The sequence below is a fragment of the Plectrocnemia conspersa genome, unplaced genomic scaffold (assembly GCF_051122295.1).
Source record: "Plectrocnemia conspersa isolate PC_06_02 unplaced genomic scaffold, ASM5112229v1 ptg000012l, whole genome shotgun sequence".
Lineage (NCBI taxonomy): Eukaryota > Metazoa > Arthropoda > Insecta > Trichoptera > Polycentropodidae > Plectrocnemia > Plectrocnemia conspersa.
The window spans coordinates 17,871,304-18,159,661 of record NW_028277176.1 but is presented as its reverse complement, the minus strand read 5'-3'; the positions used below and the strand labels follow the sequence as shown (position 1 = coordinate 18,159,661).

The 288,358-nt window shown below is 28.4% G+C and overlaps 1 protein-coding gene across 2 annotated transcripts; it reads left to right on the top strand.

The window, feature by feature from the left end:
- The first annotated feature begins 74,260 nt into the window (after positions 1–74,260).
- LOC148228464 (acid sphingomyelinase-like phosphodiesterase 3b) lies at positions 74,261–253,009 on the top strand. 2 transcript variants are annotated; one of them, XM_088199618.1, is made up of 10 exons: positions 74,261–74,559; positions 129,334–129,627; positions 153,999–154,067; positions 158,443–158,602; positions 171,091–171,296; positions 177,216–177,394; positions 231,486–231,681; positions 239,089–239,201; positions 247,017–247,201; positions 252,370–253,009. In XM_088199618.1, exons 2-10 carry the CDS (start codon positions 129,558–129,560, stop codon positions 252,605–252,607), a joined length of 1,416 nt encoding a protein of 471 aa, XP_088055744.1. In that variant the 5' UTR covers positions 74,261–74,559; positions 129,334–129,557; the 3' UTR covers positions 252,608–253,009. The 2 variants fall into 2 exon arrangements, with proteins under 2 accessions (XP_088055744.1, XP_088055745.1); XM_088199619.1 differs by lacking the exon at positions 74,261–74,559 and adding an exon at positions 128,570–128,710.
- Positions 253,010–288,358: the final 35,349 nt, after the last annotated feature.

Genomic DNA, 288,358 nt, shown 5'->3' with positions numbered 1-288,358 from the left:
AAATCTGTTTCACCCCTCGATTTTATTGCAATAATTATCATCTAATTAATACGTAACGGCGTATACGGGTGGTATTTATAGATTTTTTCTTCTAGCCCTTTTGCGGGAAAAGTCCAATAATGGCAATAATGATGAGGCTGTTAGACCACGTTTCCAAAACTCCGCCCTTATCTTTAGACGTTCCGGCCCAAGAACCCTATACAGCCCTCCAAGGAAGGAGATAAACGACCAAATTAGCTATTATCGTAATTAATGGACAGGAATTGAACACAGATTCCAACGGCGTTCAATACACAATAAACTCGACTCTATTTAACACCATTATATAAATATAATACGTACACACATGTATGTATCTTTGTATATAAACACAATGTGTATTGTGATACTATTGAAGTAAAACGTGTATTGAGGACTATCCATTAAGTGGACTCTACGAGCTGGAAATATCCACGACGGTATTCACGGAACATGAATTTTTATGGTGAAAATATAATACGTACGAATTTACGTCGAAAATTTGCATATTTGCCAAGTCATGCATATAGATTATTATGTATACATGTATGTGTATGCATTTTTATTAATCGGTTCTTCATTTAATCACGTAAAATTTGAAAAATAAACATTCACGTTGAACGCAAAGTTCGCAACGATTGAAATTGCCCTTTTCCATTTAGTTTAATCTAAGTGTATCTGTAAACGATAAAATTCCATTAGCTGATTGGTATTGGACTGTATCGGTTTTCGAAGAATCATAGAATAATCACGGTTAATGTAATTTTCTGAACGGACTCGCTCTAACCGTGCCAAGAGAGAAATGAATATTATAAATAGTATTTCTAAAGGAATATCAGATCTCAACAGTCGTTTATGAATAAATTGTAAAAGTACTTAAATATATGTCTTGACTTGTATTTGATTTACTTAATCTTTATCTAATTATTTTAATATTTTTTTACCAATACTCAAAAATGACTTTTAGATTAATCCATTTTTATTTTTTCAGGATTAAAAATCCCAATCATTAACATAATCATAGGCGTTTATATTTTATTATATATATTGTTTAAAATTCGTTTAAGAATTAGGGCAAATATTTTTTATTAACGGCCCGATTAAATAAAATTTAAGCATATAGATATCAATTAGTCTGAAGGGAATTCCATTAAAATACGCAAGACTAATAGGTACACACTGCATGCTAAGAACACGCTAAGTAAAAAGCGCCAAAGTCCTATAGTGAAACATAGCGCCAAAAATAAAAAGATATTAATTTTTAAGGATAATTGATTACGTTCATTGAATATTTAGAATAACATAAAATTGTCAATGAATTTATTTTCATAAATCTTCCATTTTTTAGTAATGAATTATATTGAAAAGATACTAATTTATTATTATCAATTTTTAAAAATTATTTACAATGTGTTTGCTGTATACTTTTTTTTGTATCTACACCTAATTGCATTTTGTAATGCTGCAACAAGATTTTTTCTAAAATAATATTATAGATACTTACGTATATATATATAATAACAAAACATTTACCGTTAAAATAAAATTTTACATTTTAAATCACAAGTCTTGCGTATTTGAACTGTAGAGAAAATTTGGCAATATGCTAAAAAGGCTTTGTTCGAAATATGAGAAAATGATAAGATTGTAACGCGAAAAACGAATTTTTCTCGCCCTTCATATTTTGTAAATCAAAATTCAATTATTTTAAACTTTTTAACTTTACGCCGAGAAAATTTACTTGAAACTTTTTTACATTCTCTTTCTCGCTCTAGGAAAACACCAATACATTTGCATACTGTTGTAAAACGCTTAAAAAAGTAGTGTTTTACAAACTAAATTGCTATTTAAAACATGTATGGTATACAATATATACTATACCTTAACAAGATTACATTATTATTAATGCGATTAAATTTATCCGAATAGAACTTTAGCTCGTAACGATCAACCTTCATTTTTTCTTATCTATATTCCCGATTTTCCACCTGCACTTTGAAAATATCTTTCAGAAAATCCAAAGAGAGTGGCGATAATGAATTCGCTTTTACAGCGTCACCATCATCCAATGGCTATAAAAGAGACTATTGGCCATTATGTAATGATTGAGACATCATTTTATGGTGTGACTTAACCTCCCTCGTTATGGATATAATGAAATGGGACGGATGGCGGCACTGATATAAAAACAAGGGGATGAAAGCACCCCTAATAAAAAAGATAACATCGGATCCGGCGCTCATTATTATGATTGGGTCATACAAATTTTACGTTCGATGTTTTTTTAGAGCTTCGATCGAAACGCTCACAGAATCGATAATGCTCGAGGACGAAAAGGATCGGCACGTTATTACGTTTTTACATCCTTAATCGTGGTGTTTAATATATTTACATGGTGGTGAATTGCTAGCATACCAGTAACATATTGTATATAATCTGACTGTTATTTATTTAACTTGGTATATTTGGTTATGTTATAAGAATACTATTGTAGATAATGTAATATATTTTATTTATCAATTTTATTTTTAAGGGCACACATTCGTGTTTAATATTATCTGCAGTAAACACAATTATACTGAAATCTCATATAGCTTTATGTATTATATGTCAAAATTGATTAAATGCAGACATCAAGGGCCCACTTCTTATTTTCAATTACAATCTCTCAATTTTTTTTCGTTTTCTGTTTGATTTTATTTTTTATTTCACTCTTTTGACAGCTTAATGCGAGCTGCAGGCATATTAAAAATTACAATGCGTTCAAAAGTATCTTTAAAGAATAAAATTAATAAAAACAGTTTTTTAACTGAAAAAATCATCCAAATAGTTCGACGGAGCATATATGCGCTAATTTTAATATAAAAAATACTACGCAATTTTTATTATTAAATATATAAAAAGCTCTTGACACTATATGGCATAACTTTATGATTCATAAGCTATACAAATACAAAAGCTCCGAAATAAATTAAAAAGACATTTCGTTTCACTATATAATAAACATTCGATACCGCGTAGAATTTCTGCTGGATTTCTTCAGGGTAGTATTTTTCCATTATGTACCAAACAAATCCCAAATTAAAATATGGGTTAAAATATGTACGCTGAAACTACTTAAATATTTTCAAATCTTTAAAAATAAACAAGTCATGAAATTAATCAATTAGATAACACGTTGTATAAATACCGTTATTTTCATACATTACTTAACTAACATCTATTTATATTATACAGTATTTTCCAACCGTTTGGAAAACCGTTAAAATCATCCAATAAAAAACCCGATAGGATCCTGCAAATCCGATTAGCTATAGCCCCATCAGTTTAATACCGTCATTTAGTAAAAAAATTGAAAAAATAATCTTTGTGTGTTTAATAGAATCTTTGGATAATAAAATTATTAACGAACAGTTTGATTTTCGCAAAAATCACAGTAATTTAATTGTTTTACGAAGCACATATGCACTAATTTTATTATAAAAAAAGTACGGGACTTTTAATGTTAGATATAGAAAAAGCTTTCGACACAGTATGGCATGACGGTATTTTGTAGTATTTTGAGAGTTGAATAAAATCAACCGAATTAAAACAAAAGCAATTATTTTTACAAAACGTAGACAAACTTTGCTACCACCTCTTCTAAATGAAGAGTGCATTAAAGCTCTAAAGGGCTTGCTGCCATTGCGTTGACTATAAAAAATAAAATTTCAATCTATAAACAATTAATTAGGCCTATTTTAATATATTCCTGTTCGGTGTGGAATAACATTAGTAGTAATACTATTTTTTCTAAATTACAAGTTAATAAAAATGAAGCTTATAGCTTTGTTTTGATATAATGAAGAAGCTATTATTATTATTATTTTATTATTTTATTAATTTATTTAGCTTAATAGCTAATCTTTACATCTAAAAAATTTAGTAAACATATATAAAAATATATAAAAAATACATAACAGAAAGAAAAAATAAAAATATACAATAATAAAGTCTTAATATTATAATTTATTTCTATATGTACGAAGGTGTTTTTTTATTCCATTTATGAAACCCGTTATATTTTTGCTGTTTCGGATTTCTCTTAGAAGACTATTATATAAATCAAAACCTCCGTACATAATTCCCCTAGCCGTACTCGTTTTCTTATACTTAATTATCTTAAAATTTTCTCTATTTCTAGTATTATATTTATGTACATCTTTATTTCTTAGTAAATACTTATTAAAATATTTTGGTAATATATTATTTTCTAACTTATATATAAATACTAAAACATTCATACTCAATATTTCTTGAACATTCAACCATTCTAATCTATCAATCATACTTTTACAATTAGTTAATCTATTTTTATTTAAAATTACTCTCATTGCCCTATTTTGTAATTTTTGCAACATTTGTTTATCTAATTTATTTAACATATTTAATAGTGTTGCACAATAATTAAAATGGGGCAATATTATACTATTATAAATTTTTTTTTTGTATTTATACTTAATATATTTCTTAATCTAGATAATAAACCTATTTTTCTACTAATTTTTTTTAATATGTAATTACAATGTTCTTTAAAATTTAATTTTGTATCAACAATTACTCCTAAATATTTTATATTATCCACTATTTCTATACTAGAGTTATTTATTACTATTTTGCTACTATTATCTAAAACATTTTTATAATTAATAAACATACATTTAGTTTTATTCTCATTTAATTTAAGTACATTATTCTTTAACCATATTTCTAATATACTTAATTCATTATTTAAATTATTTACAATTTCTTTAATGTTATATAATAGCAAATAGATATATTTTACATTTTTCACGTTATTAACTATATCATTAATATACAAAACAAATAACAATGGTCCCAATTTAGACCCTTGTGGTACTCCATAAGACACTAATTTCTCTTCAGAATATACATTATTTATTTTAACTTTTTGTTTTCTTTTATATAAGTAATTATTAAACCATCTTAAAACTATATCACTTATACCTATACTCTCCAATAGCTATGCTAAATAATATTTTTTTTTTAAATAATATCATTCATTTAATTTTTAACAATTTTGGCAAGTGTTGTGGGTCTTTTCTTTTCAGTCGCTTCAGGTCTTTAAAAATGTAAATAGTTATAAACATTCTTAAACTTATTAATTTAAATAATTAATTTATGTATAATATTTTTTTACTTTGTTAAGGATTCTTGTACTATTTCCTTAATTATTCTTAAGTTTTTATTACTAGTAGTCATATTTTTTGTAAGGTAAAATTATTACAAACTAGCAACTTGTACTTAAATTTGAATGTACATATATATTTACCTGCATTTTTAATCTTGTGATATATTTTTATATAAAAAAACATTTGTAACTTGTTTCTGTTTTCAATATTATATGTTAACTCTAGTCTTAGACCACGTAATTATATTCATAATATTCCAATACAATGTAATAAAAACTCCATTCCCCTAGTCCCTCACTCTCCATAGCACACTCCCGAAATTCCTCAACGTTGTTTACTTCAGTAAGTAGATTACGCGATTACCATTTTTCGTGTCATTTATTATTCAGGCAAATCATCGATTCGGCGGAAGGGCGCTCCGGGTCGAACTCGGATCGTTCAGGGCCCTGCCCTGGCCCCGCTCAAATAAAAGCTCCGGTATAATTTAAGCTTATCTGCAGCGATTTTCCGGAACGTGGGAAAAGATTCGACCAGTTGAACGTGGCCCACCACACAACCATAGCGGCGGTGCTAACATTGCGAATGCCAAATCCTAATTTTGTTGTTTATTTGCGTAGCTCGCGGCCCTGAACCGCTACACCACTGCTGGAATTAACTCGGTTAGTAAATCATTTACTTGGATAAAGCACTTCCAATCTGCGATAATTGTTGTCTTAATTGTCTCAGTGTGGCTCATTGTTATGCATTTTTAATCAGTTTAGTGGATATATCAAAGTCTAGGAATATTGCTGAGCATATATTTTTATATGAATATATGATAAACTTGTTTCATGGTCGAGTGTTTACTTTATTTTTTTATATGTGGCATAAAATAGTATTAAGTATATTTCATTACTTGAACAATATTAAAATGTTACTCAAATGACTAATAAAGTTCAAATAAAAATATCTATCCAATTCTAATATGATAAAAAATCTTTATCGCATATTAAAAAAATCGATAAAAACCTAATGAGAAATAAAGCGAATTAATCGTCATAAGTGGTCGTAGGTAATGGGTAGAGGCGGAAAATTAAAAAGAAAATGAGATACTTTTTAACGACGGACGTAAAGAGCCCTTATCGGCGTTAAAATTCAATACGTCTACGTGTGACACACGCGAAGCCGCAAAATAATTACCCGGTCAAAGAACCAAATTAAAGACTATAAAAATGCTTTCACGGCCTATAAAAATGGGTTTGACGGAAAACGGGGAGGGCACGTAGGGCCTGTTAATCATAATAAACGCCGTTTAATGGCGCAAATGATTTTTAATGCCTCGTTTGTTTCGCGACCAAGGGATTCCATGAAAAAAAAGGCGTGGGTAAGAAGCTTCAATCATATTTTTTTCGGAAAATGTTTGAGAATCGATGGAATCGCCGAATTATGGCGGACGCACGCGAAAACCGCGCCGGAAAGTTTAAATTGGCAACACTCGGCGCGGTCGCGCTTTATTCGACGATCGTGACTGTGAAATTGTGTTTAATCACGTTTAAAGATTTATATTTTGTTTATGGTTCAATTTTTATTTAATGGTTTAACAAAGACATTAAGAAAACTCAGAGACTCACTAAATAATATTATTTTATTTAATTGGATTCGCATAAATGGCATCATCTCATAATAATAACGTTATATTTAATGACTTTATTATTACAAAGTAAAAGTTCTCATCTAAGTATTTTATTTGACAGATAGTTTTTTTTATTTATCTAATTTCAAGAAAATAAGATATAATTATTTCTATGAGTGATACCTGTATAAAACTTTTATTTTATTAAAATAAATAATTATATAAAAATACCATTATATATTATACATATGTTACACTAAATCGGTGAAATCGCTTATTGCGTGAAATTGGCAAAAATTTGTCTAACTCATAAAAAGTGCAAAATCGTTGCTTCATTCATAAATTAGGTAAATAATCTGTCAAATGCGTGAATTGCAAAATAATTATTTTGCTTTAGTAGAGGGTAGCGCTGTGTTTCGAAACTAGACCAAATGTCATTTCATTGTATTAAAATAAATCGATTATTAAATACAGTAATGTTCAGCGTTATTTAGAATGCCAAAATAGTCTGAAACTATAAATATGACGACGTATATTTATCAGAAAGTATCTTGGTAAGTTAGGCAAGTGCCTTACCTATCCAACACTCGTCAAAATACAAAATATGTTCTGACAAACACTGGTGAGAACCTGTTTTTTATAGTAGCGCATTTTTTATAAACAAAAATTCGAGTGCCGCTGCCGGGGCTGGAACCCATAACCTCAGAGTTACTAGTCTGAACCGTTACGGACTACGCTATTTCGTCATTGATATATGTTTTTTAGCTTTTAAAGCAATATGTGTTTTAGAATTTTATGCCTTTATTTCAATTTAAGGTTGTTTCATGTTTTCCCCGATAAATATAATTCGTAGGTTGGTGTGGTTACGCGAAATATTATTATATTATTTTATGGTATGAAAATGTTTCTTAATAGTTTCTTAATAGTTTCTTAATAAAGTTTTTTAAGATAAGTGTGAAAATATGTATTTTATATTATTTTTGAAGCAAACACATTTTAAAATGGTTCTGATTAATTGTTCGTATATTTCATTGCTTTTTGTTTATAAAAGATTTAAGCTTGGAGTCCAGGTGTAAGCTCTGATATTTAACACTAGATTTCAATTCTATAGAACTGTATTTTGCACTTTGAAGGGGCGTTGGTAAAGTTTGTCTTCGTTTCGTAAACATAATTGACTGGTTTATTCTAGTATTTTAATTTTCCACCTCTTTTTCACGTCCCTTTGTCTTCAAAACTCGAATGATATTTTATTAAGTGACAGTAATAAACTGAATTGTGAGATCTTTATCGGCCTGCTTATTGAATATATTTTAGCAGTTCACAAATAGTTGGGAAATACCTAAAAAATAGTTAAAAAAATAGCTAATTTGGTATCTAATTTTTCAATTCTAAGACATTTTTATTTTTTAATGTTTTTAATGACACTTTAAATTTGCAAATTTAAGCGTTAAAATTTTGTACAATATTTTATAATTTATTTTAATTAATTATCGTGATCTAATGCGGCACAATGGTTAATAAACATTACACATTTTGATACTATTACAATACAAAAAAAAACTTATACAAATTAAATGATAAGAACCGGTCCAGCTCCTTATAGCTTAAAGTTATAAATGTGAAACCAAAACTGGAATTTCACAAGAATAATTATTGTCAAAAAAAAACCCTTAATTATTTTAAATAAGTGCTTAGCGATATACAGCTTAATACAACAAGTTAGCGTATCGTATCCCAAAGTTCATAAAAGAAAGGCGCTTGTATACAAGAACGGATAATAACTAAATATCTTTTTATAAATGTATCTCAAGAACTTTTTCTAATTTTTTTCGATAAAAAAAGATAATTTTGTTATTAGGGAATTCAAAACTATAGATCCCGATTTATAGAAAAATCGTTAGTTTAGTCATTTTACTTATATGTACTATCTGATGATTTTAAAACAGGTCCTTAATTTTTAAATTTATTTTAATATTGCATATAATATTATGCATTTCATATGGAGTAATTATAATATGTAAATTTGCTAAGGATGTTGTATTTAAAAGTCAATCTTTTCATAGTAGTAGTCGGAAAGCAGATTTCAGTAAAGTCTGAACAAATTCACGGTTCGTTAAAATTAAATAAGTTAAGGAAAGCCGCGAGCCAAAAAGCAGATGGTTCGCGAGACATAACATAATCAAACTTTTTGATATAAAAAATATTTATAACTTAATAAACTTTGTGAAAATTATATGAAAAGAAAAACATAAGAAACGTCAATGATCTGAAATGTCGAATAGCAAGTGAAATGATAAAACTCTATTTTAAAAAATTTCGATTCACAAGCTTTAACAATTCTGGTTGACATTATTTACGTGTCTAATTCGTCATAGTTTAAATAGATACAAATTTATTTATTATGGCAGTAGTATTAATAGTGATTTTAGTAGTGTTGTATGATAAGTGTACATAAATTCAAGTTAAACGCATACAAAAGTTATGTCTAATAGCAATTAGTGTATAATATAAATAACAATAACACATAAAATTTTATATAAAATAAATATTTTCACAATTGATGTTTTTTGGATATCGGGATTTTTGTGACAAAATATCGCGATATATGCAAACAAATAGAGCTAACAGTTATCTATGTTAATTTAAAAAAGCTTTTAATAATATTTGTCATACCTTAATTAAAAAAAAAAGGATATGTTAGAGCCTTTATAAAAAATCTATAAAATTGCCCTGATATCATAGAAAACCAAAAGATATAGAATACTTATGTATGGCAAATATTACAATAATTCATGCTTATATTTTTTTACACCTCGTTTATTAAATATATATATATATATATACAAATTAAATCTTAGGGTCATTTTGCTGCAAGCTATATTTTATATGAAATTACCTTTTAACTGTAACTGTAAAATAAATAAATAATAATACATTTTTCGCCACTGTATAATATATTATCTTATGTAGAGCGCATATGGAAAAGTAAAATGTAGAAAAGATTTGAAAAGAAGATTACAAGTTCAGGGACAGGAAAGTTTACCGGTCTCCAGGTGCTGTTAATCCCGTTTAACGGCAAGTGATAATACCGAATAGAACGGAATAGAAACGTAAAGTTTTAATAAGTTCTTGCGTTTGCGAACGTTTTTACGCGCGTTAACTTTTTTCCGTATACAAATATATTTTTGAATGGAACAACAACAAAAAGAAAACGGAGCGAACGTTATCGCTTGAATAATTTATACGGGAAAGCGCATTCTTTCGCAAAAATTCATTTCGTCGAAAATCCAGAAACTGCATTTAAGGGGTTGTAACGCGCAAAGTTTTTCCTCCCCTACATTATTTTCATACGTCCCTCGCGCAATTAAAAAAAGTCGTAAATTCATTTTTTTCAAGGCTTACTGGGTTTATGAGGATTTATATCGAAAAACTTAGTTCGTGAGTATTTTTATATTATGCTTTTAACAGGCGGGATTCCGACACTTATTTGCTTTACAGTACATTTCGTAAAATTTATACTATTTTGTGTATACTTTTTCATCACTTTCACACAATTACTTTTTTCAATAGAAGACGTTCGGACACATTTTATATATCTTTCATTCAGAGCTTAAAAAATGGTACTGCTGGAATATAAAGTCCACTAGCACAGAAGCCTATTGTTATCAAGGCTTTGTTAGCTGTGTATAAGCAATAACGCTTAATTGGATTTTGCAAATAAATTTAGAAAGCAAAATGTGGCAAGAATTACATTGTTTTGTGTATTAATAAAAAATATTATGAATATCAGCGTTAACCCAATGAGTTAATTGTAGACATTTGTTATTCTTTATTACTTTTTAAATCGCTTTTATCAAAATATGATTACAAAATATGGTATTTTTACTAATTGAATTAAAATCTGCTGTAAATATTTGAGTAAAATATCATTTTACGCAACTGTTTATTTATTTATAAATAAGTGTTTAATTGCGGACTAGCGTTTATTTATTCCGGCAAAACGTTAAATTTTTTCTCAAAATATCTGTGTAAGCTATAAAAGCAATCTTACATATATTGTTATACGATATAATTTAAATATAAAATCGTCTGTTAAGCAATACGTCAAATATAAATATTTATTCTGTGTTTGTGTTTTTCGGTTACGCTAGTGAAACAATAATGGCGTTTGTTAAACGCATGAATGGATTGCACCTCTACGATTTATTTTTATATTCTGCCTGTTATTTTGTTTACAGCAAAAGGCACATTTTTACATGTAACACGCATGTTTATCCTTATTCCGCTTAGCAGGTTTTATCACCAAATCGGCGTGACACACATATATAAAGTAATGATTAAATTACCCCCCTTCATTCCCCTATCTCATGAAATCCATATTTTTATTATCGTAAACCTATTCCAAAACACCAATTTTCACAAACCCGACTATTGTTTTGGTCGGTTTAATAAAATAAAACAATAATTGCGTCCATTGAACGCATGAACGAATTGGACGTCCGAGGGCCGTAAGGCCGCCCCGAATCTGGACCCCGCTGGAGGCTGACTTTAATTGGCACTTAGCCGAGATTAAGTCGTTTTGCCACCCGCGGGGCATCTTTGGGCCTACACGCCATTCAACCTTAGATCTTAAAGTGGGTCTTCCTTTGTGTGCGGCGTGGTCACGTTATCCCTTTGCCGACAGAAGCGTAGACTACCACTACTCCTTTCGTAATTTTGTATTTCTATAATGGTCTTCCGATATATGGTTACATTTGCATGTATATAAATGTGTTAGCTGTATAGTTATATAGTTGGGTAGCACGTGTCTGGATAAAAGCCAGACAAGTACCTATAGATGAAAATTCAAATTTAGCGAAAACAATAAAGGACGATTCATTTTCCGTGTAATAAATGTGACCCACACTTAAATATATGCTATATTGATTAAAATAAACGCAATATAAATAATTAATATTACTTAATTAAGGCTGAACTAGTAATTATTAAAGATTTTAACATCTACAAATATTTACCTTTAAGATTTGATATTATTAAAAAAATAAATGGCATATAAATTCACTCTAAATCAATCATGAAACAATAATATGCAAAAAATTTCACGTAAATAATATAACTATATGTGTCGCAATATACTCCGAAGAGAAAGCAATTACTCACGAAGTTGAACCAAAAATGTTTTAAATATTGGCTCATAAAATGCTCCACTTAGTAATTACGCAATACACATTTTTTATGAGATCTGCATTATTATCTCAGGATGAAATCAGAAATCGAAAAACGGTTCATCACAAATATTGCCATTCATTGTCTTGATCTCCGTATCTTAATCTGATTGGCGTTACTTTTTGAAAAGTAAAAACTTTTCACTGAATTTTTGTTTTGTATTTTTTATATTATATATTATTAAATATAATTTATTTTTTATTTTAAGTGTAAAAATTAAAAGTATTTAATACGCTTATGGTTTCTTAATTTGTTTAAAGATAAAAATACTTATAAGATTTGTTGCCAAGTGGTGTATAAATTTCTTCAGGATCATTATATAAATAAATAGTCAAATGTAAATCGGATGTCAGTATCGTAAAATAGTATCAAATGGTCCTTTAAGTCCTTGCAGTGTTGATGTTGGCCCCTCTCTAAGTGAGTAAGTGTCAACCCTTTTCTACGTTCTCTCACAGCAACTTAAATTAAATTATGGACAAATAAGCCAGAGGTCGCGAGTTCAAGCCCCGCAGTAGACTTAAAATAGTATTTTTTTAAATGCGCTAATAAGCTCTAAAGTGACATAATATATTATAAGTTTATAATAAATGATATACATGTCATGAATTATTAGACTTTTAGTATGATATTTTTATACTTTTTTGTGTAATAATTAATTTACTTCGTTGTAACGCATTGGGCTTACAGCCGTCATGTTACAATGGAAGTTAAAACACGTGTAAAACAAACATAAACTAAACTTCGTTTCTCTATAAAACATAATGATTACTACTACTGGATGATCCATTCTAGAATATTCTACATACTTCTCTATTATAAGCTTTATTTAAAAAGGAGGTTAAAAATTATCATATTAGAACACGTATAAGCTTTTTTTAAGTCTTAAATGAAGCTTTCTTATGTGCAATCTAAACATGTAGAATCTTCTACAATATATTAAATAATCCCATGAACCTTTTTTTTTAATTAAGATAAATATTTATTTTTATTTCAGTATCTTTTATGTACTTGTAATATTTTTGTATGTTTTCTGCGGTTCATATTTTAATAGTTTTAATTTTTAGCAAAAAAACTTGCTTCCAGTTATCCACGTGTAAATAATATAAGCGAGCAAATTCTAAGCTTCACTGTATACTGTAACTAATGCATGTTTGCATACAAATTTTCAACTTTCATATTCACATTAAGTTGAAAGTTACAACGGGAAATTTTATCGTCATTCATAAGTTTAAATCTATGCACGAGATACAATATACGTACATACAAATTTGAAAGTGAACTTTACAAACATAATTTACCTTATTAATAATAAAAATAATTAAACTAATATACAAATGTAGAAAACATATAATATACATTAATGTATTATACCTGAATCAGGATTTTTTCTTGTTATTTATATTGTTTGTAAACCAAATACATACAAAAAATGTTGACTTTCGACCAATAGGAGAGCACAAAAAACAATTATCCCTGAAGTCAAAAATCCACGTCAAAAGCAACAAATAGTACAGTTGCCTTCGCAGTGGGAACGCTTGTTACTGAGCGCTCCCACTGTGACGGAAACTGTACTATTTATTGCTTTTGACGTGAATTTTTGCTTTCTGAGAAGTGATAATTTATTTAGCGCTCTCCTTTTTTTAGTTTAAATATACTTTGATCAGCCCTCTTTTATTATAAGTCTATAGTAATATCGATAAGGGTAGCTATCATATTTTTAAAACATAGTGTAATATAGAAATGCAGACAAACTATGGAGCATAATGTGAGATACGATGTCTGTATGTACTTCTTTTTTCGCTTATTTTCCTTTGAGAGATGAGTTGCTTAGTTTGTATTTTGGACTTGACCTAATGAAAATTCTAAATCTATAATTAGTTATAAACTTTCATTAGGTTAGTTTGGGTTTGAACAGCAAATTGACGTTTCGCAACTGATAAATTGAGCTTCATAGACATTTAAGAGCAGCATATTAGCGCCTGTTACTTAAATTATATTCTTGCTAGTAGAAATATATATCTACCGCTGAAAATGTATTTGGACTTTACTAGTAAAAATCTAATTTAACTGAAAGTACACATTCACTGTAACAATATACATCGGATGTAAATAAATAATGATAAGAATGTGAATATATAGAAAATTTGAAATCATATTATTTTATTAACACCTGCCAGATAATTTTTTTTTACTAGTAAAAATATATATCTACCGGTGAAAATGTATTCCGATATGATTTTACTGAAATTACATATTTTAAAAATTATTTTCGAGGTAGATTCGAGACTGTTTTTTGTAGTTTTTTTTTTAGGAATAACCACATGAAACTAAGTGTATTTTTTTTTTGCTGCAATAAGTTTTGTTGTTAATTTACTGATTTCACAATCTATAAAAACAATAAATTTAAATAATTCAGCTGGTGCTGTTGTTGATTTTTCATTATTTCTTTGATTCTTCCTTAGGTATTCAATCTGAATTTGTTGATCGAATACCAAAATTTATTGCTACTAATTTACATTTGATGAATATATCCTCTCATGCCTAATATTTTTTTTACGTTTAAAAAGCAATGAAGTCAACAATAACTTGCAAACAAATTTGAACACAAACAGAGACGCGTCAAAAATTGTAACGAATAATAATGTTTATTGTGAAAGTACTACCTAAAAAGTGGGTGCATGTGAAGGCAATGTTCCGCTCTTTTTATTTCTTGTATACTATGTATTAAAAGTGCTAAGGGAACTTATACCTAAAATACATCAGTATATAAGTACATCTGAAATAAATCTAGTTGAGTTGAGATTTATTATTATATTTGAAGTCGGTTTTTATTTTTTTTGTAAATGTATTCTTACTATGATTTTTCCCAGAGACGGGGCCCGGGAATTCGCCCCTTTCCTGGTTGATATGCATATATTTATTTATTTTATTTATTTTATTAATTTATTTAGCTTAATAGCTAATCTTTACATCTAACAAATTTAGTAAACATATATAAAAATATATAAAAAATACATAACAGAAAGAAAAAATATACAATAATAAAGACTTAATATTATAATATTTTATTTCTATATGTACGAAGGTGTTTTTTTATTCCATTTATAAAACCCGTTATATTTTTGCTGTTTCGGATTTCTCTTGGAAGACTATTATATAAATTAAAACCTCCGTACATAATTCCCCTAGCCGTACTCGTTTTCTTATACTTAATTATTTTTAAATTTTCTTTATTTCTAGTATTATATTTATGTACATCTTTATTTCTTATTAAATACTTATTAAAATAGTGTGGTAACATATTATTTTCTAACTTATATATAAATACTAATACATTCATACTCAATATTTCTTGAACATTCAACCATTCTAATCTATCAATCATACTTTTACAATTAGTTAATCTATTTTTATTTAAGATTACTCTCATTGCCCTATTTTGTAATTTTTGCAACATTTGTTTATCTAATTTATTCAACATATTTAAAAGTGTTGCACAATAATTAAAATGGGGCAATATTATACTATTGTAAATTAATTTTTTTGTATTTATACTTAATATATTTCTTAATCTAGATAATAAACCTATTTTTCTACTAATTTTTTTTAATATGTAATTACAATGTTCTTTAAAGTTTAATTTTGTATCAACAATATATGAGTCTTTTTATTGTGTTAAAATTTATTTGAGCTTAATTAACTAGTCACTGACACTGCATTTTTAAATAGCACACTACACATATCAACAAAACAATTAAGGTAATCGTCTCCGGGTCTCATTGATTACCTTAAAGTGGAGTAGTGTTCCAGTATTTTTTTTGCCCACTGACGACTATGTATAATCTCAACTATTCGAAATTACCCAGTAAAAATAAACTCATATCAGTCTGTATCTGATTATTAGTAATTTATGCTTGAACTTTTCATAACAATTATCTTATATTTGTAAGAAAAGTGATGACACTGTGACAGCGTAAAAATTTGTTTACGTTTATTAAGATTATATTTTAGACTCACTTTTATTTATATAGTATAGAGTAATCAGTATGTGCGGTTATATTTTTCATGATATATGTATAAGGTTAACTATACATCCTATGGTTTAAGACTCTATTCTAAATCTGGTCTAATCCAATTAATTCATCCATAACGCTTCTCCAGCTCGCTTGCGAATGAAGACACCGATCAATTATTAACGCTTTCATATTGTTAGCACGAGTTTTAAGATGCCATCATCGCACGTGTGACCCGTCGCCGTTGGGTTGTCGCATGAAAATGAGGGTGATGGGCAAAACGAAATGAAGGCGAGGGACAAAATTGGATTTATACACATTGAGGAGATCGTGTACACACCGGGGACCCATTTCCACGGGTACAAAATGTCGCCTTCGCCTTTTGTAATCCACGGACCATAATTCTCGCTTATCATAATAAATATAAAACTAAACGGCCCATGTGAATGTTTAATTTGTGGTTATGGCCGTAATCTTTAAAACGATTATAACGTCGTAACGAATATTGGTTTTTAAATTCGCAATTAATAGTGGGCGGCCGTTAAACCCCCCACCCCTAACGGCCTTTATCTTAAAAGCGATGTCGTTGCAAAACTTGTATCATCGTGTATAATAATACAATACATATGTGGCGTTGAAAGCTTCCAACTTTTTTAATAAAAACGTATTTTAATAAAAATTATATAGAACGAGCTGCTTTTTTTAAGTCGAGTAACTCGAAAATTCATTTTAAAAGTATATATATACATATTTGACTTCGAAAATAAATATCTGTAATATCGATTTTTATTTTTTATAAGTTTATTTGATATACCTATATGTAGAAATAAATATCAAGTAAATGTATATCCACGCAAATCGTATGTTTCAAATAGGTAAATCTTACATTAGTTTCTTCAAAAATATATTTAGCTTCAAATGCAGAGGTGTTATGTGAATGAAAATGTATTTTCAACACATAAATAAAAGTAATTAGTTTTGGTTTTTGTTACGTGATTCGGTTTATATTGGTTTAGTTAACTTGTTTGCATTACAAGATTGCTGGTTAAATTGATTGATTTTTCTTTTAATAAAAATAAATATATAAAAAAAATTTGTTCCATAGCATCTAAAAGCTTCTGCTTCTTCGAGCTGGTTTCCAAGAAGAGCACTTAATCATAGAGCAAGCTCATTGCATTACAAGTTTTATCGTTAAAAATATGAACTGCAATATTTCCGATAATGTTACTACTGTATACACGAGATAATCCGCATTATGATTGTACTATGATAGCTACTTTAAAAGTAATACATGTATCCTATCATCCGGAAAACGATAGAGGAATCTATTAATAAACTGAAATACGCTTTATTAATTTATATTTCCAGTTATAACAAAATGTAATGAAAATACTTACTAAATCTAGCAAAAAATAGCTGTAACTTTAATTTTTACATTTAGATATAAATATTGAGTTGACAGTGGTGTGACAAATAAGACTAAATATTTTTATAGATTTTTTACCTTAACAGCATAACGACCGAGGACTCACCCACGAGTCCTGAGAGTACCTTCTGTAGCGGCCGAGGACTCGCCAATGCGTCCTGCGTTATGTGTCTTCTTTTATTAAAAATACACTATGATACAATACAGTTTACCCCTATATTATAATGCGTATATGGTAGTATACTATTTATACTAAGAACTTAAATACATTTTTTACACTTCAAATTAACTAACCATCCAATTTCTTAGTACAGTGAAACCTTGCTTTACATGCATAATTTTTTCTGTAAACGTGCTTAAAAATTAAAGCACACGTACATATATCACAGCAAAATTATCCAAAAGAAATAATGGAAATATTAGTTGATTTGCTCCAAAATCCATTTTTCATTATTATTTTAATTAAGTAATAAATAATTGAGTTAATTTAGTATGTAAATTAGAATCACCACATCATTAAAAAAAATCACTGATAGCTCAGTGATTTTTTTTTCGTAGAACTTAAACTAGGAAACTATTTATTGACACTCGGTTTTGTGTATTTAGCGAAAATGTGACATTGCATTGTTATTTAATAGATTTATGGCTCGTTTTGATACAGCCTTATTCGTGCTTTTCCATAAAATTTACATTGTTCTAACACTTTACACCTTTATCTAATTAAAAGTAATTTTTAAAAAGGTTTTTAACCTTCTTCTCTTCCTCCTAAGACGAGATCTTCTTTGTAGCTACATGCTGTTGCTTGCAAAACAAATCTTTAATTTCTTAAGTGGTCAGCTTCTGACCATGTTAATACACCAACTCTTGAATATCGTCCTGATTTACTACCAGTCACGTGTTCTTCGTAATGTTTTTTAAATTTTTTATCGTCCAACTTCCAACGATTTTTATTTTCAGGAAAGTGTCATAAGTTTATTCCGAATTTTGAATTTTTCACGCTATCGTCTCCCTTGTAAGGTGTAATATTTTACATCTCATATTTTATTACGATGTAATCTGACGTATTGATACATTTGTGTGAGATGGTTGGTTTGAGACTAGTTTATTTAATAAAATTCAGGAAGACGTTAACTCTTTATTGCACTGTTACTGCGAGCTTTCTTATTTCTTAGATGCTCTTGATTGTAGATTCACACGTAGGCGAAGGATAGGTTAGATATATGAGAGAATGTCTTATCTATTCGTTGCAAGAATATTATATTTGTGATGTTTTGAAAAAGTGGTTGCTAACTGTCAGTCCCCACATTTACTTTCACACATTTTTTTTAAGGAGTGAGAATTTTTTCTTTCATTATTTTTTTTACATATTTATTTGAGTATTACTAATTTTGAAAGCGAGATTCATAAAAGCTCAGGCATTAATGACTTTAAATTACAATAAAGAAGTATTTTTCTTTGTTTGGAAGTTTACCTATATTTGACTTTATATCTCATATAAATTATTTCGATCAACATTTGACTGTGTAATTATAAATATCAGATTTACCGCACTTTTAAGAATATTTCTAAGCATGTTACCTTATTTTTATCGCGTTGTTGTATTTTTAGCATAATTTTTTAATGCAAAATTTCACATCGATTTGCCAAAATAACAATCATCGGCACGAACTGTTTTTTTTTAATGAAAAACAACGATTAAAATTTACACGGGATTTGCGTACACACAAACTACAATGCCATACTTGAAGGATTAGTGTTTTTTCCCTTCTAACATGTTAAATATTCGCCATGTTAAATATTCACCCCGTAGTTTCTCGTTCACGTGTGGGATTGATGTGAGATCGATTTCTTTCAGCCGACACGTAATGGTCGGTTGGCTTGCACGCGACATTTGTTGGCGACTAACAAGCGACCTTTATCGAAATATCAACTGCAATTTGCATAAATAATAGGCTGTGTGTGTACTGAGAGCTAGTTCATGACTGCGCTACACTGTCGAGCTTAGTTCTTGAACTTACACTGGTCGTTGGTGGAACTATTAACATGTCCACCGGTGAGTTGATTATGGAGAAAGCGCATGAACTTTTAAAAATGAGGATAAAAATATTAATATGAGAAAATGCCAACCATTTAACTTGTTACTTCTTTGGTAATTATTTAAATTGTATATATTATTTTTACGTTCACGTGATGTGTTTACTTTAACAACGGAAAACATATCGGGTTGTATAATTACAAGAGGGTTTTAAGTTACAGTAATTTTTTTTAATATCTGAAAAAATCATATTTTGGAAATATGCGCGTTTCAATATTATTTATCAAATATAAAATCAGGGTTTTTAAAATAAACCCTTTTAATTATTTAGGTTTTGAAGTACTTAATTTTAATACTTTACTTTTCACTAACTTAATATTTTATATTTAATTATTATTAAAAAATATGAAATACTATAAAGAATATACATATATTATATATTATGCATAAAATCATAATAATATAGTAATATAAGTATGAATTAGTGTTAGAAGGAAAATAAGTAGCACTAGACCAATAGAAAAGTCAATGACTAATACTGAAATGACTTGGGTTCAAATTTCTTTAATACCCTAGTGTTTTTTAACTTTTATCTTGTCTGTGTTATCATAGTTATTAATTATTATTGTATATAACAAATTTTTCGATATAGGCCTGGCATAGTATATAAATTAATTGTTTGCTGTAATAATAAATACTTTCTGATTAATTAAATTAATTTCACTGATTTACAGACTATAATTTCAGTCTAATTAATCACTTCTTATTTAGTAGTTTTGATTGTGCTTAACCCATTGTAATGCACTGTAAAAAAACAATAAAAAATAATTGATAAATAGAAATCAATTATTTACTTCTACTCAATATTTTTTATTGCACGCAAAGCGTTGCTAAGAATAACATGTTAATATTAGGCGAAGACAGTATTAAATAATCTGGAATTTCCCATACTCATTTTCAGCTATTATAATAATATCCCATATTGATTGCCTACCATACTTAGAATAAGAGGCTTAAAAACGCTGAATTAATATTATATTACATACAAAATTATTAATTAGTTTTACTATGTTGGGTCACCTGTATGTATACACATTCACATATTTAGGAAAATTTTAAGTATATACATATGTATATAGATATACATTTATGTGTTTGTTTCAAACTCGTATTTCGTAGCAAATCGAATCACTAGAACTAATTACAAAACTTTCCAAATCAGACAATCCGATTTAAGGAATATATTTTAATAATATATTGATTACGTAAATAGAACCCTTTTAGTATTATAAATACTCTTATTGCTTTTTATTTCTTGAGCTATGTGTAATTTATTTCAATATACTTATCAGTTGGGTTTATTTTCGCATTTGTTTATTCATTCTTAACATATAATGTATAACACATGATTAATGTAAAAAATATATTGTATTATGCTTAATATATATTAATCCTTAGTACATGCTTAATAAAAAATATAACATATCGAATCATTAACTACGATTGATTTTTAATTTTAATGTCATAATTTGCTTATAATATTTTTTTTATTTATGATTAACCTTATGGAAATGTATTAATAATGGCAAAGATAATATTTTAAATTATCAAGACTGAGCAGAAATTTTAAAATCAGGATTTCGAGATTGCAATTTGACGAATTGTATTATCATATGACTAAATTAATATATGCACATTAGAATATATTATTATAATAAATAACATATAACGATGTAACTGTTGTTTTTGTTCAACTGACAACTGACAAGAATTTCTAAGCTCTAGATGAGTAACCAATATATGGCGTTTCGAGTAGTTCTAAGATTAAAACGTATTTTTTCACTTTCTTTTGCCTTTCTTTTTATATTTTTAGAATCGTTTTTGTAAGGGATCTTAAAAATGCAAGTATTTTGCGTGAAAAGTTTTTGAACGCGTTCAATGACGTTTACTCCGTCTGTTACAATGCAAAATAAATAATTAATTAATGCGATACAGTGATGTTTCAGACGTTTTTTTAGTATTTTTTGGACATTTTAAATTAATAATTTAAATATATTAGAAATGATTTAAAAATTAAGACTTTTGAAACAAAATAAGTGTTTATCTCCTATAATGAATTAAGTGATTAAAGAAAATAACACTTTGGCTGTAAAAAACACAAGAGAGATTTGCTATACGACAAAAGGGTTCGCGTTTGAAATTAATATAGAAATCGTGTAGGACACCAATATTACACAATAGCCACAAACTTTCAAATGCTATTGTTTGTAACCACAGCATTAACTTATTCGAATTTTAGAGACAATTCGTCATATAAGTCATCTGAAGTTCACTTTTTTTTAGATGGATGTCAACATTTTAGGGGTGTATTTCCAGAATTACCGTGATTTGTTTTTAAATATCCACGTCTAGGATTCATTAGAGCTTGTTAAAACAATATACATATAATATGTGACAATTAGTTCTCATCACCATAAGAAACTAATCACAAAGACAACTCACTAAGCAAATCACGGAAGATCAGATGACTGAGGGTCTTTTTAAGAAAATATACTGTTACTAGTTTTTTTCGGCGGCAAATGGTTCCAAAGTCACTACATTCAGCACTCAAATCCGAAACAAAATTTATATAGAGATAAAATCGATTGTTTTTGCCAAAAATAAATTCTAAAATTTTCGGGTTATGCTTATTAACACCGGTCGTTCTTATTTCAAATGATATCCATAGATATTTTCATCCAGGTTTGCTCTTTTATATTGTATATTATATTAAATAAAAACTCATCCTTAATTTCCTAACGGGTGTAATGCTAGTATTTAATAATTTTCCTTAAATTTCGCTTTTCACCCCCGGGAAACTATCTCACACTCACATGTTTGACAAAATTTGCACATTAAATATTAAGTTATTAAATTTGAGCAGTATTATAATCCGGCATTGATTAAAACGAATATTTCCACGAACGCTGGCCAGTATCATAACGGTGCGATAAGGGACGAAAAGGGTCGGATAGCCGAAAACACGTTACAGACAGAGGTCCAAATTTCGGGGTTGTTCTCTCGGGGCTCATCGTCGGGGACAATACAGGGTTAAGAGTGAACACGTTTGTTGTACTGGCCGTAGATTATAAGGGGGTGGGTTTGTGACGAGACCTACCCAAAAGCATATTCTTAAAATGTATGTTTTGGAAATGATTTATACCTTCTCGATTACAGCTTTTTGGGATTATGAATAATTTTATGGGGTCACTCTGGAAATTACCCTCGGATTGTGTGCCCTAATCCTTTTGTTTATCGCATTAAATTAATTACGAGCTCCCGATGGCTTACTGGACGGGAATATAGAACCAAAAAAGGATATTTGCGTGAGATTAATGCCGTATTAATTACGCATTGTTAAATATTATACAATTGTGTATTTATTCTATGGCATATAAACGTATTTTTCATATTGCCGCATTTCATTCGATTCATATGAAACACAACTCAATGACACCCTAGCTTTTAAATATTATAAGAAAAAATGATTATCTAAACATGTTTTTCAAACACTTCATTTAAATAGTCACCTGTATAACTTATAAGACAATTTAAGACTTTTTATGAAGGCGTGATAAACTAAGTAATTACCATGTTCTTGTCATAGACGAATGTATATAATATTTTTTTTCGATCATCCATCCCACCGTATTATTTTAATTTACAATTGAAAAATCTGAGTAAAAAGGGAAATATATACTTGACATATCTTGAACGAGTTCTATATTCTAGTTTTGGGGATCTTCTTGAGTTCTAAGTGCGATTATCGTTCATGTATCAATCTAATAAATACTAAAATTAGATTAGACTAATAACAGTCTTAATTATATTAAGGATATAGCTATATTAGTATTTATTAATTATTTTCAGTCATAACTGTCATTTTTTATTTTTGTGTAAGAGTTTTCCAAAAATATTCAAAATTTATATTTGTATAAATCTTTCTGCATAACAAAATAAAGCCACTGTAAGGAGTTATTCATAAATATGATTTTAATTTATTTTGAATTTTATGGGAAATGTAATTTTTTTTAATAAACTAATTAAAATAATTAAAAATATGAATATGAGCACAAATAAAGCAATTAATATTAGTTCTGATGTGATTTATATTTTAAGTGGTAAAATAGGATTTATTTTATTTTATGGTTATAAATCTTGCAATGTATGAAAGGCGTTAATATTTGGTTGCTGGTAAAATTAATGCAGTTGATGACATTAAATTAAAATATTTTTAAAAATTAATTATTTACTTTATTGAACGAAATAATCAGTCTATTTCTTCAGGTTATAAGCAAATTTATAGTTCTGGAATTGATAAAACCTCAAATTGCATTCCCGGCGGCAAATTTGTTATTTAAGACTTCTCTGTTAGAAGTATGATATATTTATTTATGTTTTGGTGGGTAAATCGTATATGAATCGTGTTTGAACCTTTTCGGTTGAACCGTGCGAGGTGGGGTCTAGATTTCGTAGATCTTAGTGAATTTTATCAATTTTTTATGGTATATATATTACTTTCAGCTATATTTGCTAAGCAAACTCCTAGTAACTATTATTTTTTTGAAGAAATTTAAATTTTGCGAAAGGTTTTGAGGCTTAATATTTGCCTAATAGTTTGTAATTTCATGCATTAAACCTGCAAGAAATTTTTTCGTACTCAGCTGACCTCTTGGATGTAACCACACACGTATATAATTGTGTGGATATACCTCGTTTCTAATGAACCCACTTGCATATAGCTATTGTCAACTAGGGTTCCGGGAAAAAAAATGGTTTCTTCATTATGCCGTTCTCGATGCATACTGTAAACAATGGGATCGAGTGTGTACCGAGCCTGGTCCCCGCGTTCCCAATTATGACTCGCTATTCTTCGAACTAGATTGAAATTCATTGTTACGAAATGTTGAAGTGAACAACTTTTGACCCATAAAACCGCATTTGATCCTATTGTTCCCGCTGAAGAACTCTTTATAGGGATGTTTTCAAAAGGACGTTACTGTGCGCGCGCCACTCTGGGCGAACGATTCCAATCAAAGCAATTAAAACATTCTCAAGGACTAAACAATATAAAAAGTGTTTGTTTCAAAAACATACACGACTAATAATTAATCTTAGGCATGTTCGCTATTAATGTGACATTAATAATTTATTTATTAATAGCTTTTATACATTGTGACTTATTTTTACAATACGAATACTCATCATCTATAATATTTTTATAGTCTGTCGCTTAAGATCATTACGTAAATCGTGCGTTTCAATACACAATTTTATTGAATTCAAATATCTTAGTAGTTATCAATATTAAGGGTTAGGTTAGGTAAGTAAAAGTGAAAAATGTCTGATTTAAAAAAAATTATTCAATATTCGTATATTAGTACCTTTGTTTCCAAATATTCTTTGAAAAGTCGTAGGAGAGTATGTCTTATCAAATATTTTTATAAATTAAAATCTAGTTTAATTTTAATTTAGCCAAATAAAAAACAACTTTACTTGTTGTAGGAGTAGACAATACATGTACTTACTTATTGCGGAAATAGATGGCATGTTAATGTTTACCTGTAAATTCGTTTCATATATTTTTTAAACTTTAAATATTATTGTTAAGAAGCGATTTAATAAATAAATTAACAGTATAACTTACGTCTAGTAAAATGTTACATGTTACATAAATCAACTATTTAGAGTGTTTCTATTTTTTTGTACAGCTCTACACATAACTTGGCAACATAATACAGCTCGACGTTACCTATGAATACAAATGGTACTGTGGCTAAATCTGCCCGTCTCTTTTAACGAAAGGAATTCCATTTGTTTCGAACGTTCGCGAGGAAGATCTCCTCAAAAGATGTACGTGAGTCAATTTATGGAATTGGATGATATTAATTTGATATGTATCCGTGTGCGAGGGGAAGATTTTCAATTATATCGCGCGCACGTGACGTATATATATTATTACATACGTACAAGTATAGACTATAGATTTTGCTTACAGCTCACCGAATGGTTCTTTCAATAATTCAAATTGCCCCGAACGGCGTGTTAATAATGTACGTGGACAAAATATTTTTCGTTTTTTTTAACCTTTATGACTAAAAAATGTGTAACGTTGAAATTCGGACGATAAAAGTAATGTGATCGCAATACAGATTTTACATCAAAGCTCTATGTAATCATTATGGGTAATAATTTACAGTATACATAAAAGTATCGGGTTGATTATAAGTTGTTAATATTAGTTAATTTACTTTGTAAGAAGTAAAGCATTGTTAAATTACAAGTAAGCCTTTTTCACTGCCTATATTTATTTTTATTAGCAGTATTTTAATGAATATTATAAATTTATTTTTAGTAATATTTTACTTGTTATAAATAGCATAATGAAATAAAAACGTATGATTTTTAAATATAAATAATCAACTCGAATAGGCATATGTCTATTAAAAATATTTGTTAATAAAGGGATATACATTTTTTCTCTAAATATCACTTGATATGATTCAACAAGCTTTCATATAAATTTTATGTAATTCAAAGCTTATTTTAAAATATACTGAATATGTATTAAAAGCTAAAATGAGCTTTAGTATATAGATCGGGGGTCGACAAACTACGGCTCGCGGGCCAAATCCGGCTCACTGCCTATTTTAATTGGGCCAGTGAGCTAAAAATATATTTAAAATTTTAAACTATGCTCTGTAATGGATTGAAGAGTTGCAAGATATGATCTATGTGGTGGAACTATTGATATGCATTCCGTTGTGACGCGTAGTGTAATGAAGTTATAATTTGACTGCGTTTTCAGTGCTCATTTTACGATATTTTGTTTTAATTTTATTATACGTAAATATTCGTCTTGTCATTTTCAAAGTCTGAAAAGAAAAGACTGGAGGATTTTCAATATAAATGATTGGATAAAAAAGCATTAGGTATATTGTGAATTGAAATTTTGCCTGTAGAATACAACATATATCGTCATTATCAGACTATGCACCCGACACGATATTCACAAGAATGAGAAAAATTTAAGGGTTTCAAACGATTTTTTTTCGCGAAAATAAAAACTAAAGTCAGTTCACGAATAGTAGTATTCATATTACGCCATTTACCGACGGTGAATTAATAAAATTATGTATGATTGTTACAGTCTTATTTCAATCTATCAGGCATTCAGTGAGAAGTTGAGCACATTGTGTGTAACATCAATAGCCAATTTAATAGCACATTATTTAAAAGCATTTTTTTGGCTTCGACATAAAAATATCACTTTAAATGTGTGAAACATAAAGCTAATCTAGAAATGGCGGCAATTTCCTCGAATATACCGACATTTTTTAAAGGAGCCGATACAAGTGACGTATTGATTTTCATTATTTAAACTTTAAGTTTGCCGATTGTTCATATAAATTAATACCAAAGATTTTTGAAGCAAAGTTTAGACTAGCCAGAACAAAATGTACAGCTGTTATTGTCAATGTGATTAAGTTACTGTTGTTTCAACAATTTTGTGAAGATTTAAACAAAATAAATTTTGAGACGATATCAATTAAAACTTTCATCAAGAGAAAATAAATCTTTATTATGTGTTATGAGATATTTAGCACCAGACTCTTAATTACTATTATCAAATACTGAATGGTTTAAGACATTAGCATTTGCTACAAATATGAGTTTTTTAAAAAATAAACTTAAATATATGTTGAAAAACAGTGCTCATATATTTAACTTATTCAGTCCCCATATGGCAAAATTGTCTTTCGATATAATCAAGGAATTTGCTAGAAAGTTTTATCTCATCAGCCTTTTCTCTAGACCTTGCTTTTTTTGACTACCATTTATTTTGATCAATGCAACATCTAAATGATGATAAATCAAAATGCAGATGATGAGAAAAGGTAGCTATCGCATTATTTGCAACTATATTAATGGAATTAAAAAAATAATATTAGTGGAGGGAAAATTATATATTTAAAAATAAATTATATTATGAAAAAATTAACATTTGAAATTGATTTTTTAGTTATATTATTAAAACGACATTTATTTCGGTATTTTTTTATTTGGTATAAGAAAATCCTTTTATTTTATTCAGCATAAGAAAATTTGCTAAAACATCGAAATAGCGGTTTCTGGTAATTTGACATTAAAAGATTTATTTACATCTTAAAACAATTTTTTATGAATTCAGAAGCCAAAATAGTAGTAATATATTAGCCCTCCAAGTCATAATTTGTATTCTTATCCGCGATAACACACAAAAAATCTTCTTAATGGACGTATGATAAATGCCCAGGCAATGCGTGAATTATACGCATATTTACGGCTGCGCTCTGTCTGAGAGCTTTCCCGAGCTTTTAAAAGTTTCCGCGGTTCAACACTCATTGAATCATCTGAAAGTTTCATCACCTAGCACGCGTGCACATACACACACATAAATATAAATATATATATATACAGCGCCATAATCGCGTAAGTTAACAACCGCCCCGGTATTAAAAGTTTCCCCGGGGAGCATCCCGGCGTCTTCGCGAAGTTTGAACCCTCGCGTCATCAAAATTAATATCAAACACACCCCGGCGTGACGTGTATTACTTAGAACATTGTAGCAGTGATAGATGACGATCATCTAGTTTCGCACCGGGGGGGTGTATTTTTAACTTTTTTCACCACCTCTCACCGAAAAAAATGTATATTATGTAATAATTTAACGTTTTCGGAGGTACTGCGAAACGTATCCAATTAAACACTCGGCCCTGTCATCGTTAAATGGATGACGAATTTTAACGCGATGTTTAATTAAGTAAGAAATTTGCTCTTTTGTCGTTCGTTCTCTTCGCAAAGGGAAAATGAGAGAATTTTGCAAGCCCTTCATTATATTATATTTTCCCGTAACGACTCTTTTCTGCTAATAAAAAACGTATTTCTTTTAATGACGATTGATTAATTAATTAGCATGCTTTTATTGTATCATTAAAATATGTAAATATAGACCTTTTATGAATACGAATCGATAAGAGAAGCGAAGCTTTTGATTAATACTAAAAACACGAAGAATATGTTTACTGAATGCGCTAGGTGTAGCGCATTCAGTAAAAATATTATATAAAAAACTCTTAATTGAAAATAATTCGAGTTTATGTATAGAAAAATAAATTAATATTATATATATTTATAATAATGATCTTAGACATTTATTTAAACCATTAATTTATTTTAGTAAATATAGTAAATTTATTATGTTTTTTTTATAATATTTATTGCAACGCATTAGACTTACAGGCGTAAGCCCAATGCGTTGCAACGGGGTAAATATGTACCAACTGAGTAAGTCAATCATATTTAATGCATACCTACAAGTATCAACCATCAGACTGAAAGGATAGAAATCGGTGACATCTATTTTTATAGTTATAAATTATTTTGTGTAATATAATTTATAACCAATAAATGTCACTGCAGCCAGGGATGTTTTTTTTATTAATAGCGGATTTTTTATAAATACTAATTAAAGTACCGCTGCTGGGGCTTAAAATTGATATTAATCTCTAAGCAAAACATATTTTACAGTTTAACTTTAATTTTGATAAGATTTTATGAAAATAGCAGAACCTGAGGAAAATATAATAATTTTATCCATATATAAATTTATATCAGAGGGTATGTCAAATCTAATCCGAACATATTTATACCAAAATATAAACTTATTTAAAAAAATATAGTAACATATAATTTTGTCCTACCTTATAACAATCTGAAATATAGTCTATATACTTCTAATATTCATTTGAGACGAAATAAGTATATATGTACATGTAAGTTAATAGGATAAAATAAATTATTTATTTATTACAGAATACGATAAGCCATTATCCACCATAAATTCATATATGAAGTGTGTTTGATATCGTTAGAATGAGCACATAATGCCTAATTAAGTCTAAGTAGAGATAAATTATGTAATTTGGCTTTGAAACGATAATCCATTACTAAGGTCAACGACATACCCGTTTACAAAGTCTAATAAAGGATTACTGGTATGTGTATAATACCAGGTAACATGAGAATATTGAGGAGAGCCTATCAACTATGTACATACATCAGCTAAGTAATGATTGTATAAGATAGAAATTATCTTATAAAAACAATATAACAGTAATACATAAGTAAAGCAAATCTGACGGTTGTATGTATATATCTTAGTAAGAAACGCTCGGATCTTTCCGGTACATCTAATCCATTTTTATGTGTGTTCCGATTCCAGTACACACATACATCGATAGCAGTAGTATTAAACTGGAAAGACAAATGTTACCCATGCGGTAGTTCGTTGTTGAACACATGTTAAATGTTAAACTTCAAAGTCTCAACGTTGACTAATGAGGGCACGATTTTAGATAGGAGAAAACCTTTCCTACTGCGAAACGACTTCGCATAAGTAATCATTCTACACATCAAGATATAGGTGACAGACAATAGAAATGTTACTTATATATGTATATGTACCTGTTGGGTTTACTTTGCTCAAGGATAGTTTGCTTTTATTCGGTTTCTGTTCAAATGGAACTATTTGAGTTGCCGTAAAGCCCTTTGTTATATGTATTCAAATTAAAATTTCTGCGCGCATTTTAAAGTGTTTCATTAAATGGATTTCATTCAGAGCACGATTTGTTTGTTTAAGTTTAAGCGAACTAATAACAAGTTTTTTGCGCCGCACAAATGCGGTAAAGTTTATTGAAATATTTTATTCTCAGTTTAATGCGCTTATTCAGTGCGTGTTCGACGAGGGGATTTTGAGCTTAATCATTCAAATACAAATATTATTATTTACATTTAAAATGTGGATGAAAATTTAACTACGAGAAAGCTTTATAATGCTATTTATATAAATTGTTATTAAACACTACATATTTAACTACTAAGTAGTTAAAAATATTAAAATGTTTATTTTATAAAATAAATACTAAGAATTTATTTCGTAGCAGTGAAAAATAAGTAATAATTTTATTTTGCTTCATAATACTAAGCTTTAATGAAATTCGCTAAAAATTGAGAACAATATAGTCTACAGCGTATAAGCCAATACAAAATTAGTTACATAAAAAACCCACAACGATTGAGAAAACCCGATATCAATCTAGTTTTAAATACAATCATAGGAGTAAAATTATTAACTAAGAGTTTGGCTTGTTTGGCTCGCTACCCAAATAATTGGTCATCTCAATGAAAAAAGGCGAACTAAAAATTCTACAATTGAATCACTCACTCTTAGACAAATCGTCGGACTTCTCTTCCTACAGTTCATCTAAAGATTTCCATTCAGACACTGTCTAAGATTTTTTGGATGTCTTAAACTCCAAAATTCAAGAGCCGCAATCAAGAGGAGACTGACTAGCAAAGATCACAGAAACAACCGCTTCTCTCTTCATATCCACTATCAAAATAAGTCAGCCATCATTATCAAATTATGTTAAAAAAAAATCACTTTCTGAAATTGTTGCCTGTTTGAAAATGTTTTTTTTGTCAAATCTATTATAAATAGTGATTTTATTCGTGAATCCATCAAATATAATGGTTATACACTGCTGATGCATTAATCGGATACCATGAAATTAAATTAAGGATGATGTGACTTTTGCCTAAATCATGCAATTCATCTAGTTGTCATACCGGAAAGAGGATGAATGGCAAACACATGAAGATTCTAATGAAGAGGACAACGACGATGAACAATATATTTAGGAAAGTGACTTTGAAAATAATGAGAGTATAGAAATTCAAAATAAAAACTATATTTGAAACCAAGCTCTAGATGAGACTCTAAAAATAATCAAATTATTTAGAAAAAGTTCAACGAAAAGTACAATTTTACAAAAATATGTAAAGAGCGACTTTGATGTCGAGCTTAATTTATTCCTAGACATGAAAACAAGGGGGAATTCCTTAATTCCCATGATACATCCAGAATCTCCAGTGAAGATGGAGACTATGGGTGTAAGGCTTTGGAGAAAAAAGGCACAGTACAGGCTGGAGTAGAATAAGAAGCAAAAAAGCGTTTAAAAATAGTAATACCTTGATTTTCACTGAAAATAACAATATTTAAAAACCAATAATAAATTGATTTGCGGAACTATTAGAAATTAATATAATTGTAAAAGAGCAGAAGATATAAAATATACAAATCCAAAAAAAAAAAATTGTTATTTTATTTTAATGAATTATATTTAAACATCAAAGGGTTTTCTAAGACACATCATATAGATAATTAGTACTTTACAATAAAATATTTATATTTAAGTTTCGCTTAGCGTTCAATGATTTTTTTTAACATCCAATGTTTTTAAAAGGTTAATATTGTAGCTTTCGCGTTCATGAACGGGTAAAGCTGATTGTTCACACAGATTACATAAATTATTCGCAAAACAGTTTCATACACATAAAGATTTTAATATATATTTATTTATATCAAAAAAACGTTAAAAATGCGTACATTACACAAACCGGGATCACTTGGAAAAAAGAATATGAAATTGGTGGTTACTTTTCTTATTTTATGCTTATTCGGTGCTCGCGGCATTACTATGGTTGGGCGTTTTATCATAATTTGGCAAAAGTTCACGGGGCACAGGAAAAGGAGAATTGCGTTTCTTGGGAAAGCGAAACGTTGTTTCGTATACAAAAATTGCTGGCAAAGGTGTACGCGCGTAAAAATACAAAAATATAGGATTTGTTTAATACACATTCAAAGAAATAGACCGTAACACGATTTTTTTTCTTAGACGTTCGTACGATACAATGAATTTTTGGACGAACAAATAAGAAGAGGAGAGATGAATAAAAAATGGAAAAGAAAAATTCGTGCGAAAAATACAATAGAGCAGCGAATTGATAAAATTGATCAAGTTGTTTCTTTAGTAAGGAAATAAGTAAAACTTATCTCGATGTACACATAATATATATTTGTATTGTCACTATATTTATCATTTCTGTGTTATGGACTTTTTAAATATAAATAGATGAGAAATTTCTTAGTAGTTGGGGCTATTTGTGAACATTACAAAAATATTTTTTGTATGTTTTTTGCTCAAAATAAGCCTTTTATTAATAACAAAATATACTTGCTAAATATAATTATTGCTTTAATTTTTTAATTAGTACCCAAATTATAATTAGTAAAAGTTATGTGCGATGTAACGTAACAGTTACAGTAAACTAATATTAAAAGAAAAAGTATGCCTTGATAATATTCAGTGTTAATTAAACTTATTGTATCTCAGGTACACTGAACGAGCTTTGACATGCGAATAGATTTACGTAAACGACACGTCGACATGTGTCGCTCAAAAATACTACATATAAAAAAGTACATAAAAAAACTTCAAACATGTCAGATAAAAAAAACCTTAATTATCGCCGATGTTCGAATGATCGCGCAATAAATCAGCCAAAATAGATTTGTCTTGAAACGATATAGTGCTTATATTTTACTTTGTAAGCTCCCCAACGCCGATTGATCGAGCGATTATTTATCGAAATACGACGTGACTAATGGCTAGTAGATCTGGAGGGATCTATTGACCCTATTTTATTACTAAATGGAGTAAAAACATGAATGTGATTATTTTTCCAAGAATACCGTATTTAAGCAAAACATTGTTCTGAAAATTATTTAATAAATTTTTAATTAGGGTCAGCAGCGAAATGTAATGTCGGTTACAATAGAGCTAATAATAGTGAAATTTAAAAAAACGGTTTTTTACATACATTTATATAAAATATTTTAAGCAAGTTTAAATGTGCTTGATTTAAAAACCACTTACTAAAAAAAACGAGTATTATTTAACACGCTTTAAGTACTTACATTTCATAATAAATGTAGAGCGAATAAAACGAATTTTTATTTATGAAAAAGTAGATTTTAATTTAGTATAAATATTAAAATAGTGATTAAATTAAATTAAAATCATCGTGACTTAACAGGTTACACCAATGCGTCACGATGGTCAAAAAAATAAAATAATATTTTTTTGTTAGTTATTCCGATATTATAAATTATCGATTCTAATTTTAGAATGCTGCCTACTAAAGTGTGATTGGAGACACGAATAACTGACGGATCGGCAAAATAAATGCGTTCCTCATAAAACCGAGCATCTTTAGAAATTTATCGCAGACGTCATTTACGTGTAAAAAGAAACTCCACTTGCTCTCAAAAGTGATTTTAAGATCTGTACTATTTATCAGGCCAAAATATTCCCACAAAGATCGTAACAATATTTTGATGCTGAATGGGATCGATAAAATGACACAGTATGGCATTTTTCGACACTAAAGGGCAGATGGTATCGAAAGTCTATCTTCATAGAGAATTTAAATCATTATGTTCGTAGAGAAACATATCAAATGTAAATAGATAAAAATAATAGTTTTAAGTCATACAAAAGAAAACCTGAATTTGTATCTGCCTTATTTATGTCATTAATAAATATCGCGAAGTGTAAAAGGCCCACGTTGGAGCCTTGAGGAACTCCCGAGGGAGCTAAATATTTTATTAAATATTTTTCCAGTTAAATCATCCAAGCAACTGAAGTCTGACATTTTTGTTAATAGTAACGCATGAAAAACCTTGTCGAAGGCCTTTTAAAAAATCTGTATATACAACGTCTACTTGAATTCTTACATCAGGAGATTTTGTCACTGTTTTGGTAGAAGACAAAAGGTTAAAACCAGTGGAACGGGCGGGACGAAACCCTTGCTGTTGGTCTAACAAAACTTGCCGAAAGTGATTAAAGACATATTTATAGATAATTATTTCTAACAATTCAGCAGATGACAACACTGTGACTGTCAATATTTATTTATGCATAATTTGTGATATTTTTAATAAATATAGTTGACGTTTGTGCCATTCGTTTTGAGATTCTGATCAAAAAAATATTTTGATTGAGTGGCAATACTGACTTCAAAATAATATCAGGAACCAAATCAGGCTTAGAAGAATTTCAACTTTTTAGAGCTGTATTTATCTGACTGCTAAGTTTTCTTGATAGTCTTTTCTTGATAGAGCTGAGTGTCGAATTCTTGATTACAAGAGCAACATCGTATGGCGTATTCTTACTAAACGGCAATGTAGATAAAATTGAATTTTCGGCAAAATGGTATTAAAAAATTAGAACAATATTGCAGAGAAAACATTGAAGTCATCCAAAAGCGCGCTTCATTGAGACGGCAGCTTTCTGTGTTGTATACACAGAGTGAGGCTCTATTCGAGGGCCAGCTAGAAGTCTGTGCCACCTCGTCTCCTAAGGACGATGACAACAGAACAAAGTCCATCGATAAAAGCTCTTATATGGCGCGTCACCGAGAGTCTGCGCTCATAAATAATGTGTTCCAAAACTATATCTTTAATGGCGTGTTTTATTAGTGTTACATATATTAGTGTATTGTAGAACAATTTATAGTACAAGTAGAGCTATCTTATTATTAATCTTAGCCGTTAATATATTATTCATTCTATGTAAATTTTATTTAAAACCCTTTGTTTGATAGTTCATTGAAAAATATAATATATTAATGTATAAGTGGATTGCCATTTATTTATTATATAAAAGCCGTTCTCAAAATAAATAATTAATATTAAAAACACTTTTCAAGTCAGTAAAAAAATTAAACACTTATTTAATATAATTATCTCCGGTTAATTAATACTACTTACTTTGGTTAATTAATAATAATTATTATTAATATGTTAATTATTAATGTATTGATATAACATTTTTTCTCTAAAAATAATCCTTGTTTTCTTTTTTATGCGAAATTATTTATGTAATTATTATATTATTATCTTACATTCTCTTTGAAATAATATTTTTTGCCTCCATCACGATATTGGTACACGCTAATAAATAAATAAACAACTATCGATTGGAATAATGCGATACGAATTGGCACCGGGCAATTAGGGAGAGTGTCTTTCAGTTTTTGTCCCATACTCCATACTATTATATGTACACACACCACACAGACGCGTTGCATAACTGGAGAGGTCAAAGTTACGATCCATTAGGGGTCCGCGGCGACCCCTCGGCCCATGAATATTATTTTACATAATCGCTTACATAACTCGGACCCGGGAATAAAGAAGATACGGACGGCGGGGTCAGTCGGCCGTGTGGCGAGAATTAAATTTTCCGGAAAATAATTCTTATTTAAGCGTGGCCCGATGCCAGCCGGCGGGTGCAATCTACAATATGACCGACTTATGCTAAAATCGGTAGGTATTCATCCAAAGTTCAATTACTTTTAATAGATGCGATTTGTCTATGGGGTGTGTGATTCGCCAAATTTCATTAGAGCGATGACGCGCGAGGGCTTTCAAATTTGCGCCGAGCTTTTAAAATAAGGCGTCATATTTTACATGCTCTCTTGTTACCCGGAAATAAATATAGAACCTAGTGCTCTTCTTTATTGTGCTTTTGTAATGTGGATTCCAGCATCGCAGATACGCGTCGTTAAACTTAACGCGTGCGGTGTTTTTAAAATATAGCGTGTTTAAAAACGTGATGAGGTGATTTAGAAGAACGTCAAATGGTTTAATTTGAGTGCTGAGAGTTTTCTAGTGTGATAAAACACAAAGTTTTAAAAGGCTCTTAGGTATATGTATACAAGTTGAGCTCTACGATTAACCATGGCCATTTAAAAATGTAAATAGCTTAGATTAGGAGTATTACGTTTTTTTAAGCAATATTAGGCCGCAGAAAAATCAAAAAATTACAAATAAATAAAACTATTAATTCCATTAACAAATTATAATAATTGTCGAAGTTTTGTTGTTTGAATGATTTAACTTGATAATTCTTAATTTATTTGAGTAATCGTAGATAGTTTGGAACCTATGGAAAAATAATATTTCACTCTATCGGGAGTTCTTCAGGGATCCGACATGGGCCCTCCGCTTTTTACGTTATTTAATAATGAAAACAATACGGCAGTTACAAATTCAAGTATTCTTCTGTATGCAAAGAATAAAAATTGTAAGAAAATGTATTACTATTATTACTCAACACCGGATAGGCTTTGTTAAAATAGTTCTAATTAATTGTTATTAGATTAAAATTTTATTTTTTATTTCAAGTTTTAAAATATATTCATTAAATAAAAGCTTGGAGTCCAGGTGTAAGCCTAAGTATTGCGGTTATCATTTAGAAGAGGTGGTAGCAAAGTTTGTCTATGTTTTGTGAAAATATTTGCTTCTCTATCAATTCAGTTGATTTTAATTTTTCACCTCTCAAAATATTTAGTTACATATTTTATATATATATACCAGATTCTTAGTTAGATATTGAAAAATAGAACACTCATATTAATCATATTGTATTTTTATAAAAGTTAAATTTATACATTTTTACATTAGAACTTCGAATACGATTTTCTAAGTAAAATATATATATATGTATATATTTATATTTGGTTATCAAATTGCTGCCCTAAGGCATTTCCTAACTTACCTATACCCACGAGATGTCCCTAAATAAATACAAAATAAAAATATGCATGTAGTATAAAAAATATTATATTCAGTACGAATATTATATTATATTATATTAAAATAGTTATTAAATAATACTATTTACATATATGTGTGTAATGAAAAAATACAATTAATGCAGATAATAAATGTTATCTTTATATTATTTTATAGAGAAGCAGTCAACAAAAAAACATATTTATTTGTCTACTTTTAATTACATTTATTACGTAATAAAGTGATTAAAGGTTTTGATATTAAAACATAACATCATTGTTATGTATTGAAACGAAAACAAAAACAATAACATTAAACTTTTCAAAGTTGAAGTGTTGTGAATAACGTTTGGAGTGAGAATATTTTTTTTAAAAGGCAAGCAATTTAAAAGCACTCAGCAAACGTGAAAAGAAAAGCGATGAAACAAGGTGCAGGCAAAACCTTAGATATTTTGACCATGTAAAAATAATAAAATATGAGAGTTTATAAAGAAAGTTTATTCTGATGAAATTAATGGCCGACCTACGCTAAGTCAAAAATAAAACAGAAAAAGCGATTTTTAAAAGAATTTGCAATGCAGTGTAGTAGTGATAAGAAGAACATAAATTTGTGTTGGTGTAAATATTTTATTATTTTTTTTAATATCGGTATACGTTGACAGTATAAATAAAATATTATCTTAATTTTATTATTAAAAACAGGATGTTATAGTACAACGGTTTATTAATTTAAATATGTGTCAAAAAAGACCGTTAAAATTTTACATAGTACCTTTGCGTAGACACAATTAATTTTTTCTTGTTAGTCTATCGTTGTAATACGACAGGCATCAGTCAAATCGTCGCAACAAAGTTGTTTTAATATTTTTTCTCAAATTATATTTTATTTGCTTTTATACTTTTTGTAATTTATGTTTATTATTGCCATTATAAAGTTATACAGCTCCAGAGAGTTTATACACAGGAAATGTGTAAGGATAAAATAGGAACTATCCCAACTGAAAAACTAAAGATATCAGATAGATGGGTTAAAAACTTAATGACTTATTAAACAATAGAAGAGGGAACTCAGATCAAGAACAATATTACTTTGAAGAAATAAAACAAATATAGTGATGATGAATTCTTAATGAAGGTAATATATAAAGCTTTAATGTGTTTAAAAAATAAGAACTCACCAGGTACACACAACATCAAAACATGCACTTTTGAGTCATCTGGCAATAAAAGGCAAAGACCCATTTTAGGTTATCGGGTCAATAATGATGGTAATGATGATTTATATTTTTAATCTAAACATATCTATTAACTGAAAACTTGTTTTAAATTTTAGATTTAAAGCAGAATATATGTTTTTAAAAGCAGTAAAATAACTCGTACTCTGGCGTTATGAAATTCGCACAACTTATTATGACTGGAATTTTTATTTGAACACAACTATTTTAAACTCACAATAGTATTAATATGATATAAAATATATATTCTAGTAGAAAATTCAAGATGCCATATTGCATAACATTAAAAGTAAAAATATCTAATTATATATAAATATTATGTGAAGCCGAGATAAATTACTACAAAAATGATTTCTTTTGAACTAATAATAATAAAACTAAGCATTTTTTATATTATATACTAATTAAATGCATTAATAACTGCCTTCTACACGAACATATTAAATAAAATATGATGTTATGCAAATGTTTTTAAGAGACACATTTTAATATATAAATACGAAGATATACTTCCATGCATAAACACAAATATTTGAGATAAATTTACTAAAAATACTGCGAAAAAAATAATATTAACCACTAGGTGTTTCGTAGTCCTCTATTAAAATATCATGGTCTGGCAGTGTGGTGTTTTGGTCTGTGAATATATTCCGCTGAACCTGACTAATAGCGGGTATTAAAAATGTTATTAAAGTTTATGCGAGCTGTGTGCATAAAAGGGAACTGGATCTGCAGTAGTTCTTTTATATCAGTACGCTTTTTTTTCAGCACAGATTTTTCATATCCGATGAAAAAGAGCGAAAAGAATACATATGAAAAAGATGAAAAAAATGCATATACGCGGCAAATAAATTTTGGTTAGTTTAAAACAATGTTGATATCTGCGAATTTATCTATTGTCTTGATCAAAATAATGTCTTGCATTGTAATACAAATTTATATTTTATTAATTCATGAAAAAAAAAATAGTTTAGTAAATATGATATAACATAAGTCGTAATAATAAATAGTTTTTTAACGCAACATTAAAAAAAAAGATTGCATAATAAATTTTATCAGAAAATCGGTGATTAATCTAATTATGTAAAGATCTAAGTTAAAATTTGTTATTGGCTCTAATGATTTTTTCAGAGATCTAAAACAAATATTTATTATTTAATAACAATTTTGGTTAATTATTAGAGGTTAGTTTTTTTCATTTCGTGATTATTAATTAAACATTTAAATCGAGCTAGGTTGTGCATAGTAATACAGGGGTTTTAACCACCTGCACAATTTAGTGGTCATTCTTACAACTGTTTCGAGCAAACGAATGAGAGATCAAAAGTTTTCAAAGTTAGGACACACACAGTATTTTTACAACAAACAATTAATTATAAATATTTAACGGACCACCTAATAACACATCTGTCTCGAAGCGGCAATCGCAAAAAAAAAAGTACACTACTCTTTGTTTGGAAAGGATGCGGGCTAGTGTATCTATCTTGCGCTTAATTTGGTTACCGATGTTTCATCGTTCTTCTATTCTTTGGTTTCCAGGCAGATCGTTCATATTTTAATGTGTAAACACATTAAAATATTAACTTTTATATATAAGTAAAATATATAAAAGTTAAAAAAATTTATTATATTTAAAAATATTGAAAAATTGAACTGTTAAAATATTTATGATATGTGAATTAGAATTAAAATAAACTTAATATATATGTCATTTAAAATAAAATTAAAAGAATACTTTTTATTGTGTAATACCATCATAATTTTAGAGCTACCTGTAGTGTGCAGACAAATAACACAAGTTTCTTATCTATTACCCGGATTACTCGGATTAAACATATGTATATTTTGACCTAACGTTTGTGTTTGGCTATAGCTGAAAACTATTAGAACTTCAAGTGCTATGCTGAGTTTCTCATGTGCTTCGAAACCGATGCGACTCTCAATAAAGGACAGCATATCGTTTTGATACAAAACATTTTTTTCCCCAATGTACTCAAAAAATTTTTAAAAACGTAGCGTTCTGCCTAGATATACACGTAAATTCAATCGTTCATTCAATCCATTAGGTTTAATTTGGAACAATCGGTATTCTACGAATTCGAAATAATTAACTCTAAGATTAACTTCCAATACATGTAGGGTTGCTTTGTATATTAAGATGTTTCATGGTATACCGTTTCAGCATTGATCTCGTTGTCGATGAATGGTCTACGTGTTTTGTCACATGTTGCTTTTGGTCTCAGAATGTTTGCATTTAATCGCGCACAATAGTATTAGTTCTAACCATGAATTTAGTTAATGGATTCTCGTGGTTTGCATAAAATAAATCTAGAATTGTGCGACAGATGAATTTAATGAACTCATTTGTGTTAAAATTGATGGAAGTTATAATTTAAAATTACGTGGAATATTGTTTCGAAAACACACGTGTAAATTAATAAATATAAACACAGGATGATGAGACAAAGTGTTTACGTTGAACATCAATCAAATAAAATTTGAATATATATTGAGTCAGAATTATAATCAACATACACATTGGTTTATTATTGACACAAGACTTACTGCTTAAATATTTGTTTGGTGATGTTTAAAATGTAACTCTGTATAACTTGTTTTGAACGCTGAAAGGTAACCGTTACAAACGAGCGTATAAACATATTTCGTGCTGGCATATCACAGCCTTCACGCCACCGAATGACTTTTGACAAGTTGATTACTCGAACGTACGACGTCTGGGATATCGTAAACTGCACCCTAAGATCTAGCCTTATATTCCCATAAAAATAAGTTAAAGCTCCCGAATAAAAGTAGTTGACCGTATCCGAAAACGATTCCAACTTCAACATTTGTCCATGAAATGTTTATTGGCCAAGCATCGGCGGCTATAATACTGTAATATCACCTTCAAACAACCTTTTTTGTCATTTGAAATATTTCGTATTTTTGCAAAGTACATAAGTGACAAGTTGCTCTTAACCGTTCTAAAAAATAACTCGCAAGGGACGAGAATTAAACTCTTGTTTAAAAGTCACAAAAAATATACGATAAAAGAAGAATTCGATGTTTTTATTATTGTCTACGTTTACAGTAATGCTTCAAGAGTACCAGTGCGGGTGTTGAATAAATTAGTTGAGAAAAATGTATGTAATCTGAAATAAGATGAGTAGAGAATTAAAATATTTATCATTCAAACCTGGTGTTTCAAATAAAGGAAAGCCATTTGTGTATTTGTAATATAATATTTAATATAAATATTTACATTTATTTTAGGGTAAGGTAGTAAGATGTTTGGAAAATGCTGTGGATATACTTTTTAAGGATCCTTAAGTGTAACAGAACTAAATTTAGAATCGATAACTTTTATATCTTGATATATTGTAGGACAGACAACATAAAACATTGATTCGATTTAGGGTAATTGTTTAGAGAATAAGTTATATGTTACACTTTAAATACAAACACACACACACACGGTTTGAATTCAATAAATTATCGACTTTATAAATTTAGTACTTGAATTGAATTTTCTATTCCTCCCAAAGTTGAAAAAAAGATTCTTGCCATTCTTTAAGTCTAGAACAAACATATTAATTTGTACGAAATATATGTTATTTTCGTACGATTAAGCTGTCCGAGCTGGAAGAGAGCGACGACGTCTGGGGAAGCAGTTGATTAATGAAGGATTTTTGCACGAAGGTGAGAGAACAAAAGAGTGGATTAAGGGCTTAAGAAGAAGGGAAAATGACCCGACGAATAATGACCTGTATAATTACCCAGGGCCCTTGTATAATCCGACGCTTGTTTTTCTCTCATCATCCTTGGACCTTGGATAATAACTACAGGTTGTACCGTTAAATATGCATATACTTAAAACATTGAAAAAATGCTTCATATTTTTTATAAATAGACCCAAGGGAACTACTGCAATAATTGTCGTCAAATTAAAAGTTTTTTTATTGTAATATTTACTCTTTAAATAACATAAAATTGAAAGAAATATAAATATACAATATAGTAAAAATATAGTGAAAAATATATTTTTCACTATCACTTAATTAGTATGTTTATGTATACCGGTAATAAAAATCCCGTAATCTTATGTAACACTTATTCCAAAAATTTATGTTTAGATATTAAAACTTTATACGTAATCATAGACATACTCTCTTAATACTAAATTTACTAGCAATAAAATAAACAATTCTTTTAGTTACTGTATTACATTTCTAATATTAAATATGTTTATTTGGCAATAATAAAATCAACCTATTTTTTTAATGATTATGCTATTTAATACTCTAATGCTAAATAAGTAGTCTATATTATCTGAAAGTGTTTTATATTTAATGATTTATTATATTTAGGAATGCTATCTTAAGAACTATTTATAACGTTTTTCTTAAGCATTTCAAACTGGTCTTCGAGGAAAAAAAATAAAAATATATTAAAATCTTTAGTGCTATGGTTCTAGGAAAAAATATTATTCGTCAGTTTATGACTTTTATCGGCTGCAAGCGTTTTATGACCAATTTTTGGCGGCGTAAAATATATTAAAATTCGTTTTAGGTGAGCTGGACATTAACTTCATAGCGACGACTTAAAACCTGCAATGTGGCTAACTTTTAAGAAACCTTAAAGCAGCTTAAGTAAACCAATATTGTTTTGCTTAAAGGTACAAATTAATTACCGAACACTTAATCAACAAAGCGTAGTCAACTAACTTTGAGTAGTAGCACAGAACAAAATAAGGTCAAGGACAATCTTTGATTAATCCAAAGCTTAGACTGCGTTTTCGTTTCATTTATTTATTTGTAGTGATAAATAAATATATTTGTTTTGGAATAAAATATACGTAGATCACATCAAACAACAGAAAAATTTAAATAAATTAAATCAATAATAAAAACGTAATTAGGTATATAATTAATTCTTAGCTTAGCAAATAACACAAAAAATATTAACATTACTGTATTCCTCATGTGATTAGAGTCATAACTATTTGGGTCAACTAACTGTAAACTGGAATCTGCTGTATCAATCTATTACTTAATTACTTATTATCAATTTTTAAATAAAGATGTCACATTCCAAAATCAATATCACAGACGGAAATTTATTTTCGCACCCCTACACATATTAAAAATATATAATTTTTGGTTGATGTTTGTAGTTATTATTTTTAAAGGTTTTATTTAGATGAGTTTTGATACCTTCAGTATGTTAATTTTAAATTCATACTAAACTATGTATTGTTTTAATTATTTTATTTTATTTTTTAAATTTAGACGTTTCTTTAGGGACTAAGGTCTGCAAGGCGATGATATTCAATTTGGAACCCAGAATGGCGAAAAACGCGAGTCGACCGCGTGCCTAGCATAATTTATTCAGTCGTTCTGCTTCAGTGTAATGAAGATATGCCCTCATCTTTGTACCATTCGAATTAAACGCATCGACCCCCAATTTTATGTTGTTTAGCATAATTTTGCCCTTCTGGGTGAAATTAAATAAGTAAATACAAAGAAAAAATACGCGTGACTATGAATAACAAACAGACAAGTGCGTGGCATCTGAATTGAAAAATTAAAATAATGCGCGATGTGTATCTACATTTTGATACATATTTTGCTATATTAGCAGAGTTGCCAATGACTTCATGTTTCGCCTTAATTCTCGGTTTAATAAACGCTGAGTCCTCTTCTCGGGCTCTTTATGACATCTTAACGTAACGAGGGTGCAAAGGGCGATCAACACTTTTCTCAAGCTTATAATATAATAAGTGCATAATATACAACTATATTTATGTATTTTACCAAAATAAATTTATAGAAAATAAAATGAATAAAAAAAGGTTCCAACCGATTCCATTTTAAAGGTCTGCCGATTAAGGCACTTAGTCTGGGTCGTTTTCTAATTAGATTCAAATGTAATGTCACAGTTCATCGCAATAATATACATAGTACACACTTATGCAATAAAATAATTGCTATTCGAAGCTCTAGATTATGTAGTGTTAAAATAATTATTACTTTTTTGTGTTATTAGTTTATATTACCTTAGATTTATTAGTACTTAAATTTTTGCTATTATAATAGTTTATTATAAATATATAAGTTATGTATACAAAAGGATTATTACTTTAGAAAGAGCATTTTATCATTAAACTAATGCAAGCAAATAGTTTCAAGATAGTTATGTAAGAAAAGCTGTGACTTTAAATATAGGTTAGATGTTTTTGTCTTATTATAAAAAGAGCCAGAACAGTATTTTATTTTATTGTGGCTTTAACTTGCACCTGCATTTTTTTTGTAAATACCCATTGTAAAATTCTATTGTTAAAGTTAACAACATTTCTGTAATTTTATTAGCTGTATCTGTGAACATATCGGTCTCACACATTTAGTACATTATTAGTGTCTCAGTACTTTAGCTGAATTTATTTTATTTTTTCAATAATATTTGGGCATATTCGAAATATAATTTCTTCTGAGATAGATTGATTATATTCGCTACACTATAATGCGAATGTAAACCGTGTGATACTTTTGTACGATTTATTTATTGTAATTATAGCAAATCAATATAGTCTAAGAAAGGTTTATTGTTTTTAGCAATATAATATGCAGTTCTAAATATTTTATTATTTGATGCGATTTTCGCATCAATCAAAGTATTTCTTATTTTTTCAATGGGTTGTTGTTTAAGTGTTTTTAAATATTTTTTTGTACTCTAATATGCATTTGATTTCATATGATCGATAATTTTGATTGCGAAGCCCTGGTTCGAAAATAGTTATCAGGGCCACACCACTGAGTATATCTAATTGAACAAAAATATTTTTATGTATATTGTCTTCTGTGTTTATTATTTTATTATTATTTTTTCTAAACATATATTACTTTGAATAACTATGTAATATACATGTTATTAAGTAGCGGTTTTTATAACCAGCCTGTATAAGTATATCGTAAATAATAAGGCGCACTTCTTGCAAAAAACGTATTATTCGTGAATAATAGCCATGGTAAGTGGTTGCGGAAAAGTAATGAAAAGAACATCGCCGTCAAAATGTAATTTTCACCCCGCCATGGGAAACATCTTTTCCATCTCGGTGGCCAATCCTCCCACGGCTTCTCCCCGGGGCAATTAACAATATTGAAATTATACTTCCATCATTGCCAAGGGTCTTGGCCGTCCCCTGCTTACTTCCCTCGTTTTTCCTATTGTGCAACAAAGTTTGGTCCGATACTCAACGACCATTTATAATACATTATTATCCGAGTTATATATATATTTTTGCTCGTTAATTTTATTAATAGCTCCCAGTCCGTAGTGACAATCAGATATAGAAGAGACTTGTACAGTCACGACGTAGCAATTTAATGTGATTAATTTCATTCATAGTAAATACAGTCTTGCTAAATTAAGCCTCAAGAGTCATAATACAAGTAGTTTTTAATGTATTAATCGTTTTTCATTTAATTTTTTTTAACAATTTTATTTATTGTTTGTATTCTTTTGTGGTCGGATTTGTATGCAACGTAGTGCATTTAAGTGTAAGGGGAATTATTATACCTTTGTGGGTACGAGTAAGTCTTTGTATGTGAATAGAATCCTGGTTGTGGCTTTATATCGAAGTTAAAGATAGTAGACTTTATGCTCTCTATATACGTGAGATCAACGTCTTTTCATGTCATTTTTGTAATCATTTTGACGCTATTTTTGTCTGCTTGTAACACTTGTGATCTTACAAAAGTGCATGTTATATTTTTATTTTACGCTGGTAATAAAAAACGTGTTTTATTAGGATGCAGAGATGTTTTATACATGCCTTAATAAAAATGTATATATTGTTATATATGTACGTGCAATATAAAAAAATAATTGGCTTTATAAACATTTACATGTTGGAATAAGAGTTATTGTTTTGTAAATTACTGATTTATATTTAATACACCTGCCTAGTATTATTTTATTTAATTTAAATATATTGGAGAGTTTAGTTAGTTTTTTTAATATGATGTATTAATTTAAATATATTATTAATTATAATTATTATGTTTAATATAATTTATAACCAATACATGTCACTGCAGCTATGGCTGTTTTTTTATATTAGCGCATTTTTATAAATAAAAACTCGAGTGCCGCTGCTGGGGCTCGAACCCGCAACCTCAGAGATATTATTCTGAGACTTTGCGCTATTTCGTCCATAAATAAATATTTTGTTTTCATAAGTTATTTTAGAATGTAACCTATTATTCAATAAATTTGTTAAGCTTAAGAGACTAAAATGTGACACCATATACACTTATATTATAAATCAAAACCAAAAAATTAATTAAAGCTAGAAATTTTGGCGTATGAAATAATAAATGTAATATACAGCATGTATTTACATTATATAATATATTTGTACACAAAAAATATGTTAACGCTCTTATATAAAGCAATTTGAGTCAGTATGTAATTTATATAAAAATAAGTAACATAAATATTATCAAAAGCCAAAAATAGTGAAACATCTGTATGTTTTATTAATTAAATACTTTTTGCTAAAAATTTTACTCGTATTTTGAAAAAAAATTACATCTTATTGTACAATTTATATTAAAGACCTATTATTATTATTATTATTATTAACTTTATATACGTATCCTTTTTATATATTTGTTTACCAGCATATGTATGTTCAAAGGAAGACAAGGAAGGAAGGCACATTAGGTCAGTCAGACAGCGGTTGTAAACCATTTAAAAATATATGTAGGAATTTAATTTAAAAATATTATTAGATTCATATTTATAACCGGGGAAGATATTAGTAGTTTACGAAGATAAAAAAGGATATTTTGAACAGAACGTTGAAGAGTAAATACATATGTAAATTGTATTTAAATCAATAAAAGAGTTTAGCGCTATGTAAAGTGGGAACATATACACAATATAATATGTATAGTAAATGTATACTAAAGATACTGTGCATTAAACAGCAGTGCTATATATGCAATGTTGAATTATATTTTATTTTTAATATTTTTATAATGATATATTAATAGACATGCTGTATAAAGGTTTGTGTAATTTATAAGCAGCAAGCCCAACTTTTAAAGGTGATTAATACAAATTCCCGGTATAATTGCGTATGGCACAAAACCGGCCATCCGGTCATATTTATCACGCAGAAGGGTTGATTCAGCCTCCAGGGGAGGTAGATTTAAAATATTTCAGGGCACAACAGTGACATAGCAGGGTTGGGAGACAGCGCCAGTAAGTTTTAACTATTCACACGGATCCGGAATTAATGCCGGGTCGGCGTCATTTGTCAGGAGGAAAGCTCTCGCGCCAACGGTTGTCGTCCGCCTATTAAGATGCTATGAATTATGCTGCTAATCTTTCCCTTGTCTCAAGGAGGAGAAAACGCCTTCTTGTTTGTCTATTTGCATGCCTCTGTCAATCTGTCAACACTTGCCACCATCCGCAGTGTCTTGACATTCCACACTAAGAATTTACGGTCCATGCTCGTTTTGCGGCCAACGCACACACCAGATTCTCGATGGGACTTAATTAAGTATGACGATGCACGGGGGATAGTCAAGGGAATGTATGTAAATCGGTACTTTATACCGCGTTAGTATTGTATGATGGTAATCGGATTGTACTGGTTGATATAAATGCTTTTTGTTAGCTATATACGATGTTTCTAAATTAGTATGGAGTAGAAAATATATTTTTACCAATTTTGGTTAAAAGACTTACTCTATGTAAGTATGTGTAAAAACATTACCAATATCTTAAAAGCAAATATTTGTTAAAAAAATTAAATACGAAAAAGTAAAGTTTATGACCGTTTTATTATTTTTAATTTAATTATTGTATTAGGTACATTGCCTGCTAAAAAACATGTGATAAAAAAAGTATAGCTTAAGAAATTTTAAAAGTATAAAATAAAAAACTAAGAATATCATATATATAAATTTAAACTAAGAATTATACTATGGCATTTATCAGAGAAAAGCCATTTTTATTTAGCTTTAATTTCTTGTATCAAACTGACATTTGGAAGTTAAATGTTAAGTCGGATTAGATCCAGTTGTGTGCTTTTGATTTAACAGTAGTTAAATCTAAGACGTATATCAGAATGTTGGTTTCTTTACTCCTTCTACCAAGATTGGTAAAGTGTGAGGTATATTGTTCTACGGAGTTGTGAAGTGCTAGTGTTGGATGTAATGAGATGCACGTTTGGACGTCTAGCATATAGTTTAAGTTGTACACATTGTTTTAATATATGTTAAGAAATTAAATATTTGTGAATATATAATAATAAATATTTTAACGAAACAATTTGTTTTGTAGAGTCGTCCTTTTCTTTCCCTGTTTCAAGTGGTGCAGTATCTGTAGCCATGTTCAATCTCTGGTAGCGCAGTATCTTGTTGCCGCTAGGTGTCCAGTGGATGTAGGTTCCGATGCTCTCATCTTTAGGTGTGCCAGACCCAATCAAGGAATAAAACCTTTAACTAATCTAGCCTACTGCCTTCTTAGATGCATTTAACAAGTATTTTTTCATACAAGAGAAGAAATATCTCTTATTTTTACGTTTTTTATACAAATATAAATTGACGAGGCATAAATAAAATTGTGTACAATATTCCATTTATAAAAACTGGTATACATGTGTTAATGGAGTTCATAAATATATTGATGCGGTTTTATTGCTGCTAGCTTATAAAGGGACAATAGCTTTAGAATATTTTTGAAAAGTTGGTGAAAAGTCCTTTGTAAGGTTTTTAATGCTGCAGCTGTGCTTCGGAGTTCATTACGAAGAGATTTAAGTCGAGCGACGAAAAACTATTTATTATTTTTAGTACGATTATTGATCTTTATACTCACCAATGCCTATAGAAATATACACGTAGTTTAAAAATCAACGAAATCTGAAGCATGCATTATAGGGATCTAGTTTTTTAATAAAAAAACTAAAATTTTGCTTCTATCTTTAATGCAATCAATTAATGTCTCATAACATAAATTAAATAGAAAGGCCACTGCACTTTATCATTATATAGTTAAAACGGCTCCACCACCGACACAGGTAATTAAGTTGAAGTAAAGCCACAGTATTAAAAGGATAATTTAATTTGACCGGAACCCTCCAGGCTACAGCGCGCGTCGCGGTGGTTACTTACTTGTTTTGTATCTCATTATTATGAGCCTGGGCGTCTGTCAGAGGGGCACAGACCCCAAAACGGAGACATGCCGGCAGACTGCGTGATCCGCTTGCAAATTCAGACTTCGAGCAGCTGCAGGGTGCGGGTTCCGACGCGGGTAGGGGCCCGCCAATATCTATTTGCGTGAATGGAAATCCTCGGCGGCAAATTGAAAAGTTGTTTACATTTGCCGCGGTCTGCCGCGCGACACAATATTTCGCACCTATGGCACGTAGGGTGGAAGGTGGTTCAAAATGGTAGTGGTGGCACTGTAGGGGTGGTAAAAATGAAAAGAGAAAAGAAATTGCGCCCTGACCTGAATACTCAAGTCGCGTCGTGAATGAAAATCGTGGCCCGAGTCCCAGAGGTCTCGGAGGGAAAACGACAGCATTGACTCTTCTTCTTCTGCGCCGGGATCAGACCCTCAACCGTTGCTCGATCACTGATCGTAAATATAAGGTCTTTATTTTCATCGTGCTCTATTTGCAGTGCAATTGTCGGCGGCAAAAGGTTGGAAATGCCTTCCTTATGGGAGACGAGCAAAAAAAATAGAATTAAATTAGTAGTACTAGCACTTTTTATATACAAAATATCTGTAATAGCTCCTAAAATATTATTAAATTACTATGTTTGATGATGTATTATTATTGTTATTGTTATAAAAAAATTAAGCAATAAATGTAATATTCACAAAATAGGATTATAAATTTAAAAAAATCATAATCATTTCTGCACACTGTTCAAAATAAATATTTATGCATTTTATTTTTATTTCTTTTTCTCTCTTAAATATAATGCATTAACCATGCGATCAACTCACAATCCACAACATAAATTAACAAATCCAAAACAATGCAATTCTAAAATCTTGCAATGAAATTGACGCACTGAGCATGAGAAATAAAACCTTACATATGAAGTCTTAAAATTTATTTGTCAGCTGCATGACTACCGGCAACTTGGAGTGCTTGCTATAAATTTCGAAATATTAGGCCGATTGATAGACCCTTTTTTATGCCACTCGGTGCAGACCATGCGTAACAATAGACAGATAAATACCTAAATATTTCAAATTGGCAAACGCTGTTTTGCCCGTTACAGCAAAATGTGTGCTATTACAAAAACTACCCAGATTGGTCGTGTGTATAAAATCATATATACAAGACGTAAATGATCACTATTGATGTTAAGAACCAGACCAATAGTATAATCAAAATCTTTAACCAAAGCTTAATAGAAAAAAAAGGCTCGTATAAAATCCAAGCCTAGCGAAGACCCCGATCAACAACAGATGAAAAAGATCTAAGAAACAGCTGATTCTCTCTTCACGCCAACCCTGTTCTAGCTCAACGTCCGGAATCCAGAGAAAAGACCGCTTAGGAAACGACTGGATTCCTCGGACGCATACACACACACAGCCACATTTGTTCCAATAAATCAGGACCGTAAATTATTTTAAAGAAATTCAATGAAATCGCTGATAATTCAAGATTCTTTAACACAAAGGCTTAGTCGTTTTTATAAAAGCACAGTAATAAGTTTATATAAAAAGTACGTTAAAATTTATCCAATATTAAGGTTTTACTTACTGTTTTGTTTGATTATAACAGTATAGTCCACTATAAAATGTTAATTAATGAGTATTAGATTGTTTGCGTGACTCAAATAAAAGAAAACGATCAAAATTGTAGGCACTTTGATTATATTAGTGTCGTTTTACCCAAAAATAACACCTCTGTGATGTCACAGCCTCCGTTTTACTAGATACGCCCCCCTGCGTCTTTCTCTTGTTCCCGCAGATTGAGAAGACATTGGAATGACAACGTATCAGATAAAAGATAAAAGGAAAATTGCCGAGTGAGCTGTAAACTATACCAAATATTGCATTCCACAAATGTTTTGCAATTGAAAGAAACGCTGACTGAGGGACTACTTTAACAATATCAATATTGCAAAATAAAATTGATAGTATTGAAAGTTGTTATTATTTTTTATCACATCTAGCCTAGCAAAATACGATTAAGGAATATGGACTTTTGTGTTTATTAAAGATATTTAACTGATTTAAAAAATATAAATTTAAAATTCAAGAAAGATATTTTTTGTATTTTTGTCTTATTAAACAATAGGAAAATGATAAATTTTAGTGATAAACACAATATAATTATTAATTTTATTATCAACCACCAATACAAGTATTGAATTTGTTCATTATCAATAATATAAGAACTAATTTTCGTTTTATTTACCGATATAATTTGTACAGGTAAGGCAACCTATAGTGGGCATATTGGTCTAATACCACTTGGTTTTAATTATTTCATATGACTACATAGAATTATTGAATATATGTTTGTTGATTGTTAAATGGTTAGTAATACAACTCTCTTTTATGGTATATAAATTCTTAGAATATGACCCATTACTATTTTTGCTAGTTATGTTGGAATACGAGTTCTTTGAGTAGCGTCAAAGAGTATACATGGAAAAGTATATTTCAAATCTGATTATAGTGATTTTACATAACAAAAATATTTAATAATAAGTAAGGAAGTATTCGATAACTATAAGACAAGCTTAGCTCTGATTTTTCAATAAAATATCATTCAAGCTAAAACTGCGTAGTTCTTCTTTTTTTTTTGCTATATTTACTATACCTGATTTAATATAATAATTATTTCTGTATCTTATAAATAATATCAATATTTTAATAATTATCCTTACATATTTTTTTTATTTTAAACCAAGTAGCAAAATATTCAACGTGAATTGGGTTTAGAATATTTATAGAATTCGATAATGTAATTGAATTTACATACGGACGTGCGTGATACACCGTAACGGTTAAATGTTACGGCTGTTATCAGTTAACCACTTAGGGTGTTGGATTATAATTGAATTATCTTTTTAGACCATGTAGTGGTGCTCATAGTTAATTGACTAAAAAACGTTGTATAATATTAAAAGAACATATATATAAAAGACACTCGGAAAGTAAAGACACCAAAACAAAGAAATTATTTTGCTTTCTATTGTGATATTGATTTAGAACTATATATTTATTTTAACATAGATATTATTTTTAAGTTTATTTTGAATTTGATTTTTTCTCAATCTCAACCTAAAGCGCGCAGAACTTCATGATTTGACATACTTTTACTGAAATGTATTGCAGTAGTGGCTTATAAACACTAATGAATCACTGAAAAAATCTCGCCCTCTTCATTTAAATGAATTTAAAAGATACACTGAAGCATAGTAAACTTATCCATCTCACGCGGATCCTAGCATAAGCGGCATCACAGCCAACTAAAAAATTCGCTTTCATTTTTATTAGTCTTGTGTCTTTACTTTTAGAATATACCTCATATATGTATTCACTATATGCAGCAACATGATATTTGTCTTGTATAGTATAGATGTTCTTACACCAGATGGAATAATATTTGAACGATCAGGTATCACTCGACACCCACCTTTTATTTTTTTGTATTTTTACCCCGCTTCTATTGTTTTCACGTGTACGTTATGTAAGCGTTACACAAAAATACACACACGTACAAGCTTTCGCGTTTACAAGTTCTTTTTGCGCACATGCGGAAGTGTGCTATAAAAGAATCATACAATATTAAAGCTATGACTTTCACAATCTATGGCACAATTCGCAATATTACATAGTAGTACGTTGGAATATTTTCTCATAGTTCATGCCTATTTTCAACGGTGCGTCACGTCCGACGAAGACGCATCATCTTTCAATCATTCGAGAATATAATTTCCGTTACACGACATAAGGAACGAATTGTTTTCGTGGAGAAATTCGAGTTTCGGGTTGATGTTGAAAAATGATCCCAAAAGGTACTAGAAATGCCTATTTATGTGTACGTGAGAGTTTCGTAAATTATTTTAAGTAAATGAATGCGTTTTATTTAAAAAGTAGTATGAATAATATATTTAGATATGGCTATTTAATACGATAGAAAATATGAATAATTCATAAAATATTATAAGTTAAATTTAATCGTACCAAAATGTATAATTAAATTACCTAATAATGAAATAACAAAATTATATAAAGTATAAAACTTATCTTTAGGGAAAGTGTAAAAGTAATATTAGGTTTTTCAAATACATATAATTATCATTATTTATATACAATACTATACTGCAGTATCTAATATTTACGACCTATACTAGCCATGTATAGTAAATCGGATACATAGCGCCATCAAAAACTTTTAGTTGAGCCTATCAATTTGAACACACGAGAGCTCGTACGAACTCAAACCAAAAGATGGCGCTGATCGTCAACAGTCAAGGTTGAGAAAGCAGCCGATTCCCTCTTTACGTCAACTTTGATACAGCCCGACGTCCAAAATCTAGAGTTCAAACTGATTCTTATTATAGGATAACTTTATACACAACTTTTCGTAAACGTGAATTTTTTTATCAGACAAATGGCAATTATAAACAAAAGTATTTATTGTATTACAATAAAACACAATTCCAATATATATTAAAATTGTTGCACAATTATCATTTTCAAATAAAAATAACACCATTGTCCCTATATAATATTCCTAAGGTTTGTATGCATTTTTCATAATGAATAAATCTGTAATTATTTATTTTTATTTTTATATTATAATAAGGTCAATATATTATTAAATATATATCAAATTTATTAAATAGGTTGGAGTTCAAAAACAAGTGCCATTCCATATTAAAAATTTTACTTGTATAAAAAAATCATGGTAGTGGTCTGCGGGATACAAAATTCTGAGCATAGTGGTCCGTGAGGTCTGGAAGGTTGGCGATCGCTGTTCTAGCGCTCCATATATAAAGATATCGCAAGAGAATTTCTTAAAACTTTTTTTAAGTTATTTGTTAATGTGTTAGAATATTTGTTAATTTGTTGCAATTAAGTGCCTACATTATTTTTACTAATAACCCATGACAAATTTTGTCAAAGGCTTTTTCAAAATTGGTATATACTATATTTACTTAAGTTCATGCAGCCACTGTTTTAATAAAAGAAGGAAGATTAAAGACAGTGAAAGTTGGTCCTACAAAACTTTGTCAAATGTGATTAAAGATGTCTCAATGTTTTTATTTTTATTTTGAATAACTTAGCAAAAGCTGAATTAATGATAAATATTACGATCAAAAAAAAATATTCGAAATAAAATATTTAGCATCATATGGTAAGGATATAAAACGATTTATTAGCATTTATTGCCGCTTCCAAATGTCATTTTTATCTGTTTTTAATAATAAATTTATAGATTAATACTTTACAAGAGCGCTGGTAGCAGCAACATCCGCAATAAATTATTCGCTGTAAATCGCCACATTTTAATAACATACGAAAGTATAACGGCAATTAATTGAATTTATTACGCGTCGTTTAAGTCGTTGCAACGGCGTTATTTATCGCCAAACGGGGACATAGCAAGTTCCATTTATCATAGGAGCAAAGACAAAGACTGTATAGCATTTAACAGGTCGCCAGGATTACAACGAAGGTTGTACCAAATTTATCTTGGTGTGATGATAAACACGACCGGCCGTAAAGGGGCCGCGTCTTATTACAAAAAGACTCGGGTCTTCATTATGCCCTCTCGCTTTAAAATGTAAATTAAAAAATAAAAAGAGAAAAAGTGGAGAACAAGAGGATGAGGGAGAAAGAGAAAAAATGTAGAGCCCTACGCGACTTTATCATATTCGCGGCGGCGACGTCGCTACTAACGACGCTAAATATTTTACGCCCTAGGTTTAACGGTGGGTGTAAGTGTCTGGGAAATTAAGTTGTTTTCCTCGGTTATACAAATTTTTCCACGGCTTTACAACGATTAAATTGCTGTGGTTTCGCGATGCGAAGACAATATCGTGCAGACAGTGCGGTAGGTATAGCGTGAGTTGAAAAGGTAGAGAATGTGCAGAGGTAAAAAAGTATAATGACGAGTTTTATAAGCATAAACGTACACAGAATAAATTATGGTTATTAAAAGTTTTTATATTAAACAAAATTTGTCTTAATCTTTCAATAAAAATGTCAAGGTATAAATGAGCAAAGAGTGAAATTAACATCACTAGTAGGAGTGGAGTGGAAGAAAGAGTGATAGTGGGTATACAATATCTTAATCGATAAATTTCAAGGTGACCCTGAGTTATATGTATTTCTTTATATACATTTTGCTTATTTAAACATCGAAAAAATATTAAAAAACGCAAAATAATTTGAATTTTAATATAAAGTCATTTTTAAGAATTTAAGTTATTCTATTTTATAAATTAATATAATTTTTACTAATTTAAAATTAGTTTTCTATATAGATTTTTCGATGTTTAGTGTTAAGTTTAATCATATTCTTTAAAAATAGACGATAAGAAATTTTTATTTTTATCTCTGGTACATATAGATATTTTAGATAATTCGCTTGTGACATTGCTATTTTTATTTATGAGAGAAACCTTATTTTTTTAAGTCGAATTCTGTCACATTCAGCGATTACTATTGCGACTTATCTATTGTTATGGCAAAGGTGAGCTGAATTGATAATGTAAATTTCTTGAAGCGTAAAAGCAAATCTCTAGGAATCAATGGAATCCTGAATACAAACGTGCCAGTCAAAATGTGCCAGTCTAAATCATTGCTTCAATTATATAATTATTTGCTCAATACCTTCACAATCAACCGCGTTCCATTGCTCTATTTTAGTAAATCAAAATTCCTCAACAGAGTATTAGATCTATCAACCTTGACAGTCGATAGTTTCTAATCCGTTTATAATTATATCAATTATATAAAATTACCTTTCAACGCAATAATTTTAATATCATTTAAATTTATATATACTATATTGTAGTAATTTCAATAATAATCTATATAATATATTATTAGAGAGTTTATAGGTAAACTAAATTAATATAGTATTAAAATTGTACTACAAACATATGACATTGGTTACTTGAATATTTTTTTATATTATAGCATAAATATCTAACTATGCCTTTAAAAAATCATTTAATTAATTCTAGATAGTAGGATGTTTTTTTTACGTTTCTTGGGCCTAGTTAAACTTTAGCAACGCTTAAGTATAATAAAAAATGTAAGTGGAAGTGTTTGCGGTTCAAAAAGCAGTTTCGAAGCCGAGGCCCGTGTGTCTGTTTGTGTATTATGTACCGGTTTGATTAATTGGAAAAGTTTTTTAGGGCAAAAAATAAGTGTACACGCTCATCCAAATGTGATATATTCGTAAATATTAGTTTTGGTAAAGATACATCACTATATCATTTATGAAAATAAACATATAAACTTTTACTTAAATATTGTTCAATGTGTATTTCGTTAATACTTGTTATTTTTTAATGCAATCAATAAATTTGTAAAATAACTAAATTCTTGAAAGTCGCTACTATTGCTTATATTTATGATCAGCGAAATTAAAATACTTTAGTTTTAATTTTCACCATCTTTGGTTTGGTTGTTTTGATTATCTCTGCGAATTTATTTACATAAAAGCACAGTTACACTTTACAAACAAAATAAATTAAGAGATATTAACTAAAACTAATAATAATAAGGCCGGTTCAACTAGTGATTTGGCGTTTTAACAGTGAAAGAAAAAATGAGTGCTTTTGATTCAGAAAAGATAAGTGATAAACAGTACCAATTATAATTAATTATTATTATTTTTACTGGCGTCTATTTGGCTGCAAAATCACACCCTTTTGGTCTCAAAACTCGAAAGTTATGAACTTTAATTACAGTTTACAATCAATGGTTCTCACTATGCACGACCTAGATTTAAAAACACAATTTACACTATATTTATTTATTAGATAAGAAAAATATAGAAACATCTAGTCTCTATTTATCAATCATAAGTGAATCCAGGAAATTTATTTATTATTCGTTGTCTTATACCACTGATCCATGGTGTTGGAAAAAAAAAGCTTTTTTGTAGGTTAAATTTAATACAATTAGTACAAATATTAGTCGACAGTAAAAATTAGGTATACATTATACAATTTATAACGCTAAATGCTTTACTACGAAGATGTTAGCTTTGGCGTACCTAGTGATGCTGTTTTACTTTTATGCATTTCAGTGGGTCGTAGGAGTTTTAGTCGATCTTCTTTGTCCACCTTCTAGTTAAATGCTCATTTTATTTTATTTTAGATTAAATTAAGACCATCGTGGCCTAACAGGTTACCCCAATGCGCCACGATGGTCGAATATACATTATCTGAACTTTAATGAATGTGCTGAGTTATGGTGTACCTTTTATATAGAAATACTAGGAAGTAGCTATTAAATGCTAAAACAATTGTGTTTTGTTTGCACTTACAGCTGATAAGATATTAAGCAAAGCTTGCTTTTACTTATAATAGTTTTCCTATTTATAACAATTTTATTTATAAGAGGCGATTATTATTTTTTTGTGTGATAATACCTATTCCTTTTGATGTCAACGCCCTATCGCGACTTTGTTATTGCTTTCTCTTCCGAGTATAAGATATTTTGAGTTGTTTACAAATCTTTACTTAAATTGGTCGTTCTTCAAAGGTAATTACGTCATTGGTAAAGCTTTTCGCCCAATTGCTTGTTTTTCCGAGTATAAAACAACAACACATATTCAATACAATATGCAATTAGGTGTAATCTTATTTACATAAAACTTTTTAAAAGATGTTTATTTACGAATTAAAAGTTATGCAAATATTTAATTTTAAAAATCAATTTTTAAAATTACAAACAAAATTTTAAATAAAGTAATTCTATTGCTTCTAATAAATGCCACATAAAATAGAACGTTTGACTCGTATAGTTGCATAGTTATATTATAGTTTTTTAACTAAATTTCCTGACATATAAATTATTATATTTAAGTGTATATATAAATACTTCAAAAGTAAATTAAAAATATTATTTTTAAAATGTTTATGTCGCAAATTGTTAAAATATAATTTTTTTAAATAATTTTAGTGTTCAATCATAACCAATTTAATGTCCTAATTATTTAAGTCTCTAATATAATTAGTTTTAATGTCGACGTATGTAAGTATTGATAAGCATAAGTTTAGTCACACCTTAACAATTTAGACCTGATATGACACTACAATGAAAATTCTAATCGACATTGGGTGAAACGTAACTTTATCGCAATAATTACACACAACTCGAAACGGCACAGTGCCATTTTAGGGAAACGAGAGCCGAGAGAAAGTTTAAACGTATCCTCGTTATTTCGACAATGGTCCCCGGTCGGTGCCGACCGTGTCGAAAGCAGGTGACATCTATCGGCGTACTCGCGAAACTTGTGTGATTTCCTTGTGCCTGGGAAAGTTTCGCTCGATCGGCTCTGATATGGCACCCTTTTGTGTTGTTAAATGAATAACTTTCTTTTGATATTAAAATTAAGCACCTGCCTTTGGGCGAGGCGCGAGAAAACTCTCTGGCTCTCCGTCTAACGCTCCTCTCGTTCGCTTAACAAATAGCCCGAAAGGGTTAACTTCTTGCGATACGGAAAGAATACATGAAGAATACGAAATTTTCCGATAGATTACGCGCGGATTGCTTCTTGCGAACTTCTAAATCTTTTTCACGAAGTAGTGCGCGTTTTCATACAATAACGTAAATAATCTACACCAGCGTTAGATAACGCTTGAAAAATATGTAAGTAAGACGTTGATTAATTTTTAGACTCAATAAGTACTTGTTATGTATGTAGTATTGTACAAATTGTCTAATAGAGCAAAATCAGTATTAAAGACTAAACTATCAGTATACAGAAAAGCATATAAAATAGTCACTGACCAATTGCCACACTTACATAAACAAATTAACACGACGACACAAATGACGCGTCCCCGGCAAATGGACAATTAATTATTACCATTAATACTACCTCACCAGAAAAACGTGTATATATGACAAGGTCAAGGAGCAGAGCGGTAGTTACAGAAAATTTGTGACCATGGCTGGAGCATCACGCTCGAAATATAAGTGTAAATCGCGATGAATCCCGAGATTCCAATAATAATAATACGCAGGAACAATAAGGAACCGCATATATACATTAAAAGTCTAAATACAAACGGGCTTATATTAAATTTTTTTTTTTTTAAGTATGTTAAGAAAATAATATTTTATGTAAATAGTAACTCATTAATAAAATCTCAACATTTACCGTCGAATACGCACTTAATCTAATAAGACAATATAAAGCACGAATTTGTCATGTTCGTGCCACTACATGATGTCATTATGTTGAACATAAAACATCGCGTGTGCGTTACGATAAACGAATTTAACTATGATAAAACACAAAGTCGATGTATAAATTTTATTATATTAAAATTGCACGTAATCTTATAATGTGGATTTTATATTGTTTGCGTATGAAAGCAATTATTTTTTTTTCTCATCACTTTTACGTGTGTTATTTAAATGCTATGTTGTATATATTCAACATTATAAATATTTAGATACGGCTTATAAAGCATACCAAAAGGAAGTAACGAATTTCGAAATACTGTTTATGTAAGAAATAAAAATGCGTAATGTTTTGAGTTATTAAAAAAACGAATAAAAATAACTGGGTATGTAAATATTTTAATTATAATCCTGTATTATTAAAATAGTATTTATTTTAATAAAATATAAAATTATTTATTAGTTTAATATAGAAATAAAGCTCTTAAATTTATTAATGGTGAGAAAATAGCCAAATACTATCTTTATTTTGGCCTCTTTAGATTTAATAACACTATAATTTTTTCGAAAATATTTTAAAAACAAAGTTTATTAAAAAAAGTTTTGAAACTGGGAAAAATTTTTGTAATATGTGTCAACTCGCGTGTAAAAGTTCAGATATCCGGATAAAAAAGAACCAGCGTTGAAATGGTTCATGTTTTCACCTCATAATTTTATAATTTTTTTTATATAATTTTATAAATATTTGTTAATAAAAAAAATCTGGTTATAATAAATCTATTTTATTCTACAGTTCTAAGTATATTACTTGTTATTTTTAAAATTAAAATTGTCGATATTTTAGCGAGAAAAAGGTCACACATGCTTCATCCAAAGGGTGGTTCGGAGCAGGCAATCGAGCGATTTATCTCCCGTAAAATCTACAGCCGGGGTTTTTTTACTTTATTGCTAACATTTTCATAGATTGATAGCTCGGTGAAAGCGATGCGATCTTCAATCAAGTCTAAATCGGATTAACCCTCCCGAGTCGACTGTACTTCAAAGATTTTCGCAACAGGCTTGGTATCATTTTACGTGCTTACGCGTTTTTCAATAATAATATATTTAGCACAATAGAACCACAATATGTGAGAATAAGCCGCGTAATAATACTTGAGTGTTTGGATTCAATGAATATATAAGCCTTCTTTGTAACTTGATGGTTCAATCTTAACCAGTTTATAAAAAAGTAAATTTATAATTTTATTTCTAATACCAGACTATACTTTTAACTTTTTGTGTCAATCGCTCATGATCGTGACTTTGCTTTAACTGTCAAGTAAAATACCATCGCGCAAACGAATGCATATATACAATGATTTTCATTCAATGAATTAATTATATTACTTCGATCCTTTGACATAATTTTATTTTTAGTAATTGCATAATTTTTGAGAATTCTGGTAACCATTCTTAAGCGCTCTATTGACACTGTCATATTTATTTTTGTTGTTAATATCTCCTTTACAATCTATACACGTATATTTTCAGTTATATACTTTATTTTGGTTTTCAGTATATAAAATTAAATATATGTATATAATACAGTGGAAACTCCACTGTAGTTCCACTTTACATAAAAATTAAGAGTGTTGTAAGCAAAAAATGTATATTAGAGCAGCATGTTATATATTCATTTATGTAATATTATAGAAATAAATGTGTTTTATTGATATTTTGAAAATAGCAAAATGGATTAATTTGTAATGATTGTTTAGGACAATTTTAATAAAGTTACACTAACAGATCTATATTTAATTGATTTGTTATTACAATATTTATTCAATAATAATATGTGGCTGTAATTTTTTTATATAAATCATTGCTTATTGAGAAATATTTGATATATTCGTTAATTACAAAGATAAATTGTAGCTTTTTTTAAGCTTAGTAATTGTCTAAATTAAAAGTATTTTACCGGCATCATGTATTTATTTTTATTTTTTGCTGCTGTAAACATAAATAAATATATGTGTAAACCGGATGTATATAGGGTAGTAGGTCGCATTGGAACAACCTGTCAAATAAAAATGCTTAAATGTCGAATAAATAAATAAATATGAAAACATATGTATTGGCTTGCCTTTTTTTCAGGTGGAATTAAGAAATTCTCAAAGATTGTTGAAACATATTTGTATAAGAGTTGTTTGATGGCCTGAAAATTCGAATTTCTGTTCTTGGAATATTATAATAAATATTATTATACTGTCTCAAGTCTCAAGTTTTGGGAAAAATGTAAAGGTTATATATGATATTTTGAAATAGTTATTCAATCAGCGTAGTGTGCTTTTCGCTCGAATTTCTCAGATTTCTGAATTAAATATAACAAACGTGAATTTTTACGTGAACTTTTTTTCTTCACGGTACAGAAAATAGCGTCGTTTTCGCACATGAAGGGTTTAAATTTTCACCTCGCGTTATCGCGTCGCACGAAAGAGTACGTATGCACGTTCCACTTGGCAAAAAATCACGAATACACCCCTCTAATAATAAGTGAGGATTTTCAAAGACCTTTTAAATTTTAAAATTGATATTCGCCCACGTCTCTACACGCGTAAGCAACTCGTTGAATATTAAACGGATACTGGGGAAACTTCTATTAAATTATACATTTTTCGCAGGCTCCTTTTATTTTTAATGCGGTGATTAGGGCATATTAAAAAGTTCAATTTGTTCACGAAGTCAAGGTGATCTATTTAATAAAAGTGTCATAAAGACAAAGAACTAAAAATATTTCTATACTAAGGTGTAACTCTACACAGATTGGTAGACGATGTTATTTATGAGCTAGTTTAATTTAATTATACGTATACAATATTAATTTATTAACCAATATCGTAACCGTTAACAAAATATTTTATAATAAATTAATATTCAAATAACTATCCCTGTTTATTATTACAATCTTGAAGGTTTACGCACATAATTTAAAATCATATACAATTCAGGAAAAAATAACTAGGCCAATCGGATATGATTTAAAGTTTGAAAGTGGGATTTATAAAAAGTAATATAATATGTGGTATGTAAAATACATATATCGTATAAATATTCTCTACTTTAATATATCATTACAAAAATAAATAAGAATAATTTTAAAACAATAAATTAATAATAAACTTAATAATAAACCACTTTTATACCTAAATGTTACTATTTACTTTTTCGAAAAAAAGTCACAGAATGTTTGGATGGGAATTTTTACTAGTTCGTCTACCGCTTCCAAAATAATTGCTTTAAGCGTTGGGCCATGGTCGTGATTCTATTACTATTTTTTCCCTCTTCTATGTGTAAAACTTTTTACCTAGTCGAGCGATTGTTCCAAATTCGAAAAATCCGGACTCGAACCCTACACCTTTTGTTGAGTCGTTAGCGTGTTGACTTTTGCTCGGCGATATCGCACGCCTCGATCATTTTGCTTTCTCGCTTACACACGGCACACACATTAATTACAACTAAGTCATGCTAGCTTTTTAAAAATTTAATGCCACTTTGGGTGTATATGTATTAAAATTGTATATGTTACTTTTGAGTATATGACGACAGAAAATCGATAAGTTCACAGTGACTAATCATAATATACAATTAAATAATCATGCGGATATTATTAGTAGATATGATACCAATATATATTTTGCAATACTAACTGATTGCACTAGGTATTCATAAATATTGATTTTATAAACTAAATATGTTTAATTCGACAAAAAACATTTGCAGTCGAATTTCATAGTTTATTATTAAGAGTTTAAATTTTTAATCCCTAAGAAATATTATATAATTCACGGTTGGTATTTTATTGTGTATCAAAAAACATATATTTATTGTGATAAAAATCAACAAACTTATTCTTAAATAACTGTTATTGAATTTATATACCGTTAATGAATATTTATATGATAAATAAAAATAATTAAATTATTAGGTTTAATATTTTAGAGGAATTTAATTTTTTTAGTATTTAGATGTTGCTAACAAATTATATTTTGTGTAATCATTATTTTTTATAGGTAATAAATATAGAAAACTTTTAGTTTATCTAAGCTAATTTGATGTATGAATAATATTTTACTCCGATTAGCTATACGTTTTAGCCTATTTAGCCTATTGATAAAAGCATAAACTACTATATATTTTTTATAAATAATAAAATTAATTCTAAACGATTAAAAATCTTATTACAGTAATCACGTGACAAGTTTTCTAGAATTTCTAAAAAAATGCATAGTGACAATTTATTAATTCTAGAGAAATTAAAAGGTTTCTCTTTAATTATTAGAAAATTAAAGTTATACGAATATTTTAAATGAGCTGCAACCACTGCAATTTTTAAAACAATTAGTGGTTTTAATCACATAAATTCGTAGATTCGTTTATAGCAGGTAGTCCGAAAAGGAACGAGGATGTTTTCGTCAGTATGTGAGATATAGCTTTCGGTAAAACTAGTCATGATGGACAGATTTTTAATAAAAATATATAAAAAAATAACATTCATAAAAACATCGTTTGTCAATATAAGGTTTATGACCGAATCAAGGAATTACGATAGACAAAAAAATCCTGGTGACTTTTTTTCTTGTCAAAGGGACTTTGACTGATATATTTATTGATGATGAGTAAATTTCCAAGTCTTAAGTTTTGATTATTCGGGATTTAAATAAACAAAAAGTTATTGTTTTTATAATACTAAATATTTTGTTGTAATTAGACAGGCGTAAGCCAAATGCGCTACAACAGACTAATTTGTACTAACTAAGTAAGTCAATCAGACATAATGGATACCTACAAAGTAAGTATTAACAACCAGACTGAAAGTCTGGGAATTGGTGACATCTATATTATTAATTACATGTCACTGAAGCTGGGGCCAGTTTTTTTTAAATAATAGCGTAATTTAATAAGTAAAAATTTAAGTGCCGCTGCCGGGGCTCGAACTCGTAACCTCATAGTTACTAATCTGAGACGTTACGGACTACGCTATTTCGTCGTTTTATTCGTATTAATGCTATATATAATAAATCATACAATAATACGAATATGTTTTCATTTTTCGCAAAACACAAGGAAAAATAACATTTGATAAAAAATGACCGATAATAAGACATGCTTTTAATATTTTAGTAATAATTATAATTGTATTTCATATTTTAAATAAATTAATACACATTAATAACGTAACCATGTAAATAGCAAACTTCACTATTGTGTAAAAATAAGCAAAAATTTATCAATAAATTATTGTCACTAAAAAAATATTTACAAAAAAACTAATTAATATTAAAAGAAACATTAAAAAATACGTTTAAAATTTTTTTATAAACAGGTATTATCTTCTAAAATCAATATTAGGAATTAGATAAATTAAAAAAATTCGGACCTAATAAATATAACCTAACAGTGGATTCTCCTATTTGAAAAGGGAACAATAATAGAGTAAGATAAATAGCACTTTAGGCCATTGTTATATATAATAAATACTTAAATAGCAAGTATAACATCAGTTCATAGTGGATGCCTATAAAAAAATCATTGATGACTACGAAAATCATTTAAATACACAGTTTATTTTTGAGAAATAAATTTTGCTCTATAGTGATGATGGCAAAATGTTCGAAAAAGCTCGTGCAAGCCGCAAAAGCTATCACGCTTTAGTCTTCCACCGGCCGTAATCCGCTCAAAGGGCGGAAGCTGCGGCCCTGTATTTCGAGTTCCAATTACTAAAACGGCATAGTAGCCATTTGCACTGCATTTAGAGGACGTTAATTTCCAATCTGTCAGGGTGAAAAGTCATTAATTCAACAATTAAAATAATCCCCTTTCCCTTTATTCAAAGCTATGTTTATGAGTTGATTACACACGTGAACGGTATGGGGCATTGAGGATATAATGAAGTAATAACATTCTGCAAACATTGCAGAGTAATATAGTGAATATTTAATTTAATTATATATATATATATATATATATATATATATATATATATATATATATATATATATATATATATATATATATATATATATATATATATATATATATATATATATATATATATATATATATATATATATATATATATATATATATATATATATATATATATATATAAATTTAAACAGTGATGATGACAATGGGCATTTCAATGTGCTTGGTAGGTTATGATTTGAAAATAAACTCAAGTTGAATTGCAACTTTGAGATGCTTCAGAAGATTTGATTTTTCTTAAAAAGCTCATAAATTATTCAATAGATTAAAATATATAAAAAATATTTTTTACGAGTGATTACTATTTATTCCCCATCGTACACATCTCAACAATTCTACTTCGATCGAACTCATCAGTCAGAAAATACCGCTGCGGAAAAACGCTCCGCGATTATTTTGCAATATTTTCATCTTTTATTCATGACCAGTCCGCGTCGGCATCACCCGTAAATTGTAAACGTACAATATTTTCAGAAATTTTATTCACACTATACATCGGTATAAGGACGCGTGCATTCTGTGTGGGAAAGTATGCACACCGCACATAATTTAGCCGTAATGCATGCATACGCGAAATATAATCATTAAATAAAACGGTTCGTGTCTCCGACGAATAAGGCGCTAATGGATATTGCATTTTTACAATTACCAGCATGTGCGCTGATATTAACACCAAGCTGTGCGCAGTGTAGGTGAATTCAATTTCAATTGAAAATAAATCTGTGGCTCTATACAGGAACAACCTATGTCAAAAACATCACTTGTCGGTTATGGTATAAATTTTTATTGACATTGATTATTTAAACAATGATATATTTATTTTTAAGCTAATAGATGCATTACATTTTTATCTATGATCGTTCAATAGTTCAAAACACTGCAGTGGCAGTGTTTTTGATGAAACTATGAAAATAAATCTGAAACTAAATGTTATGAATTAAATTCATAAACACACTTAACAAGTCTATATAACATATTGAGTTATACTTGCTATTTGGATCTTTAAGTAAAAACGTATGAGTTATACAATTGTAGAATTTAAAAATCTCGCCATTCTTACAATTGAACCAGGTCGTCTTATGTAACAATTCTAAATGTCGATGCCTCAGCTTTTCGATGCTAAAGTAGATGCAGTTTTGGCACGTGTTTTAATTTTGAAGTTTATATAAAGTATATTTTATAGTATTATTGCGGTTTAATTTTAACACAATATGTATTTTGGATTTTTGAGAGGTTCTATATATGATAAGGTTGATTTTATTATTAATTTGGCTTTATAACAAAATTTGTTATAAAGCATCTCCTTGTCGCATTCCTCGCTACATTTTAGAAGTGTTAGAACATAAGTCTTTGTGGCGACCACACATATAGGCACATTTAAAAAGGCGATTGTCTCATTGTTAATGACCGTGACCATAAACGTTCATTCATTAACAATGAGACAAACATCATTTATTTTGACCACACACAACACGGGTCGTTAAGAGAATCCCTTTTATGACAAAACGGTACGGACGCAATCAATCACCACAATGCAAACCCTTTCCAAAGAATTCGAAAGTCTGGAGCCAAGCAAAAAACTGGCTTTCGAAATACACATCAGATTCCTCGAATTCTAAGAAATCACTGCAGCGATTGGCTAGGAGATCGATGCACAATCGTGATTGGCCAGCTAGCGTGTATCCCCCTAAAGGATATAAGCCCGGACTCCGACGAGGAGAGGGCAGACGGTCCACAGCACCACAAGAGACGGATGCACAGAGGCAGCAGAGTCAGCGACACAGATGACCAGAAAGCCAAGATCTATCAGAACCAGCTACGCGCCCTCACCAACAGATTTGAATATCACACCTGACACTCGCCGCACGCAGCTACAAGAGCTCAGAGCATCATCTACGGCCACCTTCACCTTCATCGTGAGAAACGTCACGCCATAAGTAATTTATTATCTGTGAAATTAGAGACTTTCACTAAAACTCATCACCAAATTGATGTAATGTACTTAAGATACTTCACAATAAAAAGTGACATTTATAATAAAAGGTCATCTTATTGTCACTGATCAACTTATTCGAAAATCAGATACTTAGCATACGATGGAAATGAGTTATTTTCTATACTTATTTTTACTTTATAAATATCCTTCGTGTATATAAGTAATAAATAAATGAAATCCCTGTCATTTTATTTACTACCTGATTTGAATAAAGCTGTGTATTTAGATAAAAAACACTAATTTAATTTTTTACTTTTTTTTTCTTAACCACAAAACTTGTTAATCATATATTTAAATAATCGTATAAAATACATGAAATGATAAAAATATTAGGTCCAAAAATAATAAAGTTAATTATTACATTAAATTAATACTAGCAATCATAAATTTAGAATATACATACGTTTTACGATTTATTAATAAAAACTGAACTGAAGTAGTTTAATTATGATTTAGCATTAATTTATTTTTACGAGTCTCTTTGAGTATAGGCTACTAACTTGTATAATGTATTTATCAATAAATAATAACGTATTTACAATAGAACCCATGATAAATATTCATATTATATTACGTGATACATAATTTGCGTGTTAATTTATCATATTTTACTCTTCAATTGATTGCGTTTAGATATAGTATTTTTCTAATTATTGCACGTAATCATACATAACCCATTTTTTTATCTAAGTATCATTGAGTGCTTCACGTTTACTATGTGTATAATTTATGACCGTAATTAGTTAAAACTGCCATAGCGTGATCGCTAAACAGTTAAAAATGTGCAATGTAAATGCGTGCATCGTCCGCATTCAAAGCTTTCTAATTACTAATTGCATTTTGAAATGGGTTTAAAAGAATCGAAAGAAACATTTTAATTGTTATCGTACGAAGCAATGTGGCCAAAAGCCACAATAAGCATTTTTCGTTTTTTATTTGATTTTAATAACTATTTAGATAAATTGGACAATGAAATTCTAAATCGGTTGAAAAATGTTTAGCAAGCGGCGCAAAGAATGCTATAGTTTCCGTGTGCAGTAATGTTAGTGCTACAAACTTGCCATGATTTAACCGGTAATGTTGGCAAGTTATATTATATTTGTGGTTGGCATGCTCGCTGCGTTTATTTACCTACTGTATGTTTATAATGTCGTTACAAAGAAGGCGTATGAAAGTTGTATCTTTACGACCGAATGAAAGAGCGATTTTAAACTAATATAGTCCTTAAAGCAATAAGCTTTTTAATGTTTGTAATAATAGACAATTCATTTCTAATGAGTTTTTATTTTATTTATACATCATTGATTTTATAAAGCAGTATGTAACATTATATATATTTTTTATTCAATTATGAGTTTATATTATTATAAATTGTCCTCTTTGACAGCTAATAAATTGCACAACTGTGTCTGTTCGATACAACTTTGTTTGTGCTAAATATATTAACGTGAAAATATTTTCGTATCCATCCATAATTAATTACGGATGTCCAAACCGCTAACTTTTCAAATGAATAAACGTCTTAAGAGCAAAATAAAATATTGACACGTCTCGCTCGCTTCCTAGGAATTATTGAGCACATTCGGCCGCTAATACATCTTTCGCAAAAAGTTTGATTTTAATTAAATAAAATTTTGAAATTTTTCAATTAAAGCAATTGAATTTGTTGGAGAAAGTTGAGCCATCCACGGGGAAATTTTGATCGGAAAACTTTTTGGATCCTATTACTGAACTCTTTAGGATTGACTCCAGATAAATGCTGTGTTTTGATTATCAAAAACACGCTTAATTTCGCGCAAGCCAGAATGTTTACGCCGAAGCGTTTTAAAGGGCAAGAAAATATTAAAATCATACCCCACGGTTATTTGCGCTTTTCAGACGCGAAAGATAACTTTTAAACCAGCTTTCGAATTTTTTGCGTCATGATACTCTAAAAAGAGTTTTGGTGCTCTAAGTCAAATGAGGCCAGATAATAATATCAAAATGAGGCATTCATTTACCATCTTTTTACAAGGATTTGACAGTTCTATAATATTAGATCAGAGGATATTAATATGTGGGTTACGCCTTTCTTTGTAAAATATGAACAAATTTTAAGAAAGGCTTGAGTTTTATTTGTATAAATCGTAATAGGATAAGAAAATGTCAATATAGGAAAAAAATACCGTATTAATTTGTCATTAAGGCTAACGCTTTTAAAAGGCTAATATTATTATTATTATTAACGTGTTTCTCATTTCTAACGTATGGCCTTCCTTTCACTTAGTTAATAATGAACGTAAATTTTTCCTCATTCACAATTACCGTAAACATAAGTTGGAAATGCAATTTAGTAGCAGTTTTTTATTTCGCCTAATACAAACGAATTAGGCGAATTTCGCCTAACACGGACGAACCTCGCACTTAGCTTGGTTGGGAAATAATAATAATATTTCAAACACACGGTAAATTTAACATTGTTATAACTACAGTAAAGTAATACTTTAGCGGAAACGACAGGGTTGGAAGTCAAGTAAATAATCACTTTCCATAGCACCACTATCCATTATTTAGTGTAAATATGTGTATAATTGATAAGTTTCTGTGTAGCTACGTTTTTTAAATATTTTTTTAACGCAAACACACAGGTACACAACCGTGATTGATATAAAAGGAGAGAAAGGGAGAAACGTTTTAAAGGCTGGCCATCGGATTTTTTCGGGATAATCCTACGCAGGGCTAGCGGGTCGGGTTCAAGTTCCAGGGCCGGATTTATTCCACCTTATTGACGGGTCGATCGGTGTTCGGTTCGTACAGTGTTGTTCGCTAAACTTAATCCAGTTTGACTGGAGCTGGTTCTACTCTACTTTAGCCGAAACTAGTATATAACCCAGATTATGATTGTGCTTTGCTCAATGTGGAAGATAAGCCACCGCTTGCTGCGAGCTGAATAGTTTTGTGACAGGCGAAAAACATCAATAAAAAACCATTAATGCGCATATAAATAAACGGTTGCTTATTTTTATGTTACTTTCAAACGCGGAATGGATTGTGGAATTTTAATTTCAGATTTTGTGAATAAATTGAAATCTCCCTCGCAGTGTCATTGTTAAGCGGACAATGTTATTTTGAGCATAAAATAAACATAAGGAATATAAATGTCCATGTATATACTGTTGAAGTGCATACTAATATATAGGTTATTCACATATCAAACTATTTTAAATAAATAATAAAAAAAATATTTTAATAATTTGATCATTATTGATTTATTTAAATAAAAGCTATTTAGTTATAAATGATTATTATTGTGCAACAAGTATATATTTATTGTATGAATACGTAAAGCTCTCGTAGTTTTGTCTGTGTCTGAAGTTTCGAAAGATCATGTTTTCGAAAGATCACTTCAAAGGTTCAAATCCATCTAACTATCTGGGGTACCTCGAAACAGTGAATGATTGAAAACCATATATATACGGCGATATTCCTCAAAGAGTTAAAATAAATAAAGACATAATACCTAAGTGTATTTTACACGAAATAATATATACATATATGTACTTTGCACATTTCTACAAAACATTTATAATTTTCAAAAGGTTTTAGAAATATAACATTGAACAGTTACATGCTCACACAAAAATAAATAAAAATATTATCATACAAATGACACGCAATCGAATATTTGGAAATTTGATCTAATTTTGTTGTGTGAAAAAAATATCTAGGAATTTTATTTGATACGTGTTCTCCGTAGTTCTAGTATTATACTTTTTCATACGACAACGACGTTTCGATCGATTCGAAACGACTTTTCGAAAATTACCATTTGCGGTAGATTCGTTCTGTTTATCCCATACCGAGACAATGTAAGAAAACAAGACGACACATGTTTATTTGCAGGTCGGGTGGAATACGCGACCAAAGTTTATTCGGCGAAAAATAAAAATGTTTACTACCACAAATAGGGCAATCTATTATATATGTAAAATTAGAAACAAAGACGACCAATTGTGTCTTTTCATCGATCGATTCTACCGACGAATAACGTAGAGTCCGATAACCCTTGAAAGTTCTAGTGATTTGCAAACAAATAATGAACTAACAACCGCAAAAGTCCACCACGGAACGTAAAGTGGAAAGTGTTCAACAATTTCAATAGTAACGTTGGTTGGTCTCCTACTCAGTATGTGAGCGAAAGCGAATTCGAATTAGTTATACCTATGGGTTATTGATTAGTCAATAAGTGACCAGTTTTAATTTAAAAAATACATAATCAGTGTAAAATTTTAAAAAATGGAGTTTTCATATTTAAAAATAGTAATTTATTATATTTTATTTTAATTTTGTTCATATTATATCTTGATTGTATTCTAAGATAATAATTAATTGAGCTAATTTAATATTTAGCACACTAACTACTTTGGTTTTATTTTAATTATTCAGCACAATAGTAATCAATGAGATTAGAAAAATCTAAGAAAAATCTAATATGTGTTCAATCAAAATTAAAATAACATAATATTCAAATCTCTTAGCCACGATATACATTTGAAAACACTATGGTTCATATGATATTTAAATTCAGGTCATGCAGGTATTAGAAAAGCACTTAAATACTAGTAGAGAATATACACATTCTGGATATTCTAAGAAAACTATGTTCTTGTGCGCCACTTAAATATTAGCGCTTGAGTTCCTAAGTTTTGTTTGAAGTACTGACTTTTTAATTATCTGTCGAATTGTATTGATTTTTTCATTCAGGTACTCGCAGTTGGTCTATCTTTACCTAGTAACCCTCTGCTAGTACCGTAATAGCATTGTAATTATTATAAATATTTAAATATTTTTTACATATAAATGCGTAAATCTATGTCAACACTTCTATGTACATGAAAAAAAAATCAGTGGTGCCCAATAGCTTCTCAGAATAACACACGTGTCACTATTAGACATTCTGAACCATACAAAATCTCTACATATTAGAAAATTTAATAAAATCAAAACCTATTTCCTTTATATAGGACGAAAGTCTAAGTAAAGACAACTGAATTTTACAAAGGAGTCTAAGTTGCTTATCGTTTATATTAATAGGTGGAAAACACTTGCTTTTATTGCCTCTTACAACGCTTACATAATATCTTACAAAATTAGTAATAGTCTAGCTAGCTTAGTATAAAAAAATAAAGATTTTATTGAGAATTATTTTTCGTATATTTCTCGACAAAAATGTCAAATCAGGAACTTTTCTGATTTCGTGCGATTTTTTTGGTAAAACTAAATTTTGGTACGATTATTGTAAAATGTTTTACAACCGCTGTATAAAAAAAGGTGTTTTTGTGCCAGATGTTTTAATATATGCATGCTTTATTGTAAGCTTTTAATAAAAGTCAGATGTATTTAATTAGCAAAAAATTGTTTACGTTTTTTACGACTATTCTAATTGGCTTTATATTTGATTTGGTAATCTGAAAAGAATATATTTAATAGATAAAAAGAAACAGCTTTGCATGAAAATTGCGAAAATGTTTTCCACAAAGTTTTTTTTATACAGAAAATATCTTAACAAAAAACATGTATAGTCGATTTTACGTAATATGATATGTGATTTTTAAAAGTAAATTTATGAAAATGTAATATCTTTTGGGTTTTATTTATAAATAAATGTTTCACTATTATTTGAGTTATTTTATATATTACTTGCTACAAATAATTTAAATATCATGTTTAAAGCGAAAAATATTGCAAAAAAAAACAGTTAAGCTCTAATACATATTATAGAGAAATCGAGAATTGAAAATAAGATTTATTTATTTTGGTAAAATAAAAAACATTGCACTGATTCTATTTGTATGACTTATTTCTTAACAATACTTGTGGTTATTTCCTTAATGATTATGGTGAAAATCAAAACTGGGTTGTGGCAAAAAAGCAACAGTTTCATATGTGAGGAATCGAAAAACAAGCGTAATGCTAGCAGAAATGCATAAAAATTAAGTAAATAAATAATATTTGCTTATATGTTAAATTTAAAGTATACTATAACAATTTTAATATCAATATTCAAAAAAATAATTATGCTTGCTAGGTGTAGGGTAACACTAGTAAAAATATTTTTTGATATTTCAATTAAACAAAAAACAGTTTTTAATCTATAGTTTTGCGTAGTTGTTTAAATATACTTTTTTTTACTTTCTTATAATTAAGAAGGTATTTGGAAATTAAGTTTTAAAAGTCGTAGTTAGGTAACTTTTGACCGATTATACTTTTGAATTTTTTTCTACGTAACTAAAACTTTAATAAAATACAGATTAAGGTACTCTAAAGCTTTCTCGTCACTCTTACACCAACGCGCTCGCAAACGTTATAACGCAATACCACGTATCGAGAGACACAATTTCTACAAGCATAGAGAGAGTCGGCGCAAAGGCCCTCCGCGACTGTACAGGGCTGACAGAATTGCTCCCGTAGCGTGACAGTATCGCGGCACTCCGATCCCTTGTATCGTGGAGTCTCAGTACCGCCTGGGTGTTCGTAGCGCGCGCGCGTCTACGACTCGCTACGCCGTAGCTCTGCCGCGCTCGGAGCTTTTTACCGCGAAACACCACCCCATGGTTTATCGTTGTGTCGAACAAGACCGTTCTGTGTTTAAAATCGTTTTTATGCTGTCTCAATAAGAGGCTAAGCCGACGCAGTGTAGTCGTTTCGTGAGAAATTGCGTTACAACCCGAAGCGATTATTGTTAGTGTTTCTTCACTTGTCTTTTTGTGTCGAGATGATGACCTACCGAAGAGTGTGACTTGCATTTTAATTAGGTAAATATAATCCACGATTATGATCAATGGTGTCGTTGTCATTGCTTTGGTGCGGTATTAATTTGCTACATTGTGAGTTGAGCAGTAATCAATTATCTAAGCAGTCCAATCAACTGGATGACTTATGTGATGGTCTAATGCATTAATGATGCGGAATTAGATTACATGTACAATTTATACACCTAATAAACATAATGCAATACATCTATAGTTTTAAAGCTATGCTAGTTAACGTCATAATTTACAAGATTAAAGAGAGTAAAAAAAAATGGTTATTTTATACTCCTTTATATCTTTTGACTTTTTTACAAGCAAAACTTAATCGATTGAATATTGCATATTTTCTTATTTTATTAGGATATTTTAAAATTATGTTTTTAGTAAGAATAAACCATTAAATTTTAATAAGTTGCAATTTCTTTAAGTAATTATTCGATACTTCTATGTGTCATAATTGTGAGACCAAAGTAAGATTAAGTCATTTTAACTTTAAAGTAAAGCTAGTCATTATTTATTTGTGACAATTAAAATAAATTTATAAAACGCATAAAAAGAATTCTAATAGATAGTTTTAAAAAATAGTAGTAGTTCTTTATTGTTATTAAAACAACAGAAATAAATTACAAAAAGAGATTAATAAAGAAAATATGAATTTTATTGAAAAATATTTTTTTAATTTTTCAGACATGTTAGAAAATTATGAATTCAGTATATTAAATAGCAATATTTTGTTCATAATACATGCTATGGGTGAAAATATATTTATGTACTTCTTTGATATAAGAATAAAATAATTTTATTTATACATTTACTTTTGTGCTTTACATTTTTTTTTGTTGATATTATCGATTTAATTTTTGTATTCAATATATTTTTTAAAGAATAAGTTTCAAGCTTATTGTACTGTGACTGTTTTATGCCTTAATGAACATATACTTTCAGTAGAGTGAAAGCGATGTGGCTAAAAATAGATTTGAATGCTGTGGTATGAGACGGTGCATTATTAATTATGAAGCGATTAATTAATTATAAATATATATATATATATATATATATACATATATATATATATATATATATATATATATATATATATATATATATATATATATATATATATATATATATATATATATATATATATATATATATATATATATATATATATATATATATATATATATATATATATATATATATACGATGATTTTTTAATAATGACATGTTTGATCGATTTATTTATATCTACCTAATCTTACGGATAAATAAAAAATTATCTGTAATTAATTTTTTTATTTAACCCTAATACTGATGTCTAAATCGAATATAAATCATTAGTAATTAATTTGCTATCCTTAATATTTAAAATTTAATTTGATTAGAATGACTTTTGAGATGGCATATTAAATTTATTATGCGTGGGTATAATTGGATAAATAACCTGAGTTTAACTCAATTTTAATTGTAGGACTAAAGACATAATATATTTTGTCTCGTTCTACTTGTTCGTTTTCCGATATTTCTTACTACATATACTTACATAACTACTAATTATATGTTTGATGTAATTCTCTCTCTCTATATATATATATATATATATATATATATATATATATACATATATATATGTACATGTAAATGTATATGTCATAATCGATAACGTGAACATTCAACTCATATTTTAATCAACACACTCATGAAATTATATATCGTAAATAAAATATTTTTCGAGTCTTTAGAAGCACTTTGGAATATTGAAAAATAAAAACAAGGTGCTTATAAAAAAATCTATAACGCTGCAATAACTTTTAAATTACAAATATCTAATTATATTTTTAGTGTTAGTTGTATAATATTCTGTGTATTTATATATGTTATCAAATATAGAGCGATTCACAAAATTACGATTCTAAACACACACTGTAAACTTTAACTGCAGTTTGTAACCGTGCATAGTAAATGCACCGTCGAATGATTGATTAGCTTTTTTCCGAACGTTTTAGGCCAACTACAGTTCAGAGCCGTTTTTGTTCGACGTTTAATGAACACGTCAATCGAACCATTTACTGTAAGCAATTTGTCGGTTAAAATGGCTTTAGCTTTGCTCTGTGCAATTACAGACTACAATACACATACATAAATATAAATATTCAGAATTAAAATTTATTCGAATACACTATTAAATATTTATGTATACATTATATTATACATATATATATTATTTATATGTATAATATAATGTATACATAAATAAAAAATAAAAATATTTTTGTATGATTAGACTGTGTATGTACATACATACACACATTAAAGTAAAAGTTTTAGATTGGAAAAGTTATTTTCTATAAAAAATATTGTAAAAGAAAATGTCACGGTGCTAGGAATGTAAGATGAGAATGCATACTTGACTAAGAATTCGTTACAAGGTTACATTATACAGGATGTTTCTTTATGCTTTTATCTCGCATATTACTACTAAGCGTCTAAAAATAAACTAAAATTGAGATGAACGTACTGAGAACATCCACATATTTTGTATAGTATGTATATATTTTATCTTAATCATAAATTTAAGTCATTATTAAAAAGATTTTATTTTATTCATGTATAATATTTAAAAAATCGTTACTGTATTAAATGTTATAGGTATATATACGTATAATAAAAAAATATTGTATACCTATAAAATATATATATATTTCATTTAGGGGTATTTTATTTTAAGTGATGACTTTTTTAATTATTCACTTTGTGCTTTGCCTTCTATCATCGAAGGAACGAAGAATTAAAATCAATTATTCAAATTTCACCAAGACACTTACATCCCTTTCTTTTGTATAAATAATTTATTTCAAGGAATGTAGCCTTTTTTCACGAAGAGCGACAGTAAGTTTATTGCGAAACGACATTATAGATATACGCGTGTATTGAATAAAATAAATCGAGTTCCACCCTTGATTTATATATACGTTTATTTATTTATTACCGTATATAGGTACGTGCTATTATAATACCCGGTACAATGTTTGATTTTAGATCCAATATAATTTTATATGTATAATATATAAAGCGAAGGTGGCTGGTGCTATGGGACGGTTTACTTTTCTAACTAAACAATGAAGGTTGCAGACAATATTTAACTAAGCCAAACTAACAAACTTTCCGCCCTACAATAATGGTACCATACGCGGTTTCGTGACTTGCGAATAAAGTTGTTTCCAGAATGGTTCAAATTTGACTAAAATTTATCGAGGCAATATGGCAAATGTATTCGACGTACCTATCAAGATGTGAGAAATCACCCGAAAGCATTATTCGCGGTTCGTACATACTGCATTAATTATTCAGGAAAATTGCGGTAGGCGAACGTTGAATACAAATATTGAAATTATAAGTTAAAATAAATGTAGCAGCAGAGAAACACTGTAATGAATATATAAATCTGAGTATATATTCATTTTTGTTATAATAATAGACATCATTGTCATACTACGCAACCAGTGTCACCGTTTTCATCATTGCTATTTTATTTTTAGGGCCCTAAACTTTCTTTCAGAAAAAATAAAAATTTTATTTTTATTGAACTTCTTGGATTTTATTTTACGAATATTTTTTCTAAACTATTTATGGATTAGATATGTACTTAAAATTTTCAAATACTTAAAACCATAAAAGCCATTGGAAATTTTAGCAAAGCTGTCATTATAAATTAAGATATTTACTGTTGATTTTTGTAATTCAGTTACGTTCATTGATTATAATATTTAATATGAAAAAAAAGTTCCTGTTTGCTTATGGCAAAAATATTGGAAATAATAATTTTGAACTTTTATTCGGGTAAAATCTATATCTATTACTTAAGTTAATAGGACACTATCAAGATATGTTATTCGTCCATAAATTAATTTTGTCGCATGGTCTATAGCAGTGTATTTCAGCTGTTTCTATTTCTGCAGCAAGGACATAATCGTTTATCTTTGCTGATATATCACATCCAATACTATACTTGATATCGTAATTTTTTAAAGTCACATGTAATTTTGTATCAAGTTGAAGTCTATAAGTACATCAGCATAGGTATAATAAAAAAAACATAATTAGGTATTAAGGGCCAACATTTTTTTGAAAAATTTAAATTAAAAAAAAGCGAAATTTATTTCCGGATTACCTTATTTATTAAATATACAATTAAAAGTCAACAAGTAGCAATGATTAATAAAATTCTGTGTGTTTTTATATTAACGTATTAACTTGTAATGATCAGAGTTGGGTTTAACTGCCTGGGATTTTATTGAAATAAACTATTTTTATCTTATCTTGTAAAAGAATTGTTTTATTTGCATTTTTCCATTTTCGACTACAATTTTCTCCTTTCCTTGTGTACAAAACCATATGCTTTAACAGTACAGATAATGCAATTTCCATTACGAAGAAAATGGTAATTGAAAAAAAATATCGTGTTTCGCCTTTTGATGTGAATAAAAGTAAATTGAAAAACATAAAATTTCATATCACACACAATGGTTTTTGTATTATGCATTATGCATCTAATTATTAAATTAGGCCATAATCTATTACTTTTTTTTTCATATAAGAAATTATTATTTTATTATTATTGTGGTATTTCATTTTCAAAAACTATACTGGCCGTTGCAATTGCTTTTTGCATAATTTATTAGAATTTCTGCATGGCGCTATTTCCCATGGAATTTTATAAAAGACATGTGATTTATATTCTAAAGATAATATTAAAAATGCTAAAGAAGTAGCAAGAGTTAATAATTGTATCATTTTTCTGCAACTCATAATTCAATCAATTAAAATTGCGTACTAGTTTTTTTACAGATTTTTTTATTTTAGTTTTTTGCTGAGATTTCCAAAATATAATATGTGAAAATATTTATTACTGAACAATGAACTGTATTTTATTTATTTGTTTCAAAATTTCTTACGCAGAAATTCACAAATATATTTATATTATAACAGTCAATTAAAATATCCATCCCTCATATTGAACACAATATTTTACACTTTTCGTAATTCATTATTGCCGAGATAAAAAGGTAAAATAATCCCTTGTTGGTCCTGATGCGGAATTAGCCGTGACCCCTTGTATTTTATTAACTCTTGAGGAAAAATTAATAGGGCCATCGTGCAACGGGTTTTGTATTTAAATTTGCATACTACGCGGCACAATGGTGTCCGGTAAGTGTGTGTGTATGAAGTTTTTGATTAAATTTAAATTTTAAAAGTTGGCACTGATTAGTTTCTGGGAAGTTATAAATTTATGGCGCATTCGCATTACCATACTTCAGCCATGTAAATCACAATGGAGGCTTTGAAAGCCGCAAGATTATCTCCTATCGTCGGACTCGAAATAAGCCGAATTTGGTTTTACGAGTCCCGTTTGATCCGAAAACTTTGTCGTACACAATAAATATGTATAATAATACGCTGGGAATTTTACTGTGAAATTCGTTTAAGCGATTCGATAATTTTTTATTCAATATTTTAACTGGAACAGCTTTGGATTTAATATATACTGTTTAAGCAGGTTCTAATTTAAATCTGGACAACTATATGTTATCTCTTTGTTTATTATAGAATCGTAAATTTTATGTCAATGTTCAAATCTTAAATTCATAATTGACTTAAATACAGTAATAATTTTATTGCTGCATCTAAGTCAATAAAAAATTACTTCCATTAATATATTGCTCTAAGCCAGTGGTTCTTAACCGGTGCACCACGAGCTTTTTGCAAGTGCACCGCGAGAAAATTGGTAAAAACAAAAATTCCGCAAAATAGTAAAATCTTAATGTTTCAATCAATTTATATTTTAAAATAGTCGTGATACATCACAATAGATAAATTTATTACCAAACGAAATTGTGAATCAGACCAAAATATTATTGACACTAAGAGTAAAAGTGAAAGAAGTAGTGAATATGTTACTAGACATCATACGTCTCATACAAAAGAAAATATATTTAGTAAAATCAAAAAAAATAATGGACACTATTCTGAAGAATATTTACGTTTCAGTTTTACTAGCATCAATGAGGAAGGATATCACATTCCACTATGTGTTGTATGTGGAGAAAAACTGTCCAATAGCGCGATGTATACTGACAAGTTAAATCACCATTTCACTACGAAGCACGCCGATTTTGCATCAAAAAGTAAAGATTACTTCAAAAGATTGTAAGATATGCATAATAAACAAGCGAAATATTTTGAAAAAACTGTTAAAACTTCCGATAAGGCACAACTGGCGTCATACAAGATTGCTGAATTGATTGCTGTACAATTAAAACCATATACTATAGCAGTCTCTAATTTTACCTGCATATTGTGAAATAGGAAAAATTATGTTTGGTGATGAAGCAAAAAGAAAATTATGAAAATTTCTCTTTCAAACGATACAATAAAAAAATAATTAAATATGTCGGATGATACTGAGAAAACAGTTAACGATAAACTTTCCAAGCGATATTTTGTTTTACAAGTCGACGAATTTACTGACATTAGCGGTAAGGCACAAATACTAGGATTCGTTCGTTTCATAAATGAAAACAAAATAGTGAATCAATATCTATGCTGCAAAGAACTTACTGAGCATACAACAGGACAAGATGTTTTTGATCTTATTTATTCATATTTAGAACAATTTAAAATATCATGGGAGTTATGTGTAGGAATTTGAATGGATGGTGCTCCTTCAATGGTAGACTCATTTAAAGGATTTGTAACCCTTGCAAAGACAAGAAAACCTAATATTATATCTATGCACTGTTTTTTACATAGAGAATCTTTAGTTTCGAAAATATTACCAGCAACACTAAAACCTGTACTAAATCAAGTTGTAAATATATAGTGAATTTTATAAAATCAAGACCTTTAAAAACACGCATGTTTAAAAAACTTTGCATTTCTATGGAAGCTATGTACGAGTGTTTGCTTTTTCACACTGAAGTCAGGTGGTTATCTAAGGGTTAAGTTTTATGCCGATTCATAGAACTTAAGAATGAATTGTTAATCTTTTTTCGAAATTAAGGTATATGGATGATTTTGTAAAATGTCTTCAGAATAATGATTGGTATGCTAAAGTGGCATATTTAGCAGATATTTTAATTACTTAAATAACGTTAACACAAGCATTCAAGGAAAAAACGAAAAATTCATGACATCCATTGACAAATTGACAGGATTTCGGAAAAAAATAACTCTTTCGAAATATCGAATAATAGAAAAAAAAGTAGATATGTTTCCTTCACTTAACGAAAACATTCCCAAGAATGTTATTTCCGCAATAATAGAACATTTAACTTTATTGGTTAAAAAAATTGCACTTTATTTTCCATTCTTAAATATAGAAAATTATGACCGGATACGAAATCATCAAATTAGTCTCATTGTCGACTGATCGTACTCTAAAAATTAAATTTTCCGAAATAACTATGAAGAATTTTTGGATTACTGTCCAAGAGGAATATTCACTTCTTTACATGAAGGCACTGAAAATTTTGTCACAGTTTTCAACATCATATTTGTGAGAGTTTGGTTTCTCAACAACAACTAATATGAAAACTAAAAAACGAGAAAGACAGAAAAAAATTTAAACGAAGAATTCAGGGTAACTACATAAAATATTCGACGTATTATTTCTGATATCTGTAAAAGCCAACAAGCTCAGGTATCACATTAATTATTTTTTTATTAATCATATAAATTTCATTATGTTAAGCAAGAACGTCATTTTGGGTAAGCAAAGGGGGGGAAATGCACCTCTTAGATTTGCCACCCAAAGAGCACTTTTAAATATTAATACAAATATTTTTAATAAAACACGTAATTAAAAATTGGTTCTAGGGAAAAATTAACCACCAAAATTTATTTTCAATACTAAACTTTTTTATATAATTTAATTTAAAAAAAGATGTCAAAAATTTGTATGTAATTTTGTATGTAACCATTATTTTTTTTAAATATGTAATAAAAATTATGTCCACATATTTTTTCGACCTCTTAATTCTGGTGCACCGCCACTTTTTCCCATGATCAAAAGTGCACCGTGACTTTGAAAAGGTTAATAACCACTGCTCTAAGCTATGTCCATATATTCAACTTTTTTATTAAATTAAACGTGCTCGGCAAAAATTCTATTAATGCTATTTTCTAATAATATTATTTTATTCATATATAAAATTTATTAAAAATATCAATTTAATTTTATATAAGATTTAATTTATGCTGTAGTTTAGTTGTAGGCAATTAAAAAAATATTCATACCTTACTCCTAATTTTTCATATATATTATGAGTAAAGTATATATTGTGTTGCTTGTAACATATTGTAGGGATTTCAATCACTTGAATAGTTTGTTATATATTTTGAGTACACTCTTACGACTATGCGATCAAACAAAAAGGAATATTAAACCGTCCCTAAAGTGAAGCCATGCACTATATATTCATAAAATGGAAAAAAGATCTCGTGACCAAATACATGTTAGCACATTCGTTTTGAGACGTTAATCACCCATAAGTAATTATGGGTTGTTCATGTCTAGCGTAATGTGCATATTACTATTATTCTTCAACTCTTTGGTTACCGATCGTCGAAGTGGCTAACTGAGGCGTTTATATTGAAGTATGAAGTATGCTAAATAAGCAATGCAATGGCTCGCAAACATCCTTATCTGCAATTTATTAGAACTTTCTTGAATCAGAATTATAAAATATGTGACATTTGATCACAGATAAGATTGCACCACGAAATCACAGCAGCAGAGGCGATCCAAGAGATTGCATCATAAAATCGTATAAAAGGCATCGTGAGAACACATCACGACAATTACAGCTGCTATATCAAAATCACAGCCGACAATAATACAACTCGATAATCTCTGACTTCCAGAACTCCATCGCCTGATTTACATTTCTCTATATATGTGATCATTTTTAAATGTTTCGAAAATAAACTGTTATCCAACTTTTCCGGCGTCTATTTGGTTGCAAGGTCACACCCCTTTGGCATCAAAACCCTAAAATCTAATAGTCAAAGTTAAAAGTGTCGATGTTACTTATCTGACACATTATGTAAATTAATTAAATTAAGTGATGTTTGAATATTTAATTATAAAAAGATAAACAAGCTTTATTATCTATATATTTGTATTGATACAATATTAGTTACTAGGAAGGGATATATTTTAAGCTCGGTATAAATAAAGTTCAACCAGATAATCTTTACATTCGTAAGCCTGAATTTCGTTGAAATGGACATATGTGTCGTATAGATTTACTTGTTTCTAGTTAAAGCTGCATAAGTTGCACGACAATATGCGACACATTCGTCGGGATTATAATCACTTAATTGAATCTATGGTAGTAATACATACGAATAATAAACATATGCATACCTATTAGACATAAGATGTACTAAACTAATTTCGAGCATAATAATTATTATTGGCTTACAAGCCATGCACTCAGTGTGTGTAGCGTGTGGAATATCGCTTTCTGTGCTTTGAACATTCCAAGCGTAGGCACGTAGCATAAATATGGTTACAAGTTGATCGCGGGTGTTTATGTAAACATATTCCGAAACGCTGGGCCTTGTTTCGGGTCGCGACCTGCTCCTAAATGCACACTCGGAATAAATTTTCATATTTTCCGAAAGCCACAAATGGAAAATTCAACAATTCCACGGAACAACTATGAATTGTTTGCAGCTGGCTTTAATGGCGAGACAAGCTCACGTGCCACGTGGAAAGCTCTTCCCAACCCCCTATGAAAACGCATACGTTCGATTTCCACCCAACATTCTCGAAGCCGCCAAAGAGTCAAATAAAGGAGAGTAATAAACGAACGTATGTATGGTGGTGCTATGCACGATCTTGGGCGATCACTATCGAATTGCTGTTATGTGTGTATTGTATGTAACATAACAACACGTCAGTGCGATAACGATATAATAATACATAAACGTCTAATATCGTATTACTTTAAGCGCATGTTGAATTTATTGAATGATCCAGCTTGATATAACATTAATGTTTATCAAGCTGAATCAAATAATCAACTCATTTTTATTTTTATATAAGTCAAAGCTTTTGTATTATATAGTAATACAAATGTTAATCGCATGTAGTTTGTGTAATTACTTGTAGATTTGTAAGTAAAGCGCTCGCAGACCTTTCTGCAAATCATAGGGTTCAGTTGTCTCCAAAGATTGGGTTGAACTCTTGTATATCCTGAGTTAAGAGTATCTGGTAAAGTAATTGATGAAAGTTCCTAACTCAAGAGTATTCAAAATAAAAATAAATGATGTGCCATTTGTTTGGTCAAGATAGAGGAGGTTCCATTATTATGTCTCCTCTTAAAGCATGCACCAATTGCGATGATTTAGAGGCGAACTTACATTTGTTTATTTATTTTGTTCTTATTATAAAAATCGTTGCATGACCGTTGTGATTTTAACAGGTGAAACTTTGACAATAGTGATCCACATTGAATATGCTGCACTTGTCAATAAAATTCAAGCACCGAACGCTCGTTGTTGATGTATTTGGTGATGCTAATCATCCGGAATTTCTGATTGTCACTTAAAAATGAATTTGTCAGCGAGTCGTTGATACTTAATAATTTTATAAAATAGGTGGCGTAATGGATCATATAGCTTGTCATAGGTTAGTAGTTATATCACTGGATTGTTTGTGTCGTAGTTTTGCATTTAAGAGTCGCTGTTCTAAACTAAGCCCCTTCTTGGATGACTGAATATGAAGATCTTGTCTAATACTAACGTACATGCAATATCGTTGCCGTAAAGAGAAGGAGAAATATCAAATTGAAATTTCCAGAGGCGTTATTGAAATTTTGTAAAATATATTCGTTTAATAAAAACGTGATTACGTGCGTATAATGGATTCCGTTAAATCTAATAAATATACATGACTCTGGGATTTGTGGTATGTGATGAATGGAAATTTAACTGCTATGAACTTGCCCCACTTTTTGTAACAATTAAGGTTTTTTCCGTCTTTTCCATTGTAGATGTATTTATTTAAAATTGTATTACGTTGGGCGACGGTATGTCTTCAATTAGTAGTGGTATCAAATATTAGATATGCGACATGAGCAACATATAAAATTTAACATGTTTAATTTCTAAGTATGTTTATTGATTTTTAACAAATTTTCAAGTGCATTATTAATCGATGTTTTCAGATCACAAACACTTATAAATTTAATTTTCTAAGCAGCACTTTTTTATAAATAATTTTATAAAATGGCAAAAAAATATTGGTTATCTGCTCAACAGTAGCTACTGCTACTACCTAAAATCAACTTAATATTTAGAAATTAGGTTATTTTTTAGCAGTAATAGTTAAGTCTACTTAAAAATATTTAAAAAAAAAAATAAAAATTTATGTATATGTCTATATATTGTATATTATGTAATTGTTTATAGCGTTTATTAAATTTATTCATTTTAACTTATTTAATATAAAGCTTTATAATAAAAAATATTTTAATATTGAATATAATAATAAAAACCTCTATATTGTATTAAATTTATATACAATACAAAAATGTGTTCTTCTCAGTATATAATTAGTGCTATTATTAAAAGTTAAAATAGGAAACAAATATTAAATAAAATATATGTACTCAAATTACTTTATTGCACTAGTTTTACGGTATAGTTTTTAACTACATAAAATAGCAACCTAATATCATATCACAAATTTCATTACAATTTACCACGTGTTTGCAAACATAAGCAATTTACGCAGTTGAAACAACGCGAAGCACTCTTTGTATTATTACAGCATAAAATATGAACATGCACAAATAGGATGTTTCATTTTTTAATACGAAAACCCAATTTCTTCCAGTGAGATGGGGAAAATTTTTCCATGGGAGTTTCACTCGTTACACTCGTGTGCGAGCAGCCAGAGAGAAAACTTCTCGCGGCATTTATTTTCATGTAGATATTTTCTTTTACTCTATCATTCTTCCTTAGCTTTATTCTCATTTCTCCGTGTTGCGCCGGCATCATGCCGGAAGAGGTCCCATCGGAGATATTTTTTAATATTATTTATGTAGAATAAAGAAAAAGAGACTCGAGCAAGGCAGCGAGAGTGTGCAGGCGAGAAAGGGCTTTTTGTCTGCAAGGTCCAACATAGTAATTGGGTCGCTCCAAGGCACCGCGGAGTAATATATATTGTTTTTTATTTGGTGGTTTTTTTCTTAGGTCACTTTGCTTTGGCCGCACGAAAATGACAGTTATTTTTTGATTGGTCACTCCCTTGGTCGCTTTTGTGTGCCGTACTCAAGTGTAACGAGGTATGGCGTCTTAAAATCCCCAGCGTATAATATTACCGCGTATTTATATATCTGTACTGAGTAAGAAGTAAAATGTATACATTTTTTATATAGCTCATACACGCACAAAATCAGTAACAGAGAGTTATATAAAGCTCTATTTTTGTTTCATAACGTATATAACGTATATTAAAGAACACAGCAAAGAACATACTTAAAAATGCTACTTCCTGATATATAATCATTTTTTAGTTAACGAAAAGAAATTTTAGTAATTTTTTAATTAACAGTAAAAAAATTAGAAATATAATGACTTAAAAATAAATATTAAAAATCATTATTGGTAAGAAAAAATAGATTTTATTTAAATTAAGTAAATATAAAAGAAGAAAAAATAAGTATTTAACTAAAGATTTTTAATAATTTAAATGTATGCTTTTGACGTTAAAACATATGCTTACATTTAAATTTAAGGTTAATTTTATAGTATCACTAATACTATGGAATAGTGAGTTAGTATGTTTACATAAAAAAAATATAAAATATTTTATTGTAAAAGTAATATTGTATTTTAATTATTGATAGACATTATTCTTCATAAGATTATTAAAAAATGGAAATTAGTAGTATTTGACAGTTAACTCTTTATTTTTCAAACTTTTATTCTTAGAAAGTATTGTCTACAAATTGTAAATTTAATAGCTTTAATTTTGTTTTGGATAATTTTTTTTTTATAAATAAGAAAGCTCTAAAGGTCTATTGCGTTAATACTGTTAGAATTAGTAATAAATACTATTTCGTCAGCTTTTAAGTTTAATTTTGAAATAAATATTTTTTAATATAATTAATATTATTGATAGTTCTGCAAGACTCCAGTTAATTTTATTGATAGTATCAAACATCTATGGTATTAATTTATTTGTAAACACACGCATAGCTAACACAATTATTATTGACTATAAATAATATAAATTGTGTTAAGCAATAAATTATTAAGCAATGTATTATGAAACACATATTTTTATATTTATAAAATACTATACATATCTATTATTGTAGCTACATAATTCAGCAATTGGATTTCTCCTTTGTAAGGTAAATTTAAAAGTATGTTTTATTTTGCAAATATAGTTCGAAACTGCGTGAGATCTTAACGCATGCAATGGTAAATTGAATAAAAATGAACTTTGTAAGTAATTTATTCTATCCATTTTTTACAGAAGAAAACATGAAGAAAATAATATAATAGATAATTTAGTTTTGTAAATATATATTGACAAATCACATTTTAATTTGCCAAATAACAATATGTATTTTTAAATTTAAAGTGTAACCACATCGTCGAGGTTTATACAATATAATTAAAGGCTTTACAGTGAATAATTTTCAATATAATGGCATACTTTATCAAAAGCCTTATATCAAGCATCAACGCGTGTTTTTATTTTTCATATTCGAAAATATGCTTTTTGAGTTAATGAGTGGTTTTCAATTTCATGAAAAACAATTTTAGTGGTCCATGGGTGATGGATAAGCTTATAAAAATAGTTTTTATTTTTTCATTAAAATTAAAATTATATAATATATATTTTTCTATGCCATTCAAGATTTGCCATAATTTAAAATTCAACGCTGGATCCCTACGTATTATTAACTATTCGTACATGATGAAAACTGTCTAACTACTAAAAATAATTTATTCCTCTCTGAAAATACTTTTAGATTACTCTTTGCATAATGTATGCCATACACATAGATATGTAGAATTACACGCTGATTTTAAATTCAACATGGGTCGTATATTTGCTAATTAGAAAATTATATAAAATATATAAATAAGTGTGCAATATGAAACTGTAATAAATGGCAATATCAAATATAAACAAGCATAAAAAACTACAGATGCATTAAAAGAAATTATTATAATATTTTATTAAACTATAAAAACTATATTGTTTTAATATGGAGTACACAATATAACTAAACATATGTATATTGAAAAGTCCCTTTCAAATAACAAACAAGCACAAAAACTACAGATTTAAAAAAAAAATTAATAAAAATGTAAAAAACTATACATTATTATAATATAGAGCATAAAATATATATATTAAAAAATCCCTTTCATATTACATTTGAGTCTGGAACTTAAGCAAATTTTTGTTACAGAAATTAAAGTCACCATATATGTATATAAATAAATACGCATTAAATTGAAATCTTTTTCTTATATCGCTCGAAAATTGACATGGTATATTCTCTATCCTTGATTTTAAATGCTTAAACTATTAAAGAAAACAATTTTGTAACACGTTTTCTCAGGCTTAGTTACATAATATTTATGATGTGCTTATACGCACGATATGTTGAAGAAGAGCTTCGTCAAATATTAATATCAAGCTTGTGAATATAAAATCAGAGGTTAATAAGATTAAGCACGCTATTAGCTTTTATATTATAATAAAGGTGAGTCACGAAAAAAATTTGAATAAATAATTTCTCATTGCTTATTTATACAAACAATAACTTAAACGTACATTTATTCCGATTACATGAAATAGCTTTTAAATTATAAAATCAATAAAGTGGCTTTACTTAAAATACCTAATAACATAGTGATACATAGGTTTCAAAATTAAATAATCATAAGTACGAAATAACTTTCGAATATGAAATGTAATATAAAATAAAAACATTGACAGGAATTGCTTGCAACTAATTATAACACACAATGCTTCCAAAGCTAAATATTTTTTAACACTATTAAAATAAAAGCAAAGGTATACTAACAAATATATATTTTTTTAAGTTTTTCTATTATATTAAATAAATTATTTACTATTTATTAAACTGTATTATTATTATTGAGCCATTTTTTTTTATAAATTGTATCTCTTGTATAAGTACTGAATAAAATATTAGCAAAAATATGTTCAAATAATGAATATATATATATTTCAGCCCAGTTTAAAACTATGTACACGCATGTGGGTGTTTCTCATATTAATAATGTGTTAAAATATTTTATGTATATCAATTTATAAAAACATAATAAATGGTTCAATACGAAACCCGTATCGTGACTCGTGACAAACGCACTGTAATTAAACCATTAATACTGCAGCTTAATAGTTACACCAGGATAGGGTCTAAGAGCGTATACTCATGGGAGAGAAACCAGATGTTAACTTAGTTGTAAGTAGTACTGCTGGTTAAATGTACTATATTAATCACATAATTGGATAAAATAATATATATTCTTAATTTTATTCTAAAGAACTATACGTAAGCATATATGAATGTCAACTAAATACGTAAAATATTTATTTGTTGCAAACTTTTTATAAATAAGCAAGTCAGTTCTCTTTTCAATTTTGAGCAACTGTGTAAATGTACAAAATTAATATAATAATATTAAATTGAACTTTTTAGCAATTTATTATCTACTGGTACATTGGTACTAGTATTTTTCTTATATATATTGCTTGGATCGTATAAATGAAATGAAGTATTATTCATCGTGGTGGTTGTAAAGAGCAATTGTGAAGAGAGACAGGTCGTTTGTCTTAAATCTATACGAAATTTCGTGGAAATATACCCCTAAAACGCCGCAGATAATGACTTCTAAGTAAGGCAGTTTCAATGCGTTCAATCTCTCAACATCAACACGACATTCATACCAAAGAGACATTAGGCAAAATGGCAAATCAATAAGTGTGATCAGCGCGATACAACCCAAAATAGACTTAGATAAATGGGCTCTAGATAAAAATCTCGTAATCAGAGAATTAATTTCTAATTTGATTTTTAATCAGAAACGAGCAACTCGGAAATACTCATCCTAATTATGTACTTGAGAAACTTTAAGCCCATCCCGATTACTTGAGACGACGATTTTGGACCAACCAACACTACGTAATCTCCGTTATAGGAATCTCCCTGTCATATTATGCAGTTCTAAATAAGTATTGTTTTAAAATCCTATTGTTTTTTATGTTTTGAAAACTTAAATTAACTCAGGTAATGGTTTTTTTATACTACTATAAAGATATTAGGAGAAAAACCCTTAAACCATTCACGGGTGTTTCAATGTCGATTCACAAATAGTACAAACGCTTGCGTACGCTCTCTGCTTACCTTGACTCTAATTATATATTATAATTAAAGGTGTAAAGTTGAACAATAAACATGGGTTTAATTGCGAAAATCACGCGAAAGAGTGGGGGCGGTGCCATTATCACGTGGCAGGACAGAGCGCGGGCAATAAAAACAAACTCCCTCGGTTGTTATCGCGAGTATTTACAGGGTGATCAGCCGAAAAATCGCGAACGGGAAACCCGTGGTGCTTTTATATCGGGGAAATATTTGTTTTATCCCACCCTCGCTAATGGCGCGTTTATGGCCGCGCCGCCCGGCGGCATCCGAACTATTCCGACGGGGGCGGAGGCCTACGTGGTGGCGCTTATCGCGGCCGATATGACGCCGCTATCGGGCTCTGCCAATCGCTATGCCGCGACTACGCGTGCCGCTATTGTCGATCGTAGGGTTATCCAAATAGGCGTTAAGATTGCCCTGAATATTTTTAGAGTTGAGTGTGCGAATGCTTCTGCTCTAGCAAACAATTTGGTGGTGTGTTCGCACCAACGCGTTTTAGGTAGATTTCGATAACATAGTACATATTTCAGAGAAACTTCAATGCACTTTTTACGAAAATCACGTGAAAGCTATAATATCAAATTAGTTTATTTCTGAATATTAAACTTCATCAATTAAACTGAATTTACTCATTAACGCCGGGGAATGCATATATGCGTCATTCTTTATTGGGATATTAAGCTGCTTAAAAATGCGACTAATACGAATTTATAAAATATAATTATTTACATTATATTAAAATTCGTCATAATTTAATTAATTAAAATATTTATTTTTTTTAAATTTAAAAATACGTTTAACGTAAGAAAAATACTTAAATAATTCAAACTAGGTGAATGTTTAAAGAAAAAAGTTTATCGTACTGGTTTACTTATATTTTATTTTATTTTGAAAATTATTAAAAGTTATCCAAATAAAATTTGCGCATTGCCATTCTAAAAAAATGTTTTGTAATTTTTTAAAATAATGTTTGGGAAACATTGAAATTTTATTTAATTTAAATAAAGTAAATATTTACTAAGGTCCCAGCACATTTTCCTACTAGTTTGGAAGTTATAACCATAAAAAAAATATATATTATTTTTAAATACGCAAAAGATGCCTCGATGTAACAATGTTTTATTATTAAATAATTACAACTATAGTTTTAATATGAACACTAACGTCATTATTAAATTTAAGTCATATTAAAAATATTTTTAATTTATTTACTAAATGGATTACTAGACACTAACTATTTGTCTAAAATATTGTTACATACGCTGTTAATATTTTGGGTTTACCGCAAAAAAATTGCTGACCAAATGTCTGTAGTAGATTTATATATGAGAAAATACTCTTTTCTATATTATTTAAAAAGCATATGCGTTATGTTGATCGGAGAAATTAATAAATTTCATTTAGGGACGTCATTTCAGCTTTTTTCCAATGAAGGTTTAGGACTTGGGGCCCTAAGAGTGATTGACCTCATGGCCATTAAGATGTGAATCCGGTAGATGCATGTAGATGATCCTCAGGGTACTTGTGGCTGCCTGCAGCGAGTGTCAGAAGGTTGTTCTTCTTGCGGCGACGGTCGTTCGGGAGTTCCAGGTCGTCTCTTCGCGTCTGTCGGTGAGGGCGCATCTGCTGGCCTCTTCGGGTGGCTGCTGGTGACTCTGACTGGTTGACTGTCTTACTCTCTGACTGTCTACCTCTTCTCATCGAAGTCCGGGCATATATAGTTTAAGGTTATAAGGCTTGCTGGCCAATCGCATATGTGTAGCGATCTTCCAGCCAATCGCTGCAGTCGCTTCGTAGAACGGCAAAATAAGTCTATGCCTTTAGAAAACGACGTTCGCTCGTCCAAGGTCGTATTGCATTTTCGAATATGTCACGGATGTGATGATTTATGATATCGGTGACCGATTCGCTACAAAGGGATTCTCTTAACGACACAGAATATTTACTGTGAACTCGTGTTCTGTGCGGTTCCGTAAATCCTTTACGCTATTATGTTGTTTATCTTCACTGCTAATAAATTATCGTTTTTGGTCACATTCATTAACACGAGTGTAGGGTTTGAAACAATGACGCTTTCAAACGTGGTCACCTGTGTGTGTTCGCTACAAAGGCAAAAGTTGGTCAGTCAGTAGTCGTTTTTTTATTATTTTCATTTCATAGCTATTCATAGTTATTTATTAAATGATATACATTTTTCTAGCGAAATTCTGACCTTGTTTAGAATCCACGGCAAGAGCAATAAAATTGTGCCGTCACTTTACCAGTGAAAATGATCGGTAATATGTTTAAAATATTACTCTTAACTGTATAAAACTGTATTGTAATGAGCTAGATCAATCAATGTCCACAAGTCAGTATTATGACATCAGACTGAAATCAAAGTCAAATTTATAGTATACAGTATAATTTTTTTTTATGATTTGATATCACTATTATTTTATCATTGATAACGAGTTTCTAAATTCTAAAGAGAGTTCATGATATTCCCCTTAAAGTTCATCGATCGTTAAACGCGTATTAAAGCAATCTATATGTTTTTCACTATTAAGTCATTAGGTGGGATTACTAATTAACACGGCTATTTTTAACACATAATGTAACACAATATTATTAGAACATTGCTGAATAATCTAACAGCTTAGCTTTTACTATGTAGTTCCATTTTTATAATAATCTAAATTTAATTTGCGTTTAAACATGCATTAGACGTAGTCATCGTCTAAGGTTTAGTACGTTGAGATAAAACCGCAAAAAGGAGCATAAAAGTGGAGGTTGCGCACTCATGGCACTTACTTTTGTATCCGAGACGATTATATGCGTACAATGTGTACACGACCCAACCAAATTTAAGTTTAGAAAACGCATAAAAGCCTTGCGTGCGAGGAAAGCTCGTCGGCTATGGGCGATTTCATATTTTTACAACGCATCAGCGACGCTTCGCCACCCCTGCCTGGCGTAGAGCGAAACGGCACACGATATCGGATTTGGATAACGTCGAAAGAAAATTAGGGTTGCCAGCAATTTTTTTAAAAAACAGTATGATTTAACTAATATTTATGAAGCTCAGAGTCAGTTAATTTTTGTTTGAATTAATGCTTAAATACGCATAAACAAATTTAAACTGTATTTTCTATTTTTAAATCTATACTTTTATAAGTACATTGCATTAACAACATATTAGCAACATTGTCTCGGATTGCAATGAATTCAAAGTTATGAGTCAGTTAAATAAGTTTTTTTTTCAAATATGCTCGATGCTGATTTTTCTTATGACTTAAGGTCGACAATTGGTTTGTAAGGGTAACTTAATGTTAGAGAAAATCTTCCTACCTAAATGTACTTTTGTTAGCTGTAATATTTACTTTCGTACTATGTATGATAATGAAGTGTATGTGTTCAAAGCACAATGTAGTACAGGTACATTAGAGACTTAAATAAAAAAAAATGAGTTAGAGTTTACGTTTACTTAAATATTTGGCGATAATAAAAACGTGGGTAGAATCTAAGAAAACCTAAAATAAATCTTAACAGAGATATTATACTGTAACAAACAATGAATCAAATTAGCACAATATATAGAAAAATCATTACTAAGAATACGTCATTATGAGCTTCAAATTAAAGAAGTACTATAATAATACTACAAAGAATTCTTAACCATCAAGGGGACTTTGAAAAGGAGCAACATTGTTAAGTAGTCGTTAACAAAGGCACGAATTAAAATTAAATTATTAAAAAAACCGTTCTTGTATCAAACAATATATAAAGCTTACAATATAATGCATTTATAATAATTATTGAATTCTAATTAGCTGAAAAAATATTTAATAGAATTAAGGAGTTATAGTTCACTTACTGTTGGCGGTACATCAAAAAAGCTAACAGGAGCATTTGAGAAATCAAAGTTGTTTTACTTGCTTTTTTAAAGTCAGTATAGATAACATCGACCTAGATTTAGAATCAATTGATTTTGTTACTATATTCGAAAGTCACAAGAGATTTGTGACCGTGAAACGACGTAGACGAAACCCGCGTTCTTGCTCTATAAGCACTTACCGACAGTGATTGTAGATACATATGTAAAGAATTCAATTAAATAACTAAGCAACTGAAGTATTCAAAACACATTTTTGTGGATAAGGATGAATTTCGTACATCTTAAAAGGATGAATTTTTAAGTGACAAATTTAAAATCAATCGAAGAGAAGTAAGGAGATTAACCTGACAGCCTTTTAATATAAAGTCAGGAATATAGTCCGGTCCTGTGGAACTACGTGACTTAAGCTTCTCAAAACCGTACTTCATTTATATAATGTCAATTTCATTTATGGCTAAAACAAACGACCAACTTGATCGTAAGGTCAGAGTTCTAACTGTTAAACAAAGACCCATCTTATTATTTTGTTGTATTATATTTTTACTATAAACATTACAATAATGTAATGATTAACAATTTTATATTTCCACGTCACAAAAAAAAATCAGATCTATTTTTAATTATTGAAATTACGTCTCTACAGTCTATAATAATATAGAGATAACCGAGTCATAAACATATACAATAGCAATATACTATATCGAGATTTCATTAAACATACTCTGTTTTATATGTATGTAGGTATATTACTATTATAAAGAGAATGCTTTAATATAATAGTGCAATCTATTTTATTTGTGTAGCCGAGCGGAAAACGTTGTGTTTTATTTTCCAATGCAAGATTAAAAGTGTAAATTGTGAACCAGTCATAAAAGCTAAGAGATTGATAACGGGGTCAGACTTTATAAAATTCTATTGCAAATATGTATATATGTTAGTATAATTAAACTCAAATATTAAATAGCATCATAATAAATGATGAGTTCACTCCTAAAACGTACAACGGTCCACTAGGTTTTTAAGATTCCCTGCGGAGATCTCGAAAAAACGATTAAGACAAAACTTTTTCTCGGGGATAAAGTGTGATAAATGGACACGTCGAAAATAAAAAATTACTACTATTTACTATGAAAAGGCGAAAAAAAACATTGAGCCGCAGAAGAGAAAACTTGCGGGACGAATATTCTTGGGTACACATGCGGTGCGAGCATATTTGTTTTAACACATAAAAGAATATATGTTATATAAACAAGCAGAAATATAGTGTACAAAAAAAGTTAAATTGTAAGATCGAGTCGACAGATACGAGACACGAAAAGTAAATAACGGCGTCTAAACGAAATCGAGCCAAAAATGTACAACCTACATTTATATAAGTACATGTAGGCCTTATATTATATATTACATTTGTAATATAATAATATCTTTTATGTGACGTAAATTACGAGGCTTTCGAAGGCACAATTTATACATGAGACTTTATCAAATAATGGGCTTGGGGCAAGTGTATTTATACATGTATATACGAATGTACGTAAACATATTTTATTTTGAATAATCAAGAATTTCAATCACGCCATACAAATCACAAAGTTGGTGACGATTGTGCGGTTTGTCATTATGTAATTTACTAATATAATGTTACTTATTTAGGTTACAAAATATATTTTAACAGAAATACATTTCCTTAAAATATATTATATAACTAAACGCATAATCCGATTGAACAAAAAGTAGTGCCTTACCTTACTTGAATTTCAGACAATAAAGCTATATCCGAAGACGTTACAAACAAGCGTATTGTACAGAATGCGATTAGCTAATAAATTAATAAAATAATATGCGCTCCGAATATCGAAACCGAGAATCCTCAACGCCTTGGTTCAAATAGCTTAAATTTAGACAGTGGTTTATGAGATCTAAAAGATATTTAGGAGGTTTTTCTTATTTTTTCAAAATTTTTACCGCTTCTGGTATCAGAATATTTGTAAAAAGTGAAGTTACCTTAAGATTCGTTTTTCTCAATTTAATTTTTTTATTTTTATTATAGTGATGTATTTAGACAATTGTTATTTGATACTCAAGTATTTTATATGTAATAGCACAACTTAATATGACGTCATTAAAATCTGAGATCGTAGAATTAGAAGAATTTCTATTCCCTTGTACCAACACACTTCATATCTCACATAGTTAAAATTATTATTTTTACAACGTTCGATTTGTTATTGAAAGCTCTTCTTCAACGACAAGAGGTTCGTTAAACTTAGTAACGAAATCCTTACTCGAACTCACTATAAACACACGTATAGATACGTATGTGAGTACCAACACATTCGCTCTGATATAATATCTCTCTCAAAGGCGGTCGCGATAGGTCTTAATTTTCACTACGCCTTTATTAGATTTATGAGTGTTCTTTGAGCACTATTCCACGACACGTTAGGATTATTACCTGTTAGTTAATTAGGTTTATAATGGGATTCTGGGCGAGGTTTTGGTGCATTTTGCATTCGGAGGTCGAGTACCCGCAACGGTTGACCATTGGCTTAAGTAATTGTGTCCATTAATTGCGAAAAGCACGTCTCATTTGTCTACAATTAGTCTTGGTGCGGTGGTCATGGCCAGACCGCCCTATTTAGTAGCTGGGAGTTTGGTGGTCAGCCCCAAAACCTGAATCCACCCCTTTGAATTTGACTTATACGATACTTATGATGATGTATTAAAAGTGCATAATCCGCATAAGAGAATATATGTGCACATGAAAATAAATATAGGTAATCTGGACGAAGCATTGGATCAATCTTGATTGTCAATCTACTTGGTATACGTATTATTATACTAAAACTACTATTTTTTTAGAATAGTCACAATAGATCAGTATCTAGGGTTTTTAAACGTTGTAATGATAAAGATTTATGCATGCTAATATTGATTCACAATATATAATATATGTATATTATTATTCAAGTTATGTATCTTAGCAGGTAATTTATTTATTTAAAGACTTAAAATTCAGAAGAAGTTACAACTTATATTATCGCTATTCGTATATAAGTCATTAAGGTTTTAAGCAAAAGTACTTGATTAAACAAATAATTGTTAGTGATAATTATTTAATAAATAAACCTTGCAATTTAAATAAGTAAAAATAAATTAAACTTTCAATTTTTTTACACTATTTAATCCAATATATGGAATCATATAATCTTTAACAATATAGTTTTGTAGTTAGTTTTTTTTAAATCTGTGCTGAATATTTAAAAAATATTTGTGAATATTTATAAAAGATTGTATAATGTTTATGAAATGTAAAATATTATTACACGTTTAACCTTTTTAGATAAATCTACATAATTTCAAATACAAAAAAGTTTTCATTTTAACATTAGAGGTATGCAGCACGAATATATTTTTTAACATAATTGTTTTAGTATTAAAAGTTTGTTATTTACTTGTTCAATCCATATTAAAAAAAATATACATATTATATGTATATATATATTTAAAAAAGCCGTTGATTTGTTTTATTTCACTTACGAAACTATTTAAAATATTTTTGCTATATGTACTTAAGTAAGCAGATTCTTAAAAATCGCATACATGCCGCATGACATGTTTCCTACAAAGGTTTTGCAAAATCATCCCATGTTTAGATGATGTTTAGCACATCTCAAGTGTTATGTGCTTATATATACAGCAGCAATTTATTCCAATTTTATGTTTTTTTAAAATTAAATGTATTTGCGAAATTATAATCTATATTTGTGTAAATAGTAAGTTTATAATCGATGTAGTGCATACAGTATTCATCGGTGCTCATCCGCAGGCGCACTCTAGACGCCCTTACAATTTCCCCTTTAATCGAAAATTTTCGTAGAAGTTTCGCCATAATGTTATCGAAGCCAATCGATTTGTGTTTCATAAATAGAAATTATGACGCGAGAGAGCTTCGTCTCCCGAGAGATTGAGAGAGAGAGAGAGAGAGGGGGTGGAGATGGAAGCTAAACCTACGAGAGTCTGCTTCGTGTACGCTCGTCTTACAACATCCAGGCACACCGGATACTTTCAACGCAAGTTTATCAACTATTGTATATGTATACTTAATAGAAGATCGGCACTTATTTTAAGTGGGATTAAATCAAATTATATATAAACTTGCGGCAAGCTAATGTACAGACGTTGGAGTTCAGAATTCTACGGGAGTATCGGTGTGTTTATTCAATTTACTCATATCACAAGAAATATAATTTAAACTCTACAATTATTGAATGAAAACCATAATTTAGGCTTAATATCTATAATTTTAAATCCAATACTGTATAATGCTCCAAAAATAGTTTTTAAGCTTATGTGTTATATTTTCAAGTAATCAAATAAACCTTCACTGTAAACACTATCGTTTTATTTTAACTCAAAATATTTTCAACATTAAAACAGTAACATAATAAATATTCCGTCTAGTAGTTAAGCGTCAGAAAAAAACCACAAGATACTAAAACTATCAATGAAAAATAAAATGTGAAAGCAATTAAAAAAATGAATAAGCACTGATGATATTCGCAATGAATTCAAAGCATTAAAACCCAGAAAATAATTTATTATGGAAAGTAACAAAATCGCTTGAAAATAAACACAAATTTTACTGTAAGAAACTGAAAATATCATAACTAACACGGATCAGGGAAAGGTATATAAATGTTAGATGACGCTTTTTTGTATCGCACTCACTCGCTAAAAAAATTAAACACCCTGTAATGAAAAAAAAAGCATTCGCAGTAGATAAGAATTTAATTTGCCAAATCAGCTCACGAAAAATTTTAAATGTCATTTAGAAATTGATAGATTATATAACATGTTTAACACCATCCTGGAATTTTTATTCATTATTTTTCAAACATATTTAACGCCTGCTTAAAAATCTAATAAATTCATTCGATAATGATTCTATAATTTTCAGTTTACTACCGGTATTTAGTAAAATATTGCAAAAAAGGAATGGGGATGTGTTTAAAAGAATCTTTGGAAAATGAAAAAATAACGAACAGTTTTTAAGGTCGCCATTGCGAGCTTTAGACCGATATATATTGAAATGGGCGTGCAAATTATAAAACAGAATATTTAAATCTATAAATATGTTTTTAGACAAATTTCAACATATATCACTAGTCATTCAAAATAAAGATTTTAAAATAATTCTCAAAAAAATGCACAATAGCCTTCAAATACTAACAATTGGAAAACACTAGTATTTTCAAAGCAAAAAATATTTCGTGAAACTACAATTTTGGTTTATCATTGACTACGATAAAAACAATCGTAAATTTTTTTCGTATATATTTCTTTTCTCCTTAAATTGTAAAAATTATTTTAGATTTTTTTCGATAATGTAACCATTAATGTTTAATTATATATATTTTTATTATACTATAGCGCATTAGAAAATGGTATACATTAAAAAAGTATTAAACTAGTAACATAACAAACGTTTTATATAAAAATAACAACTACTTATTAATGGTGAGAAAAACTGAAATCAAAGTTTGTATATATGCTGTAGACTCCAAGAAAATGATAAATTGTGTTTCAGTTATAGAAAAGCCGAAAGTAAAAAAATTGATTACGATACATAGTATTATATTTTTACTGACTGGCTGTGCCTTATATTATCAATATTATATTTTGCTAAATATATAAGGGATGTATGTTGTTTTGTTAAACAATATAATTTAATTTTTTTTATCAATTTAAATACTAAAAGCGTTTTTTTATCGGATCTGGTATCTATGATAAAAAAAAACGTTCATGAGATATCTTAAACTCATGGAATATCTAAAATTCTATCGCGTTTTTATATCTTGTAACATGGGATTGATTTGTAAGACACAATACTACGTTATTATGCTTAAAAATATTTTTCTTGTGATATATTTTATATTTTCAGGGATATTCAACCATCTATGAAATTAATTTAGAATATTAATACAACGACCATTTTAAACATATAAAAAACAACTTGAAATAGGGCCTAACAATGAAAAATAATTTTTGGGATCAAAAATATTCGTTATTAATTAGTAATATATCACATATTTCCTGAGACTTTAAACACGATGCGCGATAGGTGCATTCTACCTTGCGCAAAAGGACTATCATGTTTCTACCTCTTCGAAAAGCCATCAGAGATGTGTCTTAAAAGCGATGCAGTTGGTCCACCAACATCTTCATCTGCGATTCGCAGTCAAAAGAGGGAAGTTATAAAGTGCTGCTCCCATAGATAAAAATATTTAGCCAGTTTCTTAGAGTCAGTAAAAGTCGAATACATTTAGTTACAGAGTTTTAGAAAGGTCAGATTTTGTATTATATAAATGTATTAGGAAGGGGGGGGGTTAAGGATCGCCACGGGCGACACAAACTCTAGCTACGCTACTGGATCACAGCCAATAATAATTCAACTATTTATAATTTATTTTATATTGTACATAGGAATTAAAATTTTAAATAATCTAAAGAACAGTAAAAATTTTGGCATTTAATGAAACATATTAGAAGGTAAATTATCGTACACTTTAATTAACTTTTTAAGAAGCACATAACATCATTAAGAAATGTTAGGTAAAAAAAAACTATTAGAGGTTCTTATACATTTTTGCATTTTGCCGATTTCTACGAAAAGAGGTTTTATCTAATATTATTTATTAATGTAGTTCTTAGATTACTAAAAAAATGTAGGCTAATTTTTTGCTATTCAAATTCTTCCGACCTCTATTCAAAACTTGCAAGAAAACATCCTACATGGTCCTACCTTTTTTCATGAAATGGTAAAAAATCAAATTTTGAAATATTCATACAAATTTATTTTTGAAGAAAAAAGGCTCTATGAAAATTCTCAAGAAGTTAGCTATGACTTATATTGATCATTCTTGCATTTCGAAGACTCTTATTTAATCTACTCTTTCTAATGAAATATAGTATTAATACTATTATTTTATTGTAATAGAAATTTAAAATATACACATTAACGGCAAGTATACACAGTTTGTTTCAAAATTATAACGGTTAATATTGCTGATAAGTATTGATTTGTTTTAGCGGATAGTAAAATAATGCAAGGAAAACAATTTTCTAACACCACCTTCACGAACAATGGAGGTCACGGTAGTGTGTTTATCTCAAATCAGATCTCTCGGCTATTTGTTATAAACACAGTTGGTAGGGTTTACACCGAGAAAACAGTTCTACCGTATTGCTGTTTGTCTTACACTCGCGGACCGGTATTATAGTCGTAGCGGGCGCTTCTGTTATACTGAAACCGTATACTGATACATTATTAAAGGGGCGCTCTTGATTTTAAATCGTCTACCAACAACGAGCGCCGTGAATGTTTGATAAACAAAAATATAAAGAGGCAAACTGGTATGTGAATAAAATAACATTTTTTTAATATTATATGCACGGATAGCAGCCAGCAGCCAGCAAAAAAATAATTTCTAGGAAGCTGCCTTATTAAATAGATAGAGCAACTCACAAATACATATGTACATGCATGGAACTTATCAAGTTGATTTATAATTCTGAATATATTTATCAGTGACAAAGCCATGGTTATGTCATTGAGATTTTCATCAAATCTTGCAATCCAGGAGTTCTTTCAAAAGTTAATAGAATGATATTTTCTATTATAAATACAGTCGTTTACGCACAAAAGCGATTTGTGGCAATAAAAAGATGTACACTCTTTCCTAATTGACTAAATCGATTGATCATAAACATTATATAATGCATTATACTGTTGTATCTATATCACCTATGAATAATCACGAAAGCTCAAGAAACAGGTCGCTCGTTAATTTTCAACGAACCGAACGTCCTCAGCGACGAGTCGAAACCACACTATTCAAGATTGATTGTAGAGTCGATTGAAATATGTATATGTCTCGACAATATAAGCAAGGAAGACCGTTTGGAATCACAATGAAACTTTTAGTATAGCTTAAATAGTTAAATTGCTTGTAATCAGGTTTTATAAAATATATATTGGTATGTTTTTGCTTGATGATATTTGATCGAAAATACACATTAATAAAATCGCAAGATGAAAAAATGTTATTTCGTTTGCGTAGCGTAAATGCAATGCGAATATGAAAGGGTTTTTCCTCGAATAAAGAAGCGTATCGCACAGAAGATATAAATTGTTCAAACAAAGACCTATAACTCATATCAGAGGTCAAATGTGCGTTGACACATGTTGGGTTTTTCTCGAAAAAAGGGATGAATAATGGTCGAAACGGGCGTAAAGAAATATGGCCTGTATCGAGATTTAAAAATAACGCCATTATTGAATCGTGGTGCATTAGCTCTTTCTTCGCTGCCACAAAGCTACTTTAGACACAGATATAATATCAAAAGTTCATAACTTTTAACTAAATATAACTTACGTATACTTTTGCTTATTGCATTGAAGTATTTGAGAGATCACATTATATAACATACGTAAGATACAATTAAACTAAATGTAATTTAAATCAATCAATATCTATAATAAAAACTAATTTTATATATTTAGAAGAAGGGTAAATTTTTATCACGTATATTTTTATTTTACATTCTTTGTAACTAATTTTTTTTATTTTTTTAAATTAAAAAAAATTGCAAAATGGAATTGTGTCCTCATTTAAAATAAGTCACATACGTTTAAGTTTATAGAAAAATTATCGGATATGCAGAAAATTGTAGAGTAAAATTAAATTAGCATATCCTAATAAATACACATTATTAAAATGATTCATTCACAACTAAAGAATTAGGGCTTTGAGGCTGAATTTGTACACAAAATATATTTTTGATTTTATTGTATATTTGGATACATAATATTTTGTGAATGTTTAAAGTTGTCTAAAATTTATGAAATTACTTTGGCAATAATTTATTTCATAATGGATAACGATATAAAACTTAAGCTATACGTATATTATGTAATAGTATAATATTATTGGAACTCTTAGGAACCGATAGAGGATTTAACGTTATCTTGCTGTCAACTTCGGTATAACCTCGGTAAATATAAAGTCCGAAAATTTTCGTCGGATAACTCCATAATCGCCCGTTTAAAATTTATTGCTCGATTCTTAAGAAAATAAAACGAGAAAAAAATAATAATATGACAAATGGAAAAAGGATCTACGAGGGTCTTTCTCGGGGGTTGCAAAGTTGGCGCCGAGGCCGAAGTTTATTTCATTTCGGGCATTCCCGGTCGGTTATTGAATTCGTAATCTTTTTACGTGGGAATTCGCGAAAGTTTTACATAATAACTCGCCGTGTTCAGCCACTTGGAGATTTATGCGGATAAGTCGAGATTGTTTCCGATAAAAATATATATGTATGTATAAAGTTTCCGGCGAGTGGATTGACGGCGCGAAACTTTGCGCGGACCCGCAGCGATGAGACAACTTTGCAAATTATCCGCGAGTTTACCCTAGTCCGACCCCAAAAAAAGTTAGCGCAGATGTCAATCTGTTTATTAGCTATAAAATTATATGAAAATTGAGTTCAAACATTATGTTTAATATATAAGCAACTTTTTGCTAAAAGCTTTAGGTCATGTTTCATGTCGAGACAAAAGAGATCTTAAATTGAAATAATTGCCATAATTTATAAATATGAGAAAAGGTAATAAAAATAATATTATCACGGGAACTCATCAAAGAGTCATATATACTAATGTTGTTTATATAAACGGTACAAAAACGATATTAGAGATCAAGGCGCTGGTATATATGTGACACCCAAAAACATTTTTTTTATAATTTACGGCTCATACAAAATTTTATTAGTCACAAATAAATTATTATTGAGATATACACGTCGATTGTTCTCTAGAGATTTATATCCTAGCATGCCTTGCAACAAATTAGTGAAAAATATGAATAAGTAATATTTATATATGGACAAGCAAATTACCTATCCATCTTATAAAACCAAATAGAATAAGGAACCCAGATTGAATCTTTAGTATAAAGATCATTCTTTGAGGAAGCGAATACCTATCTTGGGTTGTCTGGCCGATATTATAATAATGAATAATTATATTAGGTAAGAGACCTACATTGCACTTAAGGACACATATATTTTAAAAGTCGTACTGTATGCATTTCCTGTATGTGAAATGTATCATCTGAAATAAAACACTTAAATCAGATACTTTATCAGTGCGATTAACTACAATACTACCATTTTACAAGCTAAAAGAAATAATATAGATCTTGAGAATTAATTCATAATTATTATATTAATCTGACAGTTATGATTTCACAAGTTTATTCAGATCGTTATAATTGCCATTAAAAAACAGAAATTCTGCAATAAAACATTTAAAAAAAACAGATATGGTGCACACTTAAAATAGGCGAGTACCATCGCACATTAATTTTTACAGCTCCTTAGAGACATCGAAAAAACATCTTTGTGCTTAATAAGTTCGTTGAGCAGCTGAGTGGCTTGTGCAAAAGGAGCGTTCTTAAACACTGACATGCTGGCCGCAATGGGCATAAATAAGAGACGCGATCATTTTAATGCATTTTAAAACTAGCAGCAGAAATCACCATGAATTAATAGGTTGTAGACACCTTTCTTAAGCAACTTAAAAATGTGCTTCATTTAGTGAACGCTACGCCGAAAATGCAATGAATTATATCGCAAAGCTCTTTGCAAAAATGCACTAGAGTACAAATGCGAATACGACCCATACTTGTGAAGAAATCTCAGAAATTTTTGGTTTACACAGATTACAGTCAAATTCGAAATTGCTATGAACAGAATGCGAATCGCCAATAAGTAACAAGCGTTCTGCATAACAAGGATAAGCATCCTTGACGCCCTATCCTAAATTTTGTCGATGTGCATACTAAATCTCAATTTATACTCAAACGTTACTCTCAAGTCATCGACGAAAAAGTTTCTGCTTAAAAAACCTCCGCCTAAACCGTTAAAGAATTTCGCTGAGGGTAAGGTGATAAAAAAAACAAGACACTTACCAATGCTGAACAATAGTCGATTGTCGATTGAGCCCCTTCACAGCGACATCAGATATTTCTGCAAAGAAAGTATATTTGTAAAGCGCTACAAATTATTTTTCAGTTACATAAGTTATAATATAGACGTGTAATTGGTGCAATAAATGGATAGATGTATGTGTGACCTCAGAATGAGTTTTTTTATTAGGAAAATGATTGTGATTGTAATTATTTAATTCATTGTGCAATTGGGAAATGTTTCGTGAGTGCGTCCATAGTCTGCAAGCGTCTCTGAAGTGGATTTTATGAAAAGGTAGCGAGTTTTTTTTAAATAATTGTAAATCCAAAAAAGCGCATTTTTATTTCTTAAGGGGATGGATTATTAAAAATTAAAGTGCGTACTTTTTGACATGAGCTTTTAAAAGCTTTCCCGCGGTGGTGTCTCATTTTAACTGAGAAACTAATTTGTTATTAGAAAATATAAATGATGTATCCATTTTACGATTTATTATTACGGTGTAATTCTTCTAATTGTAAACAGTAGAGTTGTTTTTATTGTTGAACCTGACAGATAATATATTATAAATAAGTTCTATGTATTTAAGATTTTTAAGTCGTCTCAAAACGTAAAATGAACTATTTAACTAGACAAGATCGTTTTTTCTTTTTCTCAAGTCGTTACTCCGATCTAGCCATCTGTATCGATTCCAATAGAGTCGAGTTCGGGGTGAACTCTCGGGTATTAATAGTGAAGTAGTAGTCTAAGTGATACTTATAAGGTTCATAAGCGATCTGGAAAAAGAGGAGATCAATGACCCTATTCACTCTTTAGACTAATATGTATGATATACCATGAAACTAAAATCTCTACTTTATTATACATATCTCATTAAATTACTTTAGCTATAAAACAATTGCTTTCGTTTAGCAAAGATGGAATTGTAATTTTGCTACCTAATTGCTGTTTTTAAAAAGTTACATTTTAGCGTTAGGTGCATTAGGAATTGCTGAGGTTATTTAATTCTCTGTTTGTTTCAGGTAAGTCGCAAAAAAAAAAAGTTTCTTTGCAAATGCGAAAGACAAAAATCTATTATTTCAATAATTCATAACAGACTTCGTACAAACCATAAAATTAGTTTGAATTAAAAACAAAAAGTTTTTTTTATATTTGGTACGGAATCTTAATGAATTATCGAGTTTGGTAACACCCTATGAAATAAAAAGTTAATAGATGGTTTTTGAAATACCTTTATATTTAACTATTTGATTATTTTCTGTTCCTGTATCTCAGAGACTTTATCGTATATAACATTTTAGTTTAAATTAAATAAATAAATAAATTACTCAATTATTACTAAATATTGAATGTTTTATAGATGTTTATGTACAAAATCGTTTTAACTATTTGCTTTATGTGAAAAGATGACTTGTATGTGAGATTCATTATATGTATAATGATAATAACCTGTATACCATAAAAATAAAGCTATATAAAATCTTTTATATTGTATTTTGTAATTAGATCCTAAAAAGGCTGTAGCAGATTGGCGACAAACCCTGCGAATATGGGAAATGGGGTAACACTTTGTAACCTAATTGCAAGCCTTTGACGCTTTTGTTACGAAAATTGTGGCTGGTCTCTCTCGTGTGACAAGATTACTTATTTTATATTTACAAACAAGAATTTTAGTCACATTCATTTAAAATATTAAACTAAACTTTCTATGTCTAAAAAATACATATAATAAAAATTATCAAATTTATATTTCAAGCATTTTTATTAAATATTAATTTGGAAATTAATAAACTCACCATTTATATAACACACTTTGTTTCTCTGCTCAAACTAACGCTGTTACTCATTTAGTTAAACGAAAGGTTTGACGCAAATCCTATCGTTCGTCCATTTAACACGCTCAGTTTAAACGTGTATTAGCTAATATTTGAAGCTCATTATACATACGTGTGAATTTGCCAACAGCTCATAAATAATGCATGTGTTTGAACAGCCTTATATTAAAGGATAAACACGAAATATATATGTATATTGATTATTTTAAAACTATAATATTAGCAAACATATTCCTATTTTAATTTAGTACAAAATTTAATTAAAACGACAATAGCTTGTTAACATATGGATTTCTAACTAAATTAAAGCATAAGAAAATTACTAAATGGCATTCAAAGGTTAATTTGGATAATTTATAATAGATGCTAACCCACAATAAATTATCATGTTAAATATATAAATTAATCAATCATCTTGAGTGAGACATCTGCATCACAACTGGATGGTTTTTAGTTACGACTTTAGAGACACTCATTAATTACCGACTGAAAATTGAATGGATCGTGTTTCAAAGTGTGTTTTTTTAAAGATAAAGACCAACAATAAAGTATACTTTTTATTGATTAGTCACTGAAGTTAAAAAATCTATAGTATCTTCATTAATTTATATAGAAACATATTGAAACAGCAAGGATCAGTTAAATTAAGCAATTAAATATATAAACAAAAAAAATGCTCTAAAATTTGTTAAAAAAGGAGATGACAACGTGAATTCACATGTCGCGATAATATATAAAAATACTATCTAGAAGCCAATGTTTTGTTCTCTTTGTATTTACTTAATATCATTAATCAGAAAATCCTAAATCAAGTAAAAAAAATAATTGAAATGATAATATAATACAAGTAAAATACACAAAACAATTTATTAACATCTAACAATTCTACTTGTAGTCGTTGAAGCATTCAATTAGAAAATATTTTATTAAATACCACTTTTATAGCATAATTCTATTACGTTTATTATATATTGTTTAATCTGCTTCATTGAGCATATGAGTAATAAATATCATTATTATTTTTTTTCTATTTGATTCGACTTTATATAATATCCAGCATTATATTAAAGACATTATAGAAGACAATTTTGTTTGTTCGTTACGGATAGTTTTACGAAAGAATATTAGTTTTGTCAAAATGCTGACAACACCGTAAACGTTCAATATCAACGCCATGAAAAAACTATTTACTAACTATTTAACTCGCGTTTCATCTTTTCAAATAGCTATATGAGAACATACACACTTATGTGTATACACACGTACAAAGGGGGGATTTAGTAAATTGTTATCGTTTGCTTCTATTCCAGGATTTTTGTTCGCCGCCACTGGTCTCTTTATACGGAATTTGTTGGTCCATCGTTTTACCCATTCTTGTGTGCCCCCATTTACAAAATACTTGACATTACTGTTCGGCGTTATATTCTTATGTTTGTACGTATACATACGTTATTAATAAATTCTACAACGACTGAATTTATATTAAAATTGTTCTTTGACTTTATCGGTGATATGTGTGATGTTTTTGAAATAACCATCACGTACAAAATCTTTTAGATTAATGATTCTTTTTAATAAGTATCTATTCAATAACCATTATGTTTGTTAATTATTCTAAAAGTAACACATAAAGAATAAATACATGCTATTCAACCTCTATATTTGCTAGAAATGTATTATTCTTAGTGTTTGAGTTAAAGCTAGAGTTTGTACAATATTTTAAAAATGCATATTTTTAATGCTTGCGACTTTTTATTCATAAAAGAATATACATTATTGACATATACAGCCATACCTAAACAATATGACATTCAGATAAATGTTATTAATTATTGAAAATATAAATAAAATTACGTTATACATTTTTCATATAATTCACTTAATGTGTATGTAATATTTAAAATTAATGATTTTCTTAAATTAATTTACAACATATAGCATTTAGATATAAAAATGAATTATGCGTAAATTACGATATTAAGAATAGTCCTTGTGGAAGACCAGACAAAATAGAAGATAATATTCTGGTTGCAGAAATGAAAAAAAATCTTACTCAAACTATCAATTAGCTAATAAAGAAACTAAGCCAGTTTAATTTAACAGTGTATAGACACATTGAGAAGATAGGGTACGCTCGAAGAAAAGTTCTACACGAATTAAGCAAAGAAAACCATCTCAATAGCTTCCGTATCTATAAACTAATCGACTTTTCTCGATCGTTAGATAACCGAAGATAAAAAATAGTTTTGTTCGTCAACAATCGTCATAGAAGATAGTGGTTATTCAAAAGTCAAGTTACAAAATCTACCTCAAGTTATGTTGTGAGTATAGTAGGATTGCAAATGGACTGTATCACGAAACTTATAAACCTAGAAAAATAATAACAGCAAGTTTTTATTGTGATCAGCTGGATCTTTTGCACGAGAAAGTAAAAAAAGCCTTCACTCCAACAGAAGTCGAATAGTTCTATGCAATGATAATAGCTCGACAATGCGCATCTCAAAGTAGTGAAATTTATTCTCGATACAAATATGAACTTGGCTAAAAGGTTTTATATCATCCACTTTATTATCTAGATCTTGCTCCTTCCGAATATCATTTATTTCGATCAATGTCACACTTCTCAGACGAACACAATTCTATGTGAAAAGGGAGTTATCGGAATATTTTAAATCAAAGCCTTTAACATTTAATGCTAATGGAAATTAAAAAATATAAAGGTGAGAAAAGGTTGTATCTTTAGAAATAACATATTTTAAATCTTAAAAAAAATTAACATCTAAAAATTATTTTTTGCGTTAATAAAAAACGCCTTTATTTTCAGGATTACCTTTTATTATAAACAGCTTTTATTTATTTAAATCGCTTACTAATAATGATGTTTTTTAATATTTGCGAATATTATTAAAATATATTTGATTTTTAACTTATAATCTGTTATATTGACATTAAAAAAAATATAAGGATTAAAATCATAAAACAAGCAACTAAAAATAATTATATTTTTCATAAATCAGTAATTTTTAGCAATATGTAATCATACTATTTGATATTATAGTATATACGTAAAATAATTAGTTGGATTATTTATTTTTAAAGAATTAAGCAACATTTTTTAATGTATGTTTAATGTCCACATTTACGTGAAAATTATTAAATAACATTTTAAAAATAGCAAGTAATGGTATATAAATTTTGTCAAACCTCTAAAAATAGCGTGAGTTTTTGTGCATGAATTAATGAACATATTGTCTCTGAAGAATGAAAAACAACGAATGCAAGAATGAAGAACAATGAGAAAAATATATAGAGATATGAAATATAAATCAACTAATTCTGGAGTGCTAAAATATTTAATAACTAATAATAAATCAATATTATGCAAAATAAATAGCCTCTAATCAAAACACTCAACACGCAACTATAGTAAGATTATGATTTTATTTTATTATGTTGATAATAAAAAAAGCAGTATACTCGTTTGTATTATAGAAAAATCAGAACTTTAAAGTACTTAAGGATCTTTTTCTCTAAGAAATCATAGTTTTAAATGTGTAAACATTTTCTATATAAAGAACAAAATGTCGACATACTTATTATTTCCAAATACAATAGCTTTTGTAAGAGAAAGTATTGTGTTATTAACATTTGAAAAGCAGTAAAATATATGTATCTAAAACTATAAATTCTCTGTGATTTTTAAACACATGTTTTTAATGGTTCCTATGCAAAACGCCTTTGTTTAAATGATAATTTCTAACGCAAAACTATAGAAAGGGATGTATATTTAAATAAGACATACATTTATCATTGATTACATTAAACTGGTATATTTTTTATAGTTGTGCTTTTATGCACTATAATAATTTACATTTCAAATACGTGGAACTGTCCATGTGTACTCCAGTGTCGAACTGATAAAATCTTGTGAATATTTATGGACGCGTAGTTTAAATGACTGACCATAAATGGGCGAAATAGGGGGTAATAAAAAAACGGGGACGCCGATAGTAAAGAAAAGGATGTAAATACGCGAAAAATGTAATTATAACTCAATTAAACATGCAACGTGTGAAACGCACGCAACGGATAGTGTTTTTGGTTTATGTAAAGATATGTAAATACTGCGTGTAACTTCAATACGTGAAACGTAGAAAAATATAGTTTGAAAATGCTTATTCCGTACAAAATATTTTTATTGCAATAAGATTGCTCCATAATGGAATAATAATCACAGTAAAAACATATTTAATAAAAAATATGATATAAACAAACTATAATATATAGTACGATAGCTTTTTATTCATACAATACCGAATAAATAAATGAGAACTAATTGTTAGAACAAATATAATAAAATAACTACGTGATATACTTATTCACGTATACATTATTTATGACACGTTGTTTTTTTACGCTAATTACAGTCCACAATTATTATGTTTGCAAAACTATATACATATGTGTGTTATTAATTAACATCACGATAGAGTACAACAACATTGGTTGTTCCATGCAAGCAATCAATATGTGTATATTTTACCTTTCATCGGCTCCCAGTTAAAATTTAATATATTTGGTTGAACGAAGAATAATAATTTAGTTGTAAATCGATGGGATGGGCTTGTTATTTCCATTTTTGGGTCAATCATTATTATATGTGCTTTGTCGGCAAATGAACCTCTATTCAGATTCGCAATATTCAAATTGAGTTCCTTGAGTGAGGCTTAAGGATCGCAATCAGGAAGGAGGTATTCTGGGTTAACACACATACGCATGTACGTTTATATTATATAAGTATATAACTTATAAAAAAATATTAAAAAAATTGTAAAATAATTTTTAGTACAAGTTCAAGTTTTTGCTAAGCAAATGTGTTAAAGTCGTGGATATTTTGTTGAAAAGTTTTCAAAAGAGGCTGTTGATCTTTTCCATGGCACAATTTGAGTCCTGGTGGAATAAGAAACTTTGCCTGATAGTACGCAAGAGAGTCATCTTTTTATTTTAATGCTTTTCTTAATGCTGGCTGACAAGTGCAAATTATTTTATAAATTACGTGAATTCTAACGTCACGTTATATGTATTGTGTTTGTTATTTAACGATTTTTTTACAGAGATTTCGGAACAGTATAATTTACTTAGTCATTAAATTTTTTTTATTAAATAGGTTAATTAAAGTAAGTAATTGCTAAATTTATATAAAATATATGTATGTATTTACAATTTATATGCTTTTATTTCGGAAAACTTTCTAAAGAATGACATTAATTCTTCAAATTATTTTAACAGCTACGATTTAATATTTTAGTAAAACCCTTCAAACGTTTGTTTTCGGATAAAATAAACAACAAATCGAACATAATACAAAAACATAATTTGTAATTTTTTTTAATTTGACTGGTTTGTTTTAAGAATAAATATCGCTATCCAAATAACCATAGAGCTTATTTTGCATATAAGCTCGTTGAATTAAAGCATAAATTAGCCATGAAATAAAACGTTCACTAAAAAGTACTGCTAATATAGGTAGGTATACGCATATTTCTAATGTCATTGTTATGGGTTGTGTGACATATACGTGAGCTGTCTACGTTTAAGAAAATTGATTATATTAAAAATAAAAGAAAATATTTGTAAGTAATTTTAAACACAAAGATCAACGACTTGCGGTCTACTAAGTCATACCTTAAGGCGTTAGAATTAAAGCTTCCGACCCTTGGTAGGACCTGCACTTTTGAAAAGAACCAAATACCGTGTTATTTTGAACGTATACTCAATTATTTTAATTTCAATATAGTATTTGATATCTACATATGAAATAAATAAATAACACAATTTTCAATACAAAAAATTCGACTTCTCTGTATTTCGCAAGACCCATTTAGTGAGAATAGTGCATCGAAAAAGGACAGTAAATCTATATTTAACAGTCCGAAAGTATGTTTTTACAATGTAAGTTGTCATTACATAACATTTCGTTTTGACATTCTCAAGAATTAACAAAAAAAAATTCAAGTACACGCAAAAAATACACATGGCATACTCGGGAGACGGTCGTGCACAAGAAAACTGGCCTTGTCTATTGTTATTATTTACCGACGGTGATTTATGCCTCGCTCGCTATCTATCGGTTGATGGTTAGCACCGCTATCAAGAGATGTGAACAGTTTTTTATCAATTAACCAGAATAAATTATTTGATTAGATAATTGATATTTATTATCGATTTAGAAGTGACAAAAAATAATAATTCTTTACTTTTGCAAATATGAAAAGAAATGTACAGTTAAATAAATAAAAGATTAAAAAATTTTCATTCTAATTTTTAGAATGCTTTCAAGTTTATAAATTAGCGAAAGTTGACAATGATCGGCACTTCATAATGTTCATTAATAAATTATGACGGGTGAGCCATTTCACGGGTTTTATGATAAGCAAATTCATATAATACAATTATCCCACGTTCTGAATTTATTTTTTTGCAATTTTTTTTATCGTACTTGGGTTTCATGACAAAATTGAATCTTGTCTGTGGACTTTAAAATTTATTAGATACAACTTTATAAAAATTAGATTATCCTATTTTGCGGTGTTTATCCGTTATTCTACGAATAATTTAAAACTGAAAAATTTATAAACCATATTTGGTTTGTAACAAACAATATTTTTAGCCACCTAGTACTTATTGCAATCAAAATTTTTATTTGACGGTTAAAGTTTAAGAACCCTTCCACATCTTCTTACTAATATTTTTATTAAAACTGCTTTTTATTTAACAAATGATATTCTAAAAGTGAAATTCATTTGAATCAAGAATCAAGAAATACTTTTATATATTTATACATATTTGGATAATTATTCATATGTATTTTTACATAATATGTATAATATCAATTTTTGTTATCAACATTTAAATAAAATTATTGTGAGCAATTCCGTTTGATTTTTAATATACGTAATTTCGAAGTTTCATTTAGATAAATATACACAAATACATGTTGAATCCTTTAACTACTCTGTCTATTATTTAGAGAAAAAAATTTTAACAGGAATTAATTTAAGTCATACAATTATATTTATAAAATTTTTAGTGTCGACAGCCATTATTTAATAACATAAAATAAATATAAAAATATTATTATGTTATTGAATAAATCACATGTGTTTATACAATGTATAGATACATACATTGTTGATAATAATTATACATACATAGCTTTTTGGTTAATTATTTAATATTTATAATATATTAAATTAATACAAAATTTTACCATTACTAATAGTTTTTCGGTCTTCATTTTTATTCCAAATAATTTTTCAATACTATTTGAGCAAAATACAAAAATAAAATATTTTATTTTATAATATGCATTTATAATTAATACCTTTGTGTCAGTTTATAGTAGTAGACAAAAATTACTAGGGCCTGAACTTGGTACCCGGTTAATTTATGGGAAATGCCTGAGAAACGGGTAATGAATTTGGCCGGGTATTTAGATGCCCCAGCTAGAATATTACATATGATAATTTGAGATTACTAGTAAAATAATTTTAAAGTTAAGTGACAAAACGTTTTGCTAATAATTTAAGTTTATTTTTTAATGTGGTGTAAAATTGTAGATTTCATTAAATGCACTTTGTTTTAAGAAGCAGGAATTTTTAAAGCTTCTAACACATAAGAAGCAAGACTTTGATAAAAAAATGTCTGACAATGAAAAATTATTTATATAAATTTAAATTAGAATAACATTTGATGTGACTATTAAAGTATATTTCTATGATATTGAATTAAAAGTTCATTTTCATATAATAATGATTAAAATAGTTTTAATCTAAGTTTAAATATTCTCCATTACATATGTGTATGTAAGTACATACTTTTCTAATTTGTATGATAAAATGAAGGAAAAGCACTATAGTATATTATATAGTATTTAATCTTTAAAAACACCGCACTTTTTATTCTACACGCTGTTTTATGTTATTAAACCAGCATTATGAAACGGCGCCCGTATTATATAATCCAGCTTTCGTTTTATACCATGCTCGTATAGTATTAGCTATACGCGAACTGGTCGTATTGCGTGATAATTTACGCGTTTTATATACAACGGGAGGCATAAACAACGGGACTTGGTTACTTTTTAATGTTGAGTCCCATCGGGACACCGGACCTCGATACCAGCGAAAGAGGGACATGTTCAAAACAAACATGCGAGTTGATAAAACACAACTCGACCCTTAATGTGTTTATGTGCGTTCCGGCGTCAAATGGGTCTGGTTGTAATAAAAATATATTTTTATTCATTTTCTTCACGTGTGAAAATATTTTAATTGCTCAAAAATATAGAGGAAAAATAAAAACAAATTTTCAATAGAATTTAATTTTCAGTTAGTCTTAGCTGTCTAGCTGCAATGGTTATTGTGATACTTTAAAAGACAGTTAATTGAACGTAAGTTTTAGATGCGACGATCCATTTTGAATTAATATCATGATATCCGTTTAAAAATCGATGAGGTGTACCTTGAATGATTATACATTTTTGTATTCAATATAAAATATATAATACGTATTTAATGCCAGCAAAATAAATACAAAATATTCAGTTGTATAAAATATTTTTTTACATTTGGGTGCACATACGTCATACTAGAGAGAAGACACGCAATGCTATTTGCAGGTTGGTGTAGCTTGGTGGCAAGCAATTGCAAGTGTTTGGGGTATAAAGTAAAGAAAACGATATACTTACTATATTATCCAAAGAAAGAGTTGACCGTACTCTCAATGCAAAAAAAATTGAAAAAGATTTTCATGGTAGAATGAAAGGTTTTTTTTAGAAAACTGATGAGGAAGAAGAAAAACGCGTGTAAGAACACATTGAGAGTTTTCCCCAAACATAAAGCCATTATACAAGGTCTTACAATTCAAATAAAAAGTATTTAAACTTTAATTGGATCATAATCAAAATGTGCAATTTATTCATTAATAAAAGTAAGGAAAATTACACAAGTTATATTAAAGAGAAAATATATAGGAATATATGTAACTTAAAACGTCACGCAATATTGATGAAAAAACAAATCTGATGAAACAACAAGAACTTCATTTAAAAGATGTCGAACTAGCTAGAAAAGCCTTACAAGAAGATAAAACGCTAACCTCAAAAAACCCAGAAAAGTATTTTGCTTTTACATTTGATTTTCAAAAAGCACTACCATAACCTTAATTGATAGTTTCTGTTTTATACTATAAACGAAACATATATGTTTTAAATCAAGGTTTCCACAATTTACATGATAAAATTCATATGTATAACTGGGATGAACCAATTGCATCCAGAAGATCGCAAGAAGTAGCTTTTTCTTGTTAAAAACATCTACAAAATGTGACAACTCAAAAACATGCTATCGATTTTACCAATACGTGCATAGTCCAAAGTATAAATATGAAGTTGGCTTTAATGTGGATGAAAAATAAAAATAATTCATAAATTTATTATTGAAAATTAACGATAATTTAATTTCCTAATAAATTTTAAAATAAATATTTTGTATGTTGACAAGGCATGGGGACATATATTTTCTAATTCGCTATTATCGCGTCTAGTTGCAGCGGAGTCTCGAATATCCCATTGCGCTTCCTCATTGGACTTAACGAAGTTAATTACGAAATCAGGTTACACAACTTAAACTCAGCCCTTTTCGCTGGCGTTAGCCAGAGCCGTTAAACGGCGGGCGCTGCGCGAGAAATACGGCCGACCGATTTACATAAACATTACCCTATTTAATTAAATATAAAGTCGAACATAAAAACTCGTTATCTCCCAACGGCACCGGCATCTGACGTCTTAAGGTCGATTGCTCGCCAAATTTCCCATTATAATTAATATTATTAATATTTTTTCTTACGCTTCCACTTCTTATTTTTTAATTTTATTTATTATTCTACAGAGAGCCGCGCTAAAGACGCTTTAATTACGGCCCACGTGGCTCTAAGGAGTAAGGATTATTTATAAAATGTGATTAATTAATTAAAAGTAACTTAGATTTTCAGGTCGGTGATTAATTTCGACAGTAAAACGAGTTTCATCGAAGAAATATTGCCCGTTACAATTTAGACACGTATATAAAAAAACAATGATTGAGTTTTAAGAGTGGGTGCCTAAATTACACCTTTAAATTTGGTCAAGATACGTAAAAAATATGAGCTTGAAATTACTTTCTTTTTAAATAAAATAATATATTTATTTCATAAAATATTTTTAGTAGATTATTACGTCATAAAAAGTAAAAAGAAAAAAAATCATTATTTAAGTAAAACGCAAACCAATTTTATTGCGTAATTATTACATTATTGAAATTTATAGATTTTCATGTAAAACGAGTACTTCTTAATAAATTAATAATATAGTTCTTAGATTATCAAAGCAAAGACCCATAGTAATTAGGAAAATTTAAATTTTTGCTAATAAAATACTTTTAAGCTAGCATATTAATAACCATTTGGCATGAACCCACCATTATTTATGCAGTGGCATAACAATTTTAGCATTTGTAAAACATTTAAGAATATTTGTGTACAAATTAAATTTTTAATAAAAAAGACTTCTTTATAAATATTTTTTTTTTTTTTAGAAAATTTTTAAGAAAATACTGTTTAAGCCCAATGCGTTATAAGATATTAATATTGTATTAACAGCTTAACGCCCGTGGACTCGTGTACGAGTCTTGAAAGAACGTTGCTTAGTAGCCGTGAAACCCTGCGTCATGCGTTTTTTTTAACTAAAAAAATACTAGGATACCATCAAATTTGTCTTTATATGATAATAAAATATGTTAGCATAACATTTCTACATACTATAAAATAAGAAATAAATTATTTTTTACTTCAAATTTTTGTAAAAAGAGTTTGCTTATCCCATTGCGTCACAATGCAATAAGTCGTCGCTTTTTTATAACACGTAAATTTTTTAATGAAATGTATAAATCATAATTATTTATTTTATATAAAAATAATATTTTATGTTACACTCCTTGAATAGAAATAAATTTCAATGTTAAAACTGTTAGAACTAGGTTAACCTAAAATTAATCCAAATAAAAGAAATCTAAACATTGATAGTTTTTCAATTAACAAAATTTTCAACCATAAATTCTGTATATTATTACAAAATTTATAAGTGAAAACGTTACGGTATATGTAAATAAATTTAATAACACGGTAATTTAAGAACTTTCAAGAAATAGCATCTAATAACTTTTTTACTGGGTGTGTGTTATTTTGTTATTTCATCACCATTTGAAAATTGCAATGATTCACTGATTAAGAAACCAAAAGAAAAAGCTACAAATCGTATAAATTATCGCTGTATTAGTTTATTGCTGTCATTAGGTAAAATATTTAAGAAAAAATAATATTATCGCCTAAAAGAATCTCTGAGAAATAGAGTCGCGAACAAATAAATATGTATTTTTCATTCCTAATATCTCATGTAAATTTAAAATGATTGCAATGGTTACAAACCAGTTATTTATAATTTATTAATATGATTGTTTAAATGCTTCTATATTTTTTGTGCGAATGATTTATAAAAAAAATCGATTAACAATATAAATTTGAGCTCACCAAATTTTTCGGCGTTCATTTTCTGCATGCAACTGTCACTGACACATTTATTTTTATAACAATTACACTTATAAACTACACTATATATTCTTATTTTAATTTATTTTTATTATTATTTTTTTATTTATTGCAATATTTTTAGATACGTATAAAACAATTACACTTATAAACTTCACTATATACATATTTATATTTATTTTAATATATTGCAATATTTTTAGATACGTATAAAATAATTACACTTATAAATTTCACTATATAGATATTGATATTTATTTTTATTATCACTCTTTTATGTATTTTAATATTTTTAGATACGTATAACACAGTCGTTAATATGAAGAGGAATTTTACAAGTTCTACACATGTATGCTGTATCATTCTTAATTCCACGTGCAGAATAAACACGACATTTTCTTTTCACACATTTTTCCTAATTTTTATTTTAAGTGACTAATGATTTTTTTAGCTTATTCGGAAGCCTTTCTGGTGGATAGACAGCACAGGCACGACAAGATGCGGTAGAAACAAGTAAAATGTCTTCATAATCGATAGATTCCACTGAATTCTGCATCAATCCTTAAGCCTTACTCGAGAGAAAATCTTTGAATTTAATTTTGCTCTTAGGATTCAGATGTTAATAGACACTGAACGAATTAAACAATGCACATTGAATTAAATGAAAAAACAAATTTTTTATACATTCCTTTGTTTTTCAAATATTGGATATTATGCTAGGTATTGGTCGGCGCTATCGACACCTTTATTATATTTATAGTTCATTATACATTTAGGCTTATATATTGTATGGCCAGTCGTTCTGGTTTTTCCCCCGCATCTTTCATCTGGCTGTTATGAAAAGTAGATATCATTCTAAAATCTCTCTTCTTATTTCTTTTCCAAATTTATATGAGCGATCTAGCTTTATTTACAGTATTTTTTCATCATAGGGGGCCTTAATTTTATATTTTTGAGGGATTCTAGCAGACCCCTATTTTTTCGGTTGCTCCACAAATTCCTGTTTTCCCTAAAAAAAAACTTTTGCGAGTAAAACGCTATTATAAAAATTGTCAGCGAGATATGAGTTTAATACATTCATCACCGTGTTTACTAAAATTTTTTCACAAATATTACCATTATCCGATTTGCAAACTATTTTATTTAACATTTCATATTTATTTAAGGACTGAATATCCGAAAAATAAGTCTACCTAAACATGGAATCATTCTCATCTAGGAAAAGGTTTTGCTTTGGCTTGTAAACATTATTAAATTTGCCTAAAAATTAATTAATTGGCCCACAATAAAAAGTTTTTAATAATATTTTCTATGTATTTAATGAATAATGCAAAAAAAAGTGGTCCCAGGTGAAAATCATGTGAAAATCTAGTAAAGGCAAAAAACTTATTTTACATAAGTTATTAGTTAATAGTGATCATTTATATAACTTCTAAATGAGCAAATCAGATTGTCAGAAAATATGTATGTTTCGTTTTTCTACTTTCGCGGCTCAATCAACTATAAAATAAAATAACACACGCCAACTATAAGTAGATGAGATGAATAAAAATCTATATTAATGAATAAGCAAATCTGAAACAGACGATCTTTGATACATAAATGGCACGCGTATAACGAGAGGCCAAGGAGACAGAAGGTCTCGTCACGCGCGCGGTCACGTGACAACCAGGATGATCCTTGGGGAGGCTAGGAGGCAGCCTCCGAAATTAAGGGGAAGGTTTCACCCACATACGCTTTCCCTCGCCGCTTTATCAGATGCCGTACTACAGCGAAAGGGTTTCTCAACGCGCGGGTTGCGAACGACGCACAAAAAGTCATATTTTATACTGAGTTTTATTATACTGAAAAATATTTTATCTATGTTATAAAATAAAATATTTGAGTGGTCGTTACGTTTTTGCTGCGATAAAGTTTAGGGCGTAAATTCAAGTTTAACAAATGTGCGTTATTAGGTTATTTCAATTGAAAGCACATATAAAAAATGTTTACAACCTTTATATAAATTTATATAAACAGACTTATTGAGTGGGTGCTTGGAATTTGATAGTTAATAATATCATTTAATTACAGTTAATTAAATATTAATAATTTTATTATTTTAAATAACATATTACAATTATTTTTGATAATAATATTTTATATAATTTAAATTCATATTAGATAGAAGTGAAAAAAAACTCTCATATTACAATGATTATCCTTCTTATTATATTATTAAAAAAATGGTACAAGTAAAAGCAGCCACATTCAATACATGTATGGCTTACCCTAAATATATAAAAGATGAATGCTTGAAACAGACCCACGGGTTATCTTTGGTGTGTATCCCAACTATGCTAAAAATATATTATTTTCTAATATCTGCAAAGTATATTTTGCGCCCATTTACCGTGTGACATAAATATTTTTATTATATTACGCTAGTTTTTTAGTAAATATATACAAAGTGTAGTATTTATGACAAAAAGTAATTAATCATACCAATGATGATCTCATTAAAGAATATGCAATCCTTCGAGTACCGATATTTATTGATCAACCCGACAGTACAGATAAATATATATAATAGTCCATTCTTGTAGCATAAAAACGCAACTATTGCTTTTGACCTTGCATCGAATGTATCATAAAAAGTCATATAGAACTTGTTTTATTTCTGATGGGTGTCAACCTTAAGGTTTGTGTTTTAAAGATAATTCTATTAATTCCTAATTATTTACGTCTTCGATTTGTCAGAGCTTCCTCAAAAGATCTATATATTAGATGTCACATTGAAAGATCAGATCGTAAAATCATGAAGACAGAGACTCAACACCTAGCTCACGAAGCATCACTGGAGCCAGTCCCTGAAGATTGCTACGACCGACGCGAAGCAGATAAATACTTTAAGGACCATTTGGTTATCACTGGACGATAGATTGCAATTCGATTCACCAGAAAAGATTTTTGAACTCCACCACCTGATACTGACATCTGCATTTCTATATATATGTGGTAATTTATATGTTTTAAAACCACTATTACTAGCTTTTTCAGCGTTGATCTTGTTTCAAAATCACACGCCACTCAGCATAATACCCAAAAAAGTATAATATCTTATGTTGTGACTGTTGAACTAATTAAAAAAGGATCACATCGTTTCGATAGGCCTTAACTATGGGTAAACTTTATAAAACAATACTTAAAGTTTCCTTTAAAAAAATTATAGAAAGGACTAAAAATTACATGCGTTAGATGCTGAGAAAAAAGTAGGCTAAAGACTTTTATGGCATTGGAATTATGTTGCTCGTGTCTAGTTAACAGATAAATAAAATATGTCTTTTTAAGTAATTTAAGTAATTTACAAAATATTGTTTTCTCTTCAACTTACTTTTTAAATCCATAATAGAATTCTGGGAAATTTGATTAAATTTACGCGCTATTTTTTTTATAAGATTTTAGAAAATCAATTTGAATGGCGTAGTCATCATTTACACTATATTCTTATTATAAAAAGAGTCTTATGTTTTAATTTTTATCTTAACAATTGTAAAAATAAAATTTAAACTTCATGCAAACCCTGTGGTACAGGTATTTCGAGATCGTAGCCGAGTGAGCCGTAACGGCCCAATTAGAAATGTTTAGTTAGGACTTTAGAGCATCGACTACGCCGTAGACCTATTGTAAACTTACACGGCAACTTGAAGTCAGGGTGCTACACACACACTCTCATCAGAGTCAACTTTTCGAAGCCCCACACGCTAATTGTAGGCAAGCCAAGCCTATAGTCAACCAAGTTCGATCGTGCAACGTTGCATGCAACGTACTACGAACCAGATACAAGGAATAGAATTCACCGAGAGTTTCCAAACTACGTTAACGAACCCAAGCCTTTGCGGTGCATTCGTTATTGTTTATCTTATATTTTATTAAATTTAAATTTCAAAATATACTCTGGTTATGAGCCAGGCTGGCGAATGATTGGTGGTTCGTGTTAGAAAGGGCGTTGAAGAGAAAGTTGGAAATTAATGGCGTAAATAACCCAATTAGATTGCGCCATATTTTATGCTGTTAATGAATAACATAAAATAATAAAAGTATATATTTTCCTAAAAGGCGATAGGCTCGTTGTTGTTTCACACCTATATATATAATATAAATTGTATTTATATCTAATATATATACATATATATTAAATAAAAAGTTTCTTAACTTTCAAAATAGCACGATCGTTAGCAATATTCTTTGCAAGAAACAGGTTTATTATAAATAATAATATAATATTTTGCTGTAAGATATTATTAAATATCCTCTATTTAAAATTATAATTAAAGCAACAAATATAAGAAAGGAAAAAAATATTTTAGGACTTTTTTTAGTAAAAAATATTTTTTATAATTAAAAATAATGTATTTATAATATATACAAAAATTTAACAATATTTTTAAAAATTATATCTATGTATCTTAATGACGTTTTTGTGGTATTTTATGACTTATAAAATTTTGGGTTTATTTAGAAAGTAATTCGTATATTTTGAATATAATGAATCTTGATAGCTTTACTGCTACGAATTTAAATTAGAATAATTTTATTTTAGTGTGAGCGAAAGGACCATAAATATTTACAATTTTAAACAATAGATAAATATCATACAACTAGCTCACAATTTTAAAATAAGCACAATAGTGTATCAATACAATAAAAAAAACTGTGGAATACAAATCCATTTACTGTTTTGACTGAAATTTTATTTAAAAATATTATTTCTATATACTACAATAAAAAAAAAATCATATAATAATAGTTGCACCATTCCATTTGTGGATTAAAAATAAGTTTTCAATTGACTACATGATGCTTATAGATATGATGGCTTAGCTTTGCAGTCAAAATATTGTATGTTGTTCTCTGAAAATAAATAAAAATAAGGACCCAGAGAAAAAAATTATATTATAGCTAATTAAAATGTTAGGATATATGTACATGCTGCTATTTTTAATATATAATAGCATACTAAATAAATGGTTAATGTTACATGACACTAATACTAAAACTCATTTTATCTCTTATATTAAAATATTATAATTTTACAAAGCATTGAAACTTTTGGAATAGAATTTTAAAGACTACCCGTCCGTTAATATTCTGTGAGTGACGTATTTATTATTAATTTAAAATATTAACTTTATAAAATTCGTTGAATATTATCTACTTTATAATTAAAAATATATTTGGTTATTATTGTTGTCTAAAAAATTATTATTTTAAAGAATTATTTTGTGCTGTTGACTATAAACGATAATATCTTTAATAAGATATTTTTTATTGTAGTAAATAAATACTATTTTCAAAGAGTAGGTTATATCATTACCAAATTCAAAATAAACAGTTTCTAATGAATACAATAAAGTTTAGTCTAGAAAAGGTGCTTGTTTTTTTATTGCTCATGTAATATCCTTTGAATATAACACTTGAAAAAAATATATCCTTTTAAGAATTAGGGGATAATTATGAACTTGACTTTACTAAAAGTTCATTTTTTTTAAATTGTTTTATAGTAATATTTTGTTATTTTTTTTTTATAAAACTACTATATACAATACACATGTTTTTAAATTTTGTTTTTAGCTACAATACAATTATATTTAAAATGTAGAATAAAACGTTTGTGGTTGCAATTTAAGGTGAACAAAATAAAAAAAATGTGTAAGCTTAAGTGAAAGAAAAAAAAATGGATTATTGTTAATTTAAGTACATTTAGCTGAAGATCTAGGACCATCAAAATATTTTATTTACAATCTCAAGCATCTAAGGCATTTTGTTTTTATATTTAAATTCAAGGTGGTTTTTATTTTAGTTACAGAAATATAAGGTAATTTGGTTTGTAATATTTTTATTGTATTTTCTGGTATAAAAAGGACAATGTTATTCGACTGTTAGTATTTAAAAGCTAATATAAAGTTTTTTAAGCTTATTATGAGAAGGTGGATTTTATATTATTTTGTCAATTTTGAGTCCTTTTCTTTAAGATCATTTATTCCTTTACTTCATTCTGTAGATAAGCGTGAGTCACTTAAATGCACACTTTACATAAAGGTATATGTCATAGAATGCTAATTACGATTCACGAATTTCCACGTGTGTTTACACTTGTTAGTACACAAACGAAACCACCCTCGAATTCACTTTCTTTATTTGTTAGCGCAAGTTTTTGCGCGTTTTAATAAGCAAACACACAGCCTACGGGGCCAGTGCTAAAGGGATGGCTGGTTGTTTGGGAAACTTTGTCGAAAATAGCAGTTCACCGTGCGGGAAAATCGGATTAATTCCCACCGATGCGAGATTTTCTCTTATTGTAAACGTTGATTAAGGTGGCCCAAAAAAGTTATGAGCAAACTTTTTCTTTGTCCAATCTACTTATTAAATTATTATGATTCATAGCAAAACGCGGCTCCGTGATTGGTGGGTTGTCAAACTTTTTCCCAGATTGAAAATAATGGTTGCCGGCTTTGCGCATGCCTTCCATTCGCCAAATAATTTATCACAACTTTGCCGTGTTGCTTTTTTCGTCTGCTATTATTGTTTCACTCTCGCCTCGTTTTCTTTTGCCGAATCGTAATACTCTTCGCACTGCTCGGCTCGTAATTCACTTTTGCAGAAATTACTCTCACGTCACTGCTGCAATAATTAATGATTGAATTTAGAACATTTCAGTAAAATTTACATTTTTTCTTAAATTTATCTAAATCACTGAATTTACCCAATTTAAATAAGATTGTATTTTAATTTTGTATATATTTTAAACTTCTATTTACCAAACAATTCAGTAATGCAGATATTTATAATAATTGTGTTTTTAATCCACCACTTGAAAAGTTAGAAAGCGCCATTAGGTTTCGCACAAAAAGTTACCCTTGTTAACTCTATATAATTCCCTCTTAATTTGTAAACTGGACAACGTTTTCTACACAAGTTTAATTCTGCGCCAAAATTATGTACGTATAAATTTAGATAATATAACACGTAACATAAAGTACTCTAATTATACTTTTTACTCCTTTTAATTAATTATTATTGAGCGTAGCATAGTTCATATAACCATAAAAACCGATGAATAAAAAATGCCCTTTTTATTTTAGCTACTTTTTAAAAGGGCTTATACAAATATTTATAATATATATATATATATATATATATTTTGTTAGCCCAATTAAATGCATGATTTTTCACTTCATTTTTGTAAGACTGAAAAAACTGAATCAAGTTAAGCGGAATGCGTGCACTTGAACAATTTACTAGCGAATTGAATTTTGCTATTTTGTTGCGTCCTTGAATATGGCTCCATTGTTTAAAAATAGCGTAGTACTTAATATTGTTAAAGAGGATACCAAGAAAAAAGTTCAGATATCTCTACAAAGAGATATCTGAACTTTTTTCATTTGTATCATAGCATTTTTGACAGTGTATGTATTTAATGCAGAACTTTTTCAAGTTGTTAAAGGGTAGTGTCAATAATTCATAAATGCTCGGCGATTTTTAGTTGAAAGCTATAGAAGTCTCTAGAAAAATGGCGTAAATTTATTTGGATCATTATCCGACAAAAAATGTCAAGGTCTACATATAAAATTTAATATTTATTTTTACTACAAAATGTGTGTTTTACCTCTAGGCTTTTTAGACTACATTACGTTAAAAACAAATGTTTTCAGCTACTAATTATGATTTTAAAACTTAAGTTTTAATTTTTTATTTAAAAAATATATGTTATTTTCTGTTTAAAATTATGTAAAAAAAAAAACTAATTCATTATGTGTATATTTGCAACGCTAAAGCACGTTAGCTTGCAGTAGACGTTGGTTTAATTTGTAATAAGGATTTGTGTAATTTTTTAAAATTTACAGTATGCTGTTAGTATGTTCAAATAACTTAAAATCGTTTGTAGTTAAAATGATTCCTCGGAAAAGACTTTTACTTCTAGAACGTTATAATAATGTATATATTTATATGTTTTTCCATAATTTAGGAATAATTTTTCTTAGTTGAGGCAGCAAGGCAAAGAGTTATTACTGTCGCTTCGCTAAGGAGTTTATTGAAAAATTTTGCGCGATATATTAAATAAAAAAAGTTATATTCTTTATTTAATTTGAGAACAATTGGTAAAAAAACTAAAACCATTTACATTTTACCAACATCAATATTGATATTAAATTTTATTTTAAAGAATTATTTACAAAGTTTACAAGATAAGCTTATATATATATATATATATATATATATATATATATATATATATATATATATATATATATATATAAGTTTACAAGATAAGCTTATATATATATATATATATATATATATATATATATATATATATATATATATATATATATATATATATATATATATATATATATTTTAAACAGTTTCAAAGGCACTTGACTACTCTAAAATTATTAGTGAAATTATGTCCTTAATTAAATATAATTTAACTTATTACCTTTATTAACATTTTCGGAGAAATTTAATTGTGTTAGCCTCATACAAATACGTGTGTAACATAAATAAACAATTTTCTAAGTAAAATGTTTTTGGCTTACGACTATAATGTATATAGTATTAAATTTTAAAACTAACCATGATTTTAATATAAAATATTTTAATTTTACCTATGTACATATACAGCATAAATTTAATCCGATTATGGTATAAAAAAAATTGATTTAAATCCTGACTAATTTTCATATTATAATATAAGAAAGAAAATATATAGTGTTATGTATACATGTGGGTAGTCATATAATCACCTTTAGTGATATGTTATCATCGTGTAATCATTATTTTTCATATTGTTGTTATAATTAATAATATCATTGTGAACCTTATCATACTTTCTCTTATACATTTAAATGTGCAACGATTATTAATCATTTATTATCATATTACTATCAGTAAGTTTGCCATTGAGTTAATATGTGTAACCTTTAATAATTATGCTATTATTATAATTGTCGTTGATACCATAATATATCACATTGTTATGATTTTTTTATATGTGAACGTTTTTAATCATGGCTTTTAATTGTCGAGGTCGTCAATTTAAATACATCAATAATTTAATATGTGAGGCAGTTAACGTTTAGGTAGAGCTAGTAGCACTTGTGCAGAACAGTAGTAATATTGCGTAACAGTTGCAATTAAAAAACCGGACTCAGAACAACTGTACATACTGTAATAAAATCACTTTGTAAAACCAACTTAGTTTTTCTCGTAATTGTTGTTACCGATCACAACAATAGGTAAATATTATATATTAAAAAACTAAATTAAGAGCATTGATATAATGAAAAATAAAATAAACTACCGGAACATGGAATTCGGTGGTTATTAAAATATATAATGGTTACCTTAAGCCGCACAAAATATATATTTTAGATATGATAACAAAGAAGACGTTTGACCTAGCTGTGACCTATGACCTAGTTGTAGATATAATTACTTTAGAGACAAAACATATATTTTACTAATATAAAACGAAACCCGTTTAATAATCAATATTTAATTACTTTTTAGCGGTGGTAAAATTTTAATTTTCTGAAAATTCATTTATTAAATTAGTATGTAGAAAAAAAATTTTTTTTTTTCTCGATATAATAAAAATAAATATATTGCATTGTACGTTGAATAATACGAAAAACCCCATGCAAAAAAAGACAAGAGCCATCATTAAGGCTTCGTCATTAAGCTTCGCTCAGCAGTCGGAAAAGAAACGATTGACAAGAGAAAAAGTTACGTTCTCGTATTGTTTTTTTTCTTTCTGCATGTGCGCACTAAAACTGGCTCAAAAATCTCATTAGCGAAACCCTAGCTTAACATATACGTACATACATATATACTAATACATTTTTTTGTATTGTTTCAGGATAGGTGTAATGTGAAATTATAGAAAAAAAAAACGGATGGCTGTGCAAAAAGAGTCACATAAGAATGAAGACATCGTTCGGGTTTCGTGTAAGAATGGAGGATAATAATAGTATAATCAAAAATGTTATTGAAAATCTGCAGTAAATAATAATAATATTGTTAAAATAATAGTTTTTTAATATTATTATAAACGATTACAATTAAAGTTTCAATTGTTTTAAAATGAAGTCGGCGAGGCTGCTACTCTCACTCGCGGGGATGTTCTCCCTGCCTTTGACTGATGCCAAAATAGGTAAGATTATTTGATTAAAAAATAGCATTAAGCAATTTATATGTATTTGTCATTAAGACTACGCCCTCACTCGCATTGCAAAACATAATTAAAAATTAATTAACAACGCAATGTAAAATATATCATTTGGCTTCCATCGAATCGATATTTAAGATAAGTAAAAAATATAAGCGTTATATTTATATATTTTAAAATCGAAACATTTCTATACAATATTGGTGTATATATTTAAAATACGAGTATATGTATCAAAATTATAACATTTAAATATTTATTAAATTGTAAGTTCACTAAATTATAATTGGTAACCAGTATTAATTAGAATTGTTCTTAATAAAAACACAAAAAACTTTTAGTAAATTAATATTTTATCTATTATATTAATTAAATTAAATTGTATTTTTTAATACAATTTTTTCAATATCTTATGATTTTATAAAACAACCTTTTATATAAACTTACTGCACTATTATTATTTTATTTATTTTATTTACAAATGTAAACAAATAAAAGTTTTTCACACATGTATGTGAATCGTCGAGTAAAGTAAAATTTTGCGTATTTAATCTTCCGTAGTATTGTACCATCCGATATTCCGATCTCCTCGCGAAAGCCTTCGTATCTTATCTTCTTAGACACAAAGACATTTCCTTCTTATCGTTGACACGTTTTGTGTTCTAGATAGGCGCAATTTTACACACTTCTCCCCCAATGTATAAAGAGGGCCCGATTTTACGGGGGCAACGCGATTTTATCGGCGTATTTGATTATTATGCAGGGCCGGTGCGTTCTTTCTATTCCGTGTTTTTATATTCTTTCTTTATGAATCGCGGCGAAAATTCATAAATCTCCTCGACGATTAGCGAAAACGCCCCCGATGAATAATTTATGTATGTATACATCATCGCCATTTTGAAGAAAAATTTAAATACCTCACCCCCTTCTTGCTGTCTCTCCCTCTTTATGAATTAAAGAATTACTACAGTAAAATGGCTCTGGTGCTGCTTAGGTCACGTTGGTAGAAATGCTTGATTTTTTAGCCTCTTCTTCAAACAGACGACGCAAACACACTTTTAATATTCAACGAAATTATGGTAATCCACTGAGGTTCGTTGTATTGCCTTTGCATAATATTATATTATATCATCTTTATTATTGCCTTTGTCTTTGTTCGTTTGACGTGACTTACTTTGGAAAGGTATTGTAACATGTTGCACAACCATAGCGATAACCTTTTGCACTTAATAACAATACGAAAAACTTTATTGTTTAACTTTCAGTTTATATAAATTTGTAAATATTTTAAGAAGTATTAAGTGAAAACAACATAATAAGGTTGGACATAGATAATTTTCTTTTAAAAATATAGGAGATTTATTTATATCATATTTTTATAAAAGAATAATCAACCTTGTAAGCAATAATCCAGAACGGTCTCAAAAAAAGTATTATAAAAAATGTGAGGCTTGACGACACCAGGAGAGACATGATAAAAAACAGGATGAGAGATACATAAAGAGAAGCCCAGGAGACACAACGAGCCAGGACACTGTATGGACACAAAAAAACGTCTAGCATCATCTTGTGAAAAAATTGCGATAGATTTAAGCTGCTCTATGAAAACACAGCCGACAACAATACTACTCGACACACCAATTTAACTTTACCGCTTGAAAGTGGCATCTATATTTTAATATATATGTTTATAAAATAAACTATTGATAGCTTTTTTGTATTTATTTGTCTTCAAGTCACACACCCCTATGGCATCAAAACCCGAAATAATATTTATTTTATTTTTAATAAATAAAATATTTATTTTACTCTTGTAATATTATTTGGGCTTGTTACCGATAAAATTTATCTAACAATTTTTGATTTGTACAAATATAGATTACCTATTATTATAAATTATTTTTCACAAAAGTAGTCACAACAAGGTCAAAAAGCCGTTAGGGAATCTTTAATTTTTAGTTATATAAATTACACTATATAACCTTAAACAAAATATTTTTTTCTAAATAATTTGTACATAGTAGTTATATTTGGAAATATCCACAAAATAATTAATAATATATTTTAAAGTGCATCCAATTAAAGTTTTGAATGCCTTATTATGTTTTAGCTAATTTACTACACCCTTTAAAAATTATTTGTATATAACATATCGACCTAATTAACGATTTTAGTTAGCTAATGAGCGAAACGTGTATATCATATGTATATTTTAAAAAGTGTATAGCATCATTAATTTATTACAAAGAGATCTGGGTATTATTATTTCTGGTTATATTAGTTTACTTAATTTATATATTATGACAGATTATATATTTGTTAAGTGAATGTGTTTTACTTGTATTTTAGTGAAGTCATATTTTAACTAAATATTATTAATATAAATTTGATATCTCAGCCAGGTAAAATATACGTGTTTCAAGCCTTACAGGAAAAACTTATAAAAAAAGAATTTTAATACCTTTTAAATACGACCCAGCTCGCTCTTACTTAATCATCACAATACTTATTTGTGAGAATAATACTTATTTCCCCGACACAATGTTTATTAAGAAAAGAATACTATGGTAACCTCAATATTAAAAATCGAACGTAGAAAAAGAGTGTATGTGTAAGAGTGGATGGAACAATCACGATACGTCAGTTTATTTATATATAAAAGTGCCATCATGCATTTGGTTCTAAAAATAAATATTAACATTATATTTGCAACTTATACAATAAGATTATTTTTATTTATTTTTTATATTGATTTAAATGTCTTTTTCCTTATGCTAGCCCACTTTACACTATTGTATTTAAATGTGTAGGCACATACTTGACAGAGGGCATGTGTCCCAAATACATAAACCGCCCCAATAAAAGCTTCGAAAGCTCCGCTGAAACTCGATCCTACCCGCAGAATCCCAAACTACGGCCGAGATGTACGACCCTCACGAGTGACGTATTGATCCGCGAAATATCACATCGAAACTTTTTTTCTGAAAACAGGGTATATATTGCAACAGGGTCGCGTGGGACCCATGATGAAATACTTTACATATTTCACCCACAGTATAAAAGTGCTTCTGCGCACGCAATTTTTCCGCGAAAGCTTTCGCCGCCGGCGCGATAACGCTAAATTATTAAACTTGTCGTTTATTTTTCGGTCTCATAATTTATTTTTAATTTTTTCGTGATAAAACTCTGACGACAACCGTGTGCCCCTAGCCCGGGGTCCCCGAAGGCCGAATATTAAACCGACATCAATCGCGATTCTACCTCTTTGTGAGCCCGCACCGAAAACAACGAGCTTTCGCGAATATTGTATAAATATTTTTATTCGATCCGCGTTTGTGTTTCCTAATTTTCGCAAGAGCTACCCGAGTAATTCCCAGTCACGTTTTTGAAATCTTCAAAGTATAATTTAATCCCGCTACTGATTGAAAGCGTGTTGGACCAAAAGCCGCCTCAGGTAAAATACCTTACACAAAAACTGGAATTATATTTAGTTCGAGTAATCATAAAAAAATAAAAACAGACAGATTAAATTCAACTTTGAAATATTAAAAACGCCTACAGCTATAGATGTAATCGCTGAATATTGCATTTGAATACAAAAACAGCTACCTTCTATAAAATAAAAAACAAGAAAAATATATCTTAAGATAACAGTTTTAAATATTGTATAAAATTTTAGTTTTATTGCATTGCAATATTTTTTAATTTTTAAATGATAAATAGTCATTACACTTTTTTTATTAAACGATATTTGGTCATATAATTTGATTTTTTATTTTACTAGTTTTATTAAGATGTAATATAAAAGAAATGCTAAAAAACCAGTAAAATAATAAAATTTATTATTTATTTAATTGCGGGCCACGGGTTCGATACTAATTCGTATTTTTCCGAACATATCTACATATATAGACAAATCTGTTTTGACAAAATAATACATACTATTAAACAAAAAATTATCTAGATTTCAAAAAAAAAAAGTGCTATTTTTGGCCTTATAAAATATTCTGAATAGAATTAATTAAAGTTTTATTATTTTTTTTTTTTTATATCATCAAATTTTTCTGCCACAGCGTGTATAGTAAAATTTAAAATTGTTGAGATGTTATACGTGAAATACAAATAGACATTGTTTGAATTTGCTTTTTATATAAGTATATAATTTTATGAATGTAAAGAAGATTTGTGAAAATCAAAGGGGCGAGCCTAAATTTCATCTCAGTATTAAAAATGACTAAATTAAAGGCAAATTTGGCCTGTCGAATTGTTCGAGCATGTGTTTGAATATGATAATTAGAGTTGTACGACATTTTGCCCCTTTATTCCTTTAAAATAAGGATAAGGGCTTAAGACGAGAATCGGATAAGCCGCTTACGCTCCAGGCCATTATTTGCATTTAAATGCTCGTTTAATTGAATACGAACAGTGTTTTTTTATCATTGGAAATGCTTTATAAAATAAATCGTTTGACCAACATTTATACAAAACAATCGGCAAGAACAAAGGCGTTGAAATCTGAGAACGTTTGATCATGAAAGATTAAATGACTTATTAGCAATTATTGAACCTTTTCATATTTCTGTAAAGCAAGAATTTTATTTTTTATTTAATTTAATAATATTTTATATTTTTATTATGTTTATACAAAGAAAAACCATGCATTTTTGTAATAAGAATTTAAATTTAAATTTGTGCAACTTTAAATTAAATATAGATTGATAAACATATTTAACACAATATTATTTGGCATACAATAGTATATTTTTGTACAGTAGAGGGACTATTATAAGGTTATCAATTATTTAAATCAACATTTTGAAAATACATTTTTAAATTAGTTATATATAGTGTATACATTTATAATTTCCCCCTATAAATATTTCATAAATTTTCAATAAAATAAATTTATGCATTTATTTTTGGTTTTTAATAAAAAATCCTTATAATTGTAAAAATGTTATGTTTGAACTTAAAAGATTCCATAAAGTGCAGAAAATAAAAATATCTATTTGTTACACAGTGCTATAGAAGTTTTTGATATTTAGATACACCCAAATTGATAACATCAATAAAGCGTCACCTGCTCAGTTTCGTTTCTATCCCACTATTTTATCACGTGTGTGTGTGATTTTTTCGGTTTCGGTTCGAATAAATTTGGCACTGGGGGATACGTTTCGTTTTGAAACGCGTGGCGTAAATCTTAAGAGCCTCATAAACAAAGGAAAATCCGCATTTTCGGCAGGGGCGTCTTTTCGCGGGGACGAAACTTTCCACGCCCCGGGCATCGGCGCTTTGCAAAATCGGTCGACAAATCCAGCTCGGAATTTAATATATATTATTCATAGCCGCGGACCCCTTTGGGGTCAGAGTCGACAAGACAAAGTGAGGTTGCCGAATGGTCTCTCTCTCTCTCCCCATATCGACACCACAATCTGCTGACTCACGAGAATATATTCGAGACTGAGAACGAGCTCAAGGCGAACGAGTAGGTACGTCGTGCAAGTGTTTATTATGCGGGCTAAAAGTTATAGAATTTAATTATTCATCATGTTAATGTAAGGCGTATTAAGATCGTGCGTGAAGTTGACTTGTAAATTGACTAAGTAAAATAATAACAATAGCAACAATATTTGTGGCAACTTAAATAAAACGTGTAGACCAGAAGTTAAAGATATCATAATAAGATTCTTATATATTGACTTTTGAAAACCTGCATATTTTATTTCTACAAATAATTTTTATGTAATAATTTCAAAGCCAAGTTTTGTCAACTCTGTTGTTTTTATAAAGTGTTAAATATTTTTTGCTATTTTTCCTTTATAATTGAAAATTATTCTTTTTTATATTTTTGTGAACAAGTTTATCAGTAATATAGTAAAATATCATAGCTTTTAAAAAATATATTAAATTTTATTTAGAAAAAGTTACTTAGCTAAAGAAGTTTAAAATTCAAAATATTGTTTTTATTTATTCTAAATACGTAAATATGTAATATTATAAATTTTTTCACAATCTTAAAGATGATTAATTCTTTATATTTATATAAAATATGCAGCACAAATTATATTTAACGGTAAGTATTTATATTAAACAGTAGCATACAAACACTCTATAATTAATAAAAAATAAGCATTTGTGAAATACATTTTTTTTAATATTTAAATAACATAGTTATAACATCATAAAAAATTTTTTTTTATATAATTTAAGAACCAGATTACTATTAATAAAATAATAAAATTACTATTTCTTAAAATTTAAAAGTAACAAAAAATCAAAACAGTTTAAAACTTGCAAAAGAAAAACTGACTCGTGATTTTACCACCTCTGATGATTCGCAGAAATAAAATTAGTTGCACTTTGTTGCTGATGTCTGTACTTTTATCGATTTGCGAGGTATATTATTTTTTAGATTCATTTTTTAGTTAAAATTTAATGTTTACGCAGCTGATCTTCAATGTTATGAAACTTACGAGAAATTATGTGGGATGTTCTAAATTTGATTAATGATTTTATTACTAATTATTATGGCAATGGCGATTTTCAAACGAAATATGTTTTTTTATTCTTTGTCAACAGCTGAAAAATTGTATACCTAGCGAATTAAATTTTCTCGAGAATAAAGTTAACCTTTTTAAGCTTTTTTGATTTTTTTCAGTCTTTTTTAGGTTTAATGTTGCGAATGATTAAGTTTACTACGAAATATTGCTTAGTTTAAGAATGTAGTACAGATGACATTAAACCATATAAAAGATATTTTTTATTAATTTTTCGTTTTTTGAGGAAAACTTTTTACACCTTTTATTATCCCAGTTTTAATTAATCTAGGTTAGGGTATATTATGTCGTAGCCTAACACAGCCTAATTCAAAATTTCATACGAACCTGTTTTGTATGGTAAGCAATAAATGTACTGTAGCCTAACTCAAGTTACAAGATATAATTTAAATAAAATGGCTTTATTTAAAAATGAATAAATTTATTTTTATAAATTTACATAATTTTATAAAATTAAGTATATTATTTATGCACCTCAACTTATTTTCATTTAGCACATTTGAACATATTTATTTTATTATTGAAAAAATATTTATAAGAGCAATTGGGGTAAGACGTAAATGTGTTAGGCTACGATATAACGTACCCTAACCTAGTCTTACTAAAAATACATAATAATATTGCTTATGGCATTAAAAATTACAAATTTAGGTTTTTTTGTGAAAAAATATATAATTAAATTTACTTTTATAAAATAAAGTTTCTATAATTCTATAAAAATAAATACAAAAAATATCAACAAGACAAAATATGTTCTTATGAGTAACAAAGTTAGGCTGTGTTTTGATACGATATATAATTGCCTTACTTAACGTAACTAAAAATATTAAATATTGTTATTCTAGTATGTACAAAAAAAAAACAGATTTTATATTTTGTAATTTTTGCTGAATTTACAGTACAATCTTAAATATTCATATAAACACATTTAAAATTATATTTTTATTTAGATTGATGAAATTCGTTTGAAGTTTAATTTTTAAAAATTTAAAACAATCTTTTGTCTTTTATAGGTACAAATCCAAATTTATATATATTTAATTTTAAAAATATTTAAAGTATGGCTAAGTAAGAACATTATTTCGTAAACTATTTTATCTTGGTTCGTTTTAATATACACATTTTTTTTTTATTAATATAATTTTTTTTTTTAATAAGGTGAAAATATACTAAATTGTAAAAATTAAATAACAATGTACCTAATTTTTTATTTGGGTATAAAAGTGAATCAATCAATCAATTGGGTATAAGAAAAAAAAATCTATTTTTAAGCCTCATGACAAAATAATAAATAAAGATACATATATTTTATCGTTTACGTAGCTTTGTTTAGGCAAACTTTAAAGGTAAATTAAGTTATTGTTGTCGCAATTTTAGTATAATTTAAAATGTCGACGCTGTTTAAAACATAAAAATCATTAATTAATCTTTACTTTGTAAACACTTAATCAGGTATAAGCAAAAACATTTTTTAGAAATATTGAATTAGTCAATAGAAAACATGGCACAGCTATAAGTTTTTTCATGTATATTTTTTTGTTATTTTTAATATTTTTTTTGTATTATTGATAATGTTTATAAAATGGTCGATTTTTATAAATATTTTCTCGATATTTTTTGCATAGTCATTAACTTGTTTCTGTGGTATTTTTTTAACCATAACTGGAGCATCAGTAAAATTAGGAAAAACAGTTTTATAGTAATATTTATTTCATTGGTATTATCTCTAAAGAAGTATTTATTCTCAACATTTGTAAATTTTTGCCTACCCCTGCGTTTTTAATATTGAATAGTCCTAAAGGGACATATACAAATCTATTTGTGTATGCTATTTATATACAAAATTGCACTTATGCTTATTAATATTTACTTAGCAAATAAATCGATTCCGTATACGCGTTTTGTTTTCAAAACTGTTTTCCTTTCACACGGCAACAAAAAAAACTAAAAATAGATCAATTTCCTAATGCCCGCCCATCTGAAGGCCTTTTGTTCTCCAAATAAAACTCCTGTCACATTCTATCGCACTTTGGGCGTAAATCACTCCACCTGCTATTGCCGCTGCCAACACTTAGGCCGAAGAGCGAAAGAAAGAAAGAGAGAGAGATAAAGAGAGAGAGACCCGCCCCTGGAGATGGCATGGCCCGATACCGGCTTATCACAGACGCCGGATCGGCGTTACGGGAAAAATATGACTCGATCAAATTGTGTTTTATGCCCCAGGACCGAGCGGCGAAGCAGGGAATGAGGGTGAGTAGTGAGTTTTGAGGTCGGGGTCTGGGACCGGACCCGCGGGATCTCCGGGTTCCGCATTATTCCCAGGATGTGTGAAGGTCGTAGTCGTCGTGTCCGAAACGCATTTACATATTCAAATTCGCAAAACGGAGACGGGGATTCGAATCCTTTTCTGCATTAAATTAAATTCTGTCAAACAAATACATTAACCGGCGAATACGTTTGAGTTTAATGCGCGTTTTCTGCTGTGTCTATGCGTAAGGTTATGTGTTTAACCAGAGATTGAATAATGAAATCTTATTATGTTATGTATGTATATATGTACATATGTACGTGCTTGGTGGAATTAATGTGATTTGTATAATAAATTCCGTACGATACAAATCGTCTTCTTAGGTTGTCATCGGATGGAAGATAGCTGCTTGATTCATATTAGTAACAGCTACAAATTTAGCTAACTAGGAAATGGATTACAATTAGAAATTTAAATAAAAAATTGGTAAACTAAAAATTTCCAAATGTATTCAAATAGTTTCTGTAGTGTAAAAAAATCTTGCAAATAATTCTATGTATCTATTTACATAAGAAAGTATAAAATATTATAAACTGCACATTTAAAATACTTGATTTTCAAAATATAATATATATATTAAATGTTTTGTATTGTTATTGTTTTTATTTCTTTTGTCTTGATTGTTTTTGATGTTTAAAATATTTTTTTAGTAGCGGTTAATGTTGGCTCAACTTTTTTAAACATGTCCAATATTTCTGTTTTTTTAAAAAAATTATTTAAATAATATAACTAAATTATTTAAGAAAACGGCAAATTGCGCTTTACAAGAGATAAAGTTGGACTTTTTTTTATCAAAAGAAGTAAAAAAAATCTAGGCTTAAAAAATTTAATTTTCTTTACAATAAGTTAGGGCAAAAATTGTATTGATGGTAATTTTTTATTATATCTGATAACAAAAATGATGAATGTGTATATTTAAATAAGTTTTTAAATAAATGTTTTTTTTAAAATAAATACAGGGGACACAACCCATAGCACAGGGGCATTTCCGGGAATTTCCGGGTACACTGAATTTTTTCTACAAGGTTGATTTGGCAATTTTTAATATTTGTTACTATAAAACTCATTATTTACATAAAGTCTGATGGATTTATTTAACAAAGTATAGTTTTTATCAAAAATACAATTTTATGTATATATATGTATATGTACGCTTTGTGATAATCTTAAAATTTAATATTTTACATAATATGCTAAACTGCAACTTTATGTGCTTTATCACTAACTGTGTATTTTTTAAATTTAAATTGTAGTTGACTATTTATACAAAAAAATTAAGTGTTATAATAAGTCACGTCTTGAACCATTTTATTAAATTTTTTAAACCTAATTGAGGTTATATTTACATATGTATAAGTCAATAAACAATACGTAAGAATATTATTTTCAGTGTAAATGGTTGCATTTCTTAGTAAACTACCGAGCGTATATTTTTACGCTCGGAAATAAATCTCTCAAACAAAAGCAGCGAAGGATTTAGAAAACGTATCCGAGATGCAAGTCCAACAAACAGATTCGAGTAACATGTTTTGACTTTATCTTATCCTTCCAGGGTGTATCTTGTGTTTGTAAACTTGAGTCGTATACGTTTCTCATGCACCGTTTATAACATCATCTGGATTCATAACTTGAAAGGAAAATAAATTAAATGTGAAGTAGTCTAGAAGAAGGGTGCGTTGCGTCCCATAAACGCGTAAGGTTAGGCCGTAAAAACAAAATCTCCTTTGGATATTTTTTGACTTTATCCAACCGAATGGACACGTAGCCAGAGAACGATCTGTTCGCATTGTCAGGTTTCAGGAAAACGGCCGAGGAAACTTTGCCGAAATGGCAGGTAACATGTTCAATCCGGATAAACGATAGCTAAGAGAGTTCGGAAGGACGTTCCAATTTTTCTTCGCGTTTTTTCTTCAAAATAAAAATAAAAAAACATGCAAAATCCGGTCTTTGTTGATCATTCTCCCCTTTGAGTTTTATTGCTGAATCTTAAGATTTCGCTTCAACGACAACACTTAAGAATGGAACGAAAATAAAAAACGAAGGTGTTTTTTATTAAAGCACGATTTGGTTTCCGAAGAATGCGTTATATATTTTGTATATACAAACCAAAACGAAAAATATTTGCTTTTTATTCATTTTTGTATTGTGTCAAAATGTGTTTTCTTTTGAGATGCTTCAATACAGCCTGATTGCCATCGGGCGCATGTATAAAAAAAGTTATATACGTATACGATTTTTTAATATTTAATGCGAATCCACTCAACAATGAAACGATACAAAGAATCGCAAATGATTTGACAATTCAAATATTTAATATACATGGCAAATAATCGAAAGGAAAAAGTTTTTCATGCGGAAAGATTTTCCGTTTCGATACATTAGAAAAACGGTTTGAGAAGGTAATACAAATAAAATTTAAATGTTTGCCAATCGTTTAAGGCCTTACATACATATTTTTATATTAAGCTACTCTATTGAATTTTATTTTTTTAAATATAAAAATACACCCTGCATCCACGTCTTTAGATTATTTCTTTCTAAGACAATTTCAAAAAAATATTTATAAATAGTTTTAAATAATGTCTTAAGTATTTCATTTTAAATTTAATAATGCCTATTTAGTCCTTCTTTAAATTTTATCTAATAAATAAAATGTAACAAATATGTAATTAAATCGAAAACGATGAGTTAAAAAAATATGTATTTTAATTGAAATATTTTAAAGATAAAAAATTGATTATATTTCGTATGTTTGAATAAAAAAAGGAGCGAATATCGTGATTAAAGCAAAGATAATTACGGTATTTTAGCCTATCTGACTATTGTGAAAAAACTATCGTAAATGCAGTGATTTAAAAAACATTTAACTGAAAATATTATTTGAGCTTTAGTTTTTTAAAAAATACTGTTTAGGAGCTAATGTAAAAATTAATATCGTTAAATAATGTTTTTTTATTTTAGAATTTCAATAAGTCAATTGTGGTTCCTTATATGTAATAAATTCATGATTAAAAGTATGTGTGATACATAGTATACATACTTACTAATATAATCAATTAATAAAACAGTGCAATAACATTTTTAGTCCAATTAAGAATATTTTAAAAACATACTTTTAATATTTTTTAAAACACATATTTTATATTATAATTTTAAATTTTAGATAAAGTAAAATAATATTTCGTATAAAAACCGCTACAAAAATAAATGTTTTTAGTTAGATTGTAATATAACAATACATATATTTTTATTTAGGAATATATTAGATTTATTGCTGAAAATGTAATATAACAATAGATATATTTTTATTTAGGGATATATTAGATGTGCTTGTTTCTTAAAACAACAAAATAGACATACGCCTTTAGAAAGCGACATTTGCTTGATGGGCATTGACCAACGTTGTATAATGCAACGGGAATCTTGTGGATACAGTAATTTGTTGTTTTTGTAATCGTTTCGCAACATAGAAATATTATTTCAATGACGGAAAATATTCAATTGCGTGTTATTTATGTAAATTTTTCTGGTCGTAACGAGGGATTTTGTGTGTAATCCCATATTTTACGCTATTGTCTTGTTTCATTGTTTATGGATGATCATTTTGATTACAGTAAATTAACGTGAATATTGAGAAAAAGATCCCACATATTATATATAACAATAATTAAAAATATTGTATTTAATAAATTTATCAAAGCAAAGGTTTTGCGAGATATTAAACTTTAATTAATCAAAAATATATGAAATATAAGGTATTATATTATAAAATACACACACATTTAGAAAGCCAAATCAGTGCTATTTTATTATTGTTGAAAAGCGTAACTATGAGATGAAATAAATAGCTAGAAGTCAATGATGTGTTATAAAAATATTGTTTTTGGTTTTCTTATCAAAGCAGAAGTGATAAAAAAGAAAAAACTCTATCCACATCTAAAGTTAATAAAAGATAAGACGGTAAAAAAAAACGCACGAACTGAGAGGTAAATCAGTGCTTTTTTATTACTGTGGCAAAAAATTATATGTATTTTTAATACATAGAATAAATGTATCGGTTTTTTTCATTTACTGATCTTAAACATATTGCTTTTATAGAAAATCACAAAAAAAATCGTGACAAAAGTAATTAATTTATGGTTTGTGTTGATAACTTATGTAAAAATTTGAATATTTTACATAATTTATTACAAATGATATTAACGACGTCGGTAAAAAAAGTTGATATTAAAGTAGTTCAAACTACAAATGATGACATTAATTTATCACTCGAACGTTGCGTGACGAAGTAAAACATAAATTTTGGTAATGTTATTTGAAGAATTTGCACCAAAATACGCACGAAGAAACAAATTTCGTAAAGATGTATTAGTGTCTGCTCTGACATTGATTTATGTGAAAAAATAAAAACCCCATAGAATCACGTACATAATAAAAAAACAAGTGTGCACGACTGAGCTTAATAACAAGAATTTTAATAGTGTCAATACATTTTGCGTCGAAATAAACTTATAAAACGATAAAATCGTAATTTTAACATATTTTCTTCTGGAAAAAATATATATGACAATATAAATTTTTACGAGTTTACTTCTCGCAACGCATTTACGTGTGTAAGCATATTTATAATACGTATACGTGTATCGTGGTGTATGTGTGTAACACTGTAACGCCGTTATGTGATGGCGAACAACACGTTTTCCCTGTTATAATATTTTTTGCCGGATATATTTCCGGTTCCGCATATCGAAAAACTTTTATTTATAGTTTTATTGGCTTCTTTCGTGAAAACTTGGGCCATATTCGGAGTTTTCCATTTCCCCTTAAAACGTACCGAAATGGAAAAATGCGTCATTCCCACTTAAGCCGTTGTTCCATGGGATAGACAACAAGGGCATAAATCTGCAAAGAGATCCCGATTGAAAATGCGACTTTCAATTTGGTATAAAGGGTATCTAAGCGTTTATATATCTCACGCATTCCAAACACGAAACGCCGATATCTCATCGCTTTATTGCCATTTGAACGCTGTGAAAAAATGTACTTATCCTCGACATACAAGAAAAACTCAGCAAATCCAAATAGTTATAGAATTGCATTTTTTGCTTTATCGATTGCTAGTCAAATAATTTATTAGGTAAAAAAATAAACCATAGTAAATTAGTATAGCTAAAAAACAAAAACACTACTTAAATCACACCTCAACCAATTAAATAAATTACTCTTTAGCGTAATATATCATTTATATGTATGTATAAACATAGCTAGATATATAGACAGACATCTTTCCTTAAAACCGTTCTCTTTTCGTTGCGGATCATTATGGTGTTTGTTCCCCGAACTAATTTATCAGATGCTTTGCCGTTAAAAATGATAAAGGGATCCTTTTTGATGGGGAGCATAACGAGCAGAAACAGCGAAAATAATATTACACATATAAATATTCTGATTTTCAGCATTACAAAGGAATAATGATTGCAATTTGCAAATTTATGAACGACCTATTATGAAACATTTATTACAGTATATGTATTAAAGTAATAGCTGTAATTATTGTGCACAACAATATTTTTGTCACAAAAATATGGTAATTTGATTTTTATGTATAATTACACCATCATTTTAGATGTAACTATATTATTGTTTTTACTGCAAAGTCCATTTTTTTAATCCGCAAAATTACAGCTTTATAAATTTATTATAATTGCATATGATATTGCGTAGTACACTGTAAACTCCTATTGAGCTAAATTTTGTACTTTACAATAAATTAAGTTTTAAATCAGTATAAACTAAATTTATTACGTTGGAAGTGTCCCAGTAGAGGCTTCTTTTATAATAATTAACATAAAAGTATATTATGTGTAATTAAGTTAAATATTAGTTTTATCTCCATTTTATTGAAAAATATCTTAATATAGGTTAGTTGGTATTACTTTTGTTTGTCATGATAGTGTTAATGTTAACTAAGCTGGTTTTAAAATAGTTATAATATAATCATTTTGCTATTCAATGATAAGACTTAATTTGTTTCTTTGAGCTACTACAGCCGGCGAAGTTGAAATCCCAGATGTTTCTTTTTGTTCCAAATATAAGTTTTCCAAGTCAGTCTTCTGTCAAGATGATTTCCATGATTGTTGGAGTTCTATTGTGGTATCCATTTCTCGTTAAGGGATACATATCTTTGTTCAGGGTAAATGTAACATGGATTTATTTACTTTCTAATTTGCCATTTAGAGGGCCAAGCTTGGACTTTTGAGAGATGATCTTGCAGTATATTTTTGGGACAGTATCAGATAACATTATTGTAGTGTCGTCTGCTAATAAAACAATTATTGATCATCTGAGAAAGATCTATTGTGTATACCAAATACAGCATCGGCTCAAGAACGCTACTCTGAAGCACACATAATGATATTTGCTACAGTTGTATACTTCTCTAATATCAATTTGAAAATATCTATGTTTAAAGCAGAATTGAATTATCAAGAAGCTATTGTGATTAAGCAGTCTCTTAATTTTGTGGAGTAGTATACTTTGTCAAAAGCCTGAGTAATATTTTTATTATTTTTATAGTCTTTATTTGTATGTTTTGCTAATCTATGTACTTACTCTATTGTAGTGTATTTATTTAAATTAACAAATTGTTAATTTTGTAAGAGATTAAGCTTCTATATTACAGGTATGATTTTTTATTATACTTTTTTAAATATTTTTTACATAAGTAGTTAGATACTTTCCGGTCTGTAGAAGACAATATTGTGTGCATTTTTTCTGGTTTGAGTAAATTTATAATTTAAGTAACCATACATTGAATCGGTATATAGTTAAATCTAATTACTGAGTTAAATAGGATGGTCAATTTTATAATGACTTTTAATAGACCTTTTAAAATTACTTCCCCACTTATATAATATGATATGTCTTCTTAGAATAAATATATTTTTCTATCATTCATTTTACTTTTTTTAATATTTTTTTTAATATTTGTTTTCTCATGTAAGGAAGTGCAAAAAATCGTGAGTATCATTGTCACTATTCTGACCATTTTCACAAGTGTCTTCCTTAAAAAATGTATTAAGTAATTGATCACCGCAAGCTTGAGCTTTTTCTCTATCCTCCCTACTTATTTTTATTTATAAAGTTTGATTGTGGGATGTTTCTATTTCGTTAATAAGTTTGATTGTGAAAAATTGTTGATGATTATTTTTCACATAGAAGTAAAAATATAATTGCACTTGCATTTATGCATGTGGCTTACATTTGTAGCAATTAATAATCAGCATAGCTTAGAAAGCTGCTTACTTTAATAAATTACTATGTGAAGTTACCATTGCGGCTTAACTCTATACAACTCATATTTTTCCATTCATAAAGGCAGCAATTAGGTAAATTTTTAATTGGCGGATACGGCATTCAACGCTCACTGCATTGGAGATTTTATTATAAAATGGCGTATTTATTAACGTTTATAAAAGCTACCGTACGCATTTTTAGCTAAAATGACTGAAACTGAAATGAATAAATAATTAACAAATTTTAAATTCAGGAATATTTTTTTTTGAAAAAAAATATACCGTTGCTTATGTGTCAAAAAAATGGATTATCCGTTTTAAAATAGGGTACGTAGTATATGCAAAAAAGACATAATGCTTTAAATTTATAATTATTCAAGCTGAGATTTAGTGTAGAGTTAAAACGATGTAGACTTTGACCTAATATTATTGTGAATTTGTTATGGAATTAAAAATATAATTAAATCGGTTATTTTTTTTAATAGCTTTCTCTCTCTGAATAAATAGATAAATATGAATTTTTTGTTTCATCAATATATTGAAAATTTTATTTTGAGCTATTGAAATTTAAAAGTATATTTAATTATATTATTAATAAATCAAAAAATTAAATATACACTAAAGATAACTATTTGTTAATTTAGTTTTAGTACTAAAATAATATTGTCTTATCAAAAATTAAACCATTAACATTACATTTAGCTTTGATTTAAACTGTTAAGTTCGTTACTTATATTTAAATAAAAATAGTACGAGTTCATTATTTTTTAAGGCAATTAATATTGTCATGAGAATAAAGTGTTTTATCCATAAATTTTATATTATTTATTGACAAAATAAATATAGTATATAAAACATCATTGTTAAACAATTATTTAGATTAATTGATTATAATAAGAAATACTATTAATTAGAGTGAAATTGAATATTATTTATAAAGAATATTCATGGATTCTTTTAATTTAGTAAAAATAAAGATGTCAGGATGTAACGAGAAATATATCAAATATACAGTGGTATACTAATATAGAATATCTTATATTTATTCAACAAAAAAATATAAAACCTAATTTACCATTAGATTTAAACAAATTAAAGTAAATTGAACAGGTTTTGTTTTAACCTTAAGTTAAAGTTGATTATTATCAAATATTATTTTAATGAGTTACACTTTAAATTATAAACTTTAATAAAAGAATAACAATAGGTGTATATTATCAGTAAATGATTAGTATATAAATAGGAATATTACTTTTTATAATATTTTAAATTAAATCTAGCGCCTACATTATAGCATATAGCAAAGAATAAAAAAAAGCTGCCTCAAGGCTATAGTTTTAGCAAATTACACAGCTATTCATCAATGTATATCCTAGTTGTTATCTTTTCATTCGGAAGTAAATTTAATTAGTGTTTCTACGCTGATAACAATAATAAGGGACAGGCGAAGGCCATAAGGAACATATGTTGTGTATGTGCTCGGCTATAAAATTCTATCATTGTCACAGATCGAGAGTCAGACCTCGGACGTTGGGTGCAAAATCAATAACGGTACTAACAAAGAGCAGATGCAATCAAACCGGTCTGCAAAGGAAATAAAAGAGTCCCCGGGGCGTGGCGGGCGAGAGATAAGTTCCCGACATCAAATTAATTAAAGTTGAGCCGTGTAGAGTCCGACACACCGGGGGACCTTGATTAGGGCAAACTGCCTCCATTGAAATAGTTTTTGTCACCTTATCTAATTCTCGGCACGACCGCGGCCACCTTACGACCTCGGTGATTAGTCCGAAGGGCCAAAGGGTGGGCGACTTGCTTAATCAATCGTTTTTACGCGACCCACTTATGTGTCGACGACGTAAAAAGTTAATTGATAATTTTTGCCAACGGTGTGTGCGTGTGCATGTGCGTTGGCAGAAAAGGGAAAGTGCTTAAGTAAGGGGCGAAATTAACTTTGGAAAGTTTTTCTTTGGCTCTTCGCAGCGTACGTGAATCAATCAGAGCAAAGTTAAACAAAATTGTTTGACAATCTGAAAGAAAAAATCGTTGATTGGGAGCCGTCAAGTCAAACAAATCAAATGATTGCGAAATTATTTAAAAATATGTATTATATACAATAAAATGTATGCATAGAGCCTTTATTATATACTTTAAATCTTGCCAGGAAAACTTTTTTCATCGGCCACATTTATTTTCTTGGAAAATTATTTTTGGCATGTAAGAAAAATATTTTTTTCATCATGCTCATTGGTTTATACTCCTTGCTATCTTAGCCTTCTTCAGTAATGGTTCTCGTTCTTAGCTGTCCATTGCAATTTCACTTTGTTGAAAATTTGATATTTATTATATCAATGTAGGTCTCAGATTTTTCTCCACCCGTCGTTCTTTTCTATGAAGTTTTGTAAGCTGATTTATTGTGATGTTTTGTTTTTTATCATTTACAAATAACCGTTACTTAAATTTTTTAAATGAAAATAAATAATATTTTTGTAAAAAATAATGCAATGTTTAATCACTGCCTTCTAGACAAAAATAACAAATGTAATTTATTAAAATTAAATATATCTTCTTTAAAATTATAATTATTAAATCAATTTATTATATATTATTAATAAAATATTGCTACAAAAAGAGTTTGTTTCTTTGGTAGCAATCAGACTTTTTAATTAAGAGTGCAAAGTGTTTATTTAATTTCGCTACCGACGGAATAAAATCTAGAACCACTTTCAATAACAACGGCTTTTATTTACTGCACTATTTACTTGTTTTTGTAAAAAATACAATTTCGTATTAAAAAAGTACTAAATTAAATATAATTCTGTGTTTACGGAATAATATTACAATTATAATAAAATAAAGAATATTAATTATTTTACCTTTAATAATTTTTTTCAAAGCGTATTTTTAATACATACAACATTTTTTTGTACACAATCAACGTGAAAATGAATAATACAAATTTATAAATTCAAAAGATGATATAAGTTGTGACATGTGTTTTTTACTTAATTCATAAGATAATGCACAAATTAACTAAAAATAACTCGATTTTTCTCGAGTTATTTTAACGATCGTAGACAGTTCGTAACATATGGCGTATTATTGATATTAATACGGCAGTTACAAACTTAGGATTTCTTCTGTATGCAATACTTATTTTTTTAATACATAATAATTTCTCTTAGAAAGTTTCTCTCTTTATATAAACGGTGTCTGTGAAAAATCTTTTTATATGCTAGGCTTTATATTATAGTAAAAAAGAGAGATAAATTATAAGAAAAATTATATAAACCGGACCTGTTTTTCGTAGCTAATAATAAATAAAGCAAAGTGCAATGTCAGTGTAGTCAGGAGCCGGATGGCTACAATTGTAGGCAAGTCGGCTAGTGCGGACGTCTTGGTATTAGAAGAGGACGTGATCTTGATTCTCAAAGACGTTCCGGAACCCATAACTGGAATTCTTCAGAAATAGTAAGATTGTCGACAGCACCCTTCAGTAATTTGCAGAAATGCTTTGCGAAATACAAATTTTTGCAAGAACTCAAGGAATCCCAACGCCTAATACAAGAACAGAAAATAAGAAAATATTTTTTTATAAAGATATATCAAAAACCTTTTTTGATTTCTTTTCGAAAGAAAATAAATATAACTATTAATGGATTTCAAATTATAGATATCGATTTAAAAATGCTGCAAAATAAAGTGTCATACTGGCGGATCGTCAAAGTGAAATGCGTTAATTATTGTTTACGTATAAGAACTTCTACATGCTTTTAAAAGTGATTCCAAGATTTGTAGTGAAAGTTACTTTACTCAAAATGTTACCACCGAGATCGTAGAAATAATCTGATGCCAAACGGGACATAAACCACACATGTGTTTGTCTCTTATGTAAATTTTACAGTTATAAAGCTACTTTATGGCATCGATATATATAAAACATATTTTGTTTGTAAAATATTGTATTAAAACTGAGTTAACGTAATATAAAATTAAAAAAGTTGTATACGAATAATGTTAATCTTAATTTTAATGAAATAATTTTCAGAAAATTAGGAAATATGGCTGTTTTGACTGCGTATTTGCGGTGCCGAAAACCTCAACGCTAAAAAGTTTTAATGCTCGCAACTTGTGACAATTTGCCTCGCGAAATCATCAAAATTCCATCAGCGAGTTCGCGAGTGTTACAAGTCCCGTCATATAATTTATTAAGGAGTTTTGCGACCGCAGAAAAAATATCCCGTCGAGAGCACGCATTACCCCAACTAACTTTTATCGGCTCGCAAAACTTGGACGCGAATAAACACGCTTGGAAGTATAATTTTGCACTTGCTAACGCGCATTCGAGAGTAGATATACACTTTTAAAAATCTCCATCGATCCTGAGAAAGGCCATTAGGTTTTAATGCGGTTCGTAGCTTATGACACACGAACTTTCCTAAAGATACATAATTCATAGTAATGCCACGCCGTATAATCCCGCAAGAGACATCCAAGAGTGACGTCTAATAAAGCACTTGTATAAAGTGCTCGGTAGATAAGTGCGCAGCCCTCAGATCCTAGAACGAGTCGTGGGAGGTGCCTGACCATTATCAACTATCGTGTCAACGCCCTCATTCCACGGTTTCAATTTACAGTCTCTCTAAATATTGTATCAATTAACTCTATCGTGTATAAAAACTCTTAGTTCAAAAATAACACTATTATTTATCAGCTATGTTACTCATGTCTAATTGTAATATAGTAATTTCATATAGTGTTGTTAACTATATTTGTATTAGTTTGTGCATGGTTTTATTAAAGAGCCGCTTATTATTGTTATATATTTGGTATAAATTAATATTAACTAAAATTAAATTAAAAATATACCATAAAAAGATAAATAAACAGACGTAATAAATGAACTAAGAAAACTAGTTGGTTTATATAGTATGAAGGTATTTTTTTTTTTTATTTCTGCGAATTATACTATCATAGATATACTATTTTATAAACATACACCTTCATTCAATTACTCCTCAGCCGTACCTATATTAATATACAGCGGAACCTCAAATTATAACCAAAGCAAATTTTCCCATAAGTATTAACAAAAACTTGTTGATTCGTATAAAAACGCATCACTATTATTATAAAAATTGATAATATGAAATACATGTAATCTTTTTTTTAATAATTATATACATATATATATATATATATATATATATATATATATATATATATATATATATATATATATATATATATATATATATATATATATATATATATTATATATTATACAATATTTGAATTTATTAATTAATTATATGGAAATCACTAATACCTCAATAATGTATTATCATTGAATATATTTATGACTAGCACTGCTACAATTTTATTCTATTTGTGCTTTTTTACGAAATTTTGAACTGTTTCCCACATTTTACAGATATCCCTAATCTCATTTAAAGTAAGGAGTTTCTTATTATCTATCATCCTAATTGACCTCCAGTCTCATGTTCTTCCCCAAGGACACAATTACATTAACAATTGGCGGCTTCCGTTCACGAGAAAACCAGTCAACGTAATTAGGCCAAATTTTTCTCTTAACAGAATACAGGGTCCTCTTGATAACCCTTGAGGAATCTCATGATGTGGAAATAATTTTTCAGTAGTCTCGGGGGTAAAATTTGTTTCTTTGGTCACTTAGAAACATCAGTGAAACAGCTGATCCATAGGCTGATGTAATAAAGTGGTGATAGAAGGAAGAAAATTGATCCTAATGAGCTTAAATTAATAAACAGTAATCGTCCTCAAAATCTGGAGAATCAACATGAGCATTATCTACAACCATGAGACTTTAAGAGGCATATTATTTTATAAAAAGTATGTCTTCACTGCAAAAATAATCATTGACTGTTAGGAATACTCATCAGCTCATTTGAAAATAAAGTAACGCAATACGTACTGCTCGGATTGCAAGACATTGCTCGTTTATCAAGTCCAAATTAATTTAAAATTTTGACTTTAATTGAGAAACACTCAAACAATCAAAATCGGAGTCTTCACTGCACCTACAATATATATTCTTAATAAATCGCTATTCCTAGTATTTATAATGTTCCTAATAAATACTTTTAAAACTATTCTGACATCATTATTTTGTATTTATTTTTAATATTTTATGAACACCCAAATATTTTTTAAGTAAATAAATTATAATACTACAAAAATTTTACTTTTTTGTTGTCTTCGCAACATACTATTGTACATTATTTTCTGTAGTTACATATTTCGGTAACTATTTAACTGTTTTTTATTTATTGTAAAATCATGATGTTCTTCTTAATTAAATTATTTATTACATCAAAGTTTTTTCTAAATATTAATTAAAATAAACTACATCTTTAATTATGTTTTAATAATATTATAAAAACATATAGTTAGTTTTATTAGTATATTGTTAAATTCATTATTTAAGTGATCGACTACATATAAAGCACTATAATTAATAAAATAAATTAAACTATCGTTTGGAATCATTTTTCATGCTACATACTTTATCATTCATATTTTTTGAAATAAATAATGATCATAATTATAATAAGATATAACTTTTTCTTTTGTATGGACATACGTAATAAATTTTAAAATTTGCTTTTCTATTTCTTATAAAATTTTTCATTTTTTATTCAACATTCTATAAATCCATCTATAGTTTAAAAAGCTCTTTTAAAATCTTACAATAATGTTGCCATTTCTCTCATATAAAAACATTTTGTTATAAAAATTTATATAACAGAAAATTATCTACATTTGAGTAAAAGTTGCTTGTTTATAATTTTTTTTATATATTTAACAAAAAAAAGGAAAAGATAAAATAAGATAAATAGTAACAAAATAATTAAATGAACCGAAGACAAATTAAAGAAACTTTTACTTAGTAAAACACTGCAGCATTGATTTGGGTACATTTAAAATTGATTGGGTACATTTAAAAGCGCATAATTATTATTGCCTTTGTTTGCTTAATAGTTTTTAAATTAAATAACTATAAATGTCATCTTAATATTTAGCTACAAATTTGTGCAAAAATAAGGCTCATTTTTTAATTGTAATATATATTATTCCCATAATAAATATATGTTAATATGCGGTCCATTAAATTTACAGCTGGAAATTTATGAGGTACCTAAAGTCGTACCTTAAACCTATCCCCATGTGATGCATATGCCTCACCCTGAATTATTGATTGACTGTTATTTTCAACGTGGTCTTTAGTGTTTAAACGTGGATCAGAACCATGTACGACCTTGAATTTGTTTTTGACTGATCCTTAGTATATCAGTTTAAAAGAAATCTGCTTTAAACTGTTAGTGGTTTACAATAATCTTGCTATTGTTTTAATCAATCAAAAAAATATAAATATGTTAGTAAGCGTAGTTAAACTATGCCAAGCTTAGAGGGTGCTAAAGTTAGGTATTTTATGTGTTAACCATTTTCCGATGCTTAGCGTGATTATTAATAACTTTTAAGTGTGTGGTAATAGGAAAAGGTTAGCTTTTCACAGACTTTCAATGGAAAACTACTATGCTAGTTATTAATAGTCTCACACGTTAAGTGATATAACAAAATTAGATACTTGAAAGCTCACTTCTCAGTACTTTATGCATTCACATTGACGAGAAAATAGCTGTTATATATTTATAAGTAAACGTATGTGTGTGTCCCTAAACGCTAAATGTCTCATTGAATTCTTGTGGTCTGACTGTTTACGGCACGCGTTCCACCGGTTGTTTGGCCCTGGAAAAGCGGCTCCTAAATAATCGCTAACAATAAAGTGCATTGTGCAAGAGAGAATAGTTGCGGTGGATGCCAGAATTCCGCGGCAAGCCCTCGTACACGTTCCATATAATGAAACACTGAAAATTATTATGTAATATAATGCATAATACATACGAATTGAAGCATTAAACAATGACACATATTTGAATATAACTTCCAAGCTTTCCAAATAATATTAAATTTGAATTAGTTCAGGCTAAAAATATTTTCTTTTAATTATTTTTAAATTGTATATTTATACAAAGATATTATAATTGTATTAACTTTAAATAATATAAATATTGGTAAAGTTAATCAAAGTGTTTTATAATAATAAGTGATATTTTGTTTTTAAGTTGTAATATTAATTGTATTTTTCTTTTGTTTCAGCCTTTTTCTGGCACATAACTGACTTGCACTACGATTCGTTTTATTCATCGCTCGGTGATACCAGAAGAAGTAAGTATTAGCTATATTTAAAAAACTATACTAATAAATACCGTTTTATAATATGTCAAAGTGTTAGTGTTTAATAAGTGATCCTAAATTTATTTCTTATAGCAATTCAGTGCATATTAAGTAATATCATTAAAAAGAGTATTTGAACCAGTATGGTAAATCAGTGAATCTGGGTTTAATTTTAATGTGGATTTACACTTCATTGTGTCTAGCAAATCTAAATTATTAAAAAAAATCATTAAAATTAAAAACTAATTCAATTTTAATTATTATATAAATATAATTTCGATCGATCATTACAGATTGAGTTTTCCATGTGATACTGATCAACAGAATCTAATTTAAATTTATTAAATAGCAGTTGTTCACTGTGTTTATCCAGATGTAACACATTGGGTTGAAAAGTCATGTTGGAACAGAAACTTTAAAATAAATAAATAAAAATATATTTTTTTTAATATTGTTTACAATGATTAAAAATATATCTGTGATGAAGATTAATTTTGAGTAATTAAGCTATTGTTAAAAATGATATTTTAATCTGTAAGTTTAGGTAAATAACATTTATGATGAATTAAAGAGTAATTGTAATATTACTGACAATTTAAAAGATATTGTTATTATAAATATACAAGCAAAACAAGTAAAATCTGACCTAAAAATTAAAATATATAAAAAAATTAAAATTGTAAGTTGAATATTTATATTTAAATAAAATGATTTGTCAATTTTATTTATAATTTATTATATAATTAATTCAGTACTTAAATTGCCAATGTTTATATAAGGTTTATACATAATATGTCTTAGTTTTTTACTTCTATATAAATTAGCAAATATATTTTTTTTTATTAAAAAATCTGATTTTTTGGTTTTGATTCCACCTTATAACATTACTTATAAGAGTCCAAAATTTGAAAAACATCGATTTTATAATATTCCGATTCATACCAAATGAGACTTTTGACCTATATAACGTAAAATAAAAGCCTCGTGCATGGCATAATAAAATATAAACGCTCCGTATCGCATTCGCATGAGCAGCAAGCCGTGAACGTTGCTGGGTTGCCATGGAAGTGTAAGAGTGCGGAATTTCCCGTTGCCAAATTGAACTATGCTTAAATATTTTAAAGGGAGGGTTCACCGTTCCATGTCAAAAGGGATACGAGACAGCTTTGACTATTTGGAAGAAGCTTTATTCCGTCAAAGTAGCAAGGCATGCTGCACGTCTCACTCCATGTACGTATCTCGTATGGCGTATTTTTACGTATTTTATGTATCACGTCCGTTTGAAAGTGTCTCGTCGCAGACGAATCGAGGTTACTTTCGCCGACTCTTTTTACGAGGCGTTTGTATCATGGAATCTGTTTGACAAATCTGCTGGGACCATCCCTCAAATGAGAACACTGACCCACGGACATAAATCACCTTGAAGCGCTACCGGCAAAGAGTTGTGAAATGGCGCGCGATAACGCTACCCCCGCCATCGACCGCCACTGCAGTGCTGTACAGTTCTACAGCAACCACCACTGACTGATTCAAAATGGAAAGCTTTCTAGATGTAATCACAAGAAGACCCCCTTGCAGCTATTGCCATAAGCAAATTTCTAAAGAAGTATTCAAGTTGTTTGCTTCTTTTTGCTTATGAAAAAAATTCAAAATTTATAAACAGGTTTATTCGAGGAATATTTTCTTATGTTTCTTGAAATTCTTAGTAAATCAACGAAACAAAACAATCGTATACTTTAACAATAACAATTCCAAGTACTTTATTGTAAGAAGTATACATACAAATTATATACTTAGAGTTTAATTTCTATAGTGTTTGTTTCAGAATTTTCTGTATAATTATAAGTTATGTTGAAAATGTGATGGTACACAAATTTGTACAACAAAGTAAAATGTATACATATTTATACGTATGTATATAAAGTTGACGTTAGATAAAAGTTGTTTTTTGCAGTGATTTTTGCGATATATTTAATTTTTAAAATACGTTTATACTAAATAAATTTCACAAATATACTAATATACAAAATACACATAACTGGTTTATAACTACATTAATGTTTACAATTGTATTATTTGCATAAATAAAATCAGAAAAAAATACTAGTCTTAATTTAAGAACACAACCGAAAACAATTTATAATCTGAATGGAAACATAAATGGCAAAGAATAAACAATGGATTAGGAGATAATTAAACTGTTAAACCAGATTCGACATTAAGTATCTCAATATTTTATAATTTAAAAATATATTTTATTGCCATTTCTAAGCTTATTAATTACACAGTTCTTGTTACTGCTCATTTAACTGGTCTTATCATTGACTTCGCGTAGTCGCTACATGTATACATTGACTCATATTTTCAAAATCGTTCTATAACTCATTATTAGTCGTTAATACAATTAAATTCTTTTTTATTGTTGTTGTACTGTATATTCATATATCTTCTAAATAGTACAAAGTCAATCAATAGTTACTGAGGTACTTAGCAATTCGCAATCAAAATAATATGGAGCCTTGATACAATACGTCTCGCTTTGTGTATCAAGTATCACAAATCAAATATCGCGTTATCGCGAACGTGTTTGTAGTGATTTGACTGCATATCGATTCGATTCTCCATCATCCAACACTTAGTTCAACATTCGAAACGGCTCTGTGGTGCTCAATAATTCACAGGCGGCTGTGTCCTTAAGGGCGACATCATTATATCGGGCACGAGCCTTCCCGGTAGTAAGTACACCTGAGCACGAGCGAGAGAGCGCGCGGGGCCTTTGCCGAGGCCCCGACGAAAACATCAAACGCAAATTAGACTTTCACGACAGCTTTGAGACCTATAGGTGAATATATGAAAATTTATACCGTTTACGCGGCTACGTTTTCGTTTCGGCGTGGAAAATTAATTCTCTCGAGATTTACGACTCGACTTACGGAGACTATTTGCATATCGACGGAATTTTCACGTTGCACCGTTGATTTATACGACACTCGTTGGGAAACGTGATTTGTATAATATTAATTGAAACCTGGAAGGCTTCCTAAAGGGTCCCGGAAGGGGGAAAACAACGGACGTGATGAATTAAATTGAAATTAACCTTTGTACGCCTTCGCAAAATTTGATGTATGTAGGTAGGGTTGGTTCGAGATCTCTGGAGATGTTTTTGATTCATGTGGAATTTTGTATTAATGGTGGTTAAATCGTATCTAATTTTGCAACGTTATTATTTACATAATATAAATATTCATTATTGTACACAATCATCCATTTCAAAATTTACATTTGAAAAATCAATGACAAAAAAGTAACTTTATTATTATTTATTTATTTTTCAATTTTAGCTCAGAGCTATTTATTATATATAAAATACACACAATAAATATAAATTTATAAGCTTGAAATTATATTTTAATTTTTTGTGTATTTAGCTAAGAATTTAGATTCTACAATATATATACATATAATAATAACCGCTCTATACAGACTCGTTACATCTCTATTTCAAGTATGCTCTAAAGATCTAACTAAATAAACAATAATATCTACATCAAATTTCAAATACTATTTCACACTCATCTAAGTAAATTAAAACATCGGTCACTTTAGAATATTTATTATACTTTATAACTTCAATGTGACACTTAATTTTTAATATATGGAAACTAGAAAAATAAATAAATAAGCCATATAAATATGCTGGTTTATTATCTCTTACTTCCTAATAAATTTTTTGAACAAAATAATCATTATATTTTACAATCTAAATATATTTTTCAATATAATAATATCTACAATTTTAAAATAAATGCTACAAATCACTAAACTAATACTCATAGATCCAGTTATTATAATAAAACTTAAGTAACATTGGAATATTTGAGGCACTGATTTTTATACGAAATATCTTACATTTTTAGCTTCTACATAAAATTTATATTTTTTATTTTTTATACGAAAACTTTTATCATTCTATCATTCTATCAATCATAAAATATATTTTTAATGTTGCTAAGCAAGTTTAAAAATCTACGTATTCTGTAGAATTAACTAAAGGAAGAACGACGATATCTTAAAACTAGATCTTATACATAAAAAAATAAATACGATTATTTTCATAAATGGGGTGAAATTTGGCGTCAATATTTTGATTTTAATATTAGTTAATTTATTATACAACTTATAATCCTGTTTAATTATATATTTTATTTAAATTATAATTTCTGCAATAATAAATTATATTACATACATACGTCGGATACGAACATTAGATAATTTATACTGTATAAGAAACATGATTTACGTTGTACCCCAGTTTCTAAAGTGATACACGTGCAATTTGTAATTCATTTATGTAAATTATTTGCAGATTGCTGGCACACCGATAGTAGAGGTAGTTCCGGTTACCATAGACCGCGTGGAAGATACGGCGATTACGCTTGTGATAGTCCATGGGCTTTGATAGAGTCTGCAGGACATGCCATGAGACTACGACAAGGAGACTCGGTCGAGTTTGTCCTTTGGACTGGGTAAGTTAAAAATACTTTAATTTAATAATTTATTTACAAGTTAAACATTTTTTTTTTGGTTTTTAATATTAGGCAGGTATATTATTAAAATATATTTTTTAAACAGATAGCTATACTCAAATCAAATAGTATTATGTCAAGTGATGTTACGTCGAGTGTTTTTTATGCAACCCATCATCATCTTCAAAATATAAATAACTTCTTATGTATTTATTATATCGTAAAAAAAATTGTATTATACTTTTTAATATATTCTAGATAACTATGAGAAAAATACTAAATGTGACAATATTTTGAAATAGTTCATACATCCATAGCACTAACTTTGTTAGTGTAAAATTTATTGGGAGTAATGAAATTTAAGTAAATATTAAAAATAATTTAGTAATATTCTATGCTGCATTAAATAATAACACATATACATATGTATGAAAATAAATGTATTTTTAAGTTTACGATAGTTGGCGTCAATCAAATGGGTCAGCTTATCAAAGTTGAATTTTGTTATATGTATACATATTTTTTTTAATTAAACCAACCACTCTTATCTTAGTAATAAAAATCATAAGCTATTTTTATTGTACATAAAAATAAGAATATCAAGAAAAAATACAGAGATGTAAATCCACTCATGAAAATCTTTTTATAATCATGAGATATTACCTAAGGGTTTCGCATTTATCGCACTGGGAAGGTAATAAACACACACACACACACTCTTTCTTGTAATATAAATTAAAATTATATATATATACATTCTTATTTATACAAATATACATAAATATATGTGGCCCGTTTTATGTGTTATGCATGTACTCGCATACGCGCACATGGTGCCCTATATTTATATTGAGCACAAAAAATCCCCCGCGATTCTATTCACGATTAATTTACATATCAAACACGGGTGCGTGCTCGCAGAGCCTAAGTACAATGGCACTTTATTATTATGTAAAAGTGGAAAACGTATACTCAACAATGACCGTGATTTGCGAAAATTTTCCACAAGAATTAGGTAACTTTTCAGTTTCGAGGCCCCTTTGGTTCATTACGCCGAAAGGAACGGTGTTTTTTTTTCTTTCCCCGTTTTTACACCTTTGCTTTGAGTTAAATTATAATACAAAACCTGTAGTATGTATTTCTTAATCTATTTTTAATTATGAATGTGTTTAAGAACTTATGGTGAAAAAATTCATTACTAACTATATATAGAACTCACATATGTAGTTTGTTTTTAAAAAAAATCCAATTTCCATAAAATATATTTTTAAATTAAAACATATTATATAAAAAAGCTAATAAAATAAATATCTAATAAAAAAATTACTTCGTGTATATGTAAAAAATATTAAAAAATTATATTTAATAATGATAGTGTATAAATAAATATTAAACGTATATTTTAAATCTTGATTATTCGTTTTTATTAAACATAAATTATTTACCTCAAGGTATTCACAGGATAAATATCGTTTTATTGAAACAGAAAAATCCCGTTTAAATGTTTATTTTTATTTAATGATACAAAATATTTTTATTTTCTAACAAAATAACCATCTTTTACATCTCGGTCATTTTTTTAATTCCATTAGCATAAAATGTTGGAGGCTTTGATGGAAAATATTCCGATAGGCACTTTTTCACATTGTCTGCATTTTTAAAATGCCCTACCGTCTCAAAAGTGTTGCATCGATCAAAATAAATGGTAGACAATATAAAGTCTGAAGAATAAGGTGGATGCGACAAAACCTTTCACCCAAGTACCCTAATTTTATTGAGAGGCAATTTCGAAACATGTATACGCGCATTGTCGTGTAGTAGAACTGTTTGATTACTATTAACAAAAGCAGGTTTTTTTTTTACTTCCTTGTGCAAACTATCTGACTGATCACTATATAAGTTTGCTGTTATTGTTTAGTCAAGCTTAAACCTATTATAATGCACAATTCCTTTTCATAACCACTATACACACAATATTTTCTTATAGTGAGTCTGGGCTTCGAGGTAGGTTTTGTTACTTGAACTATGGATAACCACTGTCTTCTACGACGATTTTTTCGTATAACATCCATTTCTCATCTCCGATTATCAAATGATCGGTAAAATTGCCCAGTTTCAAGGTCTAGAAGCCCTAGAAGGATATAGGGATACACGCCAAATTCATCTACTATTTGTACGATAATTTTTTTAAATTATTTTTATATTATATATTATATATTTACGGGTATATAATAAATCTCCAATTCACAAATGTTTTTAGTAGCCGTAGTTGTTATTTTTTCAAAGAATTTTATATTACATGTTATTTTGTATTAAATGTTCACTTGGAACACAAACACAGAAATAATAAAAGCCAAAGCACGACTGACTTTTAAAACCTAAATTTTAAATATACAAGATTTATATTGAGATAGCCTTAATAATTTATAGCTTAGTATATACAACAATAATATATAATAAGAAATTTAAATGTAAACTAATTATTATTTTATAGCATTATTTTAATATTAATAAGTTTCAAGCCTAGAGTTAAGGCCTTCAAGACGATCTTTTTTATATTAAAATATTTACTTATCATATTTAGATATTTTACAATTAATTTCAAAAATATCTTTACCATATCAAAGATTGTTTACTTTCTTTTTTAATATTTATATTTAGATCAATGTACAGAGTTTTAAACTTTAATATTAATATTTCTATAAGCTCAAAGTATATTTTAAGTATCGCTATTTTTATTTAAATAATATTTTTATTATATTCGTAACAATTTATAAACTTGCTTGTAAATGAAGAATTTAACTAAGATTACATAAATATTACATTTACAATATAATTAATTGTTGATTTTGCATTAATAATTAAAATAAAACAAACCTAATAAGTTCCTTCATTTAACATATGTTTTAGTTAAACAATATATAAACTACAATAATATTTAGCAATATTATATATATTTAGTTTAGTAGTAAATACATGAATAAATATGATTTATTTTATGTAATAATTTCTACAAAATGATATTGTTTTAAAAAATATAACAATAATAAAATTATTTGATTAAAAATGTTTAAGACATTTTTATAATGAAATTTAAAGCGATTAAAATATTAAAAAACTGCTAATATAAGTAAAATTTATCTTTGAAACATATTTTATTTTTTTAATATTAAGACTCTAAATAGCTTTTAAACTACACCTGAATTAATATTATTGTATATTTGAAAAACTTTTTTTGTTGAAAGAATTTAAATAATTTGTTGAATAGAAAAAGAATCTTACATCTTCAGATCATATTTTTTTGGTAACCTATTTATAAATTATACTTATTTTTATTTATCAGTATTTTTTATAAAAAAATATGTTTTTCATGAAAAAAATTTTCTAAACTATCACAGCTAATTGTCAAAACTATTAAATAAATCTTATTTCCCCGTAAATTATAGAATCTTTCATATATAATTTTTGTCAACATGTTTCTTCTGGTAATATATATCCCAACTGTTTTTGTCTAAAAATTCAAAACAACACAAGTAACTTAGCTTAGCTTATATTTTGACTCGTCTTTGGCTATAATGTGTTTATGTATTTTTATTATGCCTAATTTAAAAGCATTACCTATGTGAGGAGTGAATTAAAATGTTGGGTTAAATCTTTTTAAAATTATAAATATAAATATGTTTTAAATAATCTTGCGGTAAATAATTTGATATTATTAAGTTTTTACCAAGCTCTACTGCATAAACATCCGATAAGTTTTAAGCTTGCTTTAAAAATGTTTGCAATTATTTAATAAGATTCTTAAAAAAAAATAATATTGAAATATACAACAATCTTCAATCTTTGTCAAAATTTTGTTTTCCGGCCTTTGCCTATTGACATATTCCTTTGTATTTTTTAGATTGTTTTCGCAAAATTCAGAAAAGTAACCTTGAACTTTTTTGCTCTTACCTTTTCAAGATGATTTTGTCATTCGTAATTCTAGATATAATATTTATATTCAACTGCCAATTTGCCGCTTCTCAGAAGTTACCGACCTTAAGCAACGCATTACTGTTTGCCCATGGGATACCCTCAGTGACACATTTCCATTGAATACTAAAGAAAAAATATTACTAATAGCTCTCTGAAATATATAACAGCGTTGTTCAAAGCTTAAACAAATGCATGTAGAATCTGATTAACATTTTATTTTGACCATTTTCACATTGGAGATTTTCTTTTGAACTAATAGTATTTTAATACACATACATAGTACACATATACTTGGGAATATATAATTACGAACGCGGTGTATCATAGCTTTTACGGGGCATGTACGTGATTACAGGAAATATAACTTCCGCGCTCCTCATTCGAAAGCACAAAAAAATATCCAATTGAAAATAAATTACGAATTCGAAAATAGACAAACGAACGGTATGAAGTCATTTTGCATTAAGGAAATGGCGCTTGAATTTATTACGGTATCCTCGTAGATACGCGCGTGTGTGTCTGTATATAAATAAATTCATACCACATATAAAAAGAAGTGTAAATACATCGTTATTTAGGTGAGCCGACCCTAATGGGCATTGCTCACGAAAAGTGGCATTAAATTTTATAAGCTAAACACAACGATTGCGGCCGACTTCCGCTAGAGCTGATATATTGAAAAGAAAGAAAAATGCGGCCGCTGGGCCATAAAAGCTAAAAAGTCAAAGAAAAAAAGCCACCGGCTGGTGCGTTGTTTAGCAAAACTGTTTACCACCAAAAGTGAAAAGTGGCCTTTGGCAACTTCGCCACACAAAAATCTATATATGAGTATAACGTATCATTAAAAAGTAAGTCTAATTCATGGAAATATACATATGCACATATTTTTAATTAAATTCACTATTGAAATAAGAATATTGTATTGTATACAAACACTATTTTACATGTGAGTAAAACAGAAAATTAAATAAAAAAATATCATTGTTTTTGCGATTTATCTATTTGTGTATTTAAGTTTTCAAATACACAAATTGATAAAGTTTATCATATCTTTTTATAATTATCAATTAAAAATATCGCGACGATATTAGCAAAAAAAACTTAAACGCACTGTTTTTTTGCTTTGTCTGAAGATCCCATATCTTAATAAGCTAATGAAAATCAGTTTTAAGGTAACCGATGATTACTTTTTGTACATTTTGTAAATTCAAAACAAAACTACCTATATTCTTTATTTAACATATTAAAATTAACAATGCAAGCAAAAATTCAATCTCCTACGATTTATTATGTGAGTTTAGATATTCATTATTTGTTAATATAAAATTTAACTTTTTTTAATGATTATACTTTCCTTAAAGTTTTAAAACAACTATTAGTAATTAGTATTTATCATTTCAAATACTTAGAAATTAGTTGATATATAATACTAACAATAATAAAATATTTACCTATTACCCTGGCAATGCTAGGGTTTTATTAATCTTAATCTTTAAATATAATCATAAAATTTTGGCTAAAATGTCACATGGACTGTCAACTATAGATTCGACATCAAATTTGATTATTTTTAACAGTTTATTTTTCTTTCCTTCTCACCCCCTATTCTGATGGTGGGCTAACTTGTACTTAAATGACTTTTGGAGTATCACTATTAATCTCAGCGACCCCGAAAACTATGGATTCGATACCAATATGGGTTTTTATATGTCATCAGCAACCCTAGGAGCCTAGGAGTTCTTAATGTCGAAACGTACATCCACACATTCATATATTTTTAAATATTTACTATGTGTATAGATGATAGATAATAATATATTGTAAATGGATGTATTAAATCTAATCTGCTTATCGCGAAACCCTACATTTACAATTTTTTTTCTATTATAAATACAATTTTTGATTAGATTTTTCTAATTTAAAAAAATATATTTAATATGCATATAAAATTCCATAGCACGATACAGCAATAATTATTATTTGGAATTTAATCAAGTGAGACAAAAATGTGTATGAAGCCTGAGAGATGTATTTTCTTCTAAACTTATATTATGAAAAACAAATATAAATTATTTGTAATAAATATTTTGCTATAATAAGCGATACAAGTAAATGTAATAAACATACCAAATTTTATTAAAAAAAAATATTTCTTGGAAATAAAAATATAACATTTTTATGTATGAGCTTTAAATTAATTAAACGTAATCAATATACAGTTAGCTTTTTGCAAAATAAAATATAAATTTTTATATCGATACTTTGTGTTTTGTTAAAAAAAATGTATAACAATCAGAAAAATATACTGTTTTACATATTCTTGGAATACCGTTTGTTATCATAAAAAAGGTCTTAAATTATAAAACTCAAGAGCTTTAAATTCCAAGAATAAGTATCTGAAACAACTGTTTTTTTTATTAAAAATTATATTATATTAAAATAAGTAAATATCTATAGAATTTATTGAAAAATTATTAATATTAAAAATCAATATTAGTACATGTATTTATATGTACACCTACGTATGTATAAATTAGTTTTCCAAATGCTAGTCTTCGAAATTAGATTGTTTATTCGGTTAGCGATTAATCACTTGATTAAGCGTATTCTATTCAATGCCAATAATACTGGCTTACGGTTCAATATAAAGCAATATTCTATAGAGATCGAGTTTCCTAGATATAGTACGTTATTTATTATGCATGATTCAATCTATGTATATACCTCTTTTACCAATTGTTTCCAAATAATGTTTAAGTACTTAATTAACACATGTTTCATATAAAAATAATATTTAATTCATATATGCATGTATAGTAACTATTAAGTCCAGTCACAGTAATTTGTTGCGGGTTGTGTTTGCGCCCGGGTCTTTGATAATAGGAAAAATATAAAAAGAAAGGGCTTATAGAAAGGCCATTAGTGAACTCTTTAGTTTTTTCATTAGAAAAGTATAGAAGGCGAAGGGGTGAAACTAACAAGAAATCCGTTTCACCCCCGATTCCTTGGCACGATCGGCAATCAAGGGGCATCGAGCGGATATACCGTCGGCGAAGGCGAGCTTTATACAAGAGATCTCTACTCCTTTTTTTCCGATTTTGTCGGATGAAAGCTCCTGCTGCCTTTGGCGAATAGAAAAATAACTAAATAAGACACCAATATACTATACACGCTAGCTAGCACTGATTAAAATAAAATAAAATACTTTTCCAATTATTTTTTAAATACTTAGAATGTTTACAAATATTTATTTCATTTTATAACTTAATTGCGATAAAAACTTAAAATGTTCAAATGGTAATTCACGTGGTTGTTAGTTAATGGTGTGTTTTGTGTGTGTGTGTGTAGTGGAAATTGTTATTGATCGCTCATAATGAGAAATTTGACCAAGATTGATGAAGAATAATACGTTTGCGGTGACGTGGCACCAAATCACGTCTAAAAATAACCTTATTGTTCAATAATAGCTACATTAAAACGGTTCACATAATACTTTAAGAGCCCTAATTGTTGTTACATTTAAAGCCATTTGATTAAATATATATTTATCAATTAATATTATTTTTTCGAATATTGCACACAATATAAATAGGTTACTTAAATCGAAAATTCTATTTTAGAATTTAATATGTTGACGTTTATAAACCTTATGCATATATTTAATATTAAACCACAAAGAAAAAAACTTCAGAATAATTTTCGTAAAGAATTATAAGCCACAATAGCTAGGTCTTAATGAAAAATAATTTGATGATTTCAGGTATTTTTTTCATAGCTTTTATATACAAAAAATATAGCATCTCAATGCATCTGAGTAACTCGATAAATTGGGTAACTCTATCATTTTTTACTACACAGATAAAATAATTTGCTTTTTTCTTTATTTATATTTTTACCTGATGACATAAATAAACATGTCATTTATAAAAGTAAATTATATATATTGTATTTCAGTTATATACTATTCCATATTTTTTTACAAAACATTTTTACAGGCATATTTGGTTTCATTTTCTGACTAAATTTCATGAATTATTTAATTTTATTTTTAATATACATATTCTGTTAAAGTCATATCTTTTATACAGTGTTATGTACATTCAGAGGTTACACGTTTTATGTCGTGTTTCAAGGTGTACTAAAGCTCAAACTAGATAAAAGCAAAAATACATCAAGTTTATTTAACGATGTCATAAAAATGCGTAGTTAGCTGTTATTTTTACAAATTTAAATCACATAATAGCTATTTAAATTTAATTTACAGTATAAAAATATCATTACTAGCAGTAATGAGCACTAGATAGTGCAACATAAATTAACATATATTTAAAAAATATATATTTAAATTATGTTACATTCCATGAACCAAGAATCTTGAGCAGGTAACTACGACAATAATTTAAATTAAAAGGACCTAATAAGAAGCCCTTTTCGAAACCTTATTTATAATTAGAAGCACTCTTTGAAACATTCTATAATTTTAACTGGAAAGTTATGAAAAGCCGACAAGAAAACTCCTTTTACGGTTTATGTTCACTAATCCATATTATTAGACATGCATAGTTGTTAAAAAATTGCGTATAAAAACTGTAGTATTAAATTATTCAAAATAATAACACATAAACTGTTTTGTTTTATAAACAAGAGCTCGTGAAATAATATTAAAATACTCGAAAAGAAATTGATGCGCTTTTATATACATATAACGAAAATAAACAAAAATTGCAGGAAATTAGATTCTATATTTCAGAAACACATTAACGAAATTATTTATTCGTTTTCATCGAGCCAATTACGAATCGTACCATATATGTATACACGAGTACAAATATATGTATGTTACATACCGACCCTAAAACCGTTATTATATGAGGTACACGAAAATTCTTTCAGCGCCGAAAGCAAGGGTACTCCTAATGGGTCGAAAAAAAATAATACGTAATACGTTTTACTATGATTGTATGAAAATGTAAATCAGCATGCGGTCCAAGGAACTAGCCAAGACACGCATTGGTCAGAAAGTGAAACTGCTGCACTGTGCGGCCGAACGTCCTTAATCGTCTCATAATTTATAATAAGTCAAATCACAAGATTATTCAGTTAAATATGGTAAGTTTGTGTGTTTATTAAAACATGCAACTATATTTATTTTTAACTATTTCTCAAAAGAAAAAAATAATAATATATATTTTTATATAAAAACATGTTCTTCGATTTATTTAACAGACTTGTGTTTTAATAATGAATTTACATAATATTCATTGAAAATATTATTAATTTTTCAGAAATTGTATTTATATTGAGTCTCTAAAACATGTTCTTATATCTGATTTTTTGTAACCAAGTATCACATCTTTTACATTGCCGGTTTAGGACAACTCTGGCAAATCGCAGACGAGGATGTTGGTGGGCTAATTGCATCGCTTCTTAGACACACTGCGAAATGAGTTTATTCCTTAAAAGTGAAACTTACAGATGGCCGCTCTGGCAATGGGTAAAAAATGGTAGAAGTACCAATAGTACTTTTGCATACCCGTACTCTTAGAGATACAATAAAAAGAATATTTGAATTCTCTTTAAAAACATAAAGTACTTTACTGCACACAGAGAATAGAGCTATATTCGAGGACGCTACAAAATGTGAATTGCCCATAAATTAAAACGTGACACGCGCTCCGTATAACGAAGCCGCGCAAAATCGTGAATTTAAGCGATGTGCATAAAAAACTTTCCTCCTAAGTCATTAATAAAAGTATATTTGCTGAAAACACTTCCACCTAGACTATAAGATCATTTATCCAGGGAAAAGGATTTTAAAAATTTGATATCGTGATACTTAACGATGATGAAAGGTAATCAAATATGGACCAATAACTTTCACAGTCTTTATGTAAAGAGCGTAAATCTGAATTTGTGCGAATACTCGAAAACACTTTTAGATCTTCAGGATAAAATAAATGATCAATTATTATTTATGGTCTCATGTATTTATTTTATGAGAAGCAAAAAGAGCAGAGCAAACAAGACCGGTAAATAAATCGAAGTCGCTAAACTTCCGAAGAAGTAGCTTGTCAGAAACTACTTTAAATGCTTTTTGAAAGTCTTTTTGCACTATTACTTTAGAGCTGATAAATAAATGCTTATAAGTTATGAAGTTTTAAATATAAATAGTATTGACAGATAGGAACAAATATATAGGGACTATGGTCAAATAAACAAAATAAAAACAAGCGGTCTATGCCTATTTATTATTTACCACTCTACCACTTTTACTCTATGTGATTGTTCAACATCCACACGTGCTATATATCATCGTCGTTGTTCGACGACGACACGCGGCACAACAATATGCCTTTTTTTCCTAATAAAGTTTTGATTTTTAAATTATGATTATAATAACACCTTCATGTAGTTAGTACATAAGAATAAAAAATATTTTTTTAATAATATTTTTTTTTGTATTTATCAACTGTATTGATAATTTGGCTCCACTGTGCATCGGTCGTAAAATATATACCGCTGTCGAAAAGGTCTCAATACATCACATGCCAGTTTGCATTATCGCCGCCGCAGATCTCCATTTATGTTGTTATCATGCAAATAAGATTTAAAAATTGTTTAGATTTTCCGTGTCGATAGTGAGCGGCGCTTTTCCGTGGCGTCACGCCACGGTCACACCCCTGCCGAGTTTTCCGTGTGCGGGGAAAACCGGTCGAACGTTTGCGAAACTAACCTGTCAACGAAGGCGTAGCGATAGAGAATAATGTAGTATCGTTCGTCTCTTACCATGTCACGCCACAAAATAATTTTAAAGGAATTGACACACCGAGGAATGCTTTGAGAGGCACGAGGCTGAAATATGAATCTTTGAGATGAATTCTAGTGTAATTTTGCCGATCGAAAACATCCAAGTACTACACTTATTTTAACAAGAAAAATACATATTTTCTTATTTATTATAGTTAGTATGATAATACAAATAGTATTTCCAATAAAAGAAAACCTTTTATACACGGAAGCTTGTATTTTTTTATGTGTCATGTAATATTGTTATTTGAAGTATACAAACCTACATGATTGGCCTATATATAATATTACGCGTAGCTTCATAAAAACATTTATTTGTTTACGTATTTCTACTAAATCCCACTCTACTTTATTTTAGTTTAGTAAAGAAAAACGTTTTTGTTCTACAAGCATTATATTCCATTACGATAATTTATCTTGAATTAATAAATGAATTTACATTTTATATAAATATATATTTGCTTGTCCACCTTTATTTTAATGATTTACATCATTATTATTAGGCAGACAACCCAAGATGGGTTTTTGCTTCCTCCAAGAATGTGCTTCACCTCCTCCTGCATTTTTTGTCACATCGTCCAACCATCAGTCATGTTATCCAACAATCGCCTCAAAAAAAAAGCAAAAACCGGTTATGTAAATTTATTACAAAAAAAATTATTTATATAAATTGTAATTAAAACATACAAATTAAATGAACTTCAAATTTAAAGATAAGCCTATGGACAAATTCATCTCGATGGCCCTAGTTTAACAAATAAGTTTTATGGTGGTATTACTAAAGACAGCACGATTAGTTTGCTACTGACCAGCAAGTGTCACTCACAGCCCACGGGAGGGCTCAGAAAATATTTAATAAGACAAAGACTTATTTTAGCTAATCGTTATTCGAGAGATAATATAGCTTTGTATCTATTTCTAACTTAATAAAAATAAATGTAAATTATGTCTAACTGTCAATTTTGAATAAATAGATATTTTGTAAAAGTATAAATCAACTAAATGAAATTTATATTCCAAAAAACTGAATTTAATAGTTATACATATTATCTTGAAATATAATAGGAATGAAAATAAAAAGTTGGCGCATGTTCTATAAATTATCTAATAATATTATAAATAAATATTGCGATATAGATAAAATAATTTAAATTAGGTTGGCTCGCAATATTGTTACCTAAAATTGTTCACAAGAAAAATTCTGTCACATAAGCAAAACATCTTAAGCTTTTACAATAAGATAAAAGTAATTTAAAAAAAAATATTGTATTTGCTCAAGTGTTAAAGAATACGATATAAATAAAAAAACGTCAGTTAAGCGAGTTATAAAATTATAGTAATATAAAAAAAAATGTAATATCTGATTCTTTTTAAATAAATATAAATTTTGTTAATCAAATATATGTATATTGTCGGTACATAAACGTCTCTATTACGTGCCATTAAGCCGAGGCCGCCCACGACTCGTTCAATTTTTAATTTGAAAACTTGGCTACATAAATTTAAGTCGTACACGTCGATTTGGGCAACGCAGGGCCAGATTTATTATACATCACAGACGATCATTTATTTTCCATTTTAGGCTCGTGCCGCGCAGACATTATTATACCAAAACCAACAAAAGGTCTTAAGGTTGACCGAGCAAAGTTATAATTTGAAACTTCAAAGGTCAATCTTTTAAATGACATATTTTTTTCTAATTTCAGGGATGCAATCTCCAAGACGGTGTGGAAGTCGGATAAGAACCTTCTCATGCCCCTGCTACGCAACTTGACCGATTTGCTCAGCAGGACTTTTAGTTCGCAATTCGTATTTCCTGTGCTAGGACACGAAGAACCGGACGCCTTTGTCAGCCTCAAAGAACTCTGGCAACACTGGCTACCCACCGAGGCCTTACAAACGTTCGAAGTCGGTAAGGACACCCAACAATTACTAATTGTGAATTGTGTGCATTGAGCGCAACTTTGTAGATGGTTTATAATTATGTCTGAATAACAATATTTAAAGCATTAGGCAAAATAATGAAACATAATAATTTATTTGTTATTAAATTATATGCGTCAAGATAGTAAAAAATAAACAATAATTTGTAATAAAAAAATACATTTAAAAAGAAAACATAAAACTAATAAAATAGTAAAAAGGGAAATAAAATATTAAAATTAAATGAAAATAACCGGACCTGCTCCTCGTAGCTGACATTAAATATATCAATGTATGATGCTAGCGCATTTAGAACTAGAAGCCGAAAGGCGACAATCATAGGCGAGTCGAGTAGTGCGTACGTTCTAACAATAAAAGTCATAGAAAGAGGACGTGATGGTGATTCTTGAAGACGTTCTGAAACCCAAAACTGGAATTTCTCGAAAACAGTTTGATTTGACAGCTCCCTTTAGTATAACATTTTTCGTAGTCCTTTGAAAAGCCCCTGAAACTTTTAGTAACGTATTCACTGAACCATTTTAACGTACTCTAAACGATTTATTTGTTAACTGATATTGCAATGATTCAGTCTTTGTAAATAATATCAAATCATATTTTCACCCTTTGACCTTATTTTATTCGCGTTCTTCGACATTTATAAAATGTATATTTATACAAAATTTTAGTAAATAAATTATACACAGTTTAAATAACAAAAAATGCAAAATTACAAAACACGCAACTTAGCATAACTTTATTTAGGCTAAACAATCTCTTTTTAATCAATCAGTAATTTAAAAAAGCTACCAATTTAGTTGTATCCTAAATATATAGTTGCATACCACTATAAGTTTATGATTTAAATATTTTGATCAGATTATGTACTCTTAAAAAAAAATTTAACATTTAAAAGAATGGTGTATTATTATGTATAATTAATATCTCGAATACTTTTACGAGAAAATTACTCGTTAATAAGTTATTTTGCTACATGTGCTATGAACTTCTAATAAATTAGTTTTATCAGTGAAAAATATTGTTTTTTCAAAGCAATATAATTTTTTTCTTTATCTACCAATAATGCAAGAAAAATGTGAGAAAAAAACATGTACATTTTTATAAGCTTAATATATTTATAAAACACTATCTATATACAAATTCAGAATATAAAATGTCAGCATTATTTTTCCATGCACATTTTATTCACAGCGGATTTTAATCTAGTCCATATATTCTTAGGACCATCCAAGTCAAAGAAAGCAACATTTAAGCATACAGCCGATAACCTTATGCAAACATTTGCATGCAAATATTTGCAATCAAAGATAGTAAGTGGAATAAGGTGTCGGAAAGCATTGTAGATTCAAAGGGGGCGTGCATCAAAGGGGCAGCTTCCTGAAAGCTGCCTTTTCAGGAAGTTGCTCTGTATGAATTGAGACAGTGTGCCGAGCTTTGAACTTTTTGAGTGTTTCATTTGCATATCACAAGGTAAATGAGAGCGCAATGGAGAAGAATGAGACACTGTCGAGAGCATTGTCAAGATTGTTCTACGGTAATGCTTTTCTTCTGGCGGTCCTAAATCATGCAACATTTTATATACACACACTCATACAGAAACTCCCTTATTCTTTATCAAAGAAATAAATAGGTATAATAATACATGAGGGAATCCATTAATAATTCATACACATCACATATCTATACACTCGGAGGGAAGATGAAAAGAATAATCTCGTGCGATTCGGATCGTTTCATATTATTTTATGCCTTATGTATTATAGTACATGCATAATAAATGGGCCGTATAACTCTGAACTAATTAATTCTAGTATTATACGCACTATTATGAAAGGTGCGAAAAGCTCAAAGCAACAGATGTTCACAGAAAAGTTTGAGTTCGGAATAGGCGTTAAGTTTTAAGGCTAGTGTCACAGTTGGCCCTTATGCAGTGTCAAGCATAGTTAGCATATTTTGTAAAAGCCCAACCGTAACTATACTATGGTGTGTATGTATAGCGACATAAGTGAATATGGTTGTAATTGTGCACAGGTCATAGCTTCTCTCCGGAAGTGTGATTTGAATACGTACACATTACTCCTATCTGCTTTTATGGAAGAGGAAAAACGACACCCGAGTGCTAATTTATTTGAACTACCTGTATATGGTTGTAAATTTGGGATATTTAATGCTTATAATATTCTGCTGTGATAATTATTAAGGGTTATATGGTATGACAGGGCAATAAAGCACTTATATAATTTTCACACTAACTTTAATTTGGTTAGGGTTTATTAGACCAATACAATTTCGACTTATTATTTAATTGTAGGGTTAATTTACCATTTCATTTTATGTTAAACTCTTGTGAAAATGCTTTACATTTATTGTTTGTTTATGCAGATATATTATTTATAAAATAAACTGAAGCTTTTGTATTATGTTTAAAAATAAAATCTAAATATATTTGTTTTCTGGTTTTAACATAATTTAAATTGGAGCTAGTTTAATAGAAATGAGATTAAAGAGTTAGAAGAAATAATATACAATATTATTTTTAGATGCACAGCTTATTATTAGAGAAATTCTAGTAAGGTAAAACAAATAAATATAAATTACGTAATCTAGTTTTTTTGGGAAGTCGTATGTACATAATAATTAAATATGCTTAATTTTAAATTTTTGTGAAATATATTATAAATATTTTTATAACCTACATTTTATGTATATTCTGCACATCTACAAAATGTTTTGTACAATATATAATAAGGTAAAAATATTTTACCTTTTTTTCATGGATAATGTATTATTATTAAAAAAATAATGATTGTAATAAACGGATAGTTCATAAAAGTAATGATAATAAAATACATTCCGTAATATTTATTATTCAATGAAAATTAATAGTAATCTAAGCCCACGTGTTAAATTTTATTAAGGGCAACCTAATTAAATATAAGGCGTTGCTTTTATCGTATATTATAAATTCAGACAGTATGTTACAATAATTTTAATTTGCCACAAATATAAGTTTGACAACAAACCGAATTAAAATCGACATGGTTTGACTGCTGTAGTAGGCAAATGACGCAGTTAAATCGATTGACTATATACCATACAATGATGTCTTGTACCCTATATAGTCAATCGAGAACACTGAAAAACTTATTGCTATTTTATAAAATATTTATTTTCACTTAAATATAGAATAACTATTTTTCTTACCCAAATTAATTTATTGATTTAATTTACATGGGGTGGTGCTAGATTCTAAAAACTTTTCTGAAAGACTTTTTAGCAATAATATACATTTTAATTATTTATATAATATAAGAGCTTTTTTCAAGCAACAAAATTTTCATTATATAAAAAAATATTTCTTAAAAATATATTTACTAAATATAATTTCAAAGTCATGCATTCTATGATTAAATTAATGTTGATCCACGCAAGATTTTTATTAATCAAGTTAAAGTACATCTCAAAAATTTAATATCCTAATAAATAAGTATGTAATTATGTCATTTTTTTTTTAATATAAAATCAGGCTGTTTTGTCTATGATACTATAGAAAGCAAGTAACGACAATGATTTGGTAAGCATTTGTACATTATGTAGCTATTTGTAACAACATTTCTTTTACATAAATATAATAAAATAGTTTTTATTAATAATAAAAAAAATTGAAATTTGTACATTTTAGGGTTGAATAAATTAAATAATTCAACGTAGATCTGCAAATATTTATAAACAATTTAAATAAAGTCCTATAATTTATATTAAAGCAATGAATTCATTCAGATAATTTAATATCCTAACATGTGATTGCAAAATTGCATATTGTAATATCTATAAAAACTTTTAAACTGTGTATTTTTTATTTAAGAATAATAATTATTGATATTAAAAATCTGCTACGAATTAAAATTTTAAGTATGGGGCGTTTTACCTGAGACATTTGGAAATCACGTAAACAATAATTTCCTTTCAAAAATGAACATTAGAAATCGATTGAACACTCAGAATAGCACTTTGGCTACTTAAACTTTTAAAAACTTTTAATAATCATCAATTACCACAGCATAAGAACCTAAGCATGTTTATTTTTCACTGTAATCATAATACGTTACAAAAAATAAATCTTTACAACCACAGAAAGTTAATAAAGCCTACAATAAGTAGATATTAAAGATATGAGCCCAGATTTGGAAATCGATGACAAATTCCATCTCCGTAGAGAATCAAAATCACTATTTAGAGAGGAGTTCGCAACAGATCGAATTAAGAACACTTTAATTTTTAACTGTCGTATTTATGCATTAAGAGCAGATTATTTATGCATTAAGTTGGACCCTTTAGAAATCCTCGAAGTGATAAAATACTTTTTGGCAATCGTCCGCCACAGGTTACAAAAGTGTCTACAATTGCTCAAAAATTCCGAGAATAACCGAGTTAAATTATCCGAGCAATAGAAATCCTTATCAAAGTCCTTCTAAAAAATTCTGTACTTATGAGATTTCCCGCATTGAGAGATTTTGTCACTGTTTTGGTAAAAGACAACAGTGGTTAAGGAACAGTGAGAATGACTTTGCATCCCTTCAAAATTAAATCGGGCTCAGAAGAATGACCCCGTCTTTTACTTCGCATAGCCGTATTTAAGATCTGAGTGCGTAGTTTCCTTGATGGTTAGTACTAGTTAAGACCATGAACAAGAAGAAGGAAGCGATAAATTATATTACTTATTACTTCAGTTATGAGATATCATTACTTTTTGAGCCATGATATAAATAATATATTATGTATTTTATTACATAATATTTATATTTTAATGCATATTTTATTATAATATAAATTTTTATATATTTATATATATATTATATATCATATATGTAAAAGGTATGATAAACCATCAACAATATACATATAATACGAGGGTCCAATGCGAACTGATCATTACGCGGCCCAATTCCCTTTACGATCGAATTTTGAAAGACCGAAACGGATATCACGTTTTGCTTTTACGATAACCCTGGTTTAAAATTTAATTAACAATAAGATAAAGGACGGCGCCGTTCGTTTGTGGGCGAGATCGATAAAATCTGACATAGAATTTAAACAAAGGGAACTTTTGCAAACCGTACGACCGAACCGGTTTGGTCGCACCAGTGCAAACTCGGGCTGGAGAGAGATATATAGACCGTTTGATTAAAGAACACATCAAACAGAAGACGAGGCTCATTTGAAGGAGAAACATTCGACGAATGGCATCCAGTTGCCAATGAACAAATTGACCCTTCCAATATTGGTCGACGCCGGCCGATTTCGATTTGAGTACGAACCACTGGTCATTGGCTCAAAGCTCATTCAAAGAGATCATCAGAGAGCTTAATTCAAATGATCAAATCCTATAGAAATAATATTAAGCTTTTATAACTTAAATATGTCAAAATGTCCTTACAGATAGTAATTAATCTCCATTAAAAAAAGGTTAAAATAAGCAACCTAAATACGTATTTAAATCGGGTTTTCATGTGCTTAGCTCTATTTATAAAAATATTAAAAAATGTTTTTAATTTACACAAAAAATATACAAGCCTTTTTACATTTATAGCTATAAATAATTCCACACATCAAATATTTAATACGTTCTTGTTCAATAGGTAATCCTTTATTAAACTAAATTGCTTTGATATTTTAAGCAGTTCGCCTTTTTTTAATATCATAGTCAATATTATGCTAAAAAAACATTATTATTTATCATACAGCATAACATTTGTTGATGACTCATGTTCATTGTAATAAATTATATTGTTAAAAATAATTTGTAGTTTACACTTATTCTAAATTTATAGTAATTTATCATAGTGTATAAATCCTAATATTATTTCATATGTTTTTTTTTGTGTCACAGGTGGATATTATACGATAGAACAGTCGCACAGTAAGCTTAGAATCGTGGCACTCAACACTAATCTGATGCTCGGTGGAAAAGAAAAACATAGAGCAGATGATAAAGAAACGATGCTGATGAACAGACAGTGGGATTGGTTGGAGAAGATATTTATCAAGTCAAAGCAAAACGGCGAAATGGTAAGTGATAAGAATAAGCTTTTTTTAATAAATGTTTAATATAATATATTGCGGAAAAAAAATACCAATAAATTATTAAAAAACTACAATCATCAATCATAAGCATTATATTTGCTTATGTTTGTATAAATTGTATATTTGTACTACTTAGTAAATGTGTATTGTCTGGAGACACTACATATATTATTCTGCTCGTATGCAATATTGTTTGTCATGGGAAACAAAGGCTTCGATGGAATAATGTGCACGTACATCCATGCAATTTACTCATATAAATTGCTCGATTAAACCGCACACAATGATGGTAAAATAAAAAATATGTAACGATTGGTTGTACTAAAAGTTTTATACTCTGATAAAAGAACAATTAATGTCATACAGCTATGCAAACAACTGATAAAAGCGTATGGTATGACGTTTATATTATTAATATGATATTGCCTAAGAGAGTCACCTGTATTGTTATAAATTATAATTTTTTAATTTTAATAATTGCCTTTACTTCTCTTAATTATTTTTTTAATTAATTATAAAACTTTTTTGCTGTTTTCAGTTAATTATTGCTTTACATATATATATAATATTATAAGGGTCTAAAAACTATCTTTGCCAACAATTATTTAACTATAATTTTAAATAAATATATTGCTATAAATATAAATTTTGAATACACAATATATAAAATTAGACATATAATATTACAACAAAGCTTATGCAAATGCATTCAAGAAATTTAAAATACATTAAAGAAATTTCGTTTTGTTGTCTTTAATAGATAAAAATACTCAGCGAATCAAAAAGTGAAAATGCTGTATTGTTGATCTCCAGAGTTAAATAAACGAAGAAAGGTATTATTTTCGTTTACATCTGAATGTATTATGTAATATATCTTTAAATAAATCTTACATGAAATGCCACTTATAAAACGCGTTTATCACAGTCGATTTAACCACACACAATTATAGTACGAGTCGCTACATAGCATTCTTTTTATATTCGCCTTTCTATATTCGAGCGCCTGTATCCGCAGGAAAACGGAAGGGCGTTAACTTGAATGGTTAAACTCGACTTTGAAATGTATTATTAACGTTTAACTTAAAACGTTTTATATAGGTGATTTTGGCCTAAAAAATGTTTAATATTTTCCAAAAAGACCATCGCTTTAATAATGTATAGCAAGACGATAATTGTTGGCAATGCGTGCGTACGTGTGTATAAATTGTTTGTTTTCGGTATAGACGATTCATAAAATAATCATAAGGATTTCCGGGAATTACGTGCGGGCTTACGGAGAAGCTTCAAGCGTTTCATACACCGGATAAAAGCTTAAGCATATATGTGTAAAATAATAAAACGTCTGGAAAGCTTCGAGTTAAGCACGCAGCTAGGATACACAGCCGCCGCCGAGCTTTTAATAAGCCTCTAAAAGATCACACTTATTCACTAGTCGGCACAATTGCTCTTTATACTTGCTAAAAGTGACGTTAATTAATAATTTCGTTCTAGACTCCTTTGTACGTACGCGTGGGTTTCTCTTCTAACTTTGTGGCTTTCCATCGCTTTTTATTGACATTCCTTCTTAGCAATATAAAAAACTGATCGTAAAGTGTTTTTATTTTTACACCACCTTTGCGTGCTGCGATAGAAAAAAAGCACGTACGCTTTTCACGTGAAAAACTTATTTAATAAATTTGCATGGAAAAGTGCGCGACGACGCGGCTAGAAAACGGCATCCTTTGCGAGTTTTCAAGAGGAAAACGTCTCGATCTTACATGTTCTCTTGAATGACTTAATCTGGTGCATAAAATGCTTTTGACGCAAACTTTTAAAATTTAAATGAAACATGAATAATGTTTCCATAATTACATCAGAAGACTTTTAATTATAAACAAAATATTTTGTCAAGATACACCATTACAACATAAGTAAAACTACTATTACAATGTCTTGATATTATCAACTCTAATTTTCAAATCAGTCTTTTATATTTCGTTTCATTAAAATAATAAATACGATATATTATGTTGATGTTGTACATTTTAGTCTATTCGTTAAAGTATGTGTATTTAACTTTCTAGTTAAATTAATTTATAAATATATTATTTAAATTTTATCGAAATAATTTTGCTATATTAATTAAAAAAATACAGTTCTTAATGAATATATATTTTTTAAGGCAATCAAACATTTAATTTTAATTTTAATGAAATTGAAAGTGTATGCCTATACTTGACTTACATTAATTACTAATACAGAATAAAAAATGTAATATAATTAATAACAAGATAGAGTGGTACAAGTCGCAAACTATTGTCTTAAAATATATTACCTTGATTTGAATCCCATATTAAATGTTTTTTTTAATTTTTATAGTGACTAAGAATACGTGTTTCAATTTTTATGTAATTATAATTTCGATCGATCATTTCAGACGTGTTTTTCTTAGATTAAATGAAGCTAGGTCGTATATATTCATTATTAAATCAGCTTCTTTAGATCATAAATAATATCTAATATGTATTTAACAAAAGCAAAAACTTATTATAGTGAATGTGTATCTGAGAACGTAAATATTTTATTAGAATTTTTTTATTGTTCACGTTTGCTCCTTAGCGACCCCCTTAATTTTAGAATTATCCCCCAGATTCCTTCAAACCCCACAAAGGGTCGTACAGTTCACCTTAGGAATCTATAATTTAAGCTGATGGAGCTTATTTTAGACCCGATTAATTCTTCCAATCCTGTAATAACTTCCGCCTGCGTCTGAAATACTCTACTTCATTTATATAGTTTGAAGTGGCAAAAGGGTAAAAATATTTTGGTTAAAGATCTGTTCAATAACGTCTATTTCGCAAACTTGACACTTTAATAAATTTAGTTCGATGATTATGATTCAAGATCAAGCATTGCCTTTTAATTTATTTGCGTTACTGACTTTTTACAATTTACGATTTATTTTCATAAATAAATATTTTTAATATGAATAATTTACTTTTTACCGTTGTATCGTAACAAAAATTGATATAAAAAGTGATATTGAAAAATAACAGAATATTAAAAATTACTACATATTAGAATACGCAAGTATACAAGTGTACAACCTATAAAATATTATTTATTTTAGCCTACTCTTTATATGATTGTATAGGAGTTTAAGGGGTCCTGCATATAATTACAAAAGTTCAACAAAACTGGTGTAATTTATCAAGGTGCTATCTCTATTTGACTCCAAAGTTTAATCCGTGTACAAACTTGTGAGTTATCGGCGTAATTAACTTCGGACCGTCAAACACTTTGACAACATGACAAACAGTATGAAAATTAAATCAGATTTTGATGGCAAAACCGAGTGGAGCTTCCAAAAATATATATATATAATTTATTAATGGACTGTGACTTTGATTGGTTACCGCATTGTGTTATAAGGGCAATGAAAAAAATCTGCCCTAAAGCAAGAGTAAAAATATACGGTCTAATACCAGGAATTTTCTTCAGGATAAGCTCTTAAACCTCAAAAGGCCCAGTCTGCCATTCTATTGTGCGCCTCAATAATAGAAACGGAATAAAATGTTAATACAGAAGCGCTTCACTGTATTGATTGCTGACAATTTTCACGCTTTTTATGAACCCGAAATGCATTTATTAAAACGTTAATGAGTATTTTATATACCAATATAATATTATATGGCTGGCAATAGCGAAGAGGATAAATGCTTTCATTATAAAAATAAGGTATTTGCTGACTCTCGTCAGTAGTGTAAATAAAATAATTCATTTGAACTGTTGGTCGCTACCAAAAAGACCATGAAATTGTTTACTATCTATAATTTTATATTAAATATTATAAAATACTGGCAATTTTTTACAACAGATCACTATATATTTAATCATTCTTTTTTTATTTTTATACAGGTATATGTTTTATACAAATAAATCTGTTTCATAAAAAAACGAATTTCTACCATTTACGTTGAAGTGAGTTCTATTAAAAATGTTTAAATAACAGTTTTTAATCTGTTATATTTAATAAACCTGTTTTTATCGAATTTTATTTTACAAGTATAATTTAAAAAGCATTCAAGATATTTTATATTTTTTCGACCCACTTTTACAAATATATGAGTATAATTTTTAAAAACTAAAATATAAATTTACTACGTTTGTATTTATCGCTTATTAATTGTTTCGTATAGCGACAATTTTTTTCTATATTTTAAAAATGTTTAATTTTAAGCAAACACGCAGCTTAAGAAATAAATCAATATAATAAATATTTAGGTATTTCTTATATTAATTATTAAAATTAACTAATTAATTTTTCGTTCTGGCTTTTCTGTCAAATTTTAAAAGCTGACGTTTTCCTTGACTTTGCAGACAAACTTAAGTTATCTTTATTTTTTATAACCACTAATTGTATTTCATGTGTAATGTAAAGTAGTTAATATGACACTTGTTCTTAGTGTTCTATATTGATAATTTTATAAGGCAGCGATCTTAATTTTTCAATTTGTCATCACATACATAAATGATTTTTTTCTGCAGTAGTTTGTTAAGAGACCGTTATGTGCCGAATTTTATTTAGCATGTGAATATCAGTGAAACCTCAGAACTTGAGAAATAATGAATGAAAGTAAGAATTAATATTTTCAGTTTATATAATTAAATATTTAAAGTATTTTCTCTGTTACTGCAAGAGAAAAATAAATTATTCGCTGACGTGTTTGCATATTTAAAACTGTATGCTAATAATTTTAATAAATATTGCGAAACATTATTAAGAAAAATCTGTATGGTTTTATTGCTTTTAAAAAAAAAAATAATGTATTAATATTTGGTATTTCATTTTTGAGTCAAGAAACAATATTTAGTACGTAAAAGCAAACTTAAAAATATATATAAATCGTCAAATGAAAATAAAATATTACATTGGGATGGAAATTTCTCTTTGCTTGCCAACTGTTATATAACTTATTAACTCCTGGAAAATTTTCATAATTAAAAGCTTTTTCAACCTCAATAAATTTGAACAGCGATATCATTGCTATTTTAGAAGTAGGTATATTGGTGAACAAGCTTTATTCATTGATAAAATCCGTTACAAGTAAAAAAATGTAACTGACTCATGGATCCATATTTTTTTAGTAAAACTTATTTATTATTTAATACAAGGATATAAACTTTGAAAACATAGCGGCTTATAAAGTAACTATTATAATTATACATATTATTTTACCATAATTTTAATTTTGGGTGGAACAATATTTTTAATAATAATATAATTATGTTACCAATTTAATTTAAAAACACAGTTTAGCCGTTATATAGCCAGCAATTTTTTATCACATTTCTATCTTAAATTCAAAATTACAGAAGTATGGATTGTAATGAAAAAAGCAAAAAAACTATCGAGGTCTTGTTCACAATTTATAGATGGTCCTGATTTATACCAAAAAGAAACTGATTATTTGCATACAAGTTGCATTTACTATTTCAAGTTTTTTTTGTGCAGTTGTATTTAGCCAGATATTTATTTAATTTAATAACTAGTATTATTTAAAATATTTTAATTATTCGCCATGCTCTGCTAATTAAACCTGAAAGATATATTATTTAGGTCAGATGACAAACTATATATAAAACTTTTTTGCGCGTCCAAATAATATATCTAGGTAACCACGAAAATAATAGTTATTAATCAATGTTTATAAATATAAAGCATAACTTTACTATTTTTAATAAGGAAAAGTTACAATAAAAATAATAAAATTTCCCTTCAAGGCAAAAATAAAATACATTGTCTAAAAACCTTCAATGTTACTGACCCCAATGTTTGAGTAGGTCGATTTTCATGAAAATTAACATGCTCAATCCGCCTGCGCTTAGATGACGTATTATTTTTAACTTTTAAAAATGGTATCAGTTAAGCTTTAGGGTCCATGTCAATGAAATATTACAACATATTAAAGTCTCACTGATACTACACTCTTTATTTGCTCGAATTTTAAATTGCATTATATTTAGGAAAGTACTTTAAATATAAATTTTAAAAGTATATTAACCCTCAGCAATGTTTTATCAAAAATATGCGGGCAAAGAAAGCTTTTGTTTGTATTACGAAACCTTCATAAAAAAAACGTTTTCGCACCCACTTTTTCCACAAAAATAACTTTCATAAAAACACACATAAAGTTATTTTATATAATAAAATATAAAAATATATAATCTCTTCATCGCGTAAAATACATACTACCCTAGCAAGTGTGTTCGTGTACTGGGTGTATATACTTATATTCTATATATTATACTATATTGACCGTTGAATAATGCAACAGGATAAATTCATTCCGGGAACCCCCGGGGGCATGTCGCGGTCGTAAATTTGGCCTCCGGTCACATTTACCCATGAAAAATCAATACATCACAATTTTATGACATCGCCACTCGAAAAGGTAGTTTCACATATGTGCTCACACCCACACACTCACTCGCATAAAGCGTTTATAGCTAGTGCATATTTGTACAGGGGTGACTTTTTTAAAGTTTCCACGGGTAAAGATAGGTGCCCCGTCGAGGATTATAAGTTTAACGTGTTAACTCGGCTGAACAAGCTTGCGACGTGAATAAATCACTTGTAAATCGTTCTCGTAAAAATTTACTACCGCCGAAGGGCGTGTCCCTTCAAAAGGCTGTGAGCGATCTAAAGCCTCTTCAATATGTGTGAGAGCTATTTTAGATTAGTAGGTTAGGTACAATAAGATTGTTTTATTGATAATAAATAATGTAGTATTTTTAATAACTGTTTTTCTATCAAGATTGCCTAATTCTCCAATTCAAGGATATGTGCGGATTACGAATTTTAAAACATTTTTTTAAGATATATTTTAATTTTGAAACAAATTCAATAAACTTTTTTTATTAATATATAAAAAATAACAATTCTAGTTTTTTAAATAAAGATTTCATATGACTTTTTTTAATAATTCTTCATGAATTATTTTCACAGATACTTATAGCAATAATACTAAAAAAAATCATTTTAAATTTAATAATTTTGATAATATAAATCTTATTTTATTTTGTAGTGCAAAAATAACACAAAACTTCTAATTTTTGGGTCAGAAGGCTGAGATTTAAGATAAAGTTTGTTGAAAATAATAAATATGTTACAGAAGATATAATATATTTTGGACTTGTGTGCATCCGTATGCTTAATGCGTTTTCAGTACGGATTAAACTCTCGTCGGACAGAACCAGTGGATGATAAGAGAGAAGCAGCGGATTCTACAATCTTTGTTGGTCTAAAATTAAGTCTTCTTTTACTTGGGCAAAACCTAACTTAAAAATCCGATGCTTTGAACTCCGAAGTTGATGTTAAAGTGTGGATTTTAATAGTGTCAGAGAAAAATGTGAAAGGAAGTGAAGAAAGAAAGTAATAATTCTTGGTTCCCCACGTTTCAGTATTTATATTAATGAGATTTTGTTGTTTACTTCTTTTTTGGTAAAACGACTAAATAAAAAGGGGTTAGAATTTTTTAACAAATTGCCGTTGGCCGCTAGAGCAAAATATAATTGGTTGCGCATGTTATCATTTCTCACGGCGACAGATATTTTTCTGATTTAGCGTTCACTTTGTGACTTGAGCTGTTACAACGCTTCTCACTGTGGTGTACCATTTTAACGAAGAAGCATACATTTTTTAAACGGTTAAAACGCTATATCACAAATAAAATAACATATTTATTATTTAACAGCATAAGATAATCCTTTCAACCGTAAATAAGACAGTAGTTCAATTCATGAAAGCAAAACTTTACTCACAAACTTCCATAATTAATATTTTAAAAAAGTATAGGGATTCCTCTATCCATATAGCAAAAAACTTCATTAAAAATGTATTATAATTGTAGTCTAGATTTTTTTTAATGAATTTGTATATTTTACAACAATATGTATTATACAACGTTGACTATTTTGTGCGCTAAAAAGAATCAACGTTGGACTAAGGCCAAAAAATACGAAAGGACTCAACACGTAGCTAATCCCCTATTAGAGTAAAAGTTGCAATACTTTTATTATGCGCTTTCACAAGCGTAAAACGGAACAAACGGACATTGGTTGGCGTCGATACGTGTCTGCAATACATTATTGTTAGGATGATAGCAGTAAAAATTCAGTGGCGTATCATAGTAATATTTAGAAATATTTTCTTAGAATAATTCGCCTATCGATAATTATTATTTGATAATGCCATCGACATTTAAACTATTTATTTAATACACAGTTTATAATCTTTTAGGTTTACGCGTAAAACAATATAATATAAGTTTTACACAATATATTAATGATTTAGTAACAAAAAAATATTAATAAAAACATATTACAACGGGTGATTTGTTTCAGTTCTTCAAAGGATTTTTTAAATATTTTAAATAAAATCTCCGTATTTATTTGGAAACCAATATATAAGGAATATTCTTTGTATCGTTGTAATAGTGAGGAATATTTCAAAACTGAACCATATTTTAATATGCTAAGCCTCAATGTGGCATAATAAATTCAAAGTAAAAACATTGATAGAGAGCCTTATATAATATTTTGCATCACACACCCTAGAATTAGTAGTGCCTCATTGAGCACGTGAGAGTTAAAATTAAAACTGTAGCAAAATTACCCTATGTAGAATTTTATTATTATAAAATATCTAGCAAATCTAACTTTATAACATTTATAAATGCTAAATTGTTAACGATTTAAAGAATGCTATCACTGCAAAAAAAGATCGAATCGTCAGTTTTATAACGCTGAATTAAATTGACCAAAAGTTTATGACTGAACTATTATTTGAAATGTAGTTATTAAAATCGTCAGAGAGTGATACAAAATTAGGATTAAGCGACTTCTAATAATAAACTAAAATATTCTCGACCCACACATATTGTGTATAAGGCTTTTATAAGATAATCCCTCGTGTCACTATGATGTTTATTACGGACATAAAATTGCAATTTTGCTACAAATATTAATATTCAAATGCAACATAGCAACCTTATATAGAATGTTTGTACATACATACATCTATCAAACTTAGTTTAACAGGTACGGTACTTACTACACTTTTACATTATAGGAATACTTAAAAAAGCATATTAGATACTGCAGCCATATAGCATTTCTGAGAAAAGCCATTCGTTTTCGTTAGATGGTTGGCTGAAGCCATTTGAAATGTATATAATAGCTACTCCGTATTTGTCACAGAGTCGGTATGAAATAAAGCCTCTGGCGCAATCCGCCGACACTGACAATGGCCGTGCTTTTTCCGCCACGCCTTTTTGCACAACCTTTTGGAAAAGTGCCACACAATTTTAATAAGCCGTCGGACAAGCGTCCACAATCAAAAGAACACAACGCTAGCCTCGTACTTTTCTGCTTTGTGCTTTATTTTTTTCAAGCTCGAAAATGACGAAAACGACAAACAGACGCTAGAATAAAAATCAACGATGGAACGTGATACGGTAGTCTTTAAATAAGCTCCGCTTAAAATGTTGCGTAACTCTTTACAAGTGCATACATATTTTCGCCATGACAAAGCAATTCTTCATGTTTATTATGATTTATATTGCCTTTATTTAATTTGTATATTTAAAATTAAAGGTTAAATGTATATTAAATATTTTTGTTTTGAGAAAACTTAGATAAAGTAAAGGTCAAAGAGCAGATATTCTTTATTAGATTTTCTAGGACTTAATGAGAATATCAGTAAAATAATCAATTATTCACGTCACGTTGACAAATGTACTGTTAAATGGCTTTATGAATATCGTAAATTCTGAAAACTTTAGGAACTTTATTTGAAAGAATACGTAAATAGTTCCATTTAAATCCAACCACAGCATAAAAAGTTGTTTTGTCTGTATTTCAATTTAATACACTAATATATTCGTGTAAGGATCGTTAAACCTTATTCTGAATATGATTTGTGCTAAAATATTCACATAGAGCTTTCATTTATTATATTTATTGTGAACGACCGCTTTAAAAAGCTTTTAATTCATATAAGATATACAAGAAACCCTTTGTTGACTCCATATATATATATATACGAATTTGAAAATAAATTATTATTTCCAACATAATACATATTAAATTGACTAAAATATATACATGCTCACTGTACAAAAGGCTAAATTCACCGACATTTAATTTATGTGCCAAACTTTATGAAGTAGTACTAAAATATATTTTATATTTTAAAGAAACGTCTTTTTGGATTCTGGATTATGTCGCACAAAACCACTAATTCATTTTTAAAGTCTTTACTTGTGAAACTCCCTCCGGAATTAACTTTCATTATAAAAGTTAGAAATTTAGAGACGTCGTTAAAGTTTAATAAATTTTATGTATAATTATTTTCACTAATAAGATTAATTTAAGTCAAAACAAATATAATACATTAAATGATATATTTATAATTGCCATTTTGTTATTGAGGTAACCATTAAAATTAATTTATTAATAATATTTTAATTGAAAGCTGTATTTTGTATAAATATCTATTGTCAGACATCATTATTATACATGTTTAAGAGCAGGTAAGTAGTTCTTAAAAGCATTCACAATTTGTATCAATTACTAGCATTGCTTAGTATGAGGTTAAAAGCATAAATATTTTTATATATGTATATTCTATAAAAGTGCAATTAAGTGAACTTATTTGGTTAGGACATTTTTTTATATTTATTATTACCTATTATATTTATTATTTATTATTATATATAAAGTATATTTGTACTTTGGAATATGTCGTGATAAATTGCCGTAAAAATGAATATACTAATATTAATTCGAAGAAAAAATCCTGGCATTTTGGTGTTATTTATTTATTATCAATATTATGTTGCAACATTACAGGGGTAAGCATAATGCATTAAAACAAAGTAAACACAATAAAAAATTACTAAGTAATAAGTAAGACACCAGACTGAAATTATTGATGTATATTTGATTAATTATATATTGATATTACAGCTTAAGTTGAGGTTAATTTTATTTTTATTTAATTAAGGATTTCTAAAAATAAATTTATGATGATCGATTGAAATAGTAAGTCTTAAAATTATTAATCCTCAATATTTCTGACACGATAGGAATTTAAAAAAATACTAACGTATTGGATTCGAATCCAGATGTTTCAGGTATTAGTCACTGACTTATACCACTGGTTTGTGTGTTTATTAAGAAATTTTATATTGTTTAAATTTCATTCAATATTATTAATTTTTAATATTTGGTACAACCCGGAATATCTTAATATGATAATTTAAATATTTTAATAATATGCTTTTTAAATATGTTTTGTGATAATCAATTAAATATGCATTTAGCTGTAGTATTGTATAAAAACAATGAATGACAGAAACAGATTTTTACAAGATAATATTTGTATTAGAATGTGTTAAATTTCACAGTTAATTTTTGCTGACTGTTAGCTACAAGATTTTAAATCCATTGTTTTTTAAATTCTTATTTACTAATATCGATCGTTACAAAACTAAAACAAAAGTAAATGACAAGGGGTATATATTATATTAATTTACATTTTTAATCTGCCAAATACTATAATAAGTGACAATAATTGCTTTAGAAGTAAATGAAATATAACTTTAAATAGATATTCTGACTATTAAAGTTCTATTTTTTTAAATATTTTTAAAAGTAATTAAAGAACATTTTTATTTATTTTTTTCTTAATCAAACAATTTTTCTTAAAAAAAAAAAATTACAATAATAAAGCCTGAACTTCTAGAAACCTTTTTTCTGGGTAGAATAATAATAATTTGTCATATTTATTTAGTCTTTATAGCAAATAATGGTCTGTTATATGACGAAGTAACATTTTTGTCAATAACTATTCCTTTTTAAGCATTTGAAAAAATCTGCTTTTTTATTTATTAATTCAATAAAAAAAATATTTACTAATTCAATAAAAATTTTTTTAACAATTCAATAAAATTTCAATAATCAGAGTGATAGTATAAAAGCATTTGCCGACTTCACAATCTCTAAGAATAAATATGTCTATAAACAAGGGATTCGTTTATTGTTTAATCGTTGGCGAAAAATAATTTCTATAAATAGAACATATTTTATTAAATGAAACTGAAGTTGAAAACCACTTAATAGAGCTCACTTATAAGGTAGCTAGTTTAAGATCTTCAATAAAAAATAAATTTTAATAAAGCTATAAAAATACGATCGACAATTCGCTAGTGCTTCTCACAAAAATCACATCAAAAAACGACAACATAAAGAGGCTTGTGGTAACCGGAAAATAAGAATAAAATTGTTTTTAATATGTTGGCTTGTCAAAAATTATAATTATTTAAAATATAATTTGCGTGGTCCAAAATTTAAGTAGATGAAAAGGTTGGCTATTTATAGTTTAGAGGTGCTTGTGCTTCAATAATTCAGTGCAACTCTCACTCACTCGAACAACGCAAAAGTTAAGTGGTTAAATTCGCAGTTCATAGTGGCGTTTAAACTCGGCTCTGCTAAAAGTCAAAATGATAAGTTAGTGGAAATACGCTTCGAATTACTCGCCGTACCCATAAATAGCAGACCTGGTTCGCCGGCGGCGGAATATTTTACTTTCTGCGGCCACATGTGAAATTCTAGTGAGGGATTTCTGTACTTTTTTTCTCCTTTAACAAAAAAACTATAGCTACTGTGATAAAAATGTAATTTATCGTTGTATAATACAGAAAAAGTATATGTTTAAAACAAAATTATACTTATTTATTATAAAAAATATATATAAAAAAGGGGTTAATTTTTGTATTAAATACTACAACATTGAAAATTCGTAAAAAAATTTTTGGCAATCTCACTGAACAGTACAAATGATAGTGTCAAGTTTGTGAAATAAATGTGTCAATTAATTAAGCCTTTTAAAGGATTATGCACAATGAAAAATTCACACAAAAAATATTATACAGTAAGAAAAAAATATATTGAAATTTAAATATACGACCAGGATCAGCTCCTCGTATTAAGGAGCCGGCTAGTGCGGGTATTCTGAAAGAAGACACGATCATGATTCTCGAAGACGTTCCGGAACACAATTCCTTGAAAATAGTTTTATTGTTGACAGCACCCTTGTTGAACTTAAATCGTATTCCAATGTATCATATAACGGATAATAACCTTCAAAAAAGGTATCTCAATAAACTTGTTTTATTAAGAGGGAGTATTTTATTATTCAGTTATTTCAAATTATTGAATACGATTTAAAAATGCTGCAAACTGAAGTATTAGCTATAAGGGACGTAAATAACTGATGGATCCTTAAAGTAAGACGCGTTTCTAATAACAAAACCAAGCATCTTGAAATATTTATCGCAAACGTTGTTTATGTGTAGAGAGAGTCTCCACTTGCTCTTAAAAGTAATTACGAGATCTTCAGTAAAAGTTTCTCTAGCCAAAACGTTCTGAGTTTGTTACCAAAACCATAGAAATAATCTGTTGTAGAACAGAATCGAGAAAATTACAGTATGGCATTTTGCGACACTAAAGAGCAAACGGTTGCCAGAAGTCTATCACCATAGAGAATCTATAGCACTTTGTAGATATAAAGTGTCATTCATACAATTTTAAATCATCTGTATACAGAGGAAAACTAGAATTTGTAACTTCCGCGTGTTTATCATTATTAAATAATATGAGAGGCAGATGGCTCAGGTTGAAACTGCGAGACACACCCGAAGAGGTGAAATACTCTCATGACAATCGGTGGCTATAGGTTAAATAAATAAAAAATAACCAAGTTAAGTCATGCGAGCAACCCAAGTCTGATTTTTTTAAATTATTACCAACGAAGACTTGTCGGGTTTTTTTATAATCCTTATATAACTCAAGTAAACCGACGTTACTTTAATTCTTGCATCGAGAGATTCTGTCACCGTTTTAGTAAAAGACAGAAGGTTAGTAATAGTGGAACTGGCGGGACAAAAACATGCAGTTAGTCCAACAAAACTGTTTGTGAGTGAAGACGAATCTATGGATAATTATTTTTGATAATTAGGCATAATCTGACAACACCGCAACTGTTCTATAGTTTTTTGCACAATTTGTCACTCTTTTATTGAAAAGGGATAATCTTTGTGTACTCCCAAAGATCAGGAAATAAAGAAATTTTAAAAATAAAGTTAAAAATATATTTTAAAAAGCAGCGAGTCTTCACAACCCTAGAACCAAATCAGACACTCCCAGTCTTCAAAATCTCAGAGCCGTATTTAAGATCTCAGCGCCCAGTTTTCTTAATGGTCACAAGTACAAAAAGAAGGAAGCGTCTGAGGAGAAAAAGAATCAGAAATATATACATGTAACCTATGCTTTTATAAATTAACTATTTTTATTTATAATAATAAATAAAAAATAGTATAAAACATTAGTCAGGCTTTTCAATTTAATTTTTATTTATTACTGTATATTGCAACCTAAACAACATTAAATGTTCCTACTTGAAAATGTTTGCTATTGTAAAATGCCACAGTTTGGTCTCTGAAATATTAATAAGAAAATCGATTTGCTATTTTATTAAGCAAGTCACATATCGGTGGTGCGTAGGCCGACGACAAAAAACTTGCAAAATATATGGCGACACCAAACACGTGGCACAAATACATGTGTATGAATGTAATATGCCAGTAAAACATTTTTAAATGTACGCGTACATGTTCTATAAATAAAAAATTGCTCATTGCAAAGGTCACAAGATTAAGGGAGATTTATGTTTTTCGAGTTCGTATTTATAAAAAATATTTTAATATTCTTACATCTTCAAATTTTGAACTAGTTGAATTTGACAGATATTAAATTTATTGTTTCTAGCTTTTTATCACGTAATTCTAACATTTTAAAATATATTTTGTATTTTTATGTAAATAAAGAAATAAATCAGTATAAGTTATTATTGTAAGATATTGATGAAAAAAAGGTAGACAGGTATTGTGAAAAGTTTTCTATATAACTTTTTTATATATATATACACTTTGTACATGTGAAAAAAATACATGTTATTCGCGACAATACGCTACAAGAATATGTTTGTCCCTAATCCATATTTTCCGCATCACCGTGCGCCGCCGGCTGTATAAAAGATTGCCGGCAAAGTTGTAAATCTGCTGGCTGGGGCCCATTTTTAGACTGTTAGCTTTATTTATATGCAAGCCACTTTATGCCGTATAAAACTTGATGCTTTATAGCGCCGAGACTCAAGGTCCTCTACATTTCTTACCTTATCGCGTGCTCGCAACCCTGCACATTCCACGAAAAGATTACATCTACACGACTACTGCTCTAGTGCCATTTATCTGAAGACATAACTTACTTCCCATATGCTCTCTGTGTGTGTCAAAACAAACATAACGAATATTTTCACCACTGCCCTCGTGAAAGCGCCTCTGGAATTATTCAAATTGAATAGACTCGGCGGTGAGTGATTCAGACCGCGTCGGGACGCGTTGAAAAAGTGATAAAAGAGAGCGACGCGTAATAATTGCGGTATGTGGCAGAACGCTCAGTTATAATGTTATTCATATGATAAAAATAATAAATATACAATAATAATTTTGCATATTTCTACAGTAAAACAAATTTGCGACCAGATATACAAAAAAAGACAGAGGACGCGCCATTCCGCTCAGAATTGCGTGACTTACTACCTGAACTATTCCGTCGACTGAAACAGTTGCTATAAACATAGATACGTATTAATAATTTATATTTGAATCTGTTTATAATATTTATGATTTTAAGAGTATCTTTTATGTAATCAATTTTATTCCTCACATTATATTTGTGAATCATATGTGATTATAAACTTTACTTAAAATAAACTATAAATAAATTAAATACATGATATTGTTATAGTGTTATATAACGCTATATTGAGTGTTTCTTTAGAATATACAAATATTATTTACACGTATAATTAAAAATTATATGGGTGGACTTAAATCCCGTCACACATGCTTTTCATATATTTTTCTATATAAATAAAATTATGCACTAATAAATTCAAATTAACAATTTTAATTCTTAACATAGTATGCCTTTAGCTTCTGCAAAAATCACTCGATACATCAAATAAATAGTTTGATGTAGTATATATGCGTTGATTTTAACTAATTGAGTTTGAGCCTTTTTTTGAAAAGCTTTCGACACGATATGGCATGACGATTTGATTCATAAACTATACAAATACAAAACCACAGACTATCTGCCACGCTCAATACTCGCATACTCAAGAAGAAAAAGTTATGTTGTTTCACTTAAGAACAGTTTATACCGCGTAAAATTACAACTTGAGTTCCACATGGTAGTTTGCTCAGGCCGTTTATTTTTATCTTGTATACAAACGATATCCTAATAATATAAAATATGCGTTTATTTTTGTATATTGACGATACAGCTATATAAATACTTATGGTCCTTAAATTTTTAAAAATCTCTTAAATTCTTAAATAAATGATTCGAAAAATGGAAAATTAAAATGACAAACAAATCCACAGAGTCTCTAAGATAAACAGGCCAATAACGTGAAAAAGAAAACAAGCGTTAAATATCTAGGCTCCAAATACCTGTACCCAAGGCTTAAATTTAATAAACATATTTTGGAACTTCGCTCTAAGGAGCTTGCCGCCATTGCCATCTTTAGACCGATATTTAATAAAAAGAACGCACTTACTACAAAAAATAGAATATTAATATATAAACAATTATTCAGACTCACATTAACATATTTCGGCTTGGTGTAAAGTAAAACCAATAATAATATTTTTTTTTAAATTGCAAGTCATCCAAAAATAAAGCATTAAAATCTTAAAAAGCTATATTTTAGTCTTTCATTACCAACAATTTAAAAAAACCTGCCATTTTTATACCAGAAAATATTATAAAAATATTTTGCGTAACCACACTAACCCTCTTGTGTATCTGTGACGACAATATGCCAAAGCACATATTAAGGGGGTTAAGACAAAAGAAAAATGGTTTTAGATCTTATTTTGAAGGTATTTAACTAAGCATTAAAAATTTTTCTCCTATAATTGTTTCACTTAAATTTTAAAAATGTTTTTAGTTATTTTTAATAAATCATAACTATCAACGTTTTATTGTCCTTTTATTTACTTTATTAAATTGTGACTAATGAAAAATTACAAACATGTAAATGGGCAGAAAATATACAGTCGAGTAAATATTTAAAGCTTTATTGCTCGTGATAAAATTATATTATGCACTGAAAATAGTTTCTTTGGACTAAAAACTCCAAATATATTATGCTAAGCAAATTACATCAAACTAGAGCTTACTGTACAAGGGTTTTTGCTGGGTAAATCGATTGTCGTATTATCTATTAAGTGAATTAAATTTTAATTCATAATTTTAGTAACAACAATTTCTTTAAACTGCTCTCAGCATAAAATTTAAAAAATATTGATATCAATAAATACAAACCATAGAAACACGCTTGGTATAATTTTATTTTGAACTTAAAATCACATAACGAAAAAGAAGATTAAAATTATTAAAAAAAAACAGATGTCAAAACATCTACAGATAGATTACAAATTACCGGAGAATTAAAAAGTTTTAGCGAGTGAAAATAAAACCGCTTGATAAATGAAATTGTTAAAAGTTTTATATTTAAATATCGCTAAAACATAATTGGAAAAATCTGCATTTGACATATATTAAATTTGCCTCTAAATCGACATTTTAAGTGTTTTCTTACTAACTGATTTATTACATCAAATGGCTAAAAATATTGACATTCTCACTGTATATTTTATTTTTTCATTTATATTCACTGTTTTTGAGATTTTATTCTGACGACAGTAGTAGCATGCTGACAGCTTATTTGTGGCGAAATAGTCACGGTATAAGATTTTAGCCCTTAAAGAGTAGCTTACATTCGATATTCTTTCTTTCCTTACATGGTTAATGTATATGCAAGAAAATATTCTATATACATAATATTCTTATTTATTATAAAGATGGATAGTGACGGGTCCTTGTATTCCTTCGTCATTGGACAAAGATCGAAGAAAAATAACTCCTACCTCTATTGCGGATTTTAAACCATATAATATAATCTTTTTTTTATAATATAATAACCGTATAATATATTACCTTCTTAAAAATTAAAATTAGTTGTATATAATGTTATCAAGATATTTCACATTTTATTCTATTCTAAAGTTAGATTAGTCGGATCAAATGTTTAAATGCATTTCTTTCTTAAATTTGTTTATTTTTCAAGTTTCAGTACTATTAAAAAACTTTACAACCTCTAAATATCAAGTAAAGAACACTTCTGTCACCGTTTGTAATAAAATTCAAAGCTTTTCTATTTTTTATAAAATATTCAAACCAATATTTCATAACAATTTAATAAAGATAAACGAAAACTCAAAACAAATGGTAACTTTTTTCAGACTGAACCATGTGAAAGATTTTTTAAGAACTCATTAAGGAGTTTGTAATATTTGCTAATATTTGTCAGCAAAATTATACACTTAATAATAATAATATAATAGTTTAAGAAGTATGCTTCTATTATAAACAAAGCTTTTTTTAAATAATTTATTACTAAATATAACACAAAATCTATTTTCTTGAACTATATTTAGGTTAATGTTGTGACACATTTAGTCAGTCGGTTGTCTCAGAAATACAAGTTCAAAGGGGTACCATAAAAGACAAGATAAAGTACTCAGTTCCTTACATCTACAAACACAAAATTATCTATTGAATTCCTTTGATCGTTGGATATTGTTTACAGATACATACATAAACGAGTCGATTCAAAAGGGATTGAATATAGGCACTGTTGAATTTTTTATCTTGACAAATAAAAAATGATTTATACGGGTATTCCATATTTTTTTACCACACATAAACCTACAATCCGTTTGACAAATGCGCGCATTATACCACCTTGTTTACCCATGAATAATTGATGAGTATGAACGTAAATAGTTATGATGCGGTGATGCTTTTTTTTATATTCATAACCAACGTGCTTGACTTTGGTGTACTTTGTCAGTCAAAATATGCTTGATAGTTCAATCAAAAAGAGGCACCGCAGCTTGGCAGCGTTATATAATTGGCAATAATCCGCGTGACTAGCTCGTTAAAGGCTCAGCGTTCGGAAATCGTGCACGCACGATTCGAAACTTCAATTTAAGTTTGCCGGGCAAAAGTCATAAGCTGTAAAATTACACGTTTGCCGCGAAAAAGTTTGCCATGAATGAACTTTGAGTGAATATCAGGGCGCGCACGTACCCGGAACTCCGGTCGTGCAAAAGTCTAGACTTTCCTACGGCATATGCATAAGGCATCGAGATGGGGTTTAAATTGTCAAAGTATGAGCAATGTGCACACTGCCAGTGTAACGGGAAATTTTCAATATATTACCGCAGACACCGCCGCGAATTCAACGAGTATGGTTTTGACGTTTTATAAAGACGCTTTTGGGTAGTACTAGGGTTTGACTATGTTTCTACTACAGTCGGTTTCAAGCGGCTTTACGCGACAGAACAGTAGCTGAAAATGTCAGTTATTGTACAGATCGATATAACGAATTGTATTATGTGTATTATATTCACTGGCATATACGACAGGAATATAACTTCAGGATGAAAATATCGCAAGCCAGATTAATTAGTACCACTTAACAGTTATACAGAAAATAATAACACGTAAGAAATCGTTAAGAATTCAAATAGAAAAAATGAATTTTACCTTACCAACTGTATAAGTGTATGGTACTTAGTTTAACCTAATAAGACGTAATCTCACCTTGATTTCATATGAAATGTATTGCACAAATATGTTACACATATAAGAAATAGGTAATTATTAAAGTTCATATAGATCGCTGATTTTGAAGGTAAATTTTCGATATATAGGGCAGTTTGAGTGAATCGTATCGCGTTCTTATTGCTCAAAGTGGTTTTAGTAGTGTTTAGGTGGGTTTGGTGAATTTGAAAAGTGATCCAAGATGTAACAAGAAAAGACTAGTATCTTTCTACTTAATAAGCAAATCCGAAAAAAGGTTCTTCCTATGTCTACCAAGGCGTGCGTTTAAAAAATGTCTACAAGCTAATATTAGCAGATATAAATATTGTAGACATAGATTTTTCCAAATATTTTTTACATACCTCACCTATGTGTTGACTGCAATTTGCAACATCAGTTGTTTCATCCAACTATAGAAAGATTTTTAATAGACTAGGTCTAATATCAGCTACAACTTGTTCCAAAATACCCAAACTCAAATCACTAATTTAGCTTTAAATAACATTATTTGGTAACGTTTACATATTCATTATTCTATTTTCTTCTCTTTCATGTAATAAAAGGTTAATAATAGCTTAAGAAATATAACATAAAAATATGGATAAAATTGATTTGAAGAAAAGCAACAATAGGTAGGTAACTTAACATAAGAATACTCACTATTCATTAGAGACAGAAGATAAATGAGCAGGACACAAACATTAAATCACTACAGAATTAACTAACGTACATGACTTTGCAAAATGCGACTGAAATTAACCATATGTGCGGCAAATCTGTTTTGCACGCGCATCAATGTCATGCGTGTAATTTTAAGACAATTATTTACTGTATTTTAAACAAAAAAATAAGATATTATCTCGCACCCCATATAATGCTACCTCGCACCCCTAAGGGGTGCGAGCACCACTGGTTCGGAATGAATTGCAATCGCATTCCATTAGCAGCTAATGGAATGCGATTGCAATTCATTCGGTTGCATTGACGTAATTTTTACACATGCATAGTGAAGCAATATTTCATTTGTCAATGCCGTATAAAGCTTTTAAATGACCGCTTGGCGTCAAGTTTGTGACTTATTCCATGGTGGCCATTTTTAGTTTTAATGTTTTTTATAGATAGTAATACCTCAGTCCGCTACGTCTTAAACGAGTAACGCTGAGGTAACGGGCTCGAGCTTCGGCGGTAGCAAAATTGAATTTTCATTTATAAAAATCTCTATTATTAAAACCGGCCACAAGTAACATATATTGAATTTTAATCATACCACCTATAATAATTTACATAAAATATTATAGATGTCACCGATTCCAAGAGCTTTAGTGTCGTATTTAATACTTGTATTCATTGTGTCTGATGGACTTACCCAGTTGATATAGATTAACTTCGTTGTAACGCATTGGATTTTCAACCATTAGGTTACAACGGAAGTTTTGAAAACAAAAAATATTTTCTTCAAATCATATGGCGTATTAAATGTTTTAGCATTATTTTTTTATTGTATTCTCTATGAACTGAAATTGGTTTTTATTAAGAATTTTATATACCTAATATGAATGACTTATTCATTTAAACTAATCATCAGAATATTTATGATTGAGATTAGGAAACACTTGGAAAACATTTTTTATGATAATCAATCAGAATTATAAATATATAATAATCATCAAACCTAATTTAAATCTTGGTCATTGAGATATAAATAGCTAACTATACCACTATATATATTTGCAATATTTAAAATTACCATTTCAACAATAAGCAAAACTTCTATTGTTTTAAAGTCAACAGTTTGCTATTATAATAAAATAAATAAATTATGTTTGGTTGCTATTGCATATTTCTGACGAAAGTAAATGAGTATTGAAATTTAGCTAAAACAATATCTTTAAAATAATAACATTCAAAAATAAATAAGCTAAGTAGAAAACTGTTTTTTATAAAAAATATCAATTTCGAGCCATTCTGTATGCCACTGAGTTACAAAAATACATATTTTAGTTAAGCACGTAGAGTTGCCTTAAAAATATATCATAGAAAAATAGAGATTAGTAGATCGGATATTATAAGTTCGACCTCTTCAAGCAAAACCAAATATGAATTAATAATAAACTATTATTTTATATTTTATCCCGTAATGTTGTAACTTTTGCCCTTTCAGTTTTTCTTTCAAAGAATTCACGAACAACATTTTATATAAAGATAATAGAAGCGTATTGATAAAAAAAAATATTTAATATGTTGTTTTTAACGAAAATAGCAACTAATCCCTACTTTTCATACTGCGTGAAACTAATCAAATTAAGTTAAAATATTGATCGTGAATATGGTTAATGAAAAATGGTATTAGGGAACGTAGACATTCGGTGATTTATTTAGGGGTCGAAGAAACGTCTGGTATCGTCATCCTTAAAAAGACATGGTTGCAAAGATGAGAAAATGGACTTTATCATGTTTTTTCGTTAGTGGTTGTTTTTTTCTCCCGCATTGATAAACGGTGTATAAAAATCAAACGGAAACCTCCAAGTAAAACTTTTGACTTTTTTAGCTATAGCTCCAATCTTTTAAAGAAAAAAGTAGCAAAAATAGCTTTATGTAAATACAATTTTTAAAATAGGCGTAATCCAAAATAGCTGCATAAGAAATTTCATTAATGCTCACAGTAGGACTAGCTTTATGAAGCTTGGAAAACTGCAAGAAAATTGTGACATAAACGTTAAACTTTTACAGAAAAATAAAAAATAAGAGAAATACGTTTATTTCAATAATATGCATAATTATTCAGACATACTAATTATATATAATAAACATACATGTTACTGAAGTGAAAGAATTTTCATGATGAGTTAGCTAAATTGAATAAAAAAATAATAATATAAAACAAAACGCTTGTGGTTTGATTTTAAGGAAAAAATTAAAAATGCGTTAAAAATTTAGGCGAAAAAAAAATACAAAAAACCATAAATTTACTGATAATTTGAATACAAATCATTGGAGAACTATATGCTTTGCCATTGTGTGCTTTTATTTTAATTTAATGTTACACGAGATTAGTGGGTGAGTGTGGTTTTGCAAGATATTTTTATAATATTTATATTTACCAAAGATGTGAACGATTATTTTTAAAAATATATTACTAAATGACGATAATAAGCTGATGGGGTGATAACTAATCGAATTTGTAGAATCTTCATAGGGTTTTTTATCGGATGAATTCAAACGGTTTTCTAGATGGTTGGGAAATACCTAAAAGATAAGCAAGCGTTAAAGATGTTTGTTGAATAATGAATGCAAATTCCAGGAAAGTGTTTAATCAACGTTTTATTTATTATATTTATTCCAGAACTTTATTTTTTTTTCAAGTTTTTAATAACATTAAAAATTTCCTGTGAGCTACTTTTACGAATTAAACTCTTATTTACGGCGGAAACTATTATTTTTATTATTTCTCTATTTACTTCGTTTTTAGTTTTAAAGTGTTTATAATATTTGGTAAGAAAGAAAAAGCGACAGCTAACATCTATAATTTGTCCTTATTCTTGTGAGCTATGATATTTCTAGTGTGGCAAGGCATACTCATTGATGATTTAAAACCACTGAACCGTTTTATCGTGCCGTTTAAACAATGGTTTCGATTTAGTCAACTACGTAAATTACGAATATAAATATTGTTCAAAATAAATAAGCTTTTTAACGCTATTTAACTATATCAATTTAAATATATAATAGTTGATGTAGGTGTTTAATATTCTGAACACGATTTTTTCGTTGTACATTTATTTGGATCACCTATATTTTTAGTTCCGTGCACTTGTTGAAACATTTTTCATTAAAGTCAGTCTAGAGCAAAACGTGTCCCAGTGGAAATAAAAGCTTCCGCGCAAAAAAACACATCGAATTGCACACAAAATATACACAAACCAGAAAACTCAAGCTTTTCTTCGAGCTTACGTACGTCCATTATGTCTTTGAGCTTTTGAAGTTTATTCTTAGTGCGCTGAGGGTCAACGTCGCCGGCGTGCTTTATTAGTGATGTTTTTTATTTATTATTTTTTCATATATTGTATTTCCGACAGACATTTACAAAGTACGGTCACGTACAGGGCGGCCCAGCGAGCGCAGCGCTTCGGCACTGATTCATTTATATTCAGCTTCTGTCCAGCCATAACATCACGCCCGATTCTTGATTCAGACATTGGCTGAGCGGGAGGAATTCGTTATGTCTATTTAAATCGTGACAAGACACAGCTCGCATTGAAAGCATCTACATGCTCCGTAGATCGTCTACGGATCGTAGCCGCGGCATATTGCTTTTCGGCGGACGCGCTACGACCGCAGACCGTAGACTCTTGCGGATGTACTTTCACAATTGACCGGATTTAGGTTAGTTTCTACGAATGTAACCTCAAACTAGAGTGCTTTCAAAATATTATCAAGAATAACATAATAATATAATCAGAATTTGCTTACGTTTCGTTTAGTATTATATTGTATCCTTCAGCACTTGACTTTGGACGATTTTTCACAAGTTTCATAATAATAATACTCATAACAATGATACGTACAATTGACTACAAATAAGTCATTATTTTATTATATGAAATAGCAAATCTTTTTATATAAGAAATTCATTTTCGTAAAACAAATTTATTTCCATGGCGAAGGCAGGCGAATTCAAAATTAAACTACTAGTTTTATATATTAAAATGTAGTTGTACAATACACGTTGTTTGCTCTTTTTAGCTTAAACAGATTTTAAGCGCACCTCGCTATGCACACTTCGCATTTTAACTGTGGCCATAAGTTCTCCGGGGCAAATTGCAGCCTGGCTCTTCAAAAAGTTACCAGTTTCACTTTAACGCAGTCAGTCGCCAGGAAGTCGCTTAATTTGAACAAAGTTAAAACGGATAGTTTCGCGCATGCATTCAAAAAGTTAGCGCACGTTGATGAAGTGCGGCCGGTGTGGCGCTGATTGCATTGTTTATCGTCCAGTGTTGCCAGCTCTTCCTTTTATTGTGTGTGTGTGTTGCCAGATTCCACCGCGGGACGCTAAAGAAGCTAATTTATGGCGTCGACCCGGTGCTGAACAAACGTGTTCCGTGGCGTCACATTTGTCCCGCACTTATCTCGACCCCCGTCGACAACGGGAAGTTTTCACGGGTAAAATGGGAAAAGTCTTACCTTTGTCGTGTGTTGCACGTAGCACTCGCGAAACAAAGCACGTGTTGGTATCCGGACAGGTGATACTTCGATTGGCCAACAATGGCAAACTGTGGTTATTTATATTACTGTTTGCTCACCAAACCTACATAAATTTCTCAAACAAGTTCTAATACGTCTCTTTAAATACACAAGATTTAAAATTATCATTAGCTTTTGAATTAATCATATCTACTAATAAATGTTTTAAGTTGTTAATTTGTATGGGTAACTTGAATTAATAAAAGTAATAATTATAAAATATGGTCAACCCAATCTTAATAAGATCAGACTCTGTTTTAACAAAAAGGAAGAATTTGTGTATCTAGAGTATGTTTATACCAAGATTAAGAAGAGACAATTGACGATTTTACGGTTTTTACAGACATTTCTAAAGCATCCGTAAGAAGCAATTATATATAAAACATATATTAGCTTTGGCTCTTAAAATAAAACAGGATAGTAGTATTAAATACAATCAAGCAATCTATGTGTGGATGATATATTGTATAATACACATCTGTACGCAACTATAATAATATTAATTATTCACAAGGCTTAAAAAGTGTTTTTTTTTATCGATACAATTTTTAAAACAGTACTTACAATTTATGTAGTAAATATTGCCCTACTACCTAATAAATAGTAACTAAAATATATGGTAAATATATCATTACATACTTTTATTATTATTATTATGAGTAATTACAGTAAATATAAATAAGTTCATCGATGTAGATATGAGACCAACAAAACCATGTTTACCGTAGTCATTTCCGTTTAATTTGCAAGAGTAGCAAATATTTTATACACCAATAATAAGTTCGAAATTAACATTTAGATTAAATCTTTAGCTAAGAAAAGTTGCCATATAATGAGGTAGTAGGCAATCGCGTACGATCGCCATGTTAGCGATATGGTTGAGCACGCAATGCTAGCGATTGTCAAAATGTAAAATTATAATATAATATAATATTATATACAAGAGATATTAAAAAAGCTAGTTTTTGTACGGTTGAAACACATAATTCACATTATTTACCAAACCATAATTGCAGAAACATTTATCATAAGACGAAGAGAAACTGCTAAAAACATCGTGAACAAACAAATAATTTTTACTAATTTGCTTGTATGTGGCCATTAATGGCAATGAAAAAAGTCTACCCAAGATCAACTGCCAGGCGTCGCTTAAAACTATTTATATCTCTAGCGCCTGGCGAACAGAATGGGGCTTTCGGAAGCACTGAGAAACGCGTGATAAATGAAATTTTTTTTTTTACCAAGGTTTTTTGTACCTCTTTGTTTATATTAAAAAGCGGATTTAAAGTACTTTCAAAAACCATTAAATGGCAACTTAACCCTATAGCTGTTAACCAATGATATTGTTTGTGATAATATGATATAAATATTAAAAATATATCATAATTGACGTTTATTACTGGGTTAGTATCACAGTGGCATATTTTTTTAAATAGATTTACTTTGATAGTTGGGTAGCATACATCTATAAGTATTTGACAGGGTAAGATTTTTAAAAATCGAAAAAAATCAAAGGGTTAAAACTTACGCCACAAAGTATTATACATTGTGGCTCATTATATTTATATAATAAATTATTGAAGCAATACTGTATTAGCGAAAAATTAAAATTATTTCTAAGCTTGGCTCACTAAAGCAAATATGATCACGACTTAGTTTTTATTATTCTTCTTTTAGTTTTCGTGGATACGCTGCAAAGGTTTGATTGACATTTAAAGGTTTTTAAATCATATTATCTTAATAACATTGCTATTTTTTTAAAACATACTCTACACCTACATGTATTCTGAAATATCAGACTTGAAGTGAAGTCTAAAAATGAATGACACATGTATTGTATAAATAGTATAAATAAATTAAAATAATTATTCATAAAATTAAAATTTTCCAATGTTAAGCAGCAAAACCTGTTATATAACAATGGGAGCAAAACATATAGGAGCCCAAAATTCCTTCGTTAATCCACACTAGAACGATTCGTTATATCCTTATAAGCATACTATACGCATCCATTATATAAAATCATTATCCCGTTTTTCTCTTCAACGATCATCCAGTTCTCTATTCATCGATAATAAAAAGAGATCTGCAATAATATAGTGCAAATATTTTGATAAATACACATATGTCTTATTTATCAAAATTTCTCGAAAATCCTTGAGAAAACCGAGAAGTGAAATGAAAATTCTAAATCACATACTCTAAATCACATAATACATATATTTTTAATTTATTAAAGCTTTCGAAAATCCGTAAGAATCCCGACAAGTGAAATAAAAATTATCTTTTCTCGAGAAATGAACATCATCATGAAACGAGAGTGTCTGTTTACAAAAATGACTTTCTAGTCATCAAAATTTGTATAATGTGGACCCGAAAACACATATTTAGCGTACCCTTAATTATACCTAGTCAATCCTATGTAATTGTAGTGAATACAAATGTAATAAGAGAGCATAAGTCTTTATTTTGCAATTATGGTTTGTAGTATATTGAGAAGTATTTTTTTAGATAATTTAATGAGTTTCATATCACTTTATTATTTTTCTTAAGCTGCTTGTGTAGGATACCTAACCCTTCCATTTTTTAAATTTTTTGGCATGCGTGTTAATTGAAATTTGGCTTTAATACTGCTATTATACCGATATTTGACATAACTTGAAGCATATGTTGCGAGAATTTAATTATATGATTACTAATAATAGTGGCTGTAACATTATTGCATAAGTTGAAACACATTTTCGAAATGATCTGCGTGCACATAAATTTTATCTTTAGCGTTTTATCTATAGATTCTATTACGAATTACCATAACATTAAAAATAATTTATTTTTGAAATTTAAGAAAGAGCAAAATAGGAGTATTATCGTTATTTTAAAAAAATATTCACAAAATATCTAATTTAAAATAATTACAAATTTTACTTTAAACCAAACTTATCAATTAAAAATTAAACGTATATTTTTTTCTGCATGAGTTAAAAGAGATGGTAAAGCAGCAAAATCGTTTCGCAAATTTTATACAATGTTATTGAACATTTGTGAAAACTGAAAATTTACAGATAAGAAAGACCGTATGCGTCCTTCGCTTGATAACTTTATTTGAATCAGAACCACACCTGATGAATTGATAACTTGCATAGCATTAGGCATTAATAATTTAAACATCAGGAATAAAAAAATCTAAGCATATTTGTTTTACACAAGCTCAATGAAAAAATACAGAAATGACTTATCAACACCAGAAAGCGGCCTGAAATCGGTTGGACAGAAATGAAGCTACAAAGCCTTTCACGATACCAAAACTAAACCGAAATATAATTTTTAAAAAGGTTTGGTTATCTGCGCTAGGTAAAATCCACTTGAATTTTTCGAATCCGAGCGAAACCGTTACAGTTGAGAGTTATTGTCAAGACATCGACCAATTGCACCAAGAACTCCGACGTCTGGTCCCCACACCATACATTGACTCTTAAGGATTTGAATGAGAAGCTATTAAATATTGCCTTATATACAATATTGATTCGCCAACAGATTATTATTAATTTACGCATTTTAACGATTTTTTTAGTATAATGTAGATAAGGAAATAGTTCAACTTTGTCTTATTTTAAATCATACTTTAATTTAACTATACGTTAATAATAAAATCCGAATGCATTGTGTCTAATAGCTTATAAATAAAAATATATTATATAATATAAAAATATATTCTTTAATAATTTCAATATTTAAAGGTATGTAAGTATGCAGTAAAGTTAAGAAAACTAAAATTATTTAGTTTTTACTTTAGTTTTTTGTGACACATACACGATTCAAAAAGTATATGTGAACGATAGAAAATATTTCGCTGCTGTTAAAACCTAATATTACGTAAACGGGTTTTCGGTTCGAATTTAACCCTTTCCCTTCTGCGAACACCCTCAAATCGTGGACGGAAGTGGCTCAGCAGGGTGCTTTTGACCACGCAGGTCCCAATCGACGAAAATTACGGTTCGCCTTTCTGTTGAAAAAGAAAGAAAAAACGCTTCACGCAATAAAAAACGTACCCTGAAATTATCAGGCTCGCAATTCACGTTCCGGAAAACTGTTTTGGAAACGTTATTTTATAACGCGTCGCAGAAGCGCGCTTGTTTGTAAACTGATTTTTGTTATTAGCTTTATTGATTTAAGGAGAGTAACTAGAAATACATTTAATAACGTTTAAAATAACTATAAACAATGAATGTGCAATACGTTTTCCAGAATCTAAATATTTATTTATAATTTGTTTCTAAATTAAAATTACACAAACAAATATTATGGCTGTTAAAAAGTCACTATGTTGTCACTAATAATATTGTGTATGTTTAAATCGAGCTATAACCCCATTAATTACACTTATTTTATAATTAATTTATCAGACAATATATTTTTATTTAAAAATGATTTTTAATAAGTGTACGGTGATTTCGGTTTAAAACAAATAATTAATAAATTTTAAGCTTGAAATAAGTGTGTTTATAAAAATATATACAAACGTTGTAAAGACAAGTTTATATATTTTATAATAATATATTAACATATTTGAGAGTAATATTTTAAAGACCTATGTTTATATATTGCTTTATATCTGATATTTATTTGTTAAAATGATCAATGTTATATATAAATATATATATATATATATATATATATATATATATATATATATATATATATATATATATATATATATATATATATATATATATATATATATATATATATATATATATATATATATATATATATATATATATATATATATATATATATACAATTTAGTTATTTTAATTTCGTTAAACACTTATTTGTATGCATGCCAAATTAATAAATTCAACATATTCCTTAGGTTTTACGATTCGTCGTGTCATTGCCATAACATAGAAATTTTCATTCGAACCTTTTGACATAAGAATCAAAAGATGTTCGAAATACCCTCGGGGAAATCGACATTTCGTAAAACTTCAGATTTTGTTTGTAACACAATACAAAGCAAATATTCTGAAAAAAATCAACCACAAATTCTCACAACACAACAACGCTAATTATTTTTTTTAAATATATTTTTGTAAATATACTAAAGGCATGTAGTATATATATACTTTTAAGAAGGATGACACACTTTTATATGCGAATAACTTAAAAAAATATTTAAACTTTCAAAGTAATTTACATAATTAACATAACCTTAAGCAAAATTGTGCTTTTGCTTGTGCTTCATCTTTTAACAATTTATTTTTAACTTTGCAATTTTAATCTATATAATATTAATAATAATAATACAACTTTTTCCATGATACTATATTGTTTTTAATTGCGATATATACGATATGCGATCCTGTTTAAAAGTTTTTTTATCAAAACAGTAAAAATGTTTTGCTGAAAACATTATTACTAGTTTGAAATAATTTAGAATACTAATATAAGATTTAAATACATTATTACTAGTTTGAAATAATTTAGAATACTAATATAAGATTTAAATATTGCCATAAAATATGTAAACTTACCATAAAAATAATAAAATCTCTACTACTAAAAGCAACTTTAATACATATTTTTTTGTTTTTAAATATATACATGAAAATAATAGTATTACTATATTTTTATATAAAATATTTAATACTAGTAACAAAGAACACGTTTTCAGCGAGTCATACATACAAGTTAATGTTAAATGTAACCCTTATAACTCTCCCAAGTGAATTAGCAAATCTCTGCATGCCGAGATTTCGGTTAGACTATTCGCACCGCATTATCGGCGAAGTTTCTTCGTGCAGTGTTTATAAATAACAATGCGGATTAGCATTATCAATTCATGGTTTCAGACAACTATCAGTAAAGTTGGAACTCGCCAGAGTACGTTCTGCATGCAAGTTGGAGCAGGTGCCTCTAACGAGTGTTTCGTAGTGCGAAATTGGACCTCAAGGGCCCACAAGGGGAGATCCTTTCCGAAGCACCGAAAGCTCTGCCCCTCCAGGCATCGATTGTAACTTTAACTCAACTATATCTATTCGCGCTTATAAACTAATAAATAATTTGGTGGGGCGTTAACGAATATCAAACCACAACGTTTATTGCAACGGTCGTTAACAGTTTCGGCACGATCATACGGTTATCCAATTTAATATAACGCGAACTAACCAGTGATAACCGTTAACCCTAATAGACACCCCAATAATATCACAAAGGCGGTATCAGGTGCCAGTCGTCCATTAAACGGTCACTTAAAAGAGAAAAGGGGGTCGATGTTCACGTTTCAAGAAAGGGAAGCACATAAAAGGAAAGGCCAGCAGTAAAGGACTAACGAAGGGTGTTTTTAGTAACAATGATTTAATTATTTTTGCAATACAGTTAAGTGTTTATATTCATCTACTGTAGTTATCCAACATTTTTACAGATAGGCTTATGAAAATACAACATATTTTTTTCATTAATTTTGTATATCTTCTAAAACAATTTTTCTCAATTACTACCAATATATCCATTTAGATATTTTATTGTGATTAACTTTAGACTATAAAAATCATTAAATTGATTGGAGCATTATCTAAATTTTAATACTGTAAACCTTTATAAACGCACTAAAGAAAAATATTACTGTCACTAAAATTTAAGCTAAAATTGTCATTGCTTTGAGATTGAATCAGTCAAAGAATCGTAAACATTTGTCTAACAGAGCATTAGGTTATTAGTTATGAAATTACAAATAATTTTGATTGCACTTTTATGAATCCTACAGAGGAATCATCGAATTATCTAAAAACTGTTTTGTTTCAACGTCGAAGGCTTTGTTGCAAATATGTTTCGCCATTTCATGATTGAGAAAAGTAACATTGCATAACATAGTAAAAATTTAACTTTCTTACACAATAGTGTTTTAATAATATGCTAATCGCATATGTATGTAGTTTTATTTTTAACTTTTTGTTATATCTAAACATGTATACACATACATATGTATGAATATAAAAAAATACACATACTATTGATTTAATTTGTCAGTTACCTAACTTTCAAATTGGAAAATTAACAAAGACATGCTGTTACTTTATAGCACTAATTATGTTATTGACACAGGTAAATTTTCTTAATTTTTTAGATATTTTTTTACACTGGGTCTATCCTTAGACATTTTCCACTTATGCTTTTAGTGACCGTAAATTTATTTAAAGGCGTGATTTCATACTATTTAGAAGTTATGATATTTATGTATCATACGTATTAGAATGTACAGAAGAAACTTGCATTATTGTAATTTAAACATATTATATTGTTTCTCTATAATTCTTCAATGTAAGTTATGATATGTAAATAATTATATTTTTTATATGTTTGTTAATTTGAATTAGGATTTTATATAATGTGAATAATTTTATTTTTATACAAAATAATAAAAATAAATACAATAAAACCTACACGGCTATTGTACTTTTACTCAATTTCAATAATATAAATTCTCTAGTTTGACTCTTCCTAATAAAATAGGGCCTTATAACCCTCTTGTGACTATTAAAACCTTGTTATGGCCATTCAAACGCGGGAAACATCCAGAAACACGACAGAGGGTGAGATTAGACGTCGGAAATAATTTAAGTGTCGTTTATAAGAAAATTTGTTAATACATCTTGATGGCAAGCTAACAAAAGGTCTTAAATTAATAATATATATATATACATACAGCATGAATATTATATTCGTCGCAATAAAATTAATTCAAAACATCAAAACTTTAATAATGTACGCGCTTAGTTTCAGCTTTGCCGTTTCCCGGGCGAATCGAAAAAGAGGAAGCCCCAAAGCCATAATTAGGGTAATCCTAAGCCGAAGGTCGAATTTTACTGACAAATGTTGCAAACATTTCAGGAAACATTTAATATAATGTTAGCCATCAAAGTACATAACGACGACCGCAAAATGGGATCGATCTAATTCCAACCTTAATTTTGACGTCATATTTGTGATATTATCACAAGAGAAACGAATTTATTATATGCAGTTATGATTTTATATTATTTAATTACTCACAAAGCATAATGTTTCTTGTATTAATAAAATATTTATATATTAAAGCATAGATTTTCTAGAACGTCCGATTTACTTTTTTTAATAATATGCAGACAAACTTTTTAATAACTGATTACATAACTAAACTCTGTCCTATCATTACTGGTTTTTATTTGTCTGAGCTTAACATAACTGTTTTAATGATACGTCTATTTATAGCCCAAACGTTTTATATTACTTTAATTGACTAATATTTTCTATACTTAAAACCTGATCAAAATAAAATAATTAAACAAAAATTGTCATAAAATATACTTATTCAATTATGATTTCCAGATTCACGAAATGTGTTTGAGTTTATCCTAATTTTTTTCTAAGATATTAACGTTAATTGTAAATGTAACAAATAAGATTTTTTAATGATTGTAGTCAAAGATGTGTGAATAACTATTTAAAATGTGCTATGTTTTTTAAAGCCAAATTAAATATTAGCAGAGAGATCCTATTTGTTACATTCACAAAAAACATGTATATTATATTAAATCAGAAAATAAATGTGTATTTATGTAATATTTGTTATAAATTGTCCATTGCAACATAATAAGCATTAGTATATATGCGTAACAACGCGATAAACATAATCAACAACTACTAAGTAAGTAGTGGGACACCGAACTATAATAAAAATATGTAAATTAGTCACATATATTTTATTAATTATAAACTATCATTTCAGCTTCAGCTTAAAAATTAGGCAAAAAAAATAAGTTTGTGTAACAATTTGCTAACAAATATTAAAAATATTAAATTAACATTTATCAAAAAATATATGGAAAAATATGAATGCAAATGAATAATTTTAATAAAAAAAAATTAAATTGGGAATTATAGGTTGATATTTATAAAGAAAATACGGTCGTACAAAAATTGTCAAATCTAATATATCAGTTTTATAAAAGTTTAATATTAAATTACCGGTGTTAGGTTATTTTAAAAATAATTAAATTAATGTTTGGAAAATGTATAAAACATGTTATTAAAAAAACTGTAATGGTTTTAACCACCTGCACAATTTGTTATAATTTGAAGGTAATTCTAACAACCTTAATAGAGAAAATGTTCTGGTTAATCTAAACGTATCGGGAATCCTAGTAAAATATGTACAACGAAATGCCACCATACTATTATAATTATAAACAGTAGTAAATGTATAAAATGAGGGCCTAAGTATTTTTAATTAAATCTTTAAGTAGAGACGCATTGTGCATTATGATATTTAATCTAGTGCTGGATGCAATTTTTTTAAACTTAATATCAGGGGTTGTAGATTATATAGTTCCGTATATATTGTAGTTTATACAGTCATATCTAGACGCTGTAAGCGTGAAATAAGTTTTTAATCTAGAAATAAACGAAACCAAATCCATGATTAGCACTAGCATTATTATAAAAAAGAAAAAATTCACAAACCTAGGTTTAATCCCAAATCAATATTTAAAAAATATGAAGACAGTTACTAGCTAGTAATATATGCTACGTGAATCAATAACCATATTTAATGTACGTGTATGTTTTTTTTAAGCTAAACATAGCAGTACTATGTAATACGTAATCTTATTCAGTACGTCGTTATTGTCACTAAGTTTATTATATATTATGCCTTTATTTTTTATTATATAACTATTAGCTGTCACTTTCACAGCGCGAATGTTGAACTATGGATTTCCGGCTCGTTTTATTGTTCAATAAAGCGATTTTCGAAAACTTTATGATTGTAAGCCAGCTATCCTATAAATGGTTGGAGAAAATGGTTTTATTTAGTTGTGAAAAATACAGCGTGTGTGTATATACTGTGTGTGTGTTTTTCGAATGGCAAAAAGCTTGTGTTGTTGCGAACAAGGCTTTTCGTGGCATTAGTGGCTCTGGTAGCAATTACGGTTGTGAATCCGCCATTAATACGATTAAAACGAAAATGTTAGTAACTAATTCTAGCTGTGGACCTGAAGCAGGTCCCAGAAAACCACAAACATATAATTAAGGCGTTATAAAAAAGTATAGGTACCTCTAAAATGTTTAACTAAATGGTTTAATTATTATTGTGGTCTATTATAATTGGATAAATTATTTTATTAATCATTTATTTGCGATCAATACGTTATTAAAGTTATACTTAGTACAGCAAATATATTAAACAAAACTTTTTATTTTGTCTTAATCGGTGATTACGATAAAACAAAACTTAAATTCAAATACAAACATAAAATGCCTATGCACATACTGTTTCGATGCAGTTAAACCTATTTTAATATTATTAGTTTCAGGTCTACAAGGTTAGGTTTATAAAATTTAACACATATTTGTGTATGTGTTATATTTTATATATAATATTTTTATTTATTTATTTTTCAGTTAGAAAAAAAGCTTACTCGTATTACTTGGGTATCTTAATATTTTTTCTTCCAAGAAATATTATAAGGCACAGCAAAACATTAGATATACATAATAAAAACGAATTAACAAAGAGAAAAGGAAAAAGGAAAAAATAAAAATTGGTTAAAAAAATTATTGTAGAAAACCATGACTTTGATATTGATTTTCTATCTGTTCATTTGCGAATTCTTTTTTTATTTGAACTAACAGATAATATATATTTGCCAGATAATTATTGCTAATAAAATCAAATAGATCGCTGACTATTTACATGAAAAACCTAGATTCGAATGCCATATGAACCTTAGCGTTCTTCAATTTTTATTGTATTTGGGAGATATAAAATAATAATTATTATATAAATAAAATTTTGACCGTTTATCACATAATATGTTTACCTAGAATTTTATAATATTACATCTATTTTTTTTGTTGAATATATACAATATTCTGAGTTGAAGTAGCTCATTAAAAGATAACATCAAATACCTAATATATACGACCTAGCTCGATTTCAATAATCATCACGATATTCATCAGTGAGATTAAGTAAATCTAGTTAAACTTAAGCTGTGATGATCGATCAAAATTAAAATTATATAATAAACACTTATTTCTATCTTCCAGACATAATACAAATTAAAAATCACTTTGCTCCATATAGGATTCGAACCCAGATTTTTTAGGTCAATAGTATGTTCAGAGACTTATACAACTTGTCTATCGTACTAGTTGCCTAATTAAAATCATGCTAGGTCGTACATATACGGTATTGAAAAAAATTTAATAATAAGCTAATTTAGCTTAAAAAGATAATTAAATGTTTCTTCTTAAAAGTTTGAATCAATATTTTTCAATGCCGAATTTTCTCAAACTTTTTATATGAGTTGTATGTGACGGTCAATTTGTCAGATATATATCACAGTTATTTTAAGAGTTATACTAATACTAAGCCACATACTTTGAACATATTGAACGATATTTCACAATTCTACAAAATAGGGACAAGTGTCAAAACCAAACATTTAAGAAAAATTTAATATTTCTAACAAATCTACTGCTTTTAATTTTTGCTGTACTAAAGTATTTTAAATAAAGTATAGTTCTAACAATAATACCATCTCAAACAAGTATTTTTTTAATAAATTTAGCGTAAAAATGCTTCTAATGTCACATAAAAAAGCGGCTAGCCAAAGTTTAAAAGAGCTTTTCCGATCAAAGCGCACAAATCCTTAATTTCGCACAAAAGTATTTAACCTTTTTCCGAGTGCGCACAGGGGCGGCTTTTGGTTAAAAGTTTTTCAGGGCACTTTGTCTAGAAAACTCAGCATTTAAAGTGGGAAAATACAAGAGGGTTCACGCTTGAGAACATCTTGAGGGCTCATTCACCTATCGACTGAGCACTCCCGTTTCGGACTTGTAGCCAGAACTTTTGCCTTTGTTTATTTGGTAGCCTGGAAAAAATCAAACATAGCATGTGTGTAGGTAGGAATAAAAATAGGTGAAACATGTTTGATAGTGATATATGTATATCATTTTTATAAGTTACAATGTTAAAACCATTTAATTTATAATATTTTTATGCATTAATAGCAATGCATAGTTAATAACAAAATTATATATAAGCATTTAAAAGTAAAAACATGATTGTTATTTACGAATTTAATTTGTTTAGATTTTTGATAATACAGTGGCATTAAATTTATTAAATCAAAATAAATATTAATTTTTTATGTTGAGAGGTCTTATCATAAATTTAATGTTACTTTAGTAAACAATATATTTAGCCTTATATAGATAAAAATACCTTTATATATTATAAGTTAACTTCATTATTATTTTTCTCGTTTGTAAATATTATAATATTTAAATAAAATTAGGTTTGAGTCGAAAAAAATCAAATATAAATATTTTGAATATAACGTTGAACTTTAAAACGTTAGTGTGAACTTAAAAACGCACACCGAATTAAAAAAATACACTATAATAAATCCACATCTCTATTTATAAAAATAGTAAAAACCTGTGCGTAAAAACTACAAACCAGTCGCAGTGTCCTTCAAGTTTTTTGGATCAACAGCATGGGTGCTATATTTTTTATATATTGTAGTAATACAATGAATTATTGATTGTTTTGAATATCGTGTATCATTGGAAAAACCTGTTACGTCACGAGAGTTTATATTAAATTTAAATAAATACATATTTATAAATACAACAATCATAGTTTATTTATCATGGTAAGCTATGCATATATGCACATATCTATTTTCTATAATTAATGTTATTACTTATAAAAAAAAATCCAATATCTAACGATTTCGTTTCAATGTACTTTTATATGAAAGTATATATTCTGAAGCAAAGCAATTACTTTTCGCTCATAACACATAAACATTCTCATCCACCGTTATATGTGTATTTATGCGAATTTTTATTGTACAATTGGTTGTATTTATTTCGAGTGAGAGAAAGAAAGATAAGGTCGGAAGCGGGCATTGCTTTGTTTTTGTACGCGGTGTCCAATAAAAGTCTTGTAAAGCGGAAGTTTTCGCATTGTTTTTAACAAACAAAATAATAAAAAAGAAATTTCGTAATATGAGAGTACAGCGAGTTTATTTTTAAATGTACAATATTTATCTTTGATACTTACGTAAGCGCCATGTAAGTGTATATATATATATATATGTATAAGAGGTATTTGCAGAAGGATATAATTTACCCGTTTCTTATGCAATTTTACGTTTAGCTCGATAGAATGTATACACATTTGTCTTTCGAAGGAAAGGAAAAAGGATGGATAAAAAAGTAAACTTTGCGCAAACTGCGCTGCGGCAGACTCGCCCGGGAAAAACTATTACAGAACATTCTGCGACGGTTTTTGCGATTAAAGAAATTGCAGCGGGTATCATTTATTATGATAATTTTAAAATATATAATAACGCTTAAATTTTCTTTTATATAAAATGAAAATGCTGTATTAATTTGGGTAAGTGAGAGACGCCGGATGTGGTTGTGGTTTGTATGTAATCTAAAGCTATCGCGTGAAAGCCATCTGCAGGATGTCTGAATGTAAAGTAGACATTGATTGAAGGGAGGAAATGTTTCTGCATAGGGCCTGCATGTTTTCCGAGGAAGTGATGTGTCCTCACGAATCTTCTTCTGCGAACCCTGTGCAGACAACTCCATTTCACTGTATGTACTATATATACATATATCGTATAATAAGTATACGTTGGTATGATCAGATGCATCGCTGGCTTGCTTTTGAATGTATTTAAATACATTATGCTATGGAAACGTAAATTTATGAAATACGCAAAATAAAACCAGGAAAAACGCTTATTCTTAGAAAATTTAAAATTTGCATCGAACATGTAGATAAATTGTGTCGATTTTACGCTTTTGTGCATTTGAAAAAGTTTTCTCGAAAACCTTACACCGGGATTTCTATGGATCGATGACTCTACTTTTTTAGACCTATAATATACGAAATATAATAACATATTACAGAAAAAATAAATTTGCAATGATTCTCAGCTTATAAAATAAAACTATTATATAACCAAATCTGATCGTTTACTTATTGGTGTTTTGTTTGGACTATTTCGTTAAAAACAACGGTTTTCACAGATGTATAAATATTTTAATAATGACTTTAGCAGACGACAACAATAAAAAAGATGATTGCTATTATTATGCCACTGTCTATTTATCGGAAATGGTGACAGATGATTTTATGTGTAAAAATTATAATAATTTTCTATTCTCTGCTCTTATTACGACAAATTTTGCTTTAATAAATCAGCTCAATGATACAGTGATTTAAAAAGGATGTTTTAATGCTATGATCTAATAAAAATCGACCTAATATTTTTCCACAACATCATGAATTTTCTGTGTAATTGTAATTTTATTGACAATATATAGAATAATCGTCAATAAGAGTTGTCTGAAAACATTGTCATACAATATTTTTTTAAAGTATTAAGAATTGCTTCATTAGCAAATTTAAATTATTTTGTGAAAAATAAGTAATAATATTAAGAAAAATATTAAATTAAGAAAAAACTACATTGATTTTCAAAAATATTTTTATCTGTGATTATCTGATAATAGTTCAGTAAATAATTTTATTCTATTAATGCGAATTGCCACCTAATATTTCAGAATTTCTTATTATTTTTATCTATTTGTAGCTAATACTTAAGTTATAATTTTCTAACAACAAGAAAACCTTTTACATTCCTATAATCTGGGTAAAAACAGCCCTCGATTATCTTGCGTTGCTAAATCATCAAGATTTAACAATAAAAGGCTAGACCGTCCACGTCTTTCTTCGTGTCTAATTATGGATAAAATAAAAATCATTGCATTGTTTTGTATACGATTTGGTTGTTAAATTATTCTTAGATTTTAGTTTTGATTAAATTTTTTTGTAGTTAGGTTGCAAGATATTTAAAAAAAATCAGCTATTTTTACGAGTAAATACTTGAAAAGCACTTTAATCAAGATTAATTTTATATAAAATGGAGGATTTATCCATTTGCATCTTTTTTATCCTTTTTACGTCAATTTTAAATAAACAAAATAATAAATTAACCCGTCTCGAAATTAAGGCTACATACAATATTTTTCACAACAAAGGATAAGAGATCTCGTGACCGAAACATTGCATTAATATTTAAAAATATAAAATGGATTATCCGCCCCAAAACGTTAATCAAAAATATGGACATTGGTTCCTATACGTTAACCACACACAAGTACTGCCAAAAAAACTACTTTAGTTTGATAAAAACTTGCGTTAAATAATATATTCTACTAGGCGCATTATAATATTAATCTTCTATTATTTTATTACCAATCGCTGGAGTCACTATCTTGACTGTTTTTATTTTAAGGTGTCAACACATTTTGTGAATGTGTTCAAGTAGTGTAGCAAATGGCTCGCAAACATTTTCATCTGTGTTTCGCCAGAGCTAGCATTATAAAAGATGAAGACAAACGAAGAGAGACGCCATGGAGGCACAGCATCAGATATGCACAGCATCACAGCCAAGAGACATAATCAAATCGCGAAAACATATTACGAAAATCCTAATCACAGCTGACAATAATACAACTTGAGACGCCAGTAAAGAATCTCCGATTTTTAAGAATTTATACACTAGTTCTTTATGAAAGTTTGCTAGAGCAGTATCTTTTTATTTTGTATACGAACTATATCACAAAAATAAAAAAATACGCATTTATCTATATACGCTAATTAGGCGTTCTGATTTCTAAGCGGTTTAACCATATACATATAATTATTATAGTATATAATTAAATTATTAAGCAACTAGAAGAATAGTAAAACACAGCTTAACTCCCGAGGACTCGTATACGAGTCTTTAAAGAACATTGTTTAGTGGCCGTGAACTCAGGAATGAGTCCTGCGACATGCGTTTTCTTTTATTAAAAAAATACTGGGATACCATCAAGCTTGCCTCTATATGATAGCCAGAGATGGTAGTATACTATTTCTACGTATTATCAAATAAAAAATAAACTATATTTTACTTAAATATTTTGTGAAAATAGTCGTCTTATCTCATTGCGACGCAATGCAATGAGATGTCGCCTTTTTGGGGCACGTGATTATATTTAAGTGTATGAACAAAAATTATTTATTTCATATAAAAACATAATATTTTATGTTACACTTCTTAAATAAAAATATATTTCAGGGTCAAACTGTCTGGATACGTAAACATAAAACAAATCCAAGCAAAAGATATTGAAAAATCCCCGTTTTTAGTACATCAATGAACAAAGTTTTTCAACCTAAAATTCTGTATGATATTGCAAAATTTAAAAGTAGAATCGTTACGGTATATATATAGATAAATTAGATAACATAGTAATCAAAGAACTCCTAAAAAATATCATCCATTAACTTACGAACATTTTAACCGGGTGTTTGATATTTTGAAACTTCCTCACCATTTGGAAAACTGCAATGATTCACAGATTAAGAAACCAGAGGGAAAAAGCTACAATTTAGATAAATTATCGCTATATTAGTTTATTGTAAAATAATTAAAAAAGAATATATTATTACACTTAAAAGAATCTCTGAGGAAAAAGTCAGAAACGAATAAATATGTATTTTTCATTTCTAATATTTTGTGTAAATTTTCATTTTTAATAATAAACCAGTAATTTATAATTTAATGCTATGTTTGTTAAAATGCAACTATAAAATTTTGTTTAAACGATTTATAGAAAATATCCGTTTATAATATAATTTAATTTGCACTCACCAAATTTTTCGGCGTCCATTTTCTGCTTACAACTGTCACGAACACATTTATTTTCACCATTACACTTATTAACTACACTTTATCACTTTTTTTTTTTATTAAAAAAACTTTTTTTATTAACACTTTTCACATTTTTTGATACGTATAAAAACACTTTTTGCTTTTATTGGTTGATGGTTTTTAAGCTTATCCGAAAGCCTTTCCGGTGGATCGATAGCACGGGCACGGCAAGATGTGGTAGAAACTGGTGATATGTTTTCAGAATCAATAGACTCCACCGAATTCTGTATCATCCACTGCAAGCTCTAGCTTACTTACTCAAAAGAAAATCTTTGAATTAATTTTGCTGTTACGATTGAAATTTTAATATACACTGAACGAATAAAACAACGCGCATTGAAATAAAAAAAAAACAATAGAATAAACTAATTTTTGTTTATTTCATTGTTTTTCGAAATATTAACTATGTATTGATCGGTGCACTAAAGACCTCATTTATTGTCCATTACACATTAAAGCTTATATTATATATTGTAAGGCCGGTCGTTCTGATTTTTTCCCGTGTCTATCATCTGCTATGAATTTTTCAATTTGTTTTCTAAATTTGGATAAACGTTGGTCATGTTTCATCTGCCATAATTTTATATTATTGAGATCTGGGAGACCCCTATGTTTCCTAATTGTTCCACAAAGTTCTGTTTTCTGTAAAAATAAATATTTTGCAAGTAAAACGCTATTTTTAAAATTGTCAGCATAAATACGGTGCCACTTGTTCAAATACGGGTTTAGTAATTTCATCGCCGTGTTTACTAATCTTCCTGAATTTCCGGTGTGTAATTTGAAACCATTCTATTCAACATTCCATACGTAGTTGAGGTCTGAATACCCAAAAAATAATTCTACCTAACCATAGAATCATTCCTTCATCCAGGGAATGGTTCCGCCTTGACTAAAACATTGTTGAATTTGCCTAAAAAGTAATCAACAATTAGCTTAACTTTCGCCAGCTTATCTGTATTATATGAAATTGTTGCATTTTTAACAAAATGCAAAAAAGTTAAAATTTGTCTAAATCAATTTCTAATAAGGCTCTATCTTTTTCGTCCATTTTGGGGTGATTAAAAATATTTTTTTTAAATTTAAATCACAATCACAAATATCACCGAAAGAAGAGAATATACTGCATTCCTACAATTAAAAAATGTTTTTTTTATCTGTGTGGAATTCTCGAATTCAGAGTGCGTCATATACTTTAATAGATAAATTTTTAAAAAGTATGTCCCAATATATTTATGCTAAAGATCATAAGGAAGCCACATATTAAATTTTAATAAAATATTCTAATTGGTTTACATGTTATAGGGAATTTACTAAAAAAGATAATTGTTTGCCATTATTTTGCGAAATCACCCGGCCACCAAACAAAGTTCGGCAAAAAAAACTCGGGCAATAAGCTGTTAATAATATACATATTTACGAATTATTATTTGATACATTATTACATATTAATCCATTAGAAAATACATGTCATGGAAAATAGAATGAGACATCCTCTTTATTTTTTAATTAAAAAAAATTCGCAAAGTTCCTATTTTATTTCGAATATATATAAAATAAAATTGGAACCATTTTACCGAATAAAAATGCAAAACTAATAACAAATTAGAAATATAGAAAATTTTTTGTAATGTATGTGACAAAATTTACATTGGTCAGACAAACCGTAGGATTTACAAAAGAAATATAGAACAACTTTGGCCAACCACATTTTCAATAAAAATGTAAACTTTGATACAACTAAAATTTTAGGCAAAATTAAAAACTCAATTGTAAAAAAATATAAAAAAGCAATTGAAATCTAAATTAAAAAAAGTAGCACTAAATAAATGATTGCGAATATTTGGTTACCGATTTTAAAGCAAGCTTAATTAAATATTAACAAAATTCATATAAATATAAATTCAGTCAAACAAACCAGTTCGAAAATTAATGCACTTGTTGTTCCCATAGAAACAAACAAATAGAAAAATAATAAAACACAAGATTGAATCAAATACGTTGCAACTCAAGTCTTTGGTTGCTGAGATAAGGGCAAAATGACTCCAATGGTCGGTTGTCGAAACGTTGGCTAACGAGATGCGAGTAAGAAAAGGCACGATACGAAAGCCCTCATATCACAAAAAGCTAAGTAAAGTGTTGAATATTTTCGGTAAAAACTAAAACAACAAAATAAAGTAAAAAGTATGAGTATGCGTGGTGCGGAAACGATCCATGCTTATTCGAATTACTTGCTCGGATGGACGTTTATGTTGACCGTAAAATGGACGTAACGCGCGGTAAGTTTCGCAAACTAAACCATGGTTTTCGAAATAAATTTGCACAATTTGCAAGCGTTGTTTTGGCGTAAGTCTATTCATGGTGAAATTGCAAACCAAACTGAGTACAAATCAGCTGTCAACAGTCAAATTGGCTGTCGCTGAAAAAAAGTGTTGCCAATTCGAAAAACAAACCCAAAAAAAAACACCCTTTATATACAATAATAAAATACAAATACTACTATTTTTAAATTTTACGATATTTTAGGGTATGGTGTGATGCAAATATATAAAAACGCATCCGTCTATATATCTAAGAAAACACTATTAAAGTCAATGGTTTTGATCTTTTGATTACACAACTTACATATTCTAAATCTAGAAAAAAAGGGTTTTTCAGTGTTAATTTGCGTTAAAATTTTTTGTGTATTTTTTATTGAATTAGTTATTTTTAGAATACTAATGCAAAACCTTATAAAACTCATAAATTTGAATCAGACCTTAATTGAGTTACTAGTAAGCATCTTCTTCCATTTGCAACAAACCATTGTTGCCAGAATAATATTTTATTGGACAAAAGCAAAGATTTTGTTTTCTTATAATCATCTGCATTGGTGTAAGGATCAAGGTCTTTAAGAGGGATTAGACTATTTTTTCTTACTAGTAATATAACTCTGTCATACTACTTCACTTTTATCGGAGCTTGGAGTTTCAACATAGACTACTATTCTTTCAATCATTTTGCGCTCAGCCGAACTTACAATATCGATCGAAATGGCTATTAATAATCGACCGAAAAGCGGTTCATTTGTTCAATATAGTTCAACCAAACAGTCATCTCGAATCTCAAGGAGTTTAATTTAATATGTTATATGATTTGGAGACTTTGAAGCACCCCAGTGACAATTTAATATTGCACTATGTTTTTATAATATAATATCTGTATTAATATATTAAAAAACTCTTAATTCATTATTTTTGACAGTAAATAAATGACGGATAAAAATGTCTTTACATAAACTATTAAATATATACATATTTGTATAACAAGATTTTAATCCAGATATTCTAAGGAATTTAGATTAGGGGTTAAGTGTAGGTTATCGCAATATGCGAGAGATATTACTTTTTAGATTTTATTCAGAATCGCATAAATCAAATCGAATATCCAAGAATAGAAATGATTTCATGTCTATAAAATTTACAATCTGGAGTAGCGTTCTTAAGGGAATGATACTGTTCGCGTTCGAAAACGTGAAAAGAAATCTCCAGTGATTGATCGTATGATTTCGTAAACATTGGATAAAATGGTTTTTGCATATCGCACAATCAGTAAAAGTTCCTTTCGGGTTATCGTAAAACGAACTGTGGAATGGGAGGGTTCTTTTGGCTCACCAGACTGTGAAATAGTGTGTCGCTAGTATCGATACACGTTCCATCCTTGTTGCAAAACTGGATCTTTGACCCACGTTTCGGTTCTAAATATCGCAGGTTATCCAAAGGTCGCAAACGTGTCGTGAAATTTTCCAATGCGCATACTCGAGACTAGTAATTGGTAAATTATAAATGAGCTAGGCTTTGTTCGTGAGTGAAAATACAAAACGAAATGTAATTCAATAACATAGATGTCAGGTGTTGACTATTATGAAAGCACATCACATTTTTGCTACGAAGAAATGGGGATTAAAAATATTACATTTTAATTACTATACTTTGTCATTAGATGTGAGATTTGAATAGGCGCGCGTCTTAAAATTGTTTCGCTGCATAACGATCTTAATCATATGTATCACTAAATATTGTTGTATATATGTTTGAAATATGCATTTCTTAAGAATTTAAAGTTATAAATTAAATTGTATTTAGATGATTTAATTTTTTTATAACTTAAGATGGGGTTATATATAAATATGATATGACAGCGACTTCAGCTCATAAATTCCCTGCCTCGAGGCATTCTGTCCGCTGCGCATTAATCTACGCAAAACTACACCATCCGAATGAAGACACACACAAACATGGGCCCGTTTCAAGCCGTAATGAGTGGCACGTGAAGAAATTGGAGTGCATAAATTAGAAGGGAGAACCCGAGGCTCGAGTGTAACCCTCGCCCGGTGATTTATGGCTGCAGGTCCTCCGCAGAAGACGAACGGCGCGATCAGATTCTTCAGCTCCTCGGATAGAGCGGAACACCAAGGGGCACCAGGTTTCCGGCTGAACGGTGTAATTAAATCAACTGGCGGTGGGTGGACAAGTTTGCGGCTTTATTGCCGAACTGTGCCGCCACACTAACCTAACTCGTCTCGTTCTAACGTCCTCCCTTTCGTTTCGTTCCGCGCTGTCGGCGAAATGAACTTAATTTATTAGCACATAATCAACTTCGCGAAGGGCGGAATGTAAACAGAGGCTGACGTGGTTGTTTCGATAAATACGCGCGCACATACCCTTGGATAATCTTATATACCGTATCTTATATACATAGTGTACCTACATACATGGTGCACCAATAAAATTAGATTTTAAATTTCCTGTGTAGGTATGTACTTATGGCAGTATTACTTGTGTAGACACTAGGGATCACATCTTTTCAGGTCGTCTTGCTAGCGTAGAGCACACTTGTTTAAAACCAGAGAAAAACTAGTTGTCTCAAGAGACTAATGTGTATATGGCTTTTGGCTAGTCCTTCTTTAGTAAAATGTTGGCTCGAATACTAAAGTTTTTTTATCTAGCTTCATAGATTTTTTTTAATTTTTATTAACCTATTTAACTCATATAGACCAATTAAGGCTTAAAAACTGCTGTCTTTAATATTGTGAAGTATTAACATCTTAATAGGCTTTTACTTGTCGTTATGTTTCGAAAATTATTGAATGGTAGAGTTTACACTTTCACGGCATTATGTGCTGAATATTCGAAAAAAATACGTGGGGAAAAAATATGCCGTTGAAATAGCAATTGTTCGGGCGCTGAAACCATTTAAACCAATGACGTGCATTTTGGAAAACTCGTCGACACATATCGCGTAAAATTCTCACAATTTTTATGCAGATATTGTCATTCATTTGACTGGTTTTGCTATGTTTGATTTTATTCATATATTTTTAAAACAATATACACATATATATATATATAATGTTTTTAGTATTCGCACTGTACGATATACGTAAAAATATGCTGCTCATAACTAAAAAAATGTGTGCTAATATACATTAATTTGACTAGCTCATCGTTCCGCTTTGCCCTTTAGTGAACTCATTGACGATTTATGTCAGTTGAAACTGAAAAAGCTAGTCGAGACAATCAGGAATAAGAGAGTCACGCTGTAAATAAGTCACTTAGCAACAAATAATTGTAAGCTTCACTACTTAGTGCTTTTTCGTTCTATCTTTATGTTACTTCGTATATTCAATTTCTATCCCTTCTTTAGTCTTAGCCACATTTTCGAAAAATGCGATAATATATTAATACGCGTCAATCGACTAACAGAAAATTCCAAGCTTTTTTATTGTGTAGCGAATATATGTGTCTTACGTGCCTTAAGATTTATTTAGATATAAATACATATATAAACAAATTAAATTTATAGAAAGGATTAATTGAAAATATTGTTAAATTAAATATTGCCCTAGTTTTTATATAACGTACATAATGTATAAGTAAGTTAGCGCAAACTCCATCCCAACAATAGGAGTTATACACAAAACGGATATAGCAATTGCGTGTTCGGTTAAAAGGTAGTGTATCGAACTGTTCTTTTCGAGAATTCCGTGACTATTCCAAGGCCGGACGTTTCCTGCTTTCAAGAGGACATCCTGCTGAGTACTCCCTAACAAATACTAGATAATGGTCAAGTGGACTAACGGAAGTATAAACAAACTACGGGCGATGTTGGCTATCCGTTAACCTAATTCTTATCTCTCTTTTATTTATTGTATAAAAGCGTCTGATGCGGTTTAGATAATAAAGAGAAAATGTCGTTGAAAACTGACGCAAGCGAGTTAGGTTTCGCATTACAAAGTTGATTTATTACATTGAACAACACGTTTTTTTTCAATAAAGATACGATAAAATAATAAATGTAAAATTATGTGCTGATTTAAAATCAGTAGTGTTTTTATCAAATTATTTATATCGTGTGACTTATACGAACAGAATTTTCCTGGGTTTTTTGAGGCTAGCACTTTATTTTCTTGTAAGGCTTTTCTAGCTAGTTCGGCATTATTTAAATAAAGTTCACGTTATTTCATCAGATTTGTTTTTTCTTTAATATTGCGTGACGTTTTAATTGGCATTTTGAGCAAATCGCATTTTTGGCACGTGTCTTTACGTGGATGATGAAAGAGCAAATTAAATTCTTTATAAAAAATATTCCCATGAATTTTCTTCTTAACATAACTTGTGGTATTTTACTTACATTTATCTAGATATAAATTGTACATTTTTTTTATATTTAATTCAAAGTTTAAATACTTTCTATTTGGTTTGTGAGATATTGTATATTGCTTTTCTGATTGAGGAAAATTCTCAATGTGTTCCTTCACGCGTTTTAGTTCTTCCTCATTGGTTTTCCTAGAAGAACCTTCCATTCTACCACGAAAATTTTTCTGATTTTTTTTGCATTGAAAGCTCGATTCACCTTTTCTTTAGATATATTAAATGTCTCTTAAAAGTATATTATGCATACTAAAATTGTCGTTTCTTTAGTATCTAAATAATATTTTAAACTGCAAGTCCTTTGCGTTCCCTTGTAATTTCTCGGTCGCATTCTTTTCTTAGAACACTTCTGTGTAAAACTATTTAAAAGTATATTTTTTTTATTGTAGTCTGCGAAACTCTTAAATTTTTCAGATTTTTTCTTCCTAGTAACTATGAAAACTAGCTAATTTTATTTTGAGTGAACTTGCCTCAAAATATAATATTTCAAAATCAACAAACAATTTATAACTAGTAAAAAATTTACATTGTTATTAATAGATATGGTGAATTAATATTTAACGGCTAATATATGTTGTATAAGTAACTTAAATTCAAAAGACATTCAAATTAAAGAATTTAATACAGTGATATAACTAACAAATAGGAAATAAAAACTATCATTATTACATTGATAAATAAAGGCGCGACCTTACCAGATTCAAATCAATAGTTAATCGCACAATATACTATTAAGGGCACCCGTTAATTTACGTCTTTCAACGTCGAAGTGTTAATTTGAACCTGATTCGTTGTGCAACAAACTGAAACACGATAAAACTTGTTTTCATCAAAGTGACAGGCGGACGATTTGGAACGGCTTTTTGGCACCCTTGCTCTAGATACCAGTTCAGTGATCGCGAATCTTTTGAGCTCAGTGTATTAAAATTTAAAAAAATTGTAGGTTTACAATTTTTTTTCATATTTAGGAATACCAATAATTTTGTGATATTTCCGGCACTAGGTGAAACATAGTATTTTTATTAAATTTATTTTTATAAAAAAACTAACGATTCTTTACATAAGTGTCATTTTTTTGTTGCTAAAGTGCATTTTCTAAATCTTCAATTGAAGATTGGTATTTGATGAACTAACTTTATCTGTCAGTCAGTTGCTTTTATTGGTTTTTATGTTATGAAACGTAGAAAATATTGTCTTACAAAATAGCGTGAAACAAAAAATGTTTATAAAGCTATTGCTATATTTTTCAGGGTGTGAAAAATGTCCACTAATCAGTTAAAATTGTTTTAATTTCCATGTCAACTGTGAAACCATGAAAATGCTCGCTCATGAAGGGCCTGTCACAACTGATATTAAATAATCAATTAATTCTGTGAATCTTGCCACACTACACCTTCTGGTGCATACAGCAATGAAAAGAAAGAAGTGGAAATCCAATGGCTACCATAAACAATTTCACAAATCCCACATTTGTTTAATGTCCCATTGCCCCATCTGTTGTCACTGACACAACTTTAAATATATCAATGCTTTGGTCACGAAATTTTTTTCATAACAACCTTACATATTTGATTCTCTGGTGTCTATTGGCACTGATTTCAACGTAATAAACTCTTCTCTAATTGTGAGCAATTGATGTATAAATATCAGTAGTTAAATATTTACCATTATTTTAGTCTTCTTTTAACCGATGCTGTCTCATTATTTTGTCTTTGATGACATTCCTACTGAGTAGTAACTTTTAAATTCACTTTATAATAGCATATTTATTTGGTCCGTTCGTAGATGATGTTACCCAAAATGTCTAAGCGTGTCACTTTTGACATGCATGTCATATGTTAGCCATCACTTATCTAGTCCTTACTCCTTTTAACTTTTATTTATTCGGGTCATTACAAAATATGATTAAATAAAGTAAAAACATCATCTGATTTCGTTTTTATATTGAATCATTTACTACTTGATAATTATAAAATAAATAAACTTACATAATGATGGGATAAAATATTATAGTGATTGAAATAATGTTTTATATAGAAAACTTTATTAATTAAAGTAATTTAATCAAGCCAAAAATTAGGCAATAACTTAATAGATTTCTTTTAAATTAAGATTAAGAAAAAATCTGATTATCTGCAGCTTAGCACTATTCTTCTCTGGCTAGATTGTTCGCTTAATTTAATTATGAAATGATACATTAGCGCTAATTTGTCAAAAGACAAATTACGGCAAAGTTTTAATTTATGTTTTATCAGGTGCGAAACTCCAATTCATTTTTGCGGTTATAAAAAAAGAGAAGATTGCGGCGTCTCGGGGTGTTCGGGTCACGAGATTAAACTAAGCCTCGGATTACACGAAAGATTCATCTGCGTGGAACGGGTGGCTCGCGTAGGGTGGGTGGGATGGGTAGGTCGTTTTTAAAATATTCCTTGCTTTTTTCCCTTCCTAAGCCTAAGCCACCCCCGCTTAATCCTACCATTTCTTTATTTCGCCCGACGCGCGTGCGAAAAAAGGATCTCTCTCTCCTTTTGTCGGAAAAGCGAATTTGAATGAAAATATTGTTGTGTTGCCGATGTAATGAGACATGTAATGACAGCCGCGATAATACCCTTGTAAATTTCGAATAATTGAAATGGGCGAACAGAAAAATAATAATAAAATAAGCAAAAATGTGATAATAATTTCATCCGTTATTGCGCTCTTGCTTCTGACACGAACAGGATCGTTCAAAACAAAACAGAAATGTAAAAGCTTACTTCAAGCTTTGAAAAAACTCTCTTAATAATTTTTTTTATATTATTTTATTTGAATTAATAATTACAATAATATAGAATACAGAGAATTGCATCCAACTGATTCTAAGTACAAATAACTAATTTATAATCACTTTTTTCTTACAAGATGAAATAATATTAACATACCTAAATGTAAATTTAACAATAAACACAATATTCTTACAGTACAAAATCAAAAGTACACAAATAATATTTTATAAAGTAAGATTGCGTATCTGGTGTCGTCATCGTCTGAAGGACGAAGTGGCGCAGACCCTTGACTTACCTTTAAATATAGCTTTAACAATAGTTAATTCAGTCATGTTACAACGAAAGATTAAAAAATAAAAAAGGATAATGTGGGCTTATTCAAATGCCATATTTAAATCGCCCTGCAATACTGTATCAAAGACTTTTTCAATATAAAGCCCTTAATTAATTGTTACACTAAGTGTCATATCACAACTTTAGAAAAAAATTGAAACAGTTTCATATATGTATATATATTTGTATGTAGATATATATATATATATATATAAATATATTTTAATGACATAGTAAAGCAGTTTAAATATTTTTTTTAAAGCTTTTTAGAATATCTCAAATAATTCGTTTGATAGCATAATTCACTATATTGTTTAAAAATACTGGCTATTAAAAATTGTTACGGTAATCAAAGTGAATATAAATGTTTTATTACAGATTTTTTATGAACTAAATATAAAATTTTCAATTGCGCACATAAATATTTATGATTCTAGTTTTATATTAAAATTAAAATGTTACATTGGTATTCGTAGTAAATACTGTTCTTTCATTTCGTATATGAATTAAAAGTAAAGTATTTCAACAGAATTTTACATATACATTTCCATGTAATAAGGAAAAACATACTTTTTTATTTTAGTAGAAGCATGTTACAAGTTGAACATTTACATTCCTAATTATAAAAACTTGTTCAAAACACCATTTTTAATTTTATTTTCACGCGCACAACTTAAACTTAATTTCGTCCACCATAATTCAAAAAGTAATTAAACTTATTCGAGCTAATTTACTCAGGTAAAATTTTACGACTCAAACTACTTATCTTATTAGTTTTTGGCGAAAACACTGCTCGCAAAACGTTTTATATAAATTACACCCGTGTTTTACGAGATGAATTGAGAAAGGACCTTAACCATTTTATACCATTAAGGGTAAATAAAAATATTAAAAAATTGCTAATATCGTTAAAAATAAAACTTTTAAATTATTTTTTAATTGACCAAATTATTATATTTCACAAATATTATAAATAAATAAATATACATTTTATATTTTTTTATTTATGTATTTAAAGCATATGGTTTTATTCAATTTAAATATTTAAATATTTTTTGAGTATATTATATAATTCTATCGGTATAAAGGATTAATCCCTCTGATGCTATTATTCTCTTTGAGAGGTGATAGCGTTTGTGGCTTATCCGTGTAAACCCGTTTAAATAGCCCCAGATAAAAAAGTCTAAGGGAGTTTGAGATATTTATTTTAGCAAATTGTTTAACCAGGAAAATATTGCATCTATCTCGAGACACATGGCTTGTCCGCAATATTATTATTTCTTCAACTAAAGAAAACCAATAACATGTTCATAATTTACAGTTTAAAATTCATATACACAATCTCGAAAAATATGGTTAAATAATATTTTATGATACAATTTTAATTTGGTTAGGTAGTATTAAAAACTGTTTAAAAATATTATTTATATGGGAAAATAATTTTAAAGCATTATTAATCATGTACCAGTATTTTTTTTGTTGTTTAAGAAAATTTAATAGTTGCGTATTTAAGAAAATATAATTTATCAGTTATACAAATATGTATTCAATGTAGCGAGAATTTGAGAACATAATAGGTTTATAGTTACTGGGAAAACCAAAAAAAAAAAAGAGTTGGACTATTTTATATTAGAACGTAAAAACACTTAATACTTGTCAAAACAATAGTTTGATTATATTTTTAAATCAATCCGGATAAGTGATTATGATGAGTTACAATCCTCATAAATGTTAATACGACAAAAAATAATATAATAAGAATTTAAGTTAATAAACTATTATTTTTATAAAATTGATTCGTTTTATGGTGTTCAAAAAGCGTAACCCGCAAAGTTATTTCACCAAATCCCACGAATTTATTTTCGACACCTGAAAATCTGTCCGCGGCGCTTTAGTATTTTATGTCGCATATATACTGATTTAGCAAGCCTCAATATCTACCTCCTTATCGCAATATATATATCCTGGTGGGACTTTTACGGCTGCACTATACCCACATATCTCTATTTTTATAGATCGTTACCTTGCAAATTGAAGATTGTTAAGTGCGCGCATCCACCTATTTGTTGAATAATATATGTGCTACGTGGCAAAATTTATCACGGGTCGTTTTTTAACGACTCATTGTCCCCGAAGCGAATGGCTTCGCATTGAGAATCACTGCTTTAGACTTAGACAAATCCAATACACGTGTAAAGCTTCGTGAGATGGACGAGTGCTGATATGTATGGCGCCGCAAAACCAATCCCCGTATAATGGGGTTTAGGTTAGTTTAGTTGAAAACCCGGCGGTGATATAATCTTTCCCAGTTGCTAGTGTATAATAATGGTGAAATGAATTATTTTAATTAAATTTTCTTCGTTCTTTGTTCCAGGTGTACATAGTGGGCCATGTTCCACCGGGAGCTGATGAAAGGGCGCGAGGTGCACCACCGCCACCCCATGCTTCCTTGTCTGAAGATAATAACCGACGTTATTTGAAATTGGTCAGGAGATTCTCCAGCATTATAGCAGGACAGTTCTTTGGCCATCTGCATAGTGACTCTTTCAGGGTCATGTACAATGAAGCAGGTAAATATATTTATAAGTATATTAGTATTTTACTACCATTTAAATATATAAAAAAAAACAGCTAAAAATCTTTTATATTTTGACTCGATAAAACAACGAAAACCAAAAAAAACCATAGATTATGTACTAATTTTGGTATATTTTACTCAAAATCCTACAATATTTAAATAGATTTCATACCTCTAAAGCAATATATGCTTTGTTATTTGTGCTTAACTTTAAATTTCCCGTAAGTTTTATCGTAACCTTCCATACATATTATTAGTGGGTAATATTGGTTACGCAAAATATATTTTTGTATGAATATGATTTTTTAAGGTTTTTATTGGTTGCCTTTTATGTTGTTTTTTGAAAACTTTTAATATAACAAGGTGTGTTTTATTTTAATTTTATAGATTTCATGTCATTTAAAAAAATGGTATTACTGGTATTACTCCACACCTAGCAAGCATACATTAAAATAACTTAAATAAATTATTAGTTCATTAGATTTATTATTTCTGATATGACGCTCTTTCTAATTATTTTAATTTAAGGGCGCGATAGAAATAAGTATTTTAGAGTACAGTTTTAAAATGGGTTTATTAAATTTAAATCTCATACATGTATATACCCAGGATGTAAATTTTACATTTCTGCCGTATTCAATTTTGAAGAGCGATGTCTGCATTTCGTATTTATATTTGACTTACACCTAGTTTTATTCTGGTTAACATAAATTTTTTACTTCTCTGTCATTTAACATACTTTTTATGAAACGTAACACGTTAAAACATATTTCAAAAATTTTAAAAATTAACTTTACACATAACAAAAACAATTAAAAAAAGCGTGAAAAAAATTTAAATTATAAAAAAATGTAGCACACTACAAAGTAATTTTTAATAATAATTCGTAAATATATTATTAGGCATTGAGCTCTTTTTCTATTTATATTACTTCTCTCACGTTGTTTCACTCATAAGTTTTTACATTACTATAAATATATTATAAGCTCTCATCTAGTACTTATATTTATATTTGTTTTGATATGAGTAATTTATTACTATTTTTAGTTTATTTTAATTAAAAAATGAATATTACTCATATAAATATTACAAAACTTTTTCTCTCACATGCAATAATATTAATTTATCCAGTAATTTACAAATAATCACATTAATTAATAATTTTCAATACTTTTCATTGTTGTGCTCTGAAAAATCTTAAAGTAATATACCACCTGTTATAAACGGATATTTTAAAATAATAATTTTATATTTATCTTAATCTACTTTAAGGATTTGTATTGGCATTTAACTCAAATTTATCCCTTTAATTCCATAATCAAATAAATCTAATTAAAAATTTCGTACGTCTATTACATATCGTATAGTTTTGCTTATAAAATATGTATTAAAAGGTAATTTTCTATTAAATATTATTTAAGTATTCTTAGTTTTATTAAGAATGTCATTTATATTTAAAACATAAAAGTGATAATTTACATTTTGTCATAAATTTCTTACACTACTGTAACTATATGTTACTCTACATAAATAAGTAAATTAGCAAAGTAATTAAAACTTCATGTTTATTTATAAAATAGAGGTTTGAAGCTATGTACTTTCTATTATGACCATATTTTATTCAATTACCTAATACAATATACATCTAGTTTAATATACATTAGCGTATAATACAAAGAAAGTAAGTAAGTAAGATTAGTTACACAGTGTGTAATAATATATAAATTTTTTTTAATTTCTTACTCTTTTAGTGTTTTTTTATATAATAATAGTTATTACAACTATTTTAAACAATAAATTATTAAAAATATCAAAAGCACTGATATTCTTCTTTGTGTATGTGATATAAAAAAAATCACATACAAAAAAAGTATTATTTTTACTTCCTAATTAATTTATTGTGTTTTCTTTGTTCCTTTCAGTAGATTAAATTAGTTGCGTGTGAAGTATATATAATAGAGTACAAATCAACTTTTAATTATGTAACCAGATTGTATAAAATAATGTATTATTATTTTTTTATAAAACTCTGAATAATTAAATACAACACAGTATTATTATTGTATTGTGAATATAATGAATAATGTAAATGATAATATAAGTATTTATAAACATCTTTCGCAATTCCTTTATATGCGTCTATTCGTTCGCTGCCTATTATATTATCAGCTCCTCGATTTTTTGTATAATATTATACTATTATTGCTGTTTTTTCTATATTCGACTATATCAACAATCCACTTTGAATGGCTGATATAAAAAGTTTATGGGCATTATTCTTATTATATCAATATGATATTATGTTATTATATATACCAATGACATCAAAATAATGTAGTGTGTACTTCATTATATCACGATGAATATTTTTATATTTTTCTCAGACGCCTAATATTTATTCGTAAATTAAATTAGAATAAATTATTTATCACTTAATATTACAATAAAAATATAGTATGTTATTAAAATGACCTATTTACATCCATTTCTTAATCAACTATTTTATCTAAAACACTTTATTAATTGGCACTTTTTATTTTACTTTCATTAGTCATATTCTTAAGGTGTATTTTTTTTTAAATATTTAGTAATAAAAAGAGTATGATTGTGATAATATATAACACATGTTTTATTTGAACAAATATTCTAGACTCTTAATATTAGTTTAATGTATTATTATATACGTCATTCATTCTTTGGTCAGACTTTACAGCCTAAATTCTATCTCAACGATTAATAATAAATATACGAGAATTACATTAAATGCGCTATAATTACGTACGTACCTGTCAGGCTTCGAAAATATTTACATACCAAGTTTTTAGTTATATATAAATTAAAAACCATTTAGACAGTTATATATTGTTTTGCTCTTCAATTAACATTTAAACAAATATGTTGAGAATATATATGTAAATACATATAATATTATGTTTTCAGAGCACAGCTTATTTTATAAAGACCTTAAAATACTCCAAAATGTCTCATTTCCCTTCGCATAATAAATCGTGACGTTCAACGTGAAATATATAAATTAAGACTAGGGACGAACTACGAGAAATTGTCTGCAATCCATCGGCAAGTCTTAGGGTGTGTGTATGTATGTCTTTCAAACGAAAAATTCATTCCACGATTCCGATAATAAATCAAGTTTATTTCTCAATTTCGGCCGTAAATAAAATTGGTTTCATTCGCAAAAGAAACGCACCCGTTTTGAATGAAAATATGAGACGGCAGGTAGGTAAACGGAGACTGTATATATTTATATGTGTGTGTGTGTATATTATATATATATAAAGGGGGTAGAAAATTGAAAAGGGAATATAAGATGAGGGCGTAGAATGAATGAGTATACTGTAAATGTGGTATAATATAATATTGACGTGTAAAATTTGCATTTATATGACAAAATAATAGATGCCGTTACGGGACCTCTGTAGAGCCAGGGGTCCCGATCGACCCAATCGATAAACATTAAAATTAGCATTATCCCCCATCATAATTGTGAATAGAGTAAACAATATTAGAGGTTGAAATAAGCATATATGACAAAATATGCAGTTTAATTTGAGGGGCTTAAAGAAAATACTAAATGTATTTTTCTAAATTGGGATAAACTTTTTTTTAAATTGAGAATATTTATCAATACTTTGTATTAATCTGAGGTGATTTGTTTATGGAGATTTTAGTTAAAATTATGTTCTACATAAGTCATTAAGTTTGTGTTTTATTTAAATACAATTTACATAAAACACGAGTCGTTTTTCTTAAAAACTTTTCATATGAAACAATAGGTTTAAAACTAAATCAAGTTAAAGTTTTAAGTTTTATTTGGCGATGCAGCAAAATGTATTTATATGTTTAAAATGAGCATACAGTTATTCTCATAGTAGGCTTTTTTATAATTAATACAACCTTTTTCTTATGTTGTTTATAGTATTGATTAGGATTATTAAGTAATGAATTATATTTTATAAATTAGAATCAACAATTTTAATATAAAGATTGTGTTGTGTTTATTAAGACAAAATTTTAGTGTATATTAGTTTTGTGTTATTTTTATCAGTTACGTGTATAAAATATGTGTTTTTATTAACCCACGTCGGTTTTCTATAGACGCTGATGATAAAAATATTTTAACAAGTGCTTATGCTCTTAAACTAATTGCAAATAAATTTCAAAAAAAATATTTAGAGAGGTCAAAAATGTATAATATGTATATTATAGTATTTACAAAACGTAGACAAATTTTGTTATCGCTTCTCTAAAATAAAAAAGGGAACGACATCGAATAAACCTCTAGTTAAATACTTTAGCTTAGACTAGGACTTCAAAATTATTTTTAAACTTGGCTGTAAAGAGCTTGCTACTATTGCCGTCCTTATATCGATATTTATTACAAGCTTTAAAAAAAAATTAAATCGTTAAATATAAACAATTAATCTTACTAACATATGATTGCTCGATATGGAGTTTCACGAGCAAAACTAGTTTCTTAGAATAAAGCTATTTAATAATATACAATATACCCATCTAAACTTATTTAAAAAAAAAATTTAATATATTGTCATTTTCATACAATAAAATACTAAAAAAATATTTCGCCCAACTATATAGTAAAAATTTTAAAATAAAACAACGCTACAAATTTTGATGCAATTTTTAAATATTTATTGGTAATGGAGACATTTATTTTTCATATATAATAGATTTTTGCTACGTTTTAATAAATTAAATATAAAAAATAACTAGTGAAAAAATGGCTCCTACCTTAAAATTAAAATATTTTTCTGTGAATCTGTATATAAGTATTTATAAATAACTTCAAAGTGAAAAACGAAGACTCGCAAAAATAATTAGAACAAAACATTATCTTTACTCGGAATCTGAAACAAATCCGGGACATTTAGGTAATCGAGTGTTTTTCATGGGCAATTATTAATGCCCTGTTGAATCCAGGATTATCTTGCGTAATCTATTATGTCAGGTCACGTTAAACTGACCTATATTTTTTAAGCGCATTAAGTAATAGGTATTTATTTAATCGAGCTTTATATCTGACATATGCATTTTTTGAAATAGTTCTAAAATACGTTTAAATTCATATTTTATTACTTAAATAACAGTAACTATTAAATATGTATTTCTCTGATTCAACATTATACATATTTATGTTCTATCCAAGCATTTTACATGTGTTATCATAGATCAATAATGCGTGTAATATAAATCCAAAGTTTTACCCTATATCCAAACACGCGTTATAACATTCGTAACATTCATCACAGGACGTACACACAGTTACGTGTGAAAATCGCGTTTTTTCGTTCTAAGAAAAAGTACAATTTCACAGCAAATAAGCCGTTCGCATATCGTTTGTGATTTATCGCTCGGCGTAAAACAATAAATGCAAATTCTAAAGAGTTATCGCTCACGTTTTGCGTTAATGCTTTACCGTTTAAGGACAAGTTTATAAAGCATAACAATTTATTGAAAATAATAATAAATATAAATATATATTAGAAAAACATGAATTTCGTTTTTTATTTAGGCCAAAAAATACTTATAAATGTTTATTTTCATTTTAATGTTTCAAAATATTATTTCATTCGCATAAAATGTACGTTACTTTGTTGCAAAATATTCCGTTAAACCCCTTTTCACATCTAAAGATCGAAATAAGTACTTTCTCATACAAGCGATCCAACTAATTGCAATATAAGCTTGCTGGTAGTATTTGGCCAGGTTTAAAAGATTCTTAATGCACAATCTCTCAGCAATAACACTGAGCCTGGATTTTGAGGTATACTAGACTTTGAAGAACCAATGTCTTCTTAGACAATTTTTGTCGTACAACACCTATTTCTTATTTGCGGTTATTAAATAATCGAGAAAAGGGAACCAAAGATCTTGGGATATGCGGACGCATGCTGGTTTGTTGGGATATGCGGATACATGCTCGAGTTTCTTATCGAGTTTCTCCAATCTTCATAATGTGTCTATGTACTGTTGAATCAGACTAGTTTAGTTTATCATTACATATAAAGCAACGGCTTATGTAAATATGTACTAAATTGTCATCTTCTCTTTTTTTTGGAATTTTATATTCGCGTTTGTAAGGAAATGTATATCCCCTCAATTTACTTTTTTAGACTATCCTATGTAAAACATTGTCTTACTGAAAATATATTTTAATTTTTTTTAATTACAGTTAAAATTTAAATAAAGCTCTTTATTTATACAGACTAAATAAAGTCTATAATTGCGAACTTAGTTCTAAGTTTCTTAGGTGTCTAAAAGCGAGAGCGTTTCTGGCTACAAGCCAAAACTACCTGGATCTAAGAGGTTTATTATAAGTACTGCTATAGATATGCATACAGATTATTATATACCTTACTTTATGTGATATATGTTTACGCGCCTAAAGTTTTGTTTAGCTACCTTTATTGATATTTAATTACCATATTTTATCTACATATAAGACACATGTTTTACCCTTATTTTGGTGTCCTGGATTAAGGATGCGTCCTATAAAAATCTTAGATACAATTTTATAATAATTATGTATTACTAACGCCCTTAATGTGTTATTTTATAAAAAAAAACGCAGTCATTAAAATGAATAATTTAATAACAACAAAATAGTAAGATTTTAACTTAGTTTAATATATTTTTTGTAAATTCATTTTATGACTATTTTGAAGAAGCTAATATTTTAGGATAAATACACATTTACAATAAATAGTTATGGGTTTATAATATAATATATATACAGCTGCACCTTTAAATGAAATAATGAAATAAACAAGTATGCCCATTATCACTTGTCTCGTATGGCAAAGGTTTTTATTATTAAATTAATTTTCTTGCTACAGAATTGTTTTCCGTCGAATGTACCTTAATAAATCGATATAGAAGTGCTAAAAAGTTGTCAAATCTATTTTAAATATTGTTATCTAACTGTATTTTATAAAAAATATATATTATACTTATAAGTACTAATTATTAGGACTATTTGTTGATTTTAAAATCTGTATCTTATACAATAAATTTAAATAAAAACAAATTTCTTGAATTTGTATATTTTATATAATTATCATCCATAATCAAATTAAATTTCTCAGAAATGAGTTTATTGGGAAATCTATAAAAGTAAGATTTTTAAAATGAACGCAATTTCATTTCTCAGAAAATATATTTCTGATGTTTTCTAATAAGCAATACATACAAATGTATGTATTGTATATGCATATAACTGGGACTAAATTATCGTTTTGTTGTTGCGTACAAAGAAAGGAAAATATTTTGATTGCCGTCGCGAGATTTACCGCTTCGAGTTTAATAAGTGTGTTTTATGGATGTTTTGATGGAAACGTTTCCTCTTTTTCCCATGTTCCAGGAAAGCCGATATCCTGGGCGATGCTGGCGCCATCTGTGACCCCGAGACGTACTAGCAGCGGGGCAAACAATCCCGGATTTCGACTATATAAATTCGACTCGGACAGGGGACAGGTAAAAAACGGTTTTTATTATGTTATTTTTATCCTACAGCTCGGCTCAACGGTTTAAGCGTGGGATTAGAACGGACAAGCTTTAAGGTCTGGACCTCTGAAATATTTTCGCAGTTTTACGATCATATAAAATGTTGTAGGCATTATCAAGTGTGGCGTTGTGATTAAATTATAGTCATTAGGGATTTTATTTTAAAGAAAAAAACAGTAAGTTTATTATAATAAATGCATATAAATGCTGCAAGAGCTGAAAACCTTGTATGACTTTAAAGGTTGACTCTTTTCTATAGGTTAGGTGAGTCTGAATATTAAAAGCTTTTTTTTATATATCTGCAATTAAAAAAAATTATCATATTCAATAGAAAATCATATATTAACATTTATAAAATTCTGCAAAATAATTTAAAAGCATTAATAGTTAATATTATTCTGCTTTGAAGGTTAGCCATATATTTTAAGTGATTCGACTGTCACCGTTTGGTTTATAGATTCATAGACACAGAATATTAAAGTGGGCGTAATACTCCTAATATAATATAGGATAATAATATTTCATGAGATTAAAATATACACTCTAATAAATAGTGAATCTTGTTCGAGCTTTTTGCGAACCTTTTTCAGGCAAACCACACTCTAAATGACCATCGGTTAAATCAAAGGGAAACGGACCGCAAAAGGGCCGAAGTCTATTTATACAAAATCAAAATATAGAAGCCCAAACCTATTTTAAGAAATGCTTGTAATATTTTAATATTATATGTATGTAGGGTACTTAAGCAATGTTAACAGTTTTTTTAATCATAAAACAAAATTTAAATGTTTTCATTAAAATTCATAACAAATTTGCTAATTTTATAATATTTTTAACAATCTTAGTTCTTGGGTATAATACTATTTAAGTATCATAAAAGGTTTTATATAATTATGTATATAATATAAACTGAATTAAAAGTTATAGTTAATACTTTGAGATTACATAGCAAAACTTTTCGGTCTCTTATACGAAGTATTATAAGTATTTTATTTATATTTAATAATGGGCAATATTCAACGAGATTATTTGTAGCATATTTTATTTAATTTATATTTTTTTATTTTTACAAGTAGCATAAAATTAAAAAAGCATTTTACATTGCTGCTAATAAACTGTTAAAAATAATTATCCATGGATACGTATTCAACCACTTTCGGTAAATTTTAATGGACCAACAACATGGGTGTCGTCTTTCCCGTTCTACGGTTACTAACCTTCTGTCTTTTACCAAAATGAAGACAAAATCTTTCGATGCGAGAATTCAAGAAAACACCATATATACGGATTTTGAGTAGGGCTTTGACAAGGTTTGTCATGGTTTATTAATAAAATAAATGTTGGACTTATGTGGGAAAGGTTCATCTGATGCTTTAACTTAGTTATATTTGTGTAGGCAGTTTATAACCTATGGCAACCGTCTGTCAAAAGAGTATTTTATCACTTTGAGGCTCCTCAAGGGTTCAACCTGGGACCTCTGCTAATTAATGATATAAATACGGAAGTTGCAAATTCAATTATTTTTTTCTGTACGCAAATGCTTTACAAATGTATAAATGCAATCGATCTTTTGCGGGCACTTTCTTTTCACATATTAATTTAGATTCTCTATAAATATGAGCTTCCGTCAAATATCTGCTCTTATGTATCAGAAAGTGCCATACTGCTTTATTTTCTAGATTCTGTATACCATGAGATTATTCCTATGGTTTCAGTAAGAACATTTTTGAAAGAGAAACTTGCTATAAAGTTCTTGGAATCAGAGCAAGTTGAGGTTCTCCATACAAATAAACGACGTCTACGATAAATCATGCAAAATTCTTGTCTTTGGCATTCTTAATTCGAGATATGTAATTTGCAATACCCATATAACGAAATACTTCCTCATAATTAGAAAAGCTTAGTTTATTTTTTTAAGGGCTAGAATCCGTTTTTATATCCCAGCGTCATTCTTTTAGGAGCGTTGGAATACGATTGGCTCAGTTCTTGCAAAAAGTTAAATGTTGCAAGTATTTCTTAAAACAACTTAAAGGTAATGTCGATAAAGACTTTTCTAAGAATTTAAATTTTTTGTTCTGAAACGTCTTCAATATCACGATTTCGTCCTCTTCTGATTTTAATATTTTATTATTATTTATCTTAATTGTATAATACTTTTTGTTACTACTAATAATACTGTGTACTTTTTTGACCATCGTGACGCATTAAAATAACCTGTTAGGTCACGATGGTCTTAATTTAAATAATATAAATAAATATTGTGTTACCTTTGTATGAATCTGATGAAACAATCGTTCAACAGAGTATATCTTACTATAATACCTTAAGAATTTTAAACGCTTAATTTTTTGCTAGTCTCAACTTTAAATAATAATATTTAAGTTGAATAAAAACTTATTTTTATAAAATAAGATTATATTTTTGTAATAACAAAAACTTAAAAACTATATATAAACTTATGGTTCAAAAATAATATCACCCAACGACAACATAATACCTTACATATACAGAGAGTTTCTTAAAGGATATGGATGTGTCATACACAGTAATGAATAAAGTTTTGATGCGAAGTTTCTAGATCCCACGAAATGCATTCAACGATTACCTTAACTATTAAGCATCTGAAAGTTTCAAACAATGGAGTCGTTGAATATAACTCATAACTAGCAAAGGGTACTTTAATATGCAATCATGAATATAATTATTAGTAATTAAGTCATATAGTTTATTATTTATGTGGCTGTGTGCGAAAAAATATGATACGTTTTTCATTAAAAAATCTAGATTTAAATTTGATAAAATTAAATCGCGATACATAACATAGCGCCTTATCGCTTTGATTTACTCACCCTTATACAATATGTATGCGTAATAAGAAAGCTCATGGTTTCGTGCAAACTTTGTATACCTACGTACGCTAAAAAGTCACTAAACCCGCTTAAGATAACACGCAAGCAAATTTTATGGTTTAGCATGTATAAAACAAAATATTTACACAGAATATGGCTTTAATAGACATAAATAACGCGAATGCCCCTTAAAGCCCTTTGTTTGATGTTACATTTTCGTGAATAAAAATGTTTCGTAGTATGGGATGTTAGAAATGAATATATGGACACGCGGAAGTGCTTAACTTTTTTCGAAGTCAAAGGTTGTTCGTATTTAATGAGCTGACCTATTGCTCGTGATAAGGTTACGCTTTTTCTAGGTTACACACTCTACAAATAGTACCTAATTTATTAGCCAATCATTTCATTTGCTTTCACTGCGAAAGAATTGGGTCAGACTTTTTTGTTCGTTTGTGCCCTTTGCGCGTTTTCCCCCATATAAAATAATATATCAAACGTGTGATTCTGAACAAAAAATCTTATCTCAAAAAAGAAAGGAAAAACCTTGTCAGACTATCTCAACTTTAATGTTGATATATTATTTATGAGGTCGTTTTTCAGCTTAATTATTCGCGAATGGTATGCATAATGACAAAGTTGCTTCATCTAATTAAACTTCTTCAATAAAATACATCCTGATTCTGGGAAAAGGGAATAAAAATGTAAATTTTTAAAACACATTAAATAAACACCAACAAAAACTTTTCCACTTTAAAGTCAAACTGTATTTTCCGTGACCGTCTGGGTTAACTTTCACGCCTCATTATTCACGAGAGAGTCGATAATATCGAAAATTCAACGTTATATAAATATAACATTTATACAGGCGTTCTTTAAATTTATTGATTTTTTAATATTTTTCAACTTATATTTATACATATGTTAAATTCAAAGCGAGTTGTAACTTTTAGCTCCAAAATGCTTTATAAACTCACAAGATTGTATATTTTCATGATACTTTTACCTTTCACATACATACATATATATTCTATTAAGAATTGTGAAACTATTTAAAACTATTTATATATAAATTTTTCACTTTTTATTAGCATTACAATTCTACGTTATATTACAATTTTAATTCTTTTTCTAGAAACTAGAAAATATCGATGCCTTGAAGATTAACTATAATTGTTTACTTTCAAAACGGGACAAACTAGTTTGTATATTAATGAAATATAGTTTTATCTGTTTTTGTTATTTTCACAGCCAACATTTATTTCAGTTTATCCAAGCACTTTATTTTGTGCCTGGTTTGCCAACTATATTTAGATTAGTGATGTGAAAAACAAAGTGGCATCATTGATACTTTAAATAAGCTTAGAAATACAATTTTAACAGCATATCTTAGCAGCGAATAATTAATAAAATAAATAAATAGCTTTTTTTTATTTCTTGTATAATTATTTATTTAAGAAGCCAAGATTTTTATAAACAATTTTTAAAAAATAATTAGAAAAATATATGAAGAATACATATATAAAAGTAATCAAAGTTTTTTGATTATGCCAGTATTTCGTCGAATCCAATACCTGTCTACGTATATATGCGAGGGTAATAATTAAACGATAGGCCGAACACATTCCAATTCCACAAAAGCCAATAGGTCTATTGAAATAACACGAAGCCAACTCCGACCCCCTAACAATTTGTCACAGTTTCGCGTCTAATCCGACGATCCACAGGTTGATCCCAGTTGCGTAAGTTGGTTCGTATCGTGGGGGTTTGTTTGGCGACCTTTCGTCGAAAATAGATGCTTCGTTCATTGTTCGAAATTGGAATCGGTCACGCCGCCATACGTGCGTTTGCAAGCTCAGGGCGTCGGCCTGTCTTCATCTCGGGATGGCCGGATCCCGATGGGGGCCCCCATTGTGCTTTGCCCCATAATGGTGGCTCCCTCGTATCATTAGTCTCTGTCGACGATGGGTGCTAGTGTATGTGTGGACGTGGGTGTATCAATGCTTGTTTTTTTACTGACTGAATTGTCAAGGTTGATGTGTGACCCAGCAAGGCCTTGCCAAATATCATGGGGGCCCCCATTGTTGAATTACAAGCTGACTACTTTGAACGTGTAATTTCAGCTCTGTGGGTTACATAAAATGAAAAGACCATTCGTCGTGATAAATCTACGGACTTTCACGTTTTTCTATAGGCTCACCAGAGCAGTTTAATTTCATGCTGATTTATCGAAACTGGCACAACATATCTGATAGGTAGTGTAGACTTTTTGGTTATTTTGCTAAAATAACTAATAAAAATTTCAAAACATAAGGGCAAAAAATATATTTATTGGATTAATCAATAAAAATAAAATAAAATATTACTATAGACGACATAAAAATATATTTTGGAGAAATTTCTTCTGATGGTTCACAAATATTATTGCCGGTCTTGCGTAATATTTCCGTTCTGTTTTCAAGAAAATATTTTTTGTCTTTCACTCAGTCGCTTTCTTCTTCAATGCTGATCATCAAAGAGTTTAGGCCAAAACAATACGTTCTTCTCGGTATGATTTGCTTTCTGATTTATATTTGAATTGTGGAAAAGTGTCGCGTCATCCTGATATTTGGAAATGCACAAAAGTTACCCCTATTCGTAAAAAAGGTTAACAAATTGCGTATCAAGAATTATAGACCAGTTGCAGTTCTGTCAGCTACTGATAAATTATTCATATTTACGTCTTCAATCAATTTAGACTGTTTTTTTTAACAAAAACTTGGTTTTTGTCCGAATTATTCCATTGTCACTAACTTATATTTTACGATGAATTATCTTGATGCAGAAATATAATAATATGTAAAATTTACTTATTTTGAAAAAAATTAAGTTTTTCATAGGTTATAAGTAAAAAAAGGTCGAACCTCAATGTTTCAATAATTTATCTCGTTTATTCATAAGTGACTTAAGCTATCGCAGAAAGTTTGTGATTTATAGCAACTAATTGTTGAAAAGATATTTCACCTTTTCAGTATTTCTTTAAGGGTACAACCTGGGCCTTCCGTCTTCTCGTTATTCAATAATGACATAAATACCACAGTTATAAATTCCATTTATTTTGTATGTTGACGATTAATATTGATTTACAGTTAGTCATTATTTCTACAGCGTTATTTAGATTCATTATTGAGATAGGCTTTTATTAACCCTCTGCCCTTTATTGTCGTAAAATTCTATATTATGTAATTTTCACGATTTCATTGCCTATTAAAATATTCATACGATATTGATATAAACATTCTGACTCATACACTAAGAACATTATTACTTTTTAAAGCTAGTGGAGGAATATATCCATGATTTTCAGATTGGTTCAGATTAGTTATACATTGAAATCAGTCAGTTATTCGTGACTTCTATTTCACTTTAATAAGATTTTTATAGAGATAAATATTTTTTGTATTCGATTTCATTGTAAGGAATATTTTATCGTACTTAATATTAAGATAAAACTTATTGTTGTATTTTATTTTATTATATATTAATATGAAATCTTCATAATTTACATTATTGAAAATCAATTTCAGAATATATTTCTAATTAAAAAAAAATAAAAAATGCCAACTTTACTACCAAAATCATAATTTGGACCACTCAAAACTAATTGTTCTATGTAGTGATTAGAAGTATGAGTTTAATTGGCCCTTAATATTCTCAATACATCATATTACATATCCACATATTCTGATAAAAAATGTTTCATATTAAATTTGCAATATGACTCAATATTGCATATAATATATCTTGGATACAGCTTAAAAAGCTTCAGAAGCTCTGTTGTCCCATTAGAAATAATAATAACGTTAAAGTTGAAATTAAAACATTATTTCCTAAAGAATTCTCTTTTTCAAAACGGACTCTTACGAGATTATAAAATATTTTCGTAGAGTTTTAACATGATATACCTTAATGTTTTTCTGTTCCACTTAGCCCCATTTAAAAAACGAACCAAATAACAATAGATAGCTGCTATATTTATGTCGTTTAAGATTTAATCTTTACTAAGTACTCATATGACAAATATTAAACAACGTTTTTAACCGATTACAAAATTTATAAAAAAAATATATTAGGATTGAACGGTTTACCTTATCACCGGCGCATTTATTTTTTGTGTTTATTTTAATATATTACCTAACTTACTATTTACAGTATTTTACCATTATTCTAATACTTCCAAATAACGGATGTGAAACACATGAACTGATATCCAGACTTATTATTAATTGTATTGGGTGTGTATTATATACAATACATACTTACCATCATTGCCGTGGTATTAAGCATCTTTATAAATAAATCCCACTTCTCACAAGTGTCAATATGAACTAAAGATTTTCGGCATTTTCTGCAAGAATAAACTTTGTCGTCTGCTTTTCAAATGTTATTAATGATTTCTTCATCGATGCGTATTCCTTTTGTTTGAATCTCAAGCGCTGCTCTGAATACAAGTGATATATCATACCATCGGGACCAAGTTTATCCAAAAATATTTTACTTAATTCTGTGTAAAGTTAAATAATTAATCATTAGTTTTAATATTATCAACTTACATTTTTTTCCATTAAACCTCAAAATATGAACTCTTGTTTTATGAAGAAAATATATTTATCTTTGACTATAAATTATTAGTTTATGTGTAATATGTTTAAAAATATTTTCTGTGAACATAATAAATAGCAAAAATTTTTCATCATGTCGATAAATATTGTTAATCAAAAGTTTTTCACAAACAATGAAATGCGTATTTGAATCGAATATGTACCCGACTCATATTAAAATTTTCCATTCATAGTACGTTGTCGTGGTTTGGTGAGATATTATATTACGTATTCATTGTTATTGAAAAGTTTTGTATACACGTGTCAGTTAGCTAACAAAGTTGTGTTTTAATTGGCAGGTTTTAGACTACACCCAGTACTATTTAGACATCAACAACGCCAACAAGAATGGCGAAGCGGAGTGGCAGGCGGAGTACAACCTAACCAATTACTATGGCCTGCAGGAAATTAACGCAGTGTCCTTACACAACTTGGTCGACAGGTTTACGCAGGACCGTCACAGTGCCAACCAGATATTTTCTAAGTAAGTATAACTAGTAGTAAATATTTTTTTTTTAAATGCGTGCTGCAGTTTTGCTGCTAAAAAGTCTAGTATTACATTTATATATATATATATATATATTATTATAAAAAAAATTAAATTAGCTTTTTACGAGACTTATTACTGATTTAATTTAGTTCATTAATCATTCAAGAGGTAACAATATTTTTTTTGTTCTTTGATTACTCCTGTATATAAATAATATACTACATGAAATCCTGTATATAACAGACACTAAAGTGTATTGTATTTGTATGTGTATTGTTATTAGAAAGTTCGAGTGTATTGTGAACTTATTTGGTTTTCTTAAACTATATAATTTATTAAATTTGCAACCAAACCCTATAAAAGCAAAAATACTATACCATAAAAGTTTATTGTAAATTATGCTAATATAACTAACGTACTACTATTTACCTTTTAAAATAAAATCATAAATTTATTTTTATTATTTAATGTTTTATATCACGTAACTAGCAGTCTACGTCCAGCATTATCTGATCCTTATTTTACGATTATTTTAAGAAAAGCATTATGGTTTTAAGTACATGCATACAACAAAAGACAGTTATATGAATATAATATACGCATTTAGCCTTAAATAACGTCAGAACAGCAACTTTAATTTCACAAATGTCTTCGAAATACCTACATCAAATAATAATTACATATGCAGAAAACCCTAGAGTATAAATTATTTTAATACTTAAGAAATGCTATTTAATATATTTCACATTTATATCAAGGAAGTTAACGTTAACAATCCACGCAGACCAGTCATTTAAATTTAGGCCTACCAACTTTTGTTGTCTGCATTGCTTAGCCCACATAAATAACTCATTGCTTTATAGTACAAATCTACAACATTTGAATTTCCAAAATCATAAAGTGAGTACATGTACCAAATATTCCATGCCTCGACTCTTTTCACCAAAAGCTACTAACATTAATCTATGATTCATAGTTAAATTTGCTGTATATACGATAGTACGTAAAATTAGAGCGGCATTGAATTATATGGCTTTTGCAATATTATCAAATTATACGCACACACATGTTGCACCATCAAAAACTCAATTTAATATAGCGTCGGAACGTCACATTTTGTCGAGGAAATTTCTTGATAAGGGTCAAAATATTTCATTTATTTTTTCCCATATAGCCACAAATCGAATCTTTGACCTAAGTGGATTGGTCGAATTGGTGTTATGTAATAGGCTCTTAATAAGATATAAAAACGATTGTTTTTGATATTACGGTCAGATGCGTATGTACACTATAACACAATAATAAGTTATCGATAAAATGTTACTAATTATATTTGTCATAATAAAATGTCAAAATTAGATACCATATGATTGAGAGATTTAATATTAATATTTTTTTATATAAGCTAATAACCTGTTATTTGTATATTAAATAATAGAAGGCATATAATTTTAAAAACAGCAAATTATAAAATATTTTTTTTCAAAACTAATATTGTACTTACGTTTTTCAATTCATTTAGATCAATCTTTATTCGTTAGATAAAAATATTATTAAAAAAGTACTGGTCAATCTGCTTTTTCAATGCTTAGGAATATGTTATTTTTTGGGGTTACTGAATTTTTATAATCAAATTTTCAGACTAATTAAAATTTAAATATTATATAAATAAGATATTCTATATAGACAATCAAATAAGGTCACTCTTGATTTACAGCATTGGTAATTTTCGAAATAGACATTCCAAAGCTTAATTAGTTTGGTAAGAAACTTTACTTCATTCATCTTACTCACCTGTCAGTTATTGTCTATGTGTTTTATTTTAAATTTATATTTCTCAATACAATGAAAAGAGTATAAAAACAAATTAAATAAATATGTATGTATATTTCGTACCAAATATTTTTTTCACAATATTTCGAATTTATTAGAATTAAATTAAAAATTAAAGAATGGAATTTTTAATTAAAAATGCTTATTTTAAAAATCCTTGTGATTATCTGGTTTTTGAGGCTTTAAAAAACGTAAGGTAAAAAATTATAAAAAAACAATTACCTACAAAACTAAAATTTGAGTATTTTTTTACATAATATGGTTAGTTTCAAATGATAGATGAAAATAGTAATACGAGCAGTAAATATAGCAAAACGTTAAAAAATATATTTGTATATATTTATTCAACTTATTTATCATAAAAAACTTATATGCATACATTCAGGAACAAACTAATTATTAAAAAAAGTTGTTTATTTTTAAATGTATGTAGTGTTTCTGCATAAATTATTATATGACATGCAATAGCAACATTTACTATTTTTGACACTTTTGCCAGTCGTTCTCAATTATATTTTTATTTAAATGGCATAATCTTGGTGAAAATTGCATCCGTTGCTTATTTTCTCGCTGCTCGTCTGAAAAATAGTATTCTTCTTCCTAATTTTAAATTCCATCAGAACTTCGTTGCTCATTTCCGTCAAAGACAAAATTCGTTCTAGTTCTTTATGTTGACTAGTTTGCTAATAACATCGTCAATTTTTTTAGTTTGCATACTATCTGCGACCAACTGGAGATTGAGCTCAATTCATAAGTTACTTACCGTAAATATTGAAATTTACTCCAGGCATTACTACCTAATATTTCTACAGCTTTATAAATGTCATTTTCTTTTTGTCTATTAAAACCTATAGTTGCCTACCTAAATCTGGTTTTAGATAACGTATTAAATAGTAATCCATTGATTAAATAATGGAGGTTGTATTCAGTAGAAAAAAATATGCCTACTCTGCTGTAATATTATCGTCATTATATAATATATTATTGCATAATATTAAATATAAACACGTGAACAACAAAACAAAGCGCAATGAAAATAATTTTTTTTTCTTAAAGTCAAAGACTCACTGTATTAACCTGATTTTAAAATTAACATTTTGCACCTACACCAGATACATTTCCACGTTGAGAATAATAAAAGCAATAAACTTTTTTTGTTGTGAGATTTATTTATTTATTTTGTAAATGTATATTTTGAACTAACCGCCACCGCGCCTTGAATATGCCAATTAATTATCTTACTCTGAAATAATAATACAAATATTTGTATAAAACATAATTCTAAAACAGTAAAAGCAAATTAAAATGATGAAAGTAATAATACAAATTTCACTTTTAAGCTCTATCTGATGTACCTTTTGGTAAATTATCTATTTGGTACTCTCATTTTACAAACAGTATTTGGAACAATAGAAACGTAAGCAAAAGTAATTATTTTTAAATATGTAAAACATATTTAGTGAAATTTTATTAAAAAATGCATGTCAAATGATGTTTAATGATTGATGCAGAAATTTTATATGTAATCTTTTTTGGTGTTGTTTTTAAAACCGTATTATATAAACCATATTATATAAATACGTCACAATTTTTCAACTGTCTAAGATCTAAACCATTTTGTAAAGAACCGTTTAAAAAAATGGGAGAAATGATTTTTTCAAATTAAGTTTAAAAATCAGGAATGGTCATTAATTTGCTCAAATGGTAAAACACATCTTCACTACGTCTACACTACTTCTCGTATAACGTTGGAATTACATAATGCACGTGTATTGGTTTATAAACAATGACACATGATTATTATTATTATTTTATTATTTTATTAATTTATTTAGCTAAATAGCTAATCTTTACATCTAACAAATTTAGTAAACATATATAAAAATATATTAAAAATACATAACAGAAAGAAAAAATAAAAATATACAATAATAAAGTCTTAATATTATAATTTATTTCTATATGTACGAAGGTGTTTTTTTATTCCATTTATGAAACCCGTTATATTTTTGCTGTTTCGGATTTCTCTTGGAAGACTATTATATAAATCAAAACCTCCGTACATAATTCCCCTAGCCGTACTCGTTTTCTTATACTTAATTATCTTTAAATTTTCTTTATTTCTAGTATTATATTTATGTACATCTTTATTTCTTATTAAATACTTATTAAAATATTTTGGTAACATATTATTTTCTAACTTATATATAAATACTAAAACATTCATACTCAATATTTCTTGAACATTCAACCATTCTAATCTATCAATCATACTTTTACAATTAGTTAATCTATTTTTATTTAAGATTACTCTCATTGCCCTATTTTGTAATTTTTGCAACATTTGTTTATTTAATTTATTTAACATATTTAATAGTGTTGCACAATAATTAAAATGGGGCAATATTATACTATTGTAAATTATTTTTTTTGTATTTATACTTAACATATTTCTTAATCTAGATAATAAACCTATTTTTCTACTAATTTTTTTTAATATGTAATTACAATGATCTTTAAAATTTAATTTTGTATCAACAATTACTCCTAAATATTTTATATTATCCACTATTTCTATACTAGAGTTATTTATTACTATTTTGGTACTATTATCTAACACATTTTTATAATTAATAAACATACATTTAGTTTTATTCTCATTTAATTTAAGTACATTATTCTTTAACCATATTTCTAATATACTTAATTCATTATTTAAATTATTTACAATTTCTTTAATGTTATCACCTATGCAATACATTAATGTGTCATCCGCAAATAGATGAATTTTACATTTTTTCACGTTATTAACTATATCATTAATATACAAAACAAATAATAATGGTCCCAATTTAGACCCTTGTGGTACTCCATAAGACACTAATTTCTCTTCAGAATATACATTATTTATTTTAACTTTTTGTTTTCTTTTATATAAGTAATTATTAAACCATCTTAAAACTATATCACTTATACCTATACTCTCCATTAAACCATTCCATAATTCTAACGTTTGTTTCCTTAGAAGGTACGTTCAGTTTCTTAGAAGTCATAAAATGCAGGTAAAAATGCACATCAGTTCTCAATGTTTGCAATATTTGACGGAATCAAAATAAAACTGTTTAAAAAGGTTTATTATAGTTATAAAAAAATGGAAATTAGTCACAAGGCGGACCTTTTTTTACACTTGCCCCAATTTTAATGCGATTTGTTTGAGGCATAATGGAGTGAAATAATAAAACCACGAATCTTATTAAGCTAATTTAATAATAAGTTTGTTTATGATACTGTAAAATATTTATGATACTAAGATATATTTTTATTTACAGGTATTTTAGAGCCAATTCTGTGCGCATGTACGAATCACCCAATGACGACCTATGCGAAAGCGCTTGCATTCATGCGCATTATTGTGCAATAACTAGAGTCGATTATCAGGATTTCAAGAAATGTGTCGACACAGCTGCGAGTGCTTTAGCTTCCGGAACGGAAAGGATCTTCACATCGTGGTCAGTAATTCTGTTATTGACATCCTTCCTGATGACAGTGTCGCCCTTCTTTGAATGACAACCAACCGCAAGGCACTCTTTTGGAGTACACTGAATTAATGTGAAGGAATAAATAAAACGTATATATTTTAAATAATCTCGTATAATTATTAGTCCTCTTGTATGTGATCTTGATTGATAAGTAAATAATTGGACGAACGACAACGTTTAGAAAGGCGATTGGGAACAAAAATTTAATTTTTTGGGAGCGATGTGGGATAGTGAACTGTGTTATTGAAATATATAATTAAAAATGCTAAATTGATATTATCAACAATAATAAATTGAATATCAACACGTGCGAATAAATTGTGAGTGATTTCGACGTTGTTCGTTTAATAAGTGTTTTATTTTTACTGTATTTGTTCAATTTAAGTTTAATAGTTATATTATTATAATATAATAGGTGTTGAAAAATAAATATTAAATAAAATAAGCCAAATAATGTATTTAATATATTTTTTATTTAATTTTAAAATTTTTTACTTGCATAATTATTATTATTCAATACGAATATAGAATTTTTTAAATGAATATATAAAATGTGATGTACCAACTGATTAAATGTATTGTATAAATATATTAAAAAAAAAACATTTTATTCACTTGAATTATATTATATATATATTGGCTACGTTAATAATAATAAATACAATATGTTAAATACATTAATTAAATTGTGAAGCTTTCAATGTCACAATAGTTTTATAAATAATTATGAACGTATATAAAATAATAATATTTATTCATAAACTGACACATTCACACACACAAAAAAAGCATACACAACAACAACAAAATTAAAAATTTTAGACTTAGTATAATTTTATACAATTTTATTTTATTAATATATTACGAGAAAGATATTTTTGCCTCAAAGGCTATGAATTCTATTGTAAATATTTGACTAAACATTATAAATACGAGCTTAGAATTTAGCTGAAATTAAATAATAAGAACTCGTATTTATTACTCTTGAATTAATTTACTTTCATTGTATGAATATTATATATTTGACCAAAATTGATTTGATTTTTTATATTATATTGTTGTTTATATAAATATTTATAAAGCATTCGGAACGTATGAAATATAAGGAATTGTTTTTTATATTTTATTTTGTGTGTATTAAGGTGCCTGATACCATAATACTAAAGTTTTATATGAGAAAACTATAAAAGTCAGAAAAAAATACAGAACGAACATTGTAATACCCATATTATAGAAATAATTCAGTGTTCGGTGTGAAAATTTTATATTAATAATATAATAATAATGCATAATGTTGTTATTTTATTATTTATTATTATTTTTTAATATAAGTTTTTTAGTTTAACTAATATTTATTCTGTTCAAGTTATAGATTGAACATATTATTTTCTTATATATTTAACGCGACTGCATGTTTAATGGGTGTGTAATAAATTATCTGAAATACCATAAAATGTAATATGTATTATGAATTTTCAAAATGAAAGTGTTGTCAGTGTACCAATAAAGTACTATTTTTTTACAACAATTGTTTTATTATATTCAAGCACATATAATATTTTGCATTCATAATCAAGTAACGAATAAGTTTAGCTTGAGGTCAAAAAATATATCAAACAAATATCGTGTGACAAAATAAAACTTCTAAAACCAGAGAAAATTACTAGATCGTGGAAAAGAAGTGAAAACAACCCTGTTAGTTTGTAAAGATATTTTTTGTTATGTTTTATATATGAATATACCTAAAATATATATAACATTAAACATATCAATATATGATTTTAACACAAAATTTAACATGCTATTTAGGAATATTTTTTATATCACATTTATTTAATGAAATTTTACTATTTCTGGTTTCAAGGTCAGAAGCGTGTGACTTTAGCGTAGCTCTATTTGGTATAAATTTCTGTAAATTCTCGTATGTTCCATGTCGGAAATAACTGGTGGATATTTTTGTTAAAAAATAATTCTAAATAATAGCCCTGACATAAGCTATTTGCGAAATGAAAGTGAATATTATGAGCTATATCTGTTGACATACACCAACCCATACTGCAGAATGTTTTCTTTGTAGGTATGGGTACTCAAATACAAATCCTTATAGGTGTTTTCGGGTTTTAAAGCCTAATGGACTTTGTAGTTAAAATAGACACTAGATAAACAGTTTATTTTATAACAAATATAAATTCACAGATATATAAAAAAAGTAGAAAAGTAGTTAAAATGGCAAGTCTTGAAAGTTAAAAAATCTCCGCTGGCGTGTCGAGTTGTATTATTGTCGGGTGTGTTGGTTGTGAAGCAGCTGATGCTTTCTGTACGATCCGCTTATATCTCTAGCGTCTTTTGGTTTGTCTCTGCTGCTGAAATTCTGCGTCTCTCATTCTGTGACCACATGGCATATCTTTCATTATTGTGGTTGGAGAAAATCGCAGATAAGAATGTTTGCGATTTAATTTTATCGCTTCATGGAAACACCCATGAAGTGTGTTCACGCCTTTATAATAAATGGTTTATCCAGCGAACAATGACCTAAAAGTAGAAGAGCAATAGTATAATGCGCAAGGTATGTATGGACTAGCGCGCGGCCTTCCCAAACAAAGCGTAGTGTTTTAGACGGATATGTTATTAGCACACGAAATTTATTTTTTATTTTTGTATGAAAAATCGTTTTTTTTTAATATTCATTATAATGCCCGAAAATGTTTACCTAATTGTGCTGGTGGTTAAACCCCATAACAAAATATATATTCTTAATATGTATTTTTTAAAAACAGATTAATTTACTAAATACTTATTTAGGAAACTCAACTTAAAATACATTGCATATATAATAATTCTAAGTACTGATTCCATTGAATCTTCAACAACTTTTATACCATATTCTTATGGTTCCTCTTTTCTTTTTTTTACAAAAATTTACTCATTTAATAGCTATCGAAATAAAAGGCTAGCAAATTTAAAATTAAATATTTTATAGACAAAATCTGATGCTAATGTCAATGATAAAACAAACCACAGTTTTGCCAATCCAGTAATAAAACTTAAGTTTTTCTCGTAGTTTTAAATGTAAAATTGTTTAAGTAAAGGTAGTAAAAATACGTTTTAATTTATTTTCTTATAGATGTAACGTTTTCTAACTCGACCACATATTGTTTGAAACAGGTGGCGTGCTTAAACTACAATATCCTCCGCCCCCTGCCTCTAAATACCACCATCATCGTTATCTTCCGTGAAAACTCATCTGAGGCGCTTCTGAAAGCGGCAAATAAAATTAAAAAATTATACCGCAAAAGTGCAAGCACGCGATTGCGCGATATTCCCGTTTATCCGCCCGATTTTCTCAAAACTAGCCAGTTTTTGGTGTTACACACAAACACAGTTCGGTTATGGGAAGAAAGCGACTGGGGAAATCAGCGCCTAGTTCCTATGGGAACCGACGGCGTATTCCGGCAAAACGTTTTTACAGGCGCACTTATGTACATATACTGCGAAAGCCCTGACTGTTCTGTACTGGTGTTTTTTTTACTGCCAGTAAATAAAAACGATAGAGCAAAAACAATATTGGTTTTAAATATTTCACCGTTCGTTCGTGTCGCTAATAATATATGACTGGGAAGGGTCGGTCCGCCTTCCTTGACCCTTTTATTTGCCAGCAAAATTACAGAGTAAGCTTACTGTTTATAATTATTGGAGCCATCACATTTAGCGAGAATGTGTCGAAAAAGTATTTTTTGTAAGTCTATTTTTTTATTATTATTTATTTACATACATACACTCGCTCATTTTTAAATGTATACTAATAAAAAATAAGCATATGCAAATGTAACAGTGAAATAATTAAGATTTTGTTTATTTATACTGTAAAAATCGATAAGAATAAATATATTTGTATGTATAGATGTTTCAGTGTTTTATTTACGTCGGGGTCATCACTTTCAGGTTTAATGTCTTTTAAGTGTGCTCTTGCAGCCAAATAAAATCTGTAAAAAAATATATCAGTTTAAATATCAGATAAATATATTTATAAACAAATTGCATCGCTTTTTAAACACCCTTCAAAATGAGTTTACGCCTTAAGAGAAAACACGGTCGAAATCGGAGGTGGAGCGCTTTGTTGGCGCACAGCCACTTGTAAAAAATACATTTTTTACAAGTGGCTGTGCGCCATTTAGTAAATAAAATTATAAATCTAATAAATAGGATTTACTATCCTATAATCAGTAAATAAAAATAAAATGATCGATATACTTGCTTTTCAATTATTGTCTTATATAAACTGTCTTATAGATAATTAATAACGAAAATTAAATCAATATTAACGTAATACTACATAGAAAATAAACATAATTTTAGCTTGAAAATGTAAAAAAAGAATTATACAGACTTTAAATTAAAAATATAAAAAATAAACCTCAAACGATATTTAACTTACAAATGTATTTATGAAACTACTATGTATAACATAACAAAAGTATGAATAGACTTAATAAAACTTAAAAGACATCAGTAAAAAATAAATTTAGCTTATTGATAATCGTGTACCAATAAAAGTAAAGAACACCTACAATTCAGTCAAGTTAGACGATTTATATTGTTGCTTTTGTTAAAAGAGAATACATTTGTGTGCAATTAAAATTGTTTACGAATAAGAAAAACATTTTTAATAAAGGCCTATTTAAGGTTCGGCAAAGGCATTTGAGAATTAGTAATAATAACCTAATGAAAATATGAAAAATTATCTTGTAATAAATAATATAATAAATATGCTATTTATTATTTATAAAAAAAATATATAAAAAAAACAATATTATGCTCATTGCCCAACCATTTAATTTTTTTACATAACATATTAGAAATTACAGAGTTGCTTCTATTAAAATTATAATAATGTAGAATTAAAAAAATAATAGGCATAAATATGTGGAGTACATGCACAATTTTTGAATTATTTTAATGACTATTTTGAACAAATAAAATTCGTCTTAAAAATAGTGTCACAGACAGTATTTTTTACAATAATCGAAGAGAGATCATATGGCTAAATAATTACGTTATTATTCGAAAAAAAATCTTGAACTACGTAATAAGTCTGTTTTGAGACGTTAATTACTCAGATAGAAGATAAAAAGAAAAGGTTTATTAAAAATTATTTAAATTTCTAACGGATATAAAACATAACATATTTTAAAATGATTATTTTAGTACTAACTAAATTAAATACAATGGTATTAAAATTAATATATACCTGTATACATATATATTCAACTACATTAATAATGCTTTTGATACTCTAATGACTAACAAACTACATTTTATTATGTTGAATGGTTTTGTTGTTTTAATAGACTAAACTTTTTAAGAAAAAGTAATTATTTATACCCAAATAAAGAAATACAATGTAATTTCACATTGAAGTGAATCATATTGTAAATATATTTGAGCACAAAGCTCATGATGAAATTCCACTCGAGTTCCCGTGGTGTTATCTTTTCAAAACGATGCGAACAATCGCCAAAAAAATTCAATACATCAAAAATCCACCGGCCTATTGTTACGTTTAATTGAAAACGGACTCTGCTAATTGCTCGCGTCAAAATTCATTACTCCTTTTCCCCGTTTTTGGAAACTTGAGCAATGCCGGGGGTGCGCGATACGCAAAAAGCTGATTATCCATCAATGCGAATTCAAGCGTTTAATATTCACAAAGCTGCGCCCGTATTCGAATTGAATTAGTCGATTAAATTAAATTCTGGTTTGTCGTGAATTTATTATTTTATTTATGTCCTATGCATTATTATATGTATACATACTATACTAATGCAATTTTATTTAAGAGAAAAATATTGAACGCGCTTTGTTTAATGATTCTAAAAAAAAATTTAGCAATTACACAACATGCAACGATTAATTAAAAAAGGGTTTTTTTTATATTATTTCAGTTTGTAAGCGGGTAGTGCGGTAGAAGCATGAATCATAGTTTATATTGTGTTCATCAAAGCAGAAGTTTTCTTCGAAAACATATATTACAATATCAGTAGACTACAGAGAAATAAATACTCGTTAATCAAATACAAGTTACTGGCATATGAAAAAATTCTATACAAGAAATAATTAAAATATAATTGTTATAACAAGATGATCTAGGAAAAAAACATATAATTAATTTTTTAAAATAACATTTTCTGGCATACTGTATATAATTATTTTTTAAGCGGCTGCAGACTGCAGAAAGTACTTGGGAAGATTTTTGGAAAAAGTTTTGAACACTATATAGCTTATGTATTTATTTATTTTAATCTTTTTGAATCACACAATTAATCTCATTGGAAATCTTGACGAGAAATTAATTTGCTTCGACAATTGCATTAGTACAGCGTTAATTAAGGGACCTAATTTATATGCAAAAATTCATATAAATTCAGCATGCATAATTTATGATAATGAAATAACCAACAAAATTAAACATCGCGAATATAATTTTTAATTAAGTTTTAAATTGATGCCGAGGTAAACGTGCAACGCTACGAGGCCGAATTAAAACATTTCCGATCCCTAGAGACAGGTAATTTGTTATGATAATGAACGCCATGTATAATATCTCTTCCCTCAGTTTTTGGTCGTGGCCGACCTCATAGTGGTGCAAAAATTTCCGCTTTGGGTTAAATCCCTCTAATATAAACCTGGAGCGGCAAAAAACGTATTATAGTAATTTTATAACAACAGCGACCGCCTTTTTTGCTAACTATTCGACGTTTGTTAGCAACCGTAAACAATGCTTAAAAGCGACCTTTGTGTTTAACTGTGTTTAAATAAAATATAGTATGTTATGTTTCTTATGCGGTGACTGTATATAAACAGCTAAAAACGTTTTATCATACAGCAGCAAAATGCTTTACTTATACATAAAAGCTCAACTCAAATAATATTAAAATTTACATTTCTCTTTCATATCGTAATACTGGCTTTATTATCCAATATCGTTATCTTTTGATAGCTTTTTCGTGATGTATATGTATTTATATGTTTTTAATTTCACAGATATAAATATTTTTCACAAGTTTATAATTCGTATTCATGTTTCGTGCTCGTTATACTTGCGTTTACGTTTAATAGTTTTCATGGTGTGATATCCAATTGTAAATGTCTGGCTTTATTTTTATTACGGTCATAGTTTACATTGAATACAAATTTAACTAAAGCATTGTGATATAACAATGATTATATGAAGTATGTAATATTACTTTTATCGTATAAACTTATTATAAAATAAACGGTTAAAAATTGTATGGTGCGGTATTTTACTTTTATTATATTAATGTAATACTTAAGAGTTAAAGGTATTTGTGATAGTTTTTCCTCTTTTTCAAATTTTGTTTAAAAAATTCATAGTCATTCATATATTTCATAAAATGTTTCATACTTCATACTACTTAAAGAATAACCCAAAATTCAAGAATACATTAAATGTTATATTTAGCGTTATGTTTTAGTTAAAATAATCTAGATATGCTAAGTCAGTAATGTGAATTTAAAATCGATATTCAACTAATCTCTTTTATATGTTTTAAACTAATCTTGTACGTCATTAGTGGGCTGGCTAAAATTATTATTGAGCAATAGAAATTGCGATGTATTTTATTTTTAGTAAAACTTATGCTGTAACATGATCTATTGTAAATAATACAAATAATAAAATAATTTGCTGCGCTTTTAGTTACTAATTACCTTAACATAAAAACAGCAATTAATGTTCTTTAAGTGTTATTGAGTTCTCGAGGAATGAAAAATATATTTTTTTTTTGATTACTTAAATACGAAGCCTTATATTATATTTTTTATTAAAATGTTATAAGACTATTTTTTTGCATGTTTTGTTTATAAAACGTCTTTAATTTACATTGTGAACTATAACTAAACAAATTTTTTAAATATAAGTTAATGTAAAACTATATTTAAAAATATTATTTATAACATTTCGTTTGTACATTGACAATAAGATAAAAACATCAATGGAAAACAGCACGTGAGATATGAAAATAAGGCAGATATATATAAGTATAGCACAAGAAAAGTCCATTTCCTTGTACTCGGGTATACAAAACCGGCGGGGAACGTCAAGATTTTCTCTCTCTTCCTGGCAAAATTCCTGGATATTTATGAGGGAGTTGCATGCCTCCAAATGTCTGTGAAATCAAAACAGTTGTTCCGCATGATAACGTCGAGCATGCTGCATATGCACTGTGATTTATGTTACGATGTACTGTTTTAAATGTTGTTCGAATATGATAATAACACAATACGTGGGCAATAATAAACAAAAATAAAAAAGTAACGTTTATATGGCATGCTTATGTGGAACTCGTAAAAATATTTAATATATATTAAATCACAAAATGTTTGCGTCATTGCGTCGTATAGAAATATATAATTCAAACGTAAACTTTTTGCGTATATATGTATATTATATAACATATACTATAAAGTATTGTTGTGTTTTTGTACACTATGGTAAATTTTATTGTAATTATATGACTCACTTTAGTGTTTTACGATTGTTCATCACGTAAGCTCGTCCGTTTATGCGTGCAAATGATCGCATACAAAAAGTTGAGTAAACGTTTTCAATTAAGATATTACTATTATAAAAATAACCCACTTTTATGTTATGAAAACACGTTTATTAAACTAAGCTAATCATTTATTAGACATTGTTAACCAAATTTAATGTAACGGTCTCGAAAACAAGTAATATATTATTTTATTTATTTATTTTTAATTAAGAAACTTTAAAATTGTATTTATTATTTATAATTATTAAACCATGAAAATTGTTGATTTTATAAATTAATAAAGCAGGAAAACCTAGTATATATATTTTATATAAAAAAAATCATATAATTTTTAAGTATTACTCATACTAAAATACATTTAATAAGTGGGCATTTTATTATAAAATTTTACTATGTTTTATCTTACATTGATCATCTATTTGTATTATATTTTTTTATTTATTACATTTATTACCAATTTATATTGGGATTGTCTTAATAAATAAAAATTTATTTTTATTTAAATAATTCAAAATATATTTTTTAAATCGAATCGTCATGTTTTTAATTGTTTTAATAGTAAAATATAATAGTATAAGGTTCTGAAATTTATTTCTAGTGATACAAATCAAAGAGAATCTTTCGAATAAGTCTAACACATTATTCTATTGCAACTAAGTCAGTAGTATCATTTCCTATAGATTAGTCATTTTTTGAAACAAATATTTTTTTAACCCATCTTACATCGGCATGGATATTTCTGAGTTTAAAGGCAAAAGTAAATAAGGCTTTTATCTGGAGGACCTATAAATGCGCGGTCGTGGGTCGTTTTGTGTCTATGCATGTATCATATACATATTATATGTATGTTTGTATATAGTAGAACGCTCGGAAAAGGTCGTAAAATTGTGTCTATTAAATTTTTTATTACGGCACGTCAAAATTTTGACAACCATGTGTTTATCATTACTCATATTTTTTCACCCCCTCGGATTACCGCGCGGCGGTCGGATATTCGAAACGGCCGAATATCGATGATATATAATCCAATATGTGAAAGTCGTGAAATATAACGTTATTGAATATGTTTATAGACATAATATTATATAAATTGTGTATGTGCGGGTCTTTATCGCTTAATTTATAAAAAGGGACGTCTTTCTTGGCCGTAAAAAGACGTATTATATGTGAGCGTATTTTTGCCAACAGATAACCGTTTTTACACTAGGTTATTTTGGATCTTACGACAAAATCATAAATAATCAAATAAAAATACCATAATACCGCAAAAAGATAACCAGATCAGTACTTAAAACCCGTTCATAAGAAAACGGTACTTGGGCAAAAAATCAATAAAAAACAACTTTCAAAATAATGTTTGTTCGAAATTATCGTACAACTTAATACATTATATAAGCTTAATATGTGTTAAATTATTGATTATACTGTAGCGATTCATACATAACTCACGTCAAGAGACACGGAAATGCGTGTCTGAAGTCCTGAATGCAGTTCTAGCGGACCTAGTAACCGTCGATGTACGTCTGCATTCTTACGATCCTTTCTAATTTACGGGATGGATTTACAGCGGGGATATGTTCTTATTAAAACTCGCGCAATAATAAGGATAAATATGACAAAAGAGTGTAATTGAACGGACCACACAATGTCCAGGGGAAAAAGGGTGACACATAAATAAAACCTTGTAATCACCCTCCGATGCATAGATAAAATATGTTTATATAGTCGCGGAAACAAGCTCTTAAAAGTCGAAAAGTAAATTTAACTCGTTGCACAATTCTTTTGAAAAAATATTTTTCACAAATAATACGCAAAGAACCGCCTTGTACCAAGTTAAATGTAAAAATGAGAATGTATAGATGTATGTACTTATTTTCAGAAAATAAAAATACGAACAGAGTTTTTACAATAGACGCAATTACCATTAAACGAAAGGTATATATCAAAACATTAAAGGCTATCCATCTTTAAAAAGATACGTATCACATATAGAATAATGCTCAGAGATCCGCAGGTAATCGCTTTTAAAATATAAAGGTTTCGGCGCACTCGAAACACAGAGACACAAATATGAATCACCTCCTTAAAAAATCTATATTTTATTTTGGTTCGTATCCTTGCAATGGCTGAAAGCTCAGAGTGATATTTTTAATTCTGACAAACCCAATAAATTTTATTTGAAAAATATTGCTGAAATTTTACAATTGCTTAGTACATTATAAAATCTTATAATAAATAATAATCCAAAAATCGAATGAGCTGGTGAATTTTAGCCAAACTTAAATAAATTTGCGGGCAGTATCAAGGATTTGATCAAAAATTAAATGCAAAAAATATTTACAGATCGTTGAATAAATCTATAAGAACCTGCTGCTAGAAATGGATTTATTAACAATGATTTTGAACCAAATTTAAGGAAAAAGCGGGTAAGATTAGAATACAGTAACAACAAATAGGAATTAAAAAATTTTTCCTTCGTTTTTATTTATGTATCATAAAAGTTTGGTAAGAATGTAATTTAAAATTGCATTTTAAAGAATTGTTAAGTAATGTTGTAATAATAAATAATATTTTTTGTAATTTGTAGGAGAATATATGTAATTTTATGTGCTCAATTTATGCGAATTTTTAGAGCCTAATTTTGTTAGGAGGTTTAAGTTTCGATTTACGCGGATTATTATTTTTTAAAACCTAACTTACATTTTTGTATTAAAATTATAAGTAAATTTGTAAGATATAATTATTAAAAAAAAGTCTCTGCCATTTTGTTTAAGAATAAATTATGGAATATAAATATTCAAGATAATTTAATGGTTATAAAGTTTAAATATAAATTATAACATGAAATATAGCTATCTAGAAAAGTGATCTTAAAATATTGTTAGAGATTGAAACGGTTTTGAACATATACTACTAGAAATAACTAAAAAAATTAGATGATGCATTGCATAATTAAATTAGATATTAAAAGTTTTTTCAGAAAAATTAAATTTATAACTATTTAAAACCTATCAAAGCTATTTTATATAAAAATATTTTTGCTCAAATATTCATGCATCACACACATTGAACTTGTCTAAAACCCACCGCCAACTTTTAGCTCGCCTCATCAGCCGCCGTTTCAGTTTTTGGTTTTTAATCTCCAAACTTGCCGGGCCGTTGATTAAAACCAGCGCCCTTTTTAATATCGCTCTCGCGCGTGGGTCAGTTTTCAATTTTAGACACAAGAGTAAAAAGTGCAACGGGCGTTGTCCGGTCTGACAATTTGGCACTGCCACATAATCTGGAGTTTGGTCCAACGAACGGTGCCTGTCTGTGTTCGGTTTGGACCATAAAAAGGCTTGTTTTGAGCTCAGTGTTTGCGTTTGTGCTAGGTGACAAAGCGTTTGTCCGGACAAAGTACCACGGTGACAAGTGTGCAACAGACGCTTTATCGCATTTAAAACGTTGATGGACCATCGGAAGCTGTTAGGGCAAATAAACGTGAGCGTGAATATGGTTCTGGCCATTAGGCACATACTCGAACTGTGTGAATTTATTTTTTTGATTTTTTCTGTCTAATTCTATGTATATCTATACGTTTATTTTTTATCAACACTCTTACAATTTAACATACAGAGTTATTTAAATAATACTAGGAAGCAAAAAAAACTCACTGCAGTGCTGTTTCCAATGAGACCAAATATATTGTATTAGGTATTCAGCAATATTGCTGCTTATGTTCGAGATTTATTTTACAACAATATTATTTTTACAAACAACGCAATATTTTGTTCTAGATTTTTTAAAAGTATTCGGTACGTATTTTTCATGTACATCTTTTAACCCTTTGTACGCGTTAATCAAAAATAATATTTAAATATTTTTTTTTTTGAAAAATGCAAATTTCACTTTAATACTGTGTTTAAATGTTCTGATTTTTTAATTTTTATTTATTTAAATGATATTTTATGTTTATTCAAAAAAAAAGTAAAAATTTTTATACTGATTTTTGTGTAAAGAGATAAAAAAATCGATTGGGCGACTTTAATCGATTTCAACGTTCAATGGGTACATCTCCATGACTAAATGTTATTTACCCACTCCCTCAAGGGTTTGGGTTTTAACCTCGTGAGGGTCCCTCCGCTCTACCACATTATGCTCGGCGATCTTCATTGTGTGGTCGACTGGCACCTACTGAAGGGTGCTAGAGTATACTACTTAGACATCCGTACGAAACGGATGTCTGAGTAGTATACTTTAGCACCGTTCATAGCAAAAGGATAGCAGAGTAACGCAAGCAGGGCCAAAGGGCTCGGTGCCTTAGAGGTGACCGAAGGCCGAGGCTGCTACTGAGGCAGCATATACACCCTTTTATAAAAGGGGGCTGGTGCTGTTACAAGGATGATCCGCAAATGCATGCAATTGAAAAACAATGCAAGTCAGCCAACGAGAGCACTTAAGGCTGACAAGAGAGACTAATGAAACTTCATAAAATATGTAGTAGTACGGGGGGGGGTGGGTCCCACTCATCCGGCCGTCAAAAGCTGGGTGCCCGCCCATAGGGTTGGACTCGTAGTGCCCAAGTACTAGTAACGGCAGAGGCGCACGCAACAGATGCTAAAGTAGTTATACTCAGCACCCTTCAGTAGTTTAAAAACATATTTAGCTATATACAGCTTTCTCCTAAAAAAAGGCGTTGAGATACAACAACAAATAATAACTATTATTATGAAGGTATCTAAAATAGAATTTTCTAAACTTTTTAGATTTAAAAGAAGTATTTACCTATTCAGAATTTTAAATTATAGACCCCGATTTAAAAATGCTGTGATCTAAAGTGACTGAGGACATGAATAAGTGAATCGCAAAGTGAAATATGTTCCTTATAACAAAGCCGATCATCTTGGAAGATTCATTGCAGACGTCGTTAACGTGTAAAGAGAACTTTTATTTGCTCTCAAAAGTGATTTCAATATTTTTTTCTCTATCGATGTTTCTCTATCCATAATGTTCCCACTAAGATTAAAGGAATATTATGATTGCAAACGAGATCGAAAAAATGACACATTATGGCACTTTCCGTTACTGAAAATCATATCCATAGAGATTTTAAATCGCTTTTTAGAGGGTGTCCGTAATTATCATTTGTAATACCTTTAAACAATTTGAAGTAATCTGCATTCAGAATAAAACTTTTATTTGTAACTGCCGTATGTATGTCATTAAAAATAGCAGGTAAAGCACACGGTCCGAATAGACACTTGAGGAGCCCCCGAAGGGGTATTTTTTTTTTACAGACTTGAGCAATATTTAAAAATACTTTTGAGCTGTTATTAGTTATTAAAAAACTAAAGATTGGAAGAATAAGCAATATTTAAAATTTAGAAACGAAATTATTACAAAAAATGTTTCAATCTTATGATTGCATTTTATGTTTTAAAAATATACAGTATGTGTAAGCAATTGCGATATAGAGTGAAATATTGAACCAATATTTAAAAATGGTATTTATACTAATCATTGAATAATTTACATAAAAAATAACTTTTAAATTAAATTGATCTTATCTAACATTTGCAAGACATTTATGTATCTTAAAATGTATTCGAAAGTTTGCATTTAAATTCACTTACTAGCCACAATGGAGTTTTAGGCGAGGAATGATAACAAGAAGTTTGGAAACCGCTGTGTAGATGGATTGACCGCTTTATTTTGTACTACTTGGAGTTTCGGAAGCTTCAGACAACACCGTCGTTATACAGTTTACTTTAAACATAACACAATAAAATCATGTCAAAATAGCTTGTAAAACAAAAATTTATACATGTTTTTATTCGTTTAAAAATGTCTTTAAACGTACGATAATAATAAAATCAAATCATAAACTGCCTAATTTTTATTTTAATTTTAAATTATTTTTTGTGTCAACTATTATGGCATGGTATCTAAACACGATTCAAAGCTACAAAACAGGCACTCTCACACTATATTGTCACAGTATGTACATATTATATGTCGTTCTACAGAAATTTGTTAAATACTGTACAGTTTATATATATATATATAATAGTATACATTATATAATAAATGACGGACTTGAACCAAACAAATTTTAATAACGTTGAATTATATGCTTGTTAGATTAAATTTAATTATAAAACATATTATATAAATCCACTTTGAAAAAAAATATTTGATTTTGAATAAAAAATATTTACCGATAAAGCCCTTAAAAATATTCCATAGATACGCAATAAGAAAACATGCGTTATTTTCAAACATAAATTAATAATATGAATCTTTTTTATATACATATTATATAAAAAAAAACGGGCAAAGATTACTTTGAATTTTATACTTATTTAGATTTCTTTCCTTTAATTAAAAACGCGATAGCCTGCGGGAGTTTCTTTTGGTGCGCGTATCTTTATTTTGTGATCGTTTTCTACTCTGATGTGAAAATTTGAGAACTTTTCATTAATAAAATAAATAAATAAATATATTTTACAAATAATCAACCTATACATATATTGTAATACTTTAGTATAATTATTTACAATATTAATGGCTCTAAGTGTAAATTGATTCAAATTAATTAGTGGTGCTAATTAATGCCATTATGCTTTCATGAATCCGATATACACATATCTGCTATAAAAATATATGGTTATAATAAAAGCAGATTTTTATATTAAAATTTACCATAATAAGCAATACTGAAAAATTTCTAAAAATAATTTTATCTGTCATAAAAAAATACGAATAAAATGAATGTTACATATTAAAGTTCAGTATTATGATGCATGTCTGTTACTTCAAAAAGTGTAAAGAATAACTTATTATGCTGACTCTTTTAAGATAAATCTAAATCCAATATTTTATCAAATAAATCTATAAGTACAAGATCGCTACTTCGAGTGTCTTGTACATCCACCATATTCATTAGGTACCTCCAGTAATTTTCACAACTTGAGATTGTTCAAAGTGCAAGTCATTTGTTATTTTTGTAGAGATATCTCAAGACTCATATTGAATATCTTTAAGCTTACAAAGTAAAATGAATTTTTATTTCACTCTTGCTTGTTCAATAAGCTACGTTATTAGGAATAGGTTCTTATTAAAACAACCTTTTTAATGTGGCATTTTTTGTGATTTGAACTAAATGATTGTTAACAAAATCAAATCAAACCAAGGTTATGGTAATATTTAAAAATATTTACAAGCTCGTCAAATGAGACGGCATTAATTTTGGCATAATATCTGAGGTGGGCGTGCATCATGCGGAATGTAATCAAGCAATTTGGTGTGATTAAGTAATTAATAATAATGGTTAGGATTAGGTGGCAGCGGTGATAAGTTCGAGGGTAGCGGGCCGAGTAGACGGAATCTGGTTATAAGATTATATCCAAAGATGGATAGAGGCTGTTCAGCCCAGCATCATCATTAATAATGGCAGCCTATTGCCATGTGCCGTTGACGGGGAGACCAGCTCGAATCCATCAGCGCTGAATCATTCCAGTATGGCCGATGAGAGTTTTCTCCTTCAGATATTAATTTTGGTGATTTTGCCCGGTTAAAATTTTGAACTTTCGACCATCGATCTAGGCGACGCGTGTGCTAGATAACCGAGAACATCAATCTTTGTGACGCGTGGCGGTCGGTGATTTATTCGTGTGCGTCGCCGTGGGATTCTAAGATAAACTGGAGGATAAGTGTAAATGATTGTTCTAATAGACGCTAGAAAAAAAGTAAATATTATGCCATTTGTATTATATATAAATTAGAATTTTTTAAAACTATGAGTCACCGCTAATTAAGCAATGTTTAAGCTTATTATAAATTTGTAAGTAGGGCTTTCAATAAAAGGATGTTCTTTTATGCTTTGATTTTACAAATTTTTGCATAAAAAGAATGTTATGAATAAATATGATTCGATTTTACAATTTTTTTTTTAATAAACCAAATGTATCAGGTTGTGTTGTTAATCTTTGCATTTTTTTCTTACATTTGCAAAAATGCATAAATTTTTATAAATTAATGATAATTTCATTATTATGTCAGTGTTTTTTTTACCAGTAGCCGTATCAATAATGCTCTTTAGTACCAATTTTTTTTTTGTTTTAATATCAGTAATGACAGTGAAACTAAATAAATTTTAGTTTTAAATTTTAGTACAAGGCGACAAAAGTAGTTGAAAACATCTGTAATGCAATGGACATAGATGCTATTAAATTTAGAAAGTGTTAAATGTGGTTTTAAAAATTGTGTTTCTGGAATTTTGCGATTCCTTAGGGGTTGTTAGTGAGAATTTTAGGCCTGCCATCAAAGCAGGTCTGAGATTAACGTTACAGAAGCTAGTCAGTGGCGTAGATAGGGTATGTGCCGCACAGTTCAATCCTTAAAATTGCCCCCCACCACTCATACATTTTTTGCAGGGTCATAAAATCAGCATTTCTTAAAATAATAAATTAGTTATTATTAATCTCTTGTTATTTGTGGATTTATATATGTTTTAGTGCATTCAGGGTTAAGAACCACACATCGAAAATATGCCGCCCCAAGCAAGTGCCGCCCGAGGCGGCCCGCCCCCATAGCTACACCACTGAAGCTAATACAAAAGCTCAACATGTCGCCTACATTTAAAAAGTTAGTGAAAGTGTTAATTGGTAGAATATGGGTATATCATACATTGTTTGAGAAAAAAATCCCAATTAGCTAATAATTAATAATTCTAGAACAAAAATAATTATTTTTGAGTCGAATTGTTATTGAAGATGAGAGGTAAATCCTTCACTTTATCACGCGACGTGAAGGCACTGGTTGGACGGCAATAAATCTCCTATTTCAACTCCAAAAACAGGATTACACCTTAATAAGATAATCTTATGCATTTGGTTGGATATGAAGAACATTACGATTTATTGAATTGTAGGCAGACAATTTTGATAAGCGACTAAGATCATAAAAAATACCTTTCCTTATTAATTAAATAAGGGTAATTATACATAAAGAAAACGCTCGCCCTCATGTATATAAGAAGACGATAAAAAAATTCAATGGTTTTATTTCAAAACTCATTTTTTAACCACCCGTATTTTTTAGATATTGCTTTAAACGAATTTTATGTATTTAGACCTGTGCAACAGATTTTAGGTGGATAAAAATATTATTTAAAAACGGATATAAAAAAACGATACTAAAAAATTCATTGCTTTTAAAAAGACTATTTTTCGAATCATATATAAAAAATTCATTAATTCGTGAATAATATTGGTAGAAAAAAATAAGATAATATATATTTTAATAAAAGTATTACACGTTTTCATTATTATCTCATTTAACCCGAACCTTAATAAACGCCAAGACTTTTGTAACAACCTAATACTTGTAATTACAATGTTATAAAAAAATTATATACTACGATAGACGGTGCGCACAAGCTTTAATCAGTGACTTACCCGTAAGTAACTTGTTGATAATTTTTTTAAATCAAATAATTGCTTAAAACATATTATATAAATATTTACAAATTATTATTTCTTAAATTGTAAAGACTATTGTACTAGCATCATTTATAAGTAAACTAAGTATTTTATATATATTTTAAGAAAGAGATACTGATGCCTAAAAAAAATAGCAGGTGACCCACTAACTAGTTGATGGCAAAAAAAAAGGTTAAAAAAAGCGTCACTTAAAAATTATACGATATGCTACCAAATTCTCAATTTTTGTGCGTCAAATTATAAATTTTAAGATCAGCTGTAAAGCAAAAAAAAAATAACTTTTTATCAAACAACAACAAAAATAAATAACTTCGTAATACTAAAGCAAGTTAAAACGTGAATAAAAATATTATGTATATTTCTCGATTATATTTTAATAAAGGTAGAATAATTTATTACATATACTTCCAAAAAAATTGAAGATCGATATTTAGATAAATTTAAATAATTAGTTTTTCAGAGGTATGATTAATTCTTATCAGAGTACGTGTTTTGTGTGGTAAGAGAGAAATATAGTAGAGTGCCAAAATGGGAATAAAGAGCGCAAAGATTATAAATCGCGAAGAAATAATTAGTATTTTAAAGTACTTATTAATATATTTTCTTATCTTTTGATAAACTTATTCTGTATGCTTATAAAATATGTATATCTCGTTAGTTTTGTAGCTCGCGCTTTATCTAGAAAGATTTATTATATTTATGTACAGTACGTTTAATTTCTATCTTGAACATTCTTAATATCCGCATAGCCTGTTCATTTTTAATATAGCTGAAATACAGTGTTCAGAATGACGATAATATCAATTATATTAGACTATAAGATTAAGTGAAACATTCTTATAGTTTGTTTGAAATATCACAACTAGGGATTCCAATCCCGGGCCAAAATTTTGATCCCGGGATTTCGGTATTGCTATTAGTCGATCCCGGGATCCCGGGACCAGTCCCGGGATAATTTTCATGTTATTTTATAGATAAAAATAATTTAAAATGAATAATACAATATATTTTTACATCTGTTTTTTATAACGTACAATGTAAAAGTACGTATAATTTTAGTCTTGGACTTAAAATAGAAAATAATATAATAAAAATAAAAAAGGGAAGGTCTTATATATTTATTTGAGAAGAAAAAAATGAACTTTTGACAATGTATGCACATAGGTATGTACATTCATAGACACAATTAATTGAAAACATTATTTTGAATAAAACTCACGAAGTAGCATCAAAGCATCAAGTGTTTTATCATTTAGCCTTGATCTGATTTTGGTTCCTAAGCAGCCTGCTGCTGAAAAAGCACGTTCAGGCTCACAGCCTCAAAGATTCACAGATGACACGTGCAACTCGCACAAGTTTGTACACGAAATATAACGATGTTGTCAATAATAATTCGATTGTGCTTGATAAATCAACCAATCCGAAAAATTCGGGATTATGTTTTATAATCCCGGGACTCATCGGGTATTGAAAATCGTTCGGGATCCCGGGATCCCGGGATTCGGGATACCGGGATTGGAATCCCTAATCACAACTATCACAAATAAACTTTAAATTCGGTTGTAAAATAATTTTGATAACTAATTATATATTCAATATTATAGTTTAAATATGATGTTTTCTGCATTTTCGTAATATTATATAATACGAATACTATGATCATACCATATTTTTAGCAGTTCATAGAAAAAAATATTGTTTATATAAGCATACATATGGTGTAAGTGTAAGTTAATTGAGATTGACATTTTGTGAGATATTAAAAAAGTATGTAAGTAAATTATATTAGTAATAAAATTGTATATGATTTAATGACTATAATCACCATTTTAGCTTTCAAATATTTACATTGCCTTTAATTAACCTTAAATTTAAAATCAATATACCGTAACAAATTCCTCAATTTAATGGGAGTTTGACCCAGTCATCTGTACAGACACTACAAGTATAGTTACGGGCATAAAATTAGGACCACGACGAGTTAGTATGAGTTTAGACCTTTAGACAGACTAAATTCAAACATTAGCAGCCGATTAGCATTCCAATTGTTGGATTTAGTCGAGGGTCTAACATTCAGCAAAGAGCAGTCAGAAATTTAAGTGTCAAAAAACGGCCAGGCTAGCATTTTGCCTAAAATCTACGGCATAAATGATTACGTATATTTGAAATAATAAGTGAAACTTCTACAGCTAATGAAACATTTGTAAGCATGAATTAAAATAAGTATAAACTGCACATTGGTATATGTAGAAAACTTTATGATCATAGCTTTATGTATATATTACGGTCACAACCTAAGTCGTTCATAAGGAAAATTAGTCATATGTAATTACTGCTAAGATCTCATCTAAGTACATATGTAGGAAAACGTTAAGAGTTCAGCTTAAGCTATTAAATAATTTATTTATATCTAGAGTAATTTGATACTAAACTACTACTTTATCTATTTCTAATATATGATTTTAAAACCATAAAAAAATGTATTCATGAAGTAAATTACTTATGTATATTACAATACTAATTATTCATTGTGGTTAAAGTCGACCGGATAGTACTTAAAATTATTCAAAAAACCCTAATAGAACATTATTTTTGGTCGTATAACATGTTTAAAATGAAAATTTTCCTACACTTTTCTCACACAAAAACGTTTCAGTTATTTATTTTAGTTAGTAATTTGAAAAGTTTGCGGCCCGCGCCACCCATGAAATATTCAACCGTACGCCCGCCGCCGTAACGGAAACACAATTAAAATCAAAATTAACGCGTAGAATTCCACACAAAATCGATTTTAATTTGCACCTAATGAAATAATAAAAAATTAAAATTTTAATCTTCCCCGCAGCTAATTTTCATAATTAGAGATTCATTATCGGCTGTAGCATTTTTCATAACCGATCTTGCTTTCTCTTATATAAATATTGTTTGGTGTACCACCAGGATTCGATGCAACCAAGCAAATCTCTTTTCATCTTGAGAAACCAGGCTCGGACTGGGAATTCATCGACAGGTGAACCCAGACATCCCATCTACAAAATCTCCCCCATAATACTAGCCAACGGCAGATTAATTATTTTGCTGTTAATAAAATATATTTTTATACTACATTGTATTTTATGTTATATCTGATATTTAATTAGAGTCCAATTATTAGATCTATTGCGCTGTATGACCGACAAAAAATCAGTTCAAGAAAATAAGTTTTTAAATAAACGTTTAATTATTTCATAAAGGTTCGTGCAACCGAATTATTAAAATAATGTGTATTGCTTTTAAATATCAATAATTAAAATAATCTATATTTAATCTTAATCAAACTAGCGGAACTTCTGAAAAAACAAATCTAATACTGTTAAAATTTATATTTCTGTGCAAGTTTATTATCAATTTAACCCTTCATTTTAATTAAACACTAAAATGTATAATATTTATATAATAATGTTATTTTAAGTTTATGTATGTTATTTAGTGAATATTTCACGATAATATCACCCCACACATACACACCTAAAATACATGATTTCTATGGGTCGAATGTGAACCCCTTTAACAATAATGTGTGTTCACGCCTTGTTCAACTTAGGGTTTCCATCCGTCACGGTTTTACGTGATTTGTCCCAATTTTAATTAAACTGTCCGGAAATGTCCCATAAGACTTTTCGGGACACGATATACGTATTATAATACTATGTGTGTTTCAATTTCTCTCTACAAATAGGATTTAACATATAGCCACGAAACTAGAATACGACGAATAAAATAGTGATTTTTATTGTATAAATTTATAATTGGAAGAATATGGTATAAATATTGTAATTTTATCATATATACGTAACCCTTTTTTACACGATTTTAAAATAACGCGGGCCAAAAATAAAAAAATGATTACATATTTTCACACGAATTATTTGTTCTAATACGATTTCCAGAAACTATTATATTTCAAAAAAGTTATGACAGATTACGGTGGTAGTGAGGATTCTAATAACAAAGATAAAGATACTGGTAAAATAATCAACTTACAGGTGCGTTGCTTCACGAAGACTTGCAATTTGCTACTAATATGGAACAACATTTTCTCACTATGATCCCGAACTAGAACGAGCTTTGAAATTCCAATGCGACCTCCAGATGTGAATGGCTGGAAAAAAAAGCGATTCATTAGAAATTTCATGCACTCTTGCCGGCTAATGATAATAGCTTAGCAAATTGCGGCCCGACAAGCCAAACACTTGAAAAACCCTAGGGTCAAATTAAGAACTAGGGAAGTGAGCTATCCTCTACAGTCGACAACCAAAGATCAACTGTACCAACTAATAATTTAATAAAACAACGATTATTACATTTTTTAGAAAGATCTTATCAAGATTTCTTTCTTTGAAGTGATTCCGAAAAACGTCGTTATTCTCTCAAGTGAAAATCGATGGTCACAAATTCATACAATATTTTGAATAGATGGAAATACAATATATAAATGAACATATATATTATTTTTCTAAAATACTAATTAATTTTAAAAAGTCTGCCTCACTATGTGGCGTTAAATTATTAGCTAGACATACCTTTTATTTTTTAATTAGATTTTATGTTCAAAATAACATGTGTTAGAAATATATTTATAGATTATGGTAATATCCCAATAAATCCGCGGCATGTGATAGATGCATCCCCCGCCCTTTCGCGCAGGGTTGACTTTGACGAGGGATGCCAGTTGAGCGACGTCTTCCCTGATCAAGGGTTAGACATTCGAAACACACGGCCATATATTACCGGCGAACGCGTGATAATGAAACGCCAAAATTCTTTGTTGTTACCCTGACACTCCGATTTACCCGGGGTGATGCCAAATCAACATGTTCAAATTGTTATATGGAGACGTCAACGAAGTTTGCTTAAAATTGTTTTTGACGCTTTAAATTAATATTTGAATATATTATTTTTAACACAGAAACGTAAATTATATTTATTGGTTCGCAATTTTATGTAGACATTGGTTTACATATTTTATTCAATTATCTTACAAAAAAAAGTGTAAAGTCTCTTGTTGTGAGCTTACGGTATATATCTTCAAGGAATCAACACAGACCCTATGCTCATAACGTAATTTATTACTTACATAAATATTGTAAATAACAATAGTTTAAATTTAATTTTAATAAATAAATAAATTTACAATAAAACTATACTAATGTTAAAAAAGATGTATTGCTCTGCTACTATTGTAGATACATATTTTTTGTATTTGAATTATCTAAATATAAGGTGATAAATTAAATTTCTACATTTATAAATATATTTTTTGTATTTAAATTATCTAAATATAAGGTGATAAATTAAATTTCTAAGTCCCTATGTAACATAAAACATTGATTATTTGCCAGAGTTCAAGATTAAATATTTTGCTGGGTTCGAAAATGTATAAGTACTAATGAGTGCTAATTATTTATATATCCTTAGACAGAGATGCATACGAAAGTGCAGGTCTTATTACAGTTTGGTAAATTATTAATTTTCTTTTAAAATTTAGTTTGTCAAAACTATTTCCTTCGACGAAGAAACTTTACTGAGACGCTTTTGATTAAATTTGCAGCATACATATTTATCGAATCATTTTTATTGTATGTAACTACCGGTTTATGTACAAATATGTGTCAAAAATAGTTTTTAAGTTTACATAGCAAGTGTATTAAAATTTATTAAGAAGCAAGATAACCTTTTTTTTCATTTATTGTAAAATCAATAAAAATAATTTTTATATATAATTCTGCAATATTTAATATATTCTCTAATAAATATTTTTTTAATAAAGCCTTCAAATATATGTCTCATAATCAGATGTAGTTATTCTGTAACGTAATTTAAGCAACTAAATATCAACAAAGAATTTTATTCGAATTCGAATTCTTTATTGTTTTACTTGTGATGGGCAGTAAATTTATCGTCCAATAACTGAAAAAAGGCTAATGATTTATAAACACGTACGTCATATTTTCTCCACATAATAAAGGCTAATTACTGGCAATTGATGGAAGGGCATTTTAGGCTTTATTAAGAAATCTAATTCAATCACTTTATTAAAAATCGCATGCTTAATAACAAAATAAATACATTAAATAGTTCGAGTATTGTATAAATATATATAATTTTATAAATATAGAAAAAACCACCCTTGTAATAAATTTGTCATTTTCTTTATATTATATAAAGCTATGGTAAATATAAAAAAATATGGTTTAAAATGAGGAACAATTAAAAATCTTAACATAATAACACACCTTTATGTGTAAAAGTAAGAATTACATAATTAATTGTATTGAAAATATAGTAAAAACTCCATGTTGACTTAAAGTGTGTACACAACAGCGTTTAATTAATATTGCTGATGTACACAACAGTTAAATTGATAAAATAAATTATTGAACAGGGGAGTGTTTATGGATTGCGCTATCAATGAACGTAAATCTTTTTAAGTGCACAATAAAACGTCATAGTGAATTTATTCGACGTAGAAACTATTCATTTATCTTAGATACGACGGATTGAAAAGATGTTCTTTAATTATGCTATTTATAGATTATATTAAAATTGAGCAGTAAATGTTTGTAATATAAATTAACGTTTTAATAATTATTACCTATTTTTAGCCCCAATTTAATTATATTTTTGCCAGTATACATAAAAAAAATCTTGAAAATGACAAGAAAAAATAACACTAAAAATAAAAAAAGGTAAATGTAAACAAATGTAATAAGGCAACTTTAAAAATATGATATTTTATATAAAAGTGCAAATATTCATTTAAATTAGAACTGAAAATCGCTAATAATAATTTTATTTTGTTAACAGGAGCAAGTTAAATATTCCAGAGTGTACAAATAAATGCTATATTTGTGAGAGTTCTATGTGTAAATTCTAAAAATGATACAGGTGTTACATAAGTCTGCGTTTTTTAAGCTGCGGGCTAAATGTGTTTAAATTAACATCCGTAATACTTTTACTATATTATATATTTTCCATCTGTTTATTAAATTATTCTACGTTGTTATTCATTTTTTATATATCTGATTAAAAAAATAATGTATTTTTGAAAGCAATAAATTCTTTAATTTTGTTTTTTACATCCGATTTTAGTAAAATATTTTTTCCTACTTATAAAACTGTGACTGGAATCTAAATAGATAATAGTCGTTTGGAGCAATGTCTAAAGAATACGGTGGGTGAGAAAGAAGTCCCGAAGAAAATCAATTGATTATTTTTATCGTATTCATTAATACATAAAGATGAGCACTGTCGTGATATAAAATTACCCTCCTTTATTTAAAAGAATAGGTGTTTTTATGGTTTGAGTAGCTTTAAAATGAGTTAGCTGAGCACACTATACATCTGTCGTAATTATCTGCATATAATCCAATAACTCATATATTACAATAACATTATCTTATTAGGATTTAATCCTGTTGGAATTGGGGGTTAGCTAGCATCCAACCACTGCCTTTTATATCGCGTATTAAAGTAAAGGATCCACTTTTTCAGTAACAATTCGAACCAAAAATAAAGCTTTTTATTCTAGAATTAATAATAATTACAAATTAACACTTTTTCTAACTTTTTTAAGATCTGTGAACTGATGCAGGTAACACGTTGAAATTTTGTGTTAGCTTCTGTATCGTTAATCTCGGACCTGCTTTGATGGCAGCCCTAATATCCTCACTCACGATCCCTAAGGACTACCCGCCCTTTCGTAGATATTCAATGGTAAAATTACCGGAACGAAATTTTTAGAACTACATTTGCTTCTATCTAAATTTAATGGTACTGCTATTGTATATTATGACCAAGTTAAAACTCATTAAGCCATAAGAATATAGCTGAGCTAAAGATATTTTAGTTCCACTGCCATTGTTGATTTTTAATTGAATTTATTGAAAAAAAAATATATTGTTACTAAAACTCATCATTGATTCGATTTCCGTTAACAAACACTGAAATTATCGTTAATTTTTAAAAAGGTATTAGTTTTTGCGAAAACACTCAACACTGGATTTTATTGCTTAATACGAAAAAATAACAACTAACTGTTTATAAAAACTTTGCTAGGTCGAATGGATAGCTTAGTACGTTTTTTTTATTATGATGTTGCGGTCATTATTTGACCTTTTTGGGCAAATTAAATGAAGTAGATAGCGAAAGCAACATATTTTGCCATTAAATTCGTAACACACCATGTAACCGATTACAGCTGAGTAAAATTAGATTCCTGCTTGATGCAAATAATTATAAAGATCACCTCGCGTCAGGATGATCTATCTTTATATGGTGCATCCGGGTCAAAGCCATTCGCATACCAGATATGGGGGCGGACGTGTCAGGGTAGTACACTGAGGGTGGTGCCAAACGACAAACCGAGCTCCCGGGTGATGTTGAATCACACGTAAATATTTAATTAGCCCATATAATTGAAAGCCACCATATAGGGTTTATCGTACTGTGAATAGTATATTATGTATACGTATACGCTTAGCCCATCTGGGCTACATTACGATACCTCCAAAATATCGCATTACTTCATTCACTTCCGGAATTGGGCGGAAGAAACCTTCTCGGAAGGTTTGATCTATTAGGATCGATATTGTGTGTGACGCCTATTGTTTGCAATTCGCATACAATTGTCTGTTTGCAATACTGTAAATTTGGGTATATTAATAAAATATTATTAATGTGTAAAAGTAAATATTTAAGGTTAGAAATAATAGTAAAAGCAATATATTTTAACTTGACATCATTGATACTTTCGTAGTTTAACAAACCATAGTTACAGTGACTAAGTGAGTGCATGCGTGTGGGTGCTAGCCAGTTTTTACTAGAAAATTAAGTATAGCATGATTTTTTAATTTAAACATAAAAAGAAGACAGGATTATTTATGGTAAGCAACGGCACGATGGTTAAACCTATAAATTAGCTAAATATCTCCTGATTATATTATATAATACATACAACGTACTCACACCTAAACGTTTATTTAAAACAGGCTATAAATTGCTGGAATATTAGAAAAATGTTGAGGTCTGTTAGGCCCAAAATGGGCACATAAAATTGGGAGCAAAATATTTTTGTTTTTTTTTTCCGAAAAAAGTATCTAAATTGCTTAAATATAACATACAAATTACGTATCAAATTGTGGATAAAATAATTTAAAAATTTTTCAACTTTTCATTAAAAAAATGCTCAAATTGCTAGAATATCAGAAAAAATGACTTTTGCGAACTTGAATAATAAGCTCTAATTTTTATATAAAAGGTGTATAACACTTTTTTAGTTTTTAATTAATTAAATTATTTTTCAATTATTCACATTTTTTTAAATTACACAAATTAATTTTTTAAATTATTTTTTAATTCATTAAATTATATTATTTTATTTAATTGAATTAAATTATTAGCGCCAGGACTATAATTTTTTTAAACAATTTTTATATCTTAAAAGGCTCTATATTGGTTAAAAAAAAAAACATTTTTTATGTATAAGAGTGTTTTAGCCAAAAATCCGTTTCTTACAGGTGTGTTAAGCCGAAAAATACATTTGATTAAAATCCAAAATAGAATATATACATATGTGAAAAATCATGAAAAAATATTATTTTTAACGTCTCTTACATGGACTAAAAATTTTTGCAACTTAATTTTTAATTTTTATTTAGAACAGTTTATAAATTGCTAAAATATTATAGTAAGAATAATCTAAGAGCTCTATTCCCAGGTATTTAACGTTTGTTTCTCATTCTTTGTTACTGCCCTGTTCATTTTGGAGGGGTACGTTTTGTGAAAATAATTGCTTTTGTTTTAATTCGTTTGATTTTAATTTTTCACCTCTCAAAAATTTCAAGATTTCAAAAGATTTTTGTTATTTATTCGCGTTTGGTTTGAGATCGTAAGCACTTGTTAAAATATCTGTATCGTCAACGCTTATAGTTTCTATGCTGCAATAATGCATATATTAAATATTGTATGGACGACTAAATTAAAAAAATAAGCAATTATTTTTTATTTCAATTTAATATGTACAGAAATATTTTTAAGACATACATCAATAAATTGATTACACCAAAATAATGGTATATGTTATATTTTATTATTGGTACATGAAATATGTATCAATATTAAAAGGCTTAATGATTCGCCGTGTCGAGTACTTGTCGGCCGATCGTAAATTAATCCCATAACAGACATAAATATATTTTGTATGATAAATGCCTTCCATTTAAATATTTACGTTACCTTTCACGTATTGTGCTGCATTTGAAGCAAAGACTCATGACTGGAGAGAACAAGATAGCTCCATATTATCGTATGTGAGTTAATGACATATTAGTGCAGCCATTTACATTAATCTTAACAAGACATGTTGTTAGATTGTTAAGTTAATTTTAGACCAACCGGTAGACATCGCGCCAACTCACTATTTCGCGAGTTACACCGTATTTGGTGTAACTCACGTTTGGTTTGAGACCTACATGACATTCTGTCTGCAAATTTGTAGTGAGTGTTGAGATTTATTTTTGTAGGGCAATACTTTTGTTCATGGAAACGATGGTAACACTCGAGGGGCAGGATATTCCGGTGTCAAGTTTGCAACAGTGCCCCGGCGCGAAAGTTTCTGGTTACGGGATAGCTTTGACACTTATTAAATTTAATGTTACTCTTATGAAAGCGGAAAGCTTGGTGACGTTGAATAAAGCATAAAATTTCAAGCATAATATAGCTACTTTTGCTGCCAGCGGCGATGTGGTGCGGAATTAAGTTTCGCACAGAATAATTGACAAAACCGACCGTTCGTTCGGATAGATATGAATCGGCGTGAACATGCTTCGTGTAAATTTTAACTCGACCCCATTGTCGGGGTGAAAGGATTTTGTCGCGGCCCCCATTATACCCCCGAGACAATGACTTACTTAATTACTAAATGTAAAGTTGAACGTATTCGCCACAACGCATAAAGTCGTAGAGTTACAAGGAACACGCTACGAGTAGCTTCAAATAAAGTATTATAGAAAGGTGACACAACAAAAAAAAAGTTATTGCAATATAACCTAGGCTTATATAATTTGTACTTTTTATACATATTACCTTTAAAGTAATGACTTTATAATTTATCCAAGTAGTACTCTCATTTTATATACAAGTGGTATTGCTATTTATAAGAAATTCTAACTTACTAATATGTACATATATGAGCAAAAAATGCAATAAAGCAATTGCAAATAAATTAAAAAAGTATTTGCGGCCCGCATGCTATTATCTTTCACTCACTCACGTCACTTAACACGTGAACGAGCGGAAGGAAAAGTATCTCACCGTACGCGCCTGCCATCCCGACGCCCGGAATCCAGAGCGAACCCACTTGGAAGACGCTTACGGACGCACATACGGACAACATGTCTCAACCTTTGAGCAACGAAAATTGAATAAAAATCATATTATCGTAACTCAAATATTTTAATTGGCATGTTATACTTTTCTCGTCATACTTAAAACGTATTGAATGTATTGTTTATAAAAACAATACTTAATCGGATTATGTGAATTTTAAGCTGTATTATTTATAGATAAATTTATAAAAAACTATAAAATAGACAACCAGGCAAAAATATTACATAACACGTATTATGTAAATATTGTACTTATTTGTTACATAATCGTTTTATATTTATTAGACATATAAAATAAGATTTATACATATTATAATGTAAATTATTCTGATTTAAAATATTAATGACCCACTTAAAAAAACCTTGTTTGTGTATTTATTTATATAATAAAATAATTTACCAAGAGCTTATTAACAAAATTACAAAAATTTTTCACAGAGATAAAACCACAATTAAGGGAAATGTTAGGCTAATTTGGGATAAATATTTATATATTTATAGAGTTCGCAGTTGTTTAGCATTAATATTGCTTCGCTTTGATTCACTGTATAAAAAACACGTTTAATTCGATATTTTTAATCGCAAAAGTAAAGTAATTATATATATAAGTTTTTTTTTAATTTGCTTAAACTATAAGTGTATATTTATAAAAGTAGCTCCATTTAGTTTTTATTGTTAGTGGATCACCAAAAAATTTAAGTGACATAACAGTAAGTCTTTTATGGTAAAGCACATCAAAGTTATCCTTATAATTTTATATTTAATATTTTAAATTTTATAAAAATATATTTTAAAAAATCAATACTATGCTGAAGAGTAATATTCAATATATGTTCTTACATTTACATTAACATAGTATATAGGTTTTTATTCATATATTTTTTTGTGTAATAGAAAAGGATTTAATTTGTCCAGCTCTTGATTAATAATAGGGCGTGATACAAATTTTCCGTCGTTTGTAAGGGTTCTTTTTTTGCATTCTCGTGATTTTAACCTACTTCATCTCTCCGTTTCGTACAAGTCAGGTATTCGGCGTTTCAATTCAGTTTGCAAGAAAAAATTCAATTAAAACTTTTGATTGGAATTTAATCAATGGGTGTCTTTCGGAATGAATCTGTGAAATTGTTTTGATTGTTGGAATTGTTGGATCTTGTTCGAGACCCATCGAATAATTTTTTCAACAGTTTTCGTTGCATATTATAAAAATATACACAATTATAAATATAATTAATTAAAAAGAATATTTGCATCTATTCAAACCTATAACTATTTATGTTATATAAAAATACTTTTCAACAATAAATTAATAGTAGTTGTACAAATGTATGATTTTAATAAATATAGTAATAAATAAAAACAACGCTACAACTCCACTTAAAAGTTGCTGCGTGACTGAAAAAATGCAAGGCTTTTCAATTTACGAACTCGTTTTGAAAATTGTGGCTTGTATCCAGCTATAATATTTAATTAATTTTTTCATTCGGTTTTACGCGTGTGAGTTTATACTCATTTTTCATATATCACTCGCACATAAATTTGATGTAATGTTTATAGTGCAATAAATTATTTTATTCGTGTATAATTTTACATATTTTATTTTTAATTACCGACATAAATTATTTACAGGATACTTTTTACACTTAGTTTTTATGTGATTTTTATGAGAAAAATTAAAATTAAACAGTGAACTGTTAGTTATCATACTTTAAATATATAAAACTCTAAGTTTTATTTAATATTTTTTTGGATCGTGTTAGTAAACTATTCACGAACACAAGTGATACAGATCACATATTTGCTTAAGGCTAGTTTGTGTGAAAAGCTAGTTTTTACTCACGTAAATCTGTGTAGGAAAAGGTTGAAATCCCCACAAACACGCCATTCGATTAGCAACGCTGTGTTGTGAAACAGAAAAAAGTGGCTGTGTAAGCCACCTAGTAACTAATCCGTCAATCTCGAATGGCACATTAGCAAACATTATTATATAAAAATATTATAGCCCATAAACGTACAACCGCTTTTTTTAATATAAAATATAATTATTTATACATATTTTTTATGTTATTACTAATAAAATCCTGTTATTAAACAAATGTACATGTTGAGTTACAAAAATACACTGAGTAAACATTTTGTTTTTTTTAACTATTTTTTTATATTTTTTAATTTGGTCTTAAAATAATAAGAAATAATCCAAATTAAAAATTTATGTATTATTTTACTTAAATAATATGAAACTATTTCAATGATATAACTTCAATTAAAAGCAGCGTTTAAAATCATCTTGCAATTTTCCATTTTCAATAAAAATTTTAAGTGAATGGAATAAATTATTATATGTACACTAATGAACTATTCAGACTATTTATTTAATAAATAAAAATATAACACATTGTAGTTTAATATTAAAGCGCATTTTACGCTTATATTGCTGTAGCACCGATCTGTTGAATACTGAATAAATTATTAAACATAACATTTGTGTACGAAAACTCGACCATTATATTAATAATTTGCTAATAATATAAAATACTAAATTGAAAATATGTTTTAATTTAATATCATATCATATTTATACGTTTGCTTAATAAATCTTAAAAATAAATAGTATATCAACAATATAATACAATGAAAAAACGTATTTTCATTAGTAAATTAAATGTATCCATTAAAAATCTTTAAGTAAGGAAGTTACGGAAAATTTGTGACGATGACTGGAGCATTCGAAATATAGAAAATTACGTATAAATCGTAATGAATCCCGAAATTTCAATCATATTATGAAACCTTTATAAAATATATTAATTAATTTTAATACTGTTAATGGAATATTGTTTTATAAATTTTTTTTTAAGAAAATCATTTTTTATTAAACAAAGAAAAAATTGCGACTAAAAAAATTGATTTTAGTTCTACAATGATATCAAAATCATTAAACTTTTTTTTCAACATTTTTTGCTTATATTAATAATAGAAAAAACAGGTGTGAGTTTTAGTGAAATTTGAGCCTTTTTAAAAGATAAAATATAGTTTTAAGAATTGGTAATTAAAACGTGTGACTAGGGTAAATATATTAAAATAAAAATATGTTTCTCTCCCTCATTTCTATTAATTTCAATCTTATTTTACTTTTTTTGCATATGTGTATATAAATAACAATCATTTTTTTAATTTTTTTTCATTGTTTAAAATCATTGCTTGTACGTTTTAATTATTATCTAATAACCATTTAACTACTTTTCAATGTTCTCGAGTTTTCATTTAATAAATTTACTATACCAAGGGTAGGAAACCTGCTGCCTTAAAGCCGCATGTGGCCTTGTAGGTCATTAAGTGCGACCTTTTGAATGAATCCAAGTTGCGCCATTATGCTACAAAAACAGTCACAACAAAGTAATTAAAAGGTTAGTTAACTTCATATATAACATTATATATTTTCCTTAGGACAAAATAAATTGCCAAAACGTGTGTATTTATTGATCTATAACCTAATTATATCCAATTATTTTAAAGTTCGTTAGAACATATTAGTCAAATTTTTACATAATTATATACATTTTTAAGTGCAGCTAATTGAACTTTCGTTAATGTTATTATACCTTATTAGGCCACAGCTAACTTGTGACCTTTAAACATGAAAATCCTTATTCCTGCTCTATACAATTAAACAAGAATAATAAATAAAATACTTAATGGTATTTGTATTCATTAAACAATTTAAATAAGACAGTTAAAATTAAAATAAATTTGTGAATAATATAATATTATATAAAGAAAATTAGTTTAACTTGAAATTTTTTTTTCGTAAAAGTAAAATCTATTTATGTCGAAACACTTTAGCGCGATTATCGACCCTAAGTTTATTGAATGAAGATTGTCTAAAAGTCTTGATGAATCACCTGACAAAATATAAAAAGCAATACAAATAAATGCAATCCGAATTTTATTTAAGTTGTTTAATGCAATTTTAGACAAAGGTATCAATATCATCTGATGAAAATCTATGTTGCACAATAGTACAAGAAGCACCAAAATTACGTTTATCTATAACAAGAATGTATCATTAGATTGCTGGAACATACAAAGGGATCTAATGTGGGTCCTATACTTTTTTACATTTATCAAAAACATACATGCGGCAATTGAATTTGAATTTGAATACACTGAGTCGTTGTAGAGGTGGTCTATCTTTCAGTATTGCCAAGTATCATATTCCTTCATTTTTCAGATTTCTTTGTCTGACAAAATTACCTTACAGTTAAAGCAAAAGAAATTTTACCATAAATACTCGCATCGATGGCTTAAAAATGACGTAAATGCAGATATGGAGATCGTTCTTAAATATAACTCAATTGTCTGAAATCACAACTAAGCAAAGAACTTCTTGAAAGAAAATTTCTCAGATATCTCTACAAGAGAGATATCTGAAATTAGTATTCTAGTGTGTTTTTTCAACATAATTTTTTTTAGATTTTTGTTATAGCGTATATTCAATAAAGCTCTATTTTAAGTTGCTAAGGAGTGGCATTAATAATTCGTCGATGCTCGGCCGTATTGAGTTGTGGGCAATAGAGTGCCCTTAACAGTCACAGTCAAACCTTTAGTACTTGGGAAAGCTCTCCATACAAGAGTCATACAGCTTCTCAACGAGCTTGCTAAGCACAAGAATTTCGGCGATAGATATGAGATGCTGGAACAATTTATGTGAGATCTTTTTAAGTATTCACCAAAATCATTCTAGAAAAAATCACCTGATTCTGGAAAAAATCATAGCAAGAATATATTTATAGAAAAAGTAAAAATCAATCTCAATTAGAATCTCAACTAAACTTTAGTTTTTTGAGATTTATGTTCTGATGTTTTCCTGGTATAAGTTCGTTCAGCCCTTTTTATACATACAATAAATAAAAGGAGCGAAACATTGCTTTCAAAAGCACCCATTTTCAAGGTATTACTTTCCCAATAAACATTACTATTCAAAGGAAGAGATTGTAGTTTTTGACGCGGCTCCCTTTGTGTTAAACTTTATTGGCAAATTATTGTTGACTTTATTGCTTTTTGAACATTTAAAAGATAGTAGACATAAGAATAAATATTCAACGAATGTAAATTATTAGCTAAAAATTTAGATCGAACAGAAAGAAGAAGAAATAACGAAAAATCAACAACAGCACCAGCTGAAACATATAAATTTAATATATTTATAGAATCAAAATTAACAAATTATACATTCAGTTTCATGTGGTTATTCCAAAAAAAATACTCGAATCTATCCTAAAAATATTTTTTTAAATATGTCATTTCAATAAATTCATATCGGAATACATTTTCACTAGTTGATATATATTTTTATCAGCGAAAATATAAATTATCTGGCAGGTGCTAGTAAAATTTAATGATTTCAACTTTTTTATGTGTAGTGCAATATATAAATTTATATATGTATCATTATTTATTTACATCCGAGTATAAATGTTAAAGTGAATGTGATTTTTTTGATGAAGTTATATTTTCACTAGTAAGGTCTAAATACATTTTCACCAGTAGATGTATATTTCTACTAGAAAAAAATTAATTTAACTGATATGCGCTAATATTTTGAATTAAATTGACAATTGAGAAACGTCCATTTGTGGTTCAAACCCAAACCTAACCCAATGAAAATTCTAAGACTATTTATAGTTTTAAAACTTTTATGAGATCAATTTCAAAATACAAACTAAACCAACTCATCTCTTAGGGGAAAATAAGTGGAAAAATAAGTACAGACAGACATCGCATCTCACATATTGCTTCATAGGTTGTCTGCATTTCAATATGACACTATGTTTTAAAAATATGATAGATATCCTTACCGATATTACTATGATCTTATAATATAAGAGGGCTGTTCAAAATATATTCAAATCGAATTTTGGTCAATAGGAGAGCGCAAAAACAATTATCACTTCTCAGAAGGCAAAAATTTACGTCAAAAGCAATAAAGTTGTGTCGGCGTAACGAGCGTATAAATTACATTTAATATTACTAATACACCAAATATTATTTGGCACATAAATTTATGGCATAAAATTACGTATAAATATAAGTCATAAAGTATGGACGATATAAATATTGGTATTATTTTTGATAAATATATGTTTGAGCATAGGATTGAATTTTGGTTTCATCGTTGGCGTTTTTTATTTGCACTCGCGTTCGTCGCGCAAATTAGCATGTGCCAAACGAGTGTAAAAATCTAAATGTACGATAACCACGAATAAATCATCGGTCGGAATCGCCATAAAACCGGCGA

Excerpts from the sequence above, each read along its gene's own strand:
- LOC148228464 (XM_088199618.1), top strand. The coding sequence starts at position 129,558 with ATGAAGTCGGCGAGGCTGCTACTCTCACTCGCGGGGATGTTCTCCCTG. Across the intron at positions 154,068-158,442 it reads GCTCGGTGATACCAGAAGAA|ATTGCTGGCACACCGATAGT; the intron begins GTAAGTATTAGC and ends AATTATTTGCAG. Across the intron at positions 158,603-171,090 it reads GAGTTTGTCCTTTGGACTGG|GGATGCAATCTCCAAGACGG; the intron begins GTAAGTTAAAAA and ends TTCTAATTTCAG.